Source organism: Drosophila suzukii, chromosome 3 (genome assembly GCF_043229965.1).
Source record: "Drosophila suzukii chromosome 3, CBGP_Dsuzu_IsoJpt1.0, whole genome shotgun sequence".
Taxonomy (NCBI): domain Eukaryota; kingdom Metazoa; phylum Arthropoda; class Insecta; order Diptera; family Drosophilidae; genus Drosophila; species Drosophila suzukii.
Window position 1 is genome coordinate 10,368,834 of NC_092082.1, and position 237,497 is coordinate 10,606,330.

General features: G+C 42.0%; 28 protein-coding genes across 47 annotated transcripts; 13 read left to right on the forward strand and 15 right to left on the reverse strand.

Moving 5' to 3' along the window:
• Positions 1-4,752: 4,752 nt before the first annotated feature.
• Positions 4,753-12,559, forward strand: Doc2 (Dorsocross2). The gene is made up of 6 exons (XM_036815686.3): positions 4,753-5,309; positions 5,363-5,861; positions 6,702-6,858; positions 10,349-10,616; positions 10,703-10,840; positions 11,773-12,559. Exons 2-6 carry the CDS (start codon positions 5,771-5,773, stop codon positions 12,520-12,522), a joined length of 1,404 nt encoding a protein of 467 aa, XP_036671581.2. The 5' UTR covers positions 4,753-5,309; positions 5,363-5,770; the 3' UTR covers positions 12,523-12,559.
• A 3,394-nt stretch (positions 12,560-15,953) lies between these two features.
• LOC108012566 (uncharacterized) lies at positions 15,954-17,541 on the forward strand. The gene is made up of 3 exons (XM_017077981.4): positions 15,954-16,224; positions 16,282-16,809; positions 17,128-17,541. The coding sequence occupies exons 1-3, from the start codon at positions 16,039-16,041 to the stop codon at positions 17,353-17,355; spliced, it is 942 nt and encodes a 313-aa protein (XP_016933470.2). The 5' UTR covers positions 15,954-16,038; the 3' UTR covers positions 17,356-17,541.
• A 1,355-nt stretch (positions 17,542-18,896) lies between these two features.
• Doc3 (Dorsocross3) lies at positions 18,897-21,536 on the reverse strand. The gene is made up of 5 exons (XM_017078095.4): positions 20,841-21,536; positions 20,614-20,779; positions 20,214-20,481; positions 19,840-19,977; positions 18,897-19,773 (listed from the first exon to the last, which is right to left on the reverse strand). The coding sequence occupies exons 1-5, from the start codon at positions 21,193-21,195 to the stop codon at positions 19,174-19,176; spliced, it is 1,527 nt and encodes a 508-aa protein (XP_016933584.3). The 5' UTR covers positions 21,196-21,536; the 3' UTR covers positions 18,897-19,173.
• Positions 21,537-23,806: 2,270 nt separating this feature from the next.
• On the reverse strand, positions 23,807-28,240 carry LOC108013421 (ubiquitin-protein ligase E3B). The gene is made up of 7 exons (XM_017079284.4): positions 27,830-28,240; positions 27,287-27,776; positions 26,841-27,221; positions 26,160-26,785; positions 25,983-26,101; positions 24,582-25,759; positions 23,807-24,520 (listed from the first exon to the last, which is right to left on the reverse strand). The coding sequence occupies exons 1-7, from the start codon at positions 27,982-27,984 to the stop codon at positions 24,236-24,238; spliced, it is 3,234 nt and encodes a 1,077-aa protein (XP_016934773.2). The 5' UTR covers positions 27,985-28,240; the 3' UTR covers positions 23,807-24,235.
• An 817-nt stretch (positions 28,241-29,057) lies between these two features.
• Positions 29,058-36,898, forward strand: smg (sterile alpha motif domain containing protein 4 smaug). Of its 3 annotated transcripts, none has more exons than XM_017078673.4 (4): positions 29,058-29,505; positions 31,801-34,274; positions 34,342-35,426; positions 35,847-36,898. In XM_017078673.4, the coding sequence occupies exons 2-3, from the start codon at positions 31,900-31,902 to the stop codon at positions 35,306-35,308; spliced, it is 3,342 nt and encodes a 1,113-aa protein (XP_016934162.2). In that variant the 5' UTR covers positions 29,058-29,505; positions 31,801-31,899; the 3' UTR covers positions 35,309-35,426; positions 35,847-36,898. The 3 variants fall into 3 exon arrangements, with proteins under 3 accessions (XP_016934162.2, XP_070852804.1, XP_016934163.2); XM_070996703.1 differs by lacking the exon at positions 29,058-29,505 and adding an exon at positions 30,088-30,350; XM_017078674.4 differs by lacking the exon at positions 29,058-29,505 and adding an exon at positions 30,090-30,350 and having other exon boundaries at positions 34,342-34,924.
• A 340-nt stretch (positions 36,899-37,238) lies between these two features.
• On the forward strand, positions 37,239-38,546 carry LOC108013058 (UPF0193 protein EVG1 homolog). Its single transcript, XM_017078677.4, has 3 exons — positions 37,239-37,485; positions 37,818-38,189; positions 38,248-38,546. The coding sequence occupies exons 1-3, from the start codon at positions 37,281-37,283 to the stop codon at positions 38,421-38,423; spliced, it is 753 nt and encodes a 250-aa protein (XP_016934166.2). The 5' UTR covers positions 37,239-37,280; the 3' UTR covers positions 38,424-38,546.
• On the reverse strand, positions 38,505-41,114 carry LOC108013057 (protein phosphatase methylesterase 1). Its single transcript, XM_017078675.4, has 6 exons — positions 40,891-41,114; positions 40,620-40,818; positions 40,445-40,554; positions 39,572-39,883; positions 39,289-39,513; positions 38,505-39,221 (listed from the first exon to the last, which is right to left on the reverse strand). The coding sequence occupies exons 1-6, from the start codon at positions 40,962-40,964 to the stop codon at positions 38,912-38,914; spliced, it is 1,230 nt and encodes a 409-aa protein (XP_016934164.1). The 5' UTR covers positions 40,965-41,114; the 3' UTR covers positions 38,505-38,911.
• A 675-nt stretch (positions 41,115-41,789) lies between these two features.
• Positions 41,790-44,867, forward strand: Galk (N-acetylgalactosamine kinase). 2 transcript variants are annotated; one of them, XM_017079382.4, is made up of 6 exons: positions 41,790-41,945; positions 42,678-42,862; positions 42,925-43,098; positions 43,283-44,016; positions 44,261-44,465; positions 44,525-44,867. In XM_017079382.4, the coding sequence occupies exons 2-6, from the start codon at positions 42,684-42,686 to the stop codon at positions 44,709-44,711; spliced, it is 1,479 nt and encodes a 492-aa protein (XP_016934871.2). In that variant the 5' UTR covers positions 41,790-41,945; positions 42,678-42,683; the 3' UTR covers positions 44,712-44,867. The 2 variants fall into 2 exon arrangements, with proteins under 2 accessions (XP_016934871.2, XP_016934873.2); XM_017079384.4 differs by lacking the exon at positions 41,790-41,945 and adding an exon at positions 42,338-42,500.
• Positions 44,713-46,548, reverse strand: LOC108013500 (uncharacterized). 2 transcript variants are annotated; one of them, XM_017079386.4, is made up of 2 exons: positions 46,066-46,548; positions 44,713-45,286 (listed from the first exon to the last, which is right to left on the reverse strand). In XM_017079386.4, exon 2 carries the CDS (start codon positions 45,278-45,280, stop codon positions 44,900-44,902), a length of 381 nt encoding a protein of 126 aa, XP_016934875.2. In that variant the 5' UTR covers positions 45,281-45,286; positions 46,066-46,548; the 3' UTR covers positions 44,713-44,899. The 2 variants fall into 2 exon arrangements, with proteins under 2 accessions (XP_016934875.2, XP_016934874.2); XM_017079385.4 differs by having other exon boundaries at positions 44,713-45,289; positions 46,066-46,545.
• Positions 46,549-48,399: 1,851 nt separating this feature from the next.
• On the forward strand, positions 48,400-51,461 carry LOC108013406 (uncharacterized). The gene is made up of 3 exons (XM_017079261.3): positions 48,400-48,993; positions 50,205-50,494; positions 50,562-51,461. The coding sequence occupies exons 1-3, from the start codon at positions 48,693-48,695 to the stop codon at positions 51,369-51,371; spliced, it is 1,401 nt and encodes a 466-aa protein (XP_016934750.2). The 5' UTR covers positions 48,400-48,692; the 3' UTR covers positions 51,372-51,461.
• Srp68 (signal recognition particle 68) lies at positions 51,442-53,791 on the reverse strand. Its single transcript, XM_017079259.4, has 4 exons — positions 53,631-53,791; positions 53,173-53,522; positions 52,448-53,110; positions 51,442-52,387 (listed from the first exon to the last, which is right to left on the reverse strand). Exons 1-4 carry the CDS (start codon positions 53,728-53,730, stop codon positions 51,683-51,685), a joined length of 1,818 nt encoding a protein of 605 aa, XP_016934748.2. The 5' UTR covers positions 53,731-53,791; the 3' UTR covers positions 51,442-51,682.
• A 403-nt stretch (positions 53,792-54,194) lies between these two features.
• On the forward strand, positions 54,195-56,959 carry pix (ATP-binding cassette sub-family E member 1 pix). The gene is made up of 5 exons (XM_017078958.4): positions 54,195-54,343; positions 54,648-54,861; positions 54,925-55,535; positions 55,593-56,309; positions 56,367-56,959. Exons 2-5 carry the CDS (start codon positions 54,649-54,651, stop codon positions 56,659-56,661), a joined length of 1,836 nt encoding a protein of 611 aa, XP_016934447.1. The 5' UTR covers positions 54,195-54,343; position 54,648; the 3' UTR covers positions 56,662-56,959.
• Positions 56,960-57,079: 120 nt separating this feature from the next.
• Positions 57,080-60,603, reverse strand: LOC108013228 (myotubularin-related protein 9). Its single transcript, XM_017078957.4, has 7 exons — positions 60,044-60,603; positions 59,702-59,952; positions 59,250-59,628; positions 58,704-59,179; positions 58,230-58,642; positions 58,081-58,178; positions 57,080-58,024 (listed from the first exon to the last, which is right to left on the reverse strand). Exons 1-7 carry the CDS (start codon positions 60,200-60,202, stop codon positions 57,947-57,949), a joined length of 1,854 nt encoding a protein of 617 aa, XP_016934446.2. The 5' UTR covers positions 60,203-60,603; the 3' UTR covers positions 57,080-57,946.
• A 399-nt stretch (positions 60,604-61,002) lies between these two features.
• LOC108012518 (uncharacterized Golgi apparatus membrane protein-like protein CG5021) lies at positions 61,003-62,311 on the reverse strand. Of its 4 annotated transcripts, none has more exons than XM_017077931.4 (4): positions 62,152-62,311; positions 61,923-62,005; positions 61,611-61,845; positions 61,003-61,546 (listed from the first exon to the last, which is right to left on the reverse strand). In XM_017077931.4, the coding sequence occupies exons 1-4, from the start codon at positions 62,164-62,166 to the stop codon at positions 61,232-61,234; spliced, it is 648 nt and encodes a 215-aa protein (XP_016933420.1). In that variant the 5' UTR covers positions 62,167-62,311; the 3' UTR covers positions 61,003-61,231. The 4 variants fall into 4 exon arrangements, with proteins under 4 accessions (XP_016933420.1, XP_016933418.1, XP_016933417.1 ...); XM_017077929.4 differs by having other exon boundaries at positions 61,003-61,561; XM_017077928.4 differs by having other exon boundaries at positions 61,003-61,561; positions 62,143-62,305.
• Positions 62,312-62,707: 396 nt separating this feature from the next.
• LOC108012611 (spermine oxidase) lies at positions 62,708-64,297 on the forward strand. Its single transcript, XM_017078030.4, has one exon. The coding sequence runs from the start codon at positions 62,774-62,776 to the stop codon at positions 64,202-64,204; it is 1,431 nt and encodes a 476-aa protein (XP_016933519.2). The 5' UTR covers positions 62,708-62,773; the 3' UTR covers positions 64,205-64,297.
• A 310-nt stretch (positions 64,298-64,607) lies between these two features.
• Positions 64,608-67,961, forward strand: ValRS-m (Valyl-tRNA synthetase, mitochondrial). The gene is made up of 5 exons (XM_017079551.4): positions 64,608-64,720; positions 64,789-66,542; positions 66,597-67,046; positions 67,110-67,739; positions 67,802-67,961. The coding sequence occupies exons 1-5, from the start codon at positions 64,627-64,629 to the stop codon at positions 67,850-67,852; spliced, it is 2,979 nt and encodes a 992-aa protein (XP_016935040.2). The 5' UTR covers positions 64,608-64,626; the 3' UTR covers positions 67,853-67,961.
• A 379-nt stretch (positions 67,962-68,340) lies between these two features.
• On the reverse strand, positions 68,341-70,782 carry LOC108012600 (uncharacterized). Its single transcript, XM_017078019.4, has 3 exons — positions 70,266-70,782; positions 69,328-69,486; positions 68,341-69,262 (listed from the first exon to the last, which is right to left on the reverse strand). The coding sequence occupies exons 1-3, from the start codon at positions 70,498-70,500 to the stop codon at positions 68,388-68,390; spliced, it is 1,269 nt and encodes a 422-aa protein (XP_016933508.2). The 5' UTR covers positions 70,501-70,782; the 3' UTR covers positions 68,341-68,387.
• Positions 70,783-72,746: 1,964 nt separating this feature from the next.
• mRpL12 (mitochondrial ribosomal protein L12) lies at positions 72,747-73,591 on the reverse strand. The gene is made up of 2 exons (XM_017077997.4): positions 73,451-73,591; positions 72,747-73,398 (listed from the first exon to the last, which is right to left on the reverse strand). The coding sequence occupies exon 2, from the start codon at positions 73,385-73,387 to the stop codon at positions 72,839-72,841; it is 549 nt and encodes a 182-aa protein (XP_016933486.1). The 5' UTR covers positions 73,388-73,398; positions 73,451-73,591; the 3' UTR covers positions 72,747-72,838.
• A 398-nt stretch (positions 73,592-73,989) lies between these two features.
• Positions 73,990-75,554, reverse strand: GNBP3 (Gram-negative bacteria binding protein 3). The gene has a single exon (XM_017078351.4). The coding sequence runs from the start codon at positions 75,528-75,530 to the stop codon at positions 74,049-74,051; it is 1,482 nt and encodes a 493-aa protein (XP_016933840.2). The 5' UTR covers positions 75,531-75,554; the 3' UTR covers positions 73,990-74,048.
• Positions 75,555-76,414: 860 nt separating this feature from the next.
• On the forward strand, positions 76,415-101,973 carry LOC108012866 (translational regulator orb2). 5 transcript variants are annotated; one of them, XM_017078344.4, is made up of 12 exons: positions 76,417-76,798; positions 81,228-81,330; positions 81,926-82,335; positions 83,385-83,446; positions 97,322-98,857; positions 98,922-99,129; positions 99,191-99,472; positions 99,534-99,731; positions 99,814-99,894; positions 99,981-100,169; positions 100,227-100,612; positions 100,719-101,973. In XM_017078344.4, exons 2-12 carry the CDS (start codon positions 81,306-81,308, stop codon positions 101,143-101,145), a joined length of 3,804 nt encoding a protein of 1,267 aa, XP_016933833.2. In that variant the 5' UTR covers positions 76,417-76,798; positions 81,228-81,305; the 3' UTR covers positions 101,146-101,973. The 5 variants fall into 5 exon arrangements, with proteins under 5 accessions (XP_016933836.2, XP_016933833.2, XP_016933835.2 ...); XM_017078345.4 differs by lacking the exon at positions 76,417-76,798 and adding an exon at positions 77,237-77,648; XM_017078346.4 differs by lacking the exon at positions 99,814-99,894.
• A 200-nt stretch (positions 101,974-102,173) lies between these two features.
• Positions 102,174-123,415, reverse strand: Tsp66E (Tetraspanin 66E). Of its 3 annotated transcripts, none has more exons than XM_017078355.4 (7): positions 123,311-123,415; positions 122,835-122,920; positions 108,605-108,722; positions 108,021-108,119; positions 106,635-106,763; positions 103,517-103,876; positions 102,174-103,456 (listed from the first exon to the last, which is right to left on the reverse strand). In XM_017078355.4, exons 3-7 carry the CDS (start codon positions 108,668-108,670, stop codon positions 103,307-103,309), a joined length of 804 nt encoding a protein of 267 aa, XP_016933844.2. In that variant the 5' UTR covers positions 108,671-108,722; positions 122,835-122,920; positions 123,311-123,415; the 3' UTR covers positions 102,174-103,306. The 3 variants fall into 3 exon arrangements, with proteins under 3 accessions (XP_016933844.2, XP_016933841.2, XP_016933842.2); XM_017078352.4 differs by having other exon boundaries at positions 123,182-123,372; XM_017078353.4 differs by having other exon boundaries at positions 123,156-123,372.
• Positions 123,416-124,030: 615 nt separating this feature from the next.
• Positions 124,031-130,508, forward strand: mfr (ferlin misfire). 4 transcript variants are annotated; one of them, XM_017079451.4, is made up of 14 exons: positions 124,031-124,322; positions 124,384-124,745; positions 124,808-124,931; positions 124,995-125,172; positions 125,412-125,860; positions 125,916-127,168; positions 127,228-127,399; positions 127,467-128,676; positions 128,735-128,871; positions 129,138-129,319; positions 129,425-129,545; positions 129,659-129,949; positions 130,007-130,107; positions 130,207-130,508. In XM_017079451.4, the coding sequence occupies exons 1-14, from the start codon at positions 124,143-124,145 to the stop codon at positions 130,382-130,384; spliced, it is 4,938 nt and encodes a 1,645-aa protein (XP_016934940.2). In that variant the 5' UTR covers positions 124,031-124,142; the 3' UTR covers positions 130,385-130,508. The 4 variants fall into 4 exon arrangements, with proteins under 4 accessions (XP_016934940.2, XP_070851803.1, XP_016934941.2 ...); XM_070995702.1 differs by lacking the exon at positions 124,031-124,322 and having other exon boundaries at positions 124,388-124,745; positions 130,207-130,506; XM_017079452.4 differs by lacking the exon at positions 124,031-124,322 and having other exon boundaries at positions 124,388-124,745; positions 124,808-124,910; positions 124,974-125,172; positions 130,207-130,506.
• A 3,009-nt stretch (positions 130,509-133,517) lies between these two features.
• Positions 133,518-144,041, forward strand: TrpA1 (Transient receptor potential cation channel A1). 4 transcript variants are annotated; one of them, XM_036815628.3, is made up of 18 exons: positions 133,518-133,974; positions 134,536-134,691; positions 135,957-135,959; positions 136,021-136,209; positions 137,010-137,166; positions 137,226-137,316; positions 137,385-137,580; positions 137,914-138,021; positions 139,015-139,203; positions 139,601-139,829; positions 140,305-140,885; positions 140,940-141,254; positions 141,358-141,468; positions 141,994-142,214; positions 142,269-142,746; positions 142,803-142,965; positions 143,084-143,356; positions 143,415-144,041. In XM_036815628.3, exons 1-18 carry the CDS (start codon positions 133,750-133,752, stop codon positions 143,708-143,710), a joined length of 3,981 nt encoding a protein of 1,326 aa, XP_036671523.2. In that variant the 5' UTR covers positions 133,518-133,749; the 3' UTR covers positions 143,711-144,041. The 4 variants fall into 4 exon arrangements, with proteins under 4 accessions (XP_036671523.2, XP_070851804.1, XP_070851805.1 ...); XM_070995703.1 differs by lacking the exons at positions 135,957-135,959; positions 136,021-136,209; XM_070995704.1 differs by lacking the exons at positions 135,957-135,959; positions 136,021-136,209; positions 141,358-141,468 and adding an exon at positions 141,700-141,807.
• Positions 144,042-144,044: 3 nt separating this feature from the next.
• Mcm7 (minichromosome maintenance 7) lies at positions 144,045-146,792 on the reverse strand. The gene is made up of 5 exons (XM_017077819.3): positions 146,608-146,792; positions 146,176-146,545; positions 145,615-146,116; positions 144,480-145,537; positions 144,045-144,415 (listed from the first exon to the last, which is right to left on the reverse strand). Exons 1-5 carry the CDS (start codon positions 146,636-146,638, stop codon positions 144,214-144,216), a joined length of 2,163 nt encoding a protein of 720 aa, XP_016933308.2. The 5' UTR covers positions 146,639-146,792; the 3' UTR covers positions 144,045-144,213.
• A 329-nt stretch (positions 146,793-147,121) lies between these two features.
• Positions 147,122-215,660, reverse strand: dally (division abnormally delayed protein). Its single transcript, XM_017077544.4, has 9 exons — positions 214,679-215,660; positions 162,742-162,885; positions 152,895-153,018; positions 152,331-152,798; positions 151,759-151,948; positions 150,712-150,884; positions 149,644-149,848; positions 149,443-149,581; positions 147,122-149,061 (listed from the first exon to the last, which is right to left on the reverse strand). Exons 1-9 carry the CDS (start codon positions 214,947-214,949, stop codon positions 148,907-148,909), a joined length of 1,869 nt encoding a protein of 622 aa, XP_016933033.3. The 5' UTR covers positions 214,950-215,660; the 3' UTR covers positions 147,122-148,906.
• Positions 149,900-150,734, forward strand: LOC108013234 (uncharacterized). Its single transcript, XM_017078967.3, has 2 exons — positions 149,900-150,069; positions 150,471-150,734. Exons 1-2 carry the CDS (start codon positions 149,986-149,988, stop codon positions 150,597-150,599), a joined length of 213 nt encoding a protein of 70 aa, XP_016934456.1. The 5' UTR covers positions 149,900-149,985; the 3' UTR covers positions 150,600-150,734.
• On the reverse strand, positions 204,095-206,455 carry LOC108013233 (uncharacterized). The gene has a single exon (XM_017078966.4). The coding sequence runs from the start codon at positions 206,349-206,351 to the stop codon at positions 204,153-204,155; it is 2,199 nt and encodes a 732-aa protein (XP_016934455.2). The 5' UTR covers positions 206,352-206,455; the 3' UTR covers positions 204,095-204,152.
• A 20,092-nt stretch (positions 215,661-235,752) lies between the features above and the next one.
• On the reverse strand, positions 235,753-236,895 carry LOC108012533 (uncharacterized). Its single transcript, XM_017077946.4, has 2 exons — positions 236,342-236,895; positions 235,753-236,261 (listed from the first exon to the last, which is right to left on the reverse strand). The coding sequence occupies exons 1-2, from the start codon at positions 236,869-236,871 to the stop codon at positions 236,096-236,098; spliced, it is 696 nt and encodes a 231-aa protein (XP_016933435.2). The 5' UTR covers positions 236,872-236,895; the 3' UTR covers positions 235,753-236,095.
• Positions 236,896-237,497: the final 602 nt, after the last annotated feature.

Here is a 237,497-nt window from a genome sequence, read left to right on the forward strand (position 1 = left end):
TGCACTGGGAAAAATCAAGAACATCACGATGTGTATAAAGAAGAATAAATATGATTAGGGCAAATGAATATAAATAGAGCTCAATTAAGATGCGTAAACGTTGAAACACTTATAAATAACTATAGTTATATATTTATACATTTATAGTATACATTTGTCCTTACACAATAGTGTAGTGTTCAAAACAACCTACCCTCCTACTTTAAATTTGTTTTGTATGTATGAGTTATTTCTTAAAAATGACATCCGATTTGTTCCCAAAAGCAAACTTAAAAGATTTTTTTAAAAAAAGAAGTAGAAAACAAATAGAAGTAGAAATGAATTACAATTATGTAATGTAACATCTTCTTAAAACTGTTGTTGTACCTTCCCATCACTTCTAAAATATCACTTTCCATTTTTTAAGCCGAAAAAGATTTTTGTAATAATCAAAAGTAGAAAATGTAATAATAATGTAAGAACCTATAACAATGGTACTACATCTTCATTAAAACTTTTAGAGTATGGCACCCCGATTTTTTCCCGTGTGGGTGGCTTAGATAAGGGAGGGGGAGGAAAAGCGACGACGAAGGCCTGTTGTTGTCACGAGATTAAGGCATTTCCTCTTTGACGTTGGCGCAAGACTCGCCCTTTGCCGCTCTCTGTTGGCTTCTATATCACGGCCATTGTAATTGCGCACTCAGGCCTGATCCGCTACGTTCCGATCCGATCCAATCCACTCGGATCCCATACCATTCTATCCATAACATACCATCCCGTGGTCCAGTCCAGTCGATCCGCCTAGCGACAACAATTACCCCGCGGCTAGGCCAAGCCATCTTGGCCACTCAATCAAAGGCGAAAGCCAAATGCCGCCTCGAAATAAGGCTGTGGCAAGCGGTAGCCAAAGAAGCCGTCAAATTGTTACGCATAATGGATGTTTTTATCAGCGAAATGGTTTCTTCTCCCCGTCGACGTGGACTACTGGACTTGGCTCGGGGTTTTCTCCTTTTGTTTTGCCTGCCTGTCGGCGATCTTATGCTCTCGGTCTCGGCTTTGATGTCACCGGTTGGCCGTTGAACTTTTCTGGCTCTGGTGTTGGCCACATCTCGCCACCATTTTACGTATTTGATAATGAAATGCAGCATCAAATTGGTCTTTCTTTGAAAAACATAGTAGTTCTTTCATCAATATATCCACTCATTTGCGTCATTTGCAAAAAGATATTCATGTAAAGCACTTAAATCCGTGTAAAAATATCTGAACATTTTTAAATATGAATGAAATATATTAAATAACATGTTTTGTATTTTACATATGAACAATGCCACTCAACTAAATGATATGATGAAGATTTTAATAGATATTTTTTATAGTTTGCAATAAATTTCACAATGAAGTAAATATTTATTAATGTATGCACTAAATTAATTTAAAATCAGAAGGTATACAGGTATTTTTACCAAAATGGTTTGAAAATTCCAAAAGCCATTTAAGTTTTACCCTGGTACTTATCACATACACCTGGTAATTCCCTTTTACTGGGCATATACCATATTTTGCAATTCTTTTCGAACGCCAAATTTGAATCCATGATCTTGTTATTAAACATGCCATTAACACGCATCTCTGCTGAGTGCCAACTCAATGAGCTTCGAAAGTAAACAAACCAATAAGATGCCACGAAAAATATGCAGATTCTTCAACCCGACACCCAGATACCCAGATAGTACTAAGATCACAGAAGAGACGATGGCGGAGTGGAGGACCGGCGAGCCAGTAGCACTTGAAATTTGAATATAATATTGTAATAACTCAAGGGTCTACACAACAGAAGCGCCTCTCAGAGCGTCGCGTCGCCAGCAACTTTAGCACTTCAGTTTGAAGTTGGGGCTCTGAAAAGCGTAAAGTAGTAAGAAACATTTAAGGGGAGTACGAGGGAGGGGGGCATTGGGTCTGTCTCTAGACCTGAATCTGAATATGAATATGAATCCCAATACGAATACGAATCGCCAGTCTCGTCGTCTGGCATCTTGTACCATATTTGCTTATGATAATTTGAGAGCAAACAGCGATCGAGTGGAATGGTAGCTGTAGTTGGTGGAAACCGAACGTAACGAAAGGCCTAAATCTCGGGGGTCGTGAATGTGCAGAAAAACAAAAACGAAACACACGATTAAACACCTCTCAATTATTGGAGTAGGTCTGGTCCCGCGCCCATTGAAAGCTGTCAAGTGGTCCGCCATGGACACAGATGATTATGATGCCTCCTTGGTCATCGGTTCATCGGATCCCTCCGCAGTTCATATTGATTGAGTCACTTAATTTGCATACAAAAGTAGATTTGCATGCCTCACCAAGAGACGAGATGATGGTCATGTTGCAACAATGGATCTGCTCACGGGTACGCAAATACAAATACCCGACCATCCACAATCGGAGATCAAGTGCCGGGCCGTTAATAGTCGTCTATAAAGGCGCTAGGGCTTGTTCAAACGAATCCGAGCTAAAAGTTTAAATCAATAAATTGCGATGGCTGCTTGACATTAGTGGAGGGCATATTTTCCATGGAAAATTACATTGCTTTCATAGACGATTTATGCTAATTTTAATTTGAGCAGCCGTGCGAGAAAGAAGCCGAGGGCTCGTGCTCCCACCTTCCCCCCAATATATCGTTGGTATACCCATATATCATATATCGGGTTCATTTCGCAACTGGGTGGAAAGACCCCGGCGAGTAGCACTTACAATGCCGTTGGAGGACGGACCCTGGTTCAAGGCTGCTCAATCTGTTTATCCTCCCCGATTCACTTAATCACTGAAGTCTGAAATGTATATTGCTGAAATGTATACCCAAAACATTGATAAAGCGAAAAACAACCCACACAGATATCCTCTATGCTGATTCAAGCGGCTGGAATGCATTTACACTGAGGAAAATAATAAGGATAGTAATAAAAAGAAAGAGAGGCGCTCAAAATTGCCAATACAGGTTAAAAAAAATAATTTAGAAGTTTTCTTATTGATTCCCTATTATTTCCAAATTCAAAATAAATATTTATATAATTATCTTGTTTTAAACAAATTCATCTTGAAATACGTTTACATTTCAATATTTTTTTTAGGTTTGTCAACTAGATACCCTGCAAAACTTATAAGAAAAAATGTTCAAATTTAATTAGAGGTTTCTTTATTTTTTATAGCTAAATTAAAAATGATCTTAACTTATTTATTAAATTTTAAAAAATTGCATAATCTATGAAAAAGCTTTTAAAGAAAAGAGCAACATCGAAGATTTTTATTTTAAAGGTACTTTTTGAATGCCTAGTCTTCCTCCAGGTAAATGAATTTAATTTGTCCATTTTAGCATTTTTAAAAACCTTTTTTCGAGTGTACTCCTGGCTACCTGTTGGCCCATTTATCCGGAACCGAACGGAAGTAAACCGAAATACATTAGTCAAACAGCAGGCTCAGGGGCAGCACCAATTAGCTGGGTGCTGACAAATTGCACAGCTATTGGCAGGGTCTCAAAGAGCAGGCAGGCCCCGAAGGATCGATGTCTAATGGTTTGACGAACCTGGTCGAGCCGAAAGGCAGCGGAAAACGAAAACCCAACCGGAAGTGTGCGCGACCAAATGTGAAAACGCGAGGCATAAATTACGCGCAGACGGCACATGGCCAGAACGCAATTTGGGCGAAATGCCTGGCTGCTAATAGTAAATTAATTTCAGACGCTTATCACCGACAACTCGAGCTGTATGAAAATAATGCGTGGATGTGTCAGGCCAGCAAAGTGCTGTGTAAATTAGCCCGGCTAACTACATATTTACCCATCGGGAGCCTCAGGAATTTCGCAGTAATGCTTTCCAGATAAGCCAAGGCGATTGGTTTAATCTCGAAAGGAAGTGGCACTGGAGGCAAACACGAGACCCAAAAACTCCGAGCACGTTTCGCCATCATTGGCCCACATGGCGTATGCTTTATGTATAAGTTCAGTCAAAGTTCAGGCCACTTCATTGGGCATTTTAATTAGTTTCGAATTTGTAAGCAAGCAGCTCCGGACACGCGTTTCCGTCGTTTGAAACAAATGTTTTGCCAAGCTCCCAAAAAGGTCAGATCGAGAACCAGCCGCCACCTGCATCGCCAGCTTTAAAATACATGGCTATAGCCTAAAGATATTGGTAGACCAGCAAGTAGAGACCATATCGGGCCTTCGGATGCCGCCATATCAATGCCTGAATGACGCAGCGTCAAAGTCAAAATATCAAACAATTACACAGGAAAAAACATATCAGTTTCTAATTAAAATTGGAGATAAGGGTGATAGATAGACATAGGAATTTATGGACTGCATTAAAAATGTGTTGGATGTAATGAAGATTACGTTTGAGCTGCATGTATTGAAGCATTTTGGACCTTTTTACATATCTTCTACCTAAAAACATATATATAAATATGTTTCATATTCATTTTTATTACCCTGAAAAAATATAATGCCAAGTGAGATATTTTTATCATTTATTAGATCATGTTCAGTTCAACCCTCTGTAACTATCCTTAATTACATTAACAAACTTACCATATTGATTTATTGTGAGAAAACCATTATTCTTGCTAAATTTTCCAGAACAAGTTTATATTTACTGAAAAACTCGTTAATTTATTATCAAAACCATAGTCCTCGAACAAAAGTATTCTGCAAACGTGATAAAAGTGAATACATTAAAGTAAGTGATGGGTCTTTTTAACTGTTATTAAGATCAATACCTTGGACTATACTGCGAAATACACACTTAAAGTCAATATTTTTCCATAAAAAACCCATCAAATTGCTGATCAAACAATATCAATAAATTCTTTCCACTGTAGAGCCGGGTAAAATGTTATAAATGAGCAGCAAAACGGCAAACACACACCGCTCGAGAGGCCAGACAAGAGGACCACCATGATGGCAGGCGGCTACAAATGGGCAAAGCATAAATACACAAAAAGATGCCAAAAAGAGGAGACGAGGAAAAAACAATTTCAATCATCATGATCATAATTAAAAGGCAGCACACACAGATGGAATATTCCCCGCAGCAACATGTTGCTGCTGTGCTGTTGCTGTTGCTGTTGCTCCGCTGACTGTGCAACTTCGCACTTCAGAATTAAACGCAATTAGAGCGAGCCGGCATTATCGGGCAGACAGAGATAGCGAGCATTTCGTGGGCGGAGCTCTGGCAGTTGGAAAATCGAGGGATTTTTCAAAATGGAGGTGCTAAACCAGAGCGGGACGGCTAGTTCCCGCTCTCTCTGCCGAAACACAACCAATGGATGGACCGCAGCAGGTAATCTCGATCCATGGCTCAAGACCCAAACGAGTCAAGCTCGTTTCTTTCAGCTCGATCGAGAGATCTCCTCCGCCAACGGAACTTGCTCAGTTGAAATGCGAACTTGGCGAGCTCAAGACACGACCGTCGGCTAAGACACACTCTCTATTTGTATATATGATATGGCGGAATTGTAACCCACATGCGACATACGACATACGACACCGGCGTAATCAAATTAACACCCACTCATATGAAAGACTTTTGTGCGGTGATTTGCATAATTGACGCTAATCGGCGGTGTCTCGTGCTCGCCTAAAAAAGTATAAGCCTCGGCTCAAAAATAAGAAATAGACCCCGCCAAATGTGACAGTGCTTTGTGTGTGTTTTTGAACAATTGTGCAAGTGACAATCGGCAAACAAAAGAGTTTCGATTATATATTAGGTAAAACTATTTTTGGACCCCCATCACCTTCATCATGATCACCATGAACGAGCTGGTGGATCTGCGCATGCAGCAGCATATAGCGCACGAGATCTATCGCCAGCAGATTATGCAGCGCATACCAGGTAAGCTTTTACCCTTGAAAGGTTTCAAACATCGTAGCATCAAAATCACCCAAATCACTCATCCGCCCCGTTTAGCGTGCGGCAAAGCTGTTAAGCATCATTAGCATTAATGGCCGTAACTTTTGGCGAGCTCTTTCTTTTTCTGTACCTGGCCCAAAGTTAAGTTAAGATCAGCGGGGTGTGTGCGAGTGCCAGTGTTTATGGCCAGCCGATCATAAAGCTGAGTAATGTGGGAAAGTGATCGCCGATCGGGAAACTTGATATCAAATGCATTTTGCTTGTTGCCGACGATCGTTAAACAGCGGGTTTAGGATCAGCGTACCCCTAAAACAATATCTTTGTATGTAATCACGTTTGCCAAAGTACGGCACCATATTTTGTTAATCCCTAATGGAGGGCATTAAGTTTGACAACCGGCAGAGAATCAATGTTCCTTGTTCTCCAAATGAGCACCCATATAACACCCATCTTTGTCTTTGTCTTGTGATAAGCCAGAAATATCAGACATCTGTTAAAGATCCCTTTAATTCAGACCCACACTAAAAAACTAATGGCAACCATTAGCATATTAAAATTAATTTCTTTTTATCATGAGACCATCTTATTATACTTTATTAGGATTATAATATTATATTTCATCTTTACTTTGAGTACTACTTCTACTAATATATAGATTATATTAATTATATAGATTATATTAAATCCATCTCAAATATAATATCATATCTTATACGTTTTGATCACACCTCTTATTTAATACATAATTGTAAGACTTCATAGATTACCCAAGCTGCTTTGATCTTTCGAAACCTACTTCAACCCCGTTTAAACTACTTTCAGATCCTTTTCCGCCGATGCTACCAATTCCGATGCCTCGGCACGTGATCATGCCACCCCGAGTCACCCTCCCCGGCGTGGAGATGACCCTTCAAAACGACGATCTTTGGAAGCAGTTCCACCAAATTGGCACGGAAATGATCATCACCAAGAGTGGCAGGTAGGTTCCCAAAGTCCAGAGATCTTTCGATGACGAAAGAGTGGGGGGAATCTTGAAATACAGACTTCTGAGATCGGGAACAAACATAGATCGGGCGATGCATTAGCACGAACATGAAAACTAATACCCCAGACGCAGGGCAAAGAAAAATAAACCAGCCAACGGGCGCGGGCACTTAATACCATATCCTATGCCATGCCGATCCCTATACCGATCCCGATTCCGATCCTGTCCAGTCCTGGATCGAAGAAATGCTGCTGTTAAACGCTCATTAGAGCGCAGGCGCCTGCAAATTGTTTACAGCGGCGTCGCGACAACAATTTTCACAGGCAAACAAGGCGGAAGGATGCACTTACATACACTGGCAGGATGTGAAAATGGGAAATGGAGAATGAAAAATAGAAAAGCAGGAAAAACGTACCTGCCCAAATGCATAATGGACTATCGCGCGAGGCGTAAAGCGGACAAGTTCGCCGGCACTTTGCGTGCCCAGATTGAAGATATTCGAATCAAAGGCATAGCGCGATCGCCCGGGGCTAGTTTATCGTGTATCTATCAGATGCACGACTTCCAGGCCGGCCCAGGAGGCTACGATTACGACTACCTAAAAGTGTCCGGCACTTGTTCGAATGTGCGTAAAGTGGCGTCATCGTAATTTATTGTTGGCCGGCCGAACGCCGAGCTCAGTGGGACGTCCTGTCGGCCGAAGTCGGCGCTCCTTTATACCTCCGATGGCATAAATCTTCGCGTCAAGGATACTTTGTCGTCATCTTTGTAGCTCTTAGCGTTTTTATTGTGGCGCCTGTCTGCAGACAACAACCTGAGACCCCGAAATATCTTCGCGTTCTGCATTGTATCTGTATCTGTATATCTGTATTCTGCATCTTTAAGCAGTGACAGTGACAGTCAGTGACCACAGCTTGTCGACAGAAACGAGCAATTTCACACTTGGTCCCTGTTCGATCCCATCGAAAGGGTTCCCAACGCATTAACATAAACTTTTGGTCTCCAAAATGCAGCCAAAAACTATCTTCGAGTCTCGAACAACCCTTTCGTTTTATATATGCCATGAATTATTCATAAAGTCTGCGTATTAAATACTTTTTATGCTCATCAAAAATGTTTTATGGGCCTCGGTGGAGAGGTCGCAATGCAATCGATTTGAATTTTTAATGATTAGGCGCCAGAGTGCCACCGTCTGTCCAATCGCATCCCGAACCCCGTTTTATTTACCATTCGGTTCCGATCCCAAGTCCAAACTGAAAACCCAAACCTATGCCTATGCCAAGTGGCGCTCATAAAAACTAATTAGTTGCTTGTCTGGGCTCCGTTTGCCACTTGAACCGTTCCATCTTTTTGGGTGGTAAAAGCGCAGACGGCCATTAAAGTTAGATAGAACAAAGCGTATCGGTTAATGCCCGATGGCGGCAAATGAAATGACTTTGTCACGAAGCTTTTAGAGTGTGTGGGCTCGGCTCACCAACTGGGCTAAATGAGAAGCGCCAAGAGAGGCGGTAAACAGAAGCGACACGGTAACCTCGATGAGAAGCGCAAAGATAGCCAGGAAATATCGGTTGCCCCTTATGAAGCGGTCTCAAATCAAACATTATAAGAATGAGCTTGATAAACTTTATTTTAGACATTTGATTAGTAGAGAACTTATTTGTTTCAAAAGGACTGACATTAATTGATTCTTTTTTTTAGTAATTAGTAATACCTCTATGATTGGAAAATGTGTTTTTCCTTAATTATTAATAATATTTTGCTGTTTGCTTAAAAAACAATGCATGTTTAAAATATGTAATTTTCATTGAAATATAAATTCAATATAGAGCCTGTACCCAAAAAATAGTATAATTATGTAAAATATAATTCCCTTTAAAATGTGAAGTTAATAATAAAAAATACAACTCGAAATGTTCCTCTATAACCCCTTTAAATGCACAAAGACACATAAATAACATAAAGAGTTAGAAATTTATATTGCTGTTTCTAGTTTTATAGCTGTCAATTAATAAATAGCCTGACTTTTAATTTCCTAAAAATGCTAATTTTTGGAATATCAAGCAGGCACGTATGTGGAATTGTAGGGTAAACATTAGAGCAACAGGGCGAGAGGGGTGAGTGGATGTTTCCACAGTACCCGTCGAGGGACTGGGTTCCGATCCCCGGGACGCATTCCTGGACAATGTCCCTGCACCTGCCAAGCGTCAAGCGCCAAATCGAATGCCGTCAAATGGTCAGCATGCTCCTCACTCGCAGCCAAAATTCTCCTGATAATTATGCGCAGACGCGCCAAAGATTTCGATCTTAACAAATCGTTTGTCCGAAACCAGACAGCGGACTTTTGCCAAAAAAAAGGAAAACAATCAAGAAAAAGTGAGCGCAGAGCCAAATTGAAAATGAAATTCTAAACCGCACAAATGTCGAAATATTTCGGTTCCGTGGTCTAATGGAATTCAACAGAGCTGAAAGGCAGTCCCAGAGCCAGAATCAAATTAAACGTTAGCAAAACCAAAGCGCAGCGGAGTTCAATTAATTAATCATCGGTCCGGAGAAACACGAAATCATTGCCAAAAACAAGAAACCACTCGAGAATGAGGATGAGTGGACGATTGGACGAGGCATCCAGTTTCGGAGGCGAAGGGCAAACATTTTTCGGGCTGGCGCCAAGAACCGTGGCCACCTGCTGTTCCTGCGGCAACGTCGTGGAGTTGGAGGCGAGGGTCAGGGCCTCGCATCCTTGTTAGCACAGGCAAAGAGCCCTACTCCCCATTCCATCCTCCAGGCAATCTCTATTTGAGCAGGCCTAATTACATGGCGCATGGAAGGGAAATCTCACAATTAAATATTTGTAACGCCCACGCAGGCTCGGGCATGGGCTCCTTTTGTCGATCTAGCATGACTATATTTGAGTTTGCTCGGTAAACAAAGGCTCTACGATTTTCCAGGCATTTTCCTGGAGTTCTCCCACTCATCTGGCACACAAAACCTTCTTTGGAGAAACAATATCACAACGATTCGGTATTTGTTCGAGACAAAATATTCTTAATCTAATATCTTAAGAAAAGATGATTTTAATTATATTTCTAAGCAGATACACCAAACACATATAATCAGCATAATGGGTAATCGATAAGTTGATAAAAATAACGTTATAAAATAAAAGTTCTAATGACGCAATATATGGGCAGCCCATAATTATAATGTTGTATTAACATCTCTATTTATTAATATCTTGAAGATATGCATCTGTTTTAATGCTAATTTATAATGTTGGAATTTATAATTTGTTTCGATATGATCACACATAATTTCTTTGCTGTAATATATAATTCTGCATATGTTTATTGATACGTAAGACTATTAAATTAATTCATTAAAACGGAAGTGTAGGCCATAAGTTAATAATAATATTTTATTTTGTTAAGTAATTTTATGGAACCATCAAACTGATAAAAGATATGCCTTTTGTTTTCACTCAAAACAGACGGATGTTCCCCTCGATGAGACTGAGTGTTTCTGGTCTGGAGGACGAGAGCAACTACTGTGTGCTCCTGGAGATGGTGCCCATTGGCGACTGCCGCTACAAGTTCTCCGGATCCCAGTGGGTTCCGGCCGGAGGAGCCGAGCCCCAGAGTCCCCAGCGGATGTACCTGCATCCGGATAGCCCGGCCACAGGTGCTCATTGGCAGGCGCAGCCCATACTGTTCAACAAGGTCAAGCTGACCAATAACACGCTGGACAACAGCGGCCATGTAAGTGCGGACAGGGCTTTGAAGTCGTCTCCGGTTACTGATCCCAACCCTATCCAACCTTTCGCTATCCCAATCCCAATCCACAGATCGTCCTGGCCAGCATGCACAAGTATCAGCCGCGTCTGCACGTCATACGCACCGCTGATCTGGCGCAGATTCCCTGGGCCCCACAGCAGGCCTTTGTGTTCGCCGAGACCGAGTTCGTGGCCGTGACAGCCTACCAGGTAAGTGGTGCCATCTGCAAACCCACTTTCCATACCCTAACTTTGGCTGTGATAACTTGAGGGGGATCTTTGTAAACCAATTAATGAACTTTCCTCACTCGAAGTCTCTAAAAGTTCTATCCTACCACATAGTACAAAATAATGCTAGGTATGTAGAACACTATTAATTTGTTCAGGTATATAAAAAACATTTCCGAACCATAAAAACCATGCTCAAAATCAAAACATGATATCCCAGATTGTTTCATTAACAAGCTCTGAACAGACACATTCAAGGCTCTTTAAAATCTCACAATTACGTGTTTAGGAAAAATGTTTCGCCAAGAGTATTCGAGTCATGTGTCCTCGGACTCGCAGCTAGCCTTCCTTTCTTGTGCGCACTTTTTGCCAATTCATTGAGCACGATGGCCCAGAGACTGGGAACGATCACACTAATTGGTTAATTTTGGGCAAACGAGCGGCGATCGCTCACGCCGTGGGTAGCTTGGTCAACGTTTCGAATTAGCATGGAACGCCTCCGAGATGCAAGGTTCAAGATCCGAGATCCGAAATGCGAGATCCGAGATCAGCAGGCAGAAAGTCAGCGGGTAGGATTGTTGTTTTAGGAAGTTGGATAGCCACATCCTTGTAAATTTGAGCGCCTCGCTGTGTTTTTGTCTAGGTCTGGGCCCATTGACAGCCGACGCCAGTCTGCCTCTAATTAGCAAGATCGCCAAGATCCCAGATTCGAGTTGAGAAATCCGAAAGATCACAAAGTTGTCAAGTCATCTGGAGTGGAACTGAGAACTGAAAACCCGGTCTGGTGTCAAGTGGCCATGTTACTTAACGCCAGTGGCTACTGGACGCCAGTGACTTATGCGATGGGTCCTCTCCACGTTGCTCAAGATTATGCTGGCAATCGTCATATTTCACGCTCGTCTTCTCTTCCGCAGAACGATCGCATCACCAAGCTGAAGATCGACAACAATCCGTTTGCCAAGGGCTTCCGCGAAACGGGACAATCGCGCTGCAAAAGGAAGATGTCTTCATCGCCAACTGGCGAGGATCAAGATCAATCGCAGTCCCAGTCGCAGTCACTATCCCATTCTCAATCCCAATCCGAGTCTGACATGTCGCCGGCGAAGGGCAGTGAGACAGGAGGAGGAGTAGGAGGAGGAGGAGCATCAACAATCGGCGATTCGGATGGACCGCAAATTAAGCGCCTGAGATCAAATGGCTCTGCCTGCTCCTTATCGTCATCGCTGGACGATCCGTCGGCGCCTGGCGCCAGTTCCCTGGCTCTGGGCTCCCCACCGCCTCATCCGCATCCCCATCCCCTCCAGGCGAGGAGTGCCTCCAGCGTATTCATGCAGCACTTCCAGCAGAATATGCAGAGTCTGCTGAGGCCCTCTCTTGTGGACCTGGCCTGCACTTACTTCGGGAGACCCCATGAGTATGGAGGAGCGGTCCAGCCCACACCTCTCTATTCCCCGGCAGCCATTTTACATCCTGGCCTGAACTTGCCTCCCGGCATTTCCGGTGCGGATCTTATATCTGATGAATCAGGTGCCGAAGAACTGGAACTGGATGTGGGCAGTGAAACCACCACAGTAGAGCAGTCTTCGCAGGAACAACCACCGGAACAACCCTCTACAAGGAGCAAGGGATTCAGCATATCGGCCATCTTGGGGGGAGGAAGTTAAAGATAACTTAGTTTTATAAAAAAGGGGTTTCAATATCATATTTCTATTTCTTCAACTTTCTTCTGGAAACGAAAATTATTAATATATATATTTCATTAAATATATTTTTTGTATATATCCTACTTCATAACAAGAAAAACTCTGCAATCTTAATACAACTCATTTAAATAAGTGTTATACTTTTAATGAAATGTACAAATTACACAATAAAAAATTTTACAACTTCTTAGAGAGTTCTAATCTTAATTTTAGAAAAGCTTACATCTTACGCATTGTACTCATTCTGATATTATACAGATACTAGCCTGATTAGTTAATAAGTTCAAATAAACATGAAACAATTAAAGTTACTCTACAGTATAAGATAATCAATTTGTTTCATTTCTCTTATAAGAGAGACTATTATATATCCTCCTGCTGGGCTGAGCCTTCAAAGCCAGAACGCCCAACCATCGCTGTAGGTAAATGAATATATCCGAAAAGTAGGAAAAAATACTACCGGCAGTTGGCCCTCTATCATTGGCCGATCTGGGGCTGGAAATCACAACTTCCGCCAGACATTAATCCCAACCAATTTACAAGATAAACGTTCGGGTTTCGACAACATCATCAGGGCATCCTCATCCTCAACCACCGCCGCAGCATCCATTAGCCACACAGAGATGCGACTGGCTAGAACATAATTTGTTTGCAATTAAATAGCTCGACAAGGCATGAAATTCGGTTACAGCCCTCGGATGCTACCCCAGAGACTGGGATCTCGAGAGCGATGCTACTTATTTATGAAATGGGCAGAGACTGAGACGAAGCCAAAGAAAATAGACAATTCGTTATGTAAGTTGCCGAAGAGCTGGAGGGCCGAAGAACCGGAGGATCTTGGCCAGGGGCTGAACGGAGCCAATGATGAAGTTTACGATGACATGCGTCACCACCCACGTCTAGTCTGCATTCGAGGTCCAAAGGGGCGGTGCAGACACCGCTGCCCGCCCAACCACCGGAAAAACAAACACGGTCGAATCAATTTACCACACTGGGAAAAACTATCGATTTAAAGATAATATTCTCTATTGGCTTGGTTATGAACATTAATAACCTTTTCTCGTCTACATGTTAAACTAAAAGTAGGTTTTAAATTAAGAAAAATATACGTACATTTTAAGATTAAAACCTAGAATTCAGACCAATATTGGAAATACATGACTAACTAAAAATATTATTTAGACGTCATACGGTTGGATCCTTAGAAAAAATATTATTTTTTGAGAAGACTTCAAAACAATATACACATTTTCAAACATTTTTTCAAAGTATCTATGATTCTAAATTGTATAATAAACCGAAAATCTTTCCAGAAATTTCTTTGTAAATGAAAATGGTTTCCTACCTTTTAATATAAAATCTACGTAACTCCTGTTATTATTAATGTTCTGAAATATTCAGATGTACAAGTATATTATATATAATTTTCTTTCGGTGTACCAAATCGATTTGAAATTGTTACTGTTTGTCTGACTGTCGTTCGATGCCTCTGGGGATCGGTTCGGATCTATTGGCCTGCGGTTTTATAGGGGATTCCTGGCTAAAACGGGTGACAGATGTCGGCCGTGTGTGCGAGTGCGTGTGTTGACAGGCGCAAGGTTGTGAGTGCAATGAATGCCTCATTAAATGGCTGTACTTCCCTCATCCCCCTCACCCCCAGAACCTGAACCGAAAACCAAAACCCCATCCATCCACGGCAGATGTCGCAGGTCCCCCGGATAATTAATGCACTATGGCTGTTGCTTTTTACGCTGCCACATTTGTTGCCTCGCCGTTGCAAGTTGCCTCTTTCTGTTATGTTATGAAATTAGATACACTTTGTCGAGCAGCATTTTTGTTGTGTAAACACGAATTTGGGGAACTCGAAACAAAAAAAAAGGGGAAAATTGTTTCCTAAACGAAAGTTAATTAGTTATTAGGGGGAACTGGCACTGGCGGTGCTAATGAGTTGGAAAGCATTTTACACAGCGCACGCGTGGCTGGCACTTCGAATTGAGACTTGGTTCTGTAAGGGATGAGAACTTTGGGGATAGTATTCAGGTGTTCAAAGGAAATATTTTCTTTAACGAAGACAAATATTTTATGTTATAAGAACATGCATAATTTAACAATAATAAAAATATAAAAAAAAGATATTCTTAAAACATTAGCTCATACACATCGATTTCAAAATAGGTATATTTTTTTGTTTATTCCAACCCTTCTGCTCAATACTACATACGTTAAGAAATACATATTAAGATCACGTTCAACAGATTCTTATTATATATACTTTCTATGCAGATTTATTTAAGGCACTTTGGTAACTAGAGTATAACCCAAATCCCGGAGAGCCTCCGTCTGAGCCCATCTCTAAACTTAAGTTCGGTCTGCGCCCGGCGTTAGGCAAACAAGATGGCAACAATGCGGTGGTACTTGAGTTTTTATTGTTGGCCAATGCAAATATATTGGTCGCGAGGAGAATGCAACAAAGCGTGGCAAAGAAAGGTTTCCGTGTCGCCGGAGCCAAGCCATAAAACTGAAAAACGGATGCACCGACCCAGGTTTTCTGTGTTCCGAAATCGACCTGTATTCCACCCTACTAAGCTAGGTTTTAAACTAGAGCAGAACAAACCCACCACCGCCGAGATGAGGCTCAACAGCAGGAAGATTGGCCACCGGACAACAAAGGCCCTTTAAAGCAGTTTATGCAAATGGGCTCACATGTGGGCTGGAAATGCATGTATGAGGATGGGCGACCCTTTTGGGCTGGCACAATTAACAAAGCGTGTAATTTCTCAAACCTATCGTGTGAACAATGGCACAAACAATTAGAGGATAATGAAAATCACCCACATAAGCAGGTCCACTACAGTGCTCGCCGGATGGGTTGGTGCATATATGATCATTGATCATATAGGCAAATCTGGGGGATCAGTTGGAAAGTACTTGCAGTGGAACAATCAAAACCGAAGCACAATGGCCGTCGTCAAGTACGCATATCCCTTACAGAGGTATCCTTCGCATTGTCCTCGCTTTGTTTACAACTCTATTGAGTGCAAAATGCAGCAGCATTGTCTCAGTCCATCTATTTGCATACTTGTGTTGTCCTCGAAGACAAACCACAAAATCAAATTCAAATTACTTCGCGCCATTTAATGTGAAGCGCGGGCAGAGTTGTCAAGTGCCGCGGAATCTTCATCTTCACTTATTTACGCTTTTTCACAAAAGAAAAAAAGCAATCACAGTCTCATAATTTTGCGGCAATTTCTATATAATTTTTTGAATGAAAAATTATTATTTGTTTATTACTTGTTATTCCTTAATTTTAACGTTGAAACCAAAAACTTTTGTAAAATATTTCGTCGTGTAGATAGGCCTTTTCTTTTCTGCCAAGTGATCAGCTTGGCAGCCCTGGTAGTTGTCATTTTGACTATTGCGCCATTCGGATAAAAAACAATTTACAATCTAAGCAAATTACGAGAAAATAAAAGCGAAATGAGCATTCTTGTGAATAATAGTGACTCGGACTCGGAGGACAATGACTCCTTCCACTCCTTCAACCAGAGCGAGCCGTCCTGGGAGGACCTAAGCCTGTCTCTGTCGGAGAGCGACTGCGACAGCGCCGCGGACTTTGAGTCGGGATCAGAGCATGAGACTTCGATGGAGAATGTGGAGAGAACGGCAAGTGGAATATGGTTTCCATGCAGCACATAGTGCTAAGATAATCCTCATCCACAGATCGAGGAACCCGGGCAGTTGGCCCAGGACGATGGTCTGTCTCCTGGGCCGACCTATTCGGGGGTAATTTTGAAGCCAAAGTCGCTCGACTTGGAGGTCCATTCCAGTGATTCATCCGCCTGCGATGGCATCTCCACCGGCAAGGCCACCCAGGTGACGGGTCGTTTCAAGACACCCAAAAAGTTTAACATCTCGCCCGTAAGTCAGGAGAAGCCGGCTCCCGTGTTCTGTTGCCCCAGGGAGGTGCCACAACTCGCCTCGAATCAGGTGCCCAGCAAGGAACTCTTCAGTCTAGACCAACCGGCATCGGTGCTGAAGGAGCACCTGACCAGCAACCGCCAAACGGAGGCCTTGCAAAAGTACGCCTTCACCGAGATTTGGGTGGGTTCGCAACAGAAACCCAGCCAGCCCAAGACTTCTCGCCTGCAGGAGTTTTCCGTGGCCCTGGAGGCCTACTTTGAAAAGGATTCTTCCAAAAAGAAAAGTGACATCAATTCGGAGGCTATCAAGGAATTGGAGCCATCAAAAGTAGGTTCTAGTTTTCTAATGGTTCATATTTTTTGATTTAAGTATAAGTTTTTATAGATTTTGATCGCATTCTATTTATATCCTTATATTATTATTTAGTTAAGCTTATCACATAAGTAAAACAATATTTAATTTAAATTTAAGGTCTGCTCTTATGAAGCTCAGCTCCTTTAAGCAAGTAATTTGCAAATCGATCGACAAAAATCCAGTTGACGAAGAACTATTAAATATTTCCAAACCAAATTCTAATGACATTTTGAAGAGTTAACCCTAAATGTATATCCGAATACTAATCCTTATCTTCAATTTATGTTCCAGATCCTTAAGGCTCCTCCGAAGAGTGTCAAGTCCGTGGAGGAGGAGTATGTGTCTCCCTTCCCGAGTGTGTCAGTGCATCCAGCTCCAAAGGTATCGCCCCTGATGAAGGGAGCCAAGGCGCCTATTACAGTACCGGCTGGCTTTGATTTGACCCGATTGGTTGAGATGAAGAATCCCAACCACTGGCACCGCCGACCCAACATGCGTACTGGCGATCGCATCTACTAGACGTTACTCAACTATTATTCCACCATCACGGTCAACACTCAACTACTATTATTTCATCACCACGATTGATACTCTACTATCCTCTATCCTCTATCCTCTACGATCCTCAATCGAGCTGCCCGATTTGACATTGATTATGTTAGCTGTTATCCTGCTGCAATAAAGGACTGGGAACTACCAAAGCAATTAGAGCGCCAAACATATGCGACTGTCAAGCTCCGGCAAAGACATAATATCGCCAGCGTTGAATGGGAACGTCGTCGCGGGCTCCAAATGATTTCATTGTGCTGCCGATAAAATTGTCGCCAGCGAAAAATGTTGCCCGTGACTTTGATTTTGGCCGCCGCAACATTAATTTCCAAGGAAATTACACATGCCCGCTGGAGGGGATGGCTTATCTGGGCTGGCGATCGCCGAGCGAGCCCGGGTCGGGGCTCATTTGCCGGTGACATGCGAACGTTTGCTTTGCTCCGGCCCCAAAACATGGACTCTCTCCTGGGCCCATCCAGCGGATGCCCCCAAATGAGAATTCAATAAATTTCAGGTAAAGGTAAAGGCAACAACAACAGCAGCAGCAGCAGCATCATCGGCAGCAGCAACAACAACACAATGGGCCAAACGTTGTCGTTAGTCTTTTGGCGACGTTTAACATGAATATGCAGTGTGGCTAATGTGGAGCCCATAAACACTTCCAGCGGCAACATGAATGGGCCGAAAAACAGGTTGCAGCTACGTGTGTGGGTATCGGTTGGAATATTGGGGTCCTGGCTCTTAACAATTGTTTCTTAACGCGAACTGAAGCGAATGCCACCGTCGAAGATTGCCCATTTGGCCAATCATCTAGCCGGCTCTCTTTGGGGGCAACACTTGCGAATGGTGGACTGGTCCCATCAAAGGAGCCGCCACGTTTCCGCTCGATAGCATGGAGATGTGTGATGGGACACCCGGACAATTGCATGTAAATGGCCACAGTTTCGCTAACAACTACAATGTGAAAACATCAATTACACGAGACTGGGCATTGGGTATTGGGTATTGGATACCGGGGATTCGAATCGGACTGCTCGCCAGGATTGTCGGCGATCGTGGCGCTCAATCAGCGCATTTAACTTGGCGCCGGCGCCAGCGTTTAAGATGCGGCTCGCTCTGATCTGCTGATAAGCTCATGTCCATGTTGCTGCTGCCGATGTTGTTGTTTGCCGATGTTGCCGGTGGGTTATTCTGCTCTTAGAAGGGAGGTTCACAAGGAGGTGGGGAAGAAGGGGGTGGGATGGGGTCTGGAGGAACAGGTTTTTATGCCTCGCATGCGGGAGATATGAAACCGAAACCGAAGCCAAAGCCAAATCCAAATTATGTATTCGGCGACGACAGGCAAATGGAAGCATGCAACACAAATTGCTGGAACAGGATTCGAAGCGCAGTCATGGGAAGTTATTGGGGAATTTATACATATCTCCGCTTTGGGAGCTCCTTTTCTCATCTGCCTCATCTAATTGATCCACATTCCCCGCATTGTTTAACCCAGAAATAACTCCATCGAATTCATTGGATATATGTACATATGTATACAACTATTTTATTTATGCCGCATTGAAAATGCCAAAGACAATAAATCCATTACGAAATCATGTGAACAATTAAAATTGCATAATAAATACGATAAATACTGATGGCAAATACCTGGAAATCCTAATTAACTGCAAAATATCACAATTCAGCTTAGACACTACGCAGACGATGGCAACTAAACGCTAATTAAATGTACAAGGCACCGATTTCAGGCCCAAATGGGAGCACATGCACCCGACTGGACTTGGTTTAAATGGACGAGCTGGTTCCTAATATGTCCGAGATGCTGAAGCTGCTGCGTTTCGGCTTGGGCATTGGATCGCTGGGAGAGGTAGCTGGAACTGGAGCTGAAGCTTGGGCAGGAACAGCAGGAGGTGGTGGAGGAGGAGGAGCAGTTCCAACCACATCCACAAAGGTGTCGGCATCAGCCTCTCGCTCGGCAGCGGACTCGCCGCTGGAGGAGCCCGCTGACGAGGAGGAGACGGAGGAGGCCGGCGATGGCGGGGTGTAGGCCCAACTTGGATATCCTCCGATGTGCCTGGCATAGTCGATGGCCGGCGGCGGCGGTGGCGCTGGCAAATAGAAATTAGCCTCCAGAGTATCCAGCAGATAGTGACGCTGCATCATCGGAACATTCTGATGACTCTGATGATGCTGAGGAATTTCCTCCACCAGTCGCAACCGTTTAGCTAACGGCGATGCCATCGGACTGGCATCCACCTGGGTTACCTCGGCCTGCGATGGCGGTGGCGAGTCATTGATCTTCCGTTTGCATCTCGACTGACCCGACTCACGGAATCCCTTGGCAAAGGGATTGTTGTCGATCTTCAGCTTGGTTATGCGGTCATTCTGCAATTCAAACACGGGGATTAGTTATCAGATCTGGTATGTAGACTGAGATATAGCAGTACAGACCTGATAAGCCGTAACGGCTATAAACTCCGTCTCCGGGAACACAAAGGCCTGCTGGGGGGCCCAGGGAATCTGGCCAAGATCAGAGGTGCGTATGACATGCAGACGCGGCTGATACTTGTGCATGCTGGCGAGGACGATCTGAAACAGGAGGAAGATATGGGATAAGTTAAAAAAGTCTTAAGAACAATTTTTCAAAGACAAAATATGAGATATATTAAAATTTTTCTCAAGTAAACCCAAATATCATGAACAAACAATCTCAAATTTATCAAGTTATCAATATTATCTTTTAAGATCACATTTTACATTGTTTGAATATTCATGAAAATGGGTCAGTTGAAAACGTTTTTCGTATAAGAGTGATTAAAACTTACATGTCCATTATTATCCAGTGTGTTGTTAGTCAGTTTCACCTTGCTGAAGAGCAAGGCTTGGGACTGCCAGTGCTTTCCGGTGGCAGGACTCTCCGGATGCAGATACATCCTTTGAGGGCTCTGTGGCTCAGCTCCTCCGGCCGGAACCCACTGGGATCCGGAGAACTTGTAGCGACAGTCACCGATGGGCACCATCTCGAGGAGCACGCAATAGCTGGCCTCCTCCTCCAATCCGCTAAGGGAAACCCGCATGGATGGAAACATGCGTCTGAAGAGGACAGAGACAATAGTAAATGGATGTTAGTGACACGTTTCCAGCAAAAGACCGAATGATTACACAAAAAGCTTATCAGCGGGAGATTAGCTGATGGGGGCGAGCAAATAGTAAAATGGTACCAACCTGCCGCACTTGGTGATGATCATCTCGGTGCCGATGCTGTGGAACTGTTGCCACAGATCGTTGTTCTCCAGCTTGGCCTCCACATCTCCGGGCAATGTGGGTTGCGGTGGTGGCGGCGGGGGCACAAAGTGTCCGGCGAAATTGGGCAGTAAGCCGCACAGGGGATCTGTTAAAAAAATACGATCCGTTAGCCGACGGCAAATGGCAGGTGGGATTGCTCCACTTACCGGGTAATCGTTGCATAATCTGCTGGCGGTATATCTCCTGGGCGATCTGCTGCTGCAGGCGCAGATCGGCGATGTTGGGCAAGGTCAACATGTTGGGGTATTTTTTGGGCTGATATGATATGATCTTCTTTTTATTGCTTGTGATATTATTCCGTAGTATATCGAAATCTATTAAAGCGACGACTGGAACACGAACTGATCGCTTTGCTATCCAGATTGAGACTGTCTCTCGAAGTCCCAGAGCGGGCACTACTTCGATTCTGCCAGAATCCGGTCGGTTGGGTTCCTCCCTCTCTCTCTGCTCCGCCGTTCCGATCCGATCCTCAGGTAGTCGAGTCGCCCGACCTGTTCTCATGCTCAAGTGGCTTACTCACCCGCTCTCTCGCTTCCACTCCCTCTACATATATCTCCATGTATATATCTCCCTGCCATTGGTTGCTTATCAGCGAGTGGTATGCCATCCCGCTCTCACTCGCTCCGCCAGATGGAACGCCATTTTCGTAACGTCTTGGAGGGGGTTCGGGTTCTGGTGACCTCCTCCCGCGGAAACTGGGGGCACGGCACCCATCTTGCTGCTGATAGCATTATTATATGGAAAGGGGAAGGGCATTTGGAATGCGTTTTCTGGGGAGAATTGGGGAAGCGCTCTTTGAAGTCGCCTAATCGCTTGTAATATTTATGGAACTGGAAAACGTTTTGGATATGGGCCAACCAATAATGTTCGGCGAGATTACGTTCTTCTAAAATGGGAAGCTGTAATTCTGTAAGCACGGGGAAGACCATAAGAAATGTGGTGGAGGAATTTTGAAAATACCACTTAAAGAATCAAGTTATCAGATACGTATTAGTAACATGGTGTATTTTGAAAAGTTAACTGTTTCAAAAGTATACGAACTTATTTGTAAATTTTAATAACAGATTTATTAGAGCTCGATTTCTATATTACTTCTCACCCTAAGTAAAAATAAATACAAATATTTCTTAATTTAATCTTTTTCTTAACTATTAGTTTAAATTAAATTTGTCTAATTGTCTTGGTTTTACGAGTTCAGTCACACTAAATAGTTTAAATTTGCTATAACAAATTTATGTTTCAAGCTGAGAAACACGACTTTATATAGTGTTATTTTTAATTTGTACGAAACTTAAATCTTAAAAGTAAAATCTATCTAAAGAAAGCTCCCAAGAATTTTTAAAAGTATGATCCCAAATTTACCAACCAAAACCTTTATCACTTGATAGATATTCTTAAAATTTCAGATTCTCCAAAACCTTTCGAATTCTTAAAAATTTAGAAAACCTTCCCACAGTTATCCATTATATTAAATACCGCATTTCTGAAGTACCTTAAGAAATATTAAACATTTTGATCATCGGCCTTTTTGAAAGCGCTCTTGAGTGTCAAACCTTTGATATCCCCTGGATATATCTCGCTGTCATGATCAGCGCCCATCTGTTTCAGAGCATTTAACTTATCTGCAATCGGCCTTGCATCTTGTACATGCAACCAAATCTCGCCGCTACCGTTTGCAACGGAGGGTCTCTAGAAAGAGATCCGCCCCGTGATAAGTCGGCTAATCAAACCTTTAAATAGTACTTGTACTTGATGCTGGGCCACAACAAATTGCGGCAGTCGGGAGCGGCCATCAAATCAAACTGGCGCCAAGCCACTGTCGCCTTCGAGCCACTTGAACATCGAAGTGGGATGGGTTGGGCTAGGAATAGGGATAGGCATAAGGATAGGGATAGGGATACGTCTAACGGATCAGTCACTTGTTGCCACTTGTCCTGTTTCTTTCGGCTGCCAGGGCGACGGTGGCGGCACAAATTCACAGGCGAGTCATAAAAATCATCACACTTTGTCCCCGAGATGCTGCCTCCTCATCGCTGGGAACAAAAGCCAGAGCCAGAGCCTCGAGGATCCGAGTTTTATGGTCTGGCTGTGCGACGACCGCCGACTGTTTGTGTCTCTGTAGTTTTCAAAATTATTGTTATGATTATTGCCTGTTTGTGGGTCTGCTCTACAATTTGTTTGCTATTGTCTGGCCGCCTAAATGTTGGAGACAAAAGCGGACCGACAAAACCGCAAAAGGACATCGCTTGGGGGTACGAAAATGGGAACCGGAACGGAACCCATAAAGATCCATAACGATCGATGACCAGGGAGAAAAGTATCAAGTTACCTCCGATGTTGCTGATTTAACGCAGAGATAATATCTTTTATCTTAAATAAACATTTTTAATAAAATTACTTATAAGGTTAAAAAAAATATAATACTAGTATTAAATTATTACAAGTAATGATTACTCCTGATAAATATTTATAAAACACAAATATAATGATTATTTCTGAACAAAACTTAAAAATAAAGATTATTTTTGAATTTTTTTGAATAGCGCTCATAATGATTGGGGGCCGTAAAAAACTATTGTGAAAGCAAATATTTTTGTTTAAAACAGTTTTTATCGTAACTTAAGATACTTTCAAAATTGACCTTCTGTTTCTGATCTTGATCGTATTTTCCTGGGGATATTAGGGTTTTTAAGGATCTTACCTAATCCCTGCTCGCATTTCCATTACCCGTCTCCTGTCATTAGTCAGCCAGATATGCAATTTCCGGTAATTCGTAACTCGACTAGCTTTGCATAAACTCCTTGCCATATTTCCGCTTATTCCGGACCGTCTAAGTGCCCCTGACCCGACGACCCTTGAGTGTGACTCAGGCAATTAGCGGAGGAAAGAAGTTGAGGAGTTCAGGATGGCAGGCCCCGTCCAGACGGATTTGTGTCATTAGCGCTCGCGCTGCTCGCCACTCGTGTCCGGCTTCATTTCCATTTTCATTCAGTTTTTGGGCTGGAAAAACCCGGGGAAATTCTGAGCAGCGTTCACTAATTGCATGTTTGTTATCTTTGGGAACGCGCTTAGGCTACCTTACGCAAGATAAATCTGATAAAGCAGGCTTACATTTTGCACATGAATCAGACACATAAGATTTATTGTTTCTGGTTTTTTCGTGGTTTACATATATGTAACTTTTGGCTTACACCGTACGTGGGTTAGATATTTGTTGTGTGCCATGCCACAATCGTTTGCATTATTTACTAGACATTTTCTCTTTTATCATCGGCTACCAAAATGGATTGTTCGTTTTAGTACTCGTAATTCAGCTTGGTATTTGTTGTGTACTCTTCGTTAGTTTATTATAGTTTTATCACAGCTATACGTTTATATTTATTTGTTAATAATTGTGTTTAAGATTCATTAAATATGTTTCTCAATCCGTTTGTGATGCGGCCACAAAAACATAAAAATACATTTACACCGAATTGCCTACGAAAGAATGCTTAAAAAAGGAATAACATACAAAATGTGAATAAAGTAGGAAGAAGCTTCTTTAGGACAGCTCGAATCCAGTGTTGCTGCTCACGGCGTAGCGAAGTTTGTCCCGCAGCGTGGACTTCTTTTGGTAATTGGGCAGCTTCAGCAGGTTGAAGCATGTGGAAGAGGTGGGCAGCCGGTTGAGCGGATCCTTTTTGCGTATAGTGAAGAAACCTCGGATCACACTTCCGATCGTGTCCCCCGTATCCTCGTCATCGCCCACTTCCACACAACGAATGGAGAAGGGCGGCTCCAGGTGGGCGAAACCCAAAAGTGGAGGCTTCGAGCAGCTGGTAACGAACTGAAGAGATTTTTTTGTATTTAGTAAACCATTAACTTGCATAAAGTAATTAACACCTTACCTTTAAGAACAGCTTTCGCTCATCTTCTGTGAAATCCTTGGCCAGGATGTCCCACAGCCAGCCCACCACGCGATGGGAATCGTGAAATCCTCCATAATACTGTGTATGCTTTCGCAGATCCTTTAAGTCCAAAGGCACCGTGTCGCCAGAAATAAGTCGCTGCAATTCCGGAGGTGAGAACAGAGATAACCATTCTGGATTGACAATGCTGCGGAAGCCACGATTGAAGGCTATCGTCTGCTCGCGGATCTGGGTGTTCATGTGGAAAAAGGCCATGTAGTGGATGTAGACCAACTTGTTGTGGTCATTGACCACCCGCGCCTTGCCACCCGGATGCAATTCATGAGTGACAATTTTTCCCATCACATCCTGGTCCACGGAAAAGGTAAGGTTCAGATCGGCCACATCTTGCTTATAGTGTTTGATGAAGGTAAGACTGCGATACAACTCGTTGTCCAACGAGGGCAGCTCATCCATGCAGGAGTAGAGAGCCTGCTGCGTCTGGCCGAGCAGCTGGGACAGGAAGAAGGAGGCGAACGGCACGTCCACCACGATGCCCTCGTACACCGCCTTGCCCAGCATGCGGCCGACGAACTCGAAGAGCTGCAGATGATTGTCCTGGACGTAGGAGATGGGTGAGGGATATAGCCGCTGATCCGAAGTGGTCTTGAAGAGATTTAGCGACGGGTCGAACACCTTTTTGATGGTCTCCTCCAGGAACTCTTTGAACACTCCATCCTGGTCAATGCCTGCCTCGTGCAGTCCTTGCTGGTTGATGAACCTCACCCGGATAACACCCTTCAGAGCCTGAGTGGGCTGGGCAGCCAGTTGCCTATAGCCATCCTCCACGATTCGCTCGCGATGGATCACAATCAGGGCGGAGCGAGGCGAGGCGCAGGCACTCTCCGTCAGACCCATCACTGCCTTCTCATTCTGCACGAACTTGCGGAAGAGCTTGACCCGATCATCGTGCGGTATGATGTGCGGCATCTTGGCCAACAGCAGCATGGCGTTCCGCTTGGCCTTCTCCAGATCGTTTATGAATGTGGAGGGCTTTACCTCCGGTATGAGCCAGTGGTTGGGTGGCGTGAAGGGGCGACGGCAGTCGCGGCGGTACAAGCAGAGCATTAGAGTGTGCAGCGAGATGAAAACCGGATTCTGGACAATGTTTTTGCCTGCTGGAGATTGGAAGATTGATTTTACAATTAGTTGTCATTTAATTATAGTTATATGTTATGTTAATTGTGTTATATGTCAAGTAATTATAGTTATAAACACCTCCTATCCTATAATATAACCTTTGCTCTATAACAAGCTTATAAGCTAGTAGTCTTCATATCTGATTCAACAACTTAACTTTTCATAGTTATTAAAATAAAGTAACAAGATAAAATAACTTACCCAGAAGATTATCGTTAATGAGTTTATAGAGAATGTTGTTAAGGAAGTAGGTCAGCATCACATAATCGTTTAGCTTAAAAGGATTCTGCTCCGTGTACATTTCATACTCATCGAGAATCCTGTAGAAAAATATAATTTTCAATAGTGACAAAAAAATGGTAAATATAATCAACATACGTGACGTAGTGCGTCATGCAGTCGCAAAACAGCATCAGCATGGCTGTCTGCGGCTTCTGCAGGTTAGTCTCCGACTTGAGCAGCTCCAGATACTCCTTCATGCCGCAGTTGGGTCCCAGGGACGTAATTAGCAACCAAATATCATATAGCACATTGTCGTTGTAACAGATGCCAGTGAGGATGTCCAGTTTCATTTGGGAGAGTGTGTTAAGGGCGGCATAGTACATGCCACAGATACGGGACACCTGCACCACATCCGCGTTGTCAAGCTTGCGCCACTGCTGCTTGGCCTGCTTGGAATTCGCCACTCCCATTAGGTTGACTCCCCTAGTGGAGCTGCGCTCCAAGGCACGACGCAACAAATTTGATGTGGATGGTTGCTGGGGCGGCTGGAACTCGATGCGCTCGTAGTTAAGATTGATTTCCTTCAATAGATCTCCCAGCAACAGCTTAATACAGCGATGATCCCACAGCATGTGAAACTGTTTCTTGATCAGAGCCACATTCTGATTCTGGGCGGGCTCTGGACCTGGAGTATGCCAGCCCAGGAGCTCGTGCCACTGGGTGAAGACTCCCTTGGTGGTAACCGTATTGGGTATTAGCTCCAGCAGCGATGTAGTAGTTTCCTGAAAGAATTTGGGTATACAGTAGCCACTAAGTAACCGATTTTGCACAACTCACAGTCAGTAGTGGATAGGCCAACTCCTTTGACTCCCCTTGGCCATCAATGTTGAACAAATTTACTATGTTTCCGAGGAACGCTAGGGACTTGGTGCCCGGCATGCTAGCGCCGAACTCCTCGAACCATTGCAAGTCACCGGAGATGCTCAAAGCCTTCTTCAGCAGCCCCAAAGACGAGAACTGCTCCAGGCACTGCGGCACACTCTGGTGCAGGTGGTAGATCAGGGCGGGCACAGACAGAATTTCCGACAGAAACTTGGTCAATAGGTTGCGACTAAAGTTGCCATCTATCAGGGGACGCAGGCAGAGCGTTATAATGGCCACCAGGGTGACTGGCTTCACGGACAACTCCTCGCGCACAGTGCCGCGCAGCAAAACGAGCTAGAAATTGGAATGGGATGAGTACATTTTAACCATATTGCACTAAAAAAAGCCACCGAACTTACCCGCATGGTCCTGTAGAAGTCGTTCTGCACCAGATGGCCTTGGATGTTGCAGCAGATCTTCTGCATGGCCGGCTGCAGCTTCTCAAACTGGGCATTCCTGAGTATAGCCCAGGATTTGGGCGCCGTGAAGACCACCAGTGTGTGCAGAAAGAGGGCAAGGGACAAGCTATCAGCATGATTCTCTGGTTTGAGCTGGGGCAGCAATATCAGGCAGTTGGTGAGCAGTATCTTGATGTGCGCGATCCACGGCAGGCTGCGTTCCTTGAACAGGCAGAGGGCGGCGTAGGAAAGCTTGGTGTTCTCCGCCTCCATGGCCTTGATGACGTAGCGACAGATGCGCTCCAGACGCTCCCGCGAACGCACATCGCCCTTGTCCAGCTTGATTTGGGTGAGATAGCGACGGAGCACCGGGTAAACATTGATGGCCAGGAGCTCCAGTTCAACATCCTTGTCATCCTGACTCTCGGTGAATATGGCATCGAAATCGAGGCTGTAAGAGGGGTTTTCAATGGAAATGACCTTAGAATGTTGGTGGGCACTTACATGATCCGCTTCTGGTACTTCCTGCGCGCCGCGTATCCCTTGAGCGCGGACTGCAGCAGGATGGCTGCCTGCTCGCGGCGCTTCTCCAGTGCCCGCTCCTCACGCGCCGCCTTCGTCTGCTCCAGGAAGCTGGTTTTCTGGGTTTGGGCAAACATTTCTCACTGCAGCAGGTTGATGGTATTTTGATGATATATTGTTGTTGCTGTGGGCGGGTTTTCGTTGGGATTGTCGCTGTTCCAGTTCGTTTTCCTCGCTGCAATCACTTCCTCGAGCTGCGCGCTGTCCCTGGGCATTGATTCAGTGCATCGCTGGACTTTTTCTGCATCGTAAATCCAGCGAATATACAAAAATTATCCTTTTATTTTATCCCAATTGGTTTCGCAGTGTGGCCGTCTATCCTTCTGCTAGGGATGAGTTAAATATATCAATATATCGATATTTTTTAAAGAAATAAAAACTTAAATATTAATTTTTGGCGCCAAATGTTGTTCTAAATAATTTAATGTGTTAAAAAAATTACACAACATAATATTAACAAGAAAGAAAGTTAGCTTCGGCAAGCCGAAGCTTATATACCCTTGCAGCTATAATTATTAAATTTAAAAACACAAAAAATGATATTCCCAATAGTATAAGATAATATGTCAAAAAACACCGAAGCTATAATTTGTTTCATATTATTTTCCTACCAATTTTTCGATCGTTCCTATGGCAGCTATATGACATAGTCGTCCGATTTTGATAAAATTAAATTCGAAATTCAGAACTAATTAAAAAATGTTATTTCCAAGCGTTGGAGGTTATATGTTGAAAAACACCGAAGCTATAATTTGTTCGGGTCGGAAACGTCTCCTTCACTGCGTTGCAAACTTCTGACTGAAATCAATATACCCTCTGCAAGGGTATAAAAATCAACTTGGTTAATTGGTAATTTATAATTCTTAATAAACTTATAATTCCAGATAGAAACTAATAATACAAGTTTTAACAGTTCGAGTTCTCCTAGTGTTTGGCTATTTCCAAGCTAAATCAGTGGATAGTGTCTCGGCTAGCGAATATCCGAACCTAGGGTTGCTCTATAGGACATCGCTGATTCGATTGTGCATACTCGATATCAGGAGGCGTTTGTCTTGCTAGTATTTTTTAGCGTGACCGTTCTTCAGCATGACCGTTCGATGTTTCGGTATATAAGGAAGAACAAGCGTTATAGTTGTTTTTGTTCCAACGCTGCGCTCGCGTGAATAAATAGTTAATTAATTGCTGAAAAAATGGAATAGCTGGCGAAAACATGCATCCAACCAAGTGCAACAGCAGCAGCCGAGTGCAGTACTCCGTAATCGGGCGTTTGTGAAAACACGTTGAGCGTACGCGACTGGTAGTGTGTGGCTAAAAAAATAAGTTATGGTTTAGCAAAAGCAACAAAGCTAAAGCCCAAAAGTGCTAATAAAAAGTACACACACACACACACACGTTCGCTCACACACACAAGCGGGCGCGAGCAAAGGTGAAAATTATAAATTAATAAATGCGCGATGCGATCCGATCCGATCGAATCCCAAGCGATAGCATATCAAATTAGCGAAATATGCTCGATTCCCGTGCTGATCGGATCAAAACTGTGAATTGCAACAGAAAATAATTTCAAGGTTTGCAGCAGGCGAATAGAAGGCGAAAAGGTAATTGAAAAATAGAACGATTTTGGCACAAGCGCAGTGTAGCTATATATTTTTGTTGTCTGGCCGACCGTGGCTGCTGGGTGGGTGGGGCGTGATTTTGGGGGCCAATCTTTGGTGTGTGTGCTATGTGGTGAAAACAACAAACCCCCCGTGCCCCAGGAACCCAGCCCCCCTACGCCACTGCAAGAAAAAGACGGCAAAACGGAAAGCGAGTGCAAATGAAAACAATTGAAAGGGGGGGGTGGTTGAGCAAGACGGAGAGGGCGTTCCAAATGCCCTGTAATGCGCTGCTCTCTCATGTAATTTGCCGCAATTTCGCCCGTGCATTGCTCAGTGTGTCACTCTCACTGGCACTACCACTACCGCAGCGCAGCAAGGTCTCCGCGTGTGTGTGTGAGTGCTCTCCCCATTTTCTTGACAGCCAGCAGCAGCATCATCGTTCCGTTCCTTTTGGGCTGTCAGAAAAAAAAGGCGCGCGCTCCTTCTCCTTTCCGCCCGTTTCGCTCTCCCTCCTCTGCCGCCGCTGCTGCTGCTGCCCAAAGGCAGCTCCACCATTTTCTTTCTAAAACGCTGACGCCAGCGCCAATCATTCGCCATCAGCCGCTCCTCCTCCGCGGTGCTCCCCACTGCATCATCTTCCAGTGCAGCCGCAGCAGTCTTCAGTCTCGTCTTCAGCCAAGCCTCTTGGAATAAAACAATTCTTCTCTTCTGTGTGTCTCGCATCTGCAAGAATTGCAGATTAACAATCATCTTATTTATTCGTAACGTAAATAAACGTTAGGAATATGCCAAACGCTTGCGATCGCGACTGCTGAAAGGGCAGGAAAATACAAATAAAAGAACGTGTGAGTTTCCGTTTCCAGTATCCTGTTTGTTTGTGTGTTCGTGAACTTTCCAACAGCGTTTGTTGAACTTTGTGAATTTTTTGCTAGCCGGTTGGAAAATAACTGCAAAATGCAGCAGTGACGCATAACCTCAAAGATCGACCCGGGCATGCACAAGTACCGTTAGATCGAGGCGCGCTAAACTGATCTCTTTGCGCTCAGTCGCTATAAACGACAAAAAATGTGTAATTTAATTTAAAACGTTAAACAGTAAAAAAGTAAACATCGGTAAATTCCAAAGCAGTAGCTGTGCTTTTAATGCAGTAATTGGGGCCCGTTATGTTTTAGTGCTTGCCCACACACATACGCAGGGGCACCAACACAGAGGCCGTTACATTGCCTCTGGTTTAAATTACAGTGGGCACTCGATTACATCAACTGAAATTCTTGATATTAAAAATACATAATAGTTGTAATACCTGTAAACTACCTGGAATTTTGTTTATAATTTTTATCTGGACGTTAACGTAAATATATTTCGCATTACATTTCGATATAGTTTAAATTATAGTTTTCGAGTGCCTACTGTATAGCAGTAGAAACACGGGAAAAAATCGAAGAAAGTCGCCAGAGCAAAAGCAACAACAATAACAACAACAACAAAGCAACGGCGGCAGAAGAAACAAGATTCGAAATGGGCACACACAAGCAATGGCAAACGAAACTAAATGAAAAGTGCGAAACTGTGCAAAAAACCTAACCAAACTTCTCGCCCCGCTCATCCCCCCTTCTGCTAATTCTTCTTCTTTCTATCCGCCCGGAAATCGAAATGGAAACCCAAACCCAAATCCCAAGTCGAAATTAACGATTTCGTATTTGAAATGTTTGTTATTTTATTGATTTATCGTCGCTCGTCACTCGCGCCATCGAAGCGAATCGAAGGTGTTATATATTTGTTGTTTATTTGCTTTCCTGATAAGCCAGTCAGCCCGATCGACGGACCATGCAAATGCTAATTTCCAATCGCCAATTACAGATAATTGTTGTTGCTACCGCGCTGCTGTCTCCGAGCTTGTAAATTTAACAAATTAGCGAAAACTGATTTGATTAAATTCGAACGTTATTTGCGGCTTAAAGTTTATTCTATTATCGCCGCTCGGCACTCTAATCCCGAGTGGAGCAATGGCGACAATTTCGAGGAAAATAAGAGAAGTGATTGATTCGATCACGTGGTTCAGAACTGGCGGTATTTTCCTTTGAAGGTGATCTTAACTTTTAGGGTATTTTTCATAAAATGTAACTCTCAGGATCTTTTCTATCCCGAATTTAAATTGATAGGGCCTTTCGTAAGTTAACCGAATAAAAATTACATACCTAAGATAAAACATCAAAGGTAACCTTAAAAACGTTCTTGCCTTATCTTAATTGTATATAACAAATTGTAACCCTCTCCCTTTTTTTCTAATTGCAGGAAACGCAACCAAATAACCACAAAGAGCCGTAACAATTACAATACCATACATTATAATAGACACAATACCCCAAAAACAAGAAGCAAACTAACAACGAGATGAAGTACGCAAACGCAACTGGAACTGACAACGCGATGACCTCCGGCATCAGCGGCCAATCCAATACCTGTAACAGTGCATCCCACGAGATGCAGCCCACCACATCCACGCCTACTGCAGTCCACAAGGAGGCCTCATCCACAGCCACGACGACGGCGGTACACGCCAATGGCAATTCCAATCCTAACGCCAATCCCAACCAGAGCCAGCCGTCCAACGCGCTGTTCTGCGAGCAGGTGACCACAGTGACAAATCTCTTCGAGAATTGGAACGACTGCGAGCGGACCGTCGTGATGTACGCGCTGCTCAAGCGGCTGCGCTACCCGAGCCTCAAATTTCTCCAGTATTCGATCGACAGCAACCTGACCCAGAACCTGGGCACCTCGCAGACGAATCTGAGCAGCGTGGTGATCGACATCAATGCCAACAATCCGGTGTACCTGCAGAACCTGCTAAACGCCTACAAGACGTTCCAGCCATGCGACCTGCTCGACGCCATGTCCTCCTCCTCATCTGACAAGGATTCGATGCCGTGCTACGGCAGCGATTTCCAGATCACCACCTCGGCGCAGTGTGACGAGCGGAAGCTGTACGCCCGCAAGGAAGATATTCTGCACGAGGTGCTAAACATGCTGCCACTGCTTAAGCCGGGCAACGAGGAGGCCAAACTTATCTACCTGACCCTCATCCCAGTGGCCGTCAAGGACACCATGCAGCAGATTGTGCCCACGGAGCTAGTGCAGCAGATCTTTTCGTACCTACTCATTCATCCGGCGATCACCAGCGAGGACCGGCGATCTCTGAACGTTTGGCTGCGTCACCTGGAGGATCATATCCAGGCGGCGGCGGCGGGCCTGACTAATCGCAGTTATTTCCTGCAGCCCTCGCCGCAACTGGTCGCTGGCGGCAGCTCTACAGGCAGTGGTAGCTGTTCCTCTTCGGCGACTAGCTCCTCGACAGCCTCCTGTTCGTCGGTGGCCTCATCCTCGCTGTGCCCCGCCAGCGGCAATCGATCCTCGCGCACCAACGACTGGCAGACGATCGCCCCGCCCAGCAAACAGCTGCAGAACAAGTTGGCCGGTGATTGGCGTGGCAGCGGAGGAGGCAGCTCCAGCGGGTCGATCAATCCACTCTGTGATAATCTAAATGGTATTACCCTGAACGAATTAGCTTCTAGTCAGAATAGCCTCGGCCTGTCGCTGGAGGGCAGCTCTTCGCTGGTCAACGGTGTGGTCGCCGGAGCGGGCTCTATGCTGGGAATCGGTGGTGGCGACGACCATGACACGTCATTCAGCAAGAATGGCACTGAGATACTCGACTTCGACCCGGTAACGGCGGATATGGGTGAGGCCTGCAGCCTGGCCAGCAGTAGTCTTTGTGGACGAACTGGTGGAAACTCAGTAGACGAACGGTTACAGCCTCCGCCGCATCTCCAGCAGCAGTTGCTCCAACCTCCGCCCTATGCATCAATCCTTATGGGAAATGTGGGGGATCAGTTTGGCGAGATCAACCGCTGGAGCCTGGATAGTAAGATTGCGGCCCTAAAGACGCGTCGCTCCAACAGCCTCACCACGCAAACGATCTCGAGCTGCTCCAGTTCTTCTAACTCCTCGGTGATCACGGTCAATGACAACTGCTCCAATTCCACGGAGAACCTGGCCCAATTCGCCAACAAGCCGCGCAGCTTCTCCTTATCCATTGAGCATCAGCGCGGAGCCCTGATCAATAGTGGGTCCGATACGCGTCTGGACGAGTTCAAGCCCAACTATATTAAGTTCCACACCCGCAACGTGGGCATGTCGGGAATTGGCCTCTGGCTGAAGTCCCTGCGTTTGCACAAGTACATCGAGTTGTTCAAGAACATGACGTACGAGGAGATGCTGTTGATCACTGAGGACTTCCTGCAGAGCGTTGGCGTCACCAAAGGCGCGTCTCACAAACTGGCTCTCTGCATCGATAAGCTAAAGGAGCGGGCCCACATACTCAACAGGGTGGAGCAAGAGTTATTATCTGGTCAAATGAAGCTTAGCACTGCCGTGGAGGAATTGACCAACATTGTGTTGACACCGATGAAGCCTCTGGAGTCCCTTGGGCCACCGGAGGAGAACATTGGTCTGCGCTTCCTTAAGGTCATCGACATTGTGAGCAACACATTACAGCAGGATCCGTATGCTGCACAGGACGACGAGACTCTGGGAGTTTTTATGTGGATCCTGGACCGCTCTATTCATAACGAGGCATTCATGAACCATGCCAACCAACTCAAGGACCTGAAGTTTAAGCTGTCCAAGATGAAGATCTCCATGGTACCGAAGATGCATCACGTTAAGCCAGCCGGAGTGGGGCCAAACAATGGCAACATTAACAAGCCAAGGTAAGTTTTATAAAAATCATTACTGTTTTATTCAGTTAAGTAATTTTCGTTTATATCGTTTAAATAGATGGAATGGCAAGACTCGCAAGTGCGATACAAAGAACGGTAGCAACGATAGGATTAACAACCGCAAGAACTCCAACGACATGCTGAACTTTTCGCTGAATTGCCTGCAGCATCCGCTGCCCCATCATTCGCAGCAGCAGCCACCTCCGCCCCTGCCGCAGTTTGACTACAACGGCTACGGCGGCGGTCCATCTCATCAGCCGCAGTACAAGAGCTCCTCGTACCCCAGCTTCATGGGCAATCCCCAACAGCAGCCGCCACCGCCGCCGCCCGGCAAGTCGCATCATCATGCCCAGCAGATGCAACAAATGCTGCAGCAGCACAACCACTTTCCGGCGTTGCCGCAGCAGACACCGCCACAGTCGCATCGCCGGTCGCTGAACAATCTCATCCTTGTGGCCGGCGGTCCACAACAGCCGCAGCAACTGATCTTCAAGCCCGGCCAGGGTGTACTTACCAACAATGGTTCCAACGACAACCTGGTGGTGGAGCGCAATCAACAGCAGCAGCAGCAGAGGAAGCTCAGCGGAGGAGTGTCAAGTGGGGAGCTACAACCAAAGAAGACCATGGCCGCTGTAGTGATGGTTAGTAATCCGAATCCCAGTCAGGAGCAGCACGATCAGCCGCAGATCCTGATCAATAACAACAACAATAACAACAGCATGCTGAACAACAATTTGATTAATCAACAACAGCTGCAACTTTTGGCAGCAGCTGCCGCCGCCGTGGGCAGTGGCAGCTGTCTGTGCTCCAATGGTGGTGGCGTAACCGGTGGTGCCTGTGTCCACAATCTCTGTCACCAAAGCAGTAAGAACAACAACCATGCCGTGGATCATTGCCTGTCCCAGCCGCCGCTGGTCAATCTGGGCATGTCGCCCCATGTCACCGAGTACAAGATGAATGACTTTAAGAGCCTGGAACAGCTAGAGACGTTGTGCCGCCAAATGACTGAACAGGCAATGAACTGAGCAATGTTCTGAGCTGTCTGAGGGATTGGATTGTCAAGACGTTAGATTTGTGGCTGCCAGCAGTTTTTGTGTTCACTTAGCTTTGAACCGCGTTTGAAGTTTGATTTCATAAACGAACGTAAATGTTTTTATATTTAGCTTTGTAAGATTTGTCGTATCTATGTTTGTGTCGCGTCTAGTTGTCCACCCTGCGTCCCCTTCACACCCGTTTTGTAATCGTTTTTAGTTAGTAAGCCGGTAGTTTGTTTTAATGTTAAGTTTATTAATTGTGTGCCAATACGTCCCCAACGATATGATCAGCTGGCTGGGCTCGCAGGTCCAACGGCTGGCCGTTGGACTTGCTTGGCCCATGCAGCAATCCCCGAAGGAATAACCCAAGTCAGCTGTCAGCGGGGGCGTGGCATCTCGCTATCAATGTTATTAATGTCTAGGTTTCGTAAATGTTGTCGCCATTTATGTAGTTAAACTAACATGCCAAGCCAGCCCCAAAACAAAAACAAATCGCAAACACACAATACAGTAACCTCTCTCTATGTAGGAAAATTTGGCCAAATTTGATCAACACTTTACGCTATTCTAATCCTAATCACACCATCGACTATATCACCATCAAAAACAACAACGTCGCCAAATGATGGAAATACCCCGCTAAACGACGACGAAAAAGGTTTATCTAGTAAAAATTATAAAATGAACTCTGCATCGTGACCATGAGACTGACTAAGATTACTTTTCGCAACTATAAAAACTAGAAAGAAGAAAGCTGGATGGATAGGGAATTGAAAAGTGAGAATTGAGAATTGAGAAACAAGAAACGAGAGCTGAGAGCTGAGAATTGTTTGCACGAATCAAAACTAGGCTTGCTGAATGAAGTAGTAGTCACATAATGGATATGTTTATATATACACGTACACATAATTTATTTTAAATTAAAAGGAACATATTTGCTGAACCGTAACTGCACCAGAGGAGATCGCAACACAGCGGAAACAACCACTAGACTAAACTTTCACCGGGAAGAGTTTCAATGTTTCACTGTTTGTGTTTGAGAATCGGAACCACATATTGTATTTTGTATAAGTAAGCGTATGCGTAAGCCAAAACCTTGTATTGCATAACGAATACATAATCATCATTGTCATTGACTAGCCTAACGCTACTATTACTATTATGTTTGCTTTAGTCAATTGTTTATCATGTAAAATGGCAAGCCAATCACTCGATATGTTATGTTTTAGTTGTTTTTAAAAAAATTATATATATATTTATATATACGAATGTATGTCGGTCGCATTATAAGCTTAGGTTCAAAAACAAACGATGACGACGGGAGCGGAGCTGAAAAGAAAAGGCAGCCAAAAAATAGCTACCATAAGAGCGTAAAAACGTGTAGTATAATTATAATTGTATAAAACCGAACAAACGCATGAGTAAATATTGCTTAGAAATGTTTTTGTTTTTCAATTTGTTGTCGATATTTCCAAAATACTTTTGTTAACAACAACCGCAGCACTGTAAATCGCTGATGCTTTTATTTATTAATAAAAAAAACCTATTGTACGGCCAGTTGGGATACAGAATTAATCGAAACCTAATTGTCAAACTTTAGCGAGTTCAAAACGATCAACAAATTAAATGGTTTAATGTAAAGTGCAACTACTCGTAGACGAATGTGCATAAGTCAGTTAGATGTTCGCAAGTTTATCAGAATGCGAGCATAAACCAAGCGTGTACCTACCCACACATATACACACATACAATACCTACATATATTTATTTTCAATAAATTATTTCGAGAATTAAAAATACCCATGCTGTTTGCCTAACAACCCAGGTTGCCATGCGTCTCCACTTTTGTTGTCCGGCGTAAAACAACTTCACACCGAGGTCAGCCTTCAAACACGCCATACGAAATTGTAGAAGCTATTTTCCATATAAACTTTTCCGGATCAAAAATTACTAGATTTACAGAATGAGCCGACATCGGTTTAACAACGTCCAGGTCAAGGCGCTTCCCGGCGGTCTGATGGCCCATCGAGAACCAGAAGCGGATGGTGGCCAGCCTGCTACCCAGAAGATGCCCATGTGGCCCAGCGAACGCATTGCCCCTGGCGGCTCTGGAGCATTCCACTCGGCCAAGGTTGAGTATAGCAAGGAGACGGCGGATCTAATTCGATGTAAGAGGGTTTTGGGGAGAATTGATTGATGCTTCCTGATTTTTCAAATATCCTTGAAAATGAATCTTGAGTTCAAGATGTCAGTTTCTAGTCTATTAATGTTTCCTCCTCGGAAAGGAGTCTGTTTTTATAATCGGTTAGATTTCGATTTTAGTTATGTTTTTATTCCATTGAGGCTCACAATGTTTTCCAAGTCTTACATCTTCAAACTCTATGGTTTAAACATAATTATGGTTCATCAGGCCTTAAAAAAATCGACAAGATAGTTGGTTTCTTAAAAATAGTTCAAGTTGAAATTTTTTTTAAGGACTTCAATTAATCCTTCCTTTTAGTGCTCGTCAAAGAGTCCAAGATGTCAATGATGGTACGCAAACAAATCGATGAGAGCCTGCGTAACGGAGAGCCATTGCCGCTTCCCGAGCCGCCGCGTCCAAACACCAAAAACGATGTGGACAGGGAGACACTGGCCATTTTGGAGCGTGCACGCAATGCCAAGCGCAAGAATCTCCGCCAGATCGAGGCGAGTGGGGCTTACAAGCTGAGTTACTACCGACCGCCCGCCGACAACCGAATGGCCGGGGAGAAGGCCAAGTCGCAACTTCAGTTCACCATGGCCGGCACTCATCTCCCGGACCCGGCCATCAAGCCGCGACGTCGTCCACGCGAGGAGCAACTAGTGACGGAGGAAGATCTCATCAATGAGCGTAAGTTGGTAATAGACTGGAATCCAAAGGCCAATATATCAGGTTCTGAGGTTTTCAGTATTGGACCAAATCAACGAGCGTGCCGAGTGGCTGACAGAAATGGAATCCATGGGTCAGGGCAAGAAGTATCGTCCGGAGATCCGCGAGCAGATTGCCGAGCGACTGCGTCGAATCCAGGCGCTGGAATCCAAGATGAAGATGAAGTCCGATGGTGGCTTCCGTTTTGTGGACTAAGTGTGTTGTTCTGTTATCCAAGTTTTACGAGTTCCTTGAGACGAGCATTAAAAGCCAAGATTCATTCGAATTTTGTGGGAATTTGTGTTAACACTCGATTAATAAATAGCTTTATTCAACTTATTTGCATTCGTATAATTTCGATTTCGTTAAATTTCTTTTGATCTGGCACATATTTAATACACACTCATTATAACAATGTAAGAAGCCCAAACGCTAGCACTTTTGACTTGAAATTTTGGCAAAATGAGTATAAAGTACAATGTTAAAAATTCATAGGATTTAATTAAAAGTACCGAATAAATTACTGGATTATAAGTATATGTGTATAGAGAATATACGGCTATATATATATCTGGACCTACGCACTACATTTTGTATATATATGCACGCATCTGTAAGTTCAAAGAGTTATGCTCCTCCATTCAAAAATAGACTTTTGTGACCTCAGCTTGTGCTCAACCTTGGATTCGAAGGGGTGGTTTTGTTTAGCACGACGGCATGTGGCAACGGAACTCACTAGCCGCCTCCGCGAAGCGATTCCGGATCAAGTAGCCGCTAATCACCTCGGCCACCTCGTGCGGACGGTCCTCATGCACGGCGTGGCCGCATCTGGCCAGGACCTGCATCTGGAAGCGGCCCTGCATCTGGCCAACCGTCAGGGTGCGGTCCAGTCCATCGATGCTGGCGAGGAGCAGCTGCTTGGGCAGGCGCAAGTTGAGGAACTTATCGCTCAGGCCCGAGAACCAGCCCACCCAGTATTTCTCCGACTTAGACAGATCAATGCGCCAAGTGTAACTGGGGGAATACAACAATAATTAAATATTTTCTTAAGTTAGTTAATGTTTTTATGTTTTTTATGTACTTCTTGGCCGCTTCGGTCATTGACTTGGTCGTGATGGGCTTCTTGAAATCCGCGCCAGCTGCTCCACTTTCTCCTGTGCCATCGGCGGCATCATCGCCCGGCGGCGACGATTCTTCGTCCTCGGAAATGCTAAACGGATTGGGAAACATACTGTTGTGGTGAGCCTCCTCCAGCACTTCATCGGGTAGTGGCAGGTCATTCGTTGCCAGTTTGTTCGTTGTACAGCTGAAAGGGATTGAAGTGTTACTTCTTTTGTGGAAATCAATTGGACAGGCTCACTTACTTGATTATCTGCCCGGGCATGGACACTTTGGCGCTGTCCACATTGCGCACCTGGCCACTCCGGATGCACCACTCGATGGCATTCGGAATACTCTGGAAATACTTTGGACGGGAGCGCAAAAAGCTCTGCATGCTGGCCAATGCCTCCATGGCTGTGCCCTCCACAACATCGATGACGGTTATGCCGATTAAATTTGGAACCAAAGACATGTGGGCAAAGTGGACGGCTATGGCTCCGCCCATCGAGTGGCCAACCACGAAGAGCTGTGGCACCTCCTCGGGATACAGCTTCAAGATAAGGTCTCCAATGTCCCTAGGTAAAAAATATTTGGAAATTAATACGAATAGTAGTACTTTAACAGTATCTAAAATAAAAACATTTCATTCATTTACCCGCTAATTAAATTAAATTAGAAATATTTGTTTTTTAAAATTATTATAGATTTCTATGACCCAAAGATTATTCTTATGTCAAAAAAGACTAAAAATGAAACGCACTGACTAATCAACAAACTCAATAAGCCAAAAACATTCTAGAACCGTAAAGAACGACCTCATTTAAATGTTCATGCGCTATTTTTATAAACAAAGAGATTATGCAAATTTTCTTGATCGTTCAGGTATGTTAAATAAACTTCAAATTCGATTTGCAATTAAATTCTTTTCAAAGCAACTGCATAAGGCTTTTTCTTCTGAAGGTACATATGTATGAAATATAGTCCTTTGATAATTTTGTAATCTTCCTAAAAGTAGGAATGAAAGGAAACATATTCTTGAAAACATAAACTTTAGGTGATATATCTTCTCGAATATAGATTTTTTTAATGTAGTAACAAAACCTATTTATGAGGTTTTAAATTGGGAAAAAACTCACTTGGCCAGCGTGTCTGCGGACAGATCATCCTCGTCGTCCACCTTGCTGTCACCATGACCCCGCAAATCGATGCACAGGCACTGGCAGTGGATCATGCTGGTCACCTCCGACTTTGGTGGAAATAATGGGATAATTTAATAAAGATTTCCATCCCTAAGAAGGAGAAGATACTCACACAAAAGTGCGCCCAGGTGAGGGCAGAGTAGCCACCGCCGTGGAGCAGGAGGAGCACTGGACCCGGCTTCTCCGGCTGCTTGGTGCGGTAGATGCGGAAGGTTCGCTGCTCATCCACCGTGACGTCTTCCTTCTCCGCGAAGAACTCGTTCCACATGCCCGGCTTGTAGTCGCGGATGCGCGACTTCTTGAACGAGTCCCTGCAATTAGCCAAATTGGTTAGATTCTGCGTACTCCCCATTCCCGTCCCCATTCGATTTTCCTGCACTTACGCTCGGCCGATGCGCCCGCTAGGAATTGTGGGTGGCAGCTTGCCCTTCAACATCGTGCGCTGTAAACTGGACATAGCCTCGATTGTCTCCGCAGGGGGTCAACAGGTGGTGCTCCTACGGTGCAGGTGCCAGTGGCTATTTTAAATTGGCCGTTGCTCACAAATATCCGTTTTCCTTTCCAAAACAAATAAAATAGTTCCAATGATTATACCGTCATGAAATATACTTTTTATACCATACTTTTTATTTAAATATACCTAAAAAATCCAAGCATTCAAGGTGTCAGGAGCGTGTCTCGGCTAAACACCATTTCAGGAGCTTTTCTTGGCAATGCCATTGTCTGGCAACGCTTAATTCAAAATTCAATTTGAACATGATTATCAATATGATTTTCAAATATTCATATTTGAAAACAAAAATGTTTGTTATTAGATATAGAGAAATATGATGACTATTTAATCATTAAAGATTGTCATTGACTTATGGTTTAACTATAAAAGGTTCGTCTAACGATAAAGTATCGAAAGCACTGCATTGCACTTGCACCTTATCAGGTATGTACTTCACCCTAATGGCAATATAATAACCAAGGTAATGGCCTTTCGTTAAGTGTATGCCAAAAACCACTTTATAAATCGAAACAAATTTAAAAACCAGTTCTTTAGAATTCAAATAAAGTGTTGGTATGTTATAAAGATGTTTGACCTATTTAACGGTAAAAGACAGCTACTTATAAACAAATAAAGCTCTCAACAAGTTTTTTCTGACACACTTACAGTGAGTCTTCCCAAAATGAAATCTTCTAGATTCTTAGAATCCCGACCTATAGACCGAATTATGAGTTAGTCTATGATTTCCTGATAAGCAAGTTTCACTGTATTGTGCATTGTATTCGGGACTAAACAAAAACGGAAACGGCACCGGATCGCTCAGTTGCTTGATGGAACGCGACGTGCTCACACCGAAAACTAGAACTCTTCTTTGATAAGAAAGGCCTGAGAGAAACAGCTGCAAGTTATTTTGACCTCATACAGAGAAAGATAAGACATTGCTGGGTATGTATCGGCAAAAGCGTTAACATCTTATTCAAGTACCAATATCTTTGTTTATTTTGGTATATAAACAAATAAAAGATACATATGGCTTATATGTATGATGTGGTTTAAAGATAAGGTGAATATAATGAAATCGCTTAAAAATGTTTAGATTAGATGGTACTCAGTTGCAATAAGGGTATTATCAAAATCATTAACCATACATAATGTTTAAACTTCGACTGATTCTGGCGGGGTTTCTTATATAAAACGTCTGAATGGTTTTAAAGGGTATATTTTGAAAACTCAAGCTTAGATGAGCACTTCAAGGGTTAAAGCTTTCGCAGACGTGGCAACTCCCGCACAACAGCTGTCGGCTATCGCCGTCTCGCTCCTGCATGCCCTTCCTTTTCATTTGCCGGCAGAATTGCACTTTTGCACTTGTTTTTCCCAATTAAGCGGCCAAATTGGCGTCAATCTAATGTTTTAGCGACTCTAAAGCCGCTTCCCCAACTGATAACCGGAATGTTAGTACATCACTTTGTGGGCTAATAGCTATTTCGACATTTTGATAAGGTGAGATGGGTTGATAAGCTAATTTTTTGCACAACACAGGTGTGTTGTTGTTGGCTATTTGTTTACGTATGTAAATTTGTTTTTGCCCATAAATTAAGATTAACCAGTTGCGCGACACGTTTACGGTTCGTCGACTGTGAAATAAATGTCTGTTATTAAGGTTTCGCCCGCTTGCAGGTGAACATGACTTCCAACAGGAATGGGAATGGAACCGCTCAGCTTTTGGGAGCCGGCATCGAGATCGTGGCCCAGCAGAAGCTCCAGCCGGAGTCCAAGATTTACGACCGTGTGCAGCAGCTGGTCGCGTTTTTCAAGAAGCAGTTCGGAGCGGATCCCGAGTTTATCGTTCGAGTGCCAGGCAGGTGGGTGTTCCTTATAAGTAGTATACATATCATCCCCCACTGATCATATCTCTCCTCTTCAGAGTCAACATCATAGGCGAGCATGTGGACTACTGCGGCTACTCGGTGCTGCCCATGGCAGTCAGTCAGAGCATCTTCCTGGCAGTGGCCAAAAATCCGGATGACAGCGAACTGCAGCTTAGGAATCTGGAGGAGGCCAAGTTCCCGGGCTATGATGCGGACCTGAAAACGCTCAGGTGGGTGATTCACTGCATGATAATTACAGACCTTCATCACTGGGTGTAGAAAGTATAACCTGGCACGTTTGTGTGCAACTGATTTCTGTTTTGCTTTTACTTTTGTACATTTAAATTGGTTTAAAAATATACTCCACGCCAAATACATTTTTAATCTAACTAACAGAATATTTTTTCATTTCAGAATTGAGCTGCCAAAGAGCGGAGGTCCAGCCTGGCACAACTACTTCTTGTGCGGCATCAAGGGCATTCAGGAGAATCTGGGCAATCAGTGGAAGCCCATAGGAATGCGCATTGCTGTGGACGGCAATGTACCCCTGGCTGCAGGACTCTCCAGCTCCAGTGCCATGGTCAGCTCGGCTGTTCTGGCCACCGCCCAAGTCCAGGGCAAGAAACTAGACCGCCGGGAGCTGGCTTCAATTTCGGCCAAGTGTGAGCAGTATATTGGAACCCACAGTGGTGGTATGGATCAGGCCATAGCCTATTTGGGCAGAGTGGGCTGCGCCCACCACATCGAATTCCATCCCAAGCTCAAGGGCACCCCGGTGACATTGCCAGCGGGCAAGTGCTTTGTGGTGGCCAACAGCCTGGCGCAGAAGAATAAGGCTGCCTCTTCGGATTACAATGAGCGAGTGGTGGAGTGCCGATTGGCCACGCGATGGCTGGCCAAGCACAAGGGTCTAGTCAACTGGGAGGACATTGTACGCTTTATCGATCTGGAGGAGGCTTGCCAAATGGACAACGAGACCTTCGAGAAGTTGATCAAGGACAACTTGACAAAGTGGAACTACACGCGAGCAGATATCTGCAAGGAGCTGGGCGTCACCGAGCAGGAACTGGAGACCAAGTTCCTTTCAGCCAACACACGGCACATGGAACAGTTCAAGCTGCGTCAACGTGCTCTGCACGTCATTCAGGGTAAGATAAAACTTCAGAATCTCGATTTCAGATAGTATCTGGAACGTTTATCAAAACGTTTAGTTCCTTACTGTGCACATGCATAAAATTAATTGATCACCAGTTGAATAATTACAGTCAATTAATAAGACATTGACATTAAGCAGTTGCCTGAACAATAAATTATTAATTTAAATTCGCGAAAAAAATATTTATCAATCGGTAGATCAGCTTACAAGTTAATGACTTTATTGTGGCTTCACAGAGTCCGGTCGCGTGGCCAAATTCCGGAAGATATGCGAGCAACTGGCCGCCGGACCGAGCAAGGAAGGTGCCAAGCAGCTAGGCGAGCTCATGCGTCAGTCCCATGAGAGTCTGCGGGAGCTCTACGAATGCTCCCATCCAGATGTGGAGCGCCTAATAGCCATATCCAATGAGCAGAAAGTCAGTGCTCGAGTCACAGGAGCTGGGTAAGAAGCCTAAAATTCTTCTAAATAGCTTTGTTAACTAAAAGAATTTCTATTTTTAGATGGGGTGGCTGTATAGTGGCCATGTGCGATTCCATTGAGGCGGCTGACGAGTACATAAAGGCTTTGAAGCGGGACTACTACGCCCATCTGCCAACGCATCTCCTGGAGCGCCATCAGCCCAACAACTTTAGTGAAGTGGTCTTTGCCACACTTCCTGGAAACGGAGCCGAGTTATATGTACAATGAACTCTTCTCCAGCATTTTAATCCAACTTGTATACCAAAATCACCCTTCAGTCACTATAATCCAGCGGTCATTTATAGAGAAAACATTTAATATGTATGTACAATATATATTAACAATTTAAAAACTAAAATACAACAAGGCACGTGGGAAACGGAACTCATCTGGGCACGGCTGCAGCTTTGAGGTTTCTATCTGCGATTCAGGTAGCCGGCGTTCTTGAACAGCTTGTAGACCTGTTCCCGTGGGATTTTCTCAGCCTCGCGATGCACCACTGCCATTTCCTTCTTCGTTAGCAGCGATTCCTTGGCCAGGTTGGCGGCGATCACGGGATCACTGTAGAATCGGGCACTCTTCGACAGTTCGGCCGGCAATTCCGACTCCCACTGGGCATTCCGGACCACCGTGGGATGGGCATCAGCTGTGGCATATCCCTGGTACGGGTTGGCCGGCTGGTAAGCGTGCGCAGCCGGCAGGCCCAAAGCCTGGTGGTAGAAGAACTGGGCCCGAACCGAGCTGGTGGCCAGAGCCAGACATCCAGCGAGCAGCGTTACTTGGCAGGCGGTCAGCATGATTGGCTGCTGGAGGAGAAGGAGGAGAGAAAAGGAGCAGGAGCTGGCATTATTGTCCAACGTTCTAATAAAGCGATACGGACAGATTTATTGCCGCTGGTCAGTGGCAGTTTTTAATCTACAAGTCGGCTGTCAGTTTCGTGCGTCATAAATTATGTACGGGAAAATCAATTATCGCATATGGCCAATGGAGTGGGCAGCGCGGAGATCTTGGCTCGGACTCTTACAGTTGCTAATCCGTGAACTTTTTGCAACTGGAACTGGCTTTTTTATTGATAAGAATTGGACTGGCCGCGAAATAAATGTCGAGCTTTAATTGTCAAGCGTAGAGTGCTCCAATTTGGTCTGAACAAAGCAATCAAATCTTGAGATACAGATACAGTGGTCGTTTAGACATAAGGTTTAATTTGGAAATGTATTTTTAAGCACTTGAAAATTGTCTTATTGTAATTGTAACTTTATGTTCACATAACAATTAAGTCATTTTAAAAGATTAGGAAATTTAAAATGGATAGTTTTATAGTTTCTGAATGAACTTCAAACTTTCACTCTGAAAAAAATCCTTGGAAAGTTGACATTGGTTGGAAGTCACACTTTATTTCTGTTTTCTATTTATCACAGCCACTGTGCTTGCATTTTAAATGTGACTATGCGCCATTAAATGCATTTACATATTCCAAGTTTATTATGATACTTTGATTTAGCCAAAGTCAAGGTTACGATCCCACACAACCGAATCGGATTTCGGTTCTCCAAAGCACCCACTCACACCACACGACACTCACTTTGATATGGACTTAGTATTTCAGGGGCTAATCCTCGGAGAGAAGCACTTCAACCGAAACTGGAACACCTGGGCCTGGGTGAAGTTGAGACTGTAAACTGATCATAGAATATCGAGGCGGCGAACTTTTATTCGCTTGCCGTTGAATGCCACAAAAACGAGTTGAACTCAAGTCTGTGAGTCAACCGATCTCGAATCGCGCTCAAAGTCGCTTCTGAGCGCCGAGAATGAGTCAAGTTTTTTTCAGCTGGCTGCTTTACATTTTATTAAATTAATTATGGAGCGGAGCGGAGTGGAGTGTATTGGCAATCTGGAATCTGGTAGAGACTGACCTAGGCCTAGGCGCTGAGATCGGGCAATTAAAAGCAATGATATCTGTCTCCGTTTCTCATGCTCCATAAAAGTGCCCCCCAAAAAAGGTCGGACTGCCAGCCGGCAGCGTTACGCATGCCAAAAGTCGCACAGATATATTTGTGGACCATATGAACTCAGAAAAACTGATTTTACAATAATACCCATAAACAAATTTACAACTTCTTTGGTATAACCCATTTATATACTACTTTATTTTTAATATGTTAATTTGAAAATGCGAAAGCCTATATACATAAGAAAATATGTACATATATGTGTTCACTTTGTTTAATATTGATTTAATAATATATATTTTATGACCTATAGTTCTATATAGTGCACTATCAGAATTTTAGGGAAATCTATTTCATTACATTTTTTAAACCCGATACTGGAATTTAGTTTTGGTAATAAGCTTTGTAATACTTTGATTTGATATTACGTACCTATTCAAATCGTAGTTTAAATTTGGTAACCTGATATTTCTTATTGCCTTATTTTTTGCACTGTATAAGTAGTATTGCGATTACAATGATTGACAAGTTTGCCTAGAATCCATGTCCGACTCAATCCGAGCTCTGTGCGATTTTGAAAGTACCGATTGACCCTGAATTTAATGCTGAGCCAGTGGAGACTGAAATTCAAGCCGAGCTCGTTGGCTGCACATGTTTGACCCTAATTTGCTACGGGTGTCGGGGTGCTGGGGAGCTGGGGTCTGTATGAATATGTGGGGTTATTCAACCGATCAGCCAAGGCGGAAGCATTACCTGGAGTTGCCCGCACTGGATATTCGCCACAATCATAATCACCCGCCGGATGGCAGCCTTGAACTTTCCCGATCTTTCAGGTGCGTATCTTGGCCTGCGATTGGTATTTACATTGTTCGGGTTTCGACTTGAACTCCGTCGCGGGGAGTGGTCTCTCATTTATTGGCCGTGGCGGATTTGATATTTAATTAATGGCCATTTAGCGGCTTTGTGGATGCATATTAAATAAACAAATTGCCTGGCCCCTGCATTGTTGGCTACGGCCAAAGTTAATGAGCATGGTCTTTGAACTTTATTAGGCTTTGTCTGCGACTACGTGACCGAAAATTCAGGGGAACTCAGAGGCTGGAAGTAAAATGCTTTAAGATGAGTATTTCTATTAAAAAATTTTTAGAGACAATTATGAATTTCAATTTTAATGGATGCTTAAAAGAGACCACCAATAGTATTAAAAAAAAATTTTTCATAATAACATTAGTGCACCATTTTCCGTAGAAAATATTACTCAAATAATCATATCTTATAAAGGTTGCTGAAAAAAAACTTTTCTAAAAATTAGAAAATGTCTTGTCTTAAGTATAGATATATAAGTATATATTTCCAGATGAAAGACCCAGTTCAAGATTTTCTGATAAGGCAGATGATATAATTAAAGAAGTTTAAAATTTCGGAATTAAAAATTTTTTCTATTAAAAATGTTATGTTTTCATATTATTTTTACCTAAACTTGATTTACTAAATTCATAAATTTCCATGGAGACGTTAAAACCCCTAATAACTGATTCCAAGTTACAGAGGCTACACTGTGTGTTTCTCTGAAAAAATGAACCCCTTTTATTATGTGTTTGCTTTGATTTTTATGCGCATTGCCTCGACCCACACGCAGCGCCTGCCAAGGACGGCCAATGCAATTTCAAGTGCACGAATTGGTGGGCCAATGCAAACGACTCTCGGCCGACGCGGCGTATGAGCGACATCCGCTTTGGCCGGGCGGCGCATAAAGTATACGCACCCGAGTCCGAGTGCGAGTCGAGTGAAAGTGCGGTGCGGTGACCCTGAACGAGAGTCACGTCTGCCTGCCACCTCCTACCGGCTTTCAGAATGCATTTTCAATTTTAGAACTGAGCGACTTGCGAGAGAAACCGAGAGAATTGCCGATTTTCCGGCGGTTCTCGCCGCCATTTGGGCTCTCTAGTGAGTTTCCATTGCAATTGCAGTGCCAGTCGAGGTTTGGCAGATTGGCGGGCGGTTGGTCTGTCGCACATTGCACACTTTTCGCATAGGTGTGCTATAACCAGAGTGTTGTCCACTTCTTAGCCAGCGGAAATTGTATAATAATTACGGAAAAATACAATAAAAACCGACCTGGACTCAATTCGGATTTGTGTCAGTGCTAGAAAGAAAATGCTGCAGCGGCAGAAATCGACGGCTAGCAAACGATTTGGCAGCAGCCTTCCCTCAACAACCATTCCCATTCCCCATCGGGCAGCCAAGTGAGTTGGATAAAATGGCTTTGGCAGCGACCCCAACAGCAGGACCTTCGCATGGCGGTTTGGCCATGGCCGTGAATCCGGCCGGTGGCTACGATGGTAGTGCCAGCAATCAATACGAGGAGAACGCCGACCATTTGCGCCAACTATTCAGCCAGAACCAGCTGGTCTCCTTTAGCATTGCCCACATCGCATGCTCCGCGGGCAGCAGCAGCGGCGACAACTACATGTCCGTGGTGAAGCGGGTCACCATCAGCCAGGCGCCGGACCAGGATCGGGATCGGGATCAGAATCAGGAGCAGCCGAGGAGTGAAATTGGTGAGCTCAGTTCATACAGATTAGACGCCAGGCGCCATTACACTCATCTCATTGATTTTCTTGTTGATACCCTGTACTCACATTGCAGTGTTTTCAAGGGTAGTTTCCCTTGCTGACTTTTCTTTAGACCTTTAAATTTGTCTTAAAGCAAAGAACAGGAAAATTTGAACTACAAAATCCTGAACAATACATTTTTTAAGATCTATTAAATATTTCACTATCAAATACATTTGTTATTTTAAAGTATTCGTTAATTTTCTACTACTTCAAAACAAAGTACACTTGAATTTAATAATTTACAAAACATTAGGTTATTATTAAGCCACTAAATATTCGGTACATATTATTATTTGATATGAACTTTAGTTTAAAATATATATTAATTTATTTTTAGACAAGATTTGTTGTGTTGAAGTTTCTATTGCAGGGTAAATAGGGTATAGAATAGTTCAAACCCTATTTGCAACAATTTAAGTTTAGATGTTTGCTTTTGTTTGCCCCGCTGAGCGGCGGCGTCGAGTGGGTTGACCTTGTTGCACGCATTCTAAATGCAATGCACCCATACAACCAGGCGTATACGTAATATAGATTCGCTAAAGGTCAGCACGCACACTCACACGCCCGCGAGAGAGAGAGGCAGCAAAAAATAAACCACCACTCCGCTCTCACGCACGCAAGGTCATTGAATTCATTCATAAATATAAATCTTTGCCAGCGACGTAAACAAAAATCAGCTGTTCTCCTGCGCCGCTCTCGCAGTTTGTTTTGGTCGGTATTTCCTCCCCTCCCCGCCCTGTTTACCTCCTACACTGCAAGATTAGGGAAAATTATACAAAATCAAGTTAATGATTTAACATTTCATTAAGAACCAGATATACATAAAACTTTTCTTAGGGTAATAAATATAAGAAAACTCAAAAGGTAAGTTAAGAGCCTATGCCTATGACCAACCATACCATACAACACATTATATTTAAATGTAATTAGTTAAATATAAATCTAATATTATGAAGGTGAAAGTTTTTTTTTAATCTCTGAATAGAGGTGAGGTTTAAACCCAGGTTGTACTGTGCCAGTTAAGTAAGCAAGTCACTATTAACCTTGATTTAACACTATCGTATTCACATAATAACATAAAAAAATAATGTTCAAAGAAACCATTAATTTTTACCTGTGCTGGTTATTTAAAAATAACATTTTTTCCTGTGTAGTCACAGTAATTGTCAAGAGGCAAATTGCGAGTCTGTCGCGCCGGCAGCTCTACCGGTGCGAGGAGGCCTTCAGCAACGAGATCAATGCCTACCGACACTTGGCGCCCCTTTTGACCGCCCACAGCCGCCAGCAGCTGTTTCCGGTGTGCCACATCGCGGAGAGCCAGGATCGCAGGGATTCTGAAGGCGGGGAGCCAATAATCGTGCTGCAGGACCTCAAAGCCTTGGGTTTCCGGATGAAGGATCGTTTGGCGGGCTTGGAACTGAACGACTGCCTTCTGGTGATGAAGGTGAGTGAGTGGAAGGCGATTACATGTGACCCATGGGTCATTCCTCACAAATGCCTCATCTTTTCAGAAACTGGCTCAACTCCACGCAGCCTCGCTGGCCGCCCAGGAACTAGAGTCCTCGTCCTTTGCCTCCCGGGCCAATAACCTTCAGGAGATTGTCTACTGTGATGAGGCGACGGACTTTTATGCCGCCATTCTGGACACCTCCGTGCAGCAGGCCCTGGAGAGTCTAAGTGGCTCCAATGCAGACGATAGTCTGACCACACCCATTGGTCTGCTGGAGGAACTTCGATCGAACTTGTTTGGAAACCTGAAGCGAGATATTAATGCCACTGTGGAGGCTCCAAATAGTGTGATCTGCCATGGTGACCTTTGGGTAAACAACATAATGTTCCGCTCTGAGCCGGAGGAGGTGATCTTCTTCGATCTGCAGGCCATGCGCCGGTCGTCGCCTGTTTTTGACATTCTTCACTTTATTTACACCAGCACGAGAAGGCAGTTGAGGGATGTGCACACAGATACCCTGCTGGCCGCCTACTCCGAAGCTGTGGGTCAGGAACTGAGGCACCAGCTGGAGGATACACCCGCTGCTGAGCGACTAGAGGAGCTGTGCGAAGCCTTCTCCTTGCAGCGTGTCAGTACGGAGTATGTGCGTCAGGTGCACTATGGCCTGGCCATCGGCATGTGGATCCTGCCAGCTGTCACCTTCGATCCGGACAATCTGCCCAATCTGGACGTGATGAGCGAGCAGAATCTCACTGGAAAGGAGATCAAGTGCACCCAAATGCTCACCTCAGAATATCATCTGCGCATCCGTGAGCTGGTCATGGAGTTTTACGAGCTCGGCTATCTCGAAATGCAAAAGCAAAACTTTTAAAAGTATTCATAGACACGTAGTGCTAGTATTAACCTATAAACTTTAACGTTCAGAATAAATAGATAATAGATTTGCCCTTGAGGAACTATAGCTCTCTCTTAAAGGTTCCTTTATTACCGAATAATTGTTCACGTTTTTAACTTACAAAAGTTTCGTAGAAAAAACAAATCTGGCGGGGGTAAAAGCCAAAACAAAGAACTTATAAAGAACATCGGACATACCGTTGCGTGGACATGGATCTGAAGGCTTTACAAGTGTAACATGGATGTGTGGAATTCCAGAAGAGTGCTTCGTGGTGGCTGTTGGCAATCTCACTTGTTGCCGCCGCCACCCCATCCAAGGAATCCCTTGACGAAGCCGGTGATCGAGGGGCCCTTTTTGCCGGGCGACTCCAGTTTGTCCTCCAGCGAGGGCAGCTCCACGTAGTTCATGGCCAGGTCAAAGAAGAGCGGCTTGCAGGGTATGGGCTCCATTTCGGGGGTTAGCTTAAACACATTGGGTGACTTCGTGTGCAGCGACTGATCCTCTTTGTATAGAGACAGACGCTCATACAGAGGTTTAGTGGTCTTTTGCGACTTGGTGGTGGTTCCGGCGTCCTCACTGTTGTCATCCTCCAGAACACTGTACGCATGTGCGGAGAACTTGCAGCCCTCGATGGCGGAGACGACCTTCTTGAGCTCATCCTGCAGCTGGAACTCCGGACTGGTGTTGCCCTTCAGGGCTTCGCCGGCGTAGTTGAATGCGCGTTCGTACAGCGCCACCGCCTCCTTCCACTTCTTCATGTCAATTAGTGTGAGCGCAATGTAATAGCAGCGGAAGGCCTTGAAGGTGACGGCCAGGTTCTCCACCTCGCTCTGGTACTTGGCATCGTCCTCCAAGCCAGTGATCTGTTGCATTTCCGTAACGTTCTGCAGGATGATCTCGTAAAGGCGGGCCAGATCCTGAGATCGAACTCGCTTGCCGTCGCCCACATTTTGCTGAGACTGCTGGTTGGGATCGTCAAAGTTGAGCTTGGCCTGGTCAGGACAATTAAGATAAGCAAAGAAAACTATAGGAAATTTTTTTGTTGGGCTTACCTGCTCCACTAGGCAAAGATTACGCTGCAGTGTGCGGCTGTGACGAATGTAGCTCAAATAGGCCAATAGATATTGCACGCCGGATACGGTCTGTCCGGTGGTTAGCGAACGTAGCTTGGGATCCTGCTTGATCTCATCGCGAACTGCCTGGATGGCGTCCTTGCAGTCCATCAAAATGCGTTCAATCAGCTCAATCTTGGCATCCAGCTTGGTGGTCTTAGCCAGCGACTTGTCCAACTCCTGGGCACTGAGCAGGAACAGACGTACCTTCTCCGGACGCACGGTGACCTTGCGACCGCGCCAGTCGATGGTCTGCAGGCCCTCGCTGCTCTCCGTCTTGGTCTGACTGACCAGAACATCCAAATTCTCAAGTACTCCCTGGGCGCGCAACTCCAGGATCTCATCGATATTACCGCCACTGGCACCGCCGCTGATGTTGTAGGCGCAGTAGCGCAGATTGGGCGTGAACTCGTTCACTTTAGCGCGGTACAGCTCCTGTTCGTCATCGGGCAGAGCCTTGGCCAGATTCTCGTACACCACCTGGGCGCGCTTTAAATGCTCGCCAGCGGATTTCCAAAGCTGCAGCTCAAAGTGCAGGGTTCCATGCATCCAGGCCACATAGGCCTCGCACTCCAGCTTGGTGCGGGCATCGAAGGCCTCCGTCTAGGGGTTAAACATGAATTAAACTGTATTCAAACTAATCATATTGGTGCGTTGCAGCTTACATTGCACAACTCCTGCAGCTGGAGGGCATAGAAACAGGCCCTGCGCAGCTTGCTGATCAGATGGAAGCGCTTTCGTGGCTCCGTATTCGACTCCTGCTTCAGCTGCATGGCATAAGCCCAGGCACGCTCGGCGCTGATCAGGGGGATGTGGATGAAGCGCTCGTCCGCCTTCTTGCCCGTCAGCTGGCCAATGGTCACGTCGCGTCGCTTGAAGTGCCGCTTGTCGCCCTGCGGGTACTTTAGTGCTTTCCTCAATCGGCGGATGCGGCGGGTGCAGTATCCGCGGTACCTCTGAAAATCGCCGTGGCGCAGACCGTGCTGCTGCTGGGCATCCTTAATCATGTGCAGAACTGCAGGGGGAGTGAAAGTTCAGTGCATTAGCATACAGACTTTTAGGTTAAAGGGAGCGGGGCGTCTGGGCCACTTGGCAGCGGGCTGAGGACCAGTTAGCTACTTACTCTCCACCGTGAAGATCTTGGCTGGCTCTGCCACCACTGGAGCACTCTCCGTCTTCTCCTGGACGTCCCCAGTATTCGGATTATCCTCTTGGACGACCATTTTTTAAGCAGTCGACACAAATCAACGACGTGTAAAAATTAGGGATGACAAACCAATTGGTAATGTCAGAAACACTTAAATATCGATACCAGCATGGGCGGTTCTCGTGCGATACATGTCGGGAGTGAAAAACTCTACTCTGATCTGAGTTTTTCTGATCTCACTTTTTGTTATAATTCTGTGTCAGTAAAATGTATTTGCCATCTTAATAAAACATAATGTATAATATATCAATATTTTGTTAAAATTGTTTCTTAAATCGAATCCTGTGAACATTAATACATAAAAAATGTATATAATTTTTTGACTTATAATACTAAATTAAAAAATTAATTTTGCTGTGTATGTGATTTTCTAAAACTTAGCATACTATGATTTTTCAGTTATTTATAGTCAAATAAGAACTATATTTATCAAAGTATTAAGTATTTAGAAAAAAATTCCAAAAAATAAAACCCTCAAACAATAGTAGCTGATATCGATAGTCTGCTCGGCCGTCTCCATCCAGTAGTGTTGGAAAACTCTTCAAAACTCCCCCCTTTTGAAACTTGTTGGCTGACACGCAAGAGCGTGCGTTCTGTCTGTTTTACAACAATTTCGGCCTAGTTCGCAGGTAAAACTCAAGGAACTTAGCACTCTGTCAACGTGAAAGTGAAGAACCACCCCAGCCGCGTGCCAGACAATGAAAATTCGCGCTGAAAAGCACTTGTTTTGGCCACGCTTTGAGGTTATACTTTCACTCACAGGCGAACGCAGTCGCCGCACCCCGCCGCCGCCCACAAAACGCTGCACCAGATTTGTTTTGACGGCCGGGGTTGGAGATTTGCAACGTTGACAGTGGACTCATTACCATATAGACGACTGATTAGTAGAACGAAGCCAATACCTATTAACTTTCCCCCTTGAATCTTCAACAGCATGTCGCGCAGAAAGGAGAACGAGGAGGTGGACAAGCAGACGCGTATTGCCATCGTCAGCGATGACAAGTGCAAGCCCAAGCGGTGTCGGCAGGAGTGCAAGAAGACCTGCCCGGTGGTGCGCATGGGCAAGCTCTGCATCGAGGTGACGCCCACGTCCAAGATAGCCTCGCTGTCCGAGGAGCTCTGCATTGGTTGCGGTATCTGTGTCAAGGTGGGTCAGCTATACCAGTTCTATGCCAGCACCAATTAACCTATTTCTTCTGCTTCCCAACAGAAATGCCCCTTTGAGGCCATCACAATCATTAACTTGCCCAGCAACCTGGAGAAGCACACAACGCATCGGTATAGCAAGAACTCCTTCAAGCTGCATCGTCTGCCCATTCCGCGACCCGGTGAAGTGCTCGGCCTGGTGGGACAGAATGGTATTGGCAAGTCGACCGCTCTGAAGATCCTCGCCGGCAAGCAGAAACCCAATTTGGGCAAGTACGCCAATCCGCCCGACTGGACGGAGATCCTCAGCTACTTCCGCGGCTCCGAGCTGCAGAACTACTTCACTAAGATCCTGGAGGACAACCTGAAGGCGCTGGTCAAGCCGCAGTATGTGGATCAAATCCCCAAGGCGGTGCGCGGCGCTGTCGGCGATCTTCTGGACAAGAAAGACGAGCGGGAGCTGCAGACCAAGATCTGTGATATGCTGGACCTTTCGCATATCCGGGATCGTGAGATCGCCCAGCTGTCTGGTGGAGAGCTACAGCGCTTCGCCATCGCCATGGTGTGCATACAGAATGCGGACATCTTCATGTTCGATGAGCCGTCCTCGTATCTGGATGTGAAACAGCGTCTCAACGCTGCCCTGACCATTCGATCGCTCTTGCATCCCACCAAGTGAGTTGAAATATTTTATGGATGTCCCCTTATTAAGGATAAATTCCATTTCCCCAGGTTCATTATCGTGGTGGAGCACGATTTGTCTGTGCTGGATTACTTGTCCGACTTTATTTGCTGTCTTTACGGAGTTCCCGGCTGCTACGGAGTGGTCACTATGCCTTTCTCCGTGCGTGAAGGCATCAACATATTCCTCGATGGCTTTGTGCCCACCGAAAACATGCGTTTCCGTACCGAGTCACTTACTTTCAAGGTATCCGAATCGGCCACGGAGGAGGAGATCAAGCGCATGAACCACTACGTGTATCCCTCCATGGTCAAGACCCTGGGCAAATTCGAGCTGACGGTGGAGAAGGGTCACTTCAGCGACTCCGAGATCCTGGTTTTGCTGGGCGAAAACGGTACTGGCAAGACAACGTTCATCCGAATGCTGGCCGGCAACCTACAGCCCGATGGCGAGGTGGAACTGCCAATGCTCAACATCTCGTATAAGCCGCAGAAGATTTCCCCGAAATTCCAGAACCATGTGCGCCATTTGCTGCACGATAAGATTCGCGACGCCTACGTGCATCCGCAGTTCATTGCCGATGTTATGAAGCCCATGAAGATCGAGGAGATCATGGACCAGGAGGTGCAGAACCTTTCCGGTGGTGAGTTGCAGCGAGTGGCCTTGGTTTTGTGCCTGGGCAAGCCGGCGGATGTCTACCTCATTGACGAACCTTCTGCCTACTTGGATTCGGAGCAGCGTCTGGTGGCCGCCAAGGTTATCAAGCGGTAGGTTTTGGCGAAACTTTGAATTGGTATGCAAATACTGATCGCTCCCCATTTCAGCTATATTTTGCACGCCAAGAAAACTGGATTTGTGGTGGAGCACGATTTCATCATGGCCACCTACCTCGCCGACCGTGTGATCGTTATTGAGGGTCAGCCTTCGGTCAAGACGACGGCCTTCTCGCCGCAGTCGCTGCTGAATGGCATGAACCGCTTCCTCGAACTGCTCGGCATCACCTTCCGTCGCGATCCTAACAACTTCAGGCCCCGCATCAACAAGAACAATTCGGTCAAGGATACGGAACAGAAGCGCTCCGGCCAGTTCTTCTTCCTGGAGGACGAGGCTTGTAATTAAGACAGGATCACTGACCACCTCAATTGGACAGCTCGTTTTCCTTTGTTCTCTTCAGCTCTCCCTTGTTCATTTTGCATTCTTTGGTCGAAAACACATTTACTTTCAATATATTTTGTTATTGTTGTCGAGGATTACGTACAATCGAAAATTGGGGATTAATTGTACTTGATTAAAGTGAGTTTTATATACGTTTTTACAGCGAAATAAATAGTAAACCCAAAACAACAGGAAATAATTGTTGTCTTAAATGAGTCTAGCAAAAATAAACAAATTTTCTTTATACAAAACTGCAAATAAAGTTTTTTCTCAACCGCAATGATATTTCATAAGAATGCGTCTAACAGATGGTGCTTATTGTCGGGTTCTTTATTTTAATCGCAAAATCTGAAATGCATAAATTCAAAACACATCTGACATCTGCAAATTAACACGTATTTATTGCACTTAAGCGATAATTACACAAAATACGCACAATAGAAATGTAAATATGAATATAAATTACATACAAATTTCGTCATTTCAAATACGATCACAATTCGAAATAAACACAATGGATAACAGCTACAAACATTTATAAGTGTATAATTTACAATATTTGTTTTATGGATATACCAACGCATGCACAGCATAATTGTTAATATAAACGCTTTTGAAGCTTTAAGTTTTTGCGATTTAATCAAATTTACATACAAATGTTCTCGAAAAAGGCAAATATTTTGAATTTATAATACTAAATTTGATCTGTGGCTTGGAGGCCACTAAATAACTGACACAAGTAAGTACTATAAATAGGTAATTCTGGAGACTTATGCGCTAAAAATTCCATAAAAGTAAATGCGTCAAAAATTGACCCAAATCTTTGATAGTTGCCATGTGCAGTTTCAATTTTCGAATCTAAATCTGAGTTCGACAGTAGAGAGCGCGTTTTGCAAGGAGAGAGTTTCAAGTTACAGCATTATCTCTTTAATCTTTCATTTTACAAAGTAACTATAAAACGAAACTTCTATAGTATAAGTATAGTTGTTAAAAATGGACATACGTATGTCTAAAATTGAGTGTTGAGTTGATCCAAAAGCAGATCCTATGGTTTATCCAATAATTCAATTACCTTGTGTTGTTTTCTATTTTCTTCAGCATTATTCTTTTTGTAAATGGAACTTTTAGTGACTTAATTTTAGTGTTGCTATATGCTTAAATAATTTTCGAAATCTTGCAACAGAACGTATCAAAAATAAATGTATATCATGCAGGAGATTAAAAGATAGAGAACTTCTGAGGTAGCCGACTATGCAACGTCTGAACTTTTCATAAGTGTGGACACTTCCTGGCTGAGTTCCAAGGCCTGTTTGCGCAGTTTGAGGGCCTGAAAGGTAAACAACGTGAGTAAGCGATTCGGTTTCTATATTTAGATGTACTTACCTGAGTTCTGAGCTCCTTCTCGTGGGTCACGAGTTCCTGAATTTGCGACATGACTGTGGCGCAGCTACGCTGATCTATCACCCACCGCAAATAAAGATCTGAAATCAATGGTTTATAAATCCGTCCATCTGTAAGATTCAGTAACATACCGCTCCACAACTCCAAGCTAATAGGCGCCACCGATGGCCATATCACATTGGCATTGGGCTCGTACAGCGGATTCAACAGTGTCTGGAGGACATCTGGCCGGTTTAGATAAGACCACAGGCTCGTCGTCCTGGTGTGGACGTTCAGTTCGCTCCGCTCTCGCTCTGAATCGCACAGAAAGGTGCCATACTGCGAGAAATGGCTGTGCTCGAAGAGCAGGATCAGCAGCTGAGTGCTAAACTCAAAGCTGCAGGGAAACTGCGTGTAAAGCTGGTAGATGCAGTCCAGGAAGAGCACAAAAGTGGCACCAGATGTCTTGTTGCGTGTCTGATTTGGCGTATAGCATGAGAAGCGATGGCGGGAGGCGAACGGATGACCCGCCTGAATCCATTCGCGCTCTATCAAAGCTTGTAGACTATAAGGAAAATATATATGTTTAGAGCACTATTCACTATAGTAAATAGATGATGACTCACCCCCTTACAGTGCGGCAGTCGGGATTGAGGATGATCTGCACCAGGGAGGTGACAATAAGCGTGGAGTCCAAGCCCTTGGCCCCGTGAACCAACACCGGGCTGCCCTCCTGGTCCAGGCACTGGGCCACCACACAAGAAGCATTTAGCGAGTTCAGAACGAGACTCAGCCAGCCGCTGCTTTCGAGTCGCGACAACCACTTGTCCGAGCTGCAGCCCAAATCGTTGCAGGCCTCGATCAGCCGAGCAAAACTATCCAAGATAGAAGCGGGCGAGCTGACGTTGCCAATCGATCGATTGACCTTCTTCCATTGCGAATAGTGCAGGTCCGTTTCCGTGTTGGACTTGCCCTTGCCCCAAGTGTCTACGATAAAGCCTTTTCGACTGCGTCCCAGAACAAGATTAAGGATGGCCTCATCGGCTCGACAGCGTTTGATGCCCTGAATGGACAGCGGCTGGGAACTGCGCATCAGCGTGGCCTGTTAATATGATTCATTGCATTAATTTAATCGAATTTGCTGCTGGTGTGCAGTGGTTGCAGTGACTTACGCCATTTTCATGCCTGTAGCTCAGCACGGGAAAACGACCGCCGTCCCGGAACGCGGCGGAGAGCACTATCTGCTCGTCCGTAATTGCTTTAGGTACAATTAGCGTGGCGCCATATGTGGCACAGACGCTGAAGTCTCTGTTGACGTTGGTGATGCGCCACTCGCAGGCGGCCTGGGTGCCCTGAAGCGCTCCACCGCCCACACCACCCGCCAGGGCGTCTATCGCAAAGCCATTCTGCAGGGGATGAGGCAGGCCAGGGCCCACAGCAAGCGTCGATGTCGATGTTGATGGCATGCAAATTGTTATGTTGGCCACATTCGGCGACGACCCACCGCCCATGCCCACCCCGCTGATGAGCTTGGCGAACTCCAGCTCGGGCCTGTCGATTGAGTGGAGGGAGGATAATTGAATTGTAGCCAATTTATCAGGGGTTGGAAAGCATGTGTACCTACCTAAACATCGTGTAGCCGTCCTCTAGGATCGAGTACATGGGCCGGTAGAAGAAGGGATACAGCAGCTCGGTATTTTGGATGGCACTGAGTGCCTCCAGCGATGCAGCCACATTGAAGAACTCCTTGCCGCACTTGATCTCTAGCGAGATGATGCGCAGGTCCTTGCATTTCAGGGTGATGAGGCCACCGACCACGATGTTTTGCGACAAACTGGGCTTTTTCTCCACACAGTCGATGTTCTTGTGCAGCAACTGGAAGGGGTATGAGGCGGATGTATCAGCAATTCGATTATTAGCGCTCCATTGAAGCTGAAGCACATAGGATTAGGGGAAATCTGCTTACCCACAGCTCCTGGCTGGTTTCCTGGCGGGCGCTCAGCAGCAAATGGTGCCCGGTGATGCACAGTGTGCCAACTGTTGCACCCGACGCCCCCGCATTCGAGGGGTCGTGCAGAAGGACTCCGTCCAGCTTGGGGGTCTTTATCAGGTCGGCGAATTCCATGGCGTTGGCGTCTCGCCCACGGCGGGGTGTCCGCTTTGATTTAGCCCCGGCCTAATTAACTTTTTGCATTTTGCCCCGGCTATCTCCTGTTGCCACTTGATTGCTTCTGTTGACGCCGCCGCCCACCGCCTCCTCCTTCTCCTCTCCTCTGCTCCGCCCTTCTTCGCCGCGGTTCTCCCGCCTTTCCAGGCCCTTTTTTTGAACGCACAGCACTGCGTACGTCACCGGCTCTGGCGGGGATTGGCTGTATCTGCGGCTCTGCTGATCTGCGACAGCCAATCGAACTCGCTCCGGGAGTTTGAAACCTTTGTTGTACGCCCCCGCTTACGGCACAGATTGCATTTCTTTCTTTCGGTTTCGGTTTCCGTTCTGTGCTGTTTTTTTTTGTGCTTTCCGTAGTGTGCCCGTCGCTTACTGATAGCGAAAGCTCAGTTCTGGAAGGCACTGCCACACTGCTGGTTTTGAACCGTTATTTCCCTTTTGCAAAAAATGTTAGGATCGGGGTTATTTTTTTTTAAATGTACCCTTTTCTTTTAAATTTCATACCATTCTTAACGGGTTTCTTAAAAAAATATGTAAAGTCGTTTAACACCTATTGGGCTACAAATTTAAAATAAATAGTTAATAAGCTGCTAAAAACATAAAAATTAAAAATATGTTAGGTCAAGACTTTTGAAATAATCACTATTAGAATTCGAATATATTCTGTGTGATTTGCTAATTCTTTCTGAATTGCAAACAAAGCTTAATATTCTCGCTCAAAAACCTTTTATGATCTTAAATAAAATCCCACCATTGCATACTGGGTTGCATGTCACACGCACATGCGGTCCTTTAATCCAAATAAAATTAAGAAATGATTATGATAGACTTGCAATATGGCTAAATTAAGTTTTACATATGTTACACACAGACAGCGATGCCGTTCAAAGTTTGTGGTCCGGGCCAGCAGAAGCGTCAGATACTCTTTGGAATGCGCTGCAGCAGACGGTGGCAAGGTGACTTAGTAATTGGAGTCTCCCCTTCAGCTCAAACGACTCCTGTGGGACGCACATTGGTTGGCGGCGGGGCACCACTGGGCCTTGTCATGATGTCCATGGCATTCTTGAAGAGCTGCGTCTTCACAAAGTCGGTGGCGGCAGAGTTCAGATCCTGGCTGGCGCCATAATTGCACTTGATGTAGCCGTACAGATTGGCGGCATTCAGCGCAATGGCGATCATTACCAGCAGCAGCCACTTGAACTTGAGGCCGAACAGGGCCATCAGGAAGAAGAGGCCCCAGAAGAAGGGACAGAGGATGAGTCCCAGCCAAAAGATGCGCTGCTCGTGCTTGTTGATCCGACTCTGGTAGGATTCAGACTGCGTTTCATCATCAAGGGCTATCAAGTTTGCTAATCTCGTGACTCACGTTCTTTGACTCGAACACCCAGTGCGACACTCCATCGTCGTCGACGTAGTTCCACCAGCGCAGACCCACCAGCAACCTTCCCGAGATGTTCTTGACCGTCCAGAAGTCGGCGGACAGGAACAGCACCACGAACACGAAGCTGGTGATGAAGGAGTCGCTGAACCAGCCGCAGAACATATAGATCACGATGGCGGCGCCCCTGAAGAACAGGTGGAAGAAGGTGACGTAGGGGTGCCTGTGGGGTGGAAAGAGGAGGGGTGTTTTCAGCTGGCTCCATGGATTGGAATTCCCGGGTGGTTTTGTTCTGCCTACGTGTATTTCTGGCCCGCGCGACTGGGATCCCGCATCTCGTCCTCCTCGCCAAAGGGTATCGTGTCATCGTCGAGCAGCGGCACCTGTATAACACGTAGCTTGGATTAGTTCAGCTGTTCAGGGTCTCAAGATGGGAGTTTTTCGAAGAAAACCTCGGGTCGTATTGTCATTGTGGCACACCAAAAAAGCAGCTTGTTAGGTGTTAGTGCGGCATACATACATTTCTTACCGTTGCGGAGGCCATGCTTGTGTTGGGAGTGATGTCTAATTCTTAGTTGGGTTCAATTTTCATGGGGTTTTCTATGTTTTTGGGGTTTTTAATACATTTTCTTTGCCTATTTTCCAGGTTGTTGTTCTTGTTTTTGCCTGCGTAGCCGTCTATCGTTATCGCACTAGGTCGATAGCTAGTAGGGTTGTCGTGTTTCTTGGGGTGGAAGTAGGTTGGCAGCACCACAAGTTATCGAACATAAAGTTATCGGTTTTAAAAGTTTTAATTAAATTTGTAACGTTCATTTAAAGATTGTGTTCTTGTTAATTTGCCTCCTATTAAGTTAAAGAGCTTTAAATATATAATACGAATTATAATATACTAGAAACACATTAATGGTAAGCCATAACGAACAGAATCCCTATTTTTGTTAAAAGATGTTAATTGTAAAAACCAGAAATAACACCTTTTTAATGCTCTGTGACCTGGATTTCTCAATACTACATTTTTGTGGTGCAAACGAAGAGGAAGCCATTGAAATGCAGCATCCAACACTTGTCAACCCACTACAACTAGAAAACTCCATCAGTAGCTCGTTGATCGCCTGGTTTGTGGGACGGACTTCAACTGCTAACCTTTCACGATGGAAAAATGTCGAGCCTCCTCTAGGATATTGATCGTCGGAGCAGGAGCCTCGGGAATTGCCGCCGCCACGCGACTCCTGCAGAACAACTTTGGCGATGTGCAGATCCTGGAGGCGGAGAACCGCATCGGTGGGCGGATCAACACCATCGCTTTTGGGGACAACGTCGTCGATGTGGGCGCCCAGTGGGTCCATGGCAAGGAGCGCAATTGTGTGTACGAGATGGTCAAGGATATGGGCGTGGTGAGCGACACTGGTGACTTTTTCAGCGACGTCAAGAGAGTGAGGTCCAACAAGGAGGTGGTTCCGCATGATCTGGCCTGCAGCATTCACGACATTGCCTTGAGGAGCATGCCAAGTGGTCCCCTTCCGGTGGTGGGATCCTTCGGCAATCACCTGGTGGAGACCTACTGGCGGAACATCGAGAGCCATTTGCCTCGGGTGGACAGGACCTTGGCCAGTGAGGCCTTGGATGCGTTTGCCAAGCATGAGAGTTCCATCATTGGTGCGGACAGCCTTTTTGAGGTCTCCGTCAGGGAACACATCGAGTATGATGAATGCGATGGCGACAAGCTGGTCCACTGGGGTACAAAGGGATACAAAAGATTCCTACGCCTGCTGATGAAGGTCGGTGAGGATGCGCCCGAGGAGCTGGGCTTACTCGAGGGAAGGGTTCGTCTCGGCAAGAAGGTCACCAAGATTGAATTGGCCAGCCCTCGTAAGGTGATCGTGCGCTGCGAAGATGGGGATTACTTCGAGGTGGACCACGTCATCTGCACTGTTTCCCTGGGCGTCCTGCAGGAGCAGCACGAGAGGCTCTTTGTTCCACCTCTTCCAGCGGCCAAGGTGAATGCCATTCGAGGACTCACCCTTGGGACTGTGAACAAAATGTATATGGAGTTTGAGGAGCAACCTTTTCCAAAGGATTGGGTGGGTTTCTTCTGCTTTTGGTTGGCCGAGGATCTGAAGGAGTTGCGCAAGACGGAGTACTTCTGGCTGGAAGGAATTACCGGTTGCCACAAGATCACCTGCCAGCCGCGACTGCTGATGGCCTGGGTGGGGGGTTCATTTGGTCGTCACATGGAGACCCTGTCCGATGAGAAGGTCCTAGAGGGTTTGCAGTGGCTCTTCCGCAAGTTCCTCACCTTTGAGATTCCTCCACCGAAGCGCTTTCACCGCAGCAAGTGGTTCTCAAATCCGAATTTCCGCGGCACCTGGACCTTTCGTCCCACGAAGGCCGATGAACGGGAGACGGGACCCAGGGATCTGGAGGCTCCTGTGACGGGCGAGGATGGCCACCTGGGCCTCCTGTTCGCCGGAGAAGCCTCCAGCAGGAACCACTTTTCAACCGTTCACGGAGCCGTGGAGGCGGGATGGCGAGAAGCAGATCGTCTGATCAGGCTCTACTCCACTTGCGGTTCCAAATCCTGAAAAAGTCTCGTTTTTGGTATTTTTCTATGTGCTTTTAATTTTTGTTGGGCTGTTTAAATTCTTCGTTTCCAAAATAAAATTATTTTAGTGGTACTTTAAACTCTGTCATTTATAGAAAACATATATTAAAAGTACCTTAAAAAGGTAAGAGGTTGTAAGGTTTCGAACTTAACTTCTTACTGCAAAAATTATAACTTAAAAGCTGGGTAGTCTTTGAGTTATATGTTAACCTGGCCTTCTTTTTAACACAACAAATAAATAAATAAAAAATTAAACAAATTTGCAAAATAAAAGCTAGACCGTTACTTTTTTGAAATTAGCACACTTCCTCGAATTATCGGTCATCGCATCAGCTGATTTTACGCCATCACTAATGTGATTTTGAAATCTTTTATTTGACATAACATAACACAACAATAAAAATGCAAATAATTAGGAATTGCAGCAGCAAACTACTGAAACACAAGTACCTGTGCCAGCCGAAGGTGTACTCCCTGTACTACAGTACACTTAAAGGTGCGTCTGCCCCAGTTTCATTCATAAAACCAGTGCCGGCTAAAGGATTCGTTTTCCTCCACTTGCAGATGCGGCGAAGGAGCTTCCGCTGGCCACAGGCTACCAGCCACGCCCCGTGGAACAGGCCTATTGGGAGCGGGAGCAGCGCCAGGCGAATCTCCCCAAGCCTTCGGAAGGTGGTTGCAAAAGGGGTTCCTACCGCATGCTCCTTCCGCCGCCAAATGTCACAGGGAATCTCCACCTGGGCCACGCCCTGATGGCCACCGTGCAGGACGTGATTGCCCGCCAGCACCAGCAGCTTGGCTATGAGGTGGACTGGGTGCCAGGCACAGATCACGCGGGGATTGCCACCCAGGTGGTTGTGGAACGAACGCTTGCCGCTTCGCAGGGTAAAACACGCCAGGAATTGGGACGCCCGGCGTTTTTGGACGAAGTGTGGCGCTGGAAGGCGGAAAAGGGCACCGGCATTGTTCAGGATCTCCGCCAACTTGGCTGCCGGCTTAACTGGCAACGTGAGTACTTCACCATGGACGAGCAGCAGGCCCATGCAGTCAATGTGGCCTTCGAGCGACTCTTCGACGAGGGCCTCATCCGTAGACGCAATTCGCTGGTCAACTGGTCTACCGCTCTACGCTCCGCCATTTCCGACATCGAGGTGGATGTGATAGACATCAAGGAACCGGTGGAGATCGCCGTTCCGGGCTACGAACGCAATGTGCTCTTTGGCAGGATCTACGATTTCGCCTATCGTGTGGTGGATGGTGAAACACTGCCGGATGGTTCGGTTGAGGAGATTGTGGTGTCCACCACCAGACCAGAGACTATCCTAGGCGATGTAGCTGTAGCTGTGCATCCACTCGATCCTCGCTACAGCAAGTACCGCCATTTAGAGGAGGTGAAGCTCAAGCATCCCTTCCGTGAAGACACCATTCCACTCGTTTTCGACATCTCCGTGGACCAGGAGTTCGGCACGGGGGCAGTAAAGATCACTCCCGCCCATGATAAGTTTGATTTCGAGCTGGCCAATCGCCATAAGCTGGAACCCCGCCAGGTGTTCGATGAAACGGGCCATGTGCTGGAGACGTATGATGAGTTTAAGGGCAAGCCTCGTTTTGAGGCACGAGAGCTGATTGTTAACCGGCTGGAGGATTTGGATTTGTTGCGTCAGGTCCGCTCCCACAGCATGCAACTGCCCGTCTGCTCGCGCTCAAAGGATGTCATCGAGTACATGATCTTGCCGCAGTGGTACCTTAAGTGCAAGGATTTGGCTAGGGATGCCTTATCCGAACTTCACAGTGGCCGGCTGCAAATCCAACCGCCTAGCTTCGAAACGGAGTGGGAACGCTGGTTGCAGGACAGCCGTGACTGGTGCATATCCAGGCAGTTGTGGTGGGGCCATCAGGTGCCTGCCTACGAGGTGACCGACTCCAAGGGCAATACCCAATGGGTGGCCGCCGTTAACGAGAAAGCAGCCAAGCAGAAAGCCATAGAGCTTGTGGGGAGCGAGGAGTTCACTTTGAAGCGTGATCCGGATGTGCTGGACACTTGGTTCTCCTCGTCACTGCTGCCCTTCTCCACAGCCGGTTGGCCGAATGAGAGCTACAAGGAGCGGTATCCTCTGGACCTGATGCAGACGGGCCACGATATTCTCTTCTTTTGGGTGGCGCGCATGATGATGATGGGTTTGAAGTTGACCGGCGAGGCTCCATTCCAGAGGATTCTGCTAAATGGCATTGTGTGCGATGCCCAGGGCAGAAAGATGTCCAAGAGTCTCGGTAATATAGTGGCTCCACAGCAGGTGGTTCAGGGAGCCAGTTTGGAGGTGAGTCAAGGTTCTCCCACGTATTATTATTTTAGCTTTTGGTATTACTTCCAGAGCCTCAAAGCTGTTCTAGAACAATCCTGCGAGGCGGGCATCATTAAGCCCGAGGAGTTAAAAACCTCAACGGCTGGAATGACCAAGATGTTCCCCAAAGGTATCCAGGAGTGCGGCACCGATGCCCTTCGATTCACCCTGATGAGCCACAACATTAAAAGCCACTTCATCAGCTTCGATGTGAACGCCTGTTACACCAACAAGCTGTTTCTTAACAAGATCTGGCAGGCAATGCGGTTCACGCTGGGCTCCGCCAAGTCCCTGGGAATCTCTCTGGACCAGTTTGAGACTCTTGAAGGCGTCACTCTGGGCGTGTGGGATCGCTGGATCATCGGCCGCCTGGCGGAAACTTTGTCCACTTGCTCACAGAGCTACACTACCTACAATTTTCATTTGGCCACAGCAGCCTTAAAGACCTTTTTCTATCAAAATCTCTGTGATATTTACTTGGTGAGTGTGATGTTACTCAATGTTCGCTATACATCCTCTAAAGTAGAGTTTCTGAATCCATAGGAGACCACAAAAGCGGCGATAGCAAATCGCACTGGCGATGCCTATATCCATGTGGGCACGCTGGCTGCTTGTCTGAGCTGGGGATTACAGGCCTTGGCACCATTTACTCCCTTCGTGGCCTCCGAGCTGCTACAGCATGTGCCTTTGAATATCGAGCTTAAGTTGTCCGATTACCAGGACTCCAAGCTGGAGGAAGAGGTCAACGAAATTGTGAGCATCTGCCAGAACGTTCGCCAGGTGAAGAGTCGCAACGAGATCAGCAAGCGGCACCAGCCTCGTCTCAGCCTGTTTGCCCAGAATACCGACTCTGAGGGCATACTTCGTCGCCACCTGTCGGAGATCCAGGTGCTAACCCGTTGCGAAGACGTGGAACTGGAACTTCTCGACGAGAGCGCGAAGATTTCAAAGCAGCTCAGTTTTTTCTCGACGGCAGGGGCACTATGCTCCTTTGGCTTGAAAGTGGGCGATGCTTTGGCCTTGACGGAGGAGAAGCGCAATGAGATGCAGTTGGTGAACACCAAGAAGCTAAAGAAACTGGTCAATGAGCTGCAGCGGTACCGCATGCGTCTGGACAACGAAGCTTTCCAGCTGATGGCCGACAAGGCCGTTAAAACGCATTTTGAAAATAAGGTAGCAAGTCGAAAATGCTGTGAAGTTAAGGAAGTTAATTTTTCCATGTATTTTTATTGCAGGTTAAAGAACTAGAGGCGGAGATCAACAGTCTCACCCGGATGGCAGCGTGATCCTGTTCCCTGGTTTACAAAATGAGTTTAGATAATACCTTTGTTATTGTTTTACAATCGCCTAAGTCGTCTGTTTGTTATAGAATTAAAGACTGCAATATTTATTAAATGCACTTGTACCATACGAACCTAAAGTAAATACCTATACTAGAAGCAGTCTGTATTGTACGTGAAATATGAAGTTTCTAACTTTATGTTAGGAAATATTAGATGTACATTTCCACGATTGAACATTTCCGTTTTAAACTGCTAACACTTTTGTCACAGAAAACCGCAAAATAATATATATTTTTCTTGGAATGGATCAAAACCCCCATTAGATCATTTTTGCTAATTGATGCTTTCACGAAACATTGAAAACAAACATATAGAATTGGTTTGGGTTGGAAATGGAAATTGTTTTGATACTTTCCAAAGTTAATTAAGTTCCTATTTCTCAAAGATAGCATGGGAGGGTGCCCTCTTCCTTTTCAGAAATATTTATCTGCTTTGTTATGCTATCATTAATCAAGTCTTTTTTTATTTTATAACATATTTACAGAATGGGACAGGCGTTCTGCGAATACGACAAGGAGAAGCCGCGATTCGAAATGTCCATATCCTCATTACCATCGGTGACCGTGTAGACCACGAAAGGCTTCGCCGCCGTGGTCGTGGACACCAGACCCAGGCCACAAAACCGATCGCTGGGCATCGAGACTCCGCCCTGCGTGGGCACCGGAATGACGATGTAGTCTGTGGTGCAGTCCTGGCTCTGGACGGAGGAGGTGGCCAGCAGCGTGGGATCCACGGCGCCCACATCGTTGGTCAGCGTGAAGGAGTACGTGTCGGAGCCGACCTGGCTGTAGGTGATGGAGCACATTCCGGCCGCCTTGCGGATGCAGATCCCGTAGTTGGTGTTCGCCAACTGCCTGGTGCCCTGCACCCCAATGGAATTGAGGGCGGCGGAGGCTGGCGAGTTGTAATTAAAGCTGGACAAGGTGCCACTGCTGGGCATATAATACTGCAGGCATCCGGCCGGAGCCAAAGTGGCCGACGAGCAGGCCAGCATCCTTATCAGGAACTGCCAGTTGCGGTTGAATGTATAGCTCCCAGATGTGGCCACTGAGATGGTGATCGGATTGACCCCGTTGAAGTCCACATATATATGCTGGCCGGAGTTCTCTCCGCAGATGGTGGGCACTTGGGAGGTTCCTCCGGTGATGGTCAAGGCATCGGTGGTGCAGGATCCATCGCCCGTAGGAGGAGCCAGCGAAAGGGAGAGGAAGTCCACGCGCATCTGACAGATGGTTGAATCCGGCGGAGTAACCACAATGGAACAGCGTCCGCCGCCCGCATAAGGAGCTGGATAATTGCTGTTGTAGAAGTATGTGTTGTTGTACGTAGTACTCGCTCCACAAGTCCTTTGATCTGTTTCAAAGAAATATTATTTAGTACTTAAGATGGTTTATTATATTCTGATAGTATGTACTTACAAATGCAGCAGATGGCCTGGGCCGTAATAGTGGAACAGCTGCCCGCCGCTACTCCACTGTTGTCCGTGCACTCTCCGTTGATAACGCAGGTGCCCAGGAGCAGGTTGTTGCCAGTGCAAATGTCATTGGAAAAGCGACCAATTGTGTAGAAAGGAAACCCTGGGAAAAGAAGAAATACTCATTGAAATGGCATTGAAAATTCTCTGGAAGGGTAGGGAGATTTATGACCTAGGGAACAAACCTAGAAGCTTTATCATTTAAAGAACTTGCTATCAGCCGCCCTTTATCACCTTGTAAACCCCTATAAGGTAACTTTACAGTAAACATTCTATTTCTTCAATATATATTTTATAGGAATATATGAAAAAGCTATAATATTAATGGAGTCTTTCTTTAAAATAGTAAAATGTTTACACATGATTAACAAATATTTGAATTAAATAATGTTTCTTGCAGAAGAAATTCCCAAAAATGTTAATTCAATATTGTTCTTTGCAAAACAAGTTTTGATAAATAGCAATCAAAATAATTATTTTAAACTTGGTATTTTTAAAAGATAATTGAATTGCAAAGGTATTTTTTTTGACTTTTCATCGTAAATAATTTTCCAAAAAGAAAATGAGTTACCAAACACCCAGATAAGAAGGTAAATTATCACTTTTCATCTGTTAGGAATTCAGTTGCTTTAAAATCATCTAATGGAGGTTTCACTTTATATTCCAGAAATGCAATGCGCAAATGGAAACGTTTGCCGCAGCAGCAATGATGATTGTATGGCAATGAAATACCTAAGACTAAAGAATCCACCTGTGGTACATGTACAGTGGGTGATAATTGAGGCCTGACCCACATACTTCCACCACGACGGAAAAACAAACTGCCGGCATTCATCCGGTCCGATCTTCGCAAGAGTCACCTGCTGTGGAGCTCAAACTTACAGCGAGGATGTCGCGATCCACTGCGGGCCAAGCTGGAATCCTCCTCCGCTGCTAGGAGGGTATCATTCCCCAGGATCAGGCTGTCATTGCCCAGGATCAGGGATTCGTTATATGTCGAATTTGAAGACAAGGCCGATCTGCTGGCACGTGCCGCACTGTAGATGCCCACTATGTAACTGCTGAAGAAGATGGCCACGAGGGCCAAAAGCTGCGACGAACGACCACCGGCAGACATGATAATCGGATATCGTATGGATCACTTTCGGTTTTCACTCGGGAAGCTGGAGCTAGAGTTGCTGGAACGGATTGGGTACCGATCGAGAGAGACGTGCATCCGCGCGTGTGACACAATGGAGACTGAACCGATGGGGACTCGACTTCTGGGGGCACAGTCAGTTGGGCCAGGCCAGTGGGCCTCACAGGTGCTAATTGAGAGAACCCGACTACTCATGCACCATTTCCAGGGACGGCTGGAGTTCCCCGAAATGCATGTTCCGTTTTTATTAGCCAAACATAGATGTTTACAGTCCTAATATTCTTACGTTTAACTTATATAAAGGTTACTACTTTTGTTATACTATCCATATATGTTTACAATCCTAATATTCTTACGTTTAACTTATATAAAGGATACTTATAAGATTTAGATCTATAAGCAAACTAATGATTTTTGAGCACTATCAGCTATAGGCCTTCAGATAGAGTAGGTCATAAATATCTTCGAGAACAATACTTCTACAAATTAAAACATTTTCCATTAAAATTTACTTTCTGAACTACAAATTATACAATCCTTTTCTAAAAACTTAAGCATTTTCTGTTTGTAAGATACGTAAAATTGAAAAAGGTTTATTTACGAAAACAATTGTTGATCAACTAATTTTCTAAACATATTACTGGAATTTCATTGATAAAGGATTTGAAAATGTTCCCAATAGCAAACTGCGCACCCTTTGTGACCCATTTCCGATTTTTGGTGAATGAATTTCACCATGTAGTCAAGACCCCAATCCGCTCCTGCTCGGAGATCGTGTGGGGCCTATTTCACTTGGTTGAGAGAGAATGTGGAGCACTCACGCATGGGAAGTGCTCGGCTCCTAACTCGTATTGGCTTTATTCGTTACCCGAATTTACGCGTACCGCTTCTGGACGACAACAAACAAATTTCTGGGCGAGGAAAGTGATAGAAATGCCTGGCACTGCTATCCAATTTGGCGGTTTGCGCACGCGTGCAGCGCCGCATGATTCCTCGGATCGGATAAAAGAAAGTGTCCGTCTGTTTGCTCTTCTCTCCGCCGGTATGTGTAAGTCCAGCTTTACGGGCCTCTTCTTTCCGCTCGAGCCAGTTTTAGTGGCTATAAATAAAATTGAAAACTCGGTTCCATTGTGATCGGTACGCTTACAGATGATGTAACGGTACAATCTCTATGAGTTTGGCGCGTGTTTTTGACTCATATCGTCTGCTGATCGATCTGCTTTGCTGCGTTTTACTAGAACGCTACACGCACGACTCCAATTAGCAGGATATCACTAATCTGCGACTATGCGGACACACTAATTAAGGTTTAATCTCAAAAGGAAGGTAAAAGTGGATTGGCTTTAATTGTTTTTCAGGGCGAAGCGTAGAAAGTTGCAAGTGCTCTTCCGCGTTGCCAACTGTCGAACGATCTTTGAATGTTACTAGGGTGCTGTTAAGGCTCTACCAACTAACTACCATAGTTAATAAAAACCTTTTAATTACTTAAAATTTTTTTACCTTTCTTATATTTTAATATATTTAACAAATATTTGTTATAAAATTGTTTTTTTTAATACTTAGGCATGATAAAAATGTTTGTATGTTAGTGTGTGAAAAATATGGGTTTCTAAGTCCTTTGATTTTTTTTAAATAATAGTAAGGAGAAATTACACATTTTTGGGAAGTTAAAAGGGCCAACCAATAAATAAAAAGATTTTTTAACATACGTATCTCTTGGCTTTATAAACAGAGACAGTCGAAACTTGGCCAATGAGAATTAAATGGAAATATTTAACACTTTTAGAGAAATAAATAAACATTGCATATGAATGAATTGTTTATAAAAAAACAATTGAAAATAAAAAACGAAGAAGTAAAGCTTATTTAAAGCGTTAATTTTGTTTATAAAAAAACAATTGAAAATAAAAAACGAAGAAGTAAAGCTTATTAAAAGCGTTAATTTTGGAGAAAGAGTACATAATAACTGCCTGGCTTATAAAATCAAATGAATAAATTTAAATATATTAAAAAGCCTTTAAGTATTTGAAAAACTTCTGTTTAGAACATAAATTTCTTTAATTCAGCACAAGTGACAAAAGGCTGAAAGCGTGCGCCACATTACATAAAGTCAACAAATGGTTACTAAAGGTTTATTTTCAAATTGAAAAGACTAAACACTAATATCCAAAGCCAAAGAGATTTCCTTCGGTCTTACAGAAAACCATTACACGGTTAAACAAAAGTTAAGTTTACAGCAAATGTTGCCTGGCTTTTTATTAAAACAGTAACTAGCAGCTAAACGCAAAATGGTTAAACGAAGGCACCGCCGCCGATCCTACTCGATCTCGATGATGGCGCCCGCCTTGGCCAACGCCTCCTTGAGCTTCTCGGCCTCCTCCTTGGGGATGTCCTCCTTGACGATGGTCGGTGCGCTCTCGACGAACTTCTTGGCCTGGACGAGGTTCATGCCCTCCAGGAGGTTCTTCACCTCCTTGATCAGCGCCACCTTCTGCTTCTCGTCGAACTTGACCAGCTTCACCTTGAAGGAGGTCTGCACCTTCTTGGGCGCCGCCTCCTCCTCATCCTCGGCGGGAGCAGCACGTGCCGGTCCAGCGGCGAATTGTGGGGCAAATGCGGTCTCGGGCAGGTTGAGTTTCTGTTTGAGCAGAGTGCTCAGCTCGGCCACCTCGAGGAGATTGAGGGCGGCGATGTTGTTGACGATGGAGTCCAGCTTGGCGTTGGGTGGCTTGGCCACTCCTTCCGGCGTGGGAGGCACCAGTTTCTCCGATCCCGAAACCGCGGCAGCCGGAGCCGCTGCACTGTACATGCGATGCAGCTGCACTTGGCGCGAAATCTGACGCAGGGCGAGGCGTGTGATGTGCATCTTACTGGTATCTGCAAGGCCTAAGTTAGCAAATAGCTCAATATTCAGTAATATTCCTTTTACTTGTGGTTTTCGGGTAACAAAATAAATTCCAACAGCAGGTTATGTGAGCAGTAGTATGACCGTGGAGATATCAATTAGTTATACCGCCCGGCTCTAATAATTCACTTTTAATACCATATTTTCAAATATACCAAAAGTATTCCCAAGGGTCATGCTTAAAAACGTTCTTTAATGGCATTACCATGCTTGACGTTGATTCATACGGTTTAAAAAAGTAACAAAAAGTAACAAGTAATTAATTTTTTGCTTAAAAATATGTGTATATATATAAAAATGTGATTTTGCATTTTCTGGTAACAATATTAAGGACTCAAGACATGTTAAAACAATTTTTTTTTACAATCAATGTTGCATTTGTAAAGGAATGCCTGGATAAAGAATAATTATACTTCTATTTTTTAACATATTTAATAGAAAAATATATTTATTTTACTAAAATCATTAAACGCATTTATTTGAAGTAGGTTTTTTCTAGCACCTAGGCACTTGCTATAAACTAAAAACACTTTTTGAAATTTTGTTTTTATAAACTTTTAGGGGTTGTTTTTTACATTTTATTTGTAAAGTTTGTGGCAGAATCCGCGTTTAATTGCAGAGATTACAAAGAGTACACCTTGACGTAGTCGATCTTCATGTGGCCCTCGTCCAGCCAGTGGTCTCGATTCTTCTTGACATCCTTCCAAAAGGCCTTCTGTGCCTGCGGGGCTCGCTCGTTCCAGGGCTTCACCACGTGCTGGTACTCGTTGAACCCGCCAACGCCGAGACCAAAGGTCAGGTAGAACTCCTGGTCGAAGGGTGCCAGTCCAGTGCCCTCCTCCAGTTTCTGGGCCTGTGGCAATCGTTTTCCGGCGGCAGTTGTCTCACTGAAAGCTCCCTTATCACTTCCCTGGACGCAGAACTCCTTGCCGTCCACCAGCCAGCGAAGTTCCTTGGGCGTCCATTCGAGGGTGTAGTTGTGGAAGCTATCGCTCCAGTCCTCCGAATTATCCCCAGTTCCCGCCTTCAGGCAATTCTTTACCGAACGCAGGGGTTCATCTGCGAACATCACGGCGGCGGCATAGAGATCCAAGTTAGCTCCATTCGGACGGGTGTAGGCAATCCTCAGTTGTCCTGAGCGGTAGTCATCCGTTCCGTAGGCGGGATACTTGGGCTGCAGCCAGATTTGTGGAGTGACCCACAGGGCCCTTGGCATCTTGGCTCGCACCTCAACACGACCGTATTTAAAGGAGAAAGCCTTGGAGGAGAACTGGGCGGTGACCATCGGCGGGAGTCCGTCGTTCATAGTCCTGCCATTCCTTACACAATCATGGGTGTTGGCCACCCCAGTGCACTTTTCACCCAGATCCAGGCTGGCCTCTGATCCCTTGTGGAAGTGCTTCTTCATCGTATTCGTAGAGAGCACCACATGTCCGTTGGCCAGGCACAAGGTATCTGGGGCATCGTCCACATAGACATTGAATTCATAGTCCGGTTGGCCGGAAAACCGGCGCTCCGCTTTCCATTTGTTGGGATCCAGTTTGGCAGCGTTAAACTCATCCACGAACACCAACTGACCGGCACAGCGAGTGGGTGCTCCATTGACCTCCGTTTTAGGTGCATTACAACCCACTCTAATATCGATGTCCGGATCGGGAGGTGGACTCCAGGGGGTGGTGGAGACAGGGGCTACGGGTGGACGCGGAGTGATCGCAGAGGTGCTATTACCACTGTAGCCATTGACCACAAACGACCCGTCGTCTTCGCGATAACCCAGTCCATTGTAGATAACGTACGTCCAGTAGTACAGGGTGTCGCCTGGTTTCAGGGCCGTCGTCCGATCTCGGAAGGTCCAGCGTCCGTTTTTCGCCTTCACGATGTCCCTTGCCCAGGTGCCCGCCTCCAGACCCTCCATCTCCTCGTTCAGTTTGCCATGAAAGGCGAACAGACTGATGCCCTCCTCGTCGGGAATTGAGACCTCGAATCCCTTGGGGTAGAACACCTCTATCTTGGCCTTGGTCACTTCATATCCCCGGACGCCAAGGAGGAGAACCAACAGGAGGAGGCAGCAGCTCCAGGCGATAGAACACGATGCATCCGCCATCGTGGGAAAAGCGATTGAAACTGCGATGAGCGGTCAGACAAGTCGTGCTTGGGAACCTGAGAAGCTTATCAAGAACCGGTCCGGGCTTTGTTTGTTATTAACGCACACAGAAAAATCATAGTACTATCTGCTCCAAAGTGCAATCAGATTAATAAATAAATAAATAATGATTGATAACTAATAAAGAGTTGTTACACTTTAATTGATTTGTATTAACACTAGTACTGAAAAATGTTTATGGTTATAAAAAATAAAACTTTAATATTAACGAAGAAGATTTAACAAGAAAATAAAGACACTTTTGTTTTCAAGTTAACAAATATTTTCCCTCGGTGTATCAACCTGTTGGGAATGTCTGCGTATCCATAAAATAAAGAAGAGAAACAAAGTACCTATAAAAAGAACTCGGGATTTACCCAAGCACAGTCGGGAGCTTAAATTTCTATGAGTCAAAAATAATAAACATCTCACTAAGAAAGGTAAACAAATATTCGCAAGTATTCATAGCAAAAGAGTCTTGCCTAAACATCATCTTATTGATTTCAAAAAGCGCGCTCAATTATTGGTAATGTTTCTTAACACTGGGAAGTCAGCTGTTTGTGGTCCATCGCTAACAACAAGTATATCGGTAAAGGGTATTTCAAAGTATATAAGCGTAAATGGGAACTTAGCTTTTACTAGCTTAATTAACAATAAGGCAAAGTAAAAAAATTTAAATATATAACCAAAATAAGATTAAAAGAAATATAAACACGAGACAAATTTTAGTTTCTTCCTAACAGATATTTTTTCAATTTCTCCAATCCACCTTATTTTGTGAAGGGTATCCCGCTGTCGATCCACTTTCCAAATAATAAGCTCCGCCGCGCAGCAGGCGACGAATTTCGATGAAATTCTGAGTCTCGTCCGAGAATCTGATTAGCTTTCGTTCTCTCGGTAGAAAAATTTGTAGAAAATATGCCACACGAAAAAAAAATAACGAAAAAAAATGAACATATTTTTGTAAAGTATATATAATAAACGAGCAAGTGTCCGCGTATATTTTGTGGGTTCGCATTTTCTAAGACCGTGTTTTTGTGTGTAATTTAACTGAAAACTTTTGGCCAAATAACGAAACGCAACGCAAAGAGGACAACAAAAGACAATAACAAATTCGCAGCGCGAGTGTCGGTGAGTGTGCGTCCGTGCGTGGTGGTGTGTGTGCAGGTGTCAAAAGAACGCGGAGATAAACAAATAACCAAGTGGATCGTTGGAGCTGTTTTGTTATTGTAAGTAATGCAGATTTATGTAATTCGCTTGTGTGTTGGTGTTTTTTGTGCTGTTTCTCTTTTAAGAAACAGCTGTGGCGTTGCCACATGGCAAATCGCTTTATGTAATGCCCTGCCATTCTTAATTACGCTTAATCGCAGCGCTTAACTTAATTGTTACAGCATTTCGAGGGCATTATTTATTTTCCTAGCTAATTACGAGTGACATGTAAAGTTATCGATATATCGATTGGCGGGGATTACATGGCAACACTGCGCAGCGTCCAGAGCAGCTGTTGTTGTAAGGGGTGGGAAAAAGGGGGCGGAAAAGCACACAGCACGAAACACCGCACGAAAGCAAAACAAGCGAGAATGATTGATTTTTCGTCGTGCGTCGTCGGGAAAAGTAGGCGAACGGCAGCTCAGCTTCGCGGAAAAGCGGACAGCAGTGAAAACTTTTAGTATCACAGTCGTTGCTGACGAGCGGAAGGGACCGCAGCTCGGGAAAATCAGGAAAAGCAAAAATCACGCGAGGGCCCCCGTCTATTTTTTACAAGAGTTTCAGCATAAATCGTTTAGTGTAAATAGTTATTATCCGTTTTCTTACCAAATGGCCAGTGCAAACGCCTCATAAGTGCTGTGTTAAGAGAGAGTTTACCGTTAAGCGGAAGTGGAGAACCGAGTGCAAAGGAATTTTCCTACGTCACAGGCTGTGCTCGTGTGTGTTTGTGTGAGTGTGCACCCCCGGAAATGTAACACGCACACACTGGCGCAGTGAAAAACTTGCACCTGAAAGTTTTCGTCGTGTTTTCCACCTTCGTGCGCCTGCTCTCGGCATTTCGACAAGAAAATAGAAAAAACGCAGAAAAAGGTTAGTTTTCCGTTTTGCAGTGCACCTGTCAAAAATCCTATTTAAAATTCTGACTTATTTGCCCCAGTTTTCATCCAGGGCTGGCATTATCTACCGTTAGCGCGTGTGTATATTATGTGAGTGGTGTGCGAGTGTGTGTGCGAGAGTGTGTACGTAACCAATTGGAACTGGGGCAACTGGCAAATACGGCAACGAATCGGTGGAGCAAAGCAAACGCCGCAATAAACCCCTAAAAAATCTCCAACCCCGTGAAGCGAGCGCGAGAAAAGCTGGCTGAAAGCTGCAACTTGGCCCAGTTACTTTGGCTCTAATTGCAGACGTGATAATAGAAGTGCACACAAAGCATAAAAAAAACGTATAATGGGGGTTGGGGCGAAAAACGAAGAATAATAGAAACAGCAGCAGCATAACAAACAAAAACAAAACTTCATTTGCCAAGAGTTTTTCTAACCAAATTTGTTTGCCCACACACTCGAAAGATAAAGATAAAAAGATACAATTGCATCTCGTTTAGCGATGAGCTGCTCTCCAACTTTTCTCGGCTTCTGAGTTCTCGAGTTGGTAAACAAAGTCTAGGATTTTGGGGGTGGCAGGTATCATAACTGGTTTTTAACTTAACACTTGGCCACAATCAGGGGTAGTTTTTTAATGGGTTTTCTCGACACTCTTTAAAGCATTAGCACCCAGCAAGATGTTGCTTTTTATATTCACAGCTACCGACATTATTTAGATACATTTAGAACAGGTTTAATTTTTTCTGACACTTTAAAAATTTGAACATAATTATTATATTATAATTATATATATATATAATTATATATAATTATATAATTATATAATTATAATTATTATCTTATTTTAAAATGATCTTGAAGACTTTTACAATATAGATGCTCCTATTAAAAGTATAGTGGTATAATATAATACAACAAAATATTTTGAATATAACCGAGTTTGATCAACTTAAATTAAGAAATTCTAAATTATCATCGTTCCGAGGAAAATTATTCTTCTGATATGTGAAAAACACCAAGGACTACGACTATCAGATACTAGAATTTAAGTTATAATAATTTTGTGGTGAGAGTTAATTGCTCTATTTTTAACCAAAAGGGACTTATCGAAAAGTTTTCCATAAAAGGTTTTACTTTTATAATGATTGAGGTTAAAAATGTTTATTTCGTTCTATAAATGGTCTGTGAGTTATCCTTATTTCTGAAATACCAGAAATGTCCCGTAATTATCCTTTCGTGCCTCTCGTGACTGGGAAGCCCCCGAATATACCCCTAAAAGGCCCCATCCCTGATTCTCCGCCCTTTTGAGGCTGAGCCAAGCAGTCTGTGCTTTTGGCGGCACATTACACTTGTTTACTTTTCAAGTGTGCGTGTGTTCGTCTATGTGTGAGTGAGTGTTTAGTAGTGTGTGCGGGGTTGTGTGTTTGTGTGTGTGTGTGCTCCATGGGGGCGTTACTGTCTTTGTTGTTTTTGTTATTGCTACGCGTTGTCGTCGTCGTTTCTTCTTCGGCTGTTTTTTGGGGGTCGCTCTCGTCTCGTTTGTAGGGCAAAATTATGTATTGATTATGCCCGTTTTATTTTCCTTTTGCCACAGGGGCTGCTGGCCGTTGGTACTGGAAAAGTGAGGGGCACCTGCGGTCGGCTTTTTCATGCCCGAGTGAGCCATTTCATTGGCACAACGTTTTCGTTGTCTCTGCATTTAACTAATTAAGAGCCCCATGCCCACCAGCCTCCCCCCTTTTTTCCGAACAATAGACGTTTTCCGGTCGCTCAGCCCAAAATGAAGTGCGTGTCCAGGGACGGACGAAAAGCTTTAGAAATTGGATATTTTTGTACACAGAAGAAATTTGAATAGTTGTTCTATCTAATAATCTTAACATAAAATTGTATAAAAAAGTAGAGTGTTTTGCTATATGTTCTTGTTTGAAATTACTTATTTCAAGATACCAAACCATTTACCAAATATTTTGGCAACTGTCAAGAATGTTACAATACACTAATATAGGCTACACTCTTCTGAAAGTGTTTTCTAAGGGTTTATAACACCCTTGAGGTATGCAACATTTTACTAAGTGCCAGTATCTCATTCTCTCTCTAGAGGTTTTTTCCTGGATCAGTTTTTTTATGATCATATCAGAAATCCCTGTATTTTAATTTATAAGTTTGACATCTAATGTATTTCTACGTTTTCTACAGAAAATGTAAATATATGAAGTCTGTATAATAAAAGTGAATCGAATTTCGTCCAGTGTATGTATACCTTATACATTGTATGCAAAATGGGTAGCATATTTGACCGACATCGGGAACAGCGGGCTCTGAAAATCGTTTGCCCCCGGGGGTGGCTTTTGTAATTGGAAAAGCGATCAATTGTAATCCCCCACCGGCGGGTTTTCACTTGAATAGCGCTACAAATTTAGAACTCACTACCCCATTATCAGGCCATATCTACACACATTTATTACTCATGCTGAAAATACGAAAAGCAAAAGTTTAGAACAGCACTTGTTTGTTTGTTATTTTTGTGCCGTCGCTTGCCAAGTTTCTTTTTATCAATAATATGATTGATTGCTGTTCGGTTCCATTGTTTTCTTTTTTTTTTCCTTTTGATGTTGTCGTTCCCACAACACGCACTGCACATTTTGTGACCCATTTTATCGTGGCCTTTTCGTTGTTAGCCCGATATAAGGGGAACGTGAATAGATAGTGAATTTGTAGTTGGCCATAAAAATAGCTCCGTCGTATCGAAACGCAATTACCAATGGCCTCTTTGCAAACCGTCACTTACTTATCGCTAGAACTCATTTTGAATTTAACTTATTTGGGGCTCAAACTTAATATAAACTTTATTTTTTGTATATCTATCATTTAATATTAATGCCTTACGCTAAATTTAGGTGCTTTAAAAGGCCTTGACTTTGACCCTTATATTAGTTATATTCACTTTTAATTGCTCCTTTGACCTAGTTTTTTTAAAAGCTCATTGAAACTTCTTTAATATTAAATCTGCAATTTCGAACTACATTTTACTTTAAACATTAAATGATAGAATTTTCGGCTAAAACACATGTCGTGAAATAATTATCTGATGAGCTGGCGACAATCGGCCAAACGGTCAGCGGCAAAAATGTATTAAGGGTTTTAAAAATAGGAAAATAAAAATTAATGTCAAATAGCTATTGCCGCTGGTGCTTTGTTGTTGTTGCCACTGTTGCTTTTTCGCTTTTCCCCGTACGATTTATTTATTTTTAAACGCAATTACGTGCGGGTCTAGTGCTGTGTTGGCCAAGGGAAGGGGGCCTATGGGGGTGGGGAAGTGAAGGAGGGGCTCGTTTCTTTAACGAACGCATGACGTTGACATTTCGAAAACAGCAAGTGTTCAAGCCAAAATATGATCAACATATCTCCTGTTGTCTGCCCATCACTACCAATGTATACATATACCCATCTAACTTTTCGCCTTTCACTATCTTTTCATGTGCCCCGCTGATTGATGTTTTGGACACTCGGATTTCGATGGCAATTCCATTTCCCACATGCTCCAATTTTCACCTTCTCCGAGCAGGGCATCTAGGGCAGCAGCGGAACTGAGGCGCAGCGGAGCCGCCCAAGTGCAGCCGTAGAAAGCGTTGGTGCGGGCACCATGGACTCGCTCAAGTTACCAAAGGGTAAGTGTCCGCACTGGGAATCGAATCATCACGGAAGTCCCATACCCAAATGGAAAAATGGAAATCCCTTTGTGTCTTACAGTCATGTTTCTGAACTGAGATGATTGCATCAATGTCAGTTTTGAATCCTCTCGTTATCATGTTTCATGTTCTTCAAGTCCAAGTAATCTTTTTTTGTATCAATGTGATATTATTGAAAATGCTTATTATTTTAAAGTAGTTTTTAAATGAATATGTCTTAATGTCATAACATTTTGAACTTGATAAGAAATGTTAAAGATGATAACAACCCGTAACTTTTTTTAAAGTCTGATTAAAAAATCCATTATAATTTAATCCACACTTAAAAAGATTAAATTTAATTAAATATACTAGGTATACTAAGATTTATACGATAGATATTAAATATAGAGAAATATAAAATATAACAAATTGTATGACAATCTGTTATGGATTTGTTAAAAATAGAAACTTTAAAAGAATTAAAAGATTTTTCGAACTTTAGCCAGATTCAAAGTGCTTAAAATTCCCAAGACTCGTTGTATCGAATTTTCTTTGATTGATGGCATCTAAACCCGTATTTTCTCTTTCACAGGCAACAGTGCCACCAGCAGTGCTAGCGGCAGCAACAGCAACCTGTCCGGCTCGACATCCGCGTCCGCATCCGCAGCCACATCGCCCACATCGTCGGGAAATGCGGCTGGAGGCATTCTCTCCGGTGCCCCAAAATCGCCACCTGGCCTGAGCAGCAGCACCCCCATCACGGTGCGATTTAATGCCAACGAGGAGTCCCTGGACGACATCCTGCAGTCCTTCCATCACAACAAGCACAGTCCAAGTGGCGGAGCGAGTGGCGGCGGCGATGCCTCGCCCACCTCGAATCTCCTGGGGATGAAGAACAACGGCCTGGGACTCAACACCGGTCTGGTCGTGGGCGCCTGCGACTCCCTCTCCAGCAGCCCCTCGCAGCCCCAGATGCAGGGCGGATCCGCCTCCCTCTTCGGCGTAAGTTCTGGGACTAAAAGTCTTTAACAAGATGGCACAAAGTATCAGAAACTAGCTTTAAAAGCCTTGTTTTTGGGATATTTTTTAATTATATTTGCTTTTACTTTACTTTATACCGTCTCAATAGAACTAATTCAATTTGGGGCTACGAAATGCCGATCGATTTTTTCCAAAACCTTAACAGATTTCTGTGACTTCCCTTCTTACATCTATTTTTTTTAGTCATATCTAAAAATATCTTAAGTCTTTGTCATGAAGTTAGCTAATTATTTACGGTTACTTGAATTATTACGCCTTTAAAACTAGTTAGAAAAGATTTAAAGCATAGTAAAAACATTTTGTATTAAATACCATTTTTATAACAGGTATACATAATTATAAAGCGAATATCTTAGGATGTATTTAGTTTGGATTTTTTGGTATAACCTCGGAATTTGTTTTGCATTTGCTCGGGATTTTTTAACTAACTTTCTTGTCACGCTACAACCCATTTAGAATACATCGTAATCTAGTACGCTTGGCAGTGAACTCGATACATTGTTTACTTTCCCTTCCTCCGCGCCTTCCCGCCTCTTATCTTTTATCGAAACAGACCGCCACAAATTATGATTCATTTTCGTCGCAATTAAACATAAATTGTACAGAACGCGCCGCATTCGTTCGCTGATCGTCGGTGAATCGGTGGGTTGTTGGGTTGGTCGGTCGCCAATTAGCATTCGCCTGGCCAAATTAGTGGAACACTTATCTTTTGATTTCTGTGTAGTTTCACTTTTTAGCAACCCGATTTGGGTTTCGGATGCCAGCGATCGTCGCGTGTGTGTTTGTCATTCAAATTGTGGCTATTTCGGTGGATCGGGGCGGCATAAAGTATGTGACCGTTGCCGCAAACACAGAACACTTGCCAAAATTTGCAACAGATGTGCCGCTGGCGATTGCAAAACACATTTGGCACTATTACTCACTATTGCAAAATGTTCTTCTCTTTTCATCTTTTCAACCAATGACGACGACTGCTACTATAATGACTTTTATAATGGTGATGATCACAGAACGACGAAGTAACTCTGCGCAATAATTTTATGCAAGCCGGTGGCTTTTTCAATCGCAAAAGGTGAGTGCCAAATTGTATACATTACTTTGTAAATTTAGGCACACTTTCCTGGGGGAATGATGTGTGTGTGTGTACACTAACAGTGAGTGTGTAGTTGAAAAATGAAGTTGTAACATAATTGTTGTTGTTGTTGTTGCTACATATGCGTCATGCCAGTTAAAACATACCCCACATACGATATATAAGCATAGTTAAACCCACACAACCCATCGGAAATTCATGCATTCAACCCATTTGTATTGTGACTCACTTAAGCTTCATGTTCGCCTTGAAAGCTGAGCTTGAATTGTTCCACGAGCCATTCTTCGGGGTGCTTTACTTATAAGGGTCTTCCCACTAAGAACTTTTTCAGAAAGATATATGGCTCTGAGATCCAGAAGGGAATTAAAATACTTAGCGGTTATGATCTCCTATAGCTGTGAGTTAAGAGCTCCGTTTCAAAAGATCACACTTAGTTTCTGAAATGATTTAATAGTTTTCGTCATCTGCTGTGCAGTATGATCTGATTTTAAAGATCTTTTTAGTTCTGTACAATCTTTAAAATAAAAGTGTCTCACTAATAGGACTATTTTTCAACCCTGAAGTTCATTTCCCTTGAAAAATTAAAGTTCCAATTTTTTTCTGGCCAGGGGTTCGTTGACCGTTGACCCTACAACAAATTACTTGGCTGCAGTTTTGTGACTTTGATTTTGTTTATATGTATATTTGCATACGTATATCCTGCGCCACTTGTGCATTTTTAATGCACTCCGGCTGCAGCCGCCTGCCAATGGCCGTAAACTTGCCCGTCCGACGGTCTACGCTTTTGTTGCATTTGTTGCTTTTGTCACCAACTGCATTTCATGCTGTTGTTGTTGCTGTTTGGAGCATCTGTGGAGTGCACTAGCTAAAGGATCTGAATCAGCGGCGGTGGTGGGTGCTTTGTTTATGCTGCCTTGCAACATGCAACATATATATGTATGTATATAGCCTATGCCCGTCTGCAACTTTCAGCTCAAGTGCCGCCCCGTCTGGCCAAGTGGGTGGTGGGTGTAGGTGGGTTACAAGGAGGTGGGTGGGTGGTTTGGGTTTGTCGTCAACCGGGACATCAACATCACCGAGCAGCACCACGTTCCGCTCAAGTTTTGTTATTTGTCTGCTCTCCATTGCCATTTGCGGCTTTTTCCCCCCACCCCCGGTTTTTCTCTCTCAGGTTTTAAATATTAAAAAAGCAAGTCTAGCTGGGATTTTGCTACCTGAGAAGAAGCTATTGCTATTGCTATTGCCACATACCCACCCATCCCCCCATTTGACGTCATTGCGCCTGATTCGCTTTATTGATTTTCGTGAGCTGATATCGTATGCATACACGTCGGTAGTACTATACTATGTATATGGGGGTCTTAAAGAGCATTTGCCTGTCCGCTTTTCAATTTGGCCATCAATCAGTCTTGACTATTTTGTGTCGCCTCGTTTTCGTTTTCGCAGCACTCTGTATTCATTTCCGTTTGCCTTTTTAATTAAGTTTCCGAGGGCTAATTGCATTTTATAATTGCATTTTTCAACACTGCCTCGGTGTCGTTATCATCTCGCCTGCCCCTTGTGCCGATGATGTTGTTGCTCTTGTTACGCGTGCCCTTATCATTTGGTTTCCAGACTGCCACCACCACTCAGCTAACCACCCACCCACCTCACCAAACCACCCACCCTTTCATGTTGCTGTTTTTTTTTTTTTTATCTATTTACACTTGTACACGTTTCTACATGTTTGTTATACACACATTTCATCATCATCAGAAGCAGCAGCAGCAGCAGCAGCGGCGGCAACATCATCTGCCACAGCAGCAACATCAAGACACAGCAGCAACATCGGGCTGTAGGAGCCACCCTAAACCACCCACTACATCGCCCACTGCATTTTCCCAACCCCTCAAGTAATCCCCATCCCCCCAGTAACGCAAGTTGTCTCGTCGGCGACGTTTTAAATTAAAAATTTCCATGCAATTTCATGTCTCGGTGGCCTTACAGTTGGGCATGCACTGCATTTGGTCCAATCAATTAGCATGAACGTGTCGAAAGCAACAACACTCACATACACAAATATTGGCCAACAGCAGCAGCAACAGCAACAACAAACATAAACGTAACGAATTGATACACACATTCGAACTAGTTTAGTTTTCTATTAGCATACATGTGTATTAACCCCTTGCCGCCCACTGTGCCGCGCGACTTTTTTTATTTGATTTATTTCTTTATTTGATTTCTTGAAAAAAAGATATCCCTTACGGTTTTCGTTTGTTTTTTGTGGGCATACTTTTGACTGCCCCGAAAATTTTGTTGTGCTATGAAAAAAAAAGTGTTGGATTTTCCCTTTCGTAATGAAAATCATCAAAATATTTAAAGGATACATACATAAAGCTCTCGATCGTTCGCGGGCACAGTGCTTAAACCGAACTAACTAATCCACAAAATATATATACTCAACTGCTGTGCCTTTATAACTGCGCCTCTTCCAAAAGATAAAAAGCTAAACCTTCGCCAAAACAAAAATAAACCACAAAAAGCGCCAGCGTAACTTGAAATTTTCATTTTAATTGGATGTGTCGCCAAAGAACCAAGCCACCACAAAAAAATAAACCACCAAAAACAATACTCGTTCCAACACCACCACCACCACCACCACCAAATGCCACCCACACCATTTACCACAGCAACAGCAATCCTACACCACAACCGCCAACAACAACAACAAATATCGAGAAAATGATATATATAACATATAATACCAAAAGAAACGTCGAGCATATAAAGTTTAATTAAAAAGGAGCAATTTAGGATCTGAAAAGATTTAGCTAGTTCGGAGGGTTCGGGAATTTTCAAACTTGAAATGAGGATACTAGCTAGAGAGTATATTATTATAAAAATATTAGGGAGTAATATCTTTTTTCTATAAATAACACAGCTTTTTGGAACCAAAAAAAAGAAGTTCATATTTTTATACTCGTTACTTGTACGCTGAAAATGTTAAAATTGAATTCGTTAGGCCTTTCAAACGCATTACTTCAGAGTTTTCTGTCATGGAAAAATTCTCGTTTAGTACGTAAAGTAGGCTTGTTGAATAATGTAATGTAGTATTGCTGATCTGTCGCCGGGTCACATAAATTGAATTCATTTCTAGTTCACATTTCGTCTAAACGTTCTCTCAAAATTTTCGTGTGTGAATGTGAGTGTTCTCGGTGATAATGTATAACAAATTTGTTAATTTTATGTAAGTTTTCACAACGATTTCACATATCCCGCAAAATAATTTATTAGTTTTTCAAATGTTTTGTTTGCAATACTTATCATTTTCGATCGCCGGGCGGCAATGGGTTAAGCGTACACCAAACTAATTGCATTATGTACCTAGACTTAAACCGAATCCGAAGCAAATCCTTGAACAAATTGCTCCTTTTTCATAATGCAAAAAATATATACAGACCTGAATAAATCAGAATATCACAATCATCCACTAAAAATTGCCAATGTTGTAAAAGCCTCTTCATCTTGTTGTCCCTTCTTCCTGCAGTTGCGGCGGCCTGCCGAATCTCAATCTCAACAAGCCGCCCCAGCTCCACCAGCAGCAGCAGCAGCAGCAACAGCAGCAACATCAACAGCATAATCAGCAGCAGCAACATCAGCAGCAGCAGCAGCATCAACAGCACCAGCAACACCAGCAGCAACATCAACAGCTGCAGCAGCAACTTTCGCCGAATCTGAGTGCCCTGCACCATCATCATCATCAGCAGCAGCAGCAGCTTCGGGAGGGCGGTGGATCACATAGCCCCTCGTCGCCGGGCGGAGGAGGATCACCGTACAACGGCTCCCAGGCGGGCTGCAGCAGCGGCGGCATCTCGCCCATTCCTCCCCAGATGTCGGGCGTGTCGCCCAAATACCGTCGCAGCATATCCTTCCCCATCAAGGGCAATTCCCCGACAGCTCTCTATGGCAATCCGCACATGGATGGCATGGGCAGTGGTGGTCACATGAACATACCCACGCTGTCGATTGGAAACGGTGGTGGTGTTGGTGGAGGAGGACCCGGTGGCATGGTCTCGGCAGGAGCAACCGGCGGCGGAGATGCCCCCTATTTGGGAAGCAACAGCTATGGCAACATGATGGCCTCCAATGGGCAGATGCACCACGGCGGCATGGACAACTCACTAAGCGAGTATATGCGCAACATGTCGCTGGGCGGAAACGGTGGTAATGGCGGAGGCGATGGCGGCAACAGCATGTCCCTGTTGCAGGACAGGATGCGTGTGATGGGCGGTCCAAAGCATTTGAGCGAAGCGGATGCCATGGCCATTGCAGCCAGCGGAAATGATCCATCCGTCTACTTGAATGCCCTCAAAATGGGCTCACCGTCGCGTCTCTCGCCCCACTCGCCGCATTCACCAATCCAGGGCGGGAATGGAGGAAATGTCGGCGATGGCACGGCCCGCTTCTCCCGAAAGGTATTCGTTGGTGGCCTGCCACCAGACATCGATGAGGACGAGATCACCACCTCGTTCCGCCGCTTCGGGCCACTGGTCGTTGATTGGCCACACAAGGCGGAGTCCAAGTCGTATTTCCCGCCCAAGGGCTATGCCTTCCTGCTGTTCCAGGACGAGAGCAGCGTGCAGCAGTTGATTGACTCATGCATCACCGATGAGGACAAGCTTTATTTGTGTGTATCCTCGCCAACGATCAAGGATAAGGCTGTGCAGATTCGTCCTTGGCGTCTGGCCGATGCAGATTATGTTCTGGATGCCACCATGTCGCTGGATCCGCGCAAGACGGTGTTCGTGGGCGGAGTCCCACGTCCGCTGAAGGCTTTCGAGCTGGCCATGATCATGGATAGATTGTATGGCGGCGTGTGCTATGCCGGGATTGACACCGATCCGGAGCTTAAGTATCCCAAGGGTGCTGGCCGTGTGGCCTTCTCGAATCAGCAGAGCTACATTGCGGCCATCTCGGCCAGATTTGTGCAGCTGCAGCATGGCGACATTGACAAGCGGGTGGAGGTGAAGCCCTATGTTCTGGACGATCAGATGTGCGATGAGTGCGAGGGTCAGCGTTGCGGGGGCAAATTCGCCCCGTTCTTCTGCGCGAATGTGACCTGTCTGCAGTACTATTGCGAGCACTGCTGGGCCGTGATCCATTCGCGGCCCGGACGGGAGTACCACAAGCCGCTGGTCAAGGAGGGCGCCGACCGGCCGCGTGCGGTGCCCTTTCGCTGGTGTTAACGGCGGCGCTGGTAGGCCGCGCTGCACGACGAGAGACGCCAACAGAGGGAGCAACGACACCGGTTGTTGAACGCAGCGCTGGCAGTGCCCAGAATCATCACGGAGGCAGGAGGATCGGGAGGAGCAGTTGGAGAAGCAGTTGGAGCCGCCGGCGGAGAAGCAGCAGCGGATCGACGGAGGAGAATCTAGTAAATTATCATTAGAGACAACCCACAAACACACACACACACCACACACACAAAAGACAATTGCCCCGGGGGGTGGGGAAATCAATCCCCAAAACCCAAATAGGCAAGGTGCAAGCATATAGCATATGGGGCTGGATGAAGGTGTCCCCTTGAACAGCCGCCAGAGTCTAGAATCGAGAAACGAAAGCCCTCAGAAAGCAACATAGTTTTAGTCCTTATTTATATTCGGCAATCAGTTTATTGTTTTGCTCTTCTAGTTCTATATTTGTACGAAATTTTAGTTTTGTTTTTGAGTTCGATGCCTGCACAGTATTTTTTGTACTTTATTTTTATAACAGTTTTTTGTTTGTTAAGGGGGAATCCAAAGTTGCCATATAATCTCATAAAAATACCACCATCGAAAGAAATGAACATGGAGGAACATTTATCTCCTCGTAGTCAGCCAAAATCCTCGCAAAGGGCCTAGAATTATTCCCCCTTAAACAATTTTTTTTTTAACTAGCTAACTTAGGAGCCATCTTGTATGCCAATCGAGGCTAGTCCTAAAATTATCAGTGAGCTGCTATCCCTCTCTCGAAAGGCTTTTTGCTCGAGTGGGCAGGGGCTGTCCTTAAGTTCCTAAATTGTGACAAAATCAAAAATACATCGGTTTTTGTATTAACCCCCCCTCCCTAATTAGATCAATTTGTAAAATTCATACGAAAGACTTTCAAAAAGACAATATGCGGAATGTCAGACATTTTTAAGCGAGCAATTTCATACTATCTCGGTGAGAGATCAGTTAATCATATCATATCTATATACAGTTCATAATGTGGCTCAAGAAACGCAACTATTGATAATCCATATATTTTTTGTTCCATTAAACGATAGTTAGTATGGGCCTTAAACAATTCCAGATACTGTTATGCGGAGAAATCGTATATATTCTTTGTCCAATATATGCGATTGTTCTCCCAACACGCTGCTAATTCTTGCTAATTCAATACACTTCATTTAGGTATGTGAAAATCGTAAAAAGCTTGTATACATACTACACGAAACCATACACTCGATACACTCATAAAAAATACGTTTGCAAACTCCTTACAAGTCCTGCCAAGAGGTGGCTTTCCTACGATTTTCACATGCCTTCGTTAGTGTAATGCTTACGATTGGAAACTAGTTAAAGCGATAAATCGATGTTAATTTACACTAATCAGATAGTTAAATCCCCACACTCTGCGAAAGGTTTTTTCTTTCCTAATATTGACGGCTCATTTTTAATTTTAATCTAGTCGACTCTCACACACACGTACGTACACAAACCACACCACATTTACACTGAAAGTTTGTTTGCATTTGTTGCCATTTGGCTTCACAGAAAATAATAATAAAAAAATATATATAAATAATAATAATTAAAAACTAGAGAAACAGTCAAATTGCTTGTGTTCAGTATTATGATTTATTTATGATTTTCCACTGCAAACGTGTTAAAAGTCATATTTTGCCTTATTTATTTACCAATTGTTTTTCGTTATTTAATTTACGGCCTGTTGCTAGCTAAGGGATAGAGGGCTTATCTCCCGAAGATATAATGAAACGTATATATTAATGAAAATCTGTAATGTAAAAACAATTTTTATATTCGACATACATCTATTAACACTATGAATACTTGTATTAGACAACTTTTTATATAGAGACTTTTGTAAAAACTTTTTTTTATTACTCTTATGATTATTCAGAAGATAGTTTAGTCCAAATAACTAAAGACAAAATGAGAAAACCAAAAATGCGAAGATAAATAGACATGCTAAAACATCTAATGGAAATTTAAATATATACAACTTATGTGCAATACTATTTCGTAAACGATTCAAGCGTATTATTAAATACCAAATATGTAAACAACTTAAAAAAGATATGTATCTGTACAAACATAAAGTATACAAGATAATTGCAATCGTATTACCACAAAGTAGTCAAATATTACCGATCCCCAATGAACCCCCAACCTTCAACTAATTGGCATGCATTTTTTGACATGCGAACGGGGCTTGAAGTTCGCGTTCGGTGCTCTCCCCTGAATCCTAACATACAAAAATCAAATGGAAGAATATCTAGACTTAGGGCAATACTTACGAAGAAAATTATCAAAATGTAAAACGAGCAAAACAATTTTGTAAATTATACGCGTTAAGGGACGACACAAAATTTGCTACGGTGCATGCAAACAATACGATATTTTTTCTATACTACCAACAAAAGTACTAAAGATCTAATTTAAATTGATAAACCAAAAACGTGAATGGCCAAGTCGCATTGGACTTCTATGATATATTATTAAAAGATAGTCAAATCTATTAGCAAATTTTTGCTCGCGCTTTCTTTACAAGACAACCAAAAAAAGCAAAACGAAATTCAAGTCATGCAATGTTGTAACTCAAGTTGATCGCGTGGCACTTTCAAAAAGAAAAAAACAAGTTTATAGCAATTTTTCTAGAATTTTTATATTACAATGAACTAATGGATATGTATCATATATATATACTACATATATATTTTTAAAACTGCAAAACAAATTAATTAGAGGACTTGAAGCGTTCGTTTGTTTTCGTTTTAAAGTTTTTTATTTTTAAATACTTACCGAAATAACGTGTATTAAAAGCGAAAGAATCTACACAAAACGAAAACCAACAAGCCCAATTAAATATTATATCAAATACAGCAGCCTGCTCTACGTAGTGTTAAACAATTTGTGCAAATATGTAAGCAAACGCGTTGTTCTAAAACTTTCAAAGTAATTAAATGCTAGTCTTTAAAAAGGCAAAATCTGTTACAAAGCAAACACGAAACGGAAACGGTAATCGGTTAGCGGTAAACGGCAATCGGTCAATGGCTATCGATAACTGTGCGTAATGATGGTGTTTTTTAAATGTAGTAAAATTTAATATTTTATAGATTTTTATACTTTTATATAACATATACTTTATACTTTACCTGTTTAACAAAAACTCGATGAAAATGTTAAAAAAAAACTTTAAATGTGCTATAAAAGAAGTAACTTATCAAACAAATATTTTACTATACCAAAAAAAGTTGATAGAGACGAAAACTCTACGGCAAACCGCTCAATGTTTTTGCTGCTAACGGCGTAGAAATCTGGAATCTTGTGTAGCGTGCTATATAATATTTATATCTATAAGCAATCCATTTTGTTTATATTGTTTTATTTTGTTCCCCGAGTATTCCAAAAAGCGAAAACAATTAAGCAGAGACATTTAATTTTTATCCTGCTTCTGAGCTTGAATTACGGATAGAAGTCGGATTGACAATTTTAGTTTTATAGAGAATCTTGTTATAGATAAATGTTTATGTTGATTTTTATATGGATCCTGTTGTTATACCGATTATGACAATGAAAATTTGTATGCCTAATTCTTAAATATATTTTTGTATCTTTTGTAGTTGCTAGTAGTTTCCTGGTAGTTTTAAAAAAACCAACTCCGTTGAGACATTTTTATACTTTGTTTATTCTTTTTATACATATACATATTTTTAATAAAATATGACAAAACAAAAACAATATTTGATATATACACTTTATACAACAAAAAAGGAAAATGATGAAAAAAACGTTTTTGAAATTAATAAACGGACATAACGTAAATTGTGTTTTATTTATTTTTATATATATCTTGTATGTACTTTTTTATAACATTGTAAATAAGTAAAACTTTTAACTTAGCTGAACCACAAAATATAACAAGAAATAATAAAAAACACAACTGTTAGTACATACAATTAAATACGATAAGAATGACTCTGAAAAGGAAAGTATTGAAATTCGAACTTATTACATACTTAAATATGTTAACTGAGCATCCAAGCAGCAAATTGGTCAATATGTGTTTTTTATACCAACCAAAAAAATAAAAACAATTGCATAATTATATGAAATTTACACGTAGTACAATTCAATAAAATTAAAACCTAAATAAGGGAATATTTTTGAAAACCCCAGATAAATGCTTCAAACAATTGCTAATGACGGATAAAAAAACAAATAGAGAAATACAGAACCCTGCGTAGTGCATTATGCAAAAATATAAGTCGCATTTTGATTTTGCTAGTGAAAACTCTGATAAAGTAAAATTTGCAACTAAGGTGGAAAATACTCTTCGTTTCGGGTTGGACGCCTAACTGATAAAGTGGAGAGAGAAATTTGATTATTTTTTGAGTATTTTCATAGCACAATTTTTGTACAGTGTATGGTTTTGTAGCTAGCGAAAGAAAGTAAACCAAACGCGTTTTAAATAGAAAATTTTTTAGCCTCAACCCCTTGAGCTCCGGAACAATGTGAAATCAATTTCAATTTTACGCTAATTGGATCGAAGCTTAGATCATCGTGAAAAATAGAATAAAATCAGCAAAAGACAAGGTTATTAATGAATATTAAAAACAACATTCGGTACCTTTTAAACATAATTAATGAATTTTATAAAACATCAAATTGATACTGAAAAATTGTAGCCTGTAAAGCGAGTGTTAGGCACCCGCACTTCCATTTTAATTTATCTTTGGTCGTGTGCGCTAAATACAGAGTGACATATACGCCTATACATATACTTACGTCTATATATATGTATATATACTATTTAGTACTTCGAATAAACTGAAATTGAGCGCCCTTACTAATGAATTCCTTTTAGCAAAATATTCAGAAAAAAAAAACCAAAACAAACCAAGCAAAGGCATATAATTTTTTAGCATTATACAAGTGAAAATATAACTGAAAAATAATATAAATAGTAAACCGGAAAACCAGTTGGCAGAAATGAAAACTATATAGTGAATCAAATAAATATATATATGACACGTAATCTGTATGAAGCGTATAAAAACAAGAAACTAGCGAAATATTCCATATTTTATAGTCATTTTCAATAAACGTAATTTTTTAATTTTTACAAAATTAAAGTTGAAAAAAAAAATAAAAATCAAGAAAAATATTTGTAGTTTTCTAAAGCCCGAAAAATCAATCTGAAGGGATAAAACTGATTAAACATAATAATTGTAAACCGTTTCGATTTCCATGCGTGTTTTTGCTCCAGATGTTGAAGCGTTTTCAATTAAATTACCAGGAAAAATGTTTAAACAAAAATGTTACGAAAACCAAAACAGACCATAGATTAAACGTATGTAATAAATAAAATAAATAGAAATAAAAGTCAATGACGAAATACCAAAACTAAATATATATTAGACACATACGCAAAGTTCTCCCCAAAATAATAAAAAATCTCCAAAAATTGAAACTGTAATAGCAAAACAAAATATCAGCAGTACTTCAATGCAATATGTCAAAGGAAAACAAACATGGATAACGAAATAAACAAAACCAAACCCTAATTCCAGCAAGTCAAATATAAAATAAATTAATATGAATAACAAATATGTAATCCCGTATTGAGGGAAATATACATATATAGGATTATATTATACACAAAATATATTTAAAACCAAAGTCGTTTTCTAAAGAGCCCAAAGCATTACACTGAACGAAAATTCGAGACTCGGCGTTTATATTCGACAAAATCAAATTGGAACTACACAAAACACCCAACATACACACACTCTCAGTCACTGAGGCAAAAATGCAGGTTATGAAACAAGTAAATAAAACATAAATGGCAAAAAACATATATCTTCATTCAAATAAATAAAATACTTTTTCTGGAATAATACACAACAAGCATTTTTATTTATTATTATTAATATTTGGGTAAGGGAGAGTTGATAAACTATTAACATTATTATTTAAATGTTAATATTACAATAACATCTAAAATACAAATAATTATTTATAATTTCTGTGTACTATTCTACATTCAAGTTTTCTTTTTAACGAGGTCAAAATTTTAACCCATTTTCATGTTCAATTTTTTTGTAATTCCTATGGCAACCCAAAGCTGCACTTCTAGATTCCGTAACTCGAGTAATTTGATTCCGAATTCGACGTGGGATACCTCCATGAATTCGTGGTTGAATTCTCTAATAATCCACATTCAAATTATTATTTTTAACGAGGGTCTAAATTTTAGCCCATTTTCATGTTCGATTTTTCCGTAATTCCAATGGCTGTCAGAAAGGGGACCCAAAACTGCACTTCTAGACTCCATAACTTGAGTAATTTGATTCCGATTTCAACGTGGGATACCTCTATGAATTTGTAGTTGAATTCTGTAATAATCCACATTCAAATTATTATCTTTAACGAGGGTCCAAATTTTGACCCATTTTCATGTTCGATTTCTCCGTAATTCCAATGGCTGTCAGAAAGAGGACCCAAAACTGCATTTCTAGACTCCATATCTCGAGTAATTTGATTCCGATTTCAACGTGGGATACCTCTATGAATTTGTAGTTGAATTCTCTAAAAATCCACATTCAAATTATTATCTTTAACGAGGGTCCAAATTTTAACCCATTTTCATGTTCGATTTTTCCGAAATTCCAATGGCTGTCAGAATGGGAACCCAAAACTGCATTTCTAGATTTCATAACTCGAGTAATTCGATTCCGATTTCAACGTGGGATACCTCTATGAATTTGTAGTTGAATTCTCTAATAATCCACATTCAAATTATTATTTTTAACGAGGGTCTAAATTTTAGCCCATTTTCATGTTCGATTTTTCCGAAATTCCAATGGCTGTCAGAATGGGTACCCAAAACTGCACTTTTAGACTCCATAACTCGAGTAACTTGATTCCGATATCGACGTGGGATACCTCTATGAATTTGTGGTTGAATTCTCTAATAATCCACATTCAAATTATTATTTTTAACGAAGGTCTAAATTTTAGCCCATTTTCATGTTCGATTTTTCCGTAATTCCAATGGCTGACAAAATGGGGACCCAAAACTGCGTTTTTAGATTCCATAACTCGAGTAATTTGATTCCGATTTCGACGTGGGATACCTCTATGAATTTGTAGTCGAATTCTCTAATAATCCACATTCAAATTATTATTTTTAACGAGGGTCTAAATTTTAGCCCATTTTCATGTTCGATTTTTCCGTAATTCCAATGGCTGTCAGAATGGGTACCCAAAACTGCACTTCTAGATTCCGTAACTTGAGTAATTTTAATCCGATTTCGACGTGGGATACCTCTATGAATTTGTGGTTGAATTCTCTAATAATCCACATTCAAATTATTATTTTTAACGAGGGTCTAAATTTTAGCCCATTTTCATGTTCGACTTTTCCGTAATTCCAATGGCTGTCAGAATGGGGACCCAAAACTGCATTTCTAGATTCCATATCTCGAGTAATTTCATTCCGATTTCGACGTGGGATACCTCTATGAATTTGTAATCGAATTCTCTAATAATCCACATTCAAATTATTATTTTGAACGAGGGTCCAAATTTTAGCCCATTTTCATGTTCGATTTTTCCGTAATTCCAATGGCTGTCAGATTAGGTACCCAAAACTGCACTTCTAGATTCCATAACTTGAGTAATTTTATTCCGATCTCGACGTGAGATACCTCTATGAATTTGTAGTCGAATTTTCTAGTAACCCAAATTCAAATTATTATTTTTAGCGAGGGTCAAAATTTTAACCCATTTTCATGTTCGATTTTTCCGAAATTCCAATGGCTGTCAGAATGGGAACCCAAAACTGCCCTTCTAGATTCTATAACTTGAGTAATTTTATTCCGATCTCGACGTGAGATACCTCTATGAATTTGTGGTTGAATAATCCACATTCAAATTATTATTTTGAACGAGGGTCCAAATTTTAGCCCATTTTCATGTTCGATTTTTCCGTAATTCCAATGGCTGTCAGAATGGGGACCCAAAACTGCACTTCTAGATTCTACAACTCGAGTAATCTGAATCCGATTTTGACGTGGGATATCTCTATGAATTTGTGGTTGAATTCTCTAATAATCCACATTTAAATTAATGCTTTTCCGTAATTCCTATGGCTTTCAGAGTAAGAACCCAAAACTGCACTTCTTAATTCCATAACTCCACTTGTTGGATCCCAATTTGGACGTGTGATACCTCTACGAGTTTATAGTTGAATTCTCTAAAACTGTGGGAACCCAAAACTGCTCTTATAGATTCCATAATTTGAGTTATTGGATCCCGATTTAGATGTGGGACACCTCTTTGAGTTTGTGACCGATTTCTTCAACATTAAAACATTTCTTTTTAACGAGGGTCAAACTTTTAACCACTCAGACCACAGTTAAAAACTGTTTCTTAAGCACGGACAAAGTTCCGAAGGGGATTTCTAATTTTACATAAATTCGTAGCATACTTTTTGGGAAAATGACTCACTCGCCTAACTCAGTTTGGGTAATCAAAATTGACACGACAAACAATGGAATCTCGAGTACATAATAAATTAATAACTAAAATCTCAAAATTTCAGATCTGGCAGCATTGAAGGTGTCTCGCCCACCTCCAGCGGTCCCAGTCTCATATCTGCATTGTCGGCTGCCAGCGCAGGAAGCGGAGGAGCAGGAGGAGGCGGTGGTGGCTCCGTGGGAGGGGCTGGGACCGCTGGCGACAGCAGCAGTGGCGGTGGCACCTGGCGGCTGATCAAGGGCAAGGTTTCCCAAACCATCGAGGAGATCAAGTCCTCCAAACTGCCCCCAACGGCACCCATACCAATTATAGTGGCCGACCCACCATCAACCGGCTGGAGCAACGATCCCGATTCGGACACCGAGTGTCTAACCTTCAACACATCCATCAGCGAGGAGCTTCCCCTGGACCAGGAGCATAAGCAAAACTCCGATTCGGACGTGGAGGCGGAACTTCTGCAGCACGACAGCATCAGTTTGGGTAGTGCCGATATTGGAGCAACTGGAGCCACAGGCGGTCACTCAGAGCGATCCCGCCTGCGTCGCGGCCTGGCCCACATCAGATCCAAGGTGAAGTCCAAGCAACAAGCGGCACCCGCCATGAACAAGAAGGATCTTAGTCCCAGTGGAGCCACAGTGCCACCAACATCGGTGCGAACAGGATTTCTACGTCGACGTCAAGTGGTGGAGGCGGGCAGTGAGCCCTCCACCAGCCAGCAGGCGGAGATTGCTATCGTGAGTGGCAAGGTGAAGAAGCGGGGCATCCTCCTGGCTCGGAAGGATGTGGAGATCGAATCGGGCGTGGAGGTCCTCGAGGATATGATTCCTTCAACTGCCTTGCAGAGCGATTCCAACAAGGAACCGGCTGAGAAACGGGCGGAAGATGAAGCCGATGCCGGCGCTGATGCCGAGTCACGAGCCGGTCTATCGCTTCCGGTGGCACCTGGCGTCAGTTCACTGGCATTTGGCAGCTCACTGGTTGGAAAGGAATCCCAGAGTTCGACAGGTGACTCCCGGAGCAGGCACAGCCTCTTCTCCGGCCTGAGCGGGCTCAGTATTTCCCAGTGGCGGGAGAAACATCAGGGAGCCACGACATTCGCCATGCCAGTGCTGCTTTCCCTCTTCTTGATTCTTTTGATGATTCTCCCTGTGCCCGACTTTCTGCGAGGTGTCTTCGCCACCCTCTTGTTCTTCACCGTGATGGACTGTTGTGGCGGCCATCTGCGCGTGCTGCTCGAGGACTTCCTGTTGACCACGCACCCGGAACGAGTGGCCTTTGCCATTCCCAATTACAAGGTCATGCCCATCTGCGAAATTCCTGCTGTCGAGGAACACAAGACCATTAAGACATACGCGGGCTGGATGAACGAGCTAAATAGCTACGATCCCAATACGTTTTCTTTTAGCCTCACGAGAGCGGTTTATGTACGACTGGACGGATGCATCCTCAAGATGTCGGGCACGAACGCCAGGATTCCCAAGCGACGCATGTGGAACGAGCCACCCATCGATCGTCACAAGATCCTGTTCACGGATCATCGCTCCTATGATCTCAGAGACTGCCGCATAGAGCTGCTACCTTTAGGCCTGGCCAACAAGCGGTGGGTCCTTGAGTTTAACACAATGTCATTAAGGATTCTTATGATATCTCTTATGTATTTTCAGTTTCTTTAATCGCAAGTATCCCATTCAACTGATCATCAAGAGCACCAGGGATGTACCTGAAGAGCAAAGTTCGGTGGAAAGCCAATCGGATCAAACGGTCAAGCAGGATGCCAAGGAAGCCAAGCCTGCCTCCTCATCAGGAACCACTCCACCTGGAGGGGAGGAGGAGAAGCTAGTGGACTTTGCTGGCACAGTGATGCAGGCAGATGTGAGTTTAATCCAAAGGTATACTAATGCCCAGAAATCTTTAACCCTTTCCTTACCCACAGTTACAGCAGCTGCGAAACACAGTGAATCCGGACAAGGAGCTCAACGATATCACCGTGCCCTGCGGCGATGAGGTGCGTCTGCTGCTCTTCTCCAGATGTGACCGGGAAAAGGAGGACTGGTATCGCCGCTTCACAGCCGCCAGTAAGGGCATGGTCCACGAACAAGATCTCCAGGTGCCCATGGCCCGATTCGTGGAGGATACTGATCTTCAGGCGGCAGCCGCCAGACAAGCTCTGCACCTGGTCTCTGGGTTGACTAAGAGTGGAACGGGGGCTCTAAAGGTGAGGCGTAATACCTTTTAAAATCAAAGAACTTACTCAAATCACTTGTTACTTTTTACAGTGGCAGACTGAAGATGAAATGTCTACCGGCAAGGCAAATGATGAAACTGATCAGCAAACGCCTGATGGTCAATTCGAGCATGTGACCGAAGAGGATTTGTGTGAGACCCCCAAGGAGGATACCTTCGATGGCATGATCATGAGTGCCAATGTGGCCAGGAATTCGCCGGATTATGTCCGTTTCATGGCCGTTTACCAGGTATGCCTCGGGGTAACTCCTCTTCATTTGTAGACTTTTGGTTTTCATTTATTATTTGTTATTTCTTATTGGCTTTTGGTAGAAGGCTTGTAGCCAGAAAAATATTCCCGTTACCCGAAGTTCTGTCGGAACAATGAGTTCAATTGATCGTCGCCAAAGAAAAGTATGTTTTTATGGTTTTATTAGTGTCGTATTATTTTCGAGATCTCAGTTGAGTGAGCAGAAAGTTAAGATTTAACCTACTTACAGTCTCGTCGTGCCAAACGTCAGGAAGATGAGCTATGGAAGGGAATTGACCAGTCGCTATTTCTGGGTCCATCCGGCAGTATTGTGTGGGCCAATGTCCTCATGGGCCGTTGTCTTTATAGCTGGCTACACGATGACATGCTGCACGAGAAGATTAAAGAGGTTTTACAGAAGAAACTCAACTCTATTAAGGTGAGTCCTTGTTTTAGTGAATTCAACTAACTATCGGTAACCACACTTCTGTTACAGCTTCCCAGTTTCATGGAGGAGGTTATCATCACAAATATCTTCATGGGTCAGTCCCCATTACTCTGTCATCGCGTCTCCCAGCCGATGCTGGACGAGCGCGGCCTGTGGGTGGATGCGGATGTGACCTACGAGGGATTGGCCCACATAACCGTGACCACCAAACTCAATTTGTTGCGCATACGCAGCAAGACGAAGTCACCGATGAGCACAGAAAACGTGCCCACCACCTCGATGGCGGCAGAGCAAACACAGGATTTGCGCAACCATTCGGATGCAAATTCGGAGAATGTCATTTACGACAGCGATGCCGAGAGCTCGGGTGGTTCCTCCACTGAATCCGAGAGCCCACCGCCGGGTAATGCCCAAGAGAATCCAGCCGGCACAGAGTGAGTATAGAGTCTATCTGAGAAATCCTCTATTAATCTCTCGAAACAATGTAGGATTTTTTAGTAATTTATTTCCGACTAACTTATTTTATTTGTATCCCTTCAGATTCTTCCAGAATTCTCCCGGCAATGCGCGGCGAATTTTCAAGATTGTCGATCGTATAGCCGCCTCCAATCTATTTCAATATGCCACCGAATTGCCGTATGTGCAACGGGCCATGGAGAACATGAACGCGAATATCACTCTGCGCGTAGATCTCAAGGGTTTGGTGGCCCGTGGAACCCTGAATGTACCACCGCCACCCTCCGATCGGGTATGGGTTAGCTTCCGTGGGCCGCCACGCCTCTGGATATCCACCAAGCCCCAAGTGGGCGACAAATCCGTCGACTGGTCCATTGTGACCAATGTCATCGAGAGCAAGCTGTGCGAGGCTGTCAATAAGTTTCTGGTCTATCCGAATATGGTAGACTTCTCGATACCATTCCTCAGCAATCCCAACTTCGATGAGGAGCAAGCGAGTGCAACCAACTAAATACCAAAATTATAATGGAACAGGCAGGGAATCAAGGAATGAGATACATTTTATATCCGATGAATTTAACACAAAGTGTGAGCGAGATTTTAAACATTAATTTTTTTTTAGTTTTGAGATAATCTTCAAGCTTAGCTTAGATCTGCGATCTCCAGTTCCGATTTCAAATACTTAACCGCTAATAGTGATGAGTAAAGGGACGACCGATTCCAAATGACAAGTTACGAAACGCTTATTTTCATCACATTCTGTTTACACTTCAAAACAATCCCAATCTTAGCTACAATAATTTACACTTATATCAAGGAAGTCTATAAAGAAGGAAATAGCATATTGAATATGCTGCAACAGCCGCTCTGTGAGGTCTTCACGACAAGTATTCCAATAGCATAATACAGGCATATAGCTCTGCAACTTATCCACTATTCTATACGAACAACTACAATATACACACCTATATATATTTATATATTCCCAGTAGCATAGTCTTAGAATGCGTGTGAGTTTTAAATAAGAAAGTCGAATTTTATTTGCGATATACCGTCTTCTCATCGATCGTCAACCATCAAACATATGTACTTAAATCGTCTCAACTATTCAAAATACGCTACTAAAACGTGAGCGAACGGAAATGGATCCGTATATTTTGCCAAATAAGAACAAACTATTCCCTTGGGTTCCAATTTATACAACAACTAAGAAATATCATTTACACGGTTGTTTTCCAGGCTACACAACTAAGTAAATCATTTTAGCTGCATAATATACATATAAATATATATTTAAATGTTTTTCATAAATAAAAGATAGCAAATTGCTAGCACAAAATTGAGTTTTTATTATATTCAAAGTTGGCGCCATACAGTCTTGAGCTTTAAAGCTTTTCTTAACATTCTGTTAACATGGGCTATTAACAGATTTTCCCTGGCAGACTTATGAGTACCATACAAAGCTCGCTGCTACAAAAACCGGAAAAGCTGTCTTAAGTAAATTTGGATTTTGACCAAATGAAACACTTTCTAAGTTGATTTATTTTTCTTTATTTTAATTACTTTTTCATTCACGTTCAGAAATGTACATCTTTAAATGGGGTTTTTGCTTCGCGTTCTTGGGGAATTTATCGTTTTTATGTGTTTTTGTTTAATGCTTTTATGCGTTCGATTTACGACTGTTCATTGCGCTGTTTCCAAAAAGTACATTAAGTAAACTACAGACATACGTGTATATAATATGCATTAATAATAGTTATATATGTATATATAGAATTCAAAAATGTACAACATTCATTTTTAACAAAAGAGCCGGGACACGACGTCTCTTGCCCCGGCATGTGTAGTTAAAAACTCGAAGATAGCCATAGCAAAAACAACTAAAGTTACAACTTATGGTTAGAGACTTACCAACTAATACACATACTAGTACAATGTCAATGCCATTTCATTTTTGTTTTATGTTTTTATCTTTTTCAATCGATACTTGTATATATGCATGCTTGTATTTTAATGGGCGTAATGCTTCCTGCGGCATCCAAACTCATGCCTCGTTAAAAGTTATCTTTCAAAATTGATTTCATGGTTCGCTCAATCTCAAAATATTCGCGTGTCGTCTTTCGCCTTAATTTATGTGGTTTCTGTGATGTTTTTGAGTGGTTCTCGAATGCCTGATTGCATAACAAAATCATAATAGACTAAGAAAAATAGTTACAATATTACGCATATCGTAGTTTACTACTTAACAACTAAAACTGCTATCAAAACAGATTTACAAATAAATATTCCAAGTGTGAGTTTCATTCGTAAAACCTTCCTCGATCTCATTGCTGGCAAAACATTGAGCAACTTTTCGTGTTAGATATTCTTGAATATTATCGGTAAATGGATTATGCTGGCTATGATCTTAGCTTATTGTTAGAGTAGAGCTGTATTAAACCGTGTGTAAGTGTCTGTCCCGTTCCATGCGGCAAATGCATTTTATAATTTGTTTCCATTGAGCACGTCGCGGTGTTCGGTAGGGCGTTGATTTTTCATTTCTTTTTATTTTTTTGGGGGAGTTCTAGGAGGGATCGTCGCTCTTCACTGTCCTGCTGTTTTGGCTCGTTCCTACGTCTACTTTGCTAACTCTGAAAACTGTCACAACATCCGCTGTCCTCGTCATCGGGGATTTACAGGCGCATGTCGTTGTATTTGGCAAAGGCCTTGCACAGGGCAAAGGCCAGAATGATGAGGACCAGGTGCACAATGCCCACCGCAATGGCCACGATGATCAGTTCGCGTTGTCGAATCAGCCATTCGGTGAAGACCTCGTAGCAGCCCTATAAGTAAATCAAATTTTAACTTGGATATCATCTCTATCTAGTTACTTTTCCCCTTACCTTCTTGTAGAAACTGTTGCTGTCGCTGGGATTGGTTGTACAGTCTTCGTCGCGTGGCACCAGATTGGTCACATCCTTCAGGATGCAGCATGCATCCGGAATGGTTCGGTTACCCTTGCCGCTAACCCACGCTGGCGAGGCCTCGAAGTCGCGGTAGTCGTTGATGCCACAGCATCCAAAGTTACCCATCAGCTGGTTCCACATCAGGGAGGTGGCATCCACATTCTCGCCCAGCGAGTAACTGGTGATAGTCGTCTGCAAGAAGTTTTTGCTCTCGGCCCGAACCTTGTCCTTGAAGAATGCGCCCAGTCCTCCGGCAACGATCTCGGCCACCAGCAACAGGATCAAGAAGGTTCCGTACTGCAAGGGCAGAAAATATTCATTTAATTTTGGATCAATTATACCTTTTTGATAAGAAACATTAATAGTATAATAATTTTTGGTTATAAAAAGCCAAATTACTTCTTTAAGTTTCTAAATACTTAGGATCTCTTTAAGAAAAACTCTTTATAAACCCTTTATACCAGGTATACTTAATGTAAAAATTAAAAATAACGTATGGCTATTAATATCATTATTTAAAATATGTTCAAATATTTCCTATTTTAATAATATGAATTAAACTAAAGCTAATATATCTATTTTGACGCCCTAGCACATTTTCTAAGCCCACGAAATCGACTTCCATTTCCAAGCTTTAATATAGCCCTCATATTTAAATGTAAATTCGTTCATTATTACATAATAAATTTATTCAATGATTTATTGTTATGGTTGCTAGGTTTATTTATAATGCTCGCACGCGGTTGACCCAATTCGTTGGGCACTTTTTGAGCCGTGCAGAAAAATCTAGTCATCTGACCCTGAGCCAAATGTGCAGCATTTGTCGGCCTGCCCGCCGCTGGTGGTGAGTTTGGCCCAAACACACACTCGCTGAAATCAACATAGATACGGATACAGATACGTTGAAAATGGCGATTAGGGGGATGGGCGTTTGGGCGGATGGGCGGCTGAGGTCGCAGCATGCAGCACACATGCTGAAGGTCAATTCTCGATGTTTTGTTGCATGTTTCGAAAAAGCTCTTGCGGTTTTTCATTCTACTATTCTTCCTAAGTAATGCACATAAAAAAATTGTAATATGAAATTTTTATAAGACATTTTCAGTTACTAAAACAATTAAGAACAATGTGGATACTAATATTCCTATATGTTTTACGATGTTTTGACTTATATATAAAGAAGAACTTTGTAGAAAATTGTGATCGGTAACTTTTTTTTCAAATTCTCCGATCATTTTTCCAGATACAATAGCTGTATAATTTTCCTAACAATATCCTCATTTAATAGAATACGTTTTTCTGAGTGCCTGGCTAATGTTGTCGCCGCCGTTGTCGTTGTGGTTGCTACCCTGATCCGTTGCTCTGATATGCTCGGTTTTGGCTGGTTGTGTTGCGGCCGTTACGCCTGGCAGCATTTCATTTCAGCCATCGTGGGCGGTGGTGGCCGCCCGCAAAAGTATCTGTCAGATACACATGCAAGCTCACCGAATTGCGGCCTATGGAGAGCAGCCTCACTTTGTTTGCATGCCAAGTGTAGCGATTTGAAAGCGTTTAGGTGCGCGAGTGCCTGCAGTCTTTTTACCTAAAATTACAGTCTACAAAAAATCAATGCTAAGACATGTTAGCCATGCCAAGAGCTTGAAATGGCCTTGGGATGCGTTAAGCGAACGACCTTGGCTAATTTAAGTGCAAAACCCAAGAGGGTCGCATGCAGGTCGCGTGTTCGGCACCGCTGCGCATGCGCAGAGCCACCATCGCACATTCCCCTGCCCTTTGTGACCAAGCTAAATTGAATTCCACCTGTTTGTCGCTGCAATAAAGCCGGCCAAGCCCTGAAATGTGGGCGCGTCCGGGGTAAATAATGCAGGTAAATGTGATAAAACAGTTTATTAATTACAGCAATCGCCCCGAGTGGCCACTCTCGACCGTAGAAAGTCCCTCGGGGACGTCGCCTTCCCCCTTGGACACTTACAGCCAAATGTAAATTATCTTCTAGTCCAGAGAAATTACAATTCCACTCACACCCGGGCCAAGACCACATGAGGGCTGCCGCTTAGCCAATCGTTCAAACACGACTGTCTGTATCTATATATATACGATATATATATATATGATAATTTACCTATAGCAAGACCCGGCTATGTACAACTTTCTCTCGAGTGCCTTCAATGGTTTTTCCAGCCAAGAGTCAAAGTCAAATGGAAATCCTCTTCAACGGCAAAGTTTTTCGGTGGAAAATGCAAACAAACGGCTGGCAATCGGCCAGCTCAAATCGAATCCCAGTCCCTGAGCAGTGAATCTTCGGTGTCTGTCTGTCAACCATTACAATATATCCGATGATGCAAGCTCGTAAAAATCTGATTGGACTGATTGATTGGGAGGGGAAATGCAAGTGTACGACAATGCGTTTCGGTACTGTAAGGGAGGTAGTACTCACTAATGAAAAACAAACAAGTTTTCCTCAAGAAATCATTGTTATTTAAAATTGGTTTCTTGTTAACTTTACATTTGATCCACCTTTGACTTTTAGTTTAAGTACTACTCGGTAATATGTACCGAGTACATGTTTTGATAACATTTTAATTGAACTATTCTGTATTTGAAAGTGTTAGTTAACTGAAGTTAGATCTTTAAATTAGTTCCTATAAGTAAAAATACATTTTATTATCCCAATAAATAACTACATTTAATTTAAATTTAGCTCAATAGTTTGTGCACAATTGAATCATTAAAATTAATTAATCGCAAGTCATAAACTCGTTAACGACTGAACGGAAAAACCTTGTCTTAATCATTTATAAGCAGTCTTGTTTATATTTTTACGGTCACTCAAATTAGGTTATTATACCACTTTTAATACGTAAGGGACTTAAGGGTATTATTCTATACCATTTTACCTATTATAACATAAATGTATTTAACTTAACTATTGAATAAGTAAAGGCAGCCCCAAAACCCTCTGAAATCCAGGGCTGTAAGTGATTTTCTGTTTTGAAACGGACTGTCTCTGGGTCCGCACCTCTAACCCACATGCGATACATTCGATCTGTTCACTTACCGTCGACAGCAGACAGCGGGACTCGCGCATAGCCCCCAGATAGCCCAAGAAGCTCATGAAGAACATGACGGCTCCGATGACGAGGAGCACATAGGCCAGCTGCTCTATGGCCTGCGGCTGTGTAAATTGCTGCAATAAAAACAAAGCGGACAGAAACAGATGGTCAGAAATGTGTGGGTAATTGCAGATGATGTCTGCCCTGCGTATACGTAATTAAACTTTGAACTGGCCAAAAATTGTCGTCTTCCTCAATCATGTAATTGAATTATACGCATATTTTCTCCAATTGTCGCAGGCAAATTTAAAGATCTAAGATAAACGTTTTTAAGCTACTATAACTACACTCTGCAAGTTCATTGACCAACCCATGGCATATTTCAACACAAATAGTTCCTGGTAAAGCTTCTCAATTAGTTTCTGCATGTTTATCCTAGGTGAGCCCACAATTAGTCCCCGTGTGGACATGCACTTTTCATTTGTTTTTCCGAAGCGAAAAACCCTTTACGCTCAGTCAGATAGCACATTGTATATGGGGGGTTCCATACAAACTTTAGTTAACGCTGAACATGCAACTTTTGATGGAATTTGTCATAGTTTTAGGTTAGTTGAAAAAGTTTATTTGTGTGGATTAGCTTAAAGTCCCCTTTGAGAGGGGGTGTTACCGCTTTAAACCACGATATGTACACTTTACAAAGTTAGGGAAAAGGTACTGTGAATAAAGTATACGTGTTTTTAAAATTTAAAACCTATTTTGGTCTTGATATTGGTACTTTAGTAATAAAATCTTCTAGGCGTTTTTAAATTCACTATTGATTTTGGAAACCCCTTAATAACTTACACATTTCAAGAAATACTGGGTAAATCTTAAAGTTCCGCCTTTAAAGCTCTCTAAATTACTATATTCCACTACTATCAATTCCATTGTATTTTTTAGTGCCTTATATAGAGTGGGGAGTCTATTATTTCAACCCAATTACACAGTGGCATTAAAAACCTTCCCCTATGGTTAGACAGTATGTCAACACAATGCATCGTGCAGTTTGATTAGCTTTTTTGTGCCTTACTCTGGCCATTTCCCCCCCGAACTACATTAATGTTTACAATATAATTATATTTTGTTTAATAATCATAGTTCCAGTGCCCGCGATTGTTGGGGAACACCTGCACGTGAGGTTGATCTACATTTCGGGGTTGATTTACTATGAGTTCGATATGTGAATAACACACTTCGATGGGTTGCGTATAAATTGCGTTATAATTGGAATGGTGGAATGCAGCGGTTACTTGGGGCTTTCGAAGGGGGTGTTTCCGCGGCAACACTTTCACCCGGAGTTGGGCGGGATTGGTGTTGGTATACGGGGGATTTTGGATACCCCTTGGTCTTACCTCAATGCGCTCGCTCTCGACCAACTTGAGGAGAGCAATCAGCGAGTGCTTGTCCACGGCCAGCCATAGTCCGATGCCGAATATAATTGTGCCTAGCACCTGCAGAAGACGATAAAAAAATTAAACATAAATATCTGTGTGTACAGGTAGCGCTTATTTCTGTGTTTACAGTGAAACATAAAGCATAAAACACAAAAACACAATTCCCCCCGCTGGACATGCAAACGCAGTTTTGATGATTGTTATTATTATGACGTTGCCTGCCCAGGTTGATTGCATTCAAAAATGCCGATGATGAGGTTTGGCAATCAAGATGATGATGATGAGGATGATGATGATGATATGACGGCTGAAAGTCAATGAACCGTCGAGCCGCCGAGCTGAAAATGCGGGAAAAAGCCGAAGCACCAGCGCATGCGCATGCGCAGAGATTTGCTTGATTGAGTTGCAATGGAATTTGATGGGATGGTATGGGATGACATGAGCGAAACGCACCCATCGCCAAATAATATATCTTTAAACCATATGCACCCGGCGCATAAATCACAGCTATAGCCATAGTGTTACTTCATGTATGTACTTACGAAAAATATAAAATTGAATATGCAAAGCAAATACTTTGCACACCAGACTCCGCAGTCGAAGACCATTTTCGTTGTTTTCGAAATCTTGGGGCTGTTTTCCTCCACGGAGCTCTCTCAACTGCAATGACAAAGAGAAATTCCACGTTTTAGCACCGTGCGAGTGAGGTTTCTAATTGAATTAAAATATTTTTACTTAATTTACTTAATTTCATGTTAAGTGCCGCACACTTCGTTGGGCAGAGCACACAAAAAAGAAAGTGTCACAAAAAAACGAGCGGCATAATAACTATATTACCAAGAAATGTAAACAAACAAGAAAAGTATTTCTAGCCAGGCTGCATTTCTTATCGACCATGTTTGTACGTGCCCCGTGCCTAACAAATTAACATGTAAAGTTGGCCGTTAAAAATTAGAGAATGCCTTTAGCAGGAAATATTCCAGATAAAAAGAAAGCCCAATTTGAAATACCTTGAAATATGTATTCAAGAACACCTAAACCAAATATAAATATATTGCTTTGGTTTATATTTGTTTTAGTTCATAATATCCTACTGTTTATAATGGAACCACCTTTTTCAAAATTTGTAACTATAAAAAGTGTTACCTCTATTTTAGTTTATATGTCTATAAATGTTGTTTGATCATATAAACCAGTTCCTTAAAAAGTCGTAAGTGGTTTCAAAATATATATTAATTACGGTAGATGCTCAAAACACCGCCTGCCGTCATCAGATTAGAAGATATGGTAATTTCGAGAGCAACTAAAAAATTGTTCAATTAAATTACAAGCTTTCGTTCATTCATTAATCCATTGAGTCGGCGGGAATCTCAATTCCCAGCATCTCGTTCCACGTAAACTTTCTCATTAGCAGTAGAACAGCTTCCCTGCCGCTTTCCCGCTTTTCCCCCTATATCATACCATCCCATCTTAGCACTTTTCTTTTCAGATGCTGCTGTTGCTGGCAGCTGGTTTTAGCCAAGTTCTCAGCTGTACATGTGTGCGTAGTTATTTGGGTAAATATATATGTTTGCATGTAGATATATACACACAAACAATGTCACGAGCTATTGAAGTTGGAAAAGTAGAGCACTCGGCAGCGGAGCTAAGCCCTCAGTTTCTCAGTCGAGTTTCGATGCTGTTCTGTTGCCAAGTCGCGGCGACGGGCAAACATTTTCCTTGCCAACAATTTTGTTCTCATTCTATTGCTGGTCCCTTTGAGCCCGGTAAAAGCTGTGAACCCCATCCCCCGATGCTCCCCTAATGATGTTTTGGCCGAAATGTAATTGTGTTCGCACACCCACACAGCCGCGGTCAAAAAAGTAGCACTTAAGATGTCAATTTACTGGCTAAGCAGGTTAAACAAAGTGTATAAAGGCAGCGCCAACCGCATTAGACTATAAAGTTAGTTAAGAGATGGCTGTCCTTGTAAAAATATAGTAAATTAAACGTTTTTCAGTTATATTCAGTGGAATATTAATTATAAATTATATTAGATCGAACTTGTTATAAAATGGCCAGTATGGTATGACCTTATTTTTTAGCACTTCGATAATATTTCAGATTACCAAATAATATGCAAAATTGGTTTTACCAAACTTAATCAGTTTTACAAGATTATTAGAAAATGTTACTAAAACAAAGTATATTTTATACTTAAAAACACATATTAAGTAGTTGGAAGAAACGGATAGGTTTGAAAAATGTGTGAAAAATATTTACTGATTCCAATGCTATTATTTCAACCTTAGGTTTTAACCCACTGAGGTACTGAGTGCATGAAGTACTTGAATGCAAAACGCTCTAGGGGCCCACATTTACATACACACATAAGCCGAGTTTATGTGGGCACCACATTCCCTACTTTTTCTTTTTCATTCCCCTCAAAACCCTTCAACTCGACAAAAGTTTATCAAATTTTTAATTGCTTTTCCATTGTTTTAGACATAGAACGACGTTATGGCTTTAAATTAGTTTAAATTTTCTGCTGATAGCGCATGCAAATGACTGCCTAACGGATGTGCATAGAGTGCTTAATGGTTGTGACATTGAATTTATAATATGGGCTTAGCCCAAAAACACCGTATTGTTTACGAATATTGACGCTAAAGTCATTTGTTTGCCAGAGGTTTAAAGTCAGAGATGTCGTATTATAAAATGTATTTTTATATGCACTCTAATTTGAATATTATCCCAGGGGATTTCGATTTGCATAAAGCGAAACCGGCTGGCTTGATAACAAAGCAAAGCCAAAGCTTAAAAAATGCTATAATTAAGAAATAAATATCTCTACTGCCGGCAAAAGCTGTACATTCTCATCTTTAAAATCAAAATTTAATTACATTAATTTAACGAATATTTACGATACCTTTATTCAACTCTTTTACAACTTCGATTCTTATTTTATCTGACAACGATTCAACCTTTGCCCTTATCTATTCATTAATGCTGCAGTTCGACTCTAAGCTTTAATTAATTCTCTGTCTGAGTGGAAAAGCGGAAAAGCTTCTAGCAGCCACCCACTAAGCCGCCACTGCTGGTTTCTCGTTTCCCTGAGCCCATATAAAATTCAAAAGCTTGCCATTAGCCCAAACACACACTTATGCCTGGCTACATGGCTAACACACACACATGAAGGGGACCAAATCTTGTAATTAACTTTCAAGTAGCCCATGCAAAATATTGGCAAAAATTCAGCAAGCTCAGCATCAGCATTTCATCTAACTCAAATATTAAGTCTCGAGATCTACTTTGGACACATGTGTACGCAGCAAACTCATATATCTAATGAAGAAAATATCACATGCTCATAAAACAAATATGAATTAGCTTTAATATTGTTTGGGGGAACGTTTAAGGAACTTTTCTGTCTTTTTAAATTCATGAAAATACCTGTCTTACTATTTTTAGCTAGAATTTATTTGAAATTAAATTATTACAAAATGTTCTAACTAAAATCCAACCAAAATACTAGATACTATCAGGTAGAATTTATTATAAACTAGATTATTGAATATATTCGTGGGCTGGCACGAGTGCTTTATACAGGTAAAATAATATTTTTCCTTGTGGGCAGAGATCGATTTACATGTCGTTCAAAGCTTTTTCATATATATATACCCGTAGCAATAAATATAATAAAAAATGGCAGAAAATCCGCCAAATAAATTGCAAATTTATGGGCTTTGCAGCTGACTTGCATTCGGATTTTGATACGGTCTTTGTTTATTATTTGCGTAATTAAATGCTTGCACATGCTCGTACAGCATTTTTTAACCATAGAAAGTTTTGTTTCACCGGCTGCTGTGGAAGTGGAAGTCTAGGGAGCCCGACAGCTCTCCAAACAATGCACATTTTTTCGGCATCGTGGCGGTGATTAAAGCATTTTCCATTGCAAAAAGGAAATTCGAGCGGGTCTCAATTGTGAGACTGGAAGTCATTTTATGGTTGTGCCAACCGACTCTTTTTTTTCTTCTGCAGCAGGTCGACGTCAAAATGGGTTAAAGAAAGTCGTAACTTGTATTAATTAAAAAAAAGTTAAGGGGCACAACACAAAAAAAAAAAAGTTAAGAGGAGACAAGAGCTGCGCTTGAACCGAAAAGGCTGTCAAAACCTTTGGCCATAACTTTTCGAGCGATGAGATAGATGTTATTTCCCCATTCCAATCCCAGTTGCACTCTCACACAACCATGTGTGTGTACTCACACTTGTCACGTTCGCTGGCTTGCCAAGAATTTAGAAATTTTATTTATTGCCAATGCTTTCTGTTTCCCATTTTTCTTGCCACTTCGATTCTGATTTGATTGGCTGGCTGGTCTCTGGAGATGGGAAAATGGGAAATGTGTGTTGAGGGAAAACTCATCACGCTGGAAACCAAAAGTGCCACAGAACCACAGAACCACTTTTCTATCTGTCAAAGCGTGAGAAATTCTCTGTTCGCCGTAGCTCATCTTTATAGCTGCGGTTTCCCCCACCCAAAACTCCCCAGATGGGTAATTAAATTATGGAGTAATAAGCCTCAATTGGGTCACCGCACTCTCCAAACAGTACTTAAATGCAGGTGGGTGGCTCAGGCTGAGGAACACCCATCCACCCGTTCCCTCAAGATCTTAAGTATGCATATGAGAGTGGATTTCAAGTTGCCTGGTGTGTGGGAACTACTTAGTCTTAAATGGCTGAGCTAAGAGGCATTTTAATGCCTAAATCTGCTTGGGGTGCTTGATAAAATATGCTTGATCGGATAATAACATATTTAATTAAATCACTATTTAAATACTTAAGTATTCTAGGAGTCCTTTATATTTCCAGTTTTTTACTTGAAGCTAAATATGCTATCAGCTCATCAGATTATTATGGTGTTAATATTTTCCTGGAGTACTTATATTTCAACAGGTTTTCCTTAATTAATCAATTTATTCAAAGCTTGTCTATATTTCAAAATATGCCATTTCGAGCTTAATAAATCATGATTATCAGCGATGGCAAATATTGTATCAATGCAAACAAAACTAATTGTACATAAGAATTTACCCGAAATAGGCTGCACATTTAATTTTACAAAATACTAACAATTTTATTAAGCATTCAACATTTAAATTAAAAATTAATGAGGCCAAATTGTGGTTTGTCCTATTTTCCAAGCGAACAAAATCCATATGTATTATGTTAACTAATGTCCCTTGCAAAAAAATGTATTTATTTATTTATTTTGTTGACCCAACCATTTTTTTGCCTCGTTGATTGCTAAATTTGTGTCCCCTATAAAAAAGGCTTTAAACCCGAACTTATCCAACTGGAATAAAATCCATTAATTGAGCAAAATATAGCGCAATTTTGAAGCTCTTGTTTTTGCTTTTGATATTTTTCGCTGCCGCGCACGAGCCACACAATCAATTTATTTATAAATTTCGCTTAATTAATGCAAATATAACGCAAAACAAGAAAAGCCGGGCAAATAACTTGGTTAGCCTTTGGAGCGGCAAAATTTGAAATTTACATAAAGGCACGAAGCCAGAATTTACAACAGGACCCAGGCAAATATTATACCTTGAAGTGGTTTAATTAAATGAGTCTCCTCACATAAGGCTAATTGAATGAGGTATAAATTGAGTTTTGTTAATTTCATTTTTCGCTCCATAGAGTCATTCAACTCCGTCTGTTAGTTTTTCGTTAGTTTGCTTATATAATAACATGAAGTGCGTTAATTTGACATAATTAGTGGGCTCCGGCACGAGACGAAGTCGAAAACCCAGCCCCTGTCTGAGGTCTTCGAGTTGAAGAGTAGGCACCTTTGTCTGACTCCGCTACTTTTTTTGTATTTTTAGGTCAATGGTCTTCGCCCCGGCGATGTTTGTTGCCATGTTTGCTGCCATTTGATGGCTTGCCAATTTAACACCTGACAGCTTCGTTTGGTTTGCTTTGGCCCATGTGCCAAACGCCCCAATCCCAATTCCCCTGGCCACGCCCCCCGCCGCCCACTGCTGTTACGAGAGCAGTCACACTGGAAAAAAGTTTTAAAGTTACCCGACACAACTCTCCATAATCTATAAAAATATAAGATCTGTATATGTTAAATCAATGGATATTGAGAGATTTACATTTTTAAGTTGTGACATTTTCTAAATATTTTTTCAAATTCTAAAACCGTTTTCATGTCTTCACAGTTTTTTAAAAACCGTAAAAATCAAGTGACTTTAATAACTTTTTATTTGGGAGTAACAAAAGATTTGATAGGATTCCTTGGCTTTACAATAAATAATTTAATTGAAATAAACCTACAGGAACTTTTTAAAAATATATCATAAGTATTTAACGGTTACTTGGTAAAACATTTACGTAAAATTTAAGGACTTAGGTAAAATACCAATTCAGATTAAACTTTTTAAACATTAACTACAACAGGTCACATTTTATTTAATTTCTGTTAGTTCATTTATATTTTTTCTACAGTGTAGAACACAGATCTGGTAGCCAGGCCGGCGGGTTGTCACCAACGAACCAGCCAACGAGCTAAAAGCCAACCGGCCACGAGAGACCCAGACAAGTCTGGCCATTTAGCAGAGTTATGCGATACATTTTTGCGAATTTATTTCTAGTTGGCTGAGGAAATTTTCAAAAGTTTTACTCTAGATTCGATTACGAAACAGCGGTAGAAAGAGTTGATATGCAAAATGGCTTTGACAACTTTTCTGTGAAATAGGTAAAATGTCAAAACTTCAATTTGCTGAACGATATTAATCAGAGAATGTCAAAAAATTAATGAACTTTGTGCGCCATAATTTAATTTGGCAAAGATTTTTGAGGGAGATGCCTGATAGAATGCAAATTTTGTTAGACTTGCAGACTTCATTCAATATTTGTGATAAAAGAATTTATGATAGTGACATTCCATAAAAATGATTGGATGTTATCTAACCAAAAAAGAAATTCTTCATTCATTTTTGATAACAAGATGAGAAATTTAAAATGTTGAAAGAATTTAATATCAAACATTGTAACTAGAGCTTTTTCTACTCTCAAAGTAAATTATTTGACCCACCCAAATGTTTTCGCTTATGCATCAAATTTTTGTCAAGAACGCGAGAAGTCGAATAACATTTCAGACACTGACCTACTTTAAGGTAAATATTAAATGGGGGGACGGGTAAAATGAAACTATTTGGGGCCAATTACCAGCGTTGTGGACAAAGAAAAGAAACTTTGCATATACATATATTTTTACTTAATTGAGTAGGTTCCCCGCCCTCGAGCAATCCACTCCAGTTCTTTATTAATTTTTTCTTTTTAATTATTCAGTTTCTTTTTTTTTCGTTTTAAAAAGTGAAATGCTCAGAACCAGAATTCGTTCAATGTCTCTGGCTTTTTGGTTTATTATTGCTCATTGCTCCAGTTAAGCTGCAAGACGGGTAATGTACTATATCTGTATCTGTAGATGTGGCTGTACGAGTATCTGTATCTGTAGCTGTCAGTCTGAATTACAGAGCTTGAACGAGGTTGACACACTTACATTTATTTAGCCCATAATGAGCTGGCAAATGATTTGCCTTTGTCTGTGCCTAGCTGCCTCCTCCTTTCTGGTTTATTATTACTGGTTTTTTTCACTTTTCATCAATAAAATAAACTGATGAAATGCTTTAAATCTTCTCTGTTTGCATAGCATAATGAGGCGTTTCGACAAAGATAAACAAAGGCTGAAAGAGGCGGCAAAGTCAAATCAAAGTTGGAGGAAAATACAAAAGTTTGGAATAATAATGGGAGCCAAGTTATATAACCCATGCATATAAATCAGCTGGCAGGAATGACAGACCTCAGATGGTTCTTATGGTGGTTTATTTTGGAAGATCTTGAAGAGGGAGAGAATACATTTTGTTATTCTTAAATTTTTCGTATATTTGTTAAATTAAATTAAGCTGTATAGTAAATTAACTGATCTTTAAAAATAACATAATGTACTCGTATCGTTCTTTAGCTTTGTATTTTTATCAGAAATATTTTCTTGTGGAGTTATTTCCCAGATAATAATTTAAGCATTTATGTATCTCTTAATTAATGAAAACCCCATTCACAAGTATAGTCTACATTGTAGACTTCCTATATTCCATTCCCGCTTTAAATAAAACAATCCCACTCCAATTGTGCTATTTAACAGACAGTCCCTATATATTAACCAATTTTTGTTGTTTTCCAATTGAGAGTTCATGAGCCATTGTTATGGCGAGATTACACATACGCCGTGTGTGCCGCGTGGAGCGACGATTTCCTGCATTCGAGAGACAAAACATAACCAACGCCCGCTGTCACTTCAATTCATAACAGATGCAAATAAATTTCCATTAAAGTTGCGGGGTGTCCACCACCACAGACAATTACCCCTTTTCGGCAACCATTTTCTGCGTGGGCGGACTACAAGCTAAACAGATGCTTAGTTCCGAGGTGAAGCGGAGATTCATGGGGCATTAAGGTGCCCCCAGATTTAGATAATACCCATTTCGAGTCACGGGGCGCAAATTGCGGCCTTTTAACGAGCAGCAGTGGCTCTCACACATTACCTTTCATATGTTTAAATGAAATAAGTATCTGGCAGATATGAATGTTTTTTTTTTCCAGCGACAGTTGCATCCACACGCAAGCTTAAGTGTGAAAACCGAGGATCGTGCGCTGTCTCTGGGATTACTTAACTTATTTAACTTTCTTTTGGACCCCCACAGGGGCCAAGTTCAATGCGCTTAACTTGCGGCTAATGCGCCTCTCCTTTGGCTGAGCTGAGCTCAACTTTCACATTCACAACCTTTGGCACTTCCTCCTGCAAACAACACACAGTCACAAAGAAAGATAATTTTCCTTTAACTTTGTGTGCTGTTGGCCAAGACGATTCACAATTTACCATTTGGCAATATGCAATGCAATCAATGCTTCTCATTCGATATTTAGCAAGCTCACTCATTCGGCTGTGGGGCAAGTTTTTAACTTCATTTCGTTGCATTTCAGTTCGGTTCAGTTGCGTTTGGTGCGGTTCGGTTCATTTCAGAGCGGTTGAAAAGTGTAGATACACATGCTACTCCCAAACGCATGGGAGTGCAAATAAAAAGAAAAAAAAATGCCTGCCACCGCCTATGCAACTATGAAATATCGCATCGCTCGGCGAGAGTATGGGGTATACGCGCATATATCCAGAGCCAGCCAGAGCTGGGATAAATTTATGTGGGAAGTTTTTTGATGACGTCCGTAGTTTCAGACCCTCCCCCAGACCCGGCTACAGTGCAACTTATCTAATAATGGAGACACGGACTTGCTACTTCCTGTAGGCCTTCCCGGAATGTGAGAACCAAAACCAAGGGGCCAGCGAAAAAGGGCTGCACTTATCTTTGTTGATATAATCTGCATTTACGATTTATGCCTCAGATTGAATATTCTTTATAGTTTCTGTGAGATGAGGTAATAACTTAGGCCCCTTTTTACTTCGGACTGAGGGAAGCTTGAGAAGCCAGAAGACTTGGTTCTATTCTTTTATCACGACATGGTCATACATTTAAAATGAATATAATTATAGTACATTTTCATCAACATTAACATACAGTCTTAAGGAAATACAAAGTAAAGTAGTTTACTTACATTTTGTTTAAACATTTTGATATTTATATTGATAATTGTCGAGATTTGTTATCTAAATAAATCTAAATAAATTAAAATAACCGAAGTTAGATATTTTAGAGGTTACTTATCGGAAAAAATCTTTATATGGATTAAAACTTCAACACTTCCTTGATAGTTAAGTTATCTCCTTAGTTTACTTGCTAAATAAAGTGGTGAAGGGTTGAAAAGTGGTATCTGCACCGTATATGTATCCATAAAATGCGTACTCCACATACCGAAACTTTCGGGCCTTAAAACAAACTTATGCAATCGGTCTGTCTAGTTCGAATTGATGGCAAATAAAACTTGGCCAAATAAGCAAACTGAACCGCTACTCTAGAGTCCAAAATAAAATACCCAGCCAAATCGCCCAGCCACCTGCTGTGCTTTGTATATCCCAGAAACTTGTCCGCTTCCACATGCTGTGTAATAGACCAATTGCATCAGCTAAAAAGCCAAAAAAATAAAGGCAACAACTAAAGTAAACCTTTGCCTACTTCTTTTGAGCCAAGCATGAGTATTTGGCAAAGGAGGTGGGGTGAAAATTGTTAAACAATTGCCAACGTTAATCGCTTTGCATATGCGAAGCAAAGAAAATTCCAAAAAACACCCAGAGGCGTGCCATCACAAAAATAAAAACAAAATACAAAAATTAATATGCATTGTTGCAGCAGCACGTCGCCTTGCATATTTGGACTTTCACTTTTGTTTTCTTTTCCAAAAAGAAAAAAAATAAAAAACAGTCAAACGAAAAGGTAAACATGATTTCAAAATGAACTTAAGACGCACACTCGGTCCACGTCGACATTTCAATCAATTAAAAATGGTTAACACAAATGAAAACATTATGTATCTGATGATTGGAGGCTTCCGAGTTCGGTGGGCGAGCTGCGATTAAAGTGGGTAACTGCGTTAATTGCTGGTACCCCTTACTTTCTTCGTCCCCTCAATCAAGTCCAGAAATCAAAGTTACGCATTTCCAATTGCGCAATCGTCACAATCTTTTTGCTGCCGTCTGGAGATTTTCATGGCTTGCGAAAGTAAACATTTTTACAGTCCGCTTTATTTTATTTTTGGCTTCCCGAACAATGCGTTATTACTAGTTTCGGTTCATTAATCATGTGTCGGGGAAATACTTATGTTTCTGTGCACCTGCTGGGCATAAGAAATGAGTAAATGGGACAAAGAGATACCGATGGGAAAATTGCCAAGGGCTTCGAGAAAGGATTTTGAATTAACCACCTATATGTATATGCTCAAAAGACAGACATGACAATGACATAAGAAGATTTTCTCTTGGTTTTCGTAAGAAAATTTTCTTTTTATTTGATCTTTGCTTTGGGTGCCTAATTTAGCCCAATGTAGTATTACTTTCTAACCTTTACTTCACTATTTTTAAGTCCCAGATTAATTTTAAGTACAAGTTTTACAAAATATAATGCCTCAATTAATAACTTTTCATTTCAGTGTTAAGCTGTTATTGGCCTATCAAATTAATAATATCGTTTTGAAATTTTCTCATAACACCTGTTTAAAAATAGACCACAGAAAATGCGACTTAAATCTTACTTTTCTTTACTCTGTAACGCGATTAGTTTTCCCTCTCTTTCTAGAGCTCCAACTGGCTGACTTTAAGTTTTTAATTAACTTAAATCAATGACAGTTTGCTTTGCCGATAGAAACGTTTGCGAAATGGCCAGCTAGGGACTTTGCCTGGGATTTACCATTGTTGCATTGAGACAATGACAAAGTAACCAGCATCCAATCGATCGGAATGGAAAGCCGCAGATATAGCCAGGGCGATTAAGTATCCCAGGCCCAAGGCGGATGGTAGATGGTCGATGGTCGGTGGTCGGTGGTCGGTCAACCAGATGGCTGGACAATTGCCGCAAATCACAGTGGGACTGCCATTCGAAATATGTGTAGTTGGGTTGCCTGGGTTGTCTGGTGTTTCCGCTGAAAGTGCAGGCAATTTGAGCCAAAGAGGCGGAGATCTAATGCTGGAATGAAGTGTTGCCGGGTGAAGAATTGCTGGCTTGATTTTAATTGCCAGTGACCACTGGGCACTGAGAAGCAATGAACTTGCCGCCGTAATTCGAGCCACAAACAGAAAGCCCCTTGTAACGCAAGATGGTTGTGGGAAATTCCACCAGACCAGCGAAGAACACCATTCGAGGGTGGATATGTGTACATATGTTGTGTGTGAAAGTCCAAGGCGGCGAGTGGATCAAGTTCGTATTACCATAAAATATGCAGAGACAACGCATGCGCAACACGTAACCCGATGCAGATACGTTTTAGTGGACTTGCAGATACATTTACAGATACAGATACAACTGAAAGATACTGTCCAGTTCGGCCCTGTTCAGGGTGGCCCGTTCACCTTGGAGCGCCGCATGAAAGAGTCGTTAAACATCAAGTTTTTGGGGGCTAAAAGAGTCGGAGGTCTGGTCTATATGGATCCAGGGGTATACTCTATATATGATAAATCCATTGGCCTTTGGGCCAATTTCATGCTCGCTGAGGCGCTTATTTCGACAAACTGCTCTTATTCCTATTCCACTAATTGAGTTATGTTGCACATTTCGGCAAGTCAGCTTCATGGTTCTGCGACTGCTGCGGATATTTGCCAATTGAGTTATTGCCTTTTGGCTGTGCATTAGCGTGCGCTCACCTGCGATTTCCCAATGGAAAGTTTGGCCAACTCTTTAGACCGAGTTCTGTGCGCCAAAAACGGGTTCGACTTGGCCAACACGGTTAACGGTTTTCGTAGTGCTGTGAATCGTTTTGTCACGCCTTCGATTCGAGCCAATAGAAAAATCCCTACTCAAATGTTTGCCCAACTTTTGTGGCACTCAGTTGCAGGTGCAGCTGCTAGCATCTTTACAAGTTTTTAGCTCATCACCTGCTTGGGCTATAGTTTCTGTGATTTGGTACCCTTTGGATTTCCATTTATCTACGCGATAGGAAGCTGGGAGAGCCACTTTTAAGCCAATTACTCACCCGCCATTGGCAGGTGCTTTTCCATAGCCCTAAGGAAAGGAGATTTGAACGGGGTGATAAGATGCTAAATGCAAATGCTGAAGATATTCCGGCAAGTCCTAAGAAAAAATGGCTATGAAACTATCATTGGAGAAAGAATTTAGAAATTAATAACCTATTCCTAGAGAGTATTCGAATAAGTATTGTGATAAAGTTATTAGTTCTATTGATATTGTCCGAATAACCTCCAAATTGGATTATACTACTACAAAATAACCTGACAAGTATTTTTGAATTTCTCTGCTAACTCATTGCAAATTAAAATGAATGTTTTGCCTTATTTTCTTTGCCTTTTTAAATAAATTCCCCTGGCATTCTCGACTTCAACAAGCTTTAAATATTTAATTTCTTTTGCATTTTAAAGGACGTTTAAATAATTCATAAAATGTCAACAATGCTAGCGGCTTTTTTTCCGAATAATAAGTGGAATTTGTAAAATATTTGTTGTTTAATTGTCAAACTGAAACAGATTTTTATAACACGTTTTTGGAACCAATTTATAACCTATGCGAGCAATTAATTTTGCACGCTCAATTTCAGGTTTTGATTTAATTTACTACATTAGTGGAATAAAATTGCACTCTTTTCACCCCTTTAAATGTTACTTTTGCAGGCTGTTGTCAGACTGATTAAGAGATTAATATCAAACATAAATTTACAGTCACGTAACGTTTATATAATTTTTCCCATTTCCGTGCAGAGCTAAACATTTTCAAGTAATTAAATTGGTAATTTGGCGAGAGCATAAACTAACGAAATAAAAGTGAGTCTGCGGTTCTGGTTCTGGAAAGTAATCATAATCAGCCTCGTAGCCCCATTCCCCCATTTAGAGCGATATCAAATACGAGATTTGTGGGATTTTGCTCTTTCGCTCTCTCTCCCTCTTTCTCTTTACATCGCTGTCTTCGTCTCGTTCTTTGCTCATTTCCAATAAGCAATTCTACTTGCTTTATTGGTTTTCCTGACAAACTTGTTCGTAACTCTCGTGGAGCGGACAGGTTGCTTTTGAGGGGAGAGAACCCGGAGTCAGCATGTTTTCAAGATCAAAAAGCGAATGGCGGTGGAGGTAAAGAAATTGCACAAAAATTTACACACTCCACAACAAAAGGAACGGGAGACAGGCGGCTCTATAGAGAGGGAACTGCAAACGGGAACCTTTCACTGCAGGTACACATTGAAAAATAATTAATATAACTAAGATGATAATTACAGAAACTGAAGATGGAGATAATATACCGCCTTAAAACCAGTCGTACTTTAATATACATATATTACAATCTTACAAATGGAAACTTGGTCATACCTAACTTTCATGTACATTGTACATATATACTATAAGTTTCGAAATAGTTCCAATACCTTTGAGAATTCACAAGCAAACATCTGGTTTCTATTGAAAAAACTTAAAATAATGTTATTTTCTTAGTAATATACTTGGACAAGGTCCCATTATGTTAGAAAAACAAGGTTAAGATATTTATTCCGGATTCAGAACCTTAAGTAGGATTAAAACTGAAAGTTTTTTGAAGTTTTCTATCCTCAAAAAGTTTTGCCAAGTTGGTACTTCAAAACTAGGATCCCATTAGAAACCAAAAAGTACCAGGTATACTATTTTTTTCGCCGTGTCCCGATTGGAGAGGCAAGGTAGAATTAGTGATAAACATAAAGAAAGGCCGCGCAATTGAAAAGTGGCACAGATGCCAGGGCAGCGGCCCCAAAAGGCAACGGTACACGAGGCCAGGAGCGCAAAAGGGAATCCAGGAGCGGAGTGGGGGCTCCAGCATCAGCAATCAAAAAAAGGGGGCGGTTGGGGAGGAATATCAGGAGCGGGAGCGACGCAAAAAGTGTGTGCGTATCAACAAAGCGGATGGTCGAGGGCTGGGCCCGGATGATGATGGGAATCCCAGGGGCGTGGGTGGTGGTGGGTGGTTTTTCGGTGGGCTGGTGGCTTTTCTCTGGGAACAGTAGCACTCGCTGTGCTTATTTCGTATATGTTTTTCGTATATCTTTTTTTTTCAGAAATATGCGCACTCCCAAAAACTAAGACAAAAAACTTACCTGTAAAATATGAGCACGCTGCGTAGCGAGCTGTTTAATAATTTATGGTTCGTCGAAGATTTACGACCCACTGGATGTATCAAAAACTGCAATGATTCCGGTAATATTTGAATATATTTGAGAACTTTGGTAGAGCAAAAAAGAAGCACAACACTTTTAGTATTATTATTTCTCTTCTTTATAGGGAGTGGGCTGAGTTATGTTTGTGTGGCAGTGGCTGGTAAATATTGTTGATGCTGGGGACTACCAGTAAGTAAACGGGGAGTACGCAGCACTGTTTTGATTGAGCGCGCGCAAAAAATTATACACAAAATCACGCACACAGCGAAATCCAGATAGAGACGCACCGATGGCTTAAAACTGGGGTCCGAGAAGAGAGCGTAGGGTGTGTGTGCGGAGGCTCTTGCTTCCAGGGCACCGACCACGATAGCTGCACTCGGCACTCGACTCGAATCGTGGCTTAAATCCCAACTCACTCGTCACTCACTCAGCACTCTGAATCGAATCGGAAACGGCGACCGTCTGCTTGGAAGCGTGCTTTCGAACTGAAGCCGTTTTTCCGTTTTCGCTTTTGAGCTGCCGAGCTGCTCGCCACTGCCACAGCCACCACCAATACATGCGCGGAAAGCAGGTTGCTCCGGCTGAAAGCACGGCTCGCCAGAAACCAGTAAAAGTCAAATTGGAAGCTTTTCACCGTTGCCAGATGGCTGGAATTAAGTGGTATCTTAACCCCATAGTGCCCTTTGACAAAATATATTACCTATTTTGCATTTTAATTTTTTATTATTATTAATTTTATTATTATTATTATCTATTATTTATTGCATCCGTAATCTTTCATAAATGGATTTTTATTATATTTTAGAGTTTGAGAAACATGGTGATTCATATACAATTAAAAAATTTCTTTACTTAACGCTTTAAATATAAAAAAACCTTTTCCAAATTTTATTAAATGTATCTGTATTACACCATAATACTTTTTGCGTGTAATTCAAAGAACACCTTTTCAACAAGCCAATTTAGAAAGTAATTTTTAAACTTTTTAGGTACTTTTCTTATAAATTAATGATTGCGTGCTACAATAAGGCACTTGCGTGTACCAATTTTGTTGTAGAAAATGACAACTGCTAAATCATCTATAAAAAGGTTGATTTTCGGTTAGTTTTAAGGTAATCGAACCAAGCCATGAGCCTTTACTCATGCACTGGCCCAAAAATCCCTATCAAATGCTTTCCACTCAAACTTCGATCTGATTCCGAAAATGCCTATCCCCGAACCCCGTTTACCAGTCGAGTTGGAGAGATAATGAATTATATGGAGGACTGCTTCGCCGGAGCCCCGCAGGAGTTTCTCATCTGCATTACGGTCCACAAAGCGGTGAAAGTGGGCTTGACATCCGGGGAACTGTACGTGCGGATCAGCCTTGACAAAATGACCAAGAGCACTAAGTCTTTTCCGAATACCGAAAATCCCTTCTTTAATGAGGTGAGTTTCGACTGGAATTGTATAACCCTTATAGTTAGTTATATGTCTAACCATCTTTTAGTACTTCGTCTTTGAGTTCCATTGTACCTTAACTGAACTCCTGCGTCTGACGATTCTTTTCGAGCTGAAAAAGCACATGACCTATAAGAAAAACGTGGTGGTTGGCGAGTTGCTGGTGGATCTGCACAGTGTGTGGAACCAGTCCAATCACGGTTACTTCAAGAAATGGGGTCGTCTAGAGGCTCCCATTGGCGAGAACCAACCCCCGGAAATCCAACCCAATGAACCTCACGGCTACCTACAACTCGATCTGGCCATCGTATCCCAGCACAGTCCGGTGAGCATTGGACTTAAGTCTGAGGAACAGGACACCCAGAATCTCAATAAATGGTCGGTGGATCAAGATTACGATGACATAGAAAAGTGAGTGGTAGACTAAAAAGGTATTTTCTGATATATCTATCCCGTAACTCGAATACCCCTAGAAACCTCCTCACCAATGTGAGCTCGTTTGCCCCAAGCAACATTCGCTACTTCATCGCCTTCTACCGGGGTTACTTCGTCAGACAGAGCAACTACATGATTCAAGTATCGTTTGCCGGCTTCAATGTATCTGGCGCTCGGCATTGACTTACGTTTCCATTTCTAAAGTACAGATTCCATCCTTTCAAGGGCAAAACGCCGGTGGCCAAGAATACGACGACACCAGTATGGAACCACGAGGTCAACTTCGCCTGGATGTATCCCTCGGTGGCGCAACGATTCTTGATCCTTATTTTGACCCATGAGCTGCTACAATGGAAATGTGTGGCTGAATTTGAGTTGTCTCTGCAGGAGATAGCCTTTAAGGGTGAGTCAATATGGGAAAGAAAAATACAATTGTTGTTACCTAGTATAGTAGTTTATGAAGAACTTTCTCTATGACATCGGGGTCACCAAGCTTCTGCAATAGAAATATGTGGAAAAACGATAATTTTAGTGGTTTTTGGGGTCACCAAGTCTCCCTTAGATGATCTTAGATTAATTCAGAGATCTATTGCGAAAAATCTTTGTATATTTCTGGGTATATTTTCCGTTCTGAACTCATAGGAACCCCTTCTCTTGGTCCCACCTACCTCCATCTCTACGATCCTATCAATCCGATGATCTATGTGGGCCGCCTACTAATGGAACTTCGTTCTGAGATGCTAAAGGACGCCCAGCCCAGCCACACGTTGACCTCGAAGACGGTGCCTGGTTTAGATGAGACGCGTTTCTGGCACGACGATGTCTACCTGGTTGAGTTTCTTCCACTCCTGGGTCACCACATCCAGACCACGGCTACCGCTTACAAGATCTCCGCCAGATTAGCCGAGCACAGCTCGAATGTTCTAGAGGGTGTGCTGAGGACACCTCTGGATCGCTTCCGGACCGCCATGAATTCGAAGAGTTTCCGCCGGGAGGCACCCTTTCGATCCTGCATGTTCCGCGTCCGTTTGCCGGACAACCGAGCCAAGTATGAAAGTGATTTCTTCATGCTGGACATAGTTAACTATATGGTAGGTATGAGTTTTATCTTCCATAATATTTAGTAAAGTCCCCATTGATTGTCAGCGCTCCGAGCTGGACACCTTCAAGGTCTTCCAGTTAAAACATCCTCTCCAGGATGATGAGCAGGCGAAGTGCCTGAAGGCTATAGTGGGCAACATTTTAACCCGAATCAAGGAGGGACTAGAAGCCCACCGTTTCGATCACGATGTGGAACCACAGCGCACCACGTGGGACATCAACCGGCAGTTGTACCTCCTAGATTACTTTGCCAAGTTGCCTTCGGAGCTGCACCAAATGAAGCAGAGATTACGCAGCTGTTTCCTGGAACATCTGGATGCCTCCATAGCCGAGGTTGTTAATGAGCTTCAGCGGCTGGTGGCTGAGATTGGAGCTCTTTCCAGTATGGCCCGCACCCAGGATGAGTGGCCGGAAATGGTTCTCTCCCTGAGTGCAGGTGGTAAGGATCTTGGAGTTTGTCGACTGAATGCCAAGCTCTTTCTGCATCTGCAAAATGGGAACACGGATCTGCAACAGGAGACGCTTTGCTGGCGTCTAAGGAGCTTCTCCTTCAAAGCCATCGGTTGTACGCACACCTGTCCCAATTGTGGTTGCACCACAGCCATTGTATCTGGATGCCTATCAATTGTTGTGGAACGGGAGCGAAAGGCGTTCCTCTCGTCCATCAGTGATGACTGGACCAGCATAGAGGCCATGACGTGGCAGCCGAATCTTGGACAGACGCACTTCCTCTGCCACGTGTATGTCCACCAGGCCAAAGTTCGTCCTGGCGGTGAGAAGAAAAACATCTGTGACTCACATCTGAGGATCCTGTTCGCCGACCAAGCCTGTGAAACATATACATCTCCTGGCACCTTGTCGCCCATTTGGAATGCTGTCATCACCTTCAATCTGTTGTCACTACCAGGAGGTGTTAATCTATATTTAAAGAATCCTCCACTTCTCTCCTTGGAGTTGTACAACTCGGAACGAAGTTTACCCGATGATCTCGTGGGAATGGGAAGTGTGGCAGTTAGTGTGATCAGTGAGGAACGCGCTACTGACTCCAGTTGGGATGAACCTGGAGGATTCGGCTGGTCTAAGAATCCGATGCAGAAGTTACAGAGATTGAAGCACATGACTCCACCTCCTCTAAAATGGGTTCCAGTTGCTAAGAAAGGATCAGTCCAAGCCGAGGTCCTCATGTCCGCGGAGCTCATTGAAGTCTCCATGGATCCTACAGGTCAGGATATTAAAAAGGAGCCACATCTTGCCACGGGCATTCCGGTCGCTATCCGACCCAATATGCAGAACTTTGTGTGAGTTAGGCTTAGGTTTTTTGAAAGAGAAATACCTTATCGGAAGTTACCTTTTACAGCCTTGAGGTTTTCTTCGTCGGACTCCGTAATTACTCCAAAAGCAGCATGAGTTCGGCGGGCAAAAGGAAGATTAAGGTGATGATGGGTGACCTAGTTTTGACCAGTGGACCCTCGACGGCACGTATTCGCAATAGCATAAACTTTCTGGTGGCTTATGCTTCGGGAGTGGTGGTAAGTTAATACACTAGGATTTTCACATGAACTATATATTTAACATATATATCCCTTAACCCACAAGAGTCTACCCGATCAGCAGGATTATTGGCCAGCTATCATAGCCACGGATGTCCTGCTTTCCGGTTTCAGTAGTGAGTCCACCTTGGGAGTTGCTTTGATACCCAACTCCTCGAGTTACCTGCAACGCGACAGGACCCTCAAGTGTGTGTCCAAAAAGGAGCAGGGTACTGGTGAGGCTTCCACTACGGTTAGCGTAGAGGATGATGATGATGAGGAGGAAGAACTCGAATGGGAAGAGCAGGAGGTCAAACCCTCGAGGATCAGCCGCTGGTGGATGCAACTAATGTTCGCCTTGGGTCTCCGACCCGCTGCCTATGCTAATCGTCGAACCTTGAGCATCGATTGTAGTCTGGATGACAGCGAAGTGTTTGAAGAGCGGGAGTTTACCTGGTGGACCAAGTTCTACAACTCGATGTACTGGAGTGCGGCGGAGACTAGCCACGAGCACAAGCACCACCTGGTCATCTACCACGAGGAACTGGAGAAGCAGGCTCAGTTTGGTTACCTCCAGGATTGGGCAGTGCCCGTCCAATTAATCCATGGCGTCAAGTTCAAGAAGCATGGTCCACCCAAAGAGGATGTCTATGCCACGCTTAAGCTGCAACTCAAGTTGACCCCCTGCCAGTGTCCAGTTCTCGAGGATCCCCAAGGTGGTGGCGATATGGTTCGTCCCATGGCAAACGCTATACATCCGAGGCATCAGTCTACTCTTCAGTCTCTGAGTGAGACCATAAAGCTGATAGTACGTGTTTATGTGGTGCAGGGTGTTCAAATGCGCCCTAGAGATCTAAAGGGCGACTCCGATTGCTATGTGAAGATTTTTCTGGGTGGGAATTCGGTTTCCGATAGAGCTCATTTCTCCCCCAACCATAGTAACCCAGTTTTTGGCCGCCTTTTTGAACTGGAGGCTACGCTACCAGGGGATCATATGCTGCAAATCATGGTGTATGATCACGATAAGATCAGGGATCAGATGATCGGTCAGACTAACATCGATCTGGAGGACCGCTGGAGGTCTCGGCATCGGGCAACGGTGGGTCTGGCCAACGAGTACACACGGAGTGGCTATAACCACTGGCACGATCTGAAGTTGCCCTCGGAAATTCTCATCGATCTCTGCCAGCGACGGGGTATTCAGGCTCCCTACTATTATGGCAATGTTATTGAAGTTGACGGAATGCTTTTCGGGGATGAGACTGTAATCTCGAAGGGTGGGGTTGAACTGACTTTAATAATTAGGACCTGAGGTTTTTAGATTACTACTTTCAGATGAGGAGCTGCAAGAGCGACTTAGCTTAGCTGTACTCAAGAACATGGACAAGTTGCCTTCCTTTGGCTACAAACTGGTGCCCGAGCATGTGGAGACCCGATCCCTTTGCCGCGAGGACTTCCCAAATGTCGAACAGGTAAATAAAAACTTGAGATAGTTTTAGGAAGATTAACCTAACGTAACTCAGTGATATGTTGATGTGATGATATGATTTTTTAAAGTATCAATAATAACGTACCTATAATATCTTTTATCAACTATAATAATTTTAATATTTCATATTTATGTTTACTGATATAAAACTTTTTTGTTGGCTTTCATATAAATGAGTTGAGTGGTTTACTTTTAGCTTGTCTTAAAATATCACTTAGTATATCAACTTATACGACACCTTTAATCCAGGGTAAACTGCAGTTGTGGATTGAGCTTTTCGAGGCCAACATCTATGTGCCCAATCCCATCGATATAACGCCGGTTCCGTCCACGGATTACGAGGTGCGTGTTGTGGTCAAGAATCTGGCTGGAATCCAGTCGGGCGACAAAAACATTTTCGGCAAACTAATGAGCGACATCTACGTGATAGGGTAAGTGGGTACAACAGAGGGGGCTTCTGCTTATTACCCGTGGCTTACAAGTGGATCGAAAGTAAACGATTTGCAATTACCGACGTTTTTCGGAATATTTTGCAGCTGGTGCGAGGATGAGGACAAGCGCCAATCGACCGATATCCATTACCGCTCATTTGCGGGCGATGCGGCATTTAATTGGCGCATGGTCTTCGGCATGAAGTACTCCCCCAACGAGGACCTGGTGAGCCTTGACCTTGCCTAATTGGTCAGGGTAAACAATACTCTCCCAAGCTTGTATCCCCTTATTAATTATTCTGCTGGCTCCCGTTTCCATTTATAATTTACATTTCGCAGATGGTTATACGCCGCAAAGCGGGGCTCCTAGAGGAGATGGAGTTCAAGAAGCCACCGGTTATATATCTGCAAGTTTGGGACAAGGATGTGCTGTCCAAGGATGAGTACCTGGCCGCCCTTGAGCTGAACCTCTCCAATATGCACGCGCCATATCCGTTTGTCCAGATGTGCAAGCCGTATCCTAAGAAGAGGAAGCGTATCAATCTTTTCAAGCGCAAGGTCATCAGCGGCTGGTTTCCACTGCAATGCAATGCACATCCATCACAACGCTCCCAGGCCAAAGTTCAGAATGTAAGTAGTGGCGAACCAAACTCCGTTGTTATTCTTAACATCTTGGGAATTTTTCAGGGAAAAATGCAGCTGAGTATAGAAATCTGCACGGATGTGGAGGCTGCCAACCGGCCAGCGGGTCGTGGTCAGGATCCACCGATGGCCTTGGAGCCGCCTTAGTAAGCTCGCTGTGTTTTCTTTAACAATATCTTGATGAAAAACAAACCATATAACATTTTTGAAAGTTTCCTCAAATATTATTTTATATTAACCCACAGCAGACCGGACACCTCTTTTAACCCACTGACTCATCCCTGCAAGTCCCTTCGACACATCCTCTGGCCCGCTATTCGGAAATATGTCCTATGGGGTTTGCTCATATTGATCGTTATCCTGGGACTGGTGTTCTTCTTCTCCAATCTGCCCGGCAAACTCATGGGCATTCCCCTCCAATGAGGACTTATTTGTATTTCTTTATTTTCCGTTTGTTTGTTTGATTGATTCTGTTGATATTGTTCGCTAAATTGATTTTCACCTTGCAGTTTTAAAGTTTTTCAATAAATTTGTTTTACCAGCTATTGTACAAACACTTAAGGAGTAATTAATTGAAATTGCTAATGGCCATCTCCAGGGCAAATGCGGGGAAAATGCGATAATAAGTGGGACTGGGACTGGGACCAACCCCCCCTGAAACAAGTTGACCTATGTTAAGTTTCTGTTAAGACATTTTTGATAAATTAATAACCCTAACCTCATAAGAAACAAAATTTTTTAATTTATATAAAAAACTGCTAGTAACAATTATGTAAAAACTTGTTTGGATATATGGTAAAAGGATCGAAAAAGCAATGTATAATAATAATACTCCTTGATTTTCAGCTGGACATTCCGTCCAAAACTGATTGGCTGTTGAGAAAACACTAGACCGCCTTTTACTTCCTTTAGAAGCCATTTAAAGCATCCAGAACTATCCCAAAGCTTCCCGTCTATTTCACCATGTGGGTGACTAAATGGCAATTCGCTCATTTGTGGATATTCATATGAACGTACACTGAACAAAACCTTAAGTTTAGTCCATTGACCTTAATTTTAGGAATACCGGATGTGCCTCCCATTAACGTTTAGGGAGAAATAGATAAAAAATGGTTTTAAGTTAGTATATCAATCAGTATGAAGTTAGATCTCTTTTAGGTCCATTTTAAATTTTCCTCTATGAACATTTTGAAGTCTATCATTTACCCCATTTAGCCCAAATTTAATTTAATTTAATTTCCTAAGCAATTTTTTTGGGTGTATGGTATCTTAATTTGTTCGAGTGTGTCGAAGTGTTAATGTGTTAATGGCGGCAGATGACGAAAGGCTGCCACAGCTTATCAGGACCGCCCCGAACTGGACTGAACCGTTCCGACCGGGAAACTTGGAGGGCCCAAAGGCTGCCACGTTCAGTTGGTGTCCAGCTATCGGAGCTGACGGTTCGAAAATCACTCAGCAGGAAGTTTCCGGGGACTTCTTCTTAGCCCCTCCTCAGTAACAATTGCCTGTCAAAGGTGCTAATTTATTTTTATACCCGTTACTCGTAGAGTAAAAGGGTATACTAGATTCGTCGGAAAGTATGTAACAGGCAGAAGGAAGCGTTTCCGACCCCATAAAGTATATATATTCTTGATCAGGATCACTAGCCGAGTCGATCTAGCCATGTCCGTCTGTCCGTCTGTCCGTCTGTCCGTCTGTCCGTCTGTCCGTCTGTCCGTCTGTCCGTCTGTCCGTCTGTCCGTATGAACGCTGAGATCTCGGAAACTATGAGAGTTACAATACTGGGATTAGGCACGCAGATTCCTGAGATTCCTGCGCAGCGCAAGTTTGTTTCAGTAGAGTGCCACGCCCACTCTAACGCCCACAAACCGCCCAAAACTGTGGCTCCTACAGTTTTGATGCTAGAATAAAAATTTTAACTGAAATGTAATGTTCTCATCAATACCTATCGATTGACCTAAAAAAAAGTTTGCCACGCCCACTTTAACGCCCACAAACCGCGAAAACCTGTGACGCCCACAATTTTTATGCTAGATAAAAAATTTTAACTGAAATGTATTCGTCTCGTCATTACCTATCGATTGACTCAAAAAAAAGTTTGCCACGCCCACTTTAACGCCCACAAACCGCAAAAACCTGTGACGCCCACAATTTTCATGCTAGATACAAAATTGTAACTGAAATGTATTGGTCTCGTCGATACCTATCGATTGATCCAAAAAAAAATTTGCCACGCCCACTCTAACGCCCATAACGCTTAAATCTGTATACCGCCGGTAGGTGGCGCATTTTAATCTCGCTTTGCTGCTTGCATATCTCCATTTAGCTGAGTAACGGGTATCTGATAGTCGAGGTACTCGACTATAGCGTTCTTCCTTGTTCTAATTAAAGTGTCTGCTGTCCATCAGAATTGTGAAAGTTTCAACATTATTTGCAAAGCTATATCCTTTGAGCTTAAACGCCCTGCCGTTGCAGGCATCGCAGAGTCCTTGTAGTGCTTCCTCCACGTCGCAGGAACGGATCGGCAGTGAAACATATGGCAAGCAGCCTTAAATGCGGTTAAACTCAGTGCGAAATTTCTCGGAAAATTCCTGCTGCTGCCGCAGTTGTGCCTGCTCCGTGTGCTCAGTTTTAGTTTTGGTGGAGATCAAAATCAAGTTTAAGTTCTTTAAATTCAAAGTTGATTGAAGATGTAAGTGAATCCTGCCAGCTGCTCACCGAGGACATACTTAACACGCTGATCGAGTGAGGAAAGGCGCTAAAAATCGAGTATTTAACCAACAAATCTAAGGTGAGATAGGTGATTTGAGTTCCTTGCGCTTTTAAAATATATCATTTCTGTTAAAAGTTTTTAGCATGAGTAAGTTGTTAGCTATTTTTGCTATAATTGCCAGTCTATTTAAAGAAAAAGGTTCTGAAACCCGTATATACTGACCTAAAGTAACCCCATAGGTGTCCTTTTAATTAAGGGATTTATTTACCCGATGGTCGGCTGATGTTTGCTCTAATATTTGCCCATCATCACCACTTAGCCTAATCGAAAGCCTCGAATGTCGTCAACTCATCAAGCTGGCGGTATAAATAATCAAAGCTTTGTTTCACCTGAGGGGCAGTACCTTCAATTTCATTACTAGCCTTGCGAAATCGGATCCAAAATCTTCCGATAAATATCTCTGTAATGTAATTAGAAGTCACAAAACCGCCTAGAAATTTATGCGCATTTCGACCAGACCTTGCAGTTCGAATCCTTCGCTTGTGGAAGCCGGTTGAAAATGAGGCTGGAGGAAATAAAGTAAGTTCTGGATTTACTGGGGCTTGGCATTATGCAAATTCCCCATGACCAAGTGGCGAAAATAAACAAGCCATTAATTAGACAGTACGCATTAATGGGTTGACGGAACGGAGTCCTGGGTTCGATTCCCTCGGGCAGTGGCTATAAAAGGGAAAATGACAAACGGCCATTGACTTGGCAGCCAGACGGGATACATATATAAAAAGTGCGTGTAAATGGGCCAGGGGTTACTTCACGGTTAGCCCTTGTTGCAGTTGCGTTTCAGTTCTAGTCCGATACGGTACTCAGTTCCCAGCTCCCAGTTCCCAGTAAATCGTCCTCGGGCTTATCTCTCCTATCTGGCGCTATCATGCGACAGGCGAGTTATCTAAATTGGTTTGCTGTCGGTTTACGCGTTTGAGAACCGTTTAGCCCAATCAATATCTAATTAGCCCACTGATTGTGCGACCCGCTGAAGTGTGATAAATTGCGAAATACAAACGAGGAACTAACCACCATGTACAGTCGCGACCAGCGGCCCTTCACGATTACAGCAGCGGCCACGGACCGACAGGCGAGCGGTACGAGCACGAGTACGAGTACTAGGATGCCCAAGCTCTATAACGGAGTCTACAGTGGCCAGTGCGGGGCCCTTTCGCCACCCGACCTCATGGAGGCCCAGCCTAAGCTCCTACCCAAACCACGCAGCAACAGCAGTGGGAGTACTGGACGAAGCAGCAAGGTAAGTGGTGAAAACTAAGGATATTTGTACCAAAACTAACCTAAAATTATAATACATATGATTGGGACTGGGAAAAGATATATTTGAAATATATACTTAACAACCAAAATTAAATTAAGTTTACAATACTAAAGCTCATACATCCAATACAATAGCCCACTTTTTTATTGCCCTAGAATTAGGTTATAATAATGTCCAATTAGATTAGTCCCAACCCATACTTTTCGTATGTATTAAAAACCTCACTAAATGATTAAATCTACTATACTTTCAAAGTAAATTGATTCAATATCCCTTTTTAAAAAAGGTTTTATATCAGAAATATAATACTACATGATAACTAGATATCGGATAGGGCTTAGCATATAGATACATCTCACATTAATAATACTTTCCACGCTTACTACATACCTATAATTAGCTTTCAATATCGACGTAGTAGTTTCAAAAGCAATTACTTTTGTATAATTACCCAAATAAGTAAACAATTTATGACTTTGTGTAACTTTTACCTAATATCGTGCACAAAATAGACGTAAATTTATTGACATCTCTTTGCAGTATTGGATATTCTCAATGATAATCGAGCGAAGCGCCGGTCCCAAGCGGATAGAAATCGATGGCGATGATGCGGACACCCCGCTGGAGGCCATCCTGCCGGCAGAGCCGCCGGCGGAGGTCTGCCTTTTGCGTGACAGCCCCTTCAGGATATTGCGGGTGAGTCGATCGGGATGGGTTAAATGCAGGTGCGGGGCAGCAATTCTCCAAAGTGAAGAACCCAGGCAATTCCCCCAGCGAGACCTATGATAAATGCTTCTCGATTGAGTCTTAGCCTCGGGTTCTGAATGTTCGAGAAGGGGCCGACGAAGTTTATAGGAGCCAAAAACGATAGGTCGTTGAAAAATGATTTTATATCTGATGGAATAAGACAAGATTTTAATGCTGCATTTTTAAACAAATATCCTTTTTTTGTAATCATATGCTGCTTATGCAGCTTAACATTCGTAATTTGGTTAATCCATGAAAAACTTATGATGGTAACATAATGATATAAGGCGCAACAAGTCCTTTTCACATTCAGCGCAAGCGGAAAAAGATTGAAATTGAAAGCAATGTTGACGTGCGAATTCAACGAAAGGTCCCGAAGCATATCCTTCTGAAAGGACCTGTGCCACACGCACCCGAAGCTGCTGCCAGTTGGCTATAAAAGCAGGACTGCCTGGCCTGAGATTTCAGTCATTCAGCGACTCTTCTTGCGTGGACCTAACCTTCTTCTCCTACGGATATTTGCCCTCCAACGCGCTTACCAAAAATCAAGTTAACTTGGCTAGAAAATCAGTGGCAAAGCAATTTCATTTGTGACATTTATTGCGTCGCGTAGCTCAATAACGACTTATGGAATAAAAGTGAAAATATTATTGCCAATCGTTTACACATAAAACCAAAAATAGCATGTTATACAAATAAAAAGAATATTATTTGTGTCACAGTTTTTCAAAGTGCAAAAATAAGTGAAAAGGCTTTTAGAAAATTCTTTTAAAATTCTTTACATATATCAAAAATATTTACAAAATCTAAGAAGAACTCCATAATTGGCCTTGAAGAAAAAAAAATATTTTTGTTAACATTTATGAGATGTTAAATGCCCTACGCTATTTTAACTTATGAAAAATACTTAAGATTTTAGTGTAAACACAATATCAATTAAAGAAACAAGTGCATATCGAAGCTATAAGTTAAAATAATTGAGTTTTGATAGGAACCAAAATCAAAACTAACCAAATCAGCAAATCAGAGCTTAGTTGAAGAGGAAAACCAAACGCATATCAGGAAAAACTACAAGCAAATCAAAATATTGTCAGAGTGAATCAACACGTAAATGCAGCAAATAAGAGTTGAAATCAAAAGGCAAACATACGCATATGGAAATCATATTGAAAAAAAGCCATAATAAGCCCAGGCTCTCGAAACTTCGCCCTAAGTCAGTTGAGCTCTAAGGACAATAAGAGTTAATCCGCAAACTAAACACAAATGCAATTAAAATAGACGATGACATCGGGCGACAAGGAGACCCCGAAACGAGAAAACTTCACCAGTCCGCTGCAATATTTAATGGGCGGCTGTGTCCGCGGAGCGGAAATGACTGCGATGGCGCCCCTTAATATGCCCAAAATGTGGGCCAGGATCCTGCGGATGTCCTCCTCGCCGAAGATAGAAATCGTTGACTATCTGAAGGTAAAACTACTTGCCGACCCGAAGTCATTCAATTAGCCAAGAGCGAATTACTAAATTAGCTCGCTGGGGGTTAAAAGTTGCGCTTTCCCCTTTAAAAGTGACTAACAGAAACTTTCGTTGATGGACACTTTTTCAGCAAGGGGTGTTCAATACAATCTTTGTAATATTTTTTCATCGAACAGCAAATGAAATAAGACAATCAAATTAGTCAGTCGCCGGAAGGCATTAATGTTTAAAGTCTATTGACATTTTGCAGGGGAAAATACATTTTTCTACTCTCTTTGCTTGACACTTGAAAATGTAAACAGCGAGTTCTTGGAGAAAGTAAGGGGAACTGAAAGGCCTTGAATATCTAAAGAACCTAAGTTTACTTACTAGGATAAAAAAATATTTTACACACTTCTATGACCATTTAATATCACATGAACAATTTAAAACGGAAAAAGTTGGACAATAAACATCTCTAATTTTACATTTCACATTTATATTTAAAATAAATTAGTGTCTTACCCAACTAAAATAATAGTTACTCGGTTTTTAAAATAAAATTCTTATAAAAATGTTGTAACTTTGTGTATAAAAATGTAATAAATTGGATGTTTTTAGGATAAAAATAACTTTTGAAAATATCTATTCAAAAAAGTTTAGATCTAAAGGTACTTTAAAATAATAACTAAATCCTTACAAAAAAGATTCATCGAATTTTGAAAAGATTTTTTGCAGTGCCAGCATAGTAAACAGAGCTTAGTGTTTTAATTGAAGTTACTGCAAACTACAAGACACCTGTTCTTCCGTTTCAGGCGGCTGAGTCCGGAAACCTTGACGACTTCAAGCGTCTTTTCATGGCGGACAACTCGCGGATTTCCTTAAAGGATGGCAAAGGACGAACGGCTGCTCATCAGGCGGCGGCCCGCAATCGGGTTAACATTTTGCGGTATATTCGCGACCAGAACGGCGGTAAGTGTGTAGGGGATTAAAGCCACTTAGGAGGTCTGCTAGTCAAGTGTGATTTACAGACTTTAATGCGAAGGATAATGCTGGCAATACCCCGCTCCACATTGCGGTGGACAGCGATGCCTACGAGGCCCTGGACTATCTTTTGTCTATGTAAGTCGCTTCGCCATGGTTGATTTGGCCTGATAATGCTTCAATGTTTTCCTGGTAAACCCACACAGACCAGTAGATACTGGAGTGCTGAACGAGAAGAAGCAAGCGCCAGTACACCTGGCAACCGAGCTGAATAAGGTTAAGTCCCTGCGGGTCATGGGTCAGTACCGAAATGTCATCGATATCCAGCAGGGCGGGGAGCACGGCAGGACCGCTTTGCATCTGGCCGCCATCTACGATCACGAGGAGTGCGCTCGCATCCTGGTAAGTGGTGTGAGTCATTGCCAATCGTACCATGTAATTGTTCTCACTTTTAGCCTTGATTTCGTACTTGGCCATGCATTTCATTTGCATCGGTTCGATTTATATCGACCATTAATCAACATTTTCCCACACACTTCACTCGCTCGCAAAACACACTCATCCGTACGAAAGTTTAATTTATCATAGCAAAAAGGTTGGTATCCTCAGTAGAAACTCGTTCTTTTGCCTGTCCTTGTACTAGGCCCCATGTTTGAGGGTGTTTGCGTGTGTGTTAGCAGTGTTGCTATATTAAATTAGACATATTTGCTTACTACAACTCATCGTATCTTCCAGATAACTGAGTTCGATGCATGCCCCCGTAAGCCCTGTAACAATGGCTACTATCCCATACACGAGGCAGCCAAGAATGCCAGCTCGAAGACAATGGAGGTCTTCTTCCAGGCAAGTTTCCCATTTCCCCGAACAGTTGGTACACGTGCTAGTTGCATGCAATCGTTCAGTCAACCAATAACTATGTCATCTCATCCAGCTTTGATCTTATTGTGGAAGCTATCCCCTTCGGACTTCAGACCGATTTGCTTGATTCCTTTTATTTGTCCCCCCTCACCCTAACCCCTTGACCTTTCCTGCACTCACTCTTTTTCGCAGTGGGTTCATTTTTATTTTCCTTGCTTATTGATGGGAGTTGCGTATACGCCGCGTTGACAGCGTCCTCTTTAAAAAGTATCAAATTTGTTATGGGTCACTCTGAAGCACTGACGAAAAACGGAAAGGAAGAAAACATGTTTTCCCAAAGTTTAAGCTGAAAAAAAATATCAAATGTAGGAAAACTCAGACGAGGGCGGTCGTTGACTTGCCTAGTATTTTTTGGCTATCAGAAATCAATACTCATCCTAAGGCAAAATCTGAATATTTAATTTATTTAATGATGTGTGCTGGGGAGTTTACGGAATTTAAAGTTTTACAATAATTTTGTTAATCCTTTAAGTTTAGGCCTTAAAGGGTGATGAAGACCCTTCAAAGTTAATATTCTTATTTTATAAGAAAATAATTATATTTAGATCGATTTGTTTCATTACTTTTTCGGAAACAAATCTGAAAACGCCTTTTAACAAGCATTGCCTTTAAGCATACCTTTGGACAGACAAGAAATGTTCATAATTATATTTATTTTTCCTGAAAGAAATCTTCAAACGATCTTTATAATTATGTTGTTATCAAATAACATAATAGATTTTATTTATTTTTCCGAAAATAAATCCCTAAAACCTCTATAAATATTATGTAATTTTATAAAGTAATGTCTATAAATTTAACTTGGCATCATTGGGGATAAATACTAACGTTAATGCAACGTATTCTATTTAATATATTTATTTCCCGGAAAAATCGCACCCCATAGTTATTATACTAACCACGTAATTTATCTTGCAGTGGGGTGAGCAGCGCGGTTGCACCCGTGAGGAGATGATATCCTTTTACGACTCCGAGGGCAATGTGCCGCTCCACTCGGCGGTGCACGGGGGCGACATCAAGGCGGTGGAGCTGTGCCTCAAGTCCGGGGCCAAGATATCCACGCAGCAACACGATCTCTCGACGCCAGTGCACCTGGCCTGTGCCCAGGTAAGTGGACGATGATACTGGTGCAGGTGTCCTGGGAAATCCTTCAACGGCGGTTAACTGACAGGCAGCCATGCACTCCACAACTCTCTCATATTTCCTCCAAGAGTTAAGCAAACAAAGCATTCTTGGTCAGCGAATGAAAGGAAAACAGCTGTAAAGCATCTCCAAGGGCCTGTGAAAAGTGGCTGTGTGGTTTTCCTTTCGTTTCCGTTCGCTTCGACTCAACTCGTGTCCTGAGCTGACTTTAATTTGACAAATTCTTATGCAAATTCGCTAGGACGAACGTGACTTTGCCGCTGACAAAACAAAGCACTCCCATGTTGGGAAATACATACTGGGGATGAATGAATCAGACATGGTTTTCCAATTCTATTTTCGATTTATATATTTTTTTTAGGGAGCCATTGACATTGTAAAGCTGATGTTCGAGATGCAGCCGATGGAGAAACGACTTTGTCTCAGTTGCACAGACGTGCAGAAGATGACGCCTCTTCACTGCGCCTCCATGTTCGATCACCCGGATATAGTGTCCTATCTGGTGGCCGAGGGGGCGGACATTAATGCCTTGGACAAGGAACACCGCTCACCTCTGCTTTTGGCCGCCTCGCGCAGCGGTTGGAAGACAGGTGGGCCTTGAAAACAACTATAATCCCTTGTTCCGAAAAGAAAATTCAATTGACATAAATTAATTTACCAAAATCCCATTAACTATATAACGAAGGTACTGACGCTGCTAGATTTTATAGCGTTTTGTGTGTATTAGTGATTTAAATGCACATTTTGGTATTACATTTGGCGAAAATCACGCGATTTCTTGGGGTTTACACTTGGATTTGCTATGGTCTTTCAACACGTCTTTTGTTCGTTTAAGCCTGACTAAAACCAACAACAAAAACCAAAGTTACTGCAATGGATTATACTTATTATATTTATTTTCGGGAAATAACTAATCGATTGGCAATAAATATACAGAAATTAAGTTATAATTTAAAATTTTAAAGTTCTTAGGTTTACTTAAACCATAATTTGCAATCGTGCTCTTAAATATATATTTGGTAAAAAAGGCTTAAAGGTTATAATGGTTTCCCATCTTTTTTAAAGTACACCTTCTGATTCGCCTTGGGGCGTGCATCAGTGTCAAGGACGCCGCCGCGCGCAATGTGCTGCACTTCGTCATCATGAATGGCGGACGGCTGACAGACTTCGCCGAGCAAGTGGCAAACTGCCAGACGCAGGCGCAGCTGAAGCTGCTCCTGAACGAGAAGGATAGCATGGGCTGTTCCCCTCTTCACTACGCCAGCAGGGATGGGCATATCCGCTCCCTGGAGAACCTTATCCGGCTGGGGGCATGCATCAACCTGAAGAACAACAACAATGAGAGTCCTCTGCACTTTGCCGCTCGTTATGGACGGTACAATACAGTGCGTCAGCTCCTGGACTCCGAGAAGGGTTCCTTCATCATCAACGAAAGTGATGGGGCAGGCATGACCCCATTGCATATATCCTCACAGCAAGGACACACACGAGTGGTGCAGCTGCTGCTCAATCGCGGAGCCCTGCTGCATCGGGACCACACAGGACGTAATCCTCTCCAGCTGGCGGCCATGTCGGGATACACCGAGACCATCGAGCTGCTGCACTCGGTGCATTCGCATCTGCTCGATCAGGTGGACAAGGATGGGGTAGGGACATAACCTTGCCTTGAAAGTACCAGACTAAATGAGGATTCCTTCCAGAACACCGCTCTCCACCTGGCCACCATGGAGAACAAGCCGCATGCCATCTCCGTCCTAATGTCCATGGGCTGCAAGCTGCTCTATAATGTCTTGGACATGAGCGCTATCGACTATGCCATCTATTACAAATATCCGGAAGCCGCCTTGGCCATGGTGACCCACGAGGAGCGGGCCAACGAGGTGATGGCTCTGCGATCGGACAAGCATCCCTGTGTGACCCTTGCTCTCATTGCCTCCATGCCCAAGGTATTCGAGGCGGTGCAGGACAAGTGTATCACCAAGGCAAACTGCAAGAAGGACTCGAAGAGCTTCTACGTAAGTGGGTCGTTTCCCCGGGGGGCGTCTTTAATCCTATCCTCATCTCATTCCCTCGAAGCTAATTGATTTCTATTCGCCCCATCGATATCATCGTAAATAGATCAAGTACTCTTTCGCGTTCTTGCAATACCCCTTTATGTTTGCCAAGAGTGACGAGAAACCCGGAGAGTCGATAACGACAGCCAGTCCCATTCCGTTGCCGGCTTTGAATGTAAGCGGAACCGGAGAATCCCTCCCAGAACTGTTGCATGCGTGTTTCAGTGTTGTTCTTCCTGCCCCTACTTATATGATACATGAGCGGATTTTGGGATCTTGGGCTTTTTGGAGGTTGAAATAGAAGGGAAAGAGGTCATTAGTGGGTTCCACATCATGATTCATAGTTCATCTTAATGGTTACAAGCAAACATCTTTAAACATTACTTGGTTACCATCCAACATCCAGATAAAATATTCGTTTTGGCCCTACCAAAAGACACCCGAACAGATCGAGGCCAAGCGCAAAGAGTTCAATGACCCCAAGTGGCGACCCTCGCCTTTAGCCGTGGTGAACGTGAGTGTCCCCGAACTCTCTTAAAGATCACTGAGCTCTGCAATTGTGTGTGTACCGTCCCCCAAACTAACCCACTAACCGACTCACTGTATCTGGCTTTTGTATCTTGTATGTCGTGTGCGTGTTTAATATGCCATCTTACCATCACATTTCTAAGATATATATTTCTCTATGATCCCCGGCTAGACCATGGTCACACACGGCAGGGTGGAACTGCTGGCCCATCCGCTGAGCCAAAAGTATCTGCAGATGAAGTGGAACTCGTATGGAAAGTACTTTCACCTGGCCAACCTGCTGATCTACTCGATATTTCTGGTCTTTGTGACGATCTATTCTTCGCTAATGATGAACAATATTGAGTTGAAGGCTGGAGATAACAGGACGATGAGTCAGTACTGCAACATGGGGTAAGTTTTTGATCTATCATATATCAATATATCTACTTAAATTCCATATTTTAGTTGGGAGCAGCTGACCATGAATCTCTCCCAGAATCCTGCGGTGGCTTCCCAGATTCGTTTGGATTCCTGCGAAGAACGCATCAATCGAACCACCGCAATTCTTTTCTGCGCGGTGGTCATCGTGGTCTATATAGGGCTCAACTCAATGCGGGAACTAATACAGATTTACCAGCAAAAACTACACTATATCTTGGAGACGGTGAACCTTATATCCTGGGTGCTGTACATCTCAGCTCTGGTGATGGTTACGCCGGCCTTTCAGCCAGATGGAGCCATAAATACCATACATTATTCGGCCGCCTCGATCGCAGTGTTTCTATCCTGGTTCCGACTGCTCCTGTTCCTGCAAAGATTCGATCAAGTGGGCATCTATGTGGTTATGTTCCTGGAGATCCTGCAGACGCTCATCAAGGTGCTGATGGTATTCTCTATACTGATCATTGCCTTTGGCCTGGCTTTCTACATACTACTTTCAAAGGTAAGATAGTTGTTTTAATGAATACTTCTTATAATTATAGCTTTTATTTTTAATAGATTATTGACCCCCAACCGAACCACTTGTCCTTCTCCAACATACCCATGTCCTTGCTGCGAACATTCTCAATGATGCTGGGCGAACTGGACTTTGTGGGCACCTATGTAAACACCTATTATAGGGATCAGTTGAAGGTGCCCATGACCTCCTTCTTGATACTGAGTAAGTACACAGAAGAAAATAAGTGTCAGGATCAACTGGATATTTTCAGTTAAATATTCACCTTTCCATTTTATCGTTGTCTCACTATTTATTTCTTATTCTAATCTTATTATGTCAGGCGTCTTTATGATCCTCATGCCCATTCTCCTGATGAACCTGCTCATCGGTTTGGCCGTTGGCGACATCGAGTCAGTGCGTCGCAATGCTCAGCTCAAGCGGCTGGCCATGCAGGTGGTGCTCCACACAGAGCTGGAGAGGAAGTTGCCCCACGTCTGGCTGCAGCGAGTCGACAAGATGGAGCTCATCGAGTATCCCAACGAGACCAAGTGCAAGCTCGGCTTCTGCGATTTTATCCTGCGCAAGTGGTTCTCCAATCCGTTTACCGAAGATTGTAAGTTAGCTTGGTACCATCTCGTACTAGATCATTCCATTTTCTCTCTATATTTCAGCCTCCATGGACGCCATATCCTTTGATAACAATGATGACTACATCAACGCCGAGTTGGAGCGGCAGAGGCGAAAGCTGCGCGACATAAGTCGCATGTTGGAGCAACAGCACCAGCTGGTGCGGCTCATTGTCCAGAAGATGGAGATCAAGACGGAGGCGGACGACGTTGATGAGGGTATATCCCCCAATGAACTACGATCCATGGTGGGCCTGAGATCGGCGGGCGGAAATAGGTGGAACTCTCCCCGAATCCGGAATAAACTAAGGGCCGCCTTGAGTTTCAATAAGAGCATGTAGATTCCACCGATATTGGCGGGTCTCTTGGCTTTATAAATATATGTCTGTATTGTCCCAAGTAGAAGAATTGCACCTACATATTTTAATTAATCTCTTTTGTGTGTACAACGTGGATCGTGTGTGTGCATTTGGATATCGTACTGTGTGAGGTCCTAAAAGGAATTGTACAACGAATTTATAGGCAAGGATCATGGGCTGTTTTAGTAAATTGAACAAGCTGTGGCATTCAACAGATCTATTGTAGTTTTAAATGCTATTTGCAAAGTATGCATTGTTATTTTGATGTCTTTTAAAAATATATATAAAATAAATCTATATTATTCAGACAAAATCATTGGTTTTGGGACAAAGGATACAAAATCCTTGAGTCAAATAGACGTTCTTATTTATTTATGACAATGATCAATGGTAAAGTGACAATGTATGAGAATAATATTAACGATTGGCGATAAAGAGACAAAAACTTAGCTTCTAAATATAAGTTGTACGATGGTAGAGGTGATCTACATAAAAGTGATTTTTGTGCGACCCATGTTGACTTGCCATACATTAAGTTCCTCGTAGTCGTCAATGCATTTGTCCACCTGGTCGGGTTTGAAGCCCTTGGTGGTGCAGCGGTCCATGATGTCGGCGATCTTGACCGCCTTTCCAGAGCCTGCGAGCTCACGGACAATGGCGAAAATGCGATCCGAAGTGTTGGGAACACTAAAATAGAAAAGAAAGTAACTGTTAGTATAAGGAACCCTTAAACAGCTTAACAAATACTTACTGTCCCTTCTGGTGCTCATGGATTTGGTTAAGCGAGTCCTTGGACATCTCCAGCAGACGCAGTGCCTCAGCCACATCATCCTTCTCCACGCTATCGGAAAGACGTAACCTAGCCAAAGCGGTGGACAGGCGCAGGATTCCCAGCAAGTTACGGGCCGATGTGAAGGTCATGTCCTTCTGGTTGCGTGCCTCCCTACGCAGCTCCACATAGGCGCCCACAATGTAGTCGGTAAGCTCATCCGGAATGGTTGGGTTTTTGCGCTTGCATAGGTTAATGTAGCGCCGCATGAGATTCATGTCTAATGCCTTGACACGAGTCGGCGGCTGTTTGCTGTGGCTATGCACATAGGTGATGTGCTTGGCCAGTCGCAGATCGTTGTCCCGATCTGGCCTGTCCTGGATGAGCCACAGAAGATCGAAACGCGATAGCAGGGCGGCCGGCAGCTGGATGTTCTGCTCCACGGTGCGACGAGGATTGTAGCGGCCAAAGGCGGGATTGGCAGCGGCCAGAATGGATACGCGCGCATTCAGGGTGGTCATGATGCCAGCCTTGGCTATCGAGATGGTCTGCTGCTCCATCACCTCGTGAATGGCTGTACGATCCTGATCCGCCATCTTATCGAACTCGTCGATACAGCAAACTCCCTGATCAGCTAGCACCAGAGCTCCTCCCTCCAAAGTCATCTCACCTGTAAGTGGATCCTTCATCACCGCGGCCGTAAGACCAACGCCCGAGGATCCACGTCCTGTTGTGTACTGCGAGCGAATAGCCAATCGACTGATGTAGCCCAGCAGCTGCGACTTTGCCACACCAGGATCTCCCATCAGACAGATGTTGATGTTGCCACGAATCTTCATGCCGTCGGGACGTTTGTCCACACCTCCAACGAGGAGGAGCAGCAGCGCCTTCTTCACGTCCAGATGGCCGTAGATTTCGGGGGCCAAGCTGGTTGCCAGGCGCTCGTAAAAGTCATCCTGGGCCAACTCCTCTAGTTCGTCGGGGGTCAGCTCGGCATCCTTGTCCGAGATCTCGTCGTTTTTGTTAATGCAAATGATGCGCTAGAAGGGATATCAAAATAAAAAATTTACAATCATTTGCTTAAAAAATGTATGGTTTTCAGTTTAAAGAAACTCACGTGAGCTTGCAGGAATGTCTCCGAAAGCAGACCTTGGAGCATCTGTGCGAAGCCAGTGCGCATCAGAGGCAAAAACACTCCGGACACCACGATATGATCTCCAGGCTGGGCCATGCGAGTGACCTCACCCCTGCACATAATTGTCATGCTGCGAGGAATGTGACCCACTGGCACCTGGTCGCTGTGCTCCTGCATCTTGACCTCCTGGAACTTGACGAACTTAGAGCCACGGGTCTGCAAGTACAGCCTGCCTCCCGCCTTGTTCACTCGGCAATCATCCGAGGGGCAATCGTGAACGGGCGTAAAGGACAAAGAGTTGACAGGCTGATAGGTCTCCGAGCCACATCGATCGCAGGTATAGGTGGCCACCACCATCATGGGCTTGACCTCCGTGCAGCGGGTCACGATGCCACGCACTGTGACCAGCTTGCCAATATGCTGGGCCTTTACCTCGCGAATGGAGTGCGCCTTCTCGGTGGACAGTGGTTTGAAGCCCACCTCGCTAGGGAGATAAGATATCTTAATAAAAACTGATATTAGCCCCTTAATTGAACTACTCACAATCGCTTCATCAGTTCCGCGGGGAAGCTGTTTCGTTCGTCGCGCTGCTCCATCGGATTCCGGGTGCGGGTCTCCATCATCAGGCGGTGCTCGATGTACACATCCAGTGCGTCCTTGGCATGGACCTCCTGCTGCTTGTAGCTGGGCAAGAGTTCGGCAATCACATCGCTGAAAATGGACGCATACCGCCGGCAATTGTCGATCACCGCTTCCGCGAGGCTCTCGTTGAACTCGGCCAGGTCATCCAGATCGATGGTGATCAGTACTTGCTCCCGATGGGCCAGCTTCACCAGCTGCGAGCCGTAGACGAACTCCTTCTTGCCGTCGTCGTCGCACTTGCAGAATTCCGACAAAAAAGTCTTGATGGATTCTGTAAATTTACAAAGATTGCTTGCTTTTTGCCTCAAAATTAAAGGTTTCTATTTCACTCACCTCGATCCTGGGCATAGTCTCGTCGAGCCATTTTGCGCTTGTTTCTTTTGTTTTATCAACAATGGGCAATAGATCGAGTACAGCTGCTTGTGTTTTGGTGCCAAAGATGTTTTCAGAGACGCTGATTGCTGGGAAATGCGGGGAAAATAGTGAAAATGCTTCCCGCCAAAAATGCGTTTGATGTGCAGTGTGGCCGCGCCGTTAGAGATAAAAAATACCAGGCCGCCGTTTCCCTGCATAGGTACTAAATACCAATACATGGTTCGTGTCTAGGATGTTTCCAGTCTTGAAAACTCACCTCTAATCATGGTGATTTGTTCAGCTTATAGCGTTGCCACCTTGACTGCAAGAAAAGACCGCGCAAATTTTGAATTTCAAATATTGACGTTTATTCAGGTTTTAAATGAAATTTACAAAAGTTTTCGATTTCGATTTCGTTTTCGTTTTCTGCCGTTGCACTCAATTACTCATAGCACTATTGCGCCTAGCTGTCAATAAACTTGTTGGACTTGCGTTTCTTGTTACATAATTATTTATTGGTTTTTAGGCATCTAAAAGTAGTACATTTATTTTTAGTGCAATTTTCGTTTCGCATTGGTTATCTCCGAATAGATTTACAACGATGATTTTCGCTCGCACATTGCGGCTGCTTTTGCGGTATACATAAGTTACAATTTAATATGTTGCGTTTACGTTTAACTTAAATATTATTAATCACATGCAATAGTTAAATAATAATGATACAAATAATAATTATACATAGTTCAACCAGCGCGTCCGCACACCAGCGATCTAATCGGATCTCGATCGGATCGAAGTGTATATGCGATATAATATGCCAATTTGATGTTTGCGGCGGCAGTTGGCATTTATCATTTGTTAATTTGCTACTAACTAAATTTGTTGTTATCGGTCAACTGTTTGCTTTTTACACGTTACGGGCTAATCGTTACAGTTTACGCACTAGCATATAATTACGATTTATTTAGTTAATTCATTTATGTGTATATATATATATATATATATTTATTTATATATATAGACTTCATTCTTATCGCTGGCGTCGTACTCGTATTAATGCATATTTCATATTCATTTGTATATATATATATATTTATTTGTTTTTAGAGTGTCGCCAGCGCTGCTCTCTGGATTTGATTCAGCAGCGCTCTGCCCCACTGTAAAGTATCCGTTAGATTGCAACAATAGTTTCGATTGAAATTGCAGATTGCGAATATGCAAATTGTGCGCTGAACTCTGCATTTTCTGCACTTTCTCCCAGAACTCCAAGTGCTCTGTAAACTCTAATTAGCTGAATGCATTTTATGACATTTCCCCAAGGTCTTCCCTCTTTGTTCATATAATTTAAATAATGCTACATATAATATACGTATATATCAATAGATTTTCATCGTTTTCCGTTTCGTTTTCTGTTTTCTGTTTTTTTTTTCGATTTTTCATTTGCGTATAAAGCTGTAAGTCTTCTAGTTTTTCCGTAAAGTGCGTTTACTCAACTAAATTCCATTCGTATGCATCTCGCGTCGATTACCCAATTGATCAATTTCAGTTCGAAAGGTGTAGACAACAATAATTTCGTTTAAGTTTAACATTCACTGAGGCTACAGCTAACAGATTTATATCCTTTACGTATAATATTTGTTTTGTGATCGGTCCAAGAACTAGCCATTGAAAGTGGTGCCACGCCTCTGATTTCCTGCTGCTGTTTACTTGCTTAATAACACCGAAAAAGGAACAACTTGCTTTGAACATTGAGCTTTACTGTACCGTACGCTATGTATAAGTATTAACATGTATCCGAACAAACTGCACACTCTATGGAAAGGGTTTATGCTTCAGTTTGAGCCTATTTTGTTTAATTTTCGTATAGTTTATGTTTAGCAATTGCTCGATTCGTATGCAAACCTCCAACACGTTTATATGGCACACAAGTCTAGTTGGATTCGGCATGGAAATTCGATGAGCTCTAAATTTGGAAAAGCTAGAAGGAGAGAGGTGCGCTTCAAGGGTTTCCAGTTTCAAGTTTCAAGTTTCGCTTCTGGTGTGTAGATTGTTAGTCGATTGCTAGATGAATGCGCTTAGGGCCTAATAAATTACTTGTAACAACTTAAGAATTACACAAATAATAATAATAATAATGATAATAGTTATTAATTAATGATTTAACTCGATTCTTGTGCATTTGCTGTTGCTCTTGTTGTGGTACCATCCAATTCTTTCTTGCCCCCGCAATGGGGCACATTTTGTTTTTGTGTTCGCTCCCTCGGGTGGGGCAGCATCCTTAACTACAACTACTGAAGAGCATTGTGACTAGAGTGAGGAGCATCCACGTCGCGGTGGCTTCCAGTGGGTTGGACCCACTGGTCTTGCCGCTGTCGCGCGACTCCACTTCGTTGGTCGTGGTGCCTTCGGTGTCCTCAATGGGTGTGTGGGATCCTGAAACAGTTAATAAGAGATATATTAAATAGAATTCAGGTTAGAAATTAGGAACTACCAAAAAAATATTTCCAAAATGTAGTGGGGCTCAAAATTGGTATTCTAGCATAAAACCTATTTCCGAGAGCTATTGCCTCTTAGATACTTTATAAAGATTTTGATTTTAACATGAAACTCTATTTATATTAACATTTAACGATTAGTTATACAGGCTAACTGCTATCGTTTTTATCTTTTCTATCGTGACTTAGATATTTTCATTTCAAATTTTAAAATGTCTATTGTTGTATATTATATTTATAAAGAATAGTATGGTTATAAGCTCGGAAAAAGGCATTTGACGTTCTAATGGGATACCAAAAGTTGGAATAAGTAGCTTACCATCGCCGGAACCATCTCCGGAACCATGTGCGCCTCCGTACTCCTCCTCATCGTCGCCGATCTGGCCCTCTCCGCCGCCGGAGCCCTCTGCCATATCATTCTGGATGTCGTGCGACGCCTGTATGCTGTTGGAAGGTGCCTGTTATAGAAAATATAAGAATTAATAATAATCCTACCATCAGCGAGATAGTCAAATCTTACCGCAGCTCCAATGTTCTTGCGGATCTTGATGAGCTTGTCGACCAGCTCGTTCAGCTGACTGGCCTGAGTATTCGAGTTGAAGGGCACCTCGGGATTATAACGCTGTCTATCGGTTCCCGGGTTAATCAGCAGCTGGGTGTAATCCCCGAAGCGGTCGCCTGTCCAGCAGGAGCGATCCTCGTGAGAGTGCTGCTCGTCACAGAAGCTGTTAAATTACAAATGTATAAAAAACTCAGTTAGCTTGTGTTTTAACTTTCATTATTTCGTTTTACAAGTCTGACAAAACATCTTTCGTGTGTTGATTCCCTTATATATACTCCACAAAAAAGAAAAATAAACAAAATGTTTAAGGAGCTCGTTTTGTGGATGCATCGTATGGCCCACGACTTTTGCTTGGCTCGTCCAGTGACTCCGCCACCTCGGCATGTAAGTTTTGTACTTAAAAATCCCACAAAAAATGTTCTTGTACTCGATAGCTTTTTATAAATTTCAATACAATTAGATCATTGGCTAACCCAAATTTGGGTATTTGTGGATCACGATTCCACTAAAAATGGCTAAAGGAATACTCGAAATTGTTTGGTTTATTTCCAACGAATTTTTATAATACAGAGAGAACATTAATATGCTTAAAACATGGATATGCTCACATCATTGTTTTGCTTAATTTGTTGTGTTAGCATATACATTTTAACAATACATCTGATTTTGAGCTTTCGGATAATAATAGGAATATTTTTTTAAATATTCTTAGAATATTATTTTATTTCTACACCTCTAATTTTTAGGGCATATGAAAGTAGTAAACAAATTTTTGTCTTTTTCAGGGCTGTCGTGTGCCAGTGCAGAATGGATTCTTCGCCAATTTGATATTCTTTGTTGCCATTGTGACGCCGCTGTACTTTTGCCTGCTGAAGGATGTGATAGCCATGATCACTGGGCCCAAGAAGCGCTAGCTTCCCACAGGACATTACCCCGTTTTAAGTCATAGCTTGGTCAGTCAATGTAGTTAGTGTTAAAAATCACCCTTATCGAATACATTTTGTGGCATCGTTTGCGAGTACTCACTTGTCCACGATGGTCGTGTAGAACTCCTTGCTCTTGTCGATGGTGGAGAGGAAGATGACCATGTCGGGATCCGGGTCGGTGGCCCACTTGATGTTCTTGTGGGTCGGAGGCCGTGCTTCAGCATCTCCGGTCGAATAGGGCGTCAGGCTGGGCGTGCCGCAGGTTTTCTTCACCTGGAAAACAAAGGGGAAAGGTATTATAGTCCATGTGGTGCTCCGTTTTAAAGAGGGTTCGGGGTTGGGGTTGGGGCTTTGGTTCCACTTCCACTTGCTAATCACCGCCGCTCATGCGAGGCGCACGTGTTTCCCCTCGCCTGACCCATTATTATGCAGGGAAATTGCAGCTTTCTGGTGGGGAACTCAACTCGAATCTACACCTCCAACTCCCCTCTAACTTAGCATTTTAAATTCCCTGCAACATGGCAACCATGCAAAAGGGGTATCAATTGGATGTCATGTGCACGCTTAACAAGACCTCGAAATACCAAAGATATTTTTAAAAGGCTCGAAGGCCGGAACTGAATTCCGATTCATTAAATTCATTTAAAATGTTCATAAATTAACTGGCAATTAAACCATTAAACGAACGTGTCCTTGGGGCACCAGTTAACGAAATCGATCGGATCTTCAGATAGATGTCAGAAAAAAAGAGGAGAGCTGTGTCCTCGGAAGGTATCTTCTGGTATAAATATAATGTGATTTAAAAAACTGATTGTTTCACAATGTCTAAAATCATTAAATTAAAAATAAAAAATACAACTCATTTAAATTGTTAATCTCCTTCTCTTCCCATTCATATGTAAATTTCTAGTTATTAAGTAAACATGTAATTACAATTTAGTCCGGCCGAAAGTCTCAGCAACTATGGCCGATTCCTCCCTGTACCTTAAGTTTTAAACTTTTGGCAACAGAGTACAATAAATAAATAAATAAAAAACTGATTGTTTCACAATGTTTAAAATCATTAAATAAGCTGTATGTATGTTATTACTTAACTTTGAACATTTTTAGTTAAATTATAAATTTGTTGAGGAATGGTTTCACTCACCTTCTGCTCCAAATCGGGGCCATTGTTCATGGCGGCCATAATTGCTTCGGAGAAATAGGTCTGCAGGCGCTTGATGACGTTGATGATGCCGCTATCCGAGAGAAGATGGGTGGTCACCAGGTTATTGAGGGCATCCACCACACTCGACCAGGGACCGTCCAATAGACCAGCATACTCCGCCGAACAACCTCTGGAGATCATAAAAGAAATACATAAAGTATAAGAGTTATGAAGTCATATATTGCAAACTGTGACCCATCCGATCAAATTTCAGATATTAAATAAAAATTAAATCATTGGTTCTTATCTAATCTAATCTATAGTATTCGACTTCCAACTATAAACTTATTTCGACAAAATTATAAAATAAGAAATTTAACAAATACTGTTGACGTTATTTTATAACCAAGAAAAAAAAAAAAATAAAGTGAATACAAAACAATACAGTTTCTTTATATTTAAAATTAATCAAATTAAATTTTCCCAAAAAGAACTGTCATTAAATTAAAAAGTAATAACTTTATTGTTATAAGATCCTATTTCCCGATTCCTAACTCCCCATTCCGACTTACCGCATCACGTTCTTGCAGTAGCCGTCGCACAAGATGGTCTCGCTCTTGGCGTGGTGGCCGTTGCAGTGGGGGCAGTAGTGCATCTTGAGGAGCTGCACCTTGCACGTGTCCGTCAACTGTTTGCCATAGAGGGCATCGGCCTCGCTGAGGACCTCGGCGGCCTGGAGCAGGGCGTTCATGAAGACATTGGACATGTAGACACCCCTGCCTAGGCTGTCCTGCAGCTGGCGGGGAGTGTCCCCGAAGGGATGCAGTTCGTCGAAGTTGTGCTGCAGGCAGTTGACATAGTCCTCGTGCAGGTCACCATACTGCTCCTTCGAGAGATGCACCACCTGGTGGTAGGCCACCGGGAAGAGTTGGACAAAGAAGCTCCGCACAGCCTCCTCCAGGTTGCTCTGGACACTTCCCAATCCTCGCCTGCTCACCTGTCCATTACTGTTCGTATAGTTCGAGGCGTAGTTTAGATGGCTAAAAGAGAAATAACTCAAATTAATTAAAATCCTTAGAAAAATATTATAGTTTAGATGTTAAATAAATAGAGAGTAGTAGTACAGCCACACTTACTTCATGATTTCGTTGTACAATTGATGGATAATCATCCGTGAGGGCGGAACCATGCGGGAGTAGACCTTCGAGAACAGGGAGTGGGTCTTGTTCTCCGAAATCTGCGCCAATTCCAGGACGTGACCTGCAGCAAGAAAAAGAAATGAGGAAATGGCAGCCATGAAAGTATTGTTATGGTTATTGTTATTCCTAGCGAAATTTAATCACTTTGCCGCTAAAGTTTTCCCCTGCTGGGATTTGTGGAACTTCTGCCCCTAATGGACTGGTTGGGATTTCCGCCCACTTGGAAAAAAGAAAATTGTTGCCACTGCTCTTTATTCCTGTGTACGAGTAAGCTTTTAGTTAATGAAATACAATTTAATATGACTGTTGGCCTGGCCCAGTGAAGTTAAATATGAATAAACTTGGTGGAATAAAAGCTGCAATTTTCTGGGTCTATTTTGCAGTTACGAATAAGGCTTATATAATACATAATTATTTCCTAAATAACAAACTAAAGCTAATAAAAAACCTTTAATCACTAGATCTCCAATACTATCTATTTATCTGTCAATCAATTCGCAAATCACGCGGTTCAGGTTGATAAATTCTCTTAATATTCAGACACTAATCACATAGCTGAGCGTAAGAAAAACCAAATGTGACACAATGTTATCTGTCAAGTTGTCAGCGGCAGTTGTGCGAATTGATTTGGATACAAAGATTGGCTATCGATACCCGGAGATACAAAGATACAGATACATTCCTCTGGCAGCCTGTCATTAGCGCAGATTACAAATGGCCAAGGCCAGATATATATCGACATAGGAGGGGGCTATCTGTATAAAATCGAGGGAAACTGTCAAATCGGCGTGTGATTTCTCACACACAAACACAACAAACATCGCCCCTCCTCCATTTAACCCCTGACAAATTCTAAATTGCAATACGCTGTCTTGTATATCGTTTTCAAACGAAAGTGTCAATCTTTCTGTTAATTGGCAACAAAAGAACGGAGAACCAAATACACACATTTCGACCGGGGCAAAAGTGTTTCCAGATTTGTTATTTTTTTCTGTTCTCGTTTTTTTTCTGTATGTTGCGGCTCATTTTGATTTTGATGTTGGAGCATTTCCGTTCTCAGCGTTTGAATAAGTCTTTGTGTGTCTGTCTTTTTGGGCTTGGCTTGGAGCGATGTCGATGTGTCAGTCTCCGGAGTTTGGAGTTTGGGGTCTGCATTCGGGGTCCGCTTTATCGGCTAATGGCCTTTGATGCGTCAGCCGTGGCGAGCAGAGTTTACCCTTTTTAATTAGCAAAACTTACGAGTTTGGGTTCCGATATTTGGGTAAGCCGAGTCGTTTAGAAGAGGATATAGGGCCCTAGAATGGCCGTCAATTCGGTAGGGTCTGTCCAATCAAAATAGCTTTTAGGTGTGACAGATCAGGGGAAGATCTCAGAAAACACATAAAAATTGTTTTGCCATCTTCAAACTATTTTTTAATGGTTTTTTACACTTAATAATTTCCGATCCATAGGGGTTTTATAAGTGTTCTTTTGATTTATGGTTACTGATTTCCTGGCTTGATTATTACTTAAGTTAAATAAGAGATATATACTAACATTAACTAAAAACACTTTTGTAATTAAGTACCATCGCTCATTAAATAGGACTTAAATGAATTCCCAAATGAATTTATAAATCAGCGTTGTCGGTTTGGTATTCAATTTCCATGCCGTTTTGCAAATGGCTTAGAAGGGGACCAATTGCCTGGGTCCACTAATCACTCGACACTGGCTGACAATTGCGCAGGATGCCATAAACAATGCCAGCCAATTGATTTAACGCGTTTGCGATACAAAGCAGCCGTAAAACCGACAGAAAGCAGGGGAATATGGATATAGATCCAGGTCGGGGAAGTGGGGAGCTGGCACATCCTGTCGCTAATCTCATTGACGTGGCATAGTTAAAATGGAGCGTCGACTGGCGGAAACATTTAATTATTAACACGCCGCGTCGAACGTGTTGATGCGCTGGGATCTATCTGTATCTATAGATATATTCTCAGTGCGACATCGGCTCGATTGGCTCATTAAATCGGCGCGAGAAGGCGCTCAAAGTGAACCATTACGAGGAGATGGAGCTGCTGGGGAGGAAGTGCGGATGCAGACAACAATTACATGGCTGACATGCCTGAAATAGCTTCTATTGATGGGGAATATTTCCATTGCAGCCCCGGCAATTTCCCCCTATCCGGATGCCCAAGCTCCATTCTGAGGATATTTGGCTGCTGGTTGCAGCGGCATTTCCTTCGATCCAAGGCAATGCCTAATTGCAATTTTAATCAACCGAACTGCGAGCAATTGTCAATGGGGAATTGCTGAAAGCAGCCAACGCTGCGTATGCTTGATATGTGTATTATTGCAGCTGCTTTTGTTGGCTTAATACGCTCAATTAAGTTGGCCGCCCACACAAACACACACTGGCACACACTAAGCCGCCTCAGGTGGCATGCATTTGCATCTTTGTATCTCATAAATTGTTAACTCAGCACTTCACCTGCGGGCTCACACAAAACTGCAAATGCAATTTTGGGTTGGGTCGTTGGGTTCTGCAACTAATTGCAATTTCTATCCATCTCTGTCTTTCTATTCCTCTACCTATTCACCTTTGACAATTAACCAAGGGCACTTTTATTGTGGCCAGGTACATATACGTATACCCCATATATACGTAAACGTATCTTTGCTCGACCAGCAATCAAATATAAAGCAGGCCAAATGGCTTTCCCAATGAAACATGAAAATTTCATTAAGCTTGGGTTTTTTCTCTTTTTGTTGAAAGACCTTCCGGGTGGGAGGAAGGCAGCAAAGGGATCCACGCTCGTCACACATGGAAAATCGCACTAATGGGCAAACAGACAATGAAATTGAATTAGACAACAAAGTGCGGCCAGTGTAGTTGGCCAGCGGAGGACGGAGGGCCTGGGATCCTTCTTCGCTCCCAGGGCAAGTCGACAACCAAGCCCATGACCAGACACTAAAAATCCATTCATACGAATGGGAAGTTTCGACTTTACACGGGGGAAAATGAATAAAAGTTCCAAGTATAACATTGGATTTTAAAATTACTAATTTTCTGGGGAGATAACATAAAATTCAAGCAACAAGTACAGGTATCTATAATATAGATTTAGATTCTATATATATTTAAAATATAATAAGAAACGTAGAGAGAGAAGACACAATATGTCAAGGCATCCAAATAAACTTAAAGCTTAAGAAGTAAAAATGGTTTATACTTTCTTTGTGACTAATGGTAAACTTGTTATGTTTTTGGAAATGTTAAAAAAGCAAGATTATTTTATAAGAATTATTTTATAATTGTAAACGAAAATCTAACTTGAATTGGTAAAACTTTTGTCCTATAGAAATTTAGTCTAAGAACAATGTTGGAAATGACATATTCATCTTTTGTTTTGATAAAAATATTTTAAGTTGATAAGGATATTCTTGGGATAATCATTTTTAGCACAGTTCCTTTAAGCTTTCTTCTCAGGATAATACATTTTTAGCACTGTATTTCTAAACTATTCGCATAGAGCAAAAATATCGAAAAGACTTCGACTGGGTCTTTGGCTTCATTGCTTCATTAGAAGTCGGCGGTTGGCAGGCAGGAGCGAGATTAGCATGCCAAGTTAAAGGCTGCGACCGGTTTGGGATATGGTTTCGGATTCGCATTCGAATTTGGATTCGGAGGGGGATTTCGATGGGGATTCGTGGCCCGGGGCAAGCCCCAAAACGGTGCGAGAGGCGGGGGCCGGAGGGGGCGGGGCAGTGGCAGATGCGACCGCGGTCCACGGGCCGTGTTGTTGTTTCCCACGGCTTGGCAAAAATATGCAGCACACACACTCACCGAAGGCGAGCACAGCCCACAGGTTTAGTTTTATTTAGCCCGCTTTTTCCCTGCCGCTTTGTATTTTTATATATTCTTCCCTTTTTTTTTTTTATTTACTCCTCGGGGCACAGGGAACACTGCTGTTTGTTTGTATTTCGTTTGTTGCCTGCGTTCCTGTGCGGATATTACAATTTTAGTATCTGCCGCATTTTTTATTTGCATTTTATATGCATGTATTTTGCCCACTATCCCAACTGCGGTATCCGTTGCCGCCTTATGAATGCCACAGCAACTTTGTTAGTGCTCTTCATTTTCTTTTTCCCCATGTATTTTTTTGCTCTTCGCCATTCGGCTGGCTTAGCTTTTTAGCCGCGTTTAGCTTCGTTTTCAACTGTGGCAACTTTTTTCCCGGCCCTAAAGTCGCCTTCTTGGTCGTCTGTCCGTCTGGCGGGTGCAGCTCTCGTGGCTTGGCGACCAGCAACCGGCAACCAGGAGAGGAAGTGGACGGAAACAGGCGATGGGCACAGTGGTTTGGGCATTAGTATCTTTTGGATGCAAAAAAAATTACTAGAATATCATGTTTTCGATACTCCCTTGATCTCATTTCAAAGCAAGGGTTATTAAATTCCTTAAAATGTTATTTATTTTGAATGCCTATTGAAATCCAAATGATATTTAAATTCAATATTCTGTTTTGAATTGTTACAGTATTTATATAAACTCAAGATTATTTAATAATAATTACATTTAACTACACATTATTCCAAATAAAATAGTGAAACTACATTTGTTTTGGTATTCTTAGTATCGCATAATTAAATGATCTCTTTTCAATTAGCACCTAAACAAATTTTATTCCTTAATACGACTTATCAGTGATTTAGAAAATTGGCAATTATAATCCTTTGAGAATGTGTCTCCCGCAGCACAGAACCTTCACATATTTTCCCTGAGATTCTCTCAACTCCTTGAGCATCTGGAATCCAGCCCAACCCAACCAACCCAACCCACTGTGCGTGGCATCAGCTTAAGTGCATGTATTGTAACTAGCTATCTGCAGGCGTGCCAACTTGGCACGCCCCTTAACCGTAGTACCCATCCTGCAATCCAGCTATCCATCCATCCATTCCCAACCATCCGGCTATCCAAGCAGCCAGCTATCCAACTCGCCACTCCAACAGCTGTAGCCCTGAGGCAATCTGCTCTTGGCAGGCAGACTCATCTCATCCTCAACTCATCCTAACCCCATGGCATACCTATACCCATACCATCCGATCCAGAGTGGAGGCCCCACTGGAGCCCCTACACAATGTCAAAGTAATTGGATGACTTTTCATTGTTGGAGAACGAGTATTAGAGAGATGGGATCGGAGTGGAGTGGAGTTACCCGACTTGAGGTCGACCTTTTTCGGCTTAGCTCAGCTCTGACATATTGAAGTGCTCCAAAGCATATGCATCAATTGGCTTGGGAGTTATTTGATCAGGCTTGTCTCCGAGTTGCAATACTCCCATCCCAAAACTGGAACCCATGGAGATTTTTTTTTTGTGTTTTTTCCAAGCGGTATCGAGTTGCCTTCCGTTTTTGGTGGCGCGTTAATTACAAGCTCGAGCTTTCAGCGTTTAATTTGCCAAGCAACTAATTATGGCAATTATATATGCACACAAATGGCGATATTGGAACGCAAGTGGTAGACAAAGCGGCATCGCATTTGTTTGTTTTCCAGTCGCCGCTAATTAATGAAACGAGTGGCTAAACTAAAGTTTTCAAGACGACTCCATTAGTAATTCCGAATTTGCTTTGTCAAGCGCACAAATAATTATAGATCTTCGAAGTCAACTAGAATGACAACTGGTTTTAGTCGGGGGCGTTTTTTCAGCAGCACGATCTGCAGGTGTTCGCTGGCTCTGAACTTCAGTTTCCTGTCGATTTCATTGAGAAATCGAAGCTGGAGTCTGAAGGTCGTCTATACAGACAAAAAATGGAATCGTAAACATGAAAGAAAAAAGATCGGCTGTGAACGAGTTTTGGCTAAAAATAATACTTTAAAGCGGTGATGGTTTATTTAAATAGGTTTCAATTAAGTTTAGTATTAGTTTATTGCTCAGGCACAAAAAGAATTGATATTTAAAAATAGGTAATCAAATTAAATTTTTCAAGCATCAGTAAAAAAATCCTTTTCTTAAGAACTTTTGATGAAAGACCGAAAATAATAATTACATTTTTGGACTAACATCACAAAAATTACAATCTGAAAGTTTGAGTTTTACATAATGACTAAAAATTAGGTTTATCATTTGTAACCTTACTTCTTAGCTTTTATTTTGGATAGCTATGTGAATTTGCAAGGCCTTTTTCAATAAGATTGCAATGCTGTGTTATTAAGTGAATCATAAAATATGTAGACCGACCTAAAGTTATATTTCTTTTAATATCTTTATAATTATTAAAATAATATTTTTAAAAAGTATTACTTTTTAATTGTAATTTTTGTATCACTTCTAATGGATACGGTCATTGGTTTTAATAGCTTTCCTTTTTATTGCGGCATAAAAGGAATCTCCCAACTCCGAAACGGTTCTCAATAGGTCATGAAAATCGCAGGGTTTAACTGGGGCTTGCCACACCGCCCCGGCCAACTGTGCCGCCTCAATCACACTAAAACCTAATGACAACAACAGGAAACTTTGGACCTGCCACTGCAACAACTTGAGGCCGAGGAGGAGAAGGCACTGGAACTGGCACTGGCAAACAACCTCGCACAGCCTGCACATTTTGTGTGACAGGACAAACAAAAGCTGGCTAACAAGCGATGGCGGCCAAAAAACCACTTTAGCCGTAAAGACAAGAAGGCAGCTCAGGCAAAGCACAAGATATGGCCGAAAAGACTTAAGCCAGGGCCAAGTTGAAAATGCGGGAGGGTCGGGGAAAGTTGCAAGTCGCTAGTTGCAACTTATGAAAGTGCACGCATTGCTGCTGCAGCTGCCGTTGCTGCCACAAAAATAAAGAAATAATTTCTGCAGTTACCGTTTTTGTTGTTTGTTTTTTGTTTTGCTTAAAGGGGCAAAAGTTGTGCTGGCAGAGCAGTAAGTCAGCATTTGGAACTTTTATGCTGGCGCACGCCCCTGCCCGCAGAAGGGGTAAAAAGGGGTTTTAGGGGCTTAAGGGGCCCAGGTGTCAGGAGTGGGGTGGAGTGAAGGTATTTTGCAGCCAAACGCATTAAGCGCGTGAGCAACACACCAAGACGACAATGACAAAAAACAGTGCAAAAAACTAAAAACAATACAATTAATTTACAAAAGAAATTTAAATGAAATATAAAAAATTTGTTGAAAATTAATTGGGATCATTTAAAGGTACTTAAGGCCATATGACACTTGCTGTAGCCCCTTTGCTCTAACAGTTGGCATGACTTTTTTTAAGAAATCCATTCAGTTAGTTTATAATCATGCAAGTGTCATATGGTTTTATATAGAAAGCATAATCAAAAATATTAAAAAGCGTTTAAAAACTATTAACAAATAAAATAAATCTAACCTTAATAAAAGAATTAGTGAGTTCATAAGGATTTAATTTATTTTTAAAAATGAAACAGAGCATCATCATAATTCTGATAATATTTTTTCCAGTGACGATGCGACAACGAAAGTAGCAGAAATGATGATGATGATGATGGTGGTGACGGCGGCTACGTGGTAAGTGCAATGGAAACGCATTGCGTTGGTGGGGGATATGGTGCCATCTGGGGATCGGGGAGATATTGGGGATCTGCGGATTGGGGTTATTTCGAAGGCGGGCCCATATAATTCGTAAGCTGCGAAACGTGTTTAAACACGCAAATACTTGCTTAAAAATAATACGCCGAACAAAGCGAATCGGCACAAAGGCAAAGTTAGAGCGAGAGGGCTGGAGTTGCAACAATGGGCGCGCGGAAACGGAAGGGGCGGCTGCGGAGGTGGGGGCGTGGCAACCGGATGGGCGAAGGCGGGCATAGAAGGGAATCTTTCGAACAGGAAGGAAGCTCCGGCTTGTATTGCATATGCCACAAGCTGTTGTAGTTGGCAAGTTTATGGTAGAAAATAGAAATATGCATTTATTTCGCATACCATAATATTTTATGCGTTAGAGACCAGAGAAGACCAGAGAAAAAGAGAGCAATAGCACCAGGCGATTGCCAAGAAATGCATAAAGTTTTATAGTTGCGCATTTTTCGGGAGTCTGGAGTGCTGTTTGCCCATTCCCAAACTCCCAGCGGAGAACATCACGCATACGCCGGGTGTGCTTGAAGCAAGTAAATCAATTTTTATGGCCACTCTGCTGCAACCAAGGGAAACGCGTGCCATTGCAACGACTCGCCGATAAGCACAAGAGTATGCCATTTCGGCCAAAAGTTTTGGCCAACAAGAAACCCGTTATCAGTGGCAGACAAACAAACAGTTTCAGCCACCCCGTAACCATCGGTTAGCCTCAGTAACCTTCAGTTACCACAATTTCATTGCAAACTTTAATAGCTGCACCCCAATCCATCCATCAATCGCTCGTTTAACACTTCATTTGCTTTATTTTTCAGCCTGGCTCATAAAAGCCAATAAATTGCTGCCGCAATTGCTTTTAAATAATTATAATTTGTTATATTGCTCGATTGTTAGTCTAAATGACTTTGCCGATTGCATTTTAATTTTTTGCATGTTTTGTTTATCTAATGAAATGTGCGACTTTTGCTGTGTTTGCCTTGTGTGACATCATTGTGTGTTGAATTCTCCAATGCAAATTGAATGCTAATTGTTTTTAGGAACACTCTACACTTCGAGTACATTCAAAGTGAATTTAACTAGAAATTAAACAAAGAAATTATTGTGCCTCTGGGGGAACTTTTATTATCGTTCAGGAAACGATAACAATTTAAAGTTAAATATTATTTCCTTGTCTGCCCATTAGCAATCTTTGATTAATTTAAAACTCAAGTAGGGTTAAATCATACCCAAAAGTATTATAATGGACATTTTGATTTCAACACTCATATGGCGAAGAGGAAACCTCAAAACTTAATGAGCCCCCATGCGAATGAATCAATGGGATTGCATAAATTAAGCTGATGACAACACACAAAATGCAAACAAATTCGCCAAATGTATTTATATAAATTGTGAATCCGCACAGACCTGCAGTATATATCCGTATATGTGGGGGCATTTCGAATATATATATGTACAACAAGGAGGGCGTGTTTAAAGTCTTTCCAAGAACTGCAGACCCAGAACAACAATGAGGCAACAGCAACATCAGCACCCCAAAAACTTGCCTTAAAGTGAGGCGAGATTTACAGCATGTACGACAACAATTTGCAGGCATTGTGTGAAAAGGGGCAGTCCAAAAGGGGGGCGGCGGCGGTGCGCTGGGGCGTGGCAGCCCCAAAACGTGACCCAGACAAAGTTTGCAAAATTGTCTAAAAAGGGACAGCGGCCTCGACAACAACTACAGCGACCAGAAAACCAGGGACTACAACATTATTTAATGCCTTTTTAATTAGATGCAGTCCGAGTCGCGTTCGCTGCATTTTAAAATAACCCAAGCTCGATTATGGTTATGAATCCCTATATACCCAATGGTACCTACATATATTTTTATTTCAAAGTTCGCTTTGATCTGCATACAAATTCAAATTACAAATCAATTTCGCATTTCGCGTTTCAAGTTTAATTTGGTTAGCTCACTTCGCAGATTGCGAGCCGAACTTTTTATCGTCATAATTCTGCGCCAAGCCAGATGAATTTGCATATGATAAATTATTTATTGCCACGAAAATATACTTTGGTCTAACGCTCGCCAAAAAAAAAATGGAATAAAACCCAACCAACTTTTCAGACTCGTTGGCCAGAGATTTGCATATAAAGGCATTTTGCCTCCTTTCGATTTCACTTGAGCCCTCGGCAACAAGCCCCCAACTAATCCTTTCTGCTATCCACAGTACTCACTCTGGAACTGGTTGGCATTCTTCTCGAGGATTCCACGCAGACTGATGGTATGATGGTGCAGCAGCTCCTCGAATTTTCCGGCGGCTTTGTCACGCAGCTCCAGTTCCGTGGCATTATTGCAGCAGCTTCCTCCGCAAATGGCGCCTGGAAAATTAAAAAAGGGGACGGATGAGTACAGATTAGCAATTGAGATTCCACTCTTGATTAAATACCTTCTAAAACAGAGCATCTAGGGAGCATTTAAGGTATTTTGTGTTTACAAAGTAGGTATACCTTTAATAAAACTCCTATCCTATCTGTTAGTAGTATATTATAACGATTTTAGGTTTATAATAGTATTCAATATCGTATCTTTAAGTAAGACAGATCTTTAGAAAATTCCCTAAGCAATAATTATACTTCCAATAAAACTCCCAATAAAAACTATCCATTAAATTGGGGAAACAATTTTTATCTGTTAAAATTTCTTGCTATAAATATCTTATGATTTTTTCTATTTTCACAAATGTTGCTTTATCGAAAAATATCAAAAATATTCATAAAATGTTTTAAATATTTAAAGACAGCTTTCCATAGTTGGCTGTGAAGTAATAAGCCCCTTTTATCCATCATCCCAGCTCATCTTCTGTTGCATCATTACAAAACGCCTGCTGCGCCTATATCATTTTCGAATTATCGCACAAATCAAATATTTACCCATGGCTTTGTGGCTGCGAGTGTGGGCGTGTGGGTTGTCTCGTTTAATTGTTTATGGCTTTAAAATGGCGGTGGGCGTGTTGGCCAGCTTGGCATCTCGACGGCAGCAACAACAAAGTGGCCATAGTTTCCGATACGCGGCGTGGGCTCAGCAATTTAAAATATATAAATGCACAGGCCAGAAGTAGGAAACCATTTCATCACTGGCGGTCGCGTTAATAACTTTTAAACTGCTCATAATTGCAATTTTTTCTTTTTTTAGCTGGCCTAACGACAAAATCGGAGCAGTTTGGCTGATGGTGGCCCATAAAACTCGCAGCAGGCAATGATTGTTTTTTCAGCTGCCACTGAAATACGAGCAAATTCCACTAATGACAATGGTTAGGGGGGAAAATGGGTTAAAACGTTTTTCAACTTACTAATCGTTGTGCCCCAGAAAAAGAGTGTCTAATGAAGAAAACAGAAAAAAAGGAGCAGGAAAGGACAATAAATATAGGGACAAAAGCCTGCTGATTGCCCAGGGTTTATTGAAAAGTTATCTTTAAGATACTTTTCACTCGTCCAGCCTTTTCTACAAAATTGGTTGCATTTTAGCCCCTGCAACACACATATGCGTTAACGAGGGGACTTCCCCCCTCAAATTGCTTGTGTCATAAATTAGTGGTGAAACAAATCGTGTGACAGGCTTTTTATGACAACTGCAATGACAACAGCAGATACGAATTTTATGGACGTCTGCCCCTTCGCCTTTATAGTTTATAATTTAAATTAATGGCTTTTACACGATGTTCGAAGCGCCTACAATCTCTCATATGCATATCGCTGACTGCCCCGATTCGGTGGCCATATGTTGCTGTCGTAAAATTAGCAAATGAATTCGACAAATGCATCTACAGTCAGTGTCTATTTTAAGTTAACTAATGGCAAACATCAATGGTTGTAGTTAACCGCCGGGGCCATGACACATTTTTTCCTGCCTGGAAAATGAAATGGAAATTGACAACAGACTTGGCTCAAAGCCATCACCCCGAATGTTATCCATGTCCCCCATCTAGTTGAATCGACCTGATCTGCCAGCCAGTCAATCAAAACTCGACAGAGACGAAAGCCAAACAGATTTTAGTTATGTGCCATCGATTTGCGAGCTGTTTGGGTTCCTCGAGTGGCTGAAAAGGATTTGCCAGTGCATTGTATAAGCTATCGATTAGGGGCTGTCCTCCAGGCTCCATGATGGCCATGATGTGTTTATGCGTTCCCTGCAACTGCTCGGCCATAAATCGGGGGAGTCCAAGGCAAGAGGGTCACTGGGAGCACTTGCCACATGGCAGTTGGCCAGAAGCCCGGGCGTCACTCAGCCAGCGAGTCACTCTGTCTGGGGAAAACAAAAAAAATGAAGGAAAGGCGGAGGAAAAGCTAAGGAAAAGCGGAGCCAAAACGGAGGCAGAGCGCAGGAAAAGTGAAAAACGGAAGCTAGTGCAAGTTTAACCTGCCCCTACAATGTTGGAATTCTTCGCTTTCGAAGCGTTCCGCCTCCAACTCTTTTCTGTGGCTCAAGAGCTCAAAACTCGAGCAGCAGAAATTCAATTCAATTGCTGCAACGTGCATGCATACATATATCATGTCGTGCCCCAGAAAAGTATGCTATGGCAAACTGTTTCTGGCAACGGACAACCAAATTGCAAAGGAACGTGAAGGCAGGCCCAAAGTGGAGAGCTGGGGAGCTCCGAGAATAGAGAGATGTATCAGCACTGAGAGAAAAAGTCTACTCTTTAACTCGGGGCAACCAAAAATATTGGGAATCAATCGTCTTTTTTTACTTATTTGAGCAGAAACGTTCTTGATATCAATCGTCTTCCTACTTATTTGAGTAGAAACGTTCTTGATATCAATCGTTTTCCTACTTATTTGAGTAGAAACGTTCTTGATATCAAGACCAAAGTGCTCTCTAGTTCGTTTATTGAGATAAACAATTTTTAAAATAGAGATGAAAGTAGTCCTGACTTTAGGAAGCTAAGAGTAAATTCATCTTATCTTTCTTTCGAGTTTGAGAGAACCATATATAAAATGGTTTTTCTTCTGATGATACCTTATTCTATTATATCTATCTTAAAGTTGATCGCTATCTTATAGTTTGGATTTAATTCATTTTTTTAAATATGTTTCAATAGAACATTACTAATCGGATTAGTATTTTTGGAGTATGATAAAAAAATAATTTTGAATAAGATAAAGTATCAAGTTTTGAGTGATAGATATTTTTCTCTTGTGCTATTGTTTGTTATTTTTCGCCGTGCTTGAAAGGGAAATGGGAGGGGTGTAAAAAATGCAAATCTCATGCATGGCCAGAAAATGCTCTGCCAAAAATACCAAGGAACGGCCCTGACCGCAAAAAAGGGGGTGAGCGGGCATAGGAGGGGCAAAGGGGGGCCAGTGGCCCCATTACGGCTTCTGTGCCACTGTCTCTCTATATTTTCAGGCCTTGTTTTCCAGCCTGTCACCGCAAATGCAACTGACGACGTGTGCGAATTTGTTTACTGTAATTGTCTTCACTGTAAAAGGGGGAGTGCGGGTGGATGGCCCACATGAACACACTGCCCTACGCACATATATAAGCCATATATATCCATTGAGATAGGCTCTGGCTCTGTGGTAACTTGTCTTTCGGCATTAGCCAAGTTGGCTGGCAGCCAAGAAAGCGCTTAGCCCGCAAAACACTTGGCTCTGGGAGTGGATTTTGCATACCTTGACATATTTCGAGTGTCCTTACTCCAACAAAACCCCCCCCCCACACCCATTTTAATTCCCACAGAGGCATTTCCCTGTGGCATATGCTACTTGTATGCGTTTTCAATTTGCACAATTTACTGTAAACGTGTTGATAATACTGAAGCCCCAGTACCAGCAGAATTCCGAACCCGTCAAAATGTTGGAAAGTTGGCCCTGGCTGCTGTAATTAAAACAGATCCCTGCTCTGTCTGCCGAAATATTTTGAAAGGCTTTGTATAAAAATAATTTAATTACGAAGTGAATAGGAGCATTACCAAGTATTCGTCGTGTAGTCTTTCTGCCTTATGAGAAAAAACTTTATTTAAATTTGTAAATAAATATATATTATATATGTGAGTTTTATAGCTTAAGTTTGTTAAGCAGAACCCTCGTTTTAATTTTTTCAACGGAAAATATCTGAAATATTCACCTAGCATGGAATATAGATAGTCCCCCGAAAGTTGTACATGTATTTTGGGTATAATTTACGGCCTTGATTGAAAATCAATTTAATTTGCCCCACACACCCAGCTCAGGTCGCAACAAATAGTCCAAACGATTGCCCAAAGCCATAAATTCTCTAATAAATTTATGAACGTGCAACGACTGCAGTGCAAACCAAATAAAAACATCCGTCGCGGTCGCCAGGGGCTTCCTATCACCGCGACAGGGGGGGTATTAAATGGGGAGTGGGGGGTGCTGGAGGTGCTGGGCCTGCATGTCACACATAATAATTTTACTTTTCCATTTTATCAAAAATTGTTGACAACTACTTGTCAAACACGAACAATTTGTGCAGCAGTCGGAGGGCGATAACAATTAAGTCAACAAATGGCGGTGCAGGGAAGGGGGTTTTCAGGGGTTAGGGAACCCCATATCAAAGTGCTTGGCCTGTTGTTCATTTTATGGTTCGTTGGTTTCTGTTTGCTGTTATGACACGTTGGTCCCAAACATAGACCATCATTAGATCGCGAGGTCTTCTCTCTTTTCACCTTTTCAATTTTTACATTTTCCCCACTTTTCTTAACCGGAAAACTACCTTTACCTCCGGTTCGATGAACTGTTCTCGTCTGTATTTAACCATAGAACTTATTTTATATTTTTATGTATTTGCGATTTCCATATCTTATCGAACCTGCCTTAATGTGAGCCCATTCAATGTCACAAAAACAAATCCCTGCGTTTGGTGAAACGAATATGAGGTAAATCCCTTGGTGGAAAATGCAGGTGACACAGTGGATTGGGACTAAAGTGAATCAAAATTAAATTTGAACTAGATTCTTATTTTTAAAATATTGTTAAGTTTCAATATAATCATTTTATTTGCTTCCAAAAATATTTACTAGTTGCTTTTTTTCTGGTATTTCTAGTTTAATATTAATGTAAAGCAAAGCTTTCAAATCCATTTTAGTCACTTGCCACTGTGCTGGCATTTTCAATTATTTGTTATTTTGCATATGTTTGGCAGCGATTATTTGGCGTTGCAGCTGCCACGCGAGAAAATCCCAACAATTCTGCTGGTAAATTGTTAATGTGCCGCATAAGTTTTCAATTTGTGTGGCAAATTCCGCACGGATGCTAACTTGCAACATTGCTGTTGGTGTTGCAGTTGCTGTTGTTGCTGCTGCAGTTGTTGCTGCTGCAGTTGTTGCTGTTGCAGTTGTTGCTGTTGCTGCTGACATCGAAGCTGGCAGATTTTGGCGCCACGTCTGCGTGGCATGTAAAATTTATTGCGTCGGCTGTAGCGACAATCTCTTTGCCATTTATTTGCATTCGCATTTGAATGCACACAAATGTATCTCGTAACTGTATCTGTATCTGAATGTGTATCTGTATCCCGAGCTTCCTTTGGCTTGCTGCACGCACTGCACTTTGTGCTAATCTTGCGATGAAAATGTCAGCCGAGATTATGCGTGCCACTGAGATGTAGTTGCAAGTTGCAAGTTGCCAGTTGCCCGTTGCATGCCCCCATATTTGGCCAGCTCTTCGGATTGGCTTACATTTTGGCATTTTGGCGCCAGGCAGACGCGTCTTGGCCTCAACGCCAAATTCCTGTTGTCTGCGGCCACAAGAAATTTATTAAAAATTTAATTGAAAAGCATTTTAGCCGCAAATTGCAGTCGCGCTGCTTCGGGGGCAGTGACAATTATTAATTATTTAGATTTATGAGGCAGCAGCAAGAGAGTTGTCTGTGCAACTCGACTTCAGTTGAGTCAATCTATATGCAAATGTCTGCGATATCTGCAGAACTGGATGGAAAGTTTAGCCTGTATTTTGTGAAGAATCTCTCAACATTTATTCTTCGGATCACGATCTGCACTTTGTCTCAGCCGACAGATTGCAAATATCTGAGCAGTGATTTCAAATGCAGCGAACAAAGAACTTAATGCCAATGCACAGCATCCATCAGAAATGCCAAAGAACGATCTATTAATAAGCCCCAGAATGGATATCTCCGCTCATCATCATCATGATTCACCCATCTCCATCTCAGTATCCATCGATGATGATGATGATGAAGTGCAGCCCCGAAACACAAAGGAACGGGCATTAAATATACTTGAGTAAACAAAGAAATCAAATTACAACAAGCTGGTCGCAAGCAAATGTTAAACACACAAATCGAAAATAAACGAACAACAAAATGTTGAACTTATGATGATTTCTCTTTCTTTCTTTTTTTTTGTGAAAACAAGAGAACAAACGAAAGCAAATAATTGAGGAAATCGCTGACAATAACCAAACACGAAAAAGGAGCCGCAGATGCAGCAGCAGTTTTATAATTAAAACCAGCTCAGCTGCCGCATGTTGCTGCTGGGCATTGCAACCCGGCAGCAACACATCCACACCCAGGGGCAGCAACAACAAACAATTGCAAATTATACAACTGGGCGCCCAGCAAATGGAAGCCAGCCAAATCGGGAGTATCGAGCTGGGTATCCCCCTGGGTCCCCCTGGGCCCTCCAGTATTTTATAATTTTTTTTCTTCATTTTTGCACTGCAGTTGTGCAAACATCGGCGGCAAACAAAAACAAAAACAAAATCCAAAAGCACAACACACAAACAAACAGCCACAAATAAACGCTTCCTAAGAGCAACACATTCTGGGCTCCCAGTTGGCCGATGGTCGTGGCCAGCTGTCCGATTCCGATTCCCATCCGATTACCCAGCTGCCACACTTGCAAAATCCGACCCTAAGATCTGGGTTTCTAGATAACTAAAAACTAAACATGATTTCTTAACCTCATATTACTTCTTCTAAGCGAATAAATTTGTTAAAACAAAACAATTTTTTAACTTCAAGTTATTTTTACAAGTTAGAAATATAATAATTCACCTTTGGTTGCAATAACTGTTAGTAAACATTTTCTAGAACACTCTGAATTTATATTTAAAATACTCCTTGAGCCCAGCTTCTTCACCACCTAAGGGACGATTTCTCAATGTCATATTAACTTTGGAAATTCTTTTTTGGATAATAGTGATCTCTGTACCGTGTTAGGTTTTATCTTTCTGAAAACTACTAACCAGGGGCCAGTGATCCAGTTACATTTAACGGTCAATCCATTAGCTTTAATATTAACTTTATCTGACAGATAAAAAACTAGAACTTTGACATGACATTGAGAAATTGGTTCTTAAAGGCTTAGAATCTCACCTAGTGTTCCGACTTGTTCCAGAAAGCTTAAAAATTAAATAATTATTTTTTCTTGACATTCAAGTTATCTCCTAATTGGGCCTCTTAATTTTTTTTTGAGTGCAATTCCCGCTAATGGCGATCTAGTTGTTGGCGTTGCCGCTGCTTTTCTGCTGCTTCTGCAAATTGCGGGTAATCATAGTGCATGTTGCATGCAAATTAACGCATCAACAAGGCCCCGTGGAAAGTGAGGGGGGTGAAATCTGCTCGGGACCCCGCATAAATGCCATTTTATGAGATTATGCCAATGGGAAAATATGCGCACACACACAGAAGGCCATTGGGCAGCCGTAGCCTCTTTGTTGTTGCTGGGCTGCCTTTTGTTGCCGGGTAATCCTATTGTAATTAACTTGTTTTTCAGCCGTTGCCGGCAAATGTCATGCCGGCAATTGCAGAGCAAAAAGTTATGGGCTTAATGTACGCAAATTTCCCCTGATTGCCGTTGGTCTCACATGCATCACTATAAGTAAGGCGCATGGGAAGGGAATGCAAAATGGGATCTTAGAAACTCAGACTCATCAAGTTCATTATCAGAAAAGCTGGCAAAATTATTGAGTGTTGCTGTCAGCACCTGGCACTTAAGTCTGCAATTGATGATCCTAAATTCAGGAAATTACGCTGTAAAAGGGGAGGAAAACCGGGATGTGGCTCCAAGATCTGACCATTAAAAACATATAACTAACCGTCAGATTAACTGCCATATTAACCATTAGCCCCGTTTCGCTGTGTCCAATAATGTTTATGCTGTAAACTCTTAATTACGCCACGGATCGTAAACTATTTAACTTTATTGCTGACAGAATAGATTTTTAAAGCACATGTTCTAAATTTAATTCAATGCGAGTGGGCTGTCTGTTGCTAATGGTGTTCTAGCTGCTGCAACTGATAACGACCGGCAACAATTACAATTCACTAAACTCACCAAATATGGGCCATGTCAGCCGAGAACGATGCAATGCGAGGCATTATTATTGTCTCACTTCACATCGGGGCTATATATAATTACGCTTTCGCAGCGATTGTCTCTTGTTTCCAGTACTCCGCACTCTGGTAATGCCAATCCCATGAACGAAAATCCACTCAGGTTACCGGCCAAGCAAAATAAGTGCAGGGTTCGCATAAAATGTGGACCAGCAGCAGTGAATTTATGACAACTATTTCAAAAACAGAAACAGAAAACCCCGAAACACAATTAGGTCACATTTATATTCGGACAATCAGATTTTCGCTGTTGTTTTTGTTGTCTGGAACACTTAGGCAGCACTTGTTTTTGGTTGTATGTTATAATTGCAACGCACCATCCAGGCCATACAAATGGAGCCAAGACCCAGACTCAGCAGAAAAAATAAAATAAATATAATAAAACCACACTCTGGTTTTGTTTTTCTTCGGGCCTGAAGTGGATTTTTGGGTCAGTTCGACGACAGAATGAAAAAAAAAAACTAGGTGGGCGTCACGGAATTTCCAGGGGGTTTGGCCTTAGGATAGGATGCTGAAGAGCTCCACCCACTTTGCATTGTGTAACTACAATATACTTTGCGTGTAATGTGTTGCATGTTAGTAGCTTTTAATTATATGTTGATTATGTTTCGGAGCAATATCAGCAGCAAACAAGCGGCCAACAACACGTTGTGACAACTAGGAATTGTGGCACGTACGGCATAGACAAAAGAACCGTCCACCAACCCCTTTTTGTGCCCCCCTCCAGTCCACGCCTCTGCTGACTTGCAGAAAACCGAGGATGGAGCAGAGCTACGAAAAATTCAATTAGTTTTGTGTTTGCGCATTGCATGACAACAACGAGCGCTTCAGTTCTAGTCACCTAGAACCTCGAGCCCCTCGAAACCCCCTTTCGAACACCTCCTGCCACGCCTCTGACTTCCCTTCTTCTCGGTTGCATGAACTCTCTGGTAAATGTTTATTAAATTGAGGAACTCTGAGCGAACTAAAGGTGTCAGGCGATGAGATAAGCTAGCGATTGGAAGTGTTAGCATTTAAGAGGCTCTTTGAAAATAGATGGCTAATTATTGGATGGAAAAACAGAACAAAGGAGGGGAGAATTTTTGATGGAATGTAAACCAAACAGAAATTATTAGACGGAGCATTGTAAGTAATCCCTTAAATGGTTCTCTTAAGGTTGTATTTCATCATATAGAAAAAATGGTATTTCATAAAACAAAACAAATTTTTAGAATAATTAGATGCAAATTTAACATTTAAGATATCTCTATATATAGTTAACACTTAAGAAGAAATTGATTTTCGTGCAATATAATAAAAGCGATCTGAAAATGGAATTGTCTTAGGGAAACCCCCTATAACCATAGGGCAAATGTCACCCTGGCTTAACTCCTGCAATAAAATCGTCCAAAGCCAAAGCACAGGTTTCCCAACCGAACAATGCCAAAAGGTGGGACAATAAAATTGCAATTTACTTGAAACGTGTTCAATGCCTCAATATTTGCCTAACTTCGACCAGAGACAGCCACCAAGCCACCCAGCCACCAAGTTTTCCAGCAAGGATGGAGACCATTGATAGAGCCTGGCCAGTTTTGTGTGCTGAAGCTCAAGCGTTTGGCAAATGCCCGCAAGTCTTCTTTTCGACAGTTTTATTTCGGGGTGGAAGCCCTCACAAGTGCAGCACAAATTGCGCATACGCCGCATTGACCGGCCACGTCGGTGCCTTGCAGCCAGCGATTTATCGGAACAAACTCAAAGAGATGGGGGCGTCTGGAACCAGCACTAAATAGTTGCCTTACAAATTTAGTTGTGGCCATTTCAGCGTCGGGGATTTTCAATTACGCCCACAAACAAGCCAGATTCGGCCAAGAGCCAAAAGTGTTTGGTACGCTTTACGCTTTCGCCATAAAAATAAAACTTAATGCGGATACACGCCAGGGTTTTGGTGGATCGGATCGCCTCCTAGAAAAGGGGGTGAATCGGAAAGAATAAATATTGAGTTTTGGCGTTAAGGCCGCCGAGCAAACAGAGGTCCAAACAAAAGACGCCGCCACGGAGGGCAAACATTGGCGGAGATTTTCATTTCGGTTTCTTTTCTGACTTTTCCTCTATTTTGTTCTTGGCCATTGTCTTACCTAGTAGTCAGTCAGTCAGAAAGACAGGAGGACAGACAGCCAGTCACTGGTTTCCCCATTCATTTGCTCGAGCAAACACTTTGGGATCGGGCCTGGTTTATCTTTCCATGCTGCTCACGTAGTTCGCTTGGGGCGAGGAGAATTTGCCAAGTTTTCCTTGATGATTTGGCCCATACATGAGTATTTTCTCGCCTCGTTTTGTTTGTCGATTGTACGATTTGTTTTCTTTTATTTTGCATTTTTATAATTCACGTGCTTGTTTATTTACCAGTTCCCGGAAAAAAAATAAAAAAATTGTGAAAAATATACGCAACAACTACGTCACAGTTTGGTTTTGATTCTCTGGACCATAAGAATTTCTGGGGAAAATCATCTTCATATATTTTCGCTTTTCCTTGGCATTGTTTGAATTATACGATATGTTCGTATATGTGGTTTCTTGGTCTGTTTCATTTCACGGAAGCAATTAGACGTACTCATATGGCCCGCCTTCTTCATTCATAGGAACGAATTCCCTGTCTTTTCCTGCATTTCGCCACTTTCATTGGTTTTATTTTTTTTGGGCGTGGGTTGGTTTTTATTTTTAAACGCGCAAAAAAATTGCGAAATTCAGCGAACTTATTCTTACTTTATATGCATAGGCCAAGTACTCGTACAATGGAATGAATAATGCATGCGAAGAAGGGAAATTGGTTCAATCTAAGCCGCAGCTAGGAATGTTCCAGAAAAACTTAGACTGAAAGAATTTAAATTTTCTGGGTTCTCAACGGTTGTCTAAATTTGCCAAGCAGAATTCATTACATCTTGAAAGTATATAGGAATTTAAATACTTATTTTGGAAAAAGTAAGGGTAAATACTACGGAGAAGCGTCTTCGGGCTTTATGTTTTGAATTCAATTACGTTTTCATAGGTATGCCTAATAAAGCTTCGAAGTGAAATCCAATTACCTGCCTGTTTAATTAAATAACAGAAAATCCTATGGCATTGTAGAACTAATCCCTTTTGCATCCATTGACTTCAATTATTCCCCTGTTTTATTAATTAGGAGCTTATATGGAGGGTAAATTCCATATAAACTAGAACAAATCAAATTCTAAAGGCTTTTAATTAAAATTTAATTTGTGAATGGATTTTCAATGAGCTAAAAATAATAATTAGCATAAATTCCATTTCATAAAACTTTATCCCTCTTATTTAATTAAATAAATTAAATATTTTGTTGCAGAAAATTCATTTGGTTAAAGAATTCGAACTTTATTCCGGCGTTTTAGTGTCCGACTTTATAAAATGCAAAACTTACATGTAATCGCTACACTCAAACTCGAATCGCTAGACACTAAACCAGGCTTAATTTCAATGCACTTGGCCAATTACCGAATGCCGGCATATAATTTTCAATTTAATAGCTTCATCATCAGTGGTTTGCGGTCCAAGGAGCAAGTTTTCCCCGACTTCTGCCCACTCGCTGTCGATGTCGCCTTCAGATAGGCCCCACTATATGTGTGTATATATACATATATACCTATAGATACGAGCAACTTCTATGGGATTAGGCCTAAAGTGCAAACTGTTGTAAGCAAAGCTGTTGACAATATTCTGTTGCATTGGTTTTGTTTCCTCGGGGCGTTGTAACGCCTCTCTTCGCACCTCATTAGATACGATTGCAAAATGCTGGATTTTTATTTTTCATTTGCCCGCTTTTCGGGCGTGGGTCGATCATCCAGTTTGCCAGCCGCACAAATTTGTAGTGTGCGCGAGCTTATTGATTTCGATAGCTAAGACTCCTGGCTGAAAAAACACTGACTGACTGACTCAGTGACTAAATGACAGAGTGACTGCAAATGCAACTGCAACTGCAACTGCTGCATTATGCATTCGAGTCTCTCGTTTGTGCGGTCGTGTAATTGTTTTTCGTACACATCCACCGACATTCACATAAATTTGTAATTACGTATACGACACGTAGGTGCCCAACTTCCTTATAAAGTTTTTTGGTTTTTTATTTGGTTTTTCTTTTTTCAGTTCGATGCCAATTTTGGGTAGTAATTTATGCGTTTTTTTGTGCCTGTAATTGCTGGCAAAGAGTTCTCCCCGGGGAAGCGATATCAGTTTAAATTACAGCCAGTGAAAGTTGCCTCAGTTACCAAGTTGAGTGCAATTATTTCAGTACTCGTTGCAATTAAAAGCGCATTAAAAGGGACTTTCCCACGCAGCCGAAATTGATTTGACTTGGTGCGAAGCGAGTTTCTTTCCCAAATAGCAGTTTCCCACTTGAGCGAGTGACTCACCCGCGCACCCAAGTCATTAATCAAAATACCCTTGAACCGCTCATGACAGCCAAAACATAGTTTTCTGAATTGAACAGGCCTTGTCACTTGATAAAAATAGAACAGCAAAACGAATACCATTTACTATTTCGAACATAATTGACAGTGTGGGCGTGCAGTGCTCCATGCTCATTTGAATGCCAAGAATGTCCCCTCCCCACTGTGTTCACTGTGCTCACTGTCCTCACATGCTGCCACAGTAAAGACTCAATTTGTGCGCTTTTGTGTGACAGCGTTTGAGTAACATAAAATCACCAATGCACAACGGCTGCAAAATCTGAATGAATGTATCTGAATCTATGAGTGTGCGTGACTGAATGAATTTTTTTTTCAAAACTAAAGCCGATGGCGATGCAGCGACACGCTTGTCTGCCCAACAAACTGAATGACTGAGGCATTGACAGAGTGACTGAATGACGAACTGACGGTTCCACATGGACGTGTGCTACATATCTCGCAAAAGCATAATAAAAACAGACCGACAAACAATATGCGAGGGAAAAAATTTGCATTTTTAAAGGGAAACGCATAAAAAAATAGCTTAAAACAACAAATGCGTGCCTGTCTGCACTGAATCGCAAATGCTCTTAAATTAATGAGTGCAAACAAAAAATTGCTAAACATTTTTTAGGGGAAAAGCAGCAAATGGAAAATGCCACTCAGGGGAAAAGTATTTGCAAAAGTCTATTAATAAATAAATGAAAAATCGATTGGTTAAGTGAATTAATATTTAACAGTTTCACTTTAAACACCAGGCAGGCAGCAACAAAAAAGGCTATTTAATTTTTGAAAGATGGAAAATAAGCTATCTGAAATTATATTTATTTTCCCCCATTGAAACATGCCTATATTTATTGCCCACCGCATTTTAATAAATACTTAACGCTTTTGTGATGCGCATGCATTATTTTTCGTATAAATCTTGCCCATATTTGCATTGCTAAATGCAACTGTCAATCAATCTATCTTTCCAATTGTCAATTGGGTGCATGTGCATTGTAGATGTGTATCTTGAAGCTTCTTGATGTACAATTTGTTTAGACAACAAATCAAATATTCTATTTGCTACTTATTGTTGATTTTCAAAGGTTTGGAGGTTTTATGTGGAAGTAGCATACGCCTTTATACACTTGGTAGTTTCCGTTAAAAGGCCCGCTTTCGATTTGGTTTATGAGTTATGGCCCAGTTTGGTCTTTGGTCCGTGATCATGTCTCTACAATTTGCATGCCCACTAATTGCTGGTACTAAAAAATGCTAAGCAGTTTGCCGGAACTTTCATTCGGAATTTGTATAATTTGTAGGTTGGATGGCTGCGCATGCTCCGCCTGTCGCTCAGTTGCCCACATAAATTTCACATTTGACACTATTGAGGCAGCCGCCGGTCCACATGAAACATATATATAGATACATATATATATAGCCATATCTGAAGGATAGGAAGGAAGGAGGGGCCTCTGGTGACATGCGTCGTTGGCTGTAAATTTATGCGCCAAGGTGTTGGCGTTGCTGTTGATGTTGCTGCTGGAGATTGGTGTTGCTGCGGGACTTCGTGTTGCTGTTGCCGTTGCCGTTGCCGCTGGGCGTGTGTGTCTGTTGACATGTAATTAGTGCGATCTCAACACTTCTGTTACAGATTTTTCCTTTCCGTGGCTGGTAATTTGCTTATGCAAGTATTCAAATTCAATTGCCACACTTTCCAGCTTGGTGGGTGGCTTAGGTGTTTTTCCTATAAAATATGCCCCATATATATATGGAAATCACTGGCAATGAATAAATTGTTATTGTGTAAAGTCCCAGGATCAATCAATTGTCTCCAGTTGGGTATTATATATACCACTGGTAATTAAAACAGAAATTGCTGCCGTGATTAACGCTGTGCACATGCACAAAGCTGACATCTGGATGGCAAGCCGAGCATTAATCAACCGACATAATTCTCCATCTGGGCTCTATACGTTTGGGCTGTCAAATGTGCATGGAGATATAGAAATAGTTTGGCATAAATATGATGTATGGGGAGCCCGGCCCCAATATATGTGGAAAACATGTGAAAAAGTGCACGCGATCATTAGACAAAGGCATCCAGCGCCCAGCACAAAGCCTTGCCATTGAAAATGATTTTCACAGTTTTGCCATTTTTGGAGGCGGGGTAGCTCTGGCTGTCGAAAGATTAATGACAGCCCCAAACAGCAGGCATGCACATGGATATTTATGTGGCCATAGCTATGGCTATGGATATGAATACGAGTATGGTTATGGATAACTATTAGGCCTTGGCACAGGCTCAAATTAATGATACACTTGCAGTTTTGTTTTCTTGTTTCCCTCTAATTGAATTACAAACGAGGGGATTGCCATCCCGAGAGTCCCCAGAAATTTATCATGTGCCAGCTGCCGCAATGAGGCATGAAGTAATTGCATGTGGCGACCACGGAGGAGTCCTAGTTGCACTCCAGGGGTGACATCACTGGGTTCAAGGATGACTGCGGGTCGGAAGGTCAAGGGATGGGAGGGAAAAATGAAAGGTTAAATCATGTGGAGAACTATTTGTGCAAGACTTTTTTGGCACCCCCTGGAGTGTTATTGAAATACAAAATTGATGGTGATACATTTTAAAACAGCCTAAAGGCAAACAATTTTTGGTATTTAGTATTAGCAAGTTTTGCAAGCCTGTTTTGACTTGTTATATAAACAAATTGTATCGGATTATGTAAATTGGAAATCTCTTAGTCAATGCTATTATATTAAACGATCTGTAATATGAATACGATTCTTAAAAATAGACTAAATAGACTAATAATCCTGTTAATCTTTTTCCCTTGTAATACATTCCTCTTTATTACATATCTCCCATCTGTTTCCAATCCCTGATATAAGCTACCAAACTTTTTAAGATTTCCACGTCAGCTTTTTTCAGCATTTTGCCTGTTAGAAATTGTATCTGTTAGCCAACGTGAAAATACCTCTGTGTGTACTTCAGTAACTCTGTGGGATTGGGGATAGATAGAGAATGGGATAGGGAATGGAAATGGGAGAAGGACTTCTGGCTAAGGACCTTCGTTAGCTGTCAAGTTCACTTGTGCAACGTTTTGCAGTTTTTAATGAGTTGCAAAAGTCAGCAAATTGTCTTGGCCCATCCATCTAACGATGCGTAGATGGTTTCTCCACTTGCTCACATCTCTCTCGATTCATCTGGCATCTGAGGGATACGAAAACCTGTTCTGGCCTGTGGTCGCATACACACCTGCAAATGAAGAGAGACAGATACAGAATTAATAAGTTATGCGATAGCGCAAATTAAGATGAATGTCATAATTTCAATAAAAATGAAATCTATTTTCGAAAAACGATGAAAAAACGACCCGAGAAACCAGTTATATCTGCAGATTGTCTCACCATCTTGACTTAATGGTAAACCCAACACGCGCCCACACTGGCTGCCAAAAATCGAAGTCGATTCGAACCTGAATCTACCAACCAATTTCAGATGGCTTATCGCGTGAGGCTTGCATAAATATGGATTTCTCAAATTTTGACCATTTCTACAGTGTATTTTATTTGCCTAATTTTTGGTCCATTCTTTGTTTGGCAAATTGCAGAAAGCTAAGCCAAAATAAATACCGAAATGGAAAGCAAGAAAACATTCGCAAAAGTTCATGTTTCGAACAATTTAACTTTTGTTTTCGGTTTTGCACCCCTCAAAAAAAGAACCGCAGAAGCGTAGGCCGATTTTGAGGGGCGTGGGGATGGGGGCGTGGCCACAGTCGTATATAACTATATGTTTATACATATATGTAGGTAGGTATACCCAGTGTGTCTGCTGGCGGCATGCTTTGATATTAAATCGTCCGACAACAACAGCCCCGACATGAGGAAAGGCCAAAAAAGCCGGCGAGCGTGCTAGCGACTCGTTTATTTTCTTTTAGAGAAATTATGTCAGAGGGAGGCGAAATATTTCGCTATAGAATATAAGAATACAAGAGAAATTCACGAAATGGCCACAGAAATTGCCAACAAAAAAAAAACGGCAAAAATGTTGCCAATAGATGCGGAAGTAAATTGTAGAAAATGTTTAACCCTCGAGTTGATTGGATCGAAAGTAATAAGTCAAGTTAAATTCTGAGCAAATATTCCCAATGCACAAGAGGCATTTATCATTAAATCTTTAATATCTTCAAGGCAGTGAAATTTTATATAATTTACAGTTTTGTTTTCTTTTTATAATGATTGCATTAATTTTGGTCATATTTCTTTGAGATGTGATTGCCTGAGAAACAACTTTTTATGAGTAATAAAATAGTAATACCTGTTTTTGCTTGTGAACTTTTTCGGTCACAAAACAATAAATTAAATTGTTCCCAAAAGAGTTTGGACTTTGGCTAATAACTGAGACATATTTAAAACGTGTCAACCTGTCAGATTTAGCCAGAAAATATAAATAGTTTTTCAAGAAGTGTTTCATTCAATTTCATCTTTTGTTGTTTCGCCCAAGATCTTGGAGAGGCTGTCACATAATTAATGTCAACGGAAGCAATTTATTTGTTAATTATACATTTAATTTGCCATGCGAACAGAAGAAAAACCATTCAAATCGAGCATGGACAAAGGCAGAATGCTAAATATTTCAATGAAAGCGATTCGGGCTAAAAAATGGAAAAACTACATTTGAATATTCATAGGCTTGCTGTTGTTGGTGGCGGTGGTGGTCATTTGGATCGGTATTTTGGATCGTTTGCCTCGGAAAGTCAAAGTCGTGATATATCAGAGCACCCTGACCCCTCCACCGTCCCCCTGTTCTGATTTCTATTTTATATATTTTGATTCCGAGTCGTGCCCAACTGCCTGGGCTTGTTCATGTCCCCTGTCTATGTGTCCAAAACTCATTTGCATGTTACAAGTGTAGATAATTAAAAATTGGATAGAGAAACAACAACTATCGGTCCAAAGACTTATTAATAATCGTTTTTGGCCACATCAGAGGGGTCTTGGGCTTGGGAGGGTGTGGCCCCGCCAATAATTAATGTCAATTACGCATTGTTGAACACTGAAAAGCATTTAGGCCGTGTCTCATTTTTATATGAGCCATAGGTGAACCTTGTAGCCGGGCATTTGTGGGTAAGTATCTTAATCTGAGGCTCAATGCACACACACACTCTGCGGCTAATTTGTATTCATTAGCTTGCCCCGCACCGCAGTCTGTAATTTAAAATCGTTAAAAATTTAATGAGGCGTTAATAATATGGTTTTTGTTTTACTTTTAGCCCGGTCCCACCTCCCACTGCCCCCTCGAATGGCCATGTCTACGGGGTCTGTCTTTAATTTTCTTGTCGCAGTCGTTGTCGCCGACATTGTCATTGCTTTTTACTGCAAATGAGTGCCGCGGTCCGTGCTAGTTCTTCGCACTACCAGCTCTACACTGAGGGAATTAGTTAGTTAGTATACTGTACCCAGAAAAAATTAAAAATGGAAAAAAAATTTAACCTGTTTTAGAGAACTATTAAATGCCAATAGATTGGTATTTAAATTACGATCTCATAGAGCTATCACATTCCTAATTCTGACCTTTTTTTCCATTATGCCAGCCAAAACACTGGTTCTTATAACGAAAAATAAGAATACCGATTTTACTCAAAAATAGTCCTTTTTTTGCGGTTTTTTATTCATAGTTTAGTCAAATCAAGGCGTACATCTAAAAGATCGACTGTTTTGAGCAGCTGGAATCATTGGCTAACACTTCTCATCACTTTCCGGCAAATTTATTTTTTTTACCAATTTTCTCATTTTTTAAGGGGTTAGGTCATGTATTTTAGAGAAAAATGACAAAAATTATACATTTTCAGGTTGGGATGCCAATGGACTGGAATTTAAATTACGAGCTCAACGATATATGACAATCCTTAATCTGACTGTTAGTTGCATTTTGACAGCCGAAAAACTGATTTTTTATGGGAAAAAATAAGGATTTCGAATTTTCAGTTATTTGAGAAGGAACGTTCTTAAAATTAAGAAAAAAGTACTCTCAGAAAGAGGAAAATATCTCTTAATAAAGTTTAAAGTGTTCTTGATTTTGTTTTTCGAGACAAAAACAGTTTTGCAAATCAAGAACACATGATCTTTATATTAAGAATTTGAGAAGAAATCGATCTTAACCCACTTTTGAGACTTGTGAATTTATTTTTATACTAAAGGAATGCATTAGTAAGGTAATGAGTAGAATATAGTTTTGAGTTTTAAGAAGGAAACTTAATATATTAGCAGGCTTATTTTTCTTCGTGGACTCCAGGGTCCCGGGTCCCGATCCCAGACGGTGCCACAGGTAACCGTGATGTGTCTCCCCATCATCATCGTCACCCAGCCCCAGCCGAATGGGGATGTGTGGCACGTTGTCTGGGGATGTGGTATTGGGGGATTGTGGGACCGGGGGATCTGGGGGATCCAAGGAAAGCCGGCGTTTGTTGTGGTTGGCGCGCTGGGAACTTAATTGACTTGCAAGTGACTAATTGTGCATGAGTTCGACATGGGCGTGAGGGAGAGGACCTTATAGCGATGGCGATGGCGATGGCGACGAGCAGACGGTGCGTGTAATATGAGCTATGCCAAGAGCGGTGCAAATGAAGTTGTTGAGTGCCGGCTGTTATTGTTAGTGTTATTGTTTATGCCGTTGTCGATGCCAAAGTATATTCGCCTTGGCTTTTTCTGTTGCCTGTTTGCCGGTTGTTGGTAGTGAGGCGTGCCGCCTAAGCAGCTTTAAAAGGATGACGATGACAGGGCACAGACAGCGCAACAGCCGCAAGAAAACTTGGCCAACACAACCTGGCCGGTCACAGGCCATAAATTGGCACTCGGGCACCGGGAGAAAAGATGAAAGACGTAAAGATGGCCAGAAACCCAAAGCTGATTGCGATTTATCTTAGCCATAGTTTTGCATACACGTTCGGCTACCTAAACAAGTTTCGCGAATCAGGGGAATTTATGGCTGTTGTCAAATGTGAACTTGATTAATTTAAAGTGTTTCACTGAATATTCCAAAAAGTTAAGTCAGAGAAAAATTAAATGTTAAAAAATGTTTTGAAAAACCTAATATTTTATTAAACTGAAAAACCTATGATTATTAAGATCAATATACAATCATTCTTTTATTGTAAAACCTAATATTTCTATACTATTAATCCTAACGATTATTTATTCTGGTGTATTTATAGTTGCAAATATTGTAAATAATTTGACAAGTTGCAATCATACGTTTGAAAATGCAATTGACAAATGGATTCATGGCTGGAACGCCAATTAACTGAATACTAGTCGAGCTGTTAAAGCCGTCCACTTATTTCTCACCGTGTATGGCGGTGACTTGCGTTTGACATTTTGCATCATGACCATTTTTGGTCAGGCCACAAAGCCAAAAACCAGCAGAAAACTCGGATGACAATTTCTCAGTTTTGCAATCTCAGAATTAGCCAACAAAAGCAAACAAAAGCAAAAACCTCAACAAAATGACATTTACGTTTGCGATTTTTAGCAGCTTTTGTAAAGGAAATACGAATGTGTTGAGAGAAAAACCAGAAAGTAGTTTGGCAAACTTTATGTCAAATGGATTTCGGGCAATTGCATTTGTTTTTACCTTTTTTGTTGTCATTGATACGTCCAATAAATTGTCACGAAGTCGCCGCCGACATTGCCATGTGTCATATGTGTCCTTATATATGCCCACATCGTATATCGAATAGCCGTGGTTTTTATTTTTATACTTATTTATTTACTATTTTTTTGGCTGACGGCCTGACTGGCGCAACGTGAGATCACAGTTCACTGTCTAAATTAACTAAAATTATCTAATTGCTGTTAATAAAATGCCGAAAGGCGAATGGCGGCACCGCAGGCATTGAAACATTTAATTAACTACATTAAGCTTAATTAAAATCTTGGCAGAGAAAGAAGATGTTGAAAAATCAAAAGATCATGTCCATAAAAAAGCTGAGTTTTCGGAAGTTAAGAAATTTAGAATTCAAGAATTTCCAATTTTCAGATCAATCAATTAGTGGTTGAAACTTGGGTGAACTTCATTAGAGAAAAGTTGAAACTTATAGGTTGAGAAAGTCATCCATCAATTTTCTACTGGGTTCCTTCTTTCGATTCCAATACAACTTCAGCTTAAAAAAAAACATTAACAAGCTTAAAGGTTGTGTAATTAACTTAAAAAAACATTTACAATAATTTAGCAAATTTATGGCATTTCAGCAGAGTCTGCGAAAAAACGGGTAACTCAAGCCGAAACTCAAAAGCCGCTGATAAGGCAGAAAAACGTGGACAGAATACGAAAGGGGAATATAATTTCGATAGGGCGATAATGTTATATATTTTACAGCGTCTCGAGTTAAATGCAAGCTGACAGGCGGTTGTCAAAAGGCGGAAAAGGCCAAAAACTCCACCTGGAATTGTGACTGTCTATGGCCCGAAGCCCTTTGGCAGTTAGGCAAATGAGTTGACTTTGCGTGTTCACAAAAAATGCCGTTTATTTAAATTAACACCGCCGCAACCCCTCTCGCATTTTTCCAATCGACGCCCTCGGGGGTTTTTGGATGATGCGGAGATGGAGAGTCTTGTAATTAGCCAGCCTCAAATTGCCCGGCGGTTAAATATGCATTAATTAAGTGTTAAACGCCGCGACCCGGGAAAGTTTGTTCAGCTGCCCCGCGCAGCAGACCAGCAATATAAATACATAAATAAATAAGCTAATGAAGCTGCCAACACTGGAGACTTTATGGCACCAACTTTCTATTGCAGTTTGAATTTTTTAGTACAAGCTATTTAGAAACAATTACGTGTACATTCCGCCAGTGCCACCATAGAGTAACACCCACGCTCGAGTGTCATGAAAATGCATCAATCACATGTTGCATAGTCATTAAATTGCTTAAAAGCCAGCCGTTAGTTGGCCATAGAAATAGATGCAATGTCCGGATTGCTTTGAGAAAATCCGGCAGACGCGTTATATTTAATTGCCTTTCGGTTGGGGCAGTGTGGATGATGTCACTTGGCCAATTGCAAAACGGGACAATGGCAATAACTGGCTGAGATTGCAGATAGTTGCTGCTGCAGTGTTGCTGTTGCAATGTTGCTGCTGCAGCATTGCTGTTGGCAGTCGACACACTTGACGCTTTGATTGCTGTCGTCGGGATGTCTGGTGGTAAACATTTCTGCACTGGTTTTCAGAAAAAACTAAACATTTTTAGTCATACAAAGATAAATTGAGACCAATTTCGACTAGAAATTACTCCTATTGTAAATATATATCTTTCTGTAATTATCCAAAAAATATCACTTGAAAATATATTGTATATTGTTAAAGCTGAAAAGCTTATACATAAACGGTGTGTCATGGTTATCTAGAAGAAGTATTACCAAAGAAGACGGCAATAATCATATACTGAATAAGTGCAACCTACAATCTAATCATTGTTTTTACAAAATGACATTGAACTTGAACGATGGAGATTACCTTATGTGAAGTGGCAATCCGGTACTTCCCGCTAATTAAAAGAACAAACATTTCCAAGAAAACTGAACTAGTTTGAAGTGGACTTTCAAGCATGTTGTGGGATTGGAAAATTGAGAGTTTTCACAAAAAGAAGGCAATTAAGTAAGTAGATGCTTATCAACACTTCCAACTCGTTAGTTCAGATCTGAGTGTCTATACAGATTCCCAGATTTTTCCACTATTTTCAATAAAAAGTAGGTATATTTATCCATTTATCGCATCAGTTTGGCTTTCTGTTTGTTGCGTGTTGGCTTAACAATTAGCACAGCACTCAGCGCCAATTGCCAATGGCCCATTGCTATTTGAGCAGCCAAACAGCGAGCTGTTCATATATGTACCCATTTATATGTTTGTGTTTAATGAATTCTGGCAGCGTGTGTCGATTTTCAATTGCATCATCAAAAAGCACGTGCAGGTTATACAAAATAGAAAAACTAAAAAATACGGGTGCAGAAAAACCCTGTTAATGCAAACTAAAATGCATTCAACTTTTAGAGACAAAAGGCCATGGAAAGACCATTTTCAAAATCGCATTTGTGTGAAAATTGCCAAAAAAAAAGAGGACAGTACAATTGCATTTTCGGCTTCTGTTTCCTTTTTTGTGGTGTGGCATATAGAAAAGCGATTTTCACAGCCAGATGCACAAATGAAAATTAAAATGCAAACTGCTGACTGAGTCGTAGACATACTATAGAGATGCGGCCTGACTCATCGGCAGTAGTGGAAGTACAGAAACTGCAGCAGTTGCAGCCAAGCGAGCGACAATGACGACCGGCGACAGTCTGTGCTGAAAGTCTGCGCCCCGTTAATTTGGCAACTGCAAAAACGTGTCTGTGCCCGGTTCCCCTCTATTTTCGCAATTCATTTTTTACCCATTGTCGGTGGGAACTTGTATTTTTGCAATGCTTCATGATGACGAACTAGAATTTATATATTCTTCGGACTTTTATGGTACTCCATATTTATGTATTTAACTACTTTCTTTACGATCTTTGAATATCCTATTATATGGAGTGGCACATCACTCTTTTAAAAACACTTAATTACACTTAATTTACACTTAATTTTAAATTGAGATCTAAAATCCTTACAGATGTAGTATATTCTGTTCATCCAGATTTTGAACTGCATTCCAATTGCTCAATCACTTTGAAATATCTGTGCATTTCCGATTTGCCTCTTGAATTTTAATATACTTTTCAATAACATATATTCCACTCAAATAAATAAATAAATAAGTACACAGATCGGTCTGTTTGAGATTGCCCCGTCTGCCATCTAATTGAAAGCAATGAAGCGCTTCACGACGAAAGTTGCCAAGTTGTCAACATTTCATTTGAGATTTTATTTCTCTTTTGATTTCCCCACTCTGGTCCACTCGGTCACAGGGTCTTTGACACTTGGGAGCTGGGGCAATTAAACGGCCAGGGCACCCCGAAAATATCACTCCCCATCCTCTAGATTCGACCATCTACCATCCCCCATCCGGATTGCATTGCATAAGCAGCGGGCTTTGGCTCTGCTCTCTTTGCTTTGGGCCGCAAATATTTGCTGGCTAAATTTAGCAGCGCGCCAAAAAATAAAACATAAAAAGGCAACGGGCCCAGCATTTCAAATATACTTTGCCTATTTCACCAAAATTTCCTCTCTTTATATTTTTTAATGCTGTAAAGACCGGGTGCCAACATTTCTGTGGGTCGCTTTGAACGTGATATAGGCATCGCATTTGTTCGATATATACACACACGTATATTTTGGCCAATATTTATATATAGCTTATATTTATTACAACAATTTTGTATGGCTTGTTTTCCTTTTTTTTGTGGCTATACCGCGGTATTTTCCGTCAATTTTATTGGTCAAATATTTGTTTAATAAATCAGCGAAGAGAAATATTTCGAAATTTTTTAAAGAAACATACACACACGATGTTCACAATAAATAAAAAATATGAGAAATTTTGGTAGGGGAATCAGTCGGAATGCATTTCATTGGAGATTTATGTGTGCCCCAGAATTAATTAATATTTATTTATAGTTGGATTTACTTGAGGCCTGAAGACTGAGCTCTCTGTGGTGACACTTTGCAATCGATCCATTACCATAGATATTTATTATAGACACGGTGAGTTCACACAGTTTTCAGGCATTTCATTTAATGAGTTGTTGTGGGCAAAGCCCCAAGGGGATTTTCGGTGTGCCAGAGCTTGATATATTTAACGACCTGTGCACAAAATATTTAGATGTGATATTGATTTAAATTTGTATACTTCAGGTAATGAACAATCAAGTAAAATCAAGAACTTCGCCATAATAATGCCAAATATATTTATATGAATGTTGCCCTTTAAGTTTTTGCCACTCTTGTTGTTTTGTTATAAATGGCGAATAATAAGTCAGCTGTAATTTGGCTAAGATAAAATCCCCAGCAAGGGGGAATCACGGTAACAGCCGAAAAAACAACAGAGAATAAAACTTAATTAATTAGTGTCAAAATGGCGCGAGCCATTCCATGGCCGGATTTCGGTGTTCCAGTGGCAAATGGAGTTAAGGTTGGATGAGGTCCGGATGAGGGTAGGTCAGCCTCCTGCTGTTCCTGCTCCTCCTGCTGCTCCTGTCAGTGGGCAAATTAATGGAATCAGCGACGCTATTAGCCAACTGCGGCTACTGCCTTGCCTTGCTGCCTGGCCATAACGGCAATTTATCTTTTAGCCCATATTATCGATCGCATTTCATATGAACGACAGGCCGGGGCATCGGCTGAAATTTAACTTTTGCGCTGTGCATACTTTGCCTCGGCTTTCCTGGGTCTGGGTTCCCCTAAAAACTTAATGGTTTATCTATGTTTGCCATTAGGTAACTGTCAGTTCCGCAAGCAACAAGGGTAGTCGAGGAGTCGTAGTCGCACACAGACACACACAAGCCAACCAAGTCGATACTGAGTCGACTGTTAACTTGGCTTATTGAGTTGTACGGCCCGAGTCGCGACCTTTTTATCGCCGGCCAAGTATCTGCAAGTCGCTTTCGGGCGGGTCTCGAGTAATTTCCTAGTGCCAGTTTCTGGTAATGAAAAGGGGAGCGCCAAGAAAACGGACGGCAACAAGAAACACAATTTTTGGCACGCGAAACTTGCGCTTATTCAATTTTCAACCGTCGCCCCATTGCCAGCCAACATGGCGTATGAGCGCTTCCGCTTTGCTTCACTTCCGCTGCGCCGCGCAAAAAGTCCAAGCCCCGTCTGGCTATCCTGTCTGCACGGAAACAAATTCTTTGGTGTTTTCTATCTCTTGAAGGAAATATATATCCTCTCTTTTTGTGATAATATATATAGTACTTATCTTTAAGATACATTTTTAATAGTATTCTTGCTTTTGTGATAATATATATAGTACTTATCTTTAAGATACATTTTTAATAGAATTCTTGCCTGAACTTTAAAAATTTTGAGATAATGCCGATTTTTTCTATTAATTAGTAAAATGTTTGTCCCTAAAGAAGTCATTTCTTTAAGCAAGACAAAGGAATTTTTTGGAAAATTAAAAAAAGCCATTAAAATCTCAGAATTTATGAAAATCAGGAAACTTTTTGTGTTCTTTTAAATAAATATTGATTTTAAAATAAAGAAAATAAAATACAACAATTTAAATGTAGATTAATAGAAGTTATAATTTAAATTCAATTATTAAAAATAATATCCTTAGAAGGAATAGAAGGAATGTTTAAGGCATAGAGTTCTGTAACTAAAAATTTTGAAGTTCTTGTTTTCATCAAAAAACTAGTTTTTTTTAGACAATTTCAATGGTATTTTTGGACAGTGACTAGTTTGAAAATTTGAAACGAACATGAACAAAGCGCGCCGCGGCAATCATTCATAGTGGCATTCGGGCGGCATTGTTGTGCGACGGCGACGGCAGGGTGGTCCGGATTTTAGGGTGGTGTTGGCTGGGTGTCTGGAAATCTAGGGTTTGGGAAGTTGCCTGTTTGCTCCTGCGGACAAAATCCTTTTTGTGTGCCCGAGTATGGGGCTGCCTCCTTTTTTTTGCATGCGACGTCAAAGCTGGCGTCGGCAAACTTTTTGGCTGTTTACCCTCGTACACTGAGCGACACGGCCCACCTGATTCCCCCCAGCACCCAGTTGTTAATTAAGATGAATGCGTTGCGCGTTTAACGGCTTAAATGGAACGGAACTTTTGGGCGTTGTGGGAGTTGGCCCGCCTGTCTGCCCCCCACCTTCGCCCGCCTTTCTTGCAGTGTATTTATTGAATGGGTTGGCCATTCTCATATGACAAAAAATAAAGAAGAAAAAACTGGGAGAGTTCAAGGAAGCGACAGCAAAGACCCCCTGCGGCCAACTAAAACATCCCATTCGTTTGCATAATCTTTAATATTCAAATGCGGGTTGAGTCAGGCGGAAAGGAAATACTGCTTTACGACCATTATATAAATAAGAAATCTGACATAATGTCGGGACGACAGTGTGAATGATAAGTGATGTTTGTCACGAAGGATTATAAAGGGAAATGTTTCACTTTAATGTGTGGTCTTCTTCCTGGGGAAGCGTTTTCGGGACTTTTGCCAGCCTGTCACGAAGGATAATAAGCCAAAAGGTTTAACTTTACCAGAAGAGTAAGTTTTTATCTGTTGTTAAATAGACATGTTGCCAAAAGTCAACGTAGTATTTGGCACAAACTCATAGAAAAATAAAAATACACATGAAATGATACACAATCAGGTGTACAAAATATTTTAAAATGGAAGAACAACCTTAAAACAAGTTCATATAATATAATTTAAGATAGGCTGCTTCCCTGCTGTTAGGATTTCCCAATTTTATTAGCTGACTTCCTACAATTACCGAATCATGCTGTAAAACATCGAAAGCCACAAAAAAGAGTGTCATTCATCTGCCATATCATCTCGAGGGCATTGTTTCCCATAAATCGATAGGACAACTGTTCCGTTTTCGGTCCCTGGCCTTCAAGCGGACCACCCCATCGCCGGTAATCCCATCAGTTAAATATTTTTTGTTGCGTGCCAGATTTATGCAAGCACGCAACCGGAGTGACTTGGTCGAGTTGCGTGTTTGCAGTTAATGCGACTATAATTTAATATTTCTGTGTGCAAAATGTTACAATGCCCTCGTCTGTGGGTCTGTTACAAGTTCCCTGCTCAACTGAACATCAACCCTCATCTAGGGCAGATATTCGTTTATTCGTTTGAGGGATGTTTCCGTGGTCCGTGGCAGCAACTTGTGTTGCAATTGTCTCGCTTTTGACTGATGAGTTTCAACACCGCCATCGGAATACTGGGGGGTTGGGACTCCGAATGGGAGATATGAGTTTGTGGGGGGCAGCTGTGAGCGGGGCAATCAACAACCCTCTTCAGAAATTAAGTTGTGTCGAAATCGATGCCGTTGCGAGGGGAGGCTGAAGCGTACCATCGACGCCAACCGCATGTCAATCATAATTAAAACTTTTGCCCTCGGGAGGGAGTCAGGTTGTGAGTTGGCTGAGACATAAGCTGCGAGTTGTGAGCTGTGGGCTGTAAGCTGGCTTCGGGCTTATCTTATCGCACGCTTGATTGCTTTCTACGCCCCAGACAAACTACCATATCAAACCATCCGTACTACACTGTATACAGCATCTGCAGTTGGTCAGCCGAGTCATTCATGCAACTCCATTCGCCCATTCATTCAGTCTCATCCGCAGGGAGTATCGGACATTTGCTGCCAAATATGGCAGGCTATTACGAGCTGAAGTCTGGAGTCTGGTCTGCGGCTCATTATCAATTTTCCATGCTGCAGGCAGCAGAAGCTGAGCTGCCCGGTTAGCTAGGTTTTAGCTTGTTTTGCTAATGGCCAGATGGTACTGGCTTAAATTTCAATAAACTTGACTAGTTTATTTAAACATGTCATGGCAACCAGGGGAAAAAAGAAGTTCAAAAGATTCACGTTACAGATATAATATGGATTGCAAAGTAAGTGTCATATGACCATTACATCATGAGCCGTCTTCAATAGCTGTTTCCAATTGTTTAAGTACTAATCTTTAATCAAATAGGTTGATGCCCTGAACATCAAAATAAAATATATTGCACCATCAAAATTATGATAAGCCAAGAAAAAAACTAATCAATTTATTGAAATCGCTGAATTCAAAGAGAATTGACCTAAAGGTGAAATAAATCTTTTGGAAATATGATACGATTTATGACGCTTAAAAATGATAAGGGAAATAAAGATTACAAAGTTGCTCTGCTGTTGATTTAAAATGGAAAATTGAATGTTGGCTATTTGTAGCTACTTTTCGTGACTCCACAACCAAATTGCCAGGGGAATGTGCGTTCAGTCGGTCGTGCAAGATTCCTCTGTCAGCGGCAGCCAAATGGGGAAGAAGCTGGAAAACTAAACCCAGAGATCCTACAACTTACAACTACCCCCGCTGCTCCTTGAACCCCTGCCAAGTGAATTTCCTTCCGCGCAGTTGTCGCCGTCAATGTGTCTGCAACAATTGTTGCCATCATTTGCTGTCAGGCAGCAGAAGCCGCCGTCTTTCTATCTGTCCCCGTTTGCCGTTTAAAGACTTCGCTGGCAATTGTTGTGATTTCCCCTGTTCTCCTTGTTAACGCTGCGTTTTTTCTCTCCTTTTGCCGCTAAAGTTGTTGTTTGGGGCATTAGGACATCAAGCAGGCAACAAACAGCTCGTACCACTTGCACTTATTTGTTGCGTGTCTGGCAAGCCAAACTGCGAGTGCCAACTTCGCAGATACTTGTGCTTATGTGTACTCAGCAAGATTCAGATACCAACTACAGATGCGGGTCGTTGTGAAAAAATGCATTACCTGTAAAGAGAAGAAAGAAAATATTATTTATAGAAAGAATTAAAGAAGATTTAGCAAAACTAATGTAGGAAGAAACATGTCATATCTTTTTGGTCGAACCAAAATTGGGCCTCTTGTGAGTAGTTTATCTAGTAAAATATATGTATTATTTTAAAAATTAAACATTTTATTGTCTGAATTTTGACTATAATAATATTTGATATATTCTCCCGTCTAAAAATAAAAGCGCATTCAATTTTGAAGGTTGCCGACTCGTATGCATTTCAAATTTACTCACACCTCCCGCTTTCACATCAGTTTCCCCAATCTGTTTACAATTCCCCCTCACGTTTATATGTACAAATTTTTTGTTGCCATCCGACAGCTATAAAATACTTTGAAATGTTTAGCGCATTTTGTTTGAATTCAGATTTAATTATGTGGCAACAACGGCCCAAACAACCTGAAAAAGTCGATGCATTTGACTGACATCGTGATGGAAACAGATTTGTTTAGGGAGTTGAACTTGTGCGTGAAAGGAGATTTTACCCGATTAGCCTCATCTTTCTCCCCCGCATTTATCCGCCCACCATTGAGGCTAATTTGTTTGTTTGCTTGTGTGTCAAAGTTCAACATGCGGCGGCGCCTATTTTTAGTGCAGTTTATTGAGTGAAAATGTTTGGGAAAATGCACTGTTCACCTCGATTCACCTCTTCATCGTCTCGTCAGCATGGCGGCAATTAAAAGCCATTTACCAGCTGGACATGGCCAATAAGGGGGATGAGGAGGAGGAGGTCAGAGTTCATGCCTGGCCAAGTGGAAGTGGCTGCTATTCACTCACCGACTGACTGACTGAGTTCATGTGCACATGACACTTGCCTTGAATAAAATATGAGGAGCCACAGCAACCCCGCTGTTGATGATGCGCCGTGTCGAAAGACAAATAGCGCATCGTCAAGTGGTTGGCTCCATCATGGCACCACCGTCGCTCCAGCACCACCACATCGCACCACCACACGCACTGCAGTTTGTCAGGCGACTGCCACATGGCAGCTGACACAGTTTGCGACGACTTTTCAAGCAGTGTTGTCCATATGGTAATAAAAAAAAGATACATTTCTCTTCTATAGAACATTTGGGCATTAACAAAAAACTTATTCAAAATATAAATATATATAATAATGGCTTAAATAAAATAAATACATATTAATTTCCCGATTAAATTGTAACTGAAATATTTATTAAATTGCTGGGAAGTTAGATCCGTAAAATCTTATTTTATCACACTTACCAAATAAACATAAGATAAAAAACTCTAATTTTAATGAGCCATATAATAAGCTACATTTCTTTATACATTTTTTTATTATGCATATTTTAGATCATATTGGATTACTGAATATGAATTTTCATTATACCAAAGATAACAAAACATTTTAATATTTTATGTTTCATATTTCATTTTTAATATTTAATATCTCATATTTAATATTTAATATTTCTCATTAAATATTAATTTTATTTAATATTTTAAACCTTGACTGTCATTTAAAAAATGTAGCTAGAAAACAGCCAAACTGGAAACAATGTTTTCGTGTGATGGCAGCGCGTTGACACGCAACCAAAAACGGGGTGGCAAGCGTAAAAAGTTCTTGACAAAAAGCAATGTACAATTTTATAAATGTTGGGGAAGCTGCATCCGGAAAAAGGGACGGATTGGGTTGCCTTGATAGCCACTTACCAGATGCCCTGCACAGACCCCGGATTTACCGAGGGGATTATTGGAAAAGTTTGGGGGTAACTGTCTCTGACAGACCGAAAAACCCACTGCTATGCGAGTGCATGGTCAAAAGTTATTAATCATTTCATTTCGGCTTTCCATTCGATAGATGGAAACTTTTAGTGGTCATTCGATTGATTGCACCCATTTTGGGGAATTGAAAACTAAGTGCAAATGTATAGAACAATTAATTTAGAATTAGTTTTACACAGAGAGAAAGCTTGTGTTGTAATTTTGAAATTAAGGATAATACGAGTCATTGCAAATTTTAAACTTAGTATTTATTTTCTTCTGTGTAAGAACCCAAAAGCTTAGGTGAGAAAACAACTGACTTAGCTGCACAGTATATGCTTAACATTTTACCCAGCGAGCATTACATAAATATTAACCCCACAAGATGTATCTTAGACATACAGCCCACATACACACCCCCCCTTGAGTGGCGCATTATACTTATGGATGATGATGCACCAGTTCGTTCCTTAATGCCACCACCCAGTTGCTGTTTAATCTGCGGCCCAGCCTCGTCAAAATTTGTTCAGCATTTTTCAGGCTCTCTTAAATCAGACCAATTTGTATGCATTAAATGCACGTCGACAGACGATGGGCTGCTAGCCCGTCTGGATTTACGTAACGCCCGCCCACATGAGCGGAATTACAGACAAACATCCAGACAGCCCCCAGGTCCCCACTTAGCGCCCCATTCTTGGCCTTCTAGCAGGATGTTATATACATATATCCCCCCCATTCCAGTCCCTCGAGGTCGCAGCTCTTGTACAGTTGACGCGTTTTACTTGACATTTGCCGGGCCCACAAGGGGATCCACCCACTACAATGTGGAATCCAGCGGAAGCTCCAATAGAGGGCCACCCACAGAGGTCAAAGTCAAGAGCAAAAATGTTGATTATTCTATTTTTATTCACTCTTTTGCTTTATTTGCCTTTGACAATTATTAATCAACTACCAACTGGGCGATAAATAACGACAAACATTTCGCTCTTGTAACCCATTTGGTGGCAATGAGGAAGTTGCTACTTGAGAGGTTCCCTGATATATTTTCTCTCAACGAGTGTCAAGTGCAGGGAATTCGTTGATTGTCGAGTGGATGAATCTCCATGCCCATTTTCGCCCCCAAAAACAGAGCAACAATAAATTTGTCCAGTCAACTACATAATTAACAGCACCCGACAGCACCAGAGACATTTAAAAATCAACCGGCTTTTTTGGGGGTCAGACAGTAAATGCAACAACAACGGGAAGAACAGGAACACTTACAACAATAACAATATCACAGTAAAACCACAACGAAAACAACCAGGCATTGTTCGACTTTTGTTTTATTGCAAACATTCATCGCCATTTGCGTTTTTGCCATAAAGGTTGCTCGTGTTTTGCGGATTGCTGATGTTGCTTTTGCCGTTGAGCAGCGATAAAATCTCTGAAATAAATGCCAAAGAATGATGGTCGGCTAAAGCAGAAGCTTGAATACCCTTTAAAAGAATGCGGGATAGTTCTGACCTACTTTGGGGGTACAAAAAAAGATTTATAATGATAAAATGTACTTGGTTTTTTACAAAAAAATCGAAATTCATAGAAGAAAATATTGTATATATATTAAGAAAGGACCAAGTGCTTTTGGTATATTAAGAGAGGTATGCTAAAATGGTTTTGTTCTATGAATTTAATTATAAAGTCGTCTAGAAATACAATGTACATGCTGAAAGCAAGACATTTTTACATTTTACACTTTTCCATAGCCATTAATCCTTAGCAAAGTTCAATTAAAATATGTAAATGGATAAAATAATAGCTTTTTCACTTATTTAGCAGACGTGGCAACTTCAATTTTGTGTTTCCTTCATGTCAACACTTTCTTTTTGGATCCTACACCATCTTAAAGTTAATTTATCCTGTGGCAACAACAAAGGGCAAGCACAGCTTGTTAAACATGTAAAGGCAACGGCTACGGCAACACCGATAAAACCGCCAACACCCAGAGCTACATATATATACAGAGAGGTATGTATGTACGTATACAACCCCCAACCTTAGTCAGCAATTTGAAGCGATTCCATGACGACCCCAATGGTCTCGTTTACAAATTAAGCACTTCCAAATGGGCAGCAAATTAATTTTTATTGCGCACAGAGTTATGTAAAATATGGCCAGCAGTTCCTGATGGTATGGGGGCATGTGGAAGTGGAAGTAATGTTGGCTTGTTGTCCGCCTTATAGACTCTGCACAGCTGGCGAAATGCAAAAACTTTCGCAAGTTGCCGATTTTGTGCCTAAAGTCGTAGTCTGTTCATAGAAATTGTCAAAGTTTTGCCAGCTCCCAAATTGACTGGGAATTGGACCTTGGGCGTGGGGGAATGCTACATAGGATGTCGCAGGACTACGGCAGACTACTACTGACAGTTATTTAGTGCAGGGCTTTAACCGATATCAGCAGCACTAGCAGCATCATCAACGGCAACCGGAAACGGAAGCGGCCAACACTTGCCGGCGTCAGTTTCCTTTGGCGCTTGTGCGCATGTGTTTGCATCTGCGATTATTCGAGGGAGGCACTCGACAGTCGGCAGTCTGCGTGTCTTTGGGACTTAAATTATGTCGGCAGCTTAACGTGGCTGAGATAAGCGCGGCTCTCTTTGATTTTCCACCAGCTTCTAGCCCAGTCATTAGCCGGGAATTACGTGTATTTAATTGCAATCATCAGCAGGAAGATTCAACTAGAGCAATTGATATACCGGGGAATAAGATATTTTAGAAGAACTAAGTATGTGTTATTTAACTAACTCATTATGGATGGTGTGGGGAAATATAATTGGATTAAAAATGGTGGATGCGTTTTATCTTATAAAGCATCATATTATAAGTTTCCTTTGGGGAAGTTAAGATTTTTATGCTTTAACTATTAATTGAACCATTTTAAACTGTAGGACATGCTGATACTCCTTTTCTCTAACATAAACATAACCTATTCTTATCATATCAGAAGAAAAATGTAATAAAATATTATGCTAGGTAAGCTTCTATATTCATAAAACTTAAATAAACTCTATATAACTTCCAAGTGAGTTCCGTATTTGGTATTCTGCTCATATTCCTATTCTCTCAGAGTATAAAAGACATTTTCCTGGACCACTTTAACCATGTTTCGCAGTGCTGAACGTTACAGTTTCAGACTTAGGTAGTACTACATGTTTTTTGCCTCCATCCCGATGACAATTCCATCTCCTTCCGTGACATGTGTCGCGTCCTTTTCTGTATGTGGCCGACTTATCATTTATTTATGTGCTTTATTATTATTGTTGCCATTGTTTTTATGCCATTGGAACAATGATCCGTTGGGGGTGGAGGCACTCGGATAAATTTCCGTCTGGCTTGCAAATTGGAGTGGCTCCTGGAGAGAAAAGTGGGTTGGATGGATGGGGATGCCTGACATTTCGGGATTACGAGTGCGCTGCTTAAAGTGTCACTGCTGCCATTGAGCATGCTCTTTGTTTAATAAATTATTTATGGGGCAGGCAGAATGGCAGGTGTTTTTCCCCCACTCCAACTGGTGACACGTGGCAATGGCCTTTGATGGACCAGAGCGAAAAAAAACCAGGAAGTCTGCATAACCAAGAGGAGGACACTTAAGGCCGAAACATTACCAAGCGAAAAAATATTATTATTTTTGTTTTCCTCCTATTCTGTTCACTCTTTCCGTTGGAGCCTCCCGAGCAATCAAACTGGCTCATAAATATGCATAAATAATTTACCTTCCATTTTCGAATCCATCGCCAATTGCACAACATCAATCAATCGGTCGATAAAATAAAAAATGTATTTGCCATAATCAATCAAAGAATATAAATTGGCAATGCGAAGAGTTCATAAATGCCAAGAGGTCAGACTGTCTCTGTTCTGTTTCCCCCCTCGCTCCTTAATTTTCTTCATACCCCGATAATTGGTGACATGGGAATTTCCCTGGAACCTCCCAACCACCCACAGCCCCTTTATCTCCGCGGAATCTGCATTCAATTAACGCCGGAAACGCGCTCCAGAAGGAAAGAGGAAAAAGTCGCTGATAAGGACATGGTCACCCAAGAGGAAAGGAGTGTGGTTTTCAGCTGGGAGAAACAGAGTTGTAATAAATGTTCAACATTCTCGTGTTGGTTTAATTAATGCAATTAAATGTCGACTCTGAATAATTGAAATTGCTCGAGAAGATGAAGGAGAATCCCATAAAGGAACTACGCATCGCAGTGGATAATCGAGCTTACTCATGTTTCCCCCATGTATACAAAAGTGAATATAAACAAATAATGTCGCAAATATTTGTTTGGATCAGCTGGTAAAACATTCGGGATCAGCATTTCAAATTAACAAGAATTGTTTTGTTGACTTTGAAATTTTATGCGATTCGATAACTAAATCAAGGTTAAGTGTTATTTAAGCTTTGTTTTGATTTCAGGCATAGAGCTCTCCAGAAAAAGCTCTTAAGTCTATCAATAAAACCACATAGTATGTGATATAAAATTAAATTTTATTTACCAATCGCAGTGGTTGTAAGTTTTGCAACTACATTCAGCAACTTTCTAATTCCCTGAGTGCTCTGCTCTTCTCCGGCCATTTCGAATGTTGTGCGAAATTCCAAAGAAGCTTAGGCAAAGTTGTAAACGCTGGCAAGTCAAGGCACTTCAACTAACTAGAACAACCCGCAACACGAAGCTGCCAAAGTAAACTTAACCGTTGTTGGCTCCCCCTTTGTTGTTGGGTGGGCCACTGCCGACGCCACTGGATTTGTTGGGGGGGGGGCTTTGTGGGCGTGGCCGAGACACTAATTGCCGCCCAGTTACCTGTACTCAGTGCAGTCAGTTCCGGTGATTAAGAATGTAAGCCGAAACCCAGACCAACTAGCGAACCTCTGCAGATACGTGACACGAACTGCTGGACAGCGAAAAGTCTGCACAATCACCTGTTGAACTCTATACACCCCTGTATCTACACGTAATTAAGTATACCAACTGCTGCAGTAATATTTCATCACGAAATCCTGCTTAGTGTTTTTCAATTAAAAGTTGTAAATTTCAGATGAGACGACAGGCGGCACCTGCGCGGTGGAGGCCGTGGGAAAAGTTAAGCAAACAGGGCCAACAAGGAGGGTATATAGAAACAGGAACTGGAGCTGGAAATTAATAAACAGTATGAAATTTTAAACAAGCCAGGCCGAAAATGGAGCTCAAGCACCGGGGCTGACCTGCAAGGCAATGAACCCACGCCGACTAAGGTCACCCAAAGTTCCACTCCATGTTCCACTGGACGGAAAATCTATTATGCACCGGGGCCAGTGGGCCTGGGGTTTTGTTTGCGAGTGCAAGCGCATTATGCAAAAGTTGTTCCCTTGTATTATTTCCCATTTTCCGTGATATTTTTCCGTTTTTCATTTTTTTGGGCGGCATGTAAGGGCTTCGGCTCTTGACGGCGGCTCATGTGGAATAACTGGGTCGTGAGCTGCAAGGAAGCCAAGCTTCCAGTGTGAAAAATGCAATCAATTTTATTATGCTTCCCGGTCGTCCCGCTCTCCGCCGTTTTCCCATAGCTTCACAATTGGGCAAATCAGGCAGAAAGCCAGGATGCACGGCATATATATGGAGGTATATATGTAGATGCCAAACGCGATAGTTGGCGGAACAACGGAGACCCCGAGCGGGTTTCCTCTTTAACACGTGAAAGGACGGACAGACAGCCGTAGAACGGATGCGAACCCGATGGGGCTTTGAACGCCATTATCCCGAAGTGGGCCAATTGGCTGCCATGAGTGTAGATGGGAGCAAGAGATGCATCTTAAGCTGGGGTTTAAGCTACATCAAATTATAGTTAAATCGAGACAGTCTAAATCCAAGATTGTGTTAAAGAAGCAGAAAAAAAAGGAAGAAAGTGTGACCAGGACTCAGTACGAGGTAAAATGGAGTGACCAGGTAAGACATTAAGGCTTATAATGTCAGTAAAATTCAGTAAGAGGTCAAATAAAAGTTAGTCCCAGTTAAAGTTATTACCAAATCAGAAGTCGGATATCAAAAAAAGTGTGATCAGGTTTCAATAGGAGGTGAAACGGTGTGACCAGCTTTGACATAAAAGCTGGTAAAGCAAGTTGGAGTTAAGTGTGATCAAACATAGTTAAAGGTTAAGGCTAAGGTTACTATTTTGTTCAATAGTGCACATACACAGCTACTTTAAATAAAATAATTATCTCTTAACTCGATCTCTTTAACCTCAATAGTTTAACGTCTTTGTAACTTAAAGGTTGAATAAAAGACAATGCGGTTAGGCTATGAATATATCAAAGCCAAAGTTGGGGCGCCACCCCTAGATTATTATCAATCTTTGTTATAAATAAATTGTAAAACTAGTTTCAGCCATAAGAATAGCTATAGTTTATTGAAATTTATACAGCCAATAATTCGCATTCAAGTTCAGTCAAAGCAAAACTTTAATAGGAATTGAATTTCTTTTGTTATGCGATCTATACAAAACAAAGCCACAAGTTCCATAAGAGTTTAATAGGACTCCATTATCCCTCCAAAGTTTATATTAATTGTGAGCTCGGTATACCCAATGTTTGAACCACATTCAATTTGATCCCAATTAACTATCGCTCTGTTAGCAGTTGTTACGTCGACACGAAACCTTATCGATGACTCCCACGATTGCACGCAAAACCCTCCACACAAGTACAAACAATAAAGTACAACCGAACGCATTATCAAAACAATAAACAATTGATGGTATTTTGCCGGCGATAACAACAACCACAACCATCTTCGAGGCATAAAAATCAATAAAGCACACAGAACGCAATTGCACGAAAGCAACACGACTGAAGAGAAAAGAAGCAACTGAAACACAAACGGCAACAAACTGCTGGCAAATAAATAAAAATTGCTTTATTTATTAAGCATTAAACAATAAATGGGATTATTTTTATCATCGCCGCATAGAATTGTTTAGTGGAGCAGGGCACAGAATGGATCCAAATGGAGTTGATGAGGTAGAAGGAGCGGTCCAAAACCAAACAATACGGACTACGCAGAGACCTTCGGAGTGCGAGAATAATAACAAATTCAAATACTGAAGGAGGACGATGAAGAGCTACCAAGATAAATAAATGCAAATCATTTTTTTCCCTGTTTCTTGTTGTTCTATCTAGATGGAGCATGGCACACCCAGTATTTTTCGTTCGAAGGGGGTATTTGGGATTTTAGAGGAGGTTTGTTTAGGTTATTGTTACAATATTTTATTTGGAACTAAGATTTTTAAGGACTGAAAATATATATTATTTAGCCAACTATAGCGCAGTTTTAAGAATAGTTTAGGTAGTATAGGTATAAAATATATTTCCCGATATAGACCGCTTAAGCTTTAAACATTTTTCGTAACTTTAAAAGAGCAAGATAAGTTATAAAATAAATTTCTATATTAAGAAGGTAATATATCAAAACAGGGTAATTTCTCACTTATACCTTATCGTATGTCCATTCTCACTTGTCCCTGCAATGGAGTGTTTAGACTCTCTGGGATTTGGGGAGGCTACCACCATTGAAACGGGCATTAGGAAAATTGTTTCAAGGGTGGCAGTTTAAACCAGGACAAAGCAAGTGTTGGAGTTGGATCGGACACCAAAGTATGGGACAATCCAACTCATTTAAATGGAACTTTTCTGTGCTCCGGCCCATATATTTCCGGTCTCGTTTTTGTTGTTTATCCCGCATTTGATTTCAGCAAATTTGTTACTGCCACTTTGCATTACCTTTTTTGTCCGATGGTCCGATTTTCCGACCTTTGTGCCACCATTGAACGAAAGAGTGAGTGAGCTAAAGGTAGCAAAAGTTTTGCAAGTGACAAATAGATTTAAATTCGAAAACACTTTTTTGTGTAGCCGCTGTTTTGTTTCTGCTGCCGAGTGGAAGTTTGTGCTATGCAAAGCTCTATTGACAGCGGTCGTAAATCTTTGTAAAAGTGCCTGGAACCCATGTCAATGGGGGGAAAACCCTTGTGCTGGTGGGTCGATGGTGGGTCGATGGGTGGGGCGTGAAAATGTGTGTACGAACATGGAAAATCAGTTTTCAAGTTGGGGTTAACTCCGCAACCCATCAAACTAAACCCCCATTTCAAGCAGCCAGCGAGGAGGTTATGGATGAGTGAATTTATCGGCTAATGGAAAAGTAAGCAAACATTAAAAAGGAAGAAAGCCACTCTAAAATATGTATAGATAACTATAAATAGTCTAGTGCTGGACTTCGTGGCCACATAGGTTTGCTGATAATGCTCGTAATCAAATGTTATAAATATGAATTTTTTGCTTATCTAGCGGTGTGACTTGCTAATTACTTGTTGAGATAGAGAAGCAAATATTCTTAGATAAAATACAGCTAATATCTTTGCGATTAATTTGCTTGTAGCTTAGTTATTTCTCAGAATTCCTTTCGTGTTATACCCATTCTATTTGGGAGAAGAAGTGATCTCATTTCGCTTTCCACTGCCTCCATTAAAATCTGTTTACATTGTCTGCGATGGCATTAAAAACATATAATTTTCTGGCCATCATTCGTGGGACTCGTGTTGCGGTGATTTCCAGGGAAATCAAATCCGCGGGGGCAAGGAAATATTCACAGCTCAGGGCAAACGACGGATTGCATTTACAAATTAGCATTCTAATGAGCCGAATGGCATGGTGCATGGCAATTATGGCGCCCAGTTTTTTTTTCTTTAGCTCTTGGTCTATCCGCAATTGTGCCAGAATTCGCTGGAATTAAAAAAAGAAATCTAAAAAAAATAGGGCGGAGAAAAACAAACGCCCTACTCGAGTCAGCAGAACTTGGCCTTTGCGTGTTTGGCCAATTGAAATTGGGCGACTACTGCAGTTGAGGGCTCATGAATGGGGGACAACTAGGCCGCGTCCAGTTGCAGCACCCCCTTTTCCGCTTCCTGACCACGCTCATGGTGTCAGCTTCAGAAGTTTTCAGTTTTTCGAAAGGGGGTTTTCGGGAAAGGGGGGAAAATGAAACCGAAAACCGGTTACTGTGCGTTGAAAAATTCTCGACTTTTGTTTCACATACACAAAACGGAGTTTATCTTTTGGCTCTGCTCTGCTCTGGACCTCCATCCATCTCCCTCTCTCTCTCTTTTCCTCCGCCGGCTTTGTTATTTATCAAAATTCTTTGAAATGCACTCACACACACTGGTACACCATCGCTCTGTCCCGCTCTGGCACACAAAATTAAATTTTTTCCTTTGGTTTCTTTTTAATTTTTATATGGCTCTTTGGCTGATTCTGTGGCATTTTCTTCCTGCTCTTTTTTCTTGCACGCTCCACTGAACGCCGAACCAAGGAGTGCCCTTACTTGTTGTTCTCTTCGTTTGTACCCAGTATTTCGGGCTTATAGAAAAGGTGGGTATATTATTTTAAGATCAGAACACTTTTAAAATCTGGTTCCTAAAAGCAAAATTAAGTATTATAATTTTTCAAGGCTTATTTGCCCTTTTGAATTGTGTAGTATCCTTACAAATAATAAAGATTTTGGATCCCCAAGTTGGGCAAGTTCTGAAAAGTCCCTATATCACCCAGCTAGTTTTAGAAATTAATTTAATATTCAATAGATTTTAAGGATAAACTAAGTTATTTGATAGAACATCTTTCCGTATACCATTTATCATCCTTATATTTAAAATATACCATATACACCATATAATCGCCTACAAGTAGACTACGAATATTGCATAATTTATCATTTGAAGGAGGGTATATCCTAGTCGTATCCCCCCAACTATATCGTTCTTACTTGTTTTGCCGCTGCTGTTAGCTAGTAGTTTCGGTTTGTTTAGGAGCCGGGTCGGTGCTTTTAAACGCAGCTCACCGAGGAGTCGAGTCCCGTCCCAGTCGGAGTTTGAGTTTGAGTTGGAGTTTGAGTTTCAGTTTGTGCTGGGACCCGGGCCGAACAGAACATTCATGTAAAAATGCAACGTAACTTGGCCAGGGGACAGTGGAGTGGGCGGGAACCAGAGTGCCCAGTTCCCAGTTCCCCGTTCCCAGTTCCCATTTACCGACCATGTGCTGCGGTTGATGACTTGCACCGGGCCCAGAGACTGACTGACTCTGGTTCTCCTCTCTGGCAGTGCGACTTTGACTTTGGCACTGGTTAGACTGGCTGGCTGGGAATTTTCGGGGTGGGGGAGTTTTCAGGGGGATGGGTTCGGAGTGGCATTGCGGTCTCTGCTGGCTGATTCAGTCTGGTTTGGCTTTTGACTCTTCGTCCAAGAGCAGGCGGTTTCCTGTGATGTTTGGTTACTTCATAGCCTGTTGCAAAATTAGTGTGATCAGAGCCATCAGATAAGTCAAGCCGGGCAGGGATAGAGATGCTTTGACAAAGTCATTTTGGCACGAAAGATAGGCGTTCTAATTAAATTTCAGCATTATTAAATTGTTCATTAAAGTCTCCACTTATTGGGAGACCTAACAAATCGTTGGTTTTATTAAATATCACATGATAATTGGTATATGATTATTACTCTAAAAATAATTCACATGGATATTTTTATCTGGTATATAGATCTTTAATTCAACATTCCAAGGACAGCCTGAACTTTAATTGAGTTTTACAAAACAGGTGGCTATAAAATACTTTTCGAAAACCCTTTTTGGAAACCTTTTACTTGAGGTTCTTAATGAGAGCATCAGTATACTCCGAACACTTGGCCTTGCCGCCCAGGTCCATGGTGCGGATGTTGTCATCCTTGATGGTTTTCAGCACCGCCTGTTCTATGTTATCCGCGTGCTCATGCATCCCTATGTAGTGCAACATCATCACGGAGGAGAGCAGCAGCGCTGTGGGATTGGCCAAATCCTTCCCAGCGATGTCCGGAGCAGTTCCATGCACAGACTCGAAAATGGCGCCATTGGTGCCCACATTTCCCGAGGGCGTCAGTCCCAATCCTCCAATTAGTCCGGCACACGTGTCCGAAATGATATCCCCGTACAGGTTGGGCAGCACCAGCATATCGTATCGTCTGGGATCCTGGACAATATTCAGGCAGACGGTGGTCATGGTGGACTCCTCGTAGGTAATGCCCGCCTTGTCCAGTTTGTTCTTGTATTTGGCTGCCATTTCCCGGACGCATCGCAGGAATAATCCGTCGGACATCCGCATGACCTGGGATTCGGCCACGGCAGTGACCTTTTTCCTCTTCATGGCCAGGGCGTACTGGAAGGTATACTCGGCCACCCGGAGCGAGGCATTCCGGGTGATCAGCTTGATGCTCTGCACCACTCCGTTGACCAGGGTGTGCTCTATGCCCGAGTACTCACCCTCGGTGTTCTCGCGAATGGTTACAATGTCCACGTCCCCGTAAATTGTTTCCACTCCTGGAAGAGATCGACAAGGTCGAATGTTGGCATATAGGTTGAAGAGCTGACGCAGGGTGAGATTCAGGGATCGAAAACCAGTGCCCACAGGGGTCATCAGGGGTCCTTTGAGGCCCACCTTCGTTCGGTTCATGCTCTCGATCACCTGTTCTGGGACACCCGTTTGACCTCTGCTATTTATCACTGGTGTAACGTCAACGGGTTCAAAGATTAAAGGTGCTTTAGCGGCCTCGAGGATCTTTATCACGGCCATTGAGATCTCCGGCCCAATGCCGTCGCCAGGCATTAGGGTTATAACTCTTGAACCACCCAGATCCTGTCCAGACTTACCACCAGCTCCGCCCTTCTTGTCTGGGCCTCCTGTTGGTGCCTTTGCTCCTGGTGGCGATGGGCCAGGAGGTTTACTTGCTGTTGGGGGCTTAACCGGAGGTTTACTTCCAGTTGGTGGTTTACTGGGAGGCTTACTACTTGTTGGTTGCTTACTGGGAGGTTTACTAGGGGGTTTACTTGCTGTTGGTGGCTTACTAAGAGGTGTACTTCCCGTAGGCGGTTTTCTGGGAGGTTTACTTGCTGTTGGTGATTTACCGGGTGGTTTACTAACTGTCGGTTTACTGGGTGATCTACTCGGTGTAGGTGGTTTAACAGGAGGCTTACCGCCCGTTGGAGGCTTGGCTCCTTTTAATGGATGTTTGAATTTTTTCGTTGGTGGATGAAAGGGATTTCTAGGACCCGAAGGATTTTTAGGTCCCGAAGGTGGTTTGTTCGGCGGTTTACTTCCCGATGGCGGATTTCTTCCACTTTGGCTGCGTTCCGGTGGCTGGGATTTGATTCCTGAGGTATTGTTACCTATTGAGTTGAGATGCTCTGCAAACGATCTTAGTACAAGACTTTCTGGGTCATCCGCTTTTCCGTCATTTCCGGATTGATCCAAGGCCTTTGTGGTTTGGTTGTCGGGATCGAGGATCGAGGACTTTCCCGATAATCCTGCTAAGCAATCTGACTGCGATGATTCCTTTGTGGGAGGAACTTCCACCTTTCCCTTTTTCGGTTTTTCCGAACGAGAACCCACCGGGAACTTGATTAGTTTTCCCTCACGATCTTCCGGTGGTTCACCAGAGCCTCCACCAGTAGATGAGCTACTAAAGAACCTGGTTACCGAGAAGCACATTGAATTCCTGGGTGGCTGGATGCGAGTGGGCTCAAGCACTTCACCCTTTCCAGGCAGACAGTCCGGTTTTCTGTGGAAGGGATTTTCCCTAGTTTTCCGATAGCGAACATGTCGGATCCTTGGAACCTGCTGCCGTACTGGGATCTCCCTTTTTTCGTACTCCTCAATGCGACTACGACGTCGCCATGACTCAAAAACAGGCTTACGAAACCCGGCAATAGCATTATCCATCAGATGGAGTACCCTTCGATTGGTGTACCAGCCGGCTGTTCTTGACTGTCGGCCAAGAGCAGTCCATTTGAACAGATTGCCGGACATGGTCTACTGAAATTTTGATAAAATTACTGCCTGGACGTGTGATGTTGAATTATTGAGATTATGTAATCTACAAAACAAAGATCTATTGGTAGGCGGATGACATTTTAGCCCAGGGGATATTGTTTATTTGAACACTATTAAATTTGTCACCAATATAGTTAAGTCTATAAAACAAAGATAAGTTTAGTTTGTTATCTGTCAGAGAAAGTTCACATGAAAATACGTTGCTCAGAAATAAGAACTTAAACGACATTTTTTTTATATGACCATTGCCTCTAGTCTAAGCTACATTTCTAAGAATCTTACATACAAATCAATCGAATAAATCGACCCACAGTATCTTAACAAAAATGTTTGCATGATTTCCTTGATAATGAAAACGGAATGTCCTTCTCTTTCTCCTTTCCCTAGAGTTCCTTGGAATTTTTAAAAATTCATTTGCAGATGACGGAAGTCAACACTTGGCCGAATCGTCGCGAGTTCCAGTTCCAATTTGCATAGCTTTTAGGCCAAGCGTTTTATTTCTTTTCTGCCAGCACTGCCCTGGCCTTTGCTTGTGGCGCCTCCAAGTTTGGCGACTGGCACCACCGCCAAAGAAATGAAACTTTCTCGGCCAAAAAAAGCACGCGACGAGAAATGGTCTGCACAACCCTTTCGATTTCGACTTGGGAGGACTTTTTCTCCGATTCGGTCTCGTTTTGTTTATTCCTATTTGGGTTAAGCTAATTAAATTACTTTTTCGCCTGCAATTTCATTTTCGAAATTTGTTTGCTTTGAAGGTCGACTTTCCTTTCCTTTAATTGAAAAAGTTTCACTTCAACCCTAGGCCAAGAGCCTCGCAAATGATTTAATATGAAAATTTCCATCGTGTATTTAATTAGACGAGAGTGCTCGGCTCTCGGGTTTCCCAGTAAACGAAATTAGCTGCGAAAGGCAATCAAATTATGCACAAGCCCTCGTTTTAATGGGCACACCTGCCGACATATATGCGACCGATCCGCCCGACCAGCCACGCCCACCGCCCCCGTCACGCTGTTGTCATTCGGCATAATCATATTTCAACGGATTAGCATAATTTTAACCAAAAAAAATATATATTAATAACGAAAAGTGAATGGTGGCATCGAGTTGCAGACAAAGCAGCAGCAGCAGTTCCTCGCCCTTCCCGTTCCAAGTTTTATTAAATTTTCCTACTGTTCTGTGACTTAGCTCTCATTTATATTCATATTTTGTGGATTTCAAAGCCGCTCCAGCGTAGGGGGATTTTTTCCGCTTTTGGATTGCTTTTGTTTTTATTATTTTTGGCTTTTAGTTAGTCGTTTGTTTGAGCGTTGGCGTTGATTCGCGCATTTGTTATTAAATGATTGATGATCCCTAGATGGGCTTAACTCATCCACACACGAGCACCTCTGAAATTGTAGTTCGCCAAGGGGTCGCATCGCCAAGCTGTCTAGTTGACTGCGCATTTGGGGGCCTTATCTGATATCTGGTCAACTTACCACACAGATACACCCGATATCTCTATGTATAGTACACTGCCGTAGGACCGGCGAAAGCAAACAATTGGGCAGATAACATTTCCCTGTTTGTTCTGGCATTTAGTTTGAAATACGCACCTGCAAATGGAGAAAATCAAATAGAATTAGTAAATTAGTCAACCTTTGGAGAGTGGAAATTAGAGTACTTCAAAGTCCTAAGCTAAGATGGTAATAGAACTCTCTTTGGAAAACCTTAAGTTAAATATCCTCATGTCCAACTTCTTAACTTCTTTGATAAAAAAGAAGTGATTTCTCATGTTTTCATTTGTATCTACACTCCTCTTACACCCTCTACACATATTTAACACTTTTGTTATTGTTTGCCTTTACTTCCACTCTTGTTTATATGTACTTAAGCTTAGTGTGCAAAAAAAGCTGGCTAAGAACGAAAGAAACTCCGGCCAAAGTCAATAAACCGTATAAATGTACAACAACAAATAGAGGCAGGAATAAAGAGGCGAGCAAATAGGGGAACAAAATAAAGAGAGCGCTTCGAATGGCGATTGAATGAAGTCGAAATACCCAAAAAAACAACAAGCCGGTCTTAGGCAAAGCTCTACAAAAAACAACAAGACAAAAATCAAAGTGCCTTTGGTCATTTTCAGAAATCATTCACACATCTGGATGTGTGTGTTTTTATATTTTTATTGTGGCCTTTGTGGCTACAATAACAAGGCAACCGCCAACGCCATATTAGCCAGGCTTTCAGGGCACTCTAACCCAAAAAAAAAATATAAAAAAGATTGCGAAAACAAAATCAGCTTTGGCAATTTGCTAGCCTTTTTGGCTCAGTGGAGGGCTTTCGCGTTTAACCCCCTCTATATGTCTGCGTTTTTGACCAGTCCAATGTTTGTCTTTTGCTGTTGCTCGTCATAAAATGATTTATGGGCTTTAGGTGCAAATAATTGATTTATGCGCGGCCCCAGACATGGCACAATGTAAATACGAGTTAGGGACTAGGAGACAACTTAGGAATGGAGTCTACACAGATGGGATAAATCGAACAGATGGCAATCCCTTAGCCAAAAAGGTGATAAAAGTGTTTACCACTTCTAAAGAGTATAGTGCCACAAGTGTTAGCCAAAACATACTAAATAAGTTGCTTCTTCCCCAAAAAGAAAACCCAATCCGATTACACGCATTATAACCCCGGAAATGCCAACTAGTTAGTTATGTATCCACATATCTGCATTTGTATCTGTATCTTTGTCTGCAATCGAGTCCCCCATTCTATTCCGATGCTGTGCACACTTCACTAGGCATTAACCTTTACCTTTCCCGTGAACATAACAATCCAAAGGTAAGGAATCAAAAACAACAACGCGCCACTGGCATCCATGAATCAAAAAAACACAAAAAACGAAAGAATCCGGCGACGTTTGTATCTCACAATACATATGTGTGTGTTCATTGGAAAACAACGATTACGCGGCACAAAAGACATGGCCAAACAATGAGCCCAGAACTCTAAACGATGATGGAGATCCAGCCGAGGTATCGAATATATAGTATAGAGGAGTATCTGGAGAATCGGGAGGGGTTAAGTGTTCCCAGTGAGTAAGTCGTCGGCAAATTTGGCTTTGACTTTGCTACTCCTGCTACTGCTGCACCATCATCGTCGTTGCATAAGCAACGAGTTGCCCCCGACATTGACCAAAGCAAATCGGTCAAGAGGAGTGGAAAATTGTATCGCCTATAGATACGCCGCCTCAGATACAGATACAGATGCAGATACATTCACAATTGCTGTCTGCAACCTCTTGCGTTTTGTTTGTTTGTTTGACGAATTTACTGGTGAATGTTTAAAAATAGATGCTGGCAGGTACCAAAAGCGTGAGATACAAATGTATCTACTACCTGTCCTAGACGAATTTCACACATTTTATGGCTCTCAGGGGCGCATCCAGTAGATACAGACAAAGTGGCCAGCGCTAAATATTTAATTGGTTGCCATTCGAAGTTTATCTAATCGCAAGACGACCTGCAAGTCTTATCGGGGAATGCATTCCACCATTATCAGAGTGAACGGGATGGAATATATCGGACCATGTCCAAGCGGAAGAGTCCAACAAGTTGACAACTTCCTTTGGACAAGCTTTGGCCATTCTTAATTGCCTCCACTTTGGTTTGGTTCTAATTAAAGTGCCAACCTTTCTGGTAACTGAAATACAAACCAAACTGGTTCGGATTGAAACCAACTTGAACTGGACTCATCATGTCGAGGCATGAATGAAAATGAGTTATGTATTTACAGACCCAGCCACGAAAAATTGTCACTACCGCTCATGTTTTGTTATGTAGAATGGTGCCTTCCTGGAAATCGTTTTGTTCCCTCAATGAACCGAACACACCTGAGAATGAAGAAGAGTTGGACGATGAGATATTTCACCAATTTGAATGCGAGCATGCGAGCCGACAACATCTGGATCCATGGATCTCTCAAAAACTACCAGATACTTCACGCACGGAACCCAGAAAGCCAATCAATGACATCATTCCGCCTTCGAAACAGCCATCTGAAATTAAACAGAACTCGAACACTGAACTGAAAACTGAACAGTGGAAACAAAATCGAGCCACTCTCGAATTGCCTTTTGTATTGAGGTCAGATGTGTAAAAAAAAGAAAACTAAAGCAAACATTAAGAAAGTAGCCACATACAAAGGCAAGATTTTTATGTTTTGCTGTCTGTTATTTGCTTTTTTTGCCTTTTTTATATGCGTGTGAAATCGATGGGCATAGGCGTCGTTAATTTTAATTGAAACTAATTAGTGCAAATATAAAAAAATCTTAAATGGTTTTGGGTGTTTTGTAATAGCAGAAATAGAGTGGAATGCTGATGAAGACCTCTGTTCCAAACATCACGCAGAAAAGGGGTTTTTTAATTTATGAGAGCATAAAACGCTTTCCTAAGATTGATGATAGACCTTTGAGTGCCAAGGTGTAGGAAGAGGTTTATTTATCTTATCAAAAGCTAGGGCTTATAACATTTTATACGCTGCCAATTAGATATCGGATGTTGTGCTCAATAAAGATATGTTGGTCATATTTAGTACAATAAATAAAAATCAGAGAGATATCAACAGTAAGGCTATACAACTCTCAAAGAAGCAAAGTGCAAAGTTAAGATATTAGGAACTCTCTTTTAGATTTTGAGAAGTCATTAGATGCAGGCATTCATTTAAATTGCATTTCCTTAAAAAAAACTGCAACTAAAATGTTTATGAACTTCTTGGTGGTGATTTATCGATGCCAGACTTATTTTACAGACTTCTCCAATTGCTTTTCCCACGTTCCAGCTTTTCCAAAGCACTAAACAAAGACGTGCCGTAATGACTGCCGATTAAGCCGACCTATAAGCCACAATCCTCAAACCCTTCGACTATTTCCACTTGAGTCGATGAAAAGCGGAGAGGAAAACTCATTTCTAACCATTAAGCCACTGGACGAAACCTTCGTAAACTACTTAAAACGCAGTCGTAATTAGTTTTGCGTCCAGCACCAAATCAATTAAGTATTTTGTCTGGCTTAGAGTTTAATTGATCGGGAGAAAGGGGCAGCAATTAAACTCAACTGAAAAGAACTCAAAACTTAATTGATGAGATAACTTCGCTTGGAGGTGGGCAACATCGATCTAAAAGAGTAGCTCAGACTGCAACTGGAACAGAAATAAATTTTTAATTATCTACCAGATATTCCGTACAAAACACGTCTCTTCTCATGAATAAAACAAAATAAGAAACGAGTTTGGTGGGGGGTATTGGAATTTGGCTGACGAACTTTACGATCGGCCCCGACATAAGTGTTATGGATCGTTTTCGGTTCTGGTCGATGGGTTTAGCTACTTTTTGACGAATTTCGTTTAGTCGAAATTTGGCAAATTTATGTTTGCAGTTAAGCCTTAAGTGGAGTTCTATGCCATTTGGAACTCAAACTTTTAATTGGCAGCGCCAAACGGTGCTCTACCTCTATCCTCTAATGATTTCAGCATGGGGTATTTGCGCAGTTTTCGAGTTAATTAAAATTTCTACTCGGGGATGCTCAGGAGGCTCCTTTGATGGCAAAAGCGTAACGCAACCCACCCATAGCCCACGCACCCAAAGTGCAGGCATGTCATGGAAATGGAATCCGTTTGGTAAAAAGAAAAAAGTTGTCTGTCTGGTGAGCAGTTTTCCACACTCCAAACGAGTCACGTTTGCCTTTGCCTTCTCTATTTGCACTTTTCACTTATCTAGCCAGGCGGCACACAAAGATACGCGGATACACGGGCTCATATCTCATGGTTTGCTCTAATTTCTGTTGCGAGTTGCTTAAATATTTAGTAACACGCCCGGGGCACTGGAACTGCCTTATACTACAGATACTTGTGGGCAAACAGATACAGATACAGCGCGATATGATTAGATACTGCAACTACGACTTCCTGTTCGTCTTTGTAACGCGTTAATGCTCGTGTTAATGGGCAGAGAATATATGTACATATATTTTTTCGGCATTACTTTCCGCTTTTTGTTGGCCAAAAGCAACTCAATTAGCAGTCGAGTGGTGTGCGCAATTAAATTAAAATTTAGTTTTATGTCGAGCGGGTCTACCTGGAGCTGCACGGCAGAACCGAAGGAGAAACATTTATCGTATGCATGGCACCGACCTGAGATTAGCATCACAAACAGCACATAAACGTAAAAGTAACACACTCGAGAGCAAACAGAAAGAGATACAGATGGAGATATGGATAGGTACAGATACAGATACGGATACGGCTACATTGGCGGGGCATAAATAACACGTAGGCGGGGGGCGCAACTAGGGAACTATGTAAACAGTAAATAAATGTCGAAAACAAAGTTCGGCATACTTAAGCAGGAGCAACGACCAGATACAGATACAGATACATATACAGATTCAGATATAAAGAGACTCAGCTACTGAGATACATAGGTGCTGATCGGAGATACGACGGCTGGCATTAGCATTAGCCAAATTGAAATTCCTCAAAGCCAACGCTAATAACTCGCAACTACCAGCTCAATTGGGCATTCAGGCATTCAGGTGGATAAGTCTCTGGGACACACAAACATGCACTTGTAACTCCAGCTCGCCGACTCGGCTCTTCACACTTCTTGGGGCACCGGCAATGCGGGCTGCTCAGCAATGTATCTCATAGATACTTCTTGGCGTTAACTACCTGCGTGTGGGAAAGTAAGAACGAGCCAGAACCAGAGAAGAAAAAAAAAGAATGAGAATAGGAAAAAGAACCTCGCCAGACAGGTAAGCATTGGAAAAGTTGCAACATCATCGCCAGATACATTTGTATTCCTTTCGAGTTCGCTGGCTGTGTATCATGTAATTGTGCGTAAACGCGTAAATACCAAGTCAAGGTCGGTTAATCAATAATAATTATTTTTCACTCAATTACACGTTTCTCGGTGGCACAGATACTTCTACCATTCGCTCGTTTTCGGCTCTTTTCCAATCTTATCTGATTGTTTTCGCTTTGTTTGGTCTCTGGTTTTATTTCTGACTTCGCCCCGGCACTCATGTGTGAAATATGCATAAACAGAAATATGTCGAGTATCTGGTGGATATCGGTTGAGGTATATTAATACACCTCCCATAGCCTTCACACAGTTTGGCTTCAGATGCGTGCCACTTGATATGGCAGTGTCGAGAAATCAGAATAACAAATGATGCCGCCTGTGTATCTCAGCATCTGTAGCTGTATCTGTATCTGTGAGATGTAATGAACCTGCGCCGGCAAAAAACTTTATCCACGGCCCGTCTAAAACTTTCCGAGGCGTTGCTCAATGCGCAATCTTCTAATTGCAAACGGCGCCCGGCTGTTCGAGTGGTCATAGTTCGCCTCGAGTGGCTGCCCGCTCGAGGGTTTCAGTCAGTTCAATGAATTTGCATATGCTTCTAGTTTCTCTAGGGGATCGGGGGCTGGATGAGGGGCTACGACGAGTCGGAAAGAAGAGAAACTGCAGCTGCAGGACGCCAAAACTTTGGCTGACGCGAGACTTTCTTGGTTGAAGTATTTAAGCCTGATGGCGAGGGATAAACTTAAGTCTTGAATGCAGGCAATGAATTTTCCACAAAGGGCAACGAATCAAAATCAAATGGTTTAAACGGATAAGAGGGAATATAGTTTGTAAGTACCATGAATTAAATTGACAAGCAGTGTACTTATTGTAATATAATAAAATTTAAGAAATGATCAGTCGCACTTGATGTTCAAGAAAATATTCTTAGAGTATGTATTATTAAGAGCTTTAATAATCTCTTTGGAAACGAACAAATCAGAACACATCCTGTCTTTATTAAATATTATATATTATATATTATATATTTTTTAAATATTATAATTTGGTATATTCAACTTTTTCTTTGCATTTTGTGGTAGATAAACAAGAAAGAAATTGTGATTCATTTGGTCTCTTGTATCTTAAAAATATTTAATGCCTATGGAATACCATTTTAAAAAATATTCCAAATTATTGAAAGATAATAAATAAAGAATCATTAAATTTGGAATTACATCTTTTTATGTTAATAATTTTGTAGAATAGAAAACAAATACTACTAATGTTGGTTTATGTAAGATTCTTGTTGGCAAGGTAAGTTAGGTAAACCTAAGAACCTTTTCCTATCATACCAAGATTATTAGACTTTCCCCTGAGGTTCCTAAAACATATTGGTATTTGGAATTCTTCCGCTGGAGCCCCCCAGTTTCTGGCCCGCATAACTGAGTATGGTTTCGATACCATGGCCATAAGCCTGGTGCTAGCCCTACCTTTTTCGCTGTAGGTCCCGCTCAACTTGATGTCGATCGATTCGAAGTAGCTTTTGACCCCCTCGCACTGGTGGACCGCTCCGCCCGCCGCGTCCTTCGCCCGGGAGTCCCGCTGCAGGCGCCGCCGGTGGTGCGTGGTGGCGCTGTGCTGGTGGTGCTGATGGTGGTGGGGGCCATCCAGGTCCAGGTGCTTGGCGGCTGACAGGTCGACGAGGCCGCAGAGCAGGGTGAATAGCAAAAGCTGCGCCAGCCGGATGCTCCTGGCCGCCATTTTTTATGGTTGATGGATGATATCTGTGCGGATGATGCGGCTAAATTTGATTCGCCTGTGATTCCTCTTTGGCCCGGATCCGGGTTCAATTTATTTGCACCACTTTACTACGTATCTTTATTTATTCGTATTTACTTCTGCATGCTGTCGTCTGGGGAACAGCTGTTCGCGGCAACACACACAAATGCACTTGCCGGCTAACACGCACACACACTGAGGAACACGGCCACAAATACAAATACGAATACAAATATGAGAGCGCACAAAACAAAAGGCCCCAAAAACACGCGTGAGCAATAAAATTGGAGGTGGTAAAGAGAGTGGGCGGATTGTGCAAAATATGATTAGCACTTGTATTTCTATTTTCCTTAGTTTTCAAAGGTCACCTAAATTTCACAAAAATATTTTCGAAAACTCAAGTCAAGAAAATCGCTCAGAGAATTTCCATGACATAACACCGAATAGTACTCAATTCCTTTAGCAAATTGATTTGCCAGCGATTGCGATTGCGTTTTGTTTTTATTTTGTATTTTGCATTTATGTCGGCGAAAATAGATTTAATTGCGAAGCTTCTTGGCAACCTTAGCCACCGGCGTTCGCAGGTCGAGGAAATGCACTCGCCTTATTGTGTAGCGTAACGCTTTTCCGAGATTTTCAGTTTTTCCGCGCGCGCAACGAACCTTCCACGACAAGCAACCCGAACAGATTGAATTGACTTTGCTGCACTGCAACATCAACCATCCGCCATGAGTGCTCGACGTTTCGCGAGGCGAAGAGAGAGCCCAGCCGAAGCACCCCCACTTCACTCGGCACTTGACGGTCGGCGCTAAGAGAACAAGCCGAATGCTCTCTTTCGGGGTTAAAGAGAGAAACAGAGCAGCACAAGTCCCGAAGAACAGATGATGGCACAGTGGTGTAATGTTCGTAATACTAAAGAGATAGTATTATAACTATAATCCTTACCCACAAATCTTTAATCCCTAATAGGAATCATTAGTATTATTATCAATACTCGACTCGGAATACGAAAAGTTACAAGAGAATCAATTAACAAATGTATATAAACTGAAGAATTTCATTGTAGATTTTGCATGGGAACTTATAGTATTATCTGCCAATTACGAAGAAAAAATGCTTTAAATAAAAAATGGATATTTGATAATAGAATATATATCATTTTTTAATGCGAATAAAACCCATGACAACTTATGGCATTGAGGCTAATATTTGATAAGTATGAGTATTTAATACAGAAAGCTATGAGTAACGGGAAGACAAAAATGGTTTCTTCAAATTATAATGCTTACCACGATTAACAACATTATTCGTCATAAAAGACTTAGCTTTCTCTAGAATATCATAGGATATTAGTCATATTTTTTGAAAACTAGTAAGCTTAAAAATGTTTCCTTATTAAATAAAATATGTATTTCAATAAAAAAAGAAATACAAAATAGGAAGTTAAATTATCTTTTAATTTCTTCAAGACATTTTTTACATATGACACATATCCTTTTCACATCGAATATCCTGTTAACGCCCTAGACATTTTAATAATGCGTTCAATTAATTTATGGCATCCGACATTCTTTTGAACGAAATACAAGTTTCCCTTGACTCTGCCACCTGTGAATCATCTGCCAGGAGCTGGCTTGATTATTTTTTTTCGCTGGCCATTGGGCCTAAATATTTATTCAAATTCTCGAAATGCTCTTCTAAAAGCTTTCAACGGTGAACCGCTGCAATTTGCATATTCAACAAAAATCAATCCATCTCACAGTGGTCTTCTCGGGTTCTCGGTGGCTTTCAATCCGGGCTTTTATCGATGCCGCTGGTTGAAATTTGCATGCTCGATTCTAATTGATGGCTGAATGAGTTCTAATTTTATTTCATTGGCTGTGTTTCACGATCGGTTTGATGATCACGCCTTTAAAGATGGGTTTATTCATCCAGTATTCGTATTTTCCTGGGGCTAAACATTTCTATTTAAATGGATGGCCGTGTCATGACCTCGCACAGCACGTGTGGCTGTATCTTCTCTGCCAGAGACTTTTTCCCTTTTTGCAATTTGCGAAAACGAAGCGATTGTCTTGAGGCTGCAGCGGTGTGGCAGACAATGCACGACCCGACGACTCTCTTCTGACTTTCACTCGCCACCCCCGCGGGCACCGACCTCGATCTTAAATACCTCGGCGTCTCGGGGCGTCTATGTATATCTGGTATCTATTTCTTCATTAACAAGATACCATATAGCCGAGGAGCGGACTTCATGGTGGTCAGTATGCCGGGCGTCCAGCTGGGCGCAAACGCCCTCCCACACCCCCCATGGTTGTTTTCCGTTCCCGGTGATATGTTCATCACGAAATGGAATCCTATTCAAATTAGTGTGCGATAAAGAAAGACCTCCCAAAAAAAAAAAAAAATAATAAGATGAACAAAAATTAAAGAACCGCGGGCTAACAGCGAAAAGTGAGTCATGCGAAGCGGAAACAGTTCTCCAATGAAACGAATCCACATCAGAAACAACCATGATGATGATGATGATGACGATGGGATGGCGAAACGGCAACAAAAAACAAAAACGAGCTGGAAAAGGTGAGGTCGAAAATTAAACACCACCACATCGTTTAGATAAAGTTATAAATTATAATGTACGCTACGGAACGATCGATGAGAGCGAAGGTCCCAAAGAAACCGAAACCAAAACCGAAACCCTTTTACTTCTCGCTCTCTTGGTATATTTTTCTTTTTTTTTCTTTTGGTTGTACAGGTATAAAACGTAGGCATATATATTTTTGATATAGGTGTGTGTGTGGGTAAGGTAAGACGGGAATTAAACGAATTTAGTCAAACGGCATCTATAAATTATGGGTCTTCTTTTTGGCGATCAGGAAAATATGAGCGCTCTGCGCTCGTCGCTGTTTGGCCCAACTCGAATTTCGTTTAAACGCTTGATTTAGTGCAGCAAAATATGGCCAAATGTTGGGCTATCTATGCAGTTGTATCTGTGTGTTCGCATTCCACAAGCGACAGCGTTTTACACTTGAAATCCTCCGGAGCGGGCCAAAAAGAGATGGGGCATACATGGTACGACCCGGCTTGCCTTTTATCCTGGCACAAACACGTTGGTGGCATTTTCTCTACAGTGTGTGTGTGTGTGTGTGTGCTGTATGTTTGTGTGTGACTGGTCCAACAGGTTCCATGGAGATTCTTCTCCAGTACCGCTCCCTCTTTCCCGAAGACTGGCATGCAGCATTTCTCGTTCTCGGTCTCGTTTTGCACATTTTTGAATTTTATTTTAATTTCTTTTTATTATATTTTAGCTGCCAAGCTGTCCCGGCCCCTTCCTTGGGTCTTAGCTGCAAACCCAAGCCCCCTAACCAAACCCCCCCACCCCACCCCCCTAGATTTCTTGTACTTCGCTTCGGGTTTCTTCAGCTTCTTTTGGAGTTTGTGCAACTTTTGGGTTTGTTGATTTTCATTCACCAAAAACTGGTTCGACGTTTAAGTTCTTCGCCACTTGGCTTAGGCAGGGGTTTTCAAGGAAGTTCTTCTGCCTCTCTCGCTGAGGAATGTGTGAAGTCATCGAGCTGGGGGCAGAGATTTGAATGCCAGCCTTGTCTTCTTACACTTTTAAAGACCTGGGCGGCACTTGCCCGGTACCAGGGCCTTAAATTCCACACACAGACGCATATTACCCGACACACAGATACTCTCACTTACACAGATACTCACGCACACACCTGCCGGCGCTCGAGGGCTGCTCGTTTTTCCATCGAATCGGAGAATCAGTCAAACGAAACAGACATCGATAGCACTTCATCATGTAACAATCAATGCAGGGCCCTACACTGCGAGAAAAGTCACGCAGGACCCCTGATAATATCCACCTCTTCAGTTGCCGACTTGTGTCAATTATTTTTGGCAAGCCAAAATTATTAGTAACATTGGACGGGGCCAAATCGAGTTGTGTGCACCGTGTAATTGTATTTCATTGCAGGATATTGGATTTTTGTGCTTGATTTGGCACATTGTGATGCGGCAGCTCCCTCGTGGGCGTGGGCAAGGGGTTCCAGCCCAGTTACTTGTGTCAAAAAGTGGTCCTGATGCTCGGTGGCTCGTACAGCTCGCTCGTGCTTCCCCCTTGACCCTTCCGCCTGGCAGCTACTTGTCAATGGCCGTGATGAGTGTGCACCCGGCCACCCCTTGCCACCCACCAACCACCCCACCACTCTTTCCACAGCCTGAAGCTTACACAGAAAAAAGAGATTAACAAGACTACAATAGTTTAAAAAGAGCTTTCAGGGGAATACTATAAAAAATGTTAATTTTTAAAAACTTAGTTTCTGAATATCCTGTAAAATCTTTTAATACATTTCAAAAATATTTATGGATGGTTACAAAAATATCCAAAACTGTTATTGATTAAAAATGGTGCATAGCATTCATGAGACAACATATTTAGGATCCGAACATCTTGTGATACCTTCTGACCTATGAATTTCCATAGAAATACTACTCATCTTAAAAAAGATTCACACATATTCGTTATTAAAAATAGGTATTGAAAGTGTGAAAATAATGTTCATAAACAATTTGATTTATCATTATAAAAAACGTTATGTTTTGATTTTATTGTAATCTGCATATTTCTCCATAATAGTGGTTATTCCATCCCAATTTTTCTTAGTGCATAATCCCCTGTACAGGTGCTAGTAGTTCGAATGGAAGAGCTTTGGGCCAGGGTCTGTCAGTGGCAGGGATATTGCTAGAGGAACTGAAACGGGCAGAGTGGATCTGGGGGATTGGTGGATCTCCCCTTCGGAATGGGGTGAAGTGAAGGTGCAGGGGTGGCAGGCGAACATCGAGAACGTGTCATTGACAGATTTCAACGCAATTGCGTATGAATGAAATCGATTTTTTTGCCTTTGTTCTTGCTCTTGATGATTGGGTCTAGGTTGCCTATAGCTCTAGTCCACGCTGATGATGATGATTGTTGTGATGATAGTAATGACAATGGCTTTGGAATAGGTGCACGAGTGGCAGTAATACAAGTCGGTCGTTGATGTCAGCATTGGGTAATAAGTTGAATGTCTTGGATATTTATAAATAATTGAAACTTAGATGAGTGAGAACTTCATTTACAAAGAAAATTACTAGGTATTAATTGAATAGAGGCACAGCATATGCAGAGAACTCGGGAAAAGTAATATAAACTATAAGATTATTATGGAGATATGTGTTTTATTTTGTTTAAAGCCCAAATGATTTAAAATGAGATACTTACTTTTTAGTTGTATTTCCCTTCTCCTCGTTATAATTAATTACAAATTTTAACAGAAGTACACTTTCCTGTGAAACTCGACATTCTGTACATTTTGTAATGCCCATTTGTTCCCACTTAGACCTATAAATAGAACATTTACCAACCTTTTTTTTCGTATGCACCCACTCCCACTGAAGTCACGAAGTGTAGAGCCCCCGAGAACCTCAGACACTTTCCCACCGTTGGCCCACTCACTTTTTATGGTCCCCATCATATTTGTATTATCACTTTCGCATCTCGACCGGCGGCTGTGGAGTTCCCACTGCACTCAACGGCCCCAGACTCCTGACCGGGCCCATAAACTAGCCCTCGGCGGCCGATATCACATCGGATGGACGGACTGTTGGACAGACTGCACTTGGCAACAGTGCAACAGTGCCGGGGCCTCAAGAACTCTGCCATAAATAAATACAAGTATATACAGATGCGGCGTATAAATACGGGCAAAGGGATATTTATATTTGCCCTACCCATGGCGAGTCGAACCCAATACCCATTCCGAACTCATTCCCCTTCCCCCCCCTATACCATCCCGATCCGGGGCCTTGGCCAAGGTAGGAATTAAGCGTCCCACCGCGAGTTTACACATCATCATCATTATAGTTGCCATTGCCTTTGAGACCGGGTCGCGTTGCTGCTGTTGCTCATGTGTTGCTGTTGCTGTTGCTGTTGCTGCTGCAGTTGCAGTCGTGCCTTACAGTAAGGCATCCCGAAGCGAGGCTCGCAACGTGTGCGAATGTGTTGCACAATAAATAAAAATATTTATACATGAAACCTTAAATAAAGCATGAGCGACAAAGATGCGAACCAAGTCATCGCTTTTGCGGCTGTGGATGTTGCATGGTGTATGGTGGATGGTGGATGGTGGATGGGATGGCGGAGCGGCTCCCATCGGCCAAGTGGCAAAAATAATGTCGTGGCATCTGCATTTGTGCAGCCAGCAACAACTGCAGGCAGCAGCCAGCAGCTTTTGCCTACACGAATCTTCAAATTGTTCTTGCCTTGCCCCAATACCGCGCGGTATTCCCTTCCACTTCCCCGTTCTTTGTACTCCTCCTATATTTTCGGTTTGATATTTTCCTTAAATAGAATGGAGGAATATATTTTTAAAATATTAATTAATATTTAAATATTATATCAAAGTATTATTAATTCTAATTTAAAGTATACATACTTTTTCCTATTGTTTATTAAATGTGTTCAATATTTTATAATTATATCATCACTAATATCATGCATTCTAAAAGTTGGACTTATAGGACTAATAGAATTATTTGCATATAACTTTAAGAAACTTAAAATGGCTTATGAATTTTTTTTTTTAATGGATAGGGTATTACTGTATTCTTCAATCCAGCAAGGATTTCCCTTTCTGCATTTTTTCCGCTGCCTTTCTGGACTTCTTTTTGTCTTGCCTTTTGTATTGACTGAGGCTGGCAGATGTAGATGGTGATGATGGTGGTGGCGGGAGGGGAAGGGAAAGGGGTTGGGGGTGAATGAGCGGGATCGGGGGCTGTGCCTCGTCATCGTTGTCAGGCGTCGCAGCCCAGCATCAAGATCAAAGCGAAGCCAAGCAGAGCCCACTAACTACATCGGTCGAGGAGAACCGACTGAGTAGTGGATCTGACACTGAAGCTCCAGATGCACAGCAAACAAAAATCATCCAAATTGGATAGCATTTAATTTCTTGAGAGAAAAATAGTTTTATTACACATTTCAAGAATTATCTATATGAATATTATAAGATGAATTTAAATAAAGTTAAAAAAACTAAATTTATCTATTAGTTTTAATACATTTTCGGTAATACGAAGGATCATAGGATATACTATTTTACCATACCATTTATTTTGATACACAGTCCCACTTTTTTGGTGGCAAATGACATTTTGTTTTATGGAGACTCTAAGATATCGAATAAATTTTCGAAAGATTTTCTATAGTCTATAGAGACTTTGATCTGAGGAAGTTCCAACTGTATTTCTAAATTTCATCAGATTTTTTGGATTGAAATTTCCCGAAAAAATTCAAATACGCGGAAAATTCGAATAAAATTTGTCTGTCCTTAAGGTATCTTATAAAATGAATGTAATCACCTTAAACTGTTTTTTATGATTAATTTTCCCAGTGTAGGGCTGAATGTGAAGCCCAGTTCGAGGCTCAGAAGCCGCTGCCGTGACTGCCTCCGTTGTGGTTTCTGTTTCTGCTGCTGCTGCTGCTGCATAGTCAAAGTAAAATAAGAAATAAATCAGTAAATTGGATTGCTTTCTGCTTTTTGCCCGGCTCGCAGTTTGCAGTTTGCAGTTCGCAGTTCGCCATTCGCCATCCGATTTCGCAATGCCAACTAAACTCGCAACTGCAGTCGAGCTTCCTTCGGTCGGGCTTTATTTTGTTTTTGCTGGTCCCGCTTTTTGTTGGTCGGCGGACCGTGTGTGTGCGGGTATGCTGGAATTTCTATGCTTATCATCGGCCCGATCTCACCTGTTCAATTCATTATTTTCTATAAATAAACGACAGGCGTCCGGGCAATTTACATTGCTACCCAGCTCGCCCGTAATTAAGTTGAGCAGAGTGCGCTCGCATTCGCTTTAGTTGTTTAATAACTCAGCGAACTCTGCGATCTGGGGGCAAAGGGTTTTGGGGTTTTTTTTGCTCATCGTTTTTGGGGAAAGGTCAGCAGCCAATGGCAATGGCAATCCATGAAATTCAATATGTATCCCGAGATCCGTGGCTCCCGGTGATTCTGCTGCTTTTGCTTCTGCTTTCTGCTGCGGTGGCCAATTTCGCGAATTCGTGCAACTTCTGCCTGCGCGTCTGCGCATGAAGAGCTCCCCCAATACAATCGCATCTGTATCTGTGTCTGTGTCTGTGTAAATGTATCTGAGCCTGGGCGGCGGCCTCTTTGGCCTGGAATTTCTGTGGCTCGTTTTCTTTCATTTTGGTACCTAAACATTTTTTTTCCCCCGGCCTTTTTTAAATACGAGTTTTGCGTTCTTCTTATGCGGCATCGCAGCTCCTGCCCCTTTGGATCCTGCACAAATATGGGCCTATGATAACATTGTCTTCGAAAGGAACGCGTGAAAGTTGATGTGGCCGAAAAGGGTTCCAGCCAAAAGTCCTCACTTTCCACTCTGTGTGTGTAGTAGCTCAAACATTATCCATAAGACACAAATCTTTGGGGTTTTTATTTATGCCGATTTGGGGTCTTGGTATTGCCATTGTCGTGTGTCGCTGGTTCTTATCGCGGAACCCATCGCCTTTGACTTCGCAGGAGGTTGGCCTGCTCAAAATTTGTTGAACCACATTATGTTGATGGAATATTTGTATACCCGATCGGAATCTTATCCCCCGAAAGTGTTGTTGCTTAAGATAAAAGCCTGGAATGTCATACAAATTTATAAATCGCTTCTTATCAGATGCCATATATCTGCCAGGACATTGTTTAGACCCTGACAATAGCTTTAGAAAAAATATGATCAAAACAATTCCATCAGGTGAATTCAAAAGTTTTTCAAACCAACATGTTTTTTCACCAATAAATAAACAAGAATTTACTGAGGCAAATATTAAGCAACGAAGTAATTGTCCTACTACCCCAAAAAACTAAACATAACTTTGGATTAACTTTCGCTTGGAAAAAGCGAAAATCCTTCAGAGTTTTCACTAAGTCTGTCGAAGCTGCCGAAAAAGATACGAATAACTTTCAGCTGTAACTTTTCTGTAAAAGTTTGCGATCCCTTCGAAGAGAGTGCCATAAATTCTATGAAATTCCTCGTCTTCCACAGCTTTTTTTTTTGCAGAATAAAGCAGGAAACAAGTTTAATAGTTGCCATCATCGGTGGCAGCAAAAGGGGCTTTGAGCTTAACAAGATTTTTGCGTACTGAGGCTCCATCTGGGTGAAAGAATCCCGAACTGGATGATGGCCAGTGAAGTTTGTCATGAAAAGATTGGCATGCGTGGCTGGAAAATGCGAAAAGTTTTCGGGGCCGGCCAACTGGCTAACGACCCTAGCCTGATTACGTATACGCCCCGTTGTTCTAGCTTTTTCCTGCGGCGTGGGAATCCACGAGATTCGCGACACTGAAAAGCCAAAGTAAAATAAAGCGAGGCACAACAAAGACGGCCAAATCGGACGCTGTTGAGTCTGGTGGATGGCGCATGAATCACCGCGCCTGCATCGAAATGGAAGATGGGGGATTGAGGATGAGGATGTGGATGTGGATGAGGATGGGGATGAGGCGGGCAAACTGGTTCTGCTGGAATGCAGATAACTTCTTGCCCAGCTCGGCTACAGACTCCGAACTGCAAACTCCAGGCCCAGGCTGCTTCAAGTGCGGCAATTTCATGCCCGTCCGCATCGGAGCTCTGCATATTAAATATTTAAGGCAATGGCAACGGCAACAGTCAGAACCAAAAACCAGAACCAAAAGCCGAACCAAGTCCGCACTAATTTAGTGAAATTCGCACACCCAGCCAACGGCATGCATGCGGCAACCACAAATTTTAATTAACCGAAACAATGGCGGTGTTGTTACATCAAAGGCAACAACATAATCAGAACGCAAATGCCGATGCTGATTCCCCGATGCGGGGGATGCAACCGCAATCCTCTGGCGGTCCATCGAACACCAGCTAAATGACCACGAAATTACAGATCCAGATGAACAGGGTCAGTGAAGGAATCTGATTTGCTGGGGAGCATCGGGAGGCCACAAGTGGAACGGAATTTGGGTATTATTTTGGGACCATTTCACAGAGTATCTTTGGCAGCACTTGGAGAGCTAAATACCATTGAATGCAACCATCTATTGAAGTCATGGAACCTAACAGACTGTTATTATTAAAGCCCATTGAAAATACATTTCTTGGTCACTCATAAAATGAATGGTATATTTAGTAGCAATTTCAGATTTAAATATCTTTACTAAAGCCCATCTCAAGAAATTAAGCGATAATTTTTAGGAACTTCTGTTTAATGTGCTTTTAACGGACTGAAACCCATTTCAAAATCAGTTGTTCCTTACTATTTATAGAAATTTATATTATTATTTAATAATTCATAAAATTAAGGAGTTTTCCTCATACATTAACTTTAATTTGATATATTCTTTTGCTTTCGTCACTACAAGAAAGGCCGTCCCCAATGGTTTCACAATGAAGTGAGTCATTTGAGCCAACGACCTTGATCCGCTTTAGCCTTAGGACAGCAGACCACCTAGGAGATTGGTGCCCTGAAAAATGCATTACGCAGCCTCAATCGATATTTGGCACTGTCGCCCATTTTGCTGCCGCTCGGGGCAAGGTCGTCTAAACGGGGGCTAACAAATGGGTGGCGGTGGCAGCCCGAAAACGGTGACCAAATGGCTGGCACACAACCTTGGGACTTCCACTGGCGCCAACCGAATGCAATTGCAGCTGCGTCACTGCGAAAGAGGATTCCCAAATGATGGCCATGACGTCAGTCACTGCGATTGAGTCAACAAACGGCGACAATCAACTGCCTCAATCCCAATGGGAGACATAGACAAAGCATAGCGATGCAAGTGATAAATGATTGAGGCCAAGTGGAAAACATCCCAGATACTTGGATACTTAATTTATGACCTGGCAGATGAGTCGCGCTACAAATTGCATTTAATTGCCTCACGTTATGCAAGGCAAATGTTGTTCATGACTGGAAATAATAAACCTGACAGGTGCTGCACTCTTGTAAATTAAACAACACTTTATTAAAGCTATTATGTTCTAGTTCATAATAAAAATTCAATATGAAATATTATGGGCACGGATAATAAAAATTAAAATAGCATTACCTAGTTTTAGAGCTTATCAATAATGTAATTATTTTTTTAATATTTAAAATTCCTCAGTTACGTATAAATACATATTTACAAAAAGGAGCGCAAAGGCATTTAAAATTAAAATTATGATTCCACCTTTTTAAAGAACCAAATAAACATATGACAAATTCATTAAATTAAATCAACAGTCCATTAAAATATGCCGCGTGATACTGAAAATATTTTTTATGACACATTTTATAGCACAAAAAAGCGAATATTACATATTAAATTAATTGCTATACGAGGACTGTTTGCTCTCCCACTTCAGTGCAAATATTAACCTGCGCCAGTATATTTATTACGTATACCCCATGACAATAATAGTCATTAAACGAGGCGCCACCGCCATCAGAAAAGGCGACAGTCGGTCGATTGAGTGGAAGGAGGCGGGGCAAATGCCATTTACATTGATTAAATATTTTGCCGGCCAATAGGTATTTGGCCGTTTCTGATTGAGAGCTCGGCAAACAAACAAATGCTGATCAAAAATGGAGAGCGGCGAACAAATTATATATATTTGCGGTGCGGCAGCGTTTTAATTTAATTCGTGCTCATTGCATTGCAATTTTCGCAGCAAATTGCAATTAGCGGCAATTTAAGCGCATTTCCTACGCACGCAGCATAAAATTAAATGGGAGTCCGCATCGGCGGATGGTGAGGTTAGCGACTGGGTGACCGAATAACCGGGTAACTGAGTATCCGAGTATCTGAGTAACTGAGTGACCCACTGGCCAGCGGGCGGAACTCCGAGGAGGCCAATTGGCCGCCCTCAAGAGCGTCTGAGTGTCCGGCTATTTGACTAATGAAAGTATCGCAGTGAACGGCGAAAGTAGCCCACTCTCACAGGCCACTTAATGGCTCTATTTGCCGGCGGCAAGTGACCCACCCCACCCACTTTCCGACCAGCCCCCCTCTCCCCGAAGGCAGTTGTGCAATGGAAAGCTGAAAAGCTGCAAATTATTGCAGTGGGGACACCAGCGAACGCTGCCCACTCTCGGCTATTGCCACATGATTTATCAACTGAAATCCACACGCGAATAGAATTTATATAAACTGCTTGGGATACACAGAGAGCAGTTTAATATAACTCAAGTTATAGAATCTGAAAGAGCAGTTTTGGGACAAGTCAATAATAAAACTAGATTAAAATTTTTAGCCTCATCAAATGGAAAAACTTTTATGTAGAATATTAGAGAATTCAACCACAAACTCATAGAGGTATCCCACGTCAAAATCGGGATTAAATTACTAAAGTTATGGAACGTAGAAGTGCCGTTTCTTGGGGTACCATTCTGAAAACCATTGGAATTTCGAAAAATCGAACATGAAAATGGGCCAAAATGTCGACCCTTATAAAATAGAACAACTTTGATGTAGAATATTAGAGAATTCAACCACAAACTCATAGAGGTATCCCACGTTGAAATCGGGATCCAATTACTAAAGTTATGGAACGTAGAAGTGCGGTTTTTTGGGGTACCATTCTGAAAACTATTGGAGTTTCAAAAAAATTGAACATGAAAATGGGCCAAAATTTCGACCATCATAAAATAGAAAAACTTTGATGTAGAATATTAGAAAATTCAACCACAAACTAATAGAGGTATCCCACGTTGAAATCGGGATCCAATTAATAAAGTTATGGAAAGTAGAAGTGCCGTTTTTGGGGTCCCATTCTGAAAACCGTTGGAATTATGGATAAATCGAACAAGAAAATGGGTCAAAATTTCGACCCTCATAAAATAGAAAAACTTTTATGTAGAGTATTAGAAAATTCAACCACAAATTCATAGAGGTATCTTACGTTGAAATCGGGATCCAATTAATAAAGTTATGGAACGTAGAAGTGCCGATTTTGGGGTCCCACTCTGAAAACCATTGGAATTACGAAAAATCGAACAAGAAAATGGGTCAAAATTTCGACCCTCGTAAAATAGAAAAACTTTTATGTAGAATATTAGAAAATTCAACCACAAACTCATAGAGGTATCCCACGTTGAAATCGGGATCCAATTAATAAAGTTATGGAAAGTAGAAGTGCCGTTTTTGGGGTCCCATTCTGAAAACCGTTGGAATTATGGATAAATCGAACAAGAAAATGGGTCAAAATTTCGACCCTCATAAAATAGAAAAACTTTTATGTAGAGTATTAGAAAATTCAACCACAAATTCATAGAGGTATCTTACGTTGAAATCTGGATCCAATTAATAAAGTTATGGAACGTAGAAGTGCCGATTTTGGGGTCCCACTCTGAAAACCATTGGAATTACGAAAAATCGAACAAGAAAATGGGTCAAAATTTCGACCCTCGTAAAATAGAAAATCTTTTATGTAGAATATTAGAAAATTCAACCACAAACTCATAGAGGTATCCCACGTTGAAATCGGGATCCAATTAATAAAGTTATGGAAAGTAGAAGTGCCGTTTTTGGGGTCCCATTCTGAAAACCGTTGGAATTATGGATAAATCGAACAAGAAAATGGGTCAAAATTTCGACCCTCATAAAATAGAAAAACTTTTATGTAGAGTATTAGAAAATTCAACCACAAATTCATAGAGGTATCTTACGTTGAAATCGGGATCCAATTAATAAAGTTATGGAACGTAGAAGTGCCGATTTTGGGGTACCATTCTGAAAACCATTGGAATTTCGAAAAATCGAACATGAAAATGGGCCAAAATTACGACCCTCATAAAATAGAAAAACTTTGATGTAGAATATTGGAAAATTCAACCACAAACTCATAGAGGTATCCCACGTTGAAATCGGGATCCAATTAATAAAGTTATGGAAAGTAGAAGTGCCGTTTTTGGGGTCCCATTCTGAAAACCGTTGGAATTATGGATAAATCGAACAAGAAAATGGGTCAAAATTTCGACCCTCATAAAATAGAAAAACTTTTATGTAGAGTATTAGAAAATTCAACCACAAATTCATAGAGGTATCTTACGTTGAAATCGGGATCCAATTAATAACGTTATGGAACGTAGAAGTGCCGATTTTGGGGTCCCACTCTGAAAACCATTGGAATTACGAAAAATCGAACAAGAAAATGGGTCAAAATTTCGACCCTCGTAAAATAGAAAAACTTTTATGTAGAATATTAGAAAATTCATCCACAAACTCATAGAGGTATCCCACGTTGAAATCGGGATCCAATTAATAAAGTTTTGGAACGAGGAAGTGCCGTTTTTTGGGGTCCCATTCTGAAAACCATTGGAATTACGAAAAATCGAACATGAAAATGGGTTAAAATTTGGACCCTCATAAAATAGAAAAGCCTTAATGTAGAATATTAGAAAATTCAATCACAAATTCATAGAGATATCCCACGTCGAAATCGGGATCCAATTACTAAAGTTATGGAACGTAGAAGTGCCGTTTTTTGGGGTACCATTCTGAAAACCACTGGAATTTCGAAAAATCGAACATGAAAATGGGCCAAAATGTTGACCCTCAAAAAATACAAAATCTTTGATGTAGAATATTAGAAAATTCAACCACAAACTCATAGAGGTATCCCACGTTGAAATCGGGATCCAATTAATAAAGTTATGGAACATAGAAGAGCCGTTTTTGGGGTCCCATTCTGAAAACCATTGAAATTACGAAAACTCGACCAAGAATTACTCAAAAATTGATCGTGAATGTGCCGAAAAGTTGAAACGATTTCACATTTCTTTCAACGCATACTTTTTTCTTTCTCTGCACAAAGATTTAGAAGTGGCAAAAGGGGATATAAATATACCCACGTTGGTGCCACAGATTTGGCGTTGTGTGGGCCCAGTCAAGTCAACCCAATAGATAAGACTTATATATCGGATAAGTGCTCGTTTCGATAGCGGCCGTCACAATGTTTGACTTTTATAAAATAATTTACTTACAATTTGCACATGTCAATCGGCAATTGGCTGCGACAATTGTCGTTGCCGGCGGCAATTAGCGATGGATGAGCATCCATTTTGTTCCCACACCGCTCGGCTGATTTATGGATGGTCAGATGCTCTGTCAGCCATCTGGGTTCCGCATTCTTCAAACGGCTATCGTGCGTTATTAATGCCCGCCTGCCATTGAGCTTTGACTGGTTGGAAGGCCATAAAAGGAGGAGATTCTCTCGGCTGGAGAAGCCAACTCCACTGGGTAAATTACAGTCATTTGCATGGGCTATTGCAATCTATTTTAATTGATGATGAGCATGGGTGTTTCGGTGGAAAAGAAGATCACTTACGCAACGCACTCATCTTAAATGAATGCTAGTTGAAAGTTTTCTACGTGAAAATGCGTACAATTAGGCTATTCAGTAAATTTTTTTTAAATATTTATTTATTTATTGTGCACTGTTGCCAAAAGTTTAAAACTTAAGGTACAGAGAGGAATCGCCCATAGTTGCTAAGACTTTCGGCCGGACTAAATTATTATTACAGGTTTACTTAATAACTACAATTTTACATAAGATTATTTAAATTTGTAATTTTGTTCTATGAGGTTTTAATTAATTTTTGTTCAGATAAGGATTTATTCAAAAATTAAAATTATTCAACCTGGCATTAACTTAATTAATTGCGTCTGTAAAAAATTTGCCACTCAATAAAGTTAACCAATTCTTTATTATGGCAAACTCTGAATCGCCAACTAATCTGTTTATAAAAAGCAAAACAAATTGCAAGCAAATAAATTTGCATCAAACAACACATTAAAGGCATAAAAAGCTAATGGACTTGAATAATTAAGAGCTGACCTGCATTTGTTGGCTAATCACAGCTCGTTGGACAGTCGTGCCACGCACATTTTATTTGGTCATTTGTGACAATCACCAAAAAAAGAACAAAATAACGATATAGCTAATGGCGATTAACACACGCACTTTAATGATATTATTTAAGTAAGTTTGCAAATTGAGTTTTTTTTATATATGCCCTGTTGCCTTTAAAAACCCACATATAAAACTTACATAATATTAAACATGAAGCTGTTTATAAATTGACATTTCAGCCAGCTTCTCATTTGTGACTAAGATAACTTAATTCCAACCACCAGTTAAATTGTGCAAATGGTTCGATTAAACCGTTGACAATATTTTAAAACGCTTTTAAAGCAGATTAAAGTTTTTCGCCACCATAAACAGAATATGCTTCATTGAAATATTTGCTTAACGCCGACAATCAAACTCACCATCAGTTGTATTTACATTTAATTTGCAATATAAAAATCCATCAGTTAAACTGATTTCAATAAAGCCCATTTTTAAGGGATTTACTTGAATTTGCATTAAATATTTATGAATGTGTTGGCAAGTTCATAAATGAAGGCCCACACAGTGGAGGCCCTGACAGTTCGGGACAGGTCAAAAGAGACGACTGTGGCCGTCTGTCATCCCGGCTGCTGACAGTTCCTTTTGCCGGCACATAGTTCACAGCTCACGGCATGTGACGCATTTGCCACTGCGCTTCATTATGCAGGTCTTCCGCCTCCTATCTCCCGGAATCCCTGGCTTGCCCTTCACCTATCCTTCCTATCCATCCTTCCGGCTCGACCCCACATGCCAGGCATTCTGGCAGGCGTCCTTCACAGCACCAGTGATGGTATACTAGGTTGTGTACTTGGGGGTAACTTTAAGGTACTTATAAAAACCTCTGTTGTCTATCTCGAAAGATATCAGTTTTTCTGAAATATTTTAAAAAACTTAATTGGAATCGTTATATTTTCCAAAGGGAGGTGTAGTATCCTGGAAAACATATATCATATTTTCCTTCAAAACAGTATATATATTAAATTTTCTAATATATTCACTCTGAAGCATCCATTCATCTTTATGAATAATATGATGAACACTTTTTAGTAAAAGTGGAAAACATATATAAACTTTTCCTTCAAAACAGTATATACCATATTATCTGATCCATTTATTCTGAACCATCCATTCATCTTTACATATAATATCATGAACATTTATTTTAGTACTGGAAATACTTCAATAATTTATATGGATTATCCTTTTTAGAGATAGTGGTTTTCTTGTACCTAATTCTTTCAAATTATCTAGTACCTTTTGGTAATTCTCGTAATACTTAAATAATTTCTATTATATTATTATCTTTACTTTTAGAGACAGTGGTCTTATTGATCCCATTTTTCGATATTATCTATCTAGTACCCTAGCCAGCACTGTTTTCCACCCAACAGCGCCCATTCATCCAGTTCTCCGGCATTGTTGTGGGTGGCAACATCTGCGGTCGGGTCGCTGCAATGCCGCATTATATAATAATGCATGGGCGTGTGGGCTGCGGCCCTGTTGACCTCATCGCATGGCTGTGTCAAAATTGTTCGACAAGCTCGTGTACTTGAACTGTCAACCTGTGTGGGTTGTAAGGGTGGGGTTCCGACATGTTGTTGTTTTCGTGTTTACGTGCTCTTGTTATTCTTGTTTTCGGCGGGACAGGATTAACTATCGAGCGGTTTTGCGCACTTTTGCATATTTATAATTGCGAGTCACGTTTAGGGGCCAAGTTTGGTACGGTTTTAACGGTTCTTTGAACTTAAAGCGATTTTTAAATATTTTGGGGGACTATATCTGCAGGTGAGCCGGATAAAGTTTTATAAAGTTTAAACATTAAATGGGAGATGCTAAGACCTTAAAAGCATTGCAAATTTTTCGTATTCTTAAAAGTACAGTCAGTGAATGACTGTCTGTAGCTTAACAAAGATATATTTTTAAGGCAAGAGAACTTCAGGGTTATCCATTGCTAAAGATTCTTTTTTTAGATCTAGCATAATTTCAGAGCAAACTAATACTGCTGAGTTCTTTCCAAAAACTATATCTGTTTCTAGAGTTTCTCAGCCGTCGAAAGCAAAATAAACAAAACTAGTGTTCGATATATTTGGCAGTACAGCCAATTAACCCGAAATTAATGGATAAACAAAGTAATAGGCAACCTGCTTAACAGAACTGAGAAACGAAATAAATTAATTGCAGTCGCCAGCGGCATTCGCCGCAGGTGGGCGGTACTATCTGTGGGTTGGGTGGTGCTTGGGTGGCGTTTAGATGGTGGTTGGGTGGTGCTTGGTGGTTGGCAGGGGGTATAGGCCTCGTAGGCGCCATGCTGCAGTTTCGACCGACGAGCCGAAACAACAGATGAAAATAGAACTTTAATTAAAAGCTTAGAGAGCCAGCGGCAACAGCAGAAACAGCACTGCGAGGGGAATATAAAATAAGCCAACCTTCTAATAAGGGAAATAGTTGCTCAAACGCACACACAGAAGCTTACAAGATGATATACAAATACATGAACACTGAGCGAAAATGGTGAAAGAATTTCTTTACAAAAATATATATTCAAAGTCAGGCTAAGAAAGTTTTAAATTTAAAAACATTTTTGAAAATGAATATGCATATTACTCACATATTGGAATAAAATGTTTTTTAAGTTACAAAAACCATTTTGTTATATTTTTATCACTCTAATAAAACCTTTTAAGTTATCAATAAAATATTATTATAAATATTATAAGAAACTATACATATTTAAATTATGCAATGGTGCTTATAAATATTTTATATTTAATATTGTTCCTAAATTTTGTTTAGTGCATTCGCAGATATGTGCACGAACAGGGCAAACAGCGGGTGCTCTCTGCTATTTAAAGCCCATTTGCAGTTGGCCTTATTTCTGGATGGTGGATGGCTCAGTGGTATATGGCCGTATCTGTATATCTGGCGCTTTAAGCCGTCCGGGGGAACCGCATTCAGATGCGATGATATGTCGCCGCCGACTAAGCACGCTCCAGATGCCTCGAAGGCGGTTCGAGGCCTCGCTTCGCCAACTTGGCTGCATTAAAGCCGGCTTTTGAACCCGGCTAAAACCGAATCGCGTAGAGCTCTGGTAACAGGCTGCTTGGCAAACACAAAGCCGGCGACAGGTGAAAGGACGCCTCGAGTGGCTGCCACTCAAGACTTTTACCCAACAGGGCTTTAAGTTCGAGCTGTACATTCAGCGAATTCGACGCACTACGGTTTCAGGGCCTCCGTCCATACAATTTAATTAGTCTAGTAAGACTTCCTCGTTTTCTCATTCTATTAGGGAAAATAATTAATGAATTCATCTGGCCTAAGTGCAGTCCCATTATACTTGACGCCACCGTGGATAACTATAACAAGATGGGATGGGGACGATGACGATGACGTCGCTGGGTCTGTGGATTCTTGACGTTGATGAGTCGCAAGAACAACAAAAGTTATCTCGCGGTTGGAAAATATGGGCTCTGCTTGGTGTGGCACATATGCCAACAGAACGTGAGCACTATGATTACATAGCTGATAAAATATGCATTATCTGCCGTTTTTGGGACAAAAGTTTTCGGTGAAAATAGAAGTTAAAACCCAACTGAAAGCCCCAAAAACCCTGTATTTGTCAAGAAAATGAGAAAAAGTTTTTTAGAAGATTCAGTCAAGGCTGAAATGGGGCTTTAAGAACTTCGTTCTTTATAAAACTATAGGGGACTATTTAATATTTTTATATTTTATAAGTCTCCAAATATAATCTTTTTTTTTTCTCTCTTCGGAAAACAAATGATGATCGCATATATAGAGTAATTTAGCCCAAAATTATAATCAGCCTATTGTATCCATAAAAAATACAAAATAATACCTCGCCCGTTTGGGGTCTACAAATTCCGCAGAAATATATTGTTTTCCAAAGCTATTCATAATCTTTAGTCATAGCGGCTTTTGCCTAAGTGATTCTATAATTTGCGTATGTATCTAGGTACATATGCCCTAGCGTCATAAATCTAAATGAAAACGTTTAGGAAGCTGAAGAAATCCACCGCCTACAGCGAGATTATCACCCTGGCCAGAGATATATAGCTTTGCGCGGATATAGCTACGTGGCTAGGCCTAAAATTAAATATATACCTCTCGAAATTTCACTCAGTTTGCGGTTTCGCTTTTGAGGAACCCCAGGGAATTGCCTTAGTGGACCGCAGAAATTTGCGGCAACCGTGTCCATCAATGTGTGCAAGTCACCTCCACATATGGCCCCGGAATTCCTGCACATCCCCCTCGCCAATCAATTGCACATTGTGCACGTAGCCACAGCAGAAACTATGTGCGTGTTTTGGTTGAATTTTGGCTGGGGGAAAGGGAAAGGAAAAGGTCGGGAGGGTAAGGGAGCCGGGCTTAGGGGCGTGTGAAATCGAAACCATTGAAACCGAAAACACTGAATGAAAACTTTTGTGGCCCAGCCTTGGGATCGAATTGAATTTTCGGTGGCACGCCACCAGGCCACAAACTTTTGCGACTCATGTGGCCATGCAACTGACCCACATCAAACCCACAGGGAAAGTCGAGGGACGAGGACCGAAAAAAATCAGCGAATGTCTGGCAAAGATTTTTTATGGCATGTGCTGGGAAAAAGTGTAGGGAAAAAATTGTGAAAAGTTTCGACGTTAAAGCCACTGGGCACACTTCATAATTGTATGCGAGTTCTCTCCAAAACTTGTGGCTGCGAGGCCAGCAAAAGTTTCAAGGTGCAAGTGCCAACGTGGCGTATACGTCATGAAAGCCATAGACCACTGTGTGGCCTGTGTACGTGGATTGGATGTGAAGGGTCGGTAGAAAAAAATATACCCAAATTGAATGGCAGGAAAAATCGATTTAAGTTGCACTTTGTTCATTGGGCCAAGTCCTGTTGATGAGTGGAAAATAGAGGGCGATTTTGGAAGGAAATTTGTTAGTCGAAAATGATTGGAATTTGGGAATTGAATTGAGAAAATATCGAAATTGTGGCAAAAAATATGTTTTCATAACTTTTTCTACATTAATACAAAAAATTTATTAAACGTTTATAATCACTAGTTGTATATTTTGACAGTAACACCTTTGCTTTTGTTATACACCCTTTATATTTGAATAAGATTCCCTTGCCATGTGATAATTACCCCAATAAAGATATTATAGGACCGTAAAATCTTAACTTTAGATCAACAATCGGTTGTTTAATGTCAAACAAGATACAGTATCCGAGCACCTGGCTTGCGTTTCGGTGGTGCAAAGCTTGGAGGTACTGTCGAAATAAGTCTTTCCAGGACAGGTGTATACGTTTCCATAATATACGCCAGCAGAAATATAACAGTTCACATATCTGGGGGACAAAAGGGTTTGTATGAGAAAATTATAGGAACCGAAATATATTTTTAAATATTTGTAAATAAATGGACTTACTGCCTACAGGTGGTGGAAGTTACCCTGCCATAGGGAAATCTTCCTATTTGCTTAATGGATTCACAAAATTCTGTGGCATTCGAAATGGTCGTGGATCCACAGGTTCCTGAGCCCGATCCGGAACAGGTCACTATATTCATGGCTGGACTACCGCATATGTTTGGGTTACTCAAGCTGCATACCAAGTCCGTACCGCAACTTCCTCCAATCGACGTACTGGGGGTAGTTCCCCCTAGACATAAAGCGAAAGTGTTCCGACTGGTGCAGGCAAAGCGATTATCAGCGCTACAAACATTGCATCCTGGACAAGCTCTAGAGGATTCCAAAGAGCTGCAAACAGGTGTGCCCGCTGTACAGTAATATCCCGTGGGGCAAGTGTACAGATTTCCTATGGGTGCCGGAGGGGTGCTGGTGGAGCAGAACTGAAACTCTGTATCCGAGATGCAAGAGACACTATTCGAATTGCAAGTATTGCAGGCTGCCCGGCAGCCCACGATACTCACTCCCAGGAAGATCAGTAGGCGTAGCATCTTTAAATGGAACTGAGGAAATAGAATGCCTGCATCCGAATTTATCCAGTCGGTCTTATCTTATCCCAGTGCAGTACTATCTGTTCGCTAATCTTGGCGAAAATCTATTCTTATATTGTTTCCTGCACTTTATTCACGTGATCAAGATACAGTTTATCAAAATAAGGTAGTAATTCAATCCAGATGTGATGCCTGGTTATACAAATAAAGGAATCACGCTTTAGTCAGAAAGTTTGGTTTCTACTTTATTTCAATTATATACCATGTTCCGGCTTACATCCGTTGTAGGATCCTTTTAGGTTGTGCAAGCTTGGATAGAGCTATCGAATAAGGTGGACCCGGGACATGAGTATACTTTTCCATAGAAAACTTTTCCGTAGAAATAACAGTAAACATACCTGAAAACAAGACGCAGTTTAACCTTAAGGTATATTTGTAATGTTTTGAATCTTACCTTTTAAGGGAGATAGATGACTCTTCCACATAAGGAAATCGCCCGGACCGTCTTACAGAGCGACAATATTCCTTTGCACTATCAACAGTTGCACAGGTTTCAGGATCCGATCCAAAACAGGAGGCTTCCCACAAACTAGGACTGCCGCAAATATTTGGGTTTTCAACATTAC

What these genes read in the sequence shown, in the direction of transcription:
- Doc2 (XM_036815686.3), top strand. Translation starts at nt 5,771, where the DNA reads ATGATCACCATGAACGAGCTGGTGGATCTGCGCATGCAGCAGCATATA. An exon ending in GATTATGCAGCGCATACCAG is followed by an intron (nt 5,862 to 6,701) that starts GTAAGCTTTTAC and finishes AACTACTTTCAG; the next exon opens with ATCCTTTTCCGCCGATGCTA. An exon ending in CGCTGGACAACAGCGGCCAT is followed by an intron (nt 10,617 to 10,702) that starts GTAAGTGCGGAC and finishes CCCAATCCACAG; the next exon opens with ATCGTCCTGGCCAGCATGCA.
- LOC108012566 (XM_017077981.4), top strand. Translation starts at nt 16,039, where the DNA reads ATGAGCATTCTTGTGAATAATAGTGACTCGGACTCGGAGGACAATGAC. An exon ending in TGGAGAATGTGGAGAGAACG is followed by an intron (nt 16,225 to 16,281) that starts GCAAGTGGAATA and finishes CCTCATCCACAG; the next exon opens with ATCGAGGAACCCGGGCAGTT. An exon ending in AGGAATTGGAGCCATCAAAA is followed by an intron (nt 16,810 to 17,127) that starts GTAGGTTCTAGT and finishes TTTATGTTCCAG; the next exon opens with ATCCTTAAGGCTCCTCCGAA.
- Doc3 (XM_017078095.4), bottom strand. Translation starts at nt 21,195, where the DNA reads ATGAGAACAGGTCGGGCGACTCGACTACCTGAGGATCGGATCGGAACG. An exon ending in ATCATCACCAAGTGCGGCAG is followed by an intron (nt 20,482 to 20,613) that starts GTTGGTACCATT and finishes TGTCCTCTTCAG; the next exon opens with ACGCATGTTTCCATCCATGC. An exon ending in CACTGGATAATAATGGACAT is followed by an intron (nt 19,978 to 20,213) that starts GTAAGTTTTAAT and finishes CTCCTGTTTCAG; the next exon opens with ATCGTCCTCGCCAGCATGCA.
- LOC108013421 (XM_017079284.4), bottom strand. Translation starts at nt 27,984, where the DNA reads ATGTTTGCCCAAACCCAGAAAACCAGCTTCCTGGAGCAGACGAAGGCG. An exon ending in TGCATGACGCACTACGTCAC is followed by an intron (nt 26,102 to 26,159) that starts GTATGTTGATTA and finishes ATTTTTCTACAG; the next exon opens with GATTCTCGATGAGTATGAAA. An exon ending in AGCGAAAGCTGTTCTTAAAG is followed by an intron (nt 24,521 to 24,581) that starts GTAAGGTGTTAA and finishes AAATCTCTTCAG; the next exon opens with TTCGTTACCAGCTGCTCGAA.
- smg (XM_017078673.4), top strand. Translation starts at nt 31,900, where the DNA reads ATGAAGTACGCAAACGCAACTGGAACTGACAACGCGATGACCTCCGGC. An exon ending in GGCAACATTAACAAGCCAAG is followed by an intron (nt 34,275 to 34,341) that starts GTAAGTTTTATA and finishes TCGTTTAAATAG; the next exon opens with ATGGAATGGCAAGACTCGCA.
- LOC108013058 (XM_017078677.4), top strand. Translation starts at nt 37,281, where the DNA reads ATGAGCCGACATCGGTTTAACAACGTCCAGGTCAAGGCGCTTCCCGGC. An exon ending in GACGGCGGATCTAATTCGAT is followed by an intron (nt 37,486 to 37,817) that starts GTAAGAGGGTTT and finishes CCTTCCTTTTAG; the next exon opens with TGCTCGTCAAAGAGTCCAAG. An exon ending in GGAAGATCTCATCAATGAGC is followed by an intron (nt 38,190 to 38,247) that starts GTAAGTTGGTAA and finishes TGAGGTTTTCAG; the next exon opens with TATTGGACCAAATCAACGAG.
- LOC108013057 (XM_017078675.4), bottom strand. Translation starts at nt 40,964, where the DNA reads ATGTCCAGTTTACAGCGCACGATGTTGAAGGGCAAGCTGCCACCCACA. An exon ending in ATGCCCGGGCAGATAATCAA is followed by an intron (nt 39,514 to 39,571) that starts GTAAGTGAGCCT and finishes AATCCCTTTCAG; the next exon opens with CTGTACAACGAACAAACTGG. An exon ending in ATGACCGAAGCGGCCAAGAA is followed by an intron (nt 39,222 to 39,288) that starts GTACATAAAAAA and finishes GTATTCCCCCAG; the next exon opens with TTACACTTGGCGCATTGATC.
- Galk (XM_017079382.4), top strand. Translation starts at nt 42,684, where the DNA reads ATGACTTCCAACAGGAATGGGAATGGAACCGCTCAGCTTTTGGGAGCC. An exon ending in ATCGTTCGAGTGCCAGGCAG is followed by an intron (nt 42,863 to 42,924) that starts GTGGGTGTTCCT and finishes TCTCCTCTTCAG; the next exon opens with AGTCAACATCATAGGCGAGC. An exon ending in GCTCGAGTCACAGGAGCTGG is followed by an intron (nt 44,466 to 44,524) that starts GTAAGAAGCCTA and finishes TTCTATTTTTAG; the next exon opens with ATGGGGTGGCTGTATAGTGG.
- LOC108013500 (XM_017079386.4), bottom strand. Translation starts at nt 45,280, where the DNA reads ATGCTGACCGCCTGCCAAGTAACGCTGCTCGCTGGATGTCTGGCTCTG.
- LOC108013406 (XM_017079261.3), top strand. Translation starts at nt 48,693, where the DNA reads ATGGCTTTGGCAGCGACCCCAACAGCAGGACCTTCGCATGGCGGTTTG. An exon ending in GCAGCCGAGGAGTGAAATTG is followed by an intron (nt 48,994 to 50,204) that starts GTGAGCTCAGTT and finishes TTTCCTGTGTAG; the next exon opens with TCACAGTAATTGTCAAGAGG. An exon ending in ACTGCCTTCTGGTGATGAAG is followed by an intron (nt 50,495 to 50,561) that starts GTGAGTGAGTGG and finishes TCATCTTTTCAG; the next exon opens with AAACTGGCTCAACTCCACGC.
- Srp68 (XM_017079259.4), bottom strand. Translation starts at nt 53,730, where the DNA reads ATGGTCGTCCAAGAGGATAATCCGAATACTGGGGACGTCCAGGAGAAG. An exon ending in CAAGATCTTCACGGTGGAGA is followed by an intron (nt 53,523 to 53,630) that starts GTAAGTAGCTAA and finishes CTCCCCCTGCAG; the next exon opens with TTCTGCACATGATTAAGGAT. An exon ending in AGCTGCAGGAGTTGTGCAAT is followed by an intron (nt 53,111 to 53,172) that starts GTAAGCTGCAAC and finishes TTTAACCCCTAG; the next exon opens with ACGGAGGCCTTCGATGCCCG.
- pix (XM_017078958.4), top strand. Translation starts at nt 54,649, where the DNA reads ATGTCGCGCAGAAAGGAGAACGAGGAGGTGGACAAGCAGACGCGTATT. An exon ending in GTTGCGGTATCTGTGTCAAG is followed by an intron (nt 54,862 to 54,924) that starts GTGGGTCAGCTA and finishes GCTTCCCAACAG; the next exon opens with AAATGCCCCTTTGAGGCCAT. An exon ending in GCCGCCAAGGTTATCAAGCG is followed by an intron (nt 56,310 to 56,366) that starts GTAGGTTTTGGC and finishes TCCCCATTTCAG; the next exon opens with CTATATTTTGCACGCCAAGA.
- LOC108013228 (XM_017078957.4), bottom strand. Translation starts at nt 60,202, where the DNA reads ATGGAATTCGCCGACCTGATAAAGACCCCCAAGCTGGACGGAGTCCTT. An exon ending in GACTGCCGCACTGTAAGGGG is followed by an intron (nt 58,643 to 58,703) that starts GTGAGTCATCAT and finishes TTTTCCTTATAG; the next exon opens with TCTACAAGCTTTGATAGAGC. An exon ending in AGAAGGAGCTCAGAACTCAG is followed by an intron (nt 58,025 to 58,080) that starts GTAAGTACATCT and finishes TTTACCTTTCAG; the next exon opens with GCCCTCAAACTGCGCAAACA.
- LOC108012518 (XM_017077928.4), bottom strand. Translation starts at nt 62,166, where the DNA reads ATGGCCTCCGCAACGGTAAGAAAT. An exon ending in CGCGCGGGCCAGAAATACAC is followed by an intron (nt 61,846 to 61,922) that starts GTAGGCAGAACA and finishes TCCACCCCACAG; the next exon opens with GCACCCCTACGTCACCTTCT. An exon ending in GGGTGTTCGAGTCAAAGAAC is followed by an intron (nt 61,562 to 61,610) that starts GTGAGTCACGAG and finishes GATGAAACGCAG; the next exon opens with TCTGAATCCTACCAGAGTCG.
- LOC108012611 (XM_017078030.4), top strand. Translation starts at nt 62,774, where the DNA reads ATGGAAAAATGTCGAGCCTCCTCTAGGATATTGATCGTCGGAGCAGGA.
- ValRS-m (XM_017079551.4), top strand. Translation starts at nt 64,627, where the DNA reads ATGCAAATAATTAGGAATTGCAGCAGCAAACTACTGAAACACAAGTAC. An exon ending in GTACTACAGTACACTTAAAG is followed by an intron (nt 64,721 to 64,788) that starts GTGCGTCTGCCC and finishes CTCCACTTGCAG; the next exon opens with ATGCGGCGAAGGAGCTTCCG. An exon ending in ATCTCTGTGATATTTACTTG is followed by an intron (nt 67,047 to 67,109) that starts GTGAGTGTGATG and finishes CTGAATCCATAG; the next exon opens with GAGACCACAAAAGCGGCGAT.
- LOC108012600 (XM_017078019.4), bottom strand. Translation starts at nt 70,500, where the DNA reads ATGTCTGCCGGTGGTCGTTCGTCGCAGCTTTTGGCCCTCGTGGCCATC. An exon ending in TGGATCGCGACATCCTCGCT is followed by an intron (nt 69,487 to 70,265) that starts GTAAGTTTGAGC and finishes TTCTTTTCCCAG; the next exon opens with GGTTTCCTTTCTACACAATT. An exon ending in CCAGGCCATCTGCTGCATTT is followed by an intron (nt 69,263 to 69,327) that starts GTAAGTACATAC and finishes TCTTTGAAACAG; the next exon opens with ATCAAAGGACTTGTGGAGCG.
- mRpL12 (XM_017077997.4), bottom strand. Translation starts at nt 73,387, where the DNA reads ATGCACATCACACGCCTCGCCCTGCGTCAGATTTCGCGCCAAGTGCAG.
- GNBP3 (XM_017078351.4), bottom strand. Translation starts at nt 75,530, where the DNA reads ATGGCGGATGCATCGTGTTCTATCGCCTGGAGCTGCTGCCTCCTCCTG.
- LOC108012866 (XM_017078344.4), top strand. Translation starts at nt 81,306, where the DNA reads ATGGACTCGCTCAAGTTACCAAAGG. An exon ending in GTGGAACGGGGGCTCTAAAG is followed by an intron (nt 99,473 to 99,533) that starts GTGAGGCGTAAT and finishes TACTTTTTACAG; the next exon opens with TGGCAGACTGAAGATGAAAT. An exon ending in GAGAATCCAGCCGGCACAGA is followed by an intron (nt 100,613 to 100,718) that starts GTGAGTATAGAG and finishes GTATCCCTTCAG; the next exon opens with ATTCTTCCAGAATTCTCCCG.
- Tsp66E (XM_017078355.4), bottom strand. Translation starts at nt 108,670, where the DNA reads ATGGTCTTCGACTGCGGAGTCTGGTGTGCAAAGTATTTGCTTTGCATA. An exon ending in TATTCAATTTTATATTTTTC is followed by an intron (nt 108,120 to 108,604) that starts GTAAGTACATAC and finishes CGTCTTCTGCAG; the next exon opens with GTGCTAGGCACAATTATATT. An exon ending in CCCGCTGTCTGCTGTCGACG is followed by an intron (nt 103,877 to 106,634) that starts GTAAGTGAACAG and finishes CTGCCCTTGCAG; the next exon opens with TACGGAACCTTCTTGATCCT.
- mfr (XM_017079451.4), top strand. Translation starts at nt 124,143, where the DNA reads ATGAATTATATGGAGGACTGCTTCGCCGGAGCCCCGCAGGAGTTTCTC. An exon ending in ACTCCCCCAACGAGGACCTG is followed by an intron (nt 129,546 to 129,658) that starts GTGAGCCTTGAC and finishes TACATTTCGCAG; the next exon opens with ATGGTTATACGCCGCAAAGC. An exon ending in CCCAGGCCAAAGTTCAGAAT is followed by an intron (nt 129,950 to 130,006) that starts GTAAGTAGTGGC and finishes GGAATTTTTCAG; the next exon opens with GGAAAAATGCAGCTGAGTAT.
- TrpA1 (XM_036815628.3), top strand. Translation starts at nt 133,750, where the DNA reads ATGTACAGTCGCGACCAGCGGCCCTTCACGATTACAGCAGCGGCCACG. An exon ending in TTCCGTTGCCGGCTTTGAAT is followed by an intron (nt 141,469 to 141,993) that starts GTAAGCGGAACC and finishes ATCCCCGGCTAG; the next exon opens with ACCATGGTCACACACGGCAG. An exon ending in CAATCCGTTTACCGAAGATT is followed by an intron (nt 143,357 to 143,414) that starts GTAAGTTAGCTT and finishes TCTATATTTCAG; the next exon opens with CCTCCATGGACGCCATATCC.
- Mcm7 (XM_017077819.3), bottom strand. Translation starts at nt 146,638, where the DNA reads ATGGCTCGACGAGACTATGCCCAGGATCGAG. An exon ending in AGACATTCCTGCAAGCTCAC is followed by an intron (nt 145,538 to 145,614) that starts GTGAGTTTCTTT and finishes TATCCCTTCTAG; the next exon opens with CGCATCATTTGCATTAACAA. An exon ending in CATGAGCACCAGAAGGGACA is followed by an intron (nt 144,416 to 144,479) that starts GTAAGTATTTGT and finishes TTTCTATTTTAG; the next exon opens with TGTTCCCAACACTTCGGATC.
- LOC108013234 (XM_017078967.3), top strand. Translation starts at nt 149,986, where the DNA reads ATGTTTAAGGAGCTCGTTTTGTGGATGCATCGTATGGCCCACGACTTT. An exon ending in TGACTCCGCCACCTCGGCAT is followed by an intron (nt 150,070 to 150,470) that starts GTAAGTTTTGTA and finishes TGTCTTTTTCAG; the next exon opens with GGCTGTCGTGTGCCAGTGCA.
- LOC108013233 (XM_017078966.4), bottom strand. Translation starts at nt 206,351, where the DNA reads ATGTCCGGCAATCTGTTCAAATGGACTGCTCTTGGCCGACAGTCAAGA.
- dally (XM_017077544.4), bottom strand. Translation starts at nt 214,949, where the DNA reads ATGGCGGCCAGGAGCATCCGGCTGGCGCAGCTTTTGCTATTCACCCTG. An exon ending in TACTGCAAGAACGTGATGCG is followed by an intron (nt 151,949 to 152,330) that starts GTAAGTCGGAAT and finishes TATGATCTCCAG; the next exon opens with AGGTTGTTCGGCGGAGTATG. An exon ending in CGGAGATGGTTCCGGCGATG is followed by an intron (nt 149,062 to 149,442) that starts GTAAGCTACTTA and finishes TAACTGTTTCAG; the next exon opens with GATCCCACACACCCATTGAG.
- LOC108012533 (XM_017077946.4), bottom strand. Translation starts at nt 236,871, where the DNA reads ATGCTACGCCTACTGATCTTCCTGGGAGTGAGTATCGTGGGCTGCCGG. An exon ending in ACTTCCACCACCTGTAGGCA is followed by an intron (nt 236,262 to 236,341) that starts GTAAGTCCATTT and finishes TTTGTCCCCCAG; the next exon opens with ATATGTGAACTGTTATATTT.